General features: G+C 38.4%; 2 protein-coding genes and 1 long non-coding RNA gene across 12 annotated transcripts; 1 reads left to right on the top strand and 2 right to left on the bottom strand.

Moving 5' to 3' along the window:
* The first annotated feature begins 33422 nt into the window (after nucleotides 1–33422).
* adgrb3 (adhesion G protein-coupled receptor B3) lies at nucleotides 33423–149822 on the top strand. 10 transcript variants are annotated; one of them, XM_040001486.1, is made up of 31 exons: nucleotides 33426–34079; nucleotides 35782–36550; nucleotides 85034–85144; nucleotides 87686–87847; nucleotides 92903–93067; nucleotides 93793–93957; nucleotides 95760–95924; nucleotides 96507–96608; nucleotides 102785–102891; nucleotides 103936–104124; nucleotides 105939–106007; nucleotides 108475–108583; nucleotides 112774–112920; nucleotides 113971–114046; nucleotides 116927–117029; nucleotides 117561–117604; nucleotides 128640–128766; nucleotides 129760–129863; nucleotides 130003–130105; nucleotides 138588–138738; nucleotides 140290–140359; nucleotides 140767–140833; nucleotides 142127–142230; nucleotides 142561–142659; nucleotides 142889–143060; nucleotides 143316–143411; nucleotides 144186–144225; nucleotides 145743–146419; nucleotides 146550–146585; nucleotides 147393–147497; nucleotides 148781–149822. In XM_040001486.1, exons 2-31 carry the CDS (start codon nucleotides 35797–35799, stop codon nucleotides 148967–148969), a joined length of 4608 nt encoding a protein of 1535 aa, XP_039857420.1. In that variant the 5' UTR covers nucleotides 33426–34079; nucleotides 35782–35796; the 3' UTR covers nucleotides 148970–149822. The 10 variants fall into 10 exon arrangements, with proteins under 10 accessions (XP_039857425.1, XP_039857423.1, XP_039857424.1 ...); XM_040001488.1 differs by having other exon boundaries at nucleotides 103930–104124; nucleotides 142127–142212; XM_040001485.1 differs by having other exon boundaries at nucleotides 103930–104124.
* On the bottom strand, nucleotides 71759–72464 carry LOC120714900. The gene is made up of 2 exons (XR_005691521.1): nucleotides 72351–72464; nucleotides 71759–71862 (listed from the first exon to the last, which is right to left on the bottom strand). It is a non-coding gene; the product is annotated as an uncharacterized LOC120714900 (long non-coding RNA).
* A 7158-nt stretch (nucleotides 149823–156980) lies between the features above and the next one.
* lmbrd1 (LMBR1 domain containing 1) lies at nucleotides 156981–206865 on the bottom strand. The gene is made up of 16 exons (XM_040001494.1): nucleotides 206738–206865; nucleotides 204937–205113; nucleotides 204030–204093; nucleotides 192918–193015; nucleotides 191143–191210; nucleotides 188549–188637; nucleotides 182012–182085; nucleotides 176275–176400; nucleotides 175450–175602; nucleotides 172733–172797; nucleotides 172451–172553; nucleotides 171401–171505; nucleotides 171143–171292; nucleotides 169605–169680; nucleotides 158995–159086; nucleotides 156981–158854 (listed from the first exon to the last, which is right to left on the bottom strand). Exons 1-16 carry the CDS (start codon nucleotides 206801–206803, stop codon nucleotides 158744–158746), a joined length of 1617 nt encoding a protein of 538 aa, XP_039857428.1. The 5' UTR covers nucleotides 206804–206865; the 3' UTR covers nucleotides 156981–158743.
* Between the last annotated feature and the right edge of the window lie 8185 nt (nucleotides 206866–215050).

The raw sequence follows: 215050 nt of genomic DNA, 5'->3' as shown, positions 1-215050 counted from the left end.
TCTATTACTTGTTGAGCCATTTATCTTACCAGCATTGATGAATTCATTATGGTGACAGTTCTTGTCGGCATAATGAAATGCCACCCAAAAATTGGGTGGTTGAAATGGAGATTACGGATATCTACCCCAATTATTGTAAAGATTCACTTGTTGGGAGATCCATCTTTCTTCTGTAGGCTCATATTACTCAGCAAGCTATTGTGTCTGCCATTGCTGAAGGTCTCTTTGACATCTAAATGAGTTTAGAGCTCTCCCCCCTTCAGCACACATTTTTCTTTAATTGTGCCCTTGTATGCAAATAGGAAACTTCAGCAAAAGCTCGCTATCGATCAGATATGTTTCCTGAGTACCACTTTAGATTTTATCACAGCACATTATCAGGTAAAAATAGCTTTTAGCCCCAAATATCGATTTTTAGACTTTACTAGATGGTAGTTTATTAATACTATTAGCATTATGCTATGACAATTCTTCCTAAGATTGGCAGCTTGAGAAAAACTTGGACTTAATGGGATATAATCATATATAATCATAGAAAATACCGAGTTTCCAATGTGGACAAGGCAAAAAATAAATAAATAAATAATTTAGCAACACAATTCATTGTGCGTCACTTAAAAAGACAAACTGTAGACACCCCAAACACAGTGTTCCTTTACAAGCTCCTTTCACTCCCAATTGCCCAAAGCTGTGAAAGTTTTGATGGGATGTGTGTCGCTGGATTATCGTGCCTACATTCCCCTCCGGGCTTTCATTGTAGGTCTGTGACATGGGCACAGGCATTTAGTGAAACTCCCGAGTGTCACTGGCAGCACAGCAGGACACTGTAAGGCTCCAGAAAACACCATCTATCATTGTCATAAGACCAATCATCCACAACAGCAAGGCCTTTCTTTCAGCAAGAACCATGACACCCATTAAGTGCTCTCACTGACCCCTTTATGCCTCAGATTTTTTTCTTTTATCTTCTTTCTTTTTTTTCCTGTGGTTAACATAATTTAATTCTGTCTAGATGCTATATTTGTCAAAACCAGCTTTTGATGAAAAATGTTTATAATCTCAGGGCAGAGTTTACATTAGGTAGTAATTGCCTGCTAGATATCAAGCTGTACTTGTGCACTTTATGATCCAGATAAAAGTCGGGTCAGTCAAAATCACAGTTGTTTGATCATCCTGCTTTGTTCCCCACCAGATGAGAGATTGTGCCTATGACAAGAGTTATGAGATACTGGATCTTCAACATTTGCTAGCCACTGAAGGCCCTACTGTAATGAACTTCATGTGGTCAGAATCCTAACAGGAAATAGAAACCATATGAAAAAAAGATAATTTCTGTCATAGAGAGGAAGATATTTGCAGATGTGCACTTGTAGAAAGAAATATACACAAGCAGAAACAGGCAAGCTTTTAAAGTTAGTCAATGTGCCAATTTTATATATTATATATGTTATTTTCTTACCACAGCTGTTCATTTTATTTTGTTTCTTAAGTTAATATGCTGAAGCTTACGTTGCCATGTCTGGTTATTTAAAGTGAAAATGTTTGGCAATGAAAAAAACAAAAAACTGAGTCATGTTCAAGTTAAAATCCACTCGTTGAAGTGCCTAGTGAGCCAAGAAGTTAATTTCAAGCCATGCTTGCAGTACACAAATGAACTGGAGTTTATTTTGGTCAGTTTAAAAGTTTTCATGAGCCTATATTCCTTGCACGCTTGTATTTCACTTTACACAGCCTGGAGCCCAACCATAAAATCCACCTACAAAATGTAAAATTACTGGTCAATCAAAACTGCACATCCTCAATCTCAGTGCACTCATGGTTCTTACAAGACATCACAATTCTTATAGTGCATGCATAGCTCTCTGCCCACGCTGCTCCCACGTTCCCGGAGCTTGTTAATGCAGATCCCAACAAGGAGTCATTTTCTCTCTTTCTGAAATAGGATGTAAGCTCATTCGGTTTGATGGAGCTTGCTGCTTTGGCTTATGAAGTGAGATGCTGCCTTGGTCAGCCTCTTTGCAAATATGAACACACATCTGGAATAATCCACCTGAACCTGTGGTTCATTTCAGGGCATGCAGCTGTGTTTCCGATGACCCATGTCAAAACGGCTAACAGGCAACGACATGCACGAGTTTCTTCAGTTGTCCAATCAGAAAACAGTCAGTGCTATGCTTTTTGTTTGCCATTTGACTGATTTACTGACATCAGCTTGATCTTTACTTAAAAAAATAAAGATATTTTATTCATATTTCTACTTCTATTTTCACTTTGTACATTTACATTTTTGAATCAGTTCCCAAGATTTATGATGTTGCTTGAAATTGGAATAAAAGCAACATATGAAATGTTGAAACTGAGAATCTTTTATGGACACAACAGGGCCTTTCTCTCATTCTGCCAAACACCACTAACCTGGCTTTGTGCCAGACTGTTATACCTGCTAATGTGATAGCTGCACACTGGCCCGCTTATCAGAAAGTCATTGAATTACTGGAAACCAAAGTTACTGTTCTGAATTAGATGCCAGCAGTATATTTCATTTTTCCATTGTGTTTTTGCATCACCGCTTTATTTAACAACATACTAAGCATTTGGAAACTAAGTAGGCCAGCTGCTGTAATTTTGAAAGAAAAATTTTCTATCATTCTTGCTAGGACTGTGTCTACCCAGGAATCTTAGGTATATTTTTTGGGAATTTTTGTTTAAAAGAAACAAGAAACAAGCAATTCTATTGCTGCAAAGGAAGAGGTTTAACACTGTCAGCTGCAGGTCTTTTGCTTAAACAGTTAAGTCCTTAAGTATCTGGACGTTGTCACAGTTTCTGTAATTTTGCCAGTCAAGATGTTAGAACTTAACAAGAACTTAACAAAAGTATTTCATTGAACCTTTAGGATTTGTAGACAATTTTGTACATGGTTTTTAAAGGCTCAAAACTTAAATGGTCAATATGAGGTTCAAAGAGATGTCAGTACATATCATTAGACTGGAAACAAACAAACAAACCAAAACAAAACAAAATAAATCTATCAGACAGACAAAAACTTTAGGGAAAGACCAAATCAACAATGTTGCACATTCTTGAAAAGAAGGAATACACTGTCCTGCTCAGCAACAGCAAAGGCTTGAAAGCCTGCAGAAGATGATTGCAGAATGACTTCACGACATCTAACCAAGTCAAAAACACTCCAGATAAAGAAGCTGTGTCACTGCTGAGGTCTACAGTCAAGAGACACCATCAATACATGTAGAAATACGTTGACAGAGACTTTACAACAAAGTACAAATCACTAATTACACCCAAGAATGAGAAGACTAGATTTGACTTAGCTAAAAAAAAAACCCAAAACAGCTGAAAGAGTCTGCTCAGTTCTAGAAATGTTGTTTCAACAGATGGAACCAAGATTAACTTGTATCAGAACGACAGGAAGAAAAAAGCATTGAAAAGGAAAGGGGCTCATGATCTGAAGCACACCAGTGGAACTGGGTCACTAGTGTTTATTGATGATGTGACTGCTGATAGAAGCAGCAGGATAAACTCTGAAGTGTACATGGCTATATTCTACGCTCAGATTCAAGCAAACACCACAAAACTGATGAGACAGAGCTTCCCAGTGCAAATGGATTATTTATTTATTTAACCTTTATTTATAAAGGTAGTTCCATTGAGACTCAATGTCACATTTACAAGAGAGACCTGTTTCAGGTAATTACCCAAAGCATACTGCAAAAGAATTTCTCAAAGCAACGAAATGAGATATTATCATCAAGCCATTAGTGCATGCTGTTCAGTTACTGAAGACAAAACTGGATGCAAAGAAACTCACAAACAAACAGCAACTGAAGGGAGCTACAGTAAAAAAACAAATTTCTGAGTACATGCAGTAACTTCCACCACATAATGTATCTGTTTTTTTTATAGCAAAGATCATAGATTAGTTTCACAACACTGAGAAACATTCTTTAATTGATGAGATATTTGCCCACATAACTTTCATTAGAGATAAGTCCAACAGGTAGCAATAAATTACTGTATTTTACAGTTAATGTTATATGATGAAAGTGCATTACTGAGTCTGTGGGCAGCTGTAGACTCTAAAGAGGTCAAAGCTCCAGGAACACTTGTAGGATGAAGAACAGCTTTATTACTTGACCAACATGTTTTGGTGTCAACTTTATCAGGGTCATCAAGAGCTATATTGCAGACAGTGCTTTGAATACCAAACATGTTTAAGTAAAGAAAAAATTCCAATGAGAAAAATTTGACACAAGCAAAACTATGCGTCTGGTATTCGTATCCACAAAACCAATCAACCGTGTGATTTTACAGAAAATAAGCCAAAACAAAACAAAAAAAGGAAAGAAAAATTTTAAAACTCCCAGTTGTTTGGATCCAGCATATTTTATATTTCACAAACCGACCACCAGCAAGGATGGGTGGTCGTGTGATATAAGGCTGAAAAGGAAGCGACTTATGTCAAACCTAGGTGTGTTTGGTACCTACACTGGAAAAATATCAATTGTTGTAGCAGAAACTTCTGTTCTGGCAGCTGAAGGCTCACCAGGAAGTTAATATTAAAAAATGGTAATGAAATGTTTAAACCTTTGAATCGTTTGATCATGATATAAACTGAACAAAAGCAATATGTTCAATTGATCGCAAACATGCTCCATTACAATGTATGACTGTTTTGTGCAACAGAAAATTCTTTATAACAAAAGTATTAGATAAAAGAGCCTTGCTGAGTTGAGTGAAATGTGTACATCAATCCTAAATGTACGCAAGGCTGGAGAAGGCAGCTGTAACACCCCAAGCCGCAGAAAAACTACTCTTGTGGTGTCCTTTCCACAGATTTTGCTGTAAGGGTCTGTGTTGAACAGCAGAGCTGGAAAACATCCTCCAGCCTAACAGTCATAAACAGGATTGATGTCCACAACCAAGGCGTTTGACTTTATCCAGTCGAGCTTGAGAGAGATCATTCGGCTTCATTGAGCTGTACTGTGGTTTTGATAGAATCTTTTTTCCCTCATAATATTTTCTTTGCCTGTTGCAAGCCATTATTACAGGGTAGCATGCAATGTGAGGATTAAAAGTTCTCTTATATTATTAGTTAAAAACTGAAGTTCCTTTAAGTCCATACATTTTAAATGTCTCATATAGATGAGTCCATTCCCTATCGGTTTGTTTGCAAAAGAAGAAGAAGAAGAAGAAGAAGAAGAAGAGTACTCGCAAGCTGGAATATTAAACAAATTATCAAACTGAAAATATCATTTTATTTTGTTGTTATTTTCCTGCTTGTTTGTTATGTTTTTCAACAACAAAGATAGCATTAATCTGCTTCCCACTAGCATTCACACAAAATTGTAATGATGCTTATATTAATGGGGCTTTAAAAGCGAATTGACTGCATCCCAGTGTTTATTAAACCACTTTAGAATTTGTCTAGCAGTGTGAAGGGACACATTAGCATCAAACAATATTGGGCTATAATGAGGGAATACTGTTTGGACCATAGGATACATCTGGTCCTATAAAATGGTCTCATATTCTTTGGTAGCTACTCATAATGCACTGCAATCATGGGACCTATTGTCTCATGAGCTGGATGTCTATACTATTATAGGACCCCTGCCATCATGTTAAACAGTCTGCAACAGTCATTGCATTTTGAATGCAGTCTTTTATTTTCTCCAGACTGAAGCTCATTTAGACTTAGAGAAATGACCAAAAGAAAATCATTTTACTGTCTTTCAGTTATTCAGAGGTTGTGTGTGTGTGTGTGTGTTTTAGTTCTGCTTTCTTTGTTAAAACATAATTAATATAACAGCATAGTAATTTTCAGTGCAGCACTTATTCTCCAAGCTGTTCTATGTCTATAAATATGTGAAACTGAATTTCAAAACAAATATATATTATTTATATATTTTATTTGCTTTTAATGTGAACAAAGCTTAATGACATGTAAAATGTAACTCAGCTTTAATTTGTTATCGATGTAAGTCATGATTTTATTATCAAGTACAATATTTGTAGGCTTTTAAAATTAAAACCCAAATATTGAGTATTTAAAAAAATAAAAACATTACCTGCCTTTTTTATGGCAAAATGACATCATCCAGTTGTATCATATTTTAATCATGTAGATTAATATCATTTCTTATGGAACTGACAAAGGATGCATATTGAAATATTTTCCAGACCAAAGAAATGCATGTCCATTGATGGACGTTCATTTATCAAATTAAACGATGCATTAAAAGTATTGAAAAATATTAAGAGAGTAATACACTAGTCCACTGAAGGCAGTAAAAAATGAGTCTGTCTAATTTTTTTAATACAAATGTCCTGTTTATTGTATAAGTTTACAGATCTTACACCTGCAGGTGGATAGAAAGAGTCTAAAATGTGTTTGAGCTGAGGCAGAGTTCCAGTTGATTTTCATCTTTATCATCAGCGTTTATGCAGTGCAAGTTATAATGTGCAGCCTGAGTCTGGCTCATTTTCCCCAGTGCAGGCCAAACTGTGCTACTGGGGTATGCAAATCAGCCTGTGGCATAATCTGTGGTAAAATCGACACAAATTCTACACTCAGACTCCTCCTAGCATTCGGTTATCCCAAAAAACTGGTGAAGTGCTACTTGCTGCACATAAGCAAAAATAATAAATAAGAGAGCTAAACCATTTATCCTAAATTTTCCTTTCAAAATAACTGAAAAAAGGATTCTTAAATGTATAATTAAAAATTGTTTTGCATTCCTTCAGTGTACTTGTCATAGAAAAAGGATGTAACTTTTTAAGCAAACTTTTACTGACTCATTAACGTGCAAAACGAGCACTGATTGTTTTCAAATTAGATTCAAGCTTAAGTAGTTCTTGCAGATTTCATACGAGAACGAAGGTGCAAAAATTACAAGACATGAAGACAGTGAAGTAAAATAACAAAGGGATTAAAAGTGACGAACCCTCTATCATACAACTGTCAAGGGGCTATTTTTACAAAAGCGGTTACTTGATAATGGACCTTTAATCTGCAGTGTTTGCCAGAAACCTTGCACTTTACATGTTTAACACAACTTATGAAGTTTTGACTCATAAGGTCTCATCATCTGCCCTTCTACACACTTTTCTCTGTTATTAATTCGTTTTAATCCACCGCAGGACTTGAACAATGAAAACTACGTTTTTTCTGTTCATTTTTTTTCCCATTAGTATCTGGATAAATCGATCCAGCAGGATCCAAGACTGAAAAGCTATCTTGTTCTTCTTCTTCATCTTACTATTATTATATTTAATGTCACATTTAATGAAAAGAAAAGGCAATAAAATAAATAAAAAGACAATTGGACCAGCAAGTCTGAGAAGACTGCCAGTCATTGGAATTCTTTATTACTAATGTGTCGAATAGATAAATGTTGGGTTTTTGGTTATATTTCTAATATTTAATATGTAATGAATTAGGGAACCAAAAAAAATTCCTAAAAGTCTTAATTTGATAGGGACCACATGTACTAATTTTTTCTTAAATGTTTCCTTTGCCTCAGTGCCTTGTTTTTTGCAAGTTTAGTAAATGACACCAGTAAGGAAATTAATTTATCATTCAGTATGTGCAGATTCACACCCAGCAGGATGAAATCATGCAACAAGCTACCATAGTACTAGCACTCAAATTAAGCAATATACTTATTAATTAATAGCTAACGTGACCACGAACCAAAAAGATAAAGATAAACAGAATAATACCGAGTCAGCGTTTTTCTTTGCATTTCACTTGCTAAAAGGATGATGGTGAAATCATTAACAGGAGGTCCATTTAAAGCTAGAGGAATGCTGAAGAATGCAACATCCCAACCCACATACCTAAAGAAATGTATACCCCACATTAATATATATTGGAAACAGCGCAGAGCACATTAATATAAATAGCTATTTTCTATATAGATCAGTTTTACTGGTCAAATGTCATTAGTGTATCACGGGTTTACGAACATCACTGCAGTATTTCAAGCTACATGAAATGAGACTGTTTTGGAAAAGTGATTTGAGTTACTGAAAATAGTGAAAAGTAAGCACTACTGTGCATGCATGACAGCTGCGTGGGTTGCAGTGAGCATTTTAGAAATCCTAAGTTGATGACTCCAGATTCTCACATTAAAACTCAACTGTCTGAAAAATGTACCTTTATATTTAAATGTTATCTTTCTAATTAGGTTCGAAACGTTTTTGTTTTGTTTTGTTTTTTTTTACAAAACTACTCCGCTGGTAGAGAATTCAACTGTTTCAGATGTGAATTATATTTTCCCTTCTTTTTTTTCTTTTTGCACAACTCCTGACATTTTAAAATAGTATGGCTAATTAATATAAGAATCAGCCTTAAAAACAACAACATTTGTTATATGTGGGATGTAACCACCTTTAAATGTCATCCTGGAGCAGAATGGTCTCAAAGCAAAATGTATAACAGCTTTTTACAATAAAGAATATATTTTAATCTCATTACTGAATCTTTCCCGTTGTAGTTCTGCTGCTTTTGTTGGTGTTTTTTCTTTTTAATGACATAAAAACTTGACAGATAAGATGATGATGTGGGCAGAAAAAAAGTACTCCACAAATGTAGAACCTTTATTATTAATTTTTTTTTATTGTAGTCTTTTCTATTGTTGCTTTGAGAAAAGACTCTCCAATTTTTTTTTTATTTAGGACATGATCTCTGTGTCTTATGTGACACTAAAAAGAAGAAATCACATGTTTCTTTTCCTGATGAGACATCTTGATTGTAGACATTAAAAACAAAATTAATACAAAATAAAATGCAATTATTAACCTACAGTTTTTTGCAGTTTTGCTACTACAGACTTTTTAAAAAAAAATTAATTTACCATTGTCAATCTTGGATCAGTTATTATGCCAGAAGCTTATGGAAGAGTATGGAAACATAACACACTCCAACAGTGGACAGGTGGACATGAATCAGTCAAATTTAGCAAAACAAAACTAAACCTGTGACCATAATTTATGGCTAAAATCTTCACTGGGTTTATTCTACATATTGTACAAAATGTTCTTTTTTAATTGTATTTTTGTGTTTGTTTGTCATCAGTTGTTTCATCACACCTCTGCTAATCTTAATTATGAATTTAACAAAAAATGAAACATAAATATGTATTTTTTTTTCTCCTTTTAACTGTATGTTAGCAAATTGATTTTGTAAAAATTCCTATTGTAAATTATTTTACATTATGGCGATTATCACGTGTGACGACAAAGTAAGCAAAGCAAAAACACTGGAACTGGGCCGTGAGCTCTGAGCTATCAACTCAGCAGGAATTCAAAGCATTAATATAATGAGGAGAAAAAGCCACTTAAATGACCGCGTAGTTGTATTGAAGCTTTGAAATAAATTTAATTGTAAACCTAAAACATTACTTTTTATGACACATACCCATGCTTTCTTGAGTGTTTATCTGTTGTAAAATAATACACATATTTGCCATGTATTCAGCTGTATGCCATAGGTGTTTTCTGTATCTGAAGACACCATGCCTTTTTCTTGAATTAAAAAAAAAAAAGCGAACCTATTGTTCCTGTTCTGACTCTGCTTTTTATCCTCCTTCAACAGGTATTATCTGTTTATAGCTCCCACTCTGGGGACCCAGTAAATATTGCTACTTTAACACTCTGCAGCCTCTGAGCTGTTCAACACGCTTCAGTTTTCAATGGATAAAAGCTAAATGTGTTTATCTCCTCTCTGCCACTGGAACTCTAGGAATGAATTTTAAACAAGGAACACAAACCAGCTAGCTACACCACAACATTAACACAACTGCATGTAGAGTCAAGTGGCCAAGTCATTACATTCTGCCCACAACTAGAGATGGGTTAGCTTATATTAAAAATTAATGTCCCAATATGCCTGCAGGGCCATTGTTGCTAACCTTGGTCCAGATACACGATGCACTGTGTCCTCGGGGAAGGACCCGTGCCACCTGGAGTTACTTGGCTGACCTAAATCCTGGGCAACACTGATAGTGCCTGCTGTGACTCACCTTCTGTCTTTGGGTCTAAGGATATAGCAGGCAGTCTACCTGCTCTTTTGTGTGCTCTCAGTCAATTCCTGCTATAATATCAAAAATAATAAGAGAGTGATCTAGAGTCGTCTTTTACTCCCAGAAATTAGTTATCGTACCAGCAAATGTCTTCACAAACAAGCACAACAAACACAAACTTATGATTATTTTTTTGATGATCAACTAAGGCAGAGACTAGTTGTCCATATTTGTATATATATTGAAAAATATAGAAACTTGCATCAAATGAATGCTCACTATTTATAAGTAGCTAAATGGAGGTTGTTTGTGGTTTATTTATTCAGTGTTCTTGCTAGGCTGTTGTCACCTTTGAGCAAAAGCTGAAAAATAAAACCCCCCCTTACATTCATTGAAGAAAAAAAAAATCGATGTTCATATATGTTTCCAGACATATAACATTATATGTGTTTCATGATCAAGCTCCTGTCATAATCCTTTATAACATGAAAACGAACAAAGATGAATGAAAAATGATAGATGTCTCAATGCGGGCAGCTTATTTATCATTGGAACCTAATTTCTTTGATCTCTGACATCGTAGACAACAACTACTGAATGAAAGCGCTTTTCTCTGCAAACAAAGCCAGCTGCGACTCCACGAAATCATACACTATTTGTCCATCTGCTGGCAGACAATGTTCAAGATTTATCACTGTCAAACATTTATTTTTTCCCCCTGCTGCTCACTAAAGTGTGTGTCATATCTAATACGGCTAAAGTGCACACGCTATCCAGACAGTGATTGTGAATAATCATATTCACTCAATTTGAACTTTATAAAGAAAGGTGGAAAGTCTGTTTAAAAGTACTTATGTTGAAGATAATGTAAAAGACTTCCCATTTCCTGTACTTCTTCATTGAGTTGAGAATTGAAGTGGATAATTAAATGTACTGCCCAGTGTAATTTGTCATGTCATGTGAAGGACCCAAGGCATTTTCACAGCGAGCAGATGCTACTCAGCACTTCTGTAGCAAAATCTTTAATATGGGTCACAGTTTCCTTAGCTGTTGTTCATGCCAGATGGCTAAGTTACAGGGTTTTGCCTTTCAAATCCACCTATGCTCACATTTTAATAGGATATAATTGCCTGTATTAATGAGATTCTAGTATATACTTGTCTCTGTGGCTGCGAGAAAAGTAGCTGAATCCCAGTTGCTCATACCGATCAGTAATGCTATATTGGACAGATAGTGTGTGTAGACATACTGGATAAAAAGGAAGAGGGCTGCTGGGTTGTTACATTCCTAATAAAGTCGAAGACATTCAAGAAATAACTATAAAACTAAATTCAACCAAACAGCATAGTTTCACTCAAAAGAAACACATCAGCATGATCGTCATGGCTCTGAACTTTAATATACTGTATGTACAAAGAGCTAAACAAACAATCAAGATTTCAACATTTATTTATGTTTTATCCTAAGAGTAACATTTCTTTTAATAAAGGCTGTCTATATTTACCGCAGATTGTGCGTAACCCTATAAGCACACAATTCCACTTTATAAAAATCTCTATAGTAGTAGATAGATGTGTGCACGACAATAAGGCCAAAACAACAAGTTTTTCTTTATCAACAGCCAAAAAGAAATGTAAAAAATAAAAAGCTACAGCAGAAAATTACCTGTGACTAATCAAAACTGTCAATTAGAAAAATTATACCAGCCAACAACGAGTCGGTAAGATTGAATCCATAGAAATTATTTTAGAACATTTTCATTTTTAGCTTGACTGCAAAACAAAAATAAATGTTTCATTTTCAAGGAATGTACCGTGCTAGTGCCCATTACAAGAAAATGGCCCATTTAGTGTTTTTATATTGGCCTGGCATCTGTACAGAAACCTCCAGGATACGAGGAGTTAAATACTGAAACGGTCTAAGATGTTATTACACAATTGCACTGACATTTACACAAATCACAAAGTTTTTCTCTGTAGGCTTTAAAAGTTTCTGAAAGTGCACTTTAGCTTAAAGTTTTTTAGTCAATTAGAAATGTATTTTAAGCCCCCCACAATACAAAAGAAAATGCAGAAGACCTGCAAACAAACATTTATAGGTGCGGAACATGGTCCATCTTCGGTAGACACAGCATGACAGATAGGTTCTTTTGATTTGGCTCGAATGAGAAGCTGAGAGCAAAAGATGTAGCATGCTGAGAAACAAATGTAACCTCTTTTATCTTTTGCAACAAATACAGCCTGTAATCACATTCTGATCACTTCCACATTTATTGCAAAAACAGCTCTGTAAGAAATGTACAAGCTAAAAAGGGATGCTGTTCAATTGCTTTCCCCAAAATAATACAGTAAAGTATAACTCGTGCTCTACATCACTTAACATTTCAAACGATGCTTAACCACCTGAAAGTGAGTGAGAAAAAATGAATGGCCATGTATCTCATCACATGAATGCCTATGTGAACAGCATAAAGTCTAAATGTATTTATTCAGGCCTAACAAAGCATGCATTTAAATCCAGAAGCTTTTTAGAACCCTACCTTTTACTAAATTTGCATCTTTTTGCATTTAAAGTATTTAATATGTGGATGATATTAGCACTCAGGTGTTATCATTATATACAATTCCATAGCTTAGGAAAGTGCCCTTCTAGGAAGCGTGCTGCTTTCGCTCCACTCTGTGTTGTGATGAAAAAAACCACTGACTTTATTGATTGTAGCAAAATAGTGGCTGTTGATTAAAAGCCAGAACTGTGAGACTTTGACTTTTCAATCAATTTAAGACTTTCTGGATTCCGATTATTTATTTTTATTGAACATGAAAGATTTTAGATTGAATGATAGACTGAATGTCCTAACTCTGCATTATTAAGTCTGTGGTCATCTTTTACCTTGTTATCTTTTAGTCATTAAGCTCTGCAAACCTAATTTACCAGTCATGTCATAGTAAGCCCCTGTCTTAAAGACTGCTGGCTGTGTGCAGGGAGAACATCTGAAGTTATTGATCCACTGGACTCATACGACCTTCTGATCCAAATCACAGTAAGGCCTTATCAGTGACATCCAGGGATTTCTCTAAAGCTCTAATTGTCACTGAAGCTTTAAACATGAATGCTAGACAGAATACCAGAATATGCAACTTCTCTTTAAACGCCTGCTTTTGCCACGTCATAAAGTGAGACACAATGCGGTCCTGTATTAAAAACAATTCACCTACACCTGTCACTTCTAAAACTCAGTGCCAGCTGCCACCCTGGAGGTTGGCCAAAGTGGCAGATTGTTACGTCAGCTTCCCTGAATTCACCCTAAAACCCCCCCAAAAAACTGGCTGGATTTTGCTTATTAAAATACATTAAGTTATGTGTTATTGTGTGACTCATGACACATGCTCATTGGCCAATTTTGTTCTTACACTGACAGTACAGCCAGCTATTTGCAATCAGCACAGTGCCACACCTGCATTTATCTGTCTTATTTTAGTGTATCGAGCAAATATGATTTAATGGGCATTTCTTTTCTTTTGAAACAAATTGGTTAAAATTCTGTGGTTTTGTCTTCACAATGTGTTTTCTATTTCTCAGTGTTTTTCTGAAACTACACACCTTGACAGGCAACAACCAGACAGAGATGTTTGGCTATAATGCACAGCCCGATATTTGGTGAAAACCAAACGCACCATATTAGTGCAAAGACCTCATAATAAAGACCTGGACACCTTGCAGTCAGAGTCGCCCATGAACTCCTCAGTATACCAGAGTCAAATAGTCAGGCCATCGGTCTGACAGCTAATGTTTGGCCAAAGTGGGTCATGCAACAGGACAAATATAGAGAATGAAAGAATAAAAAAGAAAAGAATCAAGGTGTTGCAACTGCCCATTCAAAGGCCACAGCTCAACCTGATAAAACTCTTATATAAACTTTCTTTTCAGCATAGCTCAATATATTGCTAAAAACATTTGTTATGATGCAAAAAACCCAGGAATAATTAAAAATGTGCAGAAATTACCTTCTGGTGCACCTGGGGCTTCATGCTGAGGATCACACACCTCTGTCTTTCCTGTCATTACCCGATTGATGTGCCAGGAATACCCAGTCATAGCAAAATGCCAAACATTACTGTTACAAAATAATTTGTTACCAAAAATAATGAGCCCTCCTATTATTCACTTTTACAAGCCATCCAACCTGCTGCTATTACAGGACACAGTTCTGAACTATTGGAATTTTCAATCCACTACTGTGATCTGTTTAGTCAATAACAGAGTCCCACAGTTAGACTTGAACTGAGGGCACGCTCAGCATTTTAAAACTATTATACCAACAAAACACCCAGAATGTTTTGTTTATTTGTCATGTCGGTTTCTTGCCAAAGGGTTGTTCAGCATAAATGCATGTCAGCAGTACAAAGACAAACAGCACCAGCTAGGAACATCTGGAGCACTCGTTTCCTTAGTTTAAGATTTCAAGATGATTAATAATATCTTAAATAACCAATTATGTGGGCTTTGTCCATTTGCTTAACATTGAAACAACACCAGTGAATGTACACTGCATCTAAAAGTATTGTATTCATGCCTCGTGACTAAAATTAACATATACAGACACATTTTATAGATTGTTTGATCGAAATACATAAGCAGGTAGTGATGCCAACATTTCCCGAGCAGAGAGATCCTACTGTAATCCTTGTTGTTGCGGTTCAGGATCAGGGTCAGCCATGGATTTGAGAAATTGCCATTTTCAATCACGAATGAGAAAGATTTTCTTTTTCCAAGCAGATTTTATAAATTGTTTGTTACAGCGGAAAGCAGAGAAAGCTACAAGCAACTGATTCTGTTTGATGAAGCCAGGTGAGGGGCAGCCAGTCAAAAGAAAGCAGGCTTTCACTCATGGGGTCAGGCGCTATTATGGCTTGTTGGCGGCAGTGGATGATTTTATTTATTTAGTTATTTCTTTTAGTTAGTTATTCTTTTTAAAAAAAAAAAAACTCTGAATGAGGGCTGTTCGATATAACGATATATATCGGATGACGATATAAAAACGTCTATCATTTCATTTTATGCTATCTTTGTTTCATGGTGTTGCAAAATAAACTGTTTACGGCTATATTTTTTCATCGTTTTGATGGTCACTGTAGTGGCTATATTAATTTCTTGAAGTTCTCTCTTTCTCTTATATTTAATATAACCACACTACAGATGGACAAGCGCCTGTTTTTATACATTATCGTTAGCAACAACAACTGTAACACCATTGCGTGTCCGCTTGTTTATGTTCCACATAAACCTTTCACAATAAAGCTCAAGATCCTGTTGAGACTTTTCAAAATAAACTGAATCACGTGAAAGAGCAGATTATTTACGGATGAGAAGTAAAAAAGAGCCGCCAGGTACTTAAAACTAAACCTTAGACTCAAACGTTAGAGCAGGCTTTTCCCCGCAGCACGCTGTGTAATAAATACTCACAACTTATGTCTAAAAATGTATAGTTTCATGCATCTGTTGAAACACTGGACTCCAGCTACATGACGCGCAGCTGGAAACACTTCCCGCAAGTCGAGCTGCACGAGATTCACAGAATTTACAGAAAATGTTACATTTTTGTGATTTATATCGTTATCGGACGATAGAATTCTTATTTCGGGATATGATATTTTGGTCATATCGCACAGCCCTACTCTGAATCAAGCAAAGCTTCTCTAGTACAGTTCAAGAACAAAAATAAGCTTCTACAAATGAGATTCGATCCAGTTTAAGATTTGTGAATGATTATGGTTTGGATTGAATGTGAATAAGAATAGTGTCTCAAGACACTGAATAAACCAATAACCTGATCTTCCCCTGCCAGTGCCAAAGCATAACCATAAAAATATAATATTAAAAAGTGACTATGAGATATATAGTACACCGTTTTTTGGATGGGATATGTAATGTATATGGATACAATGTGAAATATGTGAATGTCTTCCTGGTTTATTATCAGCACATTGAAAATGTAACTTTAGTTTCTGGAGACAGGGTTGTATCAGTAAAAAAAAAAACAGCTAACTAATTTATGACTACTGCTGGCATTATCTTGTGCAACACTGACTGCATAATAGAATATTGCTCTCATTCCCAGTTGGGTCAGGGCTAAAAAGTAATACATGAAGTCTCTGTGGTCAGATGACCTGCTTCTTTTGACAGAAGCTCACTCTTTGGACACACAAGACGCAGCCATTCAACTCACCCTTCTCCTGCTATCTTTGTTCGATTTAAGAACATCATTATGATTTTCTTTAAGTCACCTTGTAATTTGTATTTATGAAAAGAAACCTTCATCTCTCCATCTTAATGAACTATTTAAAATGAAGTTTCTATGTGAAAAGAGGCTTCTGACCCGGCATACATAAAAACTCCAAAGAGTCAGCTGGAAAACCTAATAATGACATTTAATACTATTGATTTATTTAAGTTATTCACTTTCAATATGTACCAAAGTTTGCTTTTGTTCTCAGGAATTCTGAATGCAGCAAGTAGTATAAACTATAATAGTTCTGACTTCTTACCTCTAAAGAGATTAGGATTCATCTCCAGATGCAGAAAACAAACTAAAGTGAAACACAACGACTGTCCTGAGATGACAGATGGATGTTGTAGGCCCACATAATCATCACATATTTAATGTTCCCTTTTTTGTAAGGCCAATGACTCATTGGCATTATAGTCTGCAGTTTCATATAAAATATTAATGTGTCTCTACAAGTCTTTAAAGTCTAGCCAACTTAACACTTGCAGCACACCTAAACCCCATATCAAACAGCAGCAGCTGCAGAGAAGCCCCAAGCCACCTCAGCTTAATCCAATTTGACTGGCCATCACTGTGGGCGATGCTGGATGGAACATTATGTGAGGTGGATAGAGCTTTTTACTCTGCATTAGTGGAAAGGGATTTATCACTCAGCATTTGACTTTGCTGTGAAAAAGTAAATTGGTCAAATCTTAATATTTACACACTTGTGTTCAACGATGGGGCTGTTTGAGTGATAAAATGAGCAATCTACCATTAACAGTAATAGAAACATACAAACAAAATACTGGGTCTTAGTCATTGGAATCTGGTATTTCTTTTATTTTTTCCTTCTACTTTTCATAATTAGAAACATGTAATTTTTTTAAGTAGCTCACAGGATTGTAAGCAATGTTGGCTATCACTCTTTGACCTTGAAATGAAATCGGCTGACTCTTTTTAAGGGTAGATGCACAAGTTGGACAACCTCCATTTCTGCTGCTTGGATGCTTCACAGCCTGCATATAATTTGTAAACTGGTGAATTGTCGGAGGATTCTGAGCAGTGACAGAGAAAGTGCAAAAATAAGCTTTTAGCTAATCCACGCCAAACATATCAGACATCTGTCACTCGCAGTGCCGGCCAGCCTTCTGCTTCGCAAGCTCATTTGGTGCTTGAAACTAAAGATTTCAGGCACCATCTTCAAATTTTGCTGCTATATTGCTCTCTATACCTTTCCAGCTGCATGTACTCTATTTTCACTGCCAACATATCAATGGTTCCCTGTGGTTTAAATGTCAGTAAGATGCTCATTCCAACCGACAGAATTAACTTACAGTCAGCTCAGCAACGGGGGGCCCAAATGATGGGATACACCACATCAGGAGATAATGGCACTCACCTGAGCTGCAGCACAGTGAAAACAACAAAGATGCGAGCAGATGCAGAAGCACGGTGGCACTGTGATGGCCCCAGAAAAAGAAAAGCAAAAAAAAACCATGTGGGATTGTTTTTTTCAGATTTTATTTGAGGGAAAATATGGTAAAATATGTCATGATTCTGCTCTGTCTTTGACAACAAATAAAGCATTAGTGGGTACCGTTCCTTTATATTCACACATTCAAAACATGTACATTCTGTTGCATCTCTATTTTTCCTCCCTCTGTCTGTCTCTCTTAAAACAGATGGTGAGAAGGATTCAATCCTGGATCAGATGCGCACACAGAACAGGTACCATATATAGCAGCAACTCATTTCTCTTCAGCACTGTGTTACAAAGGAGTCTTTTTCAAAAGTGCTCCACTCTAAGGAACAAAACGTTGCTCAATGGGATAGCCCATAAGCCTAACAGTGCTTGACACAGTTGTTTTTTTAGCACAGCAACTGTTTGTGTCCTAAATGAGCTCTAATTATTAGGAATACTTATGTGATCGTGGCTGAAAGAAAGGAAGAAAAACTGTGCCGAGGAATATTGCAATATTGTGTTTTTGTGAGTTTTTTAAGAGTGTAAGGAGACCGGCCTTTAAATTTGACCCATCCCTCTGTTAACTTGGGGCAATTGGTATAACTCAGCATCTGTATTTCCTTAAAATGTGAAACAGAAACATAATCATGTGCTTTAATGGGGATTTTTAAAAAGTGTGCTTCAGTGGACCTGGGAAATGTAAAACTGAAAAGCTTTGGCACCCTCTGCTGTTAAAGTGATTTCTAGATGGCAGACATTTGTGCAGACCTTTGATACGGATATGGCAGAAAGCAGGAAGGCAGTCGTGCAGGCTGATGAAAAGAAAGATGAGAAATTGATTCTTTGTGAGATTTCAGGCCAGTATTTTGCTGTAAATAAACTTCCTATTGAATTTCTCTTTTTTTACAAGAAGATATCTCACTTTGATTCATGTTGGCTTTTTTGACAAAGCTTTTTTTATTCATTATTTATACAAATTGACTACTCTCCATTGAAAACACACATTTTCTTTTCACGTTGTTCAAAGTTCTTCTACCCAGGTGACGATTCCCAAAGGAACACCAGACTAATTGTTGCTGTTGGCTGTTGCATATCCACATAATGCCGTGCATCTTTTCTCATGCTCCCTGGAGTACTGAGCATTTCCTAGACTGTTATTTGTCGGAACAGCGCTTTGCCTGCATGGTGTATGGTGCGCTCTGGTTATCCAGGGTGAAGTAAGACAAACATTAATTGGTGGTACTGGATCCTTTGCTCTGTACCTGCTGTGAGCCCACACCACGCTTCGGTGTGGCAACCCCATCATCCCTCCCATCCGAAATCTCCTCTGACAGGGCCAGTAGCACAGAGCTCCTGGTTATCATTTATCATCCCAGCAGATTGGCTAGTGTAACATGCGGCAGACTGATGGGTCATCCTCATGCTGGGGACCTGGCTGGAGTAAAGCCGTGGCGAGTTGTCTGCATGATTGGAGAGCTGAGAAATGGAGAGGACGGCTTGTCATTAAAGAGAGAGGCTGGACCTCTCTAATTCATCTCACTAGTCACTGCGTTGTGGTGTAAGTTCTTCAGACAGCTCCAATATCATATTAGCACACCTGCAAAGGCCCCAAGAGGGAAGAACAGGCCTTCGTAGTGGTGTTCCTCACATGCTCCCTCAGAGATGTACACCAGAGATTGCCCCATTAATATATCCCACAACTCACTGGGGGGTGGGGTGCGAGAGGTAGCACCGTTCCAATGCACATCTGTAGGATACCACAGGTGGCCTCTTCCCTGCCACCAGGGAGGTAGCTTGATGGTGTTTTTCAGGGCTCATCAGCTCAATTGAGAATTTCTGGTGGGCTCTGTTGGCTGCGGTGTTACATAGTTTACAAGCCATCAAATTACTTTTCCCATTTTGAGTGCAACCCTGTGCAATGTTCAGCCAATTTTATTTTTGACTTAAAACAAGACTTTTCATCTTCACTCCCATTCATTTATTGTGAATGCCTCTGTACGATCAAAGGATGGTAGCTGACAGGTCATCATTTAGTCATAATCTCTCCAAAATGCCTTTGTTCCTCTTAAGAACTTGGGCACGGCAATAAATACACACTCGTACGCATGGACTGTTGTTCTGAAAAGGTCAAAACAAATATACTAATCAAAGATAGTGTGGAGCGATACAAGCTGCTCAATTAACCAGGAGGTGACTTGGTGGACTCCTGGGGATATTTGATGTAGTCTCTACACATTAATGAGTTAATTTCATAGCATTGCTCAGCTAGAGAATCTCTCTCTCTCCCCTGAACGTCACCATGGATACGAACTCTTTTTCAGTGTTAATGGGCCAAACATGGACAGTTTTGCTTTGATGACAAATTGAAGTATTGGCTGGCTTTCATCTGTTTTAGAAGAAATATGGCCTTAGACACGAACTTAGATTTCACCATCCAAGTTTATAGCGGCAATATAAACTGTTTTAAGGTTTTAAAGTGCATTTTTACCTTAATGGAAATCACTTTTATATTTCATCTTTGGCATCCAGTACCTCATCCGTCTTCCTGTTACACATCTCCTGGGATGGACAGCCTCAGACAGGCCCTACTCAATATTGCAGTGTAAACTGTGCCAGATATTTTTAGTGGTTTAATGAACTAAGCTACTGGATAAACAATCATTTGAATAGGCGAAGGGTCTTTAAAACACAACACCGAGTGATCCATTATTTTCATTTCATAGTGGAAGATTTTAACACGTACTATATTAAATTATTTTCTGAGCGCAAAATCTGTCAAAACTCACCCGCTGAGATACAGTATGCAGACATCAACATATTAGCAGCCAAAATGCTAATGGAGGAAATTCTGTGAGGAGTTGGGTGCTGCGATTCAAATGGACTATCTGGTTGTGATGACAGAGGCATAGTTTTACCATGACCATTCATGCTGCTGAAAGCAGCTCTCTGAGCAGATGTGATCAGCAAAGGCAGTACCTCCCTCCAGTCCAGATTGACAAGCCAGACCAGACTCGGGAGATGGATATCACAAGGGACAGCTGAGCTGCAGGAAACCAATGGTGCAGGCAGTTTTCAGCCAGTCTCATTACAGTAGACAGGTTGATCCAGGCAATTGCTCCTCAGACAAGGTTGTCTCCAAAGTACTAATTGTGCAGTGCAGTTTTAGGTGACATTTATGATGCAATTCTTTGGTTTAAAATTGACTGTAAACAACTGGAATGATTGTTTATACCTGAGAAAAACAAATTCATGTCTGAGCTGTAGTCGGCAACACGCTTTGGAAATATTAAACACTAAAGTAAGGTGAGATATACTTTCATTTAGTTCTTTAGACAGGCCACATTATTCAGAATTGAACCAGTGAATGTCCAATAGATTTGAACGATGGAAACATCTGATCTGAAGTTTGCTCATTCACCAAATCTAGCTTTCGTGCATTGTTTACTACTTGTTTACTACTTAGCATAAAATCTGCAGATCACTTATAGCCGCGGTCTGTCTGCATTTCAGCCATGTCTCATGTGCCTCATTCAGCATGGCAAAAACATAATCTCTGAGCATTAATCTTTATTATTCAGCAGAGCCTCTGCAGAATTTAAATCACCAAACATATATTCAAGGTCACGATACACACACAAAAAAAAGAAAAAAAATGTGTGGAGATTATGAAATCATATTGAATGCCTCAATGAAAATGTAAGTAGAATGCCTGCTATTGACTGAGGCACCTTTATTTTGCTCACTAAAACCATATTAAATACATATTTCATAACACATCCAAAGGCACTAAAGGTATTCAGTTGAAAGATGCATTTCACATACTGTTTTTATGAATGGGGTGATTAAGCATTCTGAGACTGTAGTTTTTAGAGACATTACAGGTCAGTACTGACCACATACAGCATACATATTGAATTTATCACAGTCAAATTAGAATTTAAGCTCTTGTTGTCGCTTTAACAGAAGACAATTCTTTTCTTCTTCTTCTTATTTTAGTCATTTTGTATGAAACACTATATGAAACCATACACCCTTTTTAAAATAACTATAGATAACTCATATTTTGTGTCTACCTAGTAAGCCAGCATGAAAAGCAACATGTTTTTGGCATCACTGTAGCAGACAAAGACTCCTTTGCTTTGCTTGGGTTCTCATTCTGGATCCTATGATGAAAGAGCTTATCTAAGCAATAGTTTCAGACTCGATTAACAGTATAGCAATAGTCCATGTAAAACATAATCAGTGTTTGTGTCATTACTGTGAAAGGGAATAATTTATACATTATTTGTTACTTTTTACAAAATTGTAATGGATTATGGTTTCCTCCTGGTAGAAAGTAAATCATTACAATAATCGTTACATGACTTTAGTCCCATTTAACAATATAAATCTAAAAAGTCATTGTTTTAAAAAGGAGGCACAAGATCTTTCATCTAGGGTTTGAGTTTTGACACAAAATCGGGCTCATCAGTGCCTTTGTTATCTGCTGAAAATCAAGAGTTTGGTTTTCTGCTGCTGTTCTTGCAAATGTTTTGCAAAAAGTTGATGTCATGTTAGCAGCAGTGGATTAGTCAAGTCAGCTGATTAGCACAAACACAAGTCCACAGAAAAAAGATTTTTTTTTCTATCAACCCAATGTCCAGAGATGCATGAATAACTTATGTAGTGCAGGGAACAACATATTTATTTGGTTAGTGTTTGTAAAGTGATTATTAAATGTATTATTTAGAGCAATGTGTTATATTGCATTGCTACAGGAAAATATAATGTGATTACAGTACAGTTTTTATACCAAACAGTGAATATATGAAATTATTGGTGCAACTGGATGGACACAGAATATTCACCTAAGAGAGCAGGGTTTGAATCCTACTGTATGTAAAGCGAAAAGCCAGATTCCTGATCCTTAGTGATCATAAAACACATGCTTATACCCATTTAGTTTGAAGGGCTTAGAATGCAGAAGGGAACTTCTCTCTTTTTTCAGATTCTGCCATTTGTTTTCCTAGATTTCTGCCTACAGCAGCTTATATGCTAACTGGCTTGGAATAGCACTTACTGTAATATGGTATATGTGAGTAAGAGTGTAAACAAAACAGAGGGTTTTTATAAACGCAATACACTGGGTTAAGTTATCTTTTGTAAAATGACAGGCTTTTAAAAAAAAAAAAAAAAAAAGCAGATGACTCTGTCACTCACCATTTACTAAGGGCAAACATGAAACCAGTGACTCATAGGAGATAGAGAGTAACAACCAGCCAAACAACCAGCTTAGGTAGCTATCTTTGAAAGACAGATGTTTGCAGAAATGAGATTGGTCGAAGTCCTAATGAACAAAATTCTTTGCAAGTGACTACTTGATTTTTTTTTTTATCATACCTGAATATTTCCTGTAGTTGTGACTTTATTACCCAGTAGTCTCTACAATAAGTTGACTGGACCAAATCAACAAATCTCCTACAAGTGCATAACTTGAAGCGTAGAAAGAATTGTCTCATAAATGGGATCTTGTGGATGTCATGAGAATCCAGCTGCCCTACAAGTGTTTGGAATCAAACTGAGCTGTAGTATGCTCACTTTACCATATACACTATACTGAGATTTTTAATCTAGATGTTGAAATGTTTATAAATACAACTTATTAAACTATCTCCCCCAGTGAAGACAGGGTAGGACAGGATGTCGCTAATCAGGGTTTTTTCAGAGTTTAGTAAGATAATTGTGCACATTTACGTCTGGAGCGCAACAGTGGTAATTTTATCATAATTAATGGACATGATGGTAGGTATTATCAGGATCTAACAGCAAATGAATTGAACCTTTATGCACAGGTGAGCCAACACACAGAGTTACAGTTCATAATTAAATAATTTCTGACAAAATGGCCATCCGCTGCTCTTTTGCTCCATCACAACTGTCAGCACATCTCTTTTTTTAATTGTACGTAAAAATAAGGTCCAGTTACACACATCTACTAAGCTGTATATTGATGCATTCCCATAACAACACATAGACTATAGCCTACCAATAGAGACCATGTAGTAGTGAAAAGACTCTTACCTCAAATATTACGCATCAGTTGATGTAGGTCTGCCGTCTAACCATATCTGTCTCTCTCCATCACCGCCATGGGCATGTCAGAATGAAGTCACGAGGAACATTATTGTAAGAGTGACCTATGCCTCAGTGACTAAATGCCATTACCAACAGAGCAACAACAGCATTGCATAGGCTATGACTGAAATTGTCTTATTTGGCTTACTGCCACAATAACAAAATAGTGGGTCACAGATTTGGCTTGAAGCAGCATTTACAAAGGAAGATGCACCAGTGTCAATATATCTCCAATTACTAGTCCAAATAAAAGTTGTGACCGATGAGGATATGCCCTCAGCTGCCTCAACCCACAAATCATTTTCCAGGCCAAATTTTCAATTTCTGAATCTAGCAGACGTACTGCTGTGGCAATGGCTGGAGAAAAGGAATGAGGTGCCACATCTTCCTGTGATTACAAAGAAATATGATAATCATGTTAATTAAAGGTTTGTAAATAAGAAAATATTAACACAAAAACTGTGTAATCAGTCTGCGCTGAGAAATATTGAGGTAAATGGGAAACCACATTTCTTGAGACTTACGAATTATTGTAAAATATCATACATGACAAAAATGAATTTGCATGCGTACATCATAGATTTCGACACAAATCATGATTAACAGTGCCAGAAAATGTGTTAATTTATGAGGAAAAAAATTATCTGTACTTTTTTTATGCTACTGAAGTTCTGTTGAAGTGTGGGCATGCTCTCAGGTGAGGAAGCTTATACTGTTAATTAAAATATACACACAAGCATTCCAGTCTAACCAAATTGGGGTTGTCCTGTCGGCAGCAAACGTGAAATGCTTGAAAAGTTTCTTATCACTTCACTTGAGCAAAAGAATTTCACTCTCCATTGTCTGCCAGAGAGGCTAATTATTTTATCACCGAAATTTTAATTAGCTGAATCTCAGCGTTGTCCATGGAGCTACAAAGCTTGATAGAGCCAACAGTGTGTGTGTGTGTGTGTGTCTGAGGCTTTTCATATTAAAAAACTATGCTTCTGCTGGAAGAGTAAAGGATGAATAAGAAAATGTTCCTTACGCTGCTTTAAAAAAAATGTCTGAATGACAATCTGAAATGCATTTTGGGAATGCCCATATTAATGTCGAGCCGATATCACAAGGCAGACCTCTCTGATTCTAGTTTCTACAAACAGTAGCATCAGAGAAAGTGATGAAAGGCTTGTGCAAACATACCAGGATTATCAATAAATTAAACTACTCCAGATCTGCTTGCACAATGCCTGAGATCTGAATTTTACAGCCGTAAAGCGGAATTGAGGGGGTTAAACATGACAGAGACTGAATTTAGTTCATGGCTCATGATTAATTACTGCAACTACAGAATAGAGAACTCAGCGGTGTTAACAGTGTATAACACCAAATGCAAAATTATGGGTTTAACTCACATTTTAGTCTGTTATTAATGACTAAGCAGCTCTTTTCCAATGAACTCCAAGACTGTCAGTTATTTCTATCCCACCCCTCTCATTTCCTCGCTGCATTGAGTAAAACAAATTACAGACAGGAAAATTAAAACGTGGCAGGCGATTTGTCGCAAAGATAGTTTGTTATTGCGTCCATTGAGAATTGATAATTGCCAAGGTGACCCGCGATCTCCTTTATTAACAAGGACAAATCTCTCTATGCTGACTGTTCAGGGGATCTTTCAATGAATGACTTGGTTTTTTTGTATGAAATGAGTTAAAGTGATACGCATCAGTCATCTATCTTTTAATTTATATATTTATAGACTAACACATGAAAAAAAAATGGTTAAATTATTATGTGATCATTAGTTTTTTTTCAAAATTCTAATTTTATATTTATACACATACACACAACTGAACATATAACAAGACATTACACTGGCTGTTTTACTTGTAAAACATAATGTGGAACTGCAAGGCAAGAGGAAAGATCTAACAACTGGTAAGATGAAGCACTGGGCCCCAAATCATTAAGTTTGGCTTCCAACCTGCTGTTTAAGATGATGTTTTTAAGTCAGGAGTAGTTGTCAATCCACAGTTTGGGGGTATGGAATATTTACATAGTCAGAGAAGGGGGTTTGTGGGAGTCTAAGGCCTAGTTGGAACCACATTCAAAGAAAATGGATAAAGGCCCTGAGGATTCATGCAGTGCCGCATTGTCTCTGATGGGGAAAAAAAAAAAAAAACAGGAACACTGCTGGGGAAAAATACCTTGATTTAAAATTCAGTTCCAAACCCAGGCATGGAAAAGCAAATAGAGGTGCGAGTGGAATGTAAAGCAGAGCTGTATGCACCAGACTGCCATAGTTTAGGTCACACATGCATGACAGGCTCTACATATATTTTTTTCCTGAATATTAAACTCCAGCAATAAAAATAGTGCCTGTTGATTCTTTTCCAGACAAGACTGCCCTGCAATCATCTACAAAGCTCATATACATTTTTAACACTTTATTTCTAATTATTTAATAATAATTCCAAATTATGCATGGTTTAAATGAGGAACGGTTTTAATATATTATTTAGCTCCTTTTTTTGTTAACAGGTAACTCTGTACCTGTGAGATTTGGACTGGTTTGGTGGAGAGCAGTGTCATTTATCTGAAAAAGAAAATTCCTTTGACTGGAAAGCAGAATAGTATATTCAATATCAAAAAAACCCTAGCAGAGAAAGTAATCAAAGATGCTGGGAAAAAAATAGACTAGTCATCCTGGGAATTATACAATACTCTTGATGTATGATTACCTTTTTTTGTGGTTGATTGAGATAGAAGCTGCTGATGATACAAAAGACTGGCTTTTAAAAGTTCCAATAAAATGGGAAAATTAGAAAAAGTTTTTATACCTAGTTCATAATTATCTAAAATACAGTGTGTGCATTTCAACAATAAATACCATAAATATGATCAAAATGGTCTAAATCCCATTACTCAATAGTCTGGTGTTTATATATCAAAATTACACACAATTAGACCATTACCGGTTCCTGAACCCATCCACTTTTGCTCAGCCCTCCCATCATATTAAACCTGCAATTTTCAGAGTGGAAATGTAGCATGTCTGTGCTGGTGGCTATAGTGGATTTATTTTTAAGAAACAAGCAATATCCATTACAATGTTTTTCTGGGCACACTTTAGGCCCCTTAGTACCATCTGGGGATCGTTTACCATGCCAGTCCTTTAAGGGCCACAGTGTATGGATATTCTGATGCTGATTCCAGCAGGACATTATGTCTTGTCACAAAGCTCAAATGACCTCAAACTGGTTTCTTCAACACTGTAATCAAATTGCTTACAAGGTTACCAGATCTCACATCAATAGAGCACATTTGGGATGTGGGGGAATGATCATCTCATCATAGATATGCAGCAGACAAACCTTCAGCAGCTGTACTACGCTATCAAGTCAATGTGGCCCAAACTCTCTGGGGAATGTTTTCAGCACTGTGTTGAATCTTTGTCAGAAATATGTAATGCAGTTGAGTAAGGAGAGTTCTGTTTGAAGAACTGAACATGATTTATTGAGATAGAGAAATTAATCAGTGTATTTTTCAATAAGACTCCCGTGGCCCATCATGGCAGAACATAATCCCAGTGGTAATGGGATTTAGAACAGGACCCCTTTGGAGTCTAGATACCAGTGGTGAAGATGAAGACTGAGACTTGGATGGAGCTCTTAGTGACTTGAGTGAGGTGGAGATAGGGAGGAGGAGGGTTGCACGAAAGAGTCTGAAAGGGAGAATGATGGAGAGCCCAGATGTAAACCACACAAAGGCACGGCTGATTGGCTCAAAGAAGGCTGGCAAGAAGATGATTGGACTAGAGTAATGATGCCAGTATTAAGACTGACAGCGTGGGAAACTGGTAGCGATGTAAAGAACAGACAAGCAGCTGAACACCCAGGAAAGCAAGTGGATGAGTGATTATAGATCTTCCTTATTGAACTTATGCATAGGCTTCATTTCTGAAGGCAAAAGCAGGCCCAATATGCAGTAGTACCAGTAAGGTGTACCTAATAAAGTGTCCAGTAACTGTATTAAAACACAGTGTTTTTGACCATCAACTAATAATCACACAACACACACTAATCCAATTCTGAAAGTCTAGCATTTCAAATGGATCAGCAACTTTAAAAAACACTTAAAAAAATCCCCAAACGTTACCCATGTAGTACTGTTTACTCCTCACAGCACTCATACAGTAACTTTGTTTCTTTGATTTCCACTACCTACAAAAATAACTGTGTGTTATCAATGGTACATTCAATAATTCTGATCATGTTCAAGGTTCAGTTATGCTTTCAGGGCTTTTAGCTGAAAACAAGCAGCGGTAAGGGTTAAAAGCATGGGAGTCATTCCTGCTAAAGATGAGATCATATCACTCCTAAAAAGCATTTTCACTCTGCTGACTGACTTTTAGATCTCCCGGATTTCTGTGAAGACAGCCTGGAAACACCATAGGAGGCAGACCTTGGCCTAATGTCTCTGAGCAGAGACATTTCAAGACTTTGTTCTTACCCTGGATGGTATCAGAGTGCACTATGTCAGTACACCATAGAGTTCACCTCATTAATCACGCAAGGTTATTCTAAAGTGAGGTTTTAAGTTGAGAGAGCATGTCTCTGCAAATAAGGTAGTAAAGAGTCTGTGAAAAACATCAGAAATACATTTTCCCTTGTAAAAGTAATGAAGAATATTTAAACTTTAATGTTTGAAGCCTGTTAAATGCTTTACACACATTAAAATTTTGATAGAAGTGGACCTCTGATACCTTCCTCTGTTCATTCCGTGTTTAAAAGATAATTTCCTCATGACAAATTTTAGATGATAAAGAATTAATTCTGTCGCTCTTTGTTTCTTTAGGAACTCAACGAGGGAACTTCTCGCTGCATATTGCAATAAATGCAAATATGAGTGGTGTTATTTACACTGTTGCCTGTGTTTGTGAGGAAAACATGGATTAAGGGAGAAAAAAACATAAAACGATATAATGGCATTGTTTTTCACAGCACTGTGTTTGTGAAAACACAACATTTTCTAACGGCATCAAAAATTAAATTAGCACGCTAGCAAACTAAATGTGGTTAATAATGCATTGTTATTGACTAGCAAAGATCATGTGTGCTCAGGAGTCAAAGGGCCTTTTCATGGGGGACTCATTTTAATACACTGATTGCAAGCGACTGTGCGGTCTTAAAAATGCTCTAACTATGCATCTTTTTTGACAGGCATTGATTAGCTCATATGGTTAACATACATTTCCCTTTGCGCCCACTTGAAGTGTTTATCGTTGCCATACAAGAAGTGTAAGAACTGCCCTCAGCACTTAACCCCATCCAGACTCCAGCACTCTGCAATTTCTGCACCAGTTTTTAATTAAACATGAAGAAAAATGGGAAAACAGCCCTTGAAGGGATGCACTCACACTTTAATTTGTTAATAGAGTTGTACATCATTAGGGTAATGATTGCACTGAACCATAAGACACAAGCCTGTATACACTGATAGTGACATCCAGTAGACATGATGCATAAAAAAGCAAAAAAACCTAAACAACCAAAACCATTACCACTAGCATGAATCTGTAATGCAAATACAGCAGTTTATGAATGCATCAGGTGGTCATACATGAAATGTTTGTGGACGCTCACAATCTTACAGTATGTGTAGATATGTTCACAGGAGTCATTGGCATGGCCGTGCCTCTTTGACCACACTCTTTGTGAGGTGAAGTTGCAAGAAAAAGAAAGCTTTTTCAAAGGTTCACAAGAAAAATTCGACAAGATTGTAAGTCAACATGAATGCAGTCTGCTCACTGAGACTCTACAAAGAACAGCAGTGTTGAATGGAAATGTCATTTGCTTAGCAGGTATTTCATAAAAGACGAAAACAAAGCACTAGCAAGGCAGCATTTTGACACAATAATGCACCAAATTTTCTTGTCTTTTTCAACACTTTGGCATGGGATAAATATTTGAGAGAAGTACAAAACCACCAGCAATTCTCCTTGTGGACATTCTGAGCATGTGTGCAAAATTTCATCCAGTAGTTGTTGAGCCATATGACTCAAAACCACAGATGTTAACCTCCCACTGGCATTAGAGGGAAAAGTCACAAGATCAACAACGTTCATTGCTTGGGGAGCTTTTATGCCTGGGTAAATTTAGATGCCAGTCTATTCAGTGGGTTTCAAGTTTTCACTTTGTAAGTGACCTGTGTATAATTCTAGATAGAAACTCACTTAAGCAATTAAAAATTCGCTAGAGGTCCTAAAGGTCAGAGGAACTGGAAAGCCAAAATCATTCTCTGGAGGACAAGTAATGTCAGTACATTTCAATAGTTAAGATATTTCAGCCTGTGTTCAAGTGGTTATCCTCCTACCGCTCTCATTTCCATGCTACTTTTGTGGCATAAAAAAACAAACAAAACAAAAACAGAGTGACATCTTTGGTAACAGCAATCATTAAACCTAACTAGCTGTGTGTAACGGAGGAGATTAGCTGTAGCACTTCTGCATGGCAATTTGTGGAAGAAAATGTAGCAGTGCAGAAAACAGCAGTGGAAATAAAACAAAAGAAAATACTCCAGAATCTGACAGAAATGCACAACTTCTGTAATGACAAATGGTGTAATAGCTTCTTCCACAACAGCACAGGAGGACGCACAAAAGAACTGAGCACTTCAAGAAAAACTTCCCTCAGATACGCTCATTTGGGGTTTACCAATACGTCATCCAGCTGAGATTCCTACAGGGAGGAGCCCATTATCACTGTGCAGACAGAAGTAACATATGGACTCCCTCGTCGTGATTGAGTTCAGCTGAAAGTCTGAATACATTTCACTGGTGTCTAGAGAATTCACCCTATATGCCTGCATATGTTTATGCACCAAACTGTATGAATTGGTAGGTACACTGAAAACTGGAACCAAACATGTTTCTGTCGCTGATTCAATTTATATATATATTTGTATCCACTCACATGCTAATCATAAAGGTTGATTCACATCAATAAACTGATATTATCACATGATCAAAAGGCTAATGTTTATCACACTGCATTTTGCAATGGACGTGAAATGAAATGCAGCCATAATATCAGAGAGATATACTGTTCGGCACACGCGCACGCACACAAGTGTTAGTGTAGATTTCAGTCACACAAACACTCACACAAACAGGAGCAGGTGATAATAGGGCTATTCTATATGCGGGGTCATGAATAATTCAAATTCCATGTGCTCAAACAGACTCGAGTTGACTGAATAATATGACAGATTCCGCAACTGCTATTAGATGAAAAAAAATATCACAAATGTTTTGGAGATTCTAGCAGAGGATAAACTGCCGTGCTGCATGTGCAACTACTACACTTGCTGAATGCAGGTGAATGCCAGGTCTCTCTTGGAAATGAGATTTTTAATCTCAATGAGATTTTTTGCCTGGATAAATAAAGGATTAATAATAAAAAAAATCCAAGACATTCAAAAAGAAAATTCAAGAAAAATTCAAGAAAATTCAAAAGCTTCATTGTTATCACACAGTGCAGCACAACCTTTCACTCTTGGTCTGACTGCTTACTTGGGCCACAATTTCTGGACTCACATTCCCTCATGAATGTAATCTTAAATGTAGTAAATGTAATCTTTTCTTCTTGTTGCAGTGACAACAATGCAACAACACAGCATACCAGCTGGACTCTGGAAATGTCCTTGCAGAGGAGAGTGATGGCTGCATTCCTGGAGCTTGGCAATTGGCCTCCTCGTGAGTCAGTGGAGAGATACTTATTGTGTTTTCATTGTTCAATAAGGCTTTGCATGAATTTCTCCCACCTCTTGGCGTACTGAGCCAAAAGCTCCCTAAACACCCAAGTCTTCATTATGGCCGTGGAAAGTGGGCTGACTCGAGGTCACCCCTGATGTTCCACTGGCTGCCTGGGGAAGACTGGAATTAGAAAGCTTCTAGTCACAGGCCACAGAAACCAACAGGACTCCAAGCTCCTTTATAAGTTTGGCAACCGATTAACAATGTTGTAAACGCTGTGTGGGATAGGATGCTGGAGATACAAACAAGTTCTTTCAGATTCTCACAACGCTGCTGCTCTGTGTGGTTCTGTAGCATTCTTTTGGAAAGGCTGGCTTAGAAACACTTCAGATTGAAACTTCCTGGAAATAAATAAACAAACAGCTTCTTCATGCAGCATCTGCTCAGATGGAACGCATTCAGTCAGGGCCTGAAAGAGACGGCCAGGCTAATGAGAGTTAACTATTCGCAGTAAAATGATTAGAGCAGCTGACCAAACTCTCCAAGAAAAAAGAAATCACAAAATAAAACTACACCAAACAGTTGTTACTGTCTGGACTTACCAATTGAATGTCATCCTTTTTGAATATGCAAATAACCCAAATATGCAAATGAATTGAGCTCCAAGCTATGTGAAAGTCATGCACAATCATTTCTCCATCCATCCAAGCTCTACCCGCTTGTGTCCTGTGGAGAGTGGTGGTTGGCTGGAGCCTATCCCAGCTGGCATTGGGCGAGAGGCGGAGTAGACCCTGGACAACTATCCAGCCCGTGGCATGGCTAAAACAAAGACAGCCATTCCTTTACCATACATTTTCTTTTAAGCACATGATCAGGTCTGTGCTTAGCCTTTGTATGGGATGCTGATAAAGAAAAGGCACATATGAAAACAAAACCCCTCCTCCACCTTCATTTGGAGGGGCGGTGTGATCAGCAGGTGATTTGGATCACCCTGAAGCTCCCTATCCCCATTCCATTACAATTCCATTCTTCCCATGAATTCGGCCAGTGGGAGATGAAGACTATTGCAGAACCATTTGTGCCTCATTGTCAGCGGCCAGCTGATGAAGCTTGGAGCATTTAGTTCACTACTGATGATTGAATGAATGCACATTTAGACTGTAAGAAAAAAAAACGTTTGAAAGAGTTCAGGGAAAGCATTAAGGCGGTCTGTGCAAGCACTCCCCCGAGAAAGCAGAATAAAGTGAAAGAAAAACAGCAGCTTTAAAGTTGCACCTGTAAGGTGAAGACACCCCAGCACAACTTTCCACAGACGGCACAAGTTGCCCCATAAGCATTTGTTCTTCCAGCAGCGCGAATTCGGGCGAGCAGGAGGACGTGCAGGGTGCTGCACATCGACAAACTGTGAAGAAATCAAAACAGCGGCTGTCACCCATCAGGAGAGAAGGGAAAATTACCAAACACACCAGCGAGCTCTCAAGTCCCACTGATAGAGCGCTCAAGTAGCATTTATGATCACGTTATTCTCACACCCTCCTCTTATCCAGAAAAAAAATGTAACAAAAAATAAAAATAAAAAAATCCGTGAAATATTCCTGATTGGAGAAGGGCGCAGCAGCAAAGCGCAGTATTGTCTGAAGCACAACTGAGAGGGTCCAGTTCAGGGGGGGAAACCCTTTTGACTCGAATTAAAGGGAGGCTGTATGAGGGGAAAAAGAGAGAGAAAAAAGAAGGAAAGAAAGAAGGAAAGAAAGAGGGGAGGAGGAGGAGGAGGGCAGGGAAGAAAGTGGTGGCGGTGCCAGACGCAGCGGCAGTAAGAAGCGTACGTACGTGCTTTATCTTAGCGGCTGAGTGTGACGTGATATTGCAGCCTGCTCCTGGAGCTCTGCAAGCACCAAGCAAAGCGCGTCTATTTCTCTCTGTGTTGTAACTCACTGACCCCCCAACATCTCACATCCACCCACTACGGATCTTTTTTTCTTTTTCTTTTCCCTATTCACCCCCTTTTTTGCGGAGAGGGGGGGTCGGTGCGCGACTTGATGGAGAAAACATTTCGGTGGGAAATAGAGACGTGGAGTCTGCCGAATTAATTTATGGTAAATACTGTAAGAATTGCTCTCGTCGTCACTCCAAGAATTTCTTCCCCTCTGTCTCTCCTGGTCTTTCTCCTTTCTTCTTCTTCTTCTTCTTCTCCTCTCTCTCTCTCTTTCTCGGTGGCTGTCGTGTGTTGTTGCGCTCCGTTTTGATGGGAAAAACCCAGAAGAAGGAGACGGGGGGATATGTGCGGGCAGACCGGAGTGTAACGCATTTTATTTTCATCCATTGAACCATCTTGTTGCGCCGGACTTCTATTGTCGGGAATGGGGAATATTGATTCACTGGAGGGCTGCAGAATTTATTTATAAAGGATGTGGTCAAGTATGTGGAAAAAATAGCCATAGCTTCCGCAGTGTAAGGTAAGACATTATTATTATTATTATTATTATTATTATTATTATTATTATTATTATTATGAGATGAAGGTCTTCGAGCAAGTGCAATGGCAATTTTCATATGTCATCTGTCAGTTAAAGTTTAGCCTCCCTCTCTCAAACATTTGCCCCGTATATTCATCACGATGGTTTTGGAGCGTTCATCCGCTCACATTAGTCCAGGGTGCTTAACAGAGGAATTTTAAGAGCTGATCTCTCTCTTAAGAGCCAAAAATCACTTTAAAGTGCCGAGCCTCGAAGTGACACTGCATGAGATGTAGCCCGTGGCCGACGTGTCTCTATATTCAGATTTCCTCTCGAGTCTAAATTGCTCTTAGAAGCCCGGCAATAAAATCAGCGTCTCTTGACTGATTTCTCGTCTCCAGAATACTGATTTTATTTTTCTCGTCTAGCCCTGGTCGTGAATCTTGTGGAAGGACGTGAAATCATGTGAATTTATCGCGGCAGAAAGCTGATCCAACTCAGCACCGCTTCCACAAATCCTTATATAACGCACATATAATTCTGGGGTAATGTGACGGGCGTGATTCACGATTCAAAGAGAAAGAAGTTGAAGACATATGCGCAAATGGATCTATTATGTGAAAACTGGTAGCCCATCTCTAGCCTACTTGCGATTTGAACGCCCACACAGACACACACGCAACACACAGTTCGAGACACACGCGCGCATACACAGACACACAGGCGCACACGTACACACACCCTCGCGCGCATTCTGCTGTGACACTGCTCACAGCTGCATTGCCTGTAGGATTAAAGCAATCAGGACATCGCATTGCATTCTCTCTCTCTCTCTCTCTCCCACACACGCACACACACACACACACACACACACACACACACACACACACATGTAGATCCGCACACGCACACATGCAAGCTCAGACATACAACACACACACACACACACACACACACACACACACACACACACACACACACACACACACACACACACACAGTCTCTTTATCAAATTGCATTGTCAAATATGTCAAGCCCTGAAATTCAGAGACATGCAGGTGGTGTGGAAGAGGCGACAGTTCGCAGTGACCGAGCACACGCCAGGACATAAAAAAAAACCCAAATAAATAATAATAAAAAATATATAACGTCAGTTTGTCTTCCTCATATTATCTAACTGTCCTGTGAGCAAACATTCACAGAGAACATAGCTTCATGTGCAAAGATACTGGTTACTGCGTAAAATGAGCAGTTGCACATTTTCCACAACTCGCGTGGACTGCGCTGACTTACAAAGGCTGCCACTTTTGCCGTTTCTTCCTTTTTGTCGCCAGATTTTCTAAATAGCTACATTTGAATATCTCCGGGGATTGTGTCGTACCGAATACGACCCAATTAATAACGTCTAAATGACTCACATTATTGCACCCACCTCCCTAAATAAAAATAAATAAATAAATAATAGCCGAAGCAACCACAAGGTGGCAATGTTTGCACAAAGTATAGTGATGAAGGCTGGAGATGCAAAACACATGTTGCCGAGGTTTACCTGTGTGTCTTTTTGCCCCCCTTCTTATCATGGCAGGATGTAATAAGAACTATGTAAGCTCGTTAGTCAGACTTGGTAGTGATAATCTATCATGTGTTTATGTGCCCTGCTTTAACATCCCTTTGTGTAATCCTCTTCATCTCTCCCTGCAGGCCAAATGACATAGGATGAAGGCTGTTCGAAACCTGTTGATTTATATATTTTCCACCTATCTTCTGGTTATGTTTGGATTAACTGGTGCCCAAGATTATTGGTGTTCCACTCTGGTCAAGGGGGTCATTTATGGATCATATTCAGTGACTGAAATGTTTCCCAAGAACTATACAAACTGTACATGGACGCTGGAGAACCCTGACCCTACCAAATACAGCATCTACCTGAAGCTATACAAGCGAGACTTGAGCTGCTCTGAATACTCTTTGCTTGCTTATCAGTTTGACCATTACTCACATGAAAAGATCAATGAACTGCTGAGAGTCAACGAGTCTATAGTGTATTTGTGTGATTCAAAGAATATTTACGTATTTTTGCTGTATGACAAGAATTTTGTTCAGCTACGGAGAGTTTTTCCTTATGATTACAATGGATTGACGCCACAGAAGCTGGATGAGGAGGAGAAGTCTATTGTGGAGTTTCTAGTGTTGAACAAGGCCAGCCCTAGCCAATTTGGATGTCAAGTGCTTTGTACATGGCTGGAAAACTGCCTGAAATTAGAAAAAGGGACAGTGGAGACATGTGGGATTGTGTACACGAAATGCACATGTCCTCAGCATTTAGGCGATGGAGAATCAGAGAGCATGCTCATGCTCAACAACGTGGTTTTACCCTTGAATCCACAAACGGAGGGTTGCTTGTCACCCCAACTACAAGCCGGGCAGATCTGCAATCTGACCGCAGAAGTTAAACGGCCTCCTAAAGAAGGTGAGTATCCTGTCATCTTTCTTCTTTATGCTGAAATAGTTGTAGATGGAATTAAGTATGCATAGAGAAGATAGCAATCATGTCAAATAAATGTGCACGTCAGTCACTCCTACCTCTGCCCTAATTGCATGTTTGAAGTGTGATGGCCCATGAAACAAAGAGCACACATAGATATATCTAGTGTAGTTGGCTCAGAAATGAGTCAACTTCAAGATAAAAATAAAAGAAGAAGATGAAGGAATAAAAGGGGAAAAAAGCTGCCGGGGGAGTTGGGTGTAGTAAAGACCACACCAGCACAAACCAAACCATCTAAAAAGGGGGTCTTTCATTTGGTTGGACTGAATTCAAAATGCACTATCATTGCTGTGAATTTTAAAATGGCTGTTTTTGTACACATAAGCAGAGTTAAAATGGCTGCAAATCCAAAGATAATTTTTTTTTGTGTGTATATACATTTATGTCAGTGTCATCCATACAAAGACCAGCAGCGGTCAATACGGACACATCCTTCATTTTTATTGGCATGCAACCTGTATGGCAAATGGAACGATTGGGATCATAGATGCAGCAGTGTCCAATTGGAGCACAATGCTCAAGCAATGCAACACAAAAAGCTTGTGGATGAGATGTAAGAGTTAAGGATTGTTTAGCTTTGCAGAAAATACGGGAATGTATTCAGGTTATTTAATTTTAAAAACAAGCTTTTTCTTCTTTTCTTTCAAAGCTGTTCTAGAGGGATACTACTTTTGCAGTGCTGCCATAGAGCAATGCAACGTGTTTTCACTGTTTGTTGGAAACGAGCAATAACAATATACAGAGGAAAGACGGCATTTTCAGTTGACATGTAATTCACTAATGTGCATACATGCATCAAGCACCCATGCATGCACAAACCACCTATTCATCCACACACATTGAAAAGTAGATAAGCGAATTATTATTTATGATAAGGGCTGTTATTTCTCTGTGTATTCGTGTTATCACTTAGTAGGGGGAGTTTTTTTTTTTTTTAATCTTTTGTTGTTGTGTTTTTTTTCTCACCTACTGCGAAGAAAGCCATTCTCGACACATAACTGCTCGCATTTTAACAGATAGCAGAGAACCGTCCCACCTTGAGGAATACGCTACATACTTCAGGGAAGGGAGGGGTGTTCATCAAGGCACAATGAACCAAAAATAATGAATCAACCTTTTTTGGAGGGGGATGTGGGGAAATAATGATTGCAGGAATGTTATGGAGCTAGTTTCCTGTGGCAAGTACCAAAATAACAATTGCTATAATAACACCCTGGATAACAGGTGGCAGTTATCTTATCACAAAGAAGAGACAAATATTGATTGCAGTAGTTCAGCTGTTCAGTTGACTGGAGATGAGCGCTGCTATGTGCCACGTCACATTTCCAGGCACGTTTTTCAAACGCACATATGTGGAATTTGTTTATCGTAACATGCATCAGCACCACAGCATTCAAGATATTTATATGGCTTTTGTAAGAATTACTCTAGCTCTAGATTTCCACGTGATTTTTAAGGTGGCTAACCTCCATCAAGTTGGATGACAAACCCATTTCGAGAATAGTTTAGCTACTGCTTCTCTAGAGCCCCTAAGCCATAATGCATACACCATCTGAAGAAAATTACCATTAACAATCCAGCCCCCTCACACACACAGTCAAATAGCATGTGGAGTAACAACAGTAAGTATGACTCAGCTGTGTATTTTGTCAGGTAATTTCATCATTTAGTAAATCTTACATTTGTGTCATAAATATTACCGGGAAGCGTTATGCTTCTTTTCACAGAAAATTCCCTGCTCTAAAATAACATTTGACATTTTTCTATCAGCATGTTAATAACAGCTTAAGAGCACAGATTATTTTTTTTCTCTCTCTCTCAGAAGATTTTCCACGAGCTTCTATTTATAGGGTTGGTTGATGGGAGGTTTGAATAAATCCGTTTTCATCTGGATAACGGGGAGATCACCACTGGGTTTTAAAAGAGCACTGTGTCTCCTGTGGCATCGTGGTGACAGAGTGGGTATTCCTGATGAAGAATAAAGCATTACAAACAGTCGACAAGAGCTCTATTTGATAAAATCACGTGTCTTTGATCTTCAGTTCCTGGTAGCGGGTGGCTTCGGAGCACATCAAAGAAAAGCAGGGCCGGAGGTTGTGTACTCCAGCCATGCCACAGAAACACCCCACCGGCGTTTCGCACAGACTGGGGGGTAACAGCAATTTGAAAGTTGATGCTCTTGATTATTTAAAGTGATTATTCAGGGGGGGAAGCAGATCCCATTCGGTGACATTTTGAAAGCCACAGCAATAACAATGAAATCCAGATGTACTACTCTGATGACTCATTTATGCAGTTTTATTTTTATCACATTCTCTCGTTGCATGAATAAAAGTTGTAAAAGGCAGCACAGTGGTGCAGTAGCACTCACAGTATGACAGATTTAATTTTGGGGTCTGGTTTTTTTTTTTTTTTGTGGGATTCCTAACACCTTCCACACAAAATTAAGTCGGCTCAAGGCTCCGAGTTGCTCGTAGGTGAATACTCAACTGACTGTGTTCCCTCTTTGTGATTTCCTGGATGTGGTTTTTTTTCGCTATCAGCCCAATGAATAGTCGAGAGTGACTCCGGCTAATGTGAGTCTGAATTTCAGAGCGCACAAATATAAAACTGCTTTAAGTAAAACCTTGGCAGAAAATGTCTCACACCTTCTATTCTGTCACAATTTTAAAGTATGTGCAAAAAGAGGCTTTCAGCAACCGGACAGCCAGAACAGCGCAACATTTTAAGGCAATTTTCTTACCCAGTTGTCCCCCCACCCCCACCCATACACACACACACACACACACACACACTTTTCAGCCACGTTCTCTGCAAATACTGGTACTTCCATGCAAGCGGCTCTGTTCAAAGAAACCAAGTTTCACTTGGCTTCACAAACGCGGTCACATGGCATTGTCTTGTCTGATCTTTGGCTGAGGATAGATATATTATTCTCTTCCCTCATTTGGTTTAAAGTTGCCAGTTTTCAAGGGTCAGGGTCAAGGGGTGTCACTGTCTGAGAGGGATGTGCTTTGTCATGTTTATGTCAAAATGCCTCACTGTTACATGGAAACAAAACAACTCTACAAAAAACCCCTTTCTTCCTTAAATCACTGTCACTGAAACGCACCGTAGCGTTACACAGTCATCATTTAGAAATGAAAGGGGAAATCTGACTTTTCTCATCCAAACACGGTTTCGATTTGTCAGATAATCTGCCAGGTATGTTAGTTCATCTTACTCCTCTTGCCATGCCTCCTTTTTCTGTGGCGTGATTGAATTTTAGGTAATAGCGAATAAATCTGACAAATGTGACTGTGGCAATAAGAAGCTTTATGCAGATAAGGGTTAATAATTAGTTTCAAACTTGATAATGCAACACAAAAAAATGAATCTCGTGTCGAAGATTTCGATTAATATTTAATGAGTCCACACAAACTAGGTCTTCAGATTCATTGCAATCACAATAAGTAGGTTAGAAATGTCTTGATTCTCTTTTTTTCCGTGCATGAACATTGATTTGATTCTTTCATGCAATATGCAATATGAATAAACTACATAAATTCTTTAGATGCGTTCTCAGGCTGCTCTTTACAAAGGATAATTTAAGTCGAAGGACAGGGGTTTTACATTTCAGAGGGAGAAAAAAACTCTTTAAGACTATGTACAAATGCTTATTTGATGATTACAACTTTTGATGACACAGGCCGCGTGCAATGTGGGAAATGGCAATAGGATTTATTGGCAAATGAAATGTGTGTGAAGCGTTATAACGCACTGTCACCCGCCAAAGTCCTGAGCACTGCAGCAGCTCAGCCTCGCTGGCTCACATAGTGAGGCCTTTTATTCACTTTGGATCTCAGTCAAGTCACTCAGTAGTCACACTGCATTATGCTCACCCCCATTGTTCAGTACACTTGGAGGCCATTTTAGTTCCAATTCAGTGAAGGAGAGAGCTCAGATCAACAGCACAGAATCTGTTTTTATCTGAGACATGCATTATTTGTCTCAAATATTCCATGTGCCAATTCCCCCTGAAATTCTGGGCTCAATTACTGCACCTTTTAGGATTTTTTCGAGTTCCAGCCTGTGCCAGTTGTAATTTTTAGAAACTGTATTGTGTCCTTTTCTCTCTCTCTCTCTCTCTTTCTCTCTTTTTTACATGTGTCTGCTGTTCCAATTCTTCAGCATCCCTCTTACTAATGTAGTTAAGTGGGCATAGGAATACTAAAAGAAAGTTGTCATGGATTGACAAGGTCAACACTGAAGAATTACTATGAAAGAGCCAGCCATCTTCTTTGTCCATTAACTGTCTATTAAATTTTGCCTATTCAAAAAAGAAGAGATAATGCTGGTTGTGGAATGATTACATTTTATGCTCTAATCAGTTACACAGCTTTGGGTCAATTTTAGTCGGTTTTGTGAAACACATGGGAAACTAATAAAATGTGGTCAGACATTATACCCAAATTTACTTCAGGATACACGAGTCTGGGATTCCCAGGCATAGATAATGGAGTTTGGAGGTGACTGAGCAGCTCCCCTCTGTGCGTGGCACTTAAATATACATATATAAACTTTACATTGCTTAAATCGTCCAGGTGGTGGCTACTTCCAGATATAAAAGTTCATGAGGCTCTATGGGGACTGTTAAGTCATTTTACACGATGGCAGAACCACAAAAACTGTTGTTACATTTAAAGGTCTTCTTAAACCACTCACGCCGTCACGCATGGATGCAAATGAGCTCTTTGGAAACACAAAAGTCTCTGTTTTACATGGGATACAATTTGATGATAAAGTATAAGGTCCAACATACGAGGCTGACCCTAATGTCATTGAGTGATAGATAATACCAAATAGCACCGTCATAATAATAATAGGAGATTCAAACATGATCCACATGTTTTCACAGTTAACACACATAATTTAGCTGTAGAAGCTACTTTTGAGTTAATTAGTCTTAAGATTGTGCTTTCAATCAATCATCCTGACAGTTTTCTTTATAACTGGAGCTACTTTATATTAACCGTACGCTGTAGGCCGGGCTGAGATTCTAGATATGATAACCTGGCAGCGAGGTGGATAGAGACCAGCTGTGAATATTGTTGTTCATTTGACATGGATTGGTGATCTCAGTCTTGAGCCTCTTTTTCGGCAGCATGACAATTGGGAGTCAGACTGATAACTCCTCCTCTATATGCCCAGACTGTGCACTGCCAACTGCGGCAGAGTAAATTAAAGCCTTGTGTTGTCAAAACTGCTCTGACGTCAGTAAACAGTATACAGTAAATCCAGGAAAACCTGAAATACAATTTAAAAAGTGAGGATATGATTTATTGCATATTATATAATATCATAATATAATACATTATATTATTAGTTAATTTTGCAGCTGGTTGCACGCTGTTTCATTGTACAACTTGCTTTCTATATATATAGCTTGGTATTTTTAACAAATGGCGTTTTCATCTAAATACATCATATTTATTGGCTACATTTATATTTCTTAAAATACCTAAAAAAAAAAGAAAAGAAAGAAAATTCACAAAAAACTGAAATATAAAACTTGACAATATTTTTCTGTGAACTAAACTACTGAGTAGCAACAATTCAAAGTGCTTCAAAAAAATCACATGTAACATACAGTGTAACACATTACAAAATTACACTTGGAAGCTAAGTTCCTTATATTTGTCCAAACAGGTCCAAATCGTGCATCTACCGAGGGTTAATCTCCAACCTCTTTGCAATGTCATGTAAATGACAGCTTCCCCTTTTCAACTTTACAGCCAGCAATGGACACCACTGCAATTAAATTTGCGAGAAACAGTTGTTGCCTATAATAAAGCCATATTGCAGCAGGAATTGCAATCAGAGTAATGGCTCATGCAGTGTCATAGCCTGTCTAATTCTCTAATGTTTGGCAGCCACACCCCCTCAAATCTGCAGTGTTTCACTAGCAAAATTCTGCATAAGAAATGAAGAAACGTGCATGTCTGATTTATTAGTGTGTGTATCCCACCTGTAAACTCGCTCCTTGCTATGAATTCCAAACGGTGGAACATTTGTGTGCTCGTATATCCACGCTGCACCAGCTCCCACAACTACTCATAAATTCTTCTTGAAATGTCACACATTTGCCTGTTTAGAATTCAAGTTCCCATTCAACTCTTTGAGCTTTCCTATTAAATAAAAATAACGCAAAGTAACAAATATAAACCTCAGCCACGTTGTAGGCTGTGAAAATGCTGAACTGAGGCTGGTTTGGTGCACCATTGACGTCACCAGTTAAGCCAGAAACCAATATTTCAGTTTCATGCTGTTCATGCTTCCATCAATTAACATCATGTCCATCAATTTAAAAGTAAATGTTTTGAGTATTTATGCATAATTTAAGATGTGTGCTCTAAAATTACTGTATTGGAAACACTGAAGCAACAGCAAGCATCAGAGGTTTTCAGCTCTTAGAGTCTGTCACTGCAAAAGCCTGTGAAAAACTGAAATGCATAGGTTTTAGGTAAGGCAAACTTTTTTCAGATCTTTTCAGTGTTCCACTCCAAAGAATTCATTTTAAATCCCATCTTGCAGTACACTGCTGTTGCATGACTTTTGCCACAGTGTGCATGGCTGAAGCTGATACAGCTCTTTGTCAAAGCCTCCAAACAGTAAGCTACTGCAGTTTTTCATCTCCACACAACACATATTTATCACAGAAACATTTCCATTTCCAATCAGGTCTTGCTCGACATCACAGTGTATCAAGTCTCTATTTTGCAATTTATGAGTAGTAATAAGTGGACCAAAATCAAAGGACTACGCACTATTATGATCTTCTTTCCTTTGAAAAGGCTTCTTTATGAATGCAAACATAGCAAGTAATGAATATCTGGAAAAGAGGACGTCTGTCTCGTGTTTCTGTGATATAAATAAGATTTGTTTATTGCCATCTTGTGTTTAATTCAGTACAATGACTGATTTCCTGCTATAGCAAAATAAAATATTCCTGTAGTCACTTTCAGTGGAGCAAAGGTAACGCGCTGTACTTGATTTTATTTTATGTAACTAGAACGCCGTGTGAAATGAAGGTTTGGTATCTTTGTCTCACAGCAAATTGGAGCAATTCAGTACATTGTAAAAACAAATTTGGACAACAGCAATTTGGATTATCATATGACAACTTAATTTAGACTGCTACAGAGCCTCGGCAACTGCCCTATTCATCTTTCTAAGAAAACATGAACAACATTCACATGAGTCTGTTGCGGCTTTGCCCTGCAGTTGTGAGGCTGGGGCATGTCTTTGAAGCTCTTATTGCAAGTAAACATTGTGAAATGTCTTAAACATTTAAAAAAGAACCAAATCATATTCTAACTTTTGTGTGGGCTGGCTTAATATGGTAAATTTTTTATCAAGCCCTTGTTGTATGGTGCCAGAGATTTTAATGGGAATTATGCACTGCTTTCAGCCTCTCAGTTGCATGCTTCTGCATTTCAACCCAGTTAGTTTTGGCCTGTCACTGGATAGCTATTTCAGCCCACAGAGGAGAGGCATTTGCATAAACATCCACCCACAAAACCTGGCAAATGAGTCTGTCACTCAAAAACACTGTCTATGTGGTAAAGTGGAGGCAAAATCCAATTTTTTTTCTCAAGGGGCTTCTTTAGCTGCTCTCACTGGCAGTCCCTCTGCAGGGTATGGCAAGTGTCCTCATGTAGCTGTAATGGATGCTGCTTTTAAACTTACATGGTATACTGTGATCTAGGGCAGCAAACACTGTACACTTAGACGCAGCATCACAACAATACAGTGTGTATTGCCATGTGTGCGATAATGTTGATAAAGCGGAAAATCTAAACTGAATGCAAGGACAAAATTCCTGCGTGCGGTTTGTTCATTTCTTCTATAGAAAGTTATGAACAAGGTTAATAAAATAATCTGCATTACTAATAGTGAAAGTTTTAGACAATGTATTTTTTGTTTGAAGAAAGTGGCATTTTTCTTGCAATATATATTATATATATTTTGTATATTATTTTAGGAAAATTAACAGTTATTGGAGATGTATGTCAATGAGAATGAGAATAAATGAATGAATCCCTTTTAACCATGAACAATTTAGAGTACAGTGCCACAAGAAGTGAAAAAGAACTTCAGGGATATCAAAACCTAAATTTTGATCATGTTCGTTAGGCTATATAAAATATATTTCTTTGGATTTATTTTCAAGTGGCAGCATGAATACTTGGCAGATTCAGGATGTGACATTTCAGTGATGGACATCAAAGTAAGACAGCAGACATTTGCTTTCACTGACTGCATGTTTCCATGGAGCATTGTGGTTATTCAGTGCCACAGTGTAAGGAGCACTGTTATGTAACATACAATGAGATTCAGAAATTATCACTCTCACTTTTGTCCAATTGTCAGCTTGTCCACAGTTCTCTGTCCTTCACAGCATGATAGAAACTGAATTGCAGTGATTCTCTTGATAGTCGATCATAACTTAATAATAGTAGCCGGCCATGCAAGTCGTGTAAGTCAACAAAGTGACACATGTTTTTGACATGATTTTGGCTTATCACACTTACAGCAAGTCATCTTGCTATTGGAATTTACCAGAAAATTATTAAGTGCCAATATTGGGGCAGGGATAGCTCGGTAGGTAGCGTGGTCACCCCCACGATCGGAAGGTCGGGGGTTTGAATCCACTGAACGGCTACACTGAGGTACCCCTGAGCAAGGTACCGTCCCCACACACTGCTCCCTGGGCGGCTGCCCACTGCTTCACTGAGTGAATAGATTAAATGCAGACAGAGTAATTTCCCCACGGGGATCAATAAAGTATACATTATTATTGTTAAAAACAAAGGGATTTCAAATGATAATATGTAAAAAAAAAAAGTCTAAATAACTGATATGTTAGGGAAAAACTGCATGTCTTTATGTAATGTAATGCAATGCATATTCTTATTTTACACATCATGCCCTTATTAATCACATCATCCCAAATCCATTAAATGATTGCATGAAAAGAAAGGGTTTCTATTTTTCCTTGAGTGACACTGGAATCCAGCGTTCCTTCCTTCAGACAATAACAAGCTTAAATAGAAGTAACTCCTAAGTCAGTGCCCATTGCTGTTTGGCTTATCGAATTAGAAATATATGGACTTAATTTACAAGTCAGATTTAAACCACATCCATGGCAAATCTGAGTAGAATTTCTGGACACTGTGCATGTCACAGCCTGCCTTTTTAAATCACATTTCAAACTATCCTTTTCACCACTGGCGACCAACATACAACACTGATGTCACATCCAGAGCAATGTTTTCTACAGTCATTGATCCAGAGCATGGTTAGCCTGCCAGCATTGCTGCACATCCTCAACTCATCTGTCACTGATGCTTTTTGGTGCAGTGGCAGAGTTCTGCATCACAATGGCACCACAGCAAGTGCACAGTAAAAAGGAAAAAAAAAAAAGAAGTTACATGGCAAAATGTCCTGCGGATTTGATCAGATTGTCACCTGTAGGTGATGATGCAATATTGCATCAGATGTTACTCTCAGCTATATATGTACACTCTGCAAGACCGCAATGATATATTGCTTGTGTCAGGATTGTAAATGGTAAACTTGTCAGTCTGTCTTCCATTTAAAATCCTACACTGAGGCAGCTTGTGGGGTTCTTATCACATTTCAGCTGTCACTGTAAAAAGGTTGAGAAAACATTTACATTTGATATTAGTTTAATTAATTACTTTGTTTATAATTTTAATTGTGATGCTAACAATCAATGTTAAATCCTTAGAAATAGGGTCAAAAATATGATATTCCATATGATACACTGTCTTCGAACATTAGTAGAGATCGCTAAAAACATGAAGAGGGAAAATGGGGCTGAAGATCTTACTCTGGTATGCCTGTTAACATACCTGGACACTCCTAAGCTCTCACTATGACAACCAACATAGATGCCATGGAAAAGAAGAATCATTCACTTCTAATAATATAAATAAACAAACAGTAAATAATAGCATGTGATGTGTATATATATGTGTGTGTGTGAAGTATTATATTGAATTATATCTATATATTATATATTTATTTCTTTTTCATACCAAATCTATCACTTCTAATCAGTCACAAATAGCAGGGTGATTAGCGCTGGCTATAGACTGAAGAAGTTACACAAAACATATTTTTAGTTATCTAAAGGTCCGGAGAGAATATCTTTTGATTTTGCAACTGCCATAAATGAATTCTGCTTCATCTGTGGACATCAGTGCCATAGCCTACAATAGCTTTAGGGGTTTTAAGCAATTTTGTTTTCTTTTTAATTAATTTTTTTAGGAAAACAAGTTTTGGATTGCTGCAGTGTCAAAGCTGTGCTAAAGCAGCTGACCTCAAGCCAACAATGGCAGTACTAACATGCTGATGTTTGGCAGATCCCTGCCTTAGGTTAGCATATTCACTAGCACAATGCAATGTGTATAAAAGCTTTATAGGTTAAAAAGACAGCAGAGAGATGGTTCCTTCTTAAAAGAAGAAGAAGAATATACCAGGTTTGCAGGTGGATGGGTGGTTGTGTTAGTATGATACCATGATGTAACTTTTAGGGAAAAAGCTTATGTCATGCTCAGGTAAAGCGAGGTGAGGTAGAGAAAGCACAAAAATGATTCAAGTAATGAGTAATGAGCAGTTTCTTTGGGAGCTCCTTATTTCAATTCCAAGAGATGTATGAATGAATCAGTACCTGCTTATCCATTAATAGAAAATCCGCTCAGTAATTTCCAGTCTGCTGTCCAATAATTACAGTACAAGATTCAGTCACTCCTCACCAACAACAACACTATTTAAACTGTTATTATTGATCGCTCCTTCCTAAGTAACCGCTCACATTTTTATGTACTATTGTTGAGTGTTATCACAGATTTCTGTTGTGGTTGACGAAAATGACTGCCAACTCAAATTTGTGCTCTCTGGTATCCGGGTTATTTGCACTGTTGTGTCATGAAAATATTGCCCATAAGCATAAATGCAGGTTATTTTCACTTGCTTAAATAAATGACCCATGTTGTCAATTTCCCTTAGGAGGCTGCTGCTTTTCTTTCTTTTATGCCTTAATGTAGCAGCACTCTGCAAAGTACTCAAATGACGGACCACTGTTCCTTTACAACAGAATGACCTAATTCACCATAAGCATGCTTTTTAATCTCTAATTGTTAATTCACTCACAGTCTCCCTCCAGTGTCAATAGCAGCATCAGCGTGAGATCTCTTAACAAAATAATATGAGGAAATCGCACCCTACCAAATTAGTGAAAGTCTACTGCAGGGAGTCTTATCCATTGTGCCAATACACACGACACATCAGATGGTTAAATGCTCTCTGCAGTATTGTATTAAAGAGAAAGAGTTTCAGAGCACAGGAGTCATAATGAAATGTGACAGATAAATCAGAAGCACTTGGGAGATGGCTTCGGATTACTGAATCAATACTGTGGCACGACAGCTAGCCCAGACTTCCCAAACCTGCTCTGATTTACTAGCCTCCAGTAAAAGCCTTCAGTTGGGTTTGCGATTATTCATCTTCGGACACTGCTTGTGATTTCAGATTTTGTGCATTTTCCCACCACAACAAAAATCTAAATGCTGATCATTCTTAGAGAAAGCACATCTAGAAATTACAATTAAATTACAAAGTTCTACAACCCCAAATACTGCACGAATAACAACTTCTAAGATGCTACATTTTCATTTTTAAATATTAGTACCAGCTGGGAAGGTATCAGAAATGACGGGGTGCATTAGCACATAGTAACACTACTCAAGAGGGAGGCAGTAAACAGTGACTGTATGAAGCACCTTGCCCATGTGAAGCAGAAGATGGCTAGTGTGTCGCTATTTATTTATTTATTTTGGATGCAAAATCGCTGACAAAGTCAAGGCTGGATTTATATAACTCTATTCCCCTGTATGAACTATGCCAACAAATAAATAGCACAGAAAAGCTGAATAAACTCTGTCTTGCAGTGACGATCCCTCTATGAAATACTCTGAAGTGATGGCTGACACAGTTCATCTGTTATTAGAGTTTCATACAATCTCAACCAGTGCTGGATTATAAGAGAGGCGAACCATGCATACTGAATCAGTATCAGCATTCCTCCCTCTGAGAGTTTTCATTACTAGAAACTGAAGCCATGCTGTGGCCATAGTAACCGTTATTCATCCCATCATTGGGCACTCTGGTTATCTGAGTCACACAGCTGACATAAAGGAGATTCAGAAACTTTATGTTAATTTGTAAAAAGTACTTATATTTTAGAAAAAAATGCAATTAATGTAAAAAAAAAAAAAAACCAAAACAACCCATATAAGTAACGTTAATACTTCATCATCTTTCATAAACTCATGATCGCATCTCTCATGCACATTCATCATCATTATTTTTGTTAACTGGCAGACACGACTAGAAGAAGGTCAAATTATTTAAGACAGTGAGTGATTGCTAAGTGCTTTTTAATGGCTCTAACATTTGTTTTGTTTTTTTGTTGGTGTATTTTTTTTCCACTGGTTTTGCTGTCTACCACTCTGTGATGCAAATCAAATATGGCTGCCATGTAAATTCTGCGTTTTGATTTGATGCATTCAAAGACACCTTTGTTTCCAAAGGAAGCACTAATAGACCATTTCTATGTGTGAAGCAGTTTTACAAGTCTTTGATTTTGTCTCTTTGAAACGCACATCTATAAAAAGAGGTCATGTGATACACAGCTGCTGTGTGTATGCGTGTGTGTGAGAGTGCCTGTGTATATTACATCAAACTAATGAATACAGAGCAAATGGCACTCAAGTGATAATGTAGAAAATAATCGCCCTGTGATACTTCGCCCTCTTCTGAAATGCATTTGGTTTCTGTCACTATTAATAAACATTTTTGTACTTCTGCTTCATGATGAGTCAGTGCAATGCAAAACTGTTTTTTTGTGCCTACTTTGAAAATTAAACCAAAGTGCAGCGTCTATGAAGTACATGTGAAGATGTACATTAAGTGGCATCCGTAATGTGCCTGCATCTCTTTAGATACACATAACTACATTTACATATTTTTAAAAAGCTGTTTTAAAAGAAAAAAAACATCAAAATAATGTGCCCATTATTCTTGTGGTAACAATTAACCACTTCATTTCTTCTTATTATAGCAGCAGTGTGTTTACTTTTCATGCTATTCTGTTATGACAAATGGCATAAATCTTGCTCAGTGTCTTAACTATTACAAATGTTGGGAGTTTAAATGCAAAAGTCTGCAGAGAATCCTGCAAAAACTATGAACCAAACCACTTTCTTCAACTTACTTTGAGCATAGAAGAATATGATGTCAGTAATCCTTGTTGTAAGGCAAGTTCCCTGCATTGATTTAAAACGTATCAGCACTGTAATGATTTTTTCATAAAAAAAAAACAGTAATATCTGAACTCCTATCTGTAATCTAGACAGGGGTCATTCATACACAGAAAAGGAGTCTATGGAAGAAAACAGTAGGGGCATGGGGTGGGAACAAGGCAAGGTCCATAAAAAAGGAAGTGGTAATATGTGTGGAAATGAACTATGAGCCACACACACACACACACACACACACACACACACACACACACACACACACACACACACACACGGTTTTTCTTTATTTTCATGACTATTTACATTGTAGATTCTTACTGAAGACACCAAAACTATGAATGAACACAAATGGAATTATGTAGTAAACAAAAAAGTGTGAAATAACTCCAAAGGTATTTTCATATTTTAGATTCTTCAAAATAGCCACCCTTTGCTTTCATTACTGCTTTGCACTCTCTTGACATTCTCTCATGAGCTTCATAAGGTAATCACCGGAAATGGTTTTCCAACACATTGAAGGAGTTCCCAGAGATGCTGAGCTCTTCCTGGCACCTTTGCCTTCACTCTGCAGTTCATCTCATCCCAAACCATCTCGATTGGGTTTAGGTCAGGTGACTGTGGAGGCCAGGCCGTCTGGTGCAGTTCGGATCATTGTCCTGTTGAAAAATACACGATGGTCCAACTAAAAGCAAACTGGATGGGTGCTGTTAACTGAGGCCGGTGACTCGGGTGAATTTATCCTCAGCAGCAGAGGTGACTCTTGGTCTTTCTTTCCCGGGATGGTCCTCATGTCAGCCAGTTTTGTTAGCGTACCACTGCACTTAAGTACACATTCATAATTTTACCAATTGTGTGGACTGACTGACCTTCAGTTCTTAAAGTGTTGATAAATTGTCATTTCAATTTACTTACCTGATTGGTTCTTGGCATAATATGAATTCTAACAGTTGTCAAATAGGGCTGTCAGCTGTGTACCACACTGACTTCTGCACAACACAACTGATGGTCCCAACCCCATTGAGAAGGCAAGACATTAAACAAATGAACCCTGACAAGGCTCACCTGTGAAGTGAAAACCATTTTAGGTGACAACATCATGAAGCTCATTGAGAGAAGGCCAAAGATTTGTAGCGCTGTCAATAAAACAAAGGGTGGAAACTTTGATTTATTATTTATCTTTTTTTCTTTGCTACATAGTTCCACATATCTTGCTTCATACATTTGATGTTTTCAGTATTTATCAACAATGAAGAAAGTAGTAAAAATAAAGAAAAACCATTGAACAAGAAGGTGTGTCCAAACTTTTGACTGGTAGTGTATATATATGTCTATATAGAGACATTAGGAGTGTAACAATACTTGTATCGATATTGAACCGTTCGATACAGTGCTTTCGGTTCGCATATGTATCAAACAATACAATTTTTTTTTTTTATATCAACTTTTCTTCTGACGATGCTGTCTGTTTTGACTGCTCAGTGGATCTGCGTTCGACTACTCCGCCTAGGCTGCATTGTCGAGTGTAGATCCACTGAGCGCAGCGCAAGCTAGCAAGACAGAAGCTAAGCTCGTTGCAACATGGCAACTGCCTCAACGCTACCTGAAATTGAACCTCCCCCACCCTCATTCAGATCTGGCGTTTGGAACTATCTTGGTTTTCATGTGAAGCATGACCCTGATGGTAAGCGCTAGTGATGTGCGATACCACTGATTTCCTTTCTGATCCGATACCAAGTAAAATTCAGGGTGGTATCGACGATACTGATCCGATACCGATACTTTGTACAAAAACGTATTTCAGTTATTGTATCTCAAATTATAGCGTCATAATGATTACAGGACATCGGATTACTTGTTCTTATTGCTTAATAATGCACAGTTATCATATAGAAATAAGAAAACTGAAGTTGTGCGCTATTTGAGCATGTTGCCTGCCTGCAGCACTAAAGGACTCCGTGAGAGACGTCTGTCTCGCCCTAGCAGCACCTGTCCCTGTCCACTCCTCCTCTTCAGTTCGCCTCAACATAAGCTCGTCATATTATGTGATATGATTTACTCTGAAGTGCTTGATGAGGTTAGTAGTGTTGCCACAACACCTCACTTTCTTGCCACATGTATTGCAAACTACGTCTCAACCGTTTGTGCAAGTAAAATACGTCTGCACATGACTCCATTTACGCTCAGCCATTGTTGTGAGTGTGCACACCAAGGGGCTGCGACACATTTATACAGACGTACTTCGCACATGACTATGGCAGGCGGAAGACTAAGTAGTTCCTTCCAATGTAGACAATCCAAATGATATAGTTTCTTTCCACTCTGTTCCTGTTAATGATAACCTACAAATTTACCCTAAATTACTAAAATATCGATATTTTAATATGAGTATCGATTCTAGAACATAAATGACTGGTATCGGAGGAAGTGATATTCCAGTATCGATCCGCACATCACTAGTAAGCGCGTCATGGAAAAAGTAAAACAGTATGTCGGATGTGCCACGCAATGCTCAATTGGTCAGAACTAGTGCATTAGCGCAGTTAGCTTGTTAACGTGTTGACGCCGTCCAGCCCCACGCACGGGGCGATCCGCAGTAACTCGTTAACGGAGATTTGCCGCGTTATGTCGTTGATGTCATTTTAGCTATGGCTGCACTAGTGGGAACACAACGAATATGACTGCACATTTACACCGACATCATCCTAGTGCAAAGACAAGTGGAAGCAGACAAAAACAACAAGCACACATGCTACAAACTTTACCCGCGTCATTTAGACAGCCGTTAGCACATGATTCTCCTTATGGGGACCTGATATGTTTAATATGCTGCTGAGAATATACCCCAGAAGAAGCGTATAGTATAGCTTTTATTTTGGAAAGAGCCATTTCTCTGTAATAAACTCTCTTTTCCAAAGATGAGTTATTTCTCGATCAGATAGATTTATTTTTTTATCCCTTTGTTGTTTCAGCAACATTAAATTTAAAAACTGTACTTTTGAGTTAAAATATATATTTATAATTTTAATAAATGACAAATTAAAAAGGCATGAACATATTTTGTATCGAAAAAATATCAAACCGTGACACCAAAGTATCGAACCGAACTGAACCGTGAATTTTGTGTATCGTTGCACCCCTAATAGACATATATATACACATAAATATATAAGCAAAAGTGACAAGATTAAAGTGACCAGGGAAGACAAAATAACACAGGAAGTAATTAAACAGAAACAGGGACCATTGTAAATCCAGGAATAATAGCTAGAGGTGATAATCCCTGTGCATGTGCTGCTCGTGTCATCACTCCTGTAAGCAAAAACGTTTTTTCATTCTATAAGACATAAACAAAAACAATAACTTTGATTAAAAAAACTATTGATACAAAGCAGTGTTGCAGGAAATTTAGACAGGGAGGTTTACAAATGCATTTATTCAAACATCTATATTAGACTCAGTAAAGTTTGAGATGCTGGCACAGCACGCAGTTAATGCCACATTAGAGTAGTAGTAAAATCATGAGTACTTGATTCCTTTCTCCAAAAAATTGTTTGATAGATAGATTACTAGATGAAAAGTTTTTTAAAGCGCTCCAATTTTATGTATTTGAAATGACGACTAATGTGTACAGTAATGTGCAAAAGTCTTAAGCCATTCCTCATTTTGTTATACTGTGCTTCCAGGAAGACAGAGTGTCTTGTAACTGTTTAAAGTGTTCTTGAGAGGCATTTTTCCAGACTGAAGGGTTTTCAAAGCTTTTGGCTGCTTTTTTACTTATTTTCAGTCCAGTTCTTGTACGTGACCATTTTCAGAGGAATTGCTTTTTTTGTTTGTTTTTTAAAGCCACTTAACTCAGATCTATTAACTATTATAGCATAAAAAAGATAGCTAACTACAGACAACATAAAAACTAAATCATTTTAAATTGTATGTTCAGACAGCCTGTCGCAAAAACATGTCATTTGTTTCCATTTCTTTGTTTGAATTTACAAAAAAATGAATAAAAATAATAATCTGACAGACATAAAATAGTATTTTTGTACCAATAAAATACTATTTTCAAAACTATTTAGAATAGTATTGATCATATAGAGCTGAAAATCTGACATATCTCAGTATGATGTGTAGTGTATCCCTAAAAGGTTGATGAAAGTGGAGGACAAAACAAGTGGCAGACGCTCCAATCTCCAAGTCATGTCAAGAAAAAAATCCAGCAAAGACCTGAAAGATGCATCTGGCCCTTCAGTTGTTCCAGCTGTTTGTTGACACTCCCTGGATGGCCAGCCATCAAGAAGCCAATCTTAAAGAAGGGAAATGGGGACAAAAGACTGTGTTATGCCAAATTACACAAGAACTAAACTGAAAATTCTTCTCAAATTCAAATTCAAATTTTATTTGTCACACACACACAACCATACACAGTATGACATGGGGGTGAAATGCTTGTAGCTGTGCAATGCCTGACCATTAAATGGCAGTGGTTTTTACAGTATTTACAATTTAAAGGTTACTACAAAAATTTACAAATTAGCTTAGAAATTTACAGTAAAAAATGTGCAAATAGCAGAAAGAGATTATAAAGATTATAAATTATAGGAAGTGTGAAAAACCAGAGTGCGTGTGGTGATGTGATGTGTGTGAGAGTCCAGTCTTATAGTGATGTGTGTGGGAGAGTCCAGTCCTACACCTGGTTCAGGGCCCAAATAGCCTGGGGGAAGAAGCTCCTCCTCATTCTCTCTGTTTTGGCCTTAAGGGAGCGGAAGCACTTCCCAGACCTCAACAGTGAGAAGCAGGTCTTATGGAATCATTAATCCAAATATGACAGTCTTGGTTTAAAATGCTATTAATATGTATGGAGAAGGTCAGGAGAGAGGTACAATAATGAGTGTCTAGTGCCATCTGTAAACTACAGTGGATTTTCTGTCATGTTGGGGGTGCTGCATTTGAGACAGTGGTCTTGGAGATCTTGTCAAAATGGACAGAATTATGAGCCCAAAAAGTACCGTCAGATTTTTATCCACCAACACCATCTGGAATGCATCTGATTGGCAACAGCTTCATTTTTCAGCATGAGAGTGAGACTGACACAAACACACTGCCAATGTAGTAAAAGCATACCCGGATAGAAAAACTCACAATAGAACAGTATCAGTCATGGATTGGCCTCTGCAGAGCCTGGACCGCAAGATTATTATTAACAGTGTGGGATCATCCTCAGAGAACAACAGAACAAAAGGCAGCCAGCATCCAAAGAAGAGCTTTGAATGTCTCCAAGAAGCCTGGAGAGCTATTACTGAAGACTACTTAAAGAAATGGTGAGAAAGCTTGCCTAAGAAAGTTCAGGCAGTGTGGTAGAATTAAGGTGATCACACCAAATATTGACTTTCATGCTAGTTTTACCTTACATACTTTGTTTCCATTTATAGTTGCACATTTCAATAAATCGCTGCACCTATTTCCCATTTTCCTGGTAAAACATAAAGGAATGAGGCATGGCTATAGACTTTTTGCAGAGTATTGTACTGATTTCATTTCAAAACTAGAATTACTGGACTTGAACTGTGATTGACGCATTTCATTTGACATTTAATGTGAAATTTAACTCCTGACTGTCAAACATGTTGCTAATACTTTGAATAGAAATATTAAACAAACCCCAATTTTCATGTGTTCAAATTTCTCAAAGAACACCGGTATCCATGGAAACCACTGAAAATGGATTGCACATTCATCGTCAGTGGTGCCAGGTTTCCCGGTCTCTTTAATCACTGTTCACACTGAAGGAGCCTCAGTTTCTATACATACAACAGCATTTGCTTAATAAATAACAAATTATGCCTCAACAATTACCAGCCATGACAGCGCGGCTGGTATTGTTTTCCCCCTTGTGATTCTGTGTGTGTGTGTGCCATAATGATACCTACTGTAGCGGGGACTACCACAAAGGCAGTTTTAAATATTGTGGCAGGTGCTGCCTGTGGATGCTTGTGTCTGTCAGCACAACAGTGGCGCTGCGATGCAAGATACAATCACAAAACTTAGCAGATTTGTAGCTGAGATAAAAACGAAGGTCAAGTTTGAAGATGGCCATGGTCTCAGACTGAGAAAATTGATCCCCTGACCCATTATTCATTGGAATTATTGTTATCCTGTGTATAAAAACATACTATTTTCCAAGGTGAGGAGGTCTGAGAAGTCATCGTGGCTTGTGCGTCTCCACTAAAAAATGGTCCTTTAGGAAAAACGGACTATACAGAGTTAAAAAGGCAAACATGCTGTGATGAATGCGGTAGTTCCAATTTGTTGCATGAGGTAAGTTTTTGTTTTCTGGGATATTTTACATGATAAAGATGTGACTGAGGTAATGACTGATGGGTTGTTTGTAGTTGCTGATGCAAAATAGTCACACTGTTAATGAGGGTTGGTAGGTTGATTCTTCCTAAAAATCTTCCAGTAGTGGCTAGTTTTTTTATGCATGAGCAACTAAACCGATTAATCCCGTATTTATGTGATGCAGGGTAATTGGGAAACCATTAGCAATACTAATTTATTCAAAAAGGTGACTAATGTATTCTGTATCAATATCTAAAATATGACGAATCTATATATGCAAAATACAAATGATTATTTTTCTTTAATGCTGTACATTCAGTAAGAATTCTAACTGGCCGTATAGTCATATACACATACATACATACTAGGGACAGAAAATGTTAGCCTCTTTACAATCATCCTGAATTGTTTTGCATACCAAAGTGTTTATTTTTCTAAAGAACTGAGCTTTCAATTTGAGTTTTAGTGCATAATGTAATCAAGAAAAAAATCATATCAGTATACTCACGGTTAGAGCTGGGTAACTAAGAACTGAAAAAGGTGATTCATGTCTCTTTAGACACCAACATCTGGAAATGTTTGGGTTTACTGCTCTTTGGGAACATTTATGTGTAAATGTCTAAACAGTACTCTCATGCAGTGATCTAAAGCTATCATTTAGCAGGTGCTTTGGAGCTCTGAGATGCTTTAGTTAAAGAGATCTGCTCCTCAGACCATCTTGCCTAACCGTCAGCTCAGCGGTGTCCAAAGCTCGACTGTTGTGATGTTGTTTCAACAGTTACTGAAGTGCAATAATTGCAGCTTTCTTCTCTGATGTGAGGTGACAATTAGAGGAAGGGGGGGAAAGTAGAGGATTAGCTGTGAGCGTGAGAGAATACTCTGCCATTTGGCAATATGAACACACACATAGTGAATTGTGGGAAAAAGAAAATCAGAGGATTTGTAAACATTGTTCTTTGTGGGTGTCAAGAGTTGCAACGTTGACATTTTTTCCCCCTGAGTGACTCCAGATAAGTGATAAGGCTTGAATGTATTTTCATGCTAACGCGAGGGTTTATTGTGCTGCCTTTTGTTTTCCATTTTTCGCACCGGAAATTATACGGTTCGCCGACTGTAAAGTGCAATCAACATATTTAAGGTCGGTCTTTCCTCATGCCTTTGACCCAAGTGACAAATGAAAAATAGTAGATGAAGATGCTGATTTTGTTTTCGGTGTTCTGGCACGGCAATAAGTCACACAGGTCAGGGTCAGTAGGAGGATGCAGAGATTCTTCATCCTAACGTCGGTGCTTATCACAGCAGTTAGCTCCAAAGTGTCCATGCTTGTGTGACCCCACTATGGTAAGTCTCTGTCCATAGGGCCTTACTGTTTAGTCCATAATGTGAATTTCACCCTTCATTTCCACCCATTATGGTTCCTCCTCTCCAGCCTGCTGTGCAATTTCCACAGCTTACAGATCTTTGACTTGGAACCAGTTCTCACAGAGATTTCATAGTCTGACATATGTTGCTGGTTGAGCAGTGAAGTGGCCAAGCGGTGTTAATTATTGGTGGATATAAGATCACTGCTGATTTAATAGAAAAAGAAACAAACTCACAGGAGAATTGAATGTAACGCTGTGTTTAAAGACCTTGATTCCCCTCTTACCCAAGCCCTAGTTTTGCTTGATTAGCATAAGAAATTTCTTCTCTTTTAGTCTAATCATTACTTATTGGAAATGATTAAACTATAGTAAAATATGGTGACTATATACGTTGTTGGACCAAATGGGCATTTAGCAATATTTAAGTCAAATGAGCTGACAGTTGTCGGGTTGTTTCCTCGTGTTGAAAAGCCACTACTGATGAAATATGATTAAACAACACCCACATGACTGTGATGAAACAATATATTTCAATAAACAAGAAGTCATGCTTTTGTGAGCTCTTATTTGCTACATAAAACCACAAATTAAATTGGACTTTGAACTGGTTGGTTGAGCAACTGAAACAAGCTGATTGCAGATATCTGCCGCTATCTGAAAAAGGGGATTTGCCATTCAAAACTATTTTCTGATATTTTGTGGATTAAACAGCAAATCAAAAATACTAGCACTACGTGATATGATTATTAACTGTAGCTTAACTTTATCAGAGATAGGTGCACAACGTCAGAGGTGCATGCATATACTTGTGACTGAGGCCACAGATGGGTGCATGTATTTGACGAATGATTTGACTGCTGTGTTTAATTTATATGCTAAGAACAGCTTGCGCCATCAAAAGCTTGACTGAATACTACAACAGTACAGCATCTATTATAATATCAGATGATGCCATACACGTATAACTCTTTAGATGGTAAGCTGAAACAAATGCAATAAGCGGACAGCTGGATATAAAGACTACCAGAGCAATGTCGGGCCAGAATTTCCCCACACTTGCTTACACTTGCTACACTTGAGGTAATGCTGTGATTAAATTACATCAGAAAATTTCCTTAGGGTTTCACTGAGCTCGCTGGACCATTCTGAAATGTATTTGACAATTCGTATATTGAGCCAGGAGTTATTTTGACAAAGCAGGCAAGTGGAAGCACGGATGTTACTGGGTGGATCATTATCAAAGCGGTAATACCCTCGAACACACAAAATGATGAACGGCGTATCGAGAGAGGTACAGACGCTGCAGTCAGCTACACGCTATATTAGTGAATCAGAGTTTCAGTTTCAAAATACGCTACAAGATTTTAAACTATATACAAAAACATGCTGTATGACTATTTGGGATGTACTGCGACTGGGAGGCGACCCAGAAATGCGTTAACTGAGGCGACAAATTGTATCCAAATTGTTTAATAAATGCTAAAAGTTCACAGAGAGAAATCTGGGGTTTGTGTAAATCTATATGGTCTAATATACTTTTATTTCATTGTGTTTTCTTGAGATTGCCTTAAAAGTAATATCGGTCAGCTGTGTGATCTGTGCGTTATGATTGCTTTCTGATTTGCTGGAGCCTTAGAAATCTCGGCTTTCTCTGAAGAATGAGTGGCCAATTTTAGTTTTCTGTCTCACCGTTACCTTCGTCTCTTTCACTCAGTGATTCTTTTTTTTTTTAAATATTGTAACCATGTCAAGGAACTGATAAGAGGACTCCTATGTGGGTTACTTCATATGAACACAAAACAGTGTACAAATGTCCATGTATACTTTTTACCCTAAGGCCACACTTGTTCACAGAGAAAATCACGTAACACTATTTTATCTTTTTTTTTTTGTCCTTGAGGGGAGAACATATTTGGATGTTTGGCCACTACTTTATTTGTGCCTGTCCTACAAACGCCCTCCATCAATTTCTTTGCGAGTTAGTTTGAAAAAGCATTGATTTATTGGCCTTGCAGCGTTTTTGGACATTAACAGTGAAAAAACAAATTTGATCTCAGAGGGAGTGTTGCTTCGTGTCCATTCTTGCAGCATGTCAGGTGTGTAACTCCAAGCCTGACTGAATTCCCAGATGGACTGAAGCCATCAGCACTGGCCAGACAGATGAATCTAAAGTAAGCAATGAGATTTCTGCCTTTCAGGACAAAATGGCATTCGTGAACTTAGTGTGAAAGAGGTGTTTGGTCTAGACAATGCCTCCCCTCTTTTTAATGCACAAAATTGAGGCTTTGTTTAGAAGGCCCCTCACGTTCTGTGGTAGGTCAAAGCCTGTCAAACAGGGACTGTCAGAATACCTCCTGTCTTCAACAAAAAGAGGAGCACGCTGATCCCATTTAATTATTCACGACATTGGACTGGCAAGAAAAATAAACGGCACCCATCAGATAATGTCAGTGCTGGCTTCAACCGAGTAAACACCCACGCAAATCTGTCACTACCTTGGTATGTTAGTAGTTTTCACAATATTTAAACATAAGTTGAATATCTGGCCTACTACTCATGTTGCCTTCTCTTTTTTTTTATGAAAACATTTCTTATTTTTGTATTTTCTTTTTGGCAAGAATCACAGGCATGTATACTCACACTGGGACCGTCTAGGGACCACCAGCTTAAAGTATGTCAGTAGTGATAAAAAAAAAGAAAAGAAAAAGAAAACACAGCAATCGATCAGTAAAACAGATTTACTACAAAATGGCTTGAAACTACTTGCCCAACCAAAGACAGAGGTGTCACCACATTACTTTATATTGAGGCTTACAGAATAATTGGTTCTTCTTATTCTTCGAGTTTCCCAAAATCGCTGTTTGAAATAGAAATCTGCTCAGAAACTTAGATTTTGAAGTTGGCAAAGGCATGTGTTGGAGGTCTCCATGAAAGGCTTTAAAAAGGAAGATTAAAGTAGCCTGGCTCGTGGGCATTGGTGCATTACATTATCTTCGCATATGCCCCCTTTGGAGACAGATTTTGTTTTCTGTTATGCGAGTGTTGCATACAGTTCTGATTATCCCTAGGCTTGCTCTGTTAGAAATTGTGAGAATGAGATCTAGACAAGCGGAGAGGAAGGCTTGCCCTTTAAAGTCTTCACAGCAACACCGTGGGAGTGAGAGAGAACGCCAGATCACAATTCAAAATCATAAAGCCACATACTGTAACGCCGGTTCTCGAAAGCAAATCGATGATGAAAAATAAAACAGCGCCAATGCTCTTGCTTAAAATGTACCACCCACAAAGTTGCTGCATTTCTCTTCTTTTGTTTCTAAAATGTCCAGAGCACAACCATTCAGGGATAGTGCAGCTGATTCTTCATCACATGCATCTATTACAGTTTGAGGGTTAAAAATGGCAACGCTGTTTTCTTTGTTGATTAAATGGCCTGTAGCTGGGAGGAAAACACATGTTTTATGTATATTTGTGCCAAATACTGTTACCTTACTACACTATATTACATACTAGGTACAAACTACAATGCAGATATGTGTTATCTTGCTCAGGAATAAATTGTAGATATCACAGAGATAACAGAAAAGAGGGAAGGAGAGGGCTTAAAGATGCAAACAAATAAACAGAAAATCATAGTACACTGCATGTCCCTTGCTTTTTGAGCAACCAGGACGTCCCATGGCATGTTATATTTTGATATTTTCATAAACATGTCCTATTATTAGCTTGTCCTCCAGCACTTGTGACATCAGCCTGACTGGAGCAGTCTCCCTTCATGTCTTGGCTTTGCCTATTGCACTTGGTCTGACTCACCAGTGGACTGTGCCTCCCAGCTGGCCATAGGCTGACACTCTCTTCCACCTCATTACCAGGAAGGCCAGTGAATGAAGTGAATGCACCTCCTAGTCTAGTTAGAGGTTGGCACCTGGAGTTGTACAATACCTTATGTCATTTAATGCAGAAGAAAACAGATGCAATGAGTGAGTTAGGTAAGTATTCAGCAGCAGTTGGGAGACTTCTTCTGAATTTTCATATTTGCTCGCACGAGATGTAAATACAGGCTGCATGCATTTCCATTTTTTAATATGCCTCTTGCAGATTACTGATTTGTCAGTTGCCGTCTAGAGACTCACACAATACTCAAAGAATAGCAGGCCCAAGTCACATTCTCATATCTTTAATATGCCCTCTGAAAACTGCCATGCTGACATTTCCTCTTTTTATTTTAGCTCAAAAGCAAATTAAAAATGTATTTAAAGCAAGCACGACTGTCACAAAATATTCATGCGCCCATTGGATGTAGATCTATATGGAATGCATCATTAAACAAGTAATTTGGTATAATAATTTCTTCCACGATAACACAAGCTTTTTTTTTCTTGTTTTGACTGTGAGCCTTATCTGTGTACGGTAATTGCAGTCATACTTCTTTTCGGAGAGAAACACAATGTATTCACTTTTTAAAAATAAATATTAACTATAGTTTGATGATGATTGTCTTATTCTGTTTAAATGAGCTGAGTTTTAGATTAAAAGTTGAATGTGTTTCACATTAACTGTTCAGTTATCTGCTGCCTTTTATATTTAGCCCATGACGTCTTTTTAAAGGGCAATCTCCATTACTATTAGGTTGTTTGGAGCAAAAGCATAAGGTCACCTTTGTTGCTTTCAGGGACCACACCAGCTTTGCAATTTGAAACTTTGCCATTTCGCCAAAGAGACTTAATTATGGATGGGCTGAAGTGAACATTTATCATATTTTACACCCAATATTATGACATATTTGTCAGGGCATTAATTTAGATTAATGGCATGGGAAGGGTTTTGGGTGATCTGCAAAGCCCTTGACAGCTCATCCCTTCAGAGTCAGATGGTTTTAATGAAGATGGTCTGTACAGTAGCGAAATGTACAATAAAGCTCAAACTATAAAAAATATTTTATGTGCTGTCTGTGCACATTCTGTTCAAAAGGCAGTGCCAGTGTTTAATGTGCAATAATTGTCTCAAAGTCCATTCACCTATTTATGCTTGTGTGCAGAATTAAGAGGAAGCAGGTGCTGAAGCCAAATAAATAAATAAATGACACAGTGTGTGTGTGTGGGGGGGGGACTGTTCTTTTGATAAGAATAGATACAAAGGAAAGAAAAATAGGTTACTTAACAAGGGAGATATCACCTCAGACAGCTTTAGTGACCTTAGTGTTCATTCTAATTTTTGAATACTCTTATGCTTAAAGTCAGCACCTTCTCATTTGTTCCATCGTTAGTACAAAGTCATAAACATAGTGAATGTTAACAGCTTACTTTGCTGAAGGTTAGTCAGGCAGGTGTGTGACCACAAGTAGGAATACTTCAACCATTACCATAGTTCCAGCATTACAGAGCGCTGGGATTTCTGCATTATTCAAATGCATTTTGTGTCACTGTCATCTGTCACGCAGAGGACTGTCAAGTGTCATAAAAAGGTGGGTGGTACTGTCGTGCGCTTCGTGCCCGCTGCTGAACTGAAATGAACTTGACACATAGGAAGAAGCGCATAAACATGGGATGAATATTTGTTGTGAGTGTGGATGGCTGTGCAGGGGTGGATGCATTCTGGTTTACATCCTCTCCTGCCTACTTACATATGCAAAATCGGACTGCTGTGTCTTTTAAAGCACTGGGCTCATAATAGTAAAGGAGTCAGGATTCCTAAGAACTGCAGCTAAGCAATGACATGCTTTGTTGAGCCACAGAAAATGAATTTTAATTAACCCTTGCAAAAAAATATAGATTAAGATAATATGAAGGCTTTGTGCTCCCATTTCTTCTACTTAAATTACTGAAATATTGCATTAATTAGCATCCATTCAAGCCAGTTCATGAGATAGCAGTCAATAGTATTCAACCAAAAACCCGGTCTGTCTTGCCTTATCAATATACTGATCAGGTTTCAGTGATATCGTGGTTTGTGTCCTTATCTGGAAAAAAAGAAATAATTGTTATTGTTTTTTATCAAAACATAGTAATCAAATATCATCTCTCCCCTCCTTTCTCTTTTCGCTTGTTTTAAAACACCGCAGAGAATTTACTGCTCCAACCAGCATCGGTGGCCAACTGCTTTGGATTCGAGTCACATCAGCTTGGGAGTCTCAATAATGCCCCTAAATGAGCCTAGTTCTCATTGAAGGAATTTCAAACACCCTACTTAGGTTTGATCTGCAGTCCACATTCCTATTGCTTTGTCCATTTACAGAATACGACCAAAAAGAAATCTTGGAAAACAACAGGGAGCCCCAATTCCACTCATCCTGCCTTTAATATGGACGGAGTGGCATGCACATTGGTTGACTTTGGTTGCTTAGTAACAAGAAGCTAGGCATGCAAGTGCTTTCGCTGTTTTGGGTTTGTTTTTTTGTTTTTTATAGATTTAATTACGAGGCTGCTTTATAAGTGATAGGTGGGTTAGCTCATTTTGGAAATGTACCCATCTGAGACTATCTGTACTGACCCAGCTCAATATCACACAAACAAACCAGACATCTGCTCCGCTGCACTGAACCGAGGGGCAGTGCTGAAGAGCTGAAAGACTCGCAGAAAATATTACTAGGCAATGCTTTTAATCCTTGATGCGCTTTACTGAGATTTCAGCTGCAAGTGAAAGTAGAAACAATATTGCAGGCTCAGTAGCTAACATTAATAAACATTGTCATTTTCCAGGACAGAAGCTAAATCAAGCAGACATCAGAGCACTGAACCCCACTGAGTTAGCAAACAAAAGTCTTCTTGTTCTAACTCCAGAAGCTGCACTTTGTGCTGCTTGTGGCATTGCTTTCTCCTTTGCCCTCCCCTTGCTCGCTCAGAAAGGCTGCTGAATAGAGAGATGGTGCGACTCTAGTGGGGTTAGATGCAGGAGGAGGTGGATAAAAAAGGGCATCGTGTAAGTGGAGAAAGCCATAATATGATGAGATTAACAGCTCTTTCGTTTTTTGTATTCATCAGCTGATGTCTGGCCTGATTGCATGAATGTCTCGCATTATGAGATCAAATGAGCTATAGAGCTAACAAGACTGAGTCGACAGCAGCGTTGCCAGCTCTCGTGCTTCAGGCATGTGGCACGTGCTTTCACCTTTAGTCTCATGCTCTCATGCTGCCCAAACTACTGTCAAGCCAAATACTGGGAAGCCCAAAGCCCTACTTTTATAGAAATAAAAACACGTAAGTTAAACAGGATGTTTTCTGCACTATGAACTCTGTAGATCAGGCTTTTTTTCTGTGCTTCAGCACCAACACTGATCCATAAATATCGCAGAGCACAAAAGTCACTTCATGTGCTTAAGTTGCCAGAGGCGCACACACAGACCTCTCTTTAAGAGGTTATTAATGAGAGTCACCGGAATGGAATCCTTGTACGTCAAAGTGTTAGCTTTGTGCTTCCGGCTGTTTGTAGGACTCTTTCCTTTTAAATACCTGCAGCTTCACAGGGTTACCTAGAGGATCCATATGCTCTTCTACAAAAACAGCTGAGCACATTAACACACCTGGTACAAGGGTGGTAAATTCATTAATTATTCATAACTATTAATTATTCCAGACACAGAGGCGAGATTGGTCAGGACCTAATGGCAAAACATAATCTGTAGTTTTTCTTTTTACCTGAGAGTTACAGTGTTACAGTGTTAGAGTTTAATCATCTGTTACACAGTGGACCTCCTCAGGTGAAGTCCTGAACTCCATCACAGACAGCAGTGAGTGTGTGTGTGTGTGTGTGTGTGTGTGTGTGTGTGTGTGTGTGTGTGTGTGTGTGTGTGTGTGTGTGTGTGTGTGGCAATCCCGGTCTAGAGGCGTACTGCCAGGCTTTATGTCTGAAATAGCTGCCAAGACATTTTAGTTTGAAACATAATTTCAACCTCATGGCGGCCACAGTGGGAAAGTTATAGATTCTGAGATACTTCACAGCAAAAGTGAAAACTTTAACTTGCTACTAGCTCTAGGGAAAAAGACATAAAAACTAATAAAAAAAAATAAGTCATAAAAAAATCATCACGTTTGGGTACAATGAATTTAATAGTGTAGTGTCTGAAAGTAATCCCTTGAATGACCTAAAGTTCATCTGTGACTGATCGTCTGTATCAAATTTAAAGAAATTCCCTCAAGGCGCACTTTAAATATTGCCTTCAGGAGAACGTGAAACAGGCAACCCAAAAATAAAATGTCTCCGACAACTGCTGTTGCTGCTGCAGAGGCATAATGCTATTTAAAGTACCTGCAGTGCTTCAGTCAGTGATGCTGATGATATGTTTTTATCGATTTTGTCTGTTCTTTTAAACACGCAGGACTATGTAAGGTTTACTTTATAGAAAGTGCAGGCAACAGGAAAAAAATTAGAGATGGCACGATACCACTTTTTTAAGTCCGATATCGATACCGATATCATAAATTTGGATATCTGCCGATACCGATATGAATCCGATATAGTTTGTTTTTTAATCAATAAAACAGGTTTTTTTTATATCTTGCTCCATTTTGTATAAGTTCATACTCAAGTTTAAATAAACAACAACACTAATACTATTCTGTTATACCTGTATGTAAAAAATACACTGCACCCAAAATATTTCATAGTTCAGCAACACTGATCAATCTAATAAACTTAAACCTACTCCATCCTCCCTATTCTGGTATTTTAAAGAGTACTTAGCAGAAATATTAAGCAACCTAACTAATAGGGTTGCAAACTCCCAGCAAAAAAAAAAAAGGAAACCACCCCCCACCCTCCACCTCATGATGCTTAATCGACGTAATCAACTTTAATTTGATGCAGTGTGAAAAAAAAATGCACAGAAATAAATTATTTTTCAAGAATAATTAAATAGATTCGACATCTTTCTTCAACAGAATTGCAGAGATGGTATCTTCCCAAAGGAAAAAGTAGTATAGCTTACTATGGTATATTAGACTTAAAAGTTACTATATACAGTAATGGACTTCTATACATTTTACATCAGATTAAAACTTTGGGTGTAAGATTCAGATAATTAATTATTAAAAGCTAGACATTTTAAATGAGAATAAGAAAGAAAAGTGTGTCTTTGTGCCCCCATTTTTCCTGTTAATGCCTTATTGGCCCCCCTGGCTAAACTTTGCTAGATCTGCCCCTGCAGTAATATTAAATAAATTCTAACAACAGCTTATCAAGCTTAAACGTGCTGCTGTTGTTCAGCCGCTGGTTTCCTCTTTCTGGTGCAAAGTGGGCCAAAAACAAACAAGAGAGACGGACTCGCAACAGAAAAGCCGATCAGCTGATCATTGATCAGTTTCATGATTGAAGTAGCAACAGGAAAGAGAGAGAGGGAGAGAGAAGAGGTTGTTAAGCTTAATGCTGGAATGCTTTACAAACATGCAGAGATGAACTTACACACTTGCTTTACTTCTCTACAAATACACACAGCCGCTCTATCACGTGAGCACACTGCTCCGACGTGCTACGGTTATGAGCCGAGTTACGCCGTGTCGCAAGTTTTGTGATGTGCTTTTTTGATATTTAATGGATCGGATTCCTTTTTTTTATTTCTCTCCGATATCCGATCCAGTAATTTACGTCACTATCGGACCGATACCAATGCGTAATATCGGATCGGTCCATCTAAAAAACAATACATCAAATCAGTAAAAACACCACCTGTTTCCTTTCTCCTAGAAACAGTTATGCACAGCTTTCTTCTTCTCACTGACAATCATTATTTATTATTCTGGCTGCATGTGTGGGGTCACTGTTATGACTGAGAATGAATTTGGCACCAATTAGGTGCCTCCCCAGTGGTATATCATGTCACCCAAAAATGTATGTCATAATTCATATTTGATTACTGTTTATACACATTTTAACCACTGAATGCAGCAGTAAAAACTACCAGCTTTATTTACAAGCTAATTTGTGGGTTAATGAATTCTTCCCCTAAGCAGCCCCTGAAGAAACTTGCTTTGTTTAATAAATGCACTAATAAAATATATTTAATAATAACTTTAATAGGCACTGTAGGCTCCCATTACACTTATTTGTCATCAGGTTTACGACAATAAATTTAATGCCAGAGTTAAAGTTAAACTGTTTATTAAAACCACATTAGGTGGCATTTTTGCAGCTAAAGAAGTCAGCAATATTAGTTTAATAGAAAGCTGTGTGCTGCATCAGCATGAGTGGATATAAGGGTAAGTTGACCCTCAACAGATATACTTTACAGATGCGATGGTGTAACTGCATTATAAAATAATAGCTGCACTGGGTTGAGTTTATGGAGGTCTATGGAGGCAACAGTATTATATTTAAACCTTTACTTGAAAGGGTCGGGCGTTACCCAGATCTCACGCAAGAGGAGAAAAAGAGAAAACGAAAAAGGAGAAGTGAGGGATTGAAGCTGTAGTCATGAAAGACTGTGTATCCTGCTCTTCTGAGATTCCCCTTGGAAGTTACTTTGGCTGTGTGCGTCTCATGGTTAAAACACGAAAAGTTAAAGCGGACATCTCTAACGTGCGGTACAAATCTGGCTTTAACAAAGCAAAAGAGCCCTTTCAGCTAATTGTAAGTTGATCACGGGGGAGGTCACTCGATGCATGCTGCCAAGCCGTGGCTGACCGAGGCATTAAAAGAAGGAGAAACAGGAGCAGCTCATTTGTAATGAATTATTAAGAATGTCATATAATGAATCCTGTCTCCTGTCTCTGTGGGGTGCCTGGAGACACCGGAATTGCTGATTGCTCTAACTTCAAATGAATGTATTGCATTTTGCATTAACTTATAAATATAGTCATGGAGAAAGTGTCTGGGCTCATTAGTTTGAGCTATTTACATGTCACTATGTATTAGATGAAAAGCTACATATATTTTGCAACTTTACAAATAATTATGCTCAACACACAGAATGAAGCAGTATTAGCCGTTCTCCAAATACCAGTATTTGGTTTAAATATTTGTAGTTCTATCAGCAGTATACACAATGCCAAATCTGTAATCACAATAAAAGGTGTTTGCCACTATTTCTATGGACAGAATTAACACACAAAAAAGAAAAGTAGTGTCATTAAAGTGACCTTGATTTATCAATAGTATTGCTGGGTTGCATCCCACTTATAATGCTCTATGCTTGCCTGATGCCCCTGAAGAATAACTGTCTTTATTGTTCTTTGAGTATTAACGATGGACTCATGAGGAAATACATTTACTGTCCCTATTTATGTGCATACCAGCCATTATAGATTACTGGTACTGATGCTTTGGAACAGCTGATCTTGTCATTGAAAAAGAGCTATGCAAATGTGGACAGTGAAACCTGGAAGAAACCTCAACAAGCAATAAAAGTTTGCTTTGAAAGAAGAGAGACAAATCAATAATGTTATGCAAGCAGACCTTTGATTAATTTGAATTGGTCTGCGTTATGTAATTTACACAGTCTGGTATAACAGCATGGTATGGGTGAAGTGTTACCAAATGGTATCAAGTTATGTGTTCTCTTATGAGAGCAGAAATAGAAGCTCAACATATGTAATAGCATTCTGGGTACGTGCTATCAGAAGTAAAGCAAATGACTGTTATAGAACCAGCTATGGATATGTGTGTGAAACTGTCACTGGTGCCCCTCGGCTACAATTCATATCTAAAAGGAGGTACATCTGTCAAAGACCAAATTAGGAAATATCTTGAATGATTATATATGTTGTGGTGGGTAGCTGGTTGGATGTGACTGGGACTCATGAGCTGGTCTTCAAATAAGGACCGGAGAACAGGAGCTGTGTGGGAGCTGTTGGAATAGTTCTACCAAGCACTGGATAGAAAAGCCAATGAGAAAGACTACCAAGGCGTTTTATTTTAGGTTAGGCTAAAGTCCTTACTGTCTTGTTTTTGATTTGCATAAACAAGACACTTTGTGCAAACTACAGAAATACCAAACCGATTCCAAAAAAGTTGGGATACTGTGCAGGGTGAAGCAGAATGCAATGATTTCCAAATCTCATAAACCCATAGTTTAATCACAATAGAGCATAGAATTCAAATCACATGTTTAAACTGAAAAAAAAATGTACCATTTTCAGAAAAATATAAGATCATTTTGAATCTGATGGCAGCAACACATCTTGAAAGGTAAGACATGTTTACAACTGTGCAGCATTTCCTCTTCTTGTATAAACATCTGGGATTTGAAGAGGCCAGTTGTTGGACTGCTGTGGAACGTTGTCCAATTCTTGTCTGATATAGGATTGTAGCTGCTCAGCAGCCCTGGGTCTTGTTGTATATTTTGTTTAATGATGTGTCAAATGTTGTAAAAGGTCGGAACTGCAGGCAAGCCAGTTCAGCACCCTGACTCTTCTACTAAAAGGCCATGCTGTAGTAATAAATTAGATGCATTATGTAGTTTAGCATAATCTTGCTGAAATATGCCAGTTCTTTTTGGATTGAAGAACCTGGTACCTTTCAGCACTGATGGTGCCTTTTCACATGTGCAAGCTGCCAATTCCATAGGCAATAATGCATTCCCATACCATCAGAGATCCAGGCTTTTGAATTGAGTGCTCATAAAAAGCCAGGTGGTTCTTCTCATTTTTGGTCGACAGTGTCCATATTTTTCAAAATGAATTTGAAATTTCAATTTGTCTGGCCACAAAACAATTTCCCACTTTGACACAGTACATTTTAAATTAGGCTAACAGCAGCATCATATGGCTGATGCCTGATTGAGTTTTAACCTGCATCTGAAAATGGAACTGTGAATTGTGTTTATAGACAATCATTTGTCTGAAAGGGTTCCTCAGCCCATTCAATGATTTCAATGACAGACACCATGTCTGTTTTAAATGCAGTGAGCCTCAGCCAGCCTGAGGACCTGGACTCTGGTAACCCTGTGAAGCTGCTAATATCGATTTTCAGCCTTGTGCTTTGCGCACAGAGATTTCTCCAGATTTTCAGAATTTTTTGATGACATTATGTATTGTAGACAATGAGATATTTTGTCTTCATAATATTATGTTTAAGAACATTATTCCGAATCATTCGACGCCATTTGTAGACTTGGTGAATCTCTCTTCCTCTGTATAATGCTCTTTTTTTAATTTCTAATTTTTTATATATACAGTCATGTTACTGATCTATTGCCAACTAATTGCATTAGTTGATAAAAGTCCCTCCAGCTGTTCCTTTGTAGTACCACTTAGTTTCCCAGCCTTTTGTTCCACAATGCGTAAACCTTTGAATGTGTTGCTGCCATCAAATTCAAAATTAGCTCATATTCTATTTAAAATGATCGATTTTCTCATGTCTACTGTGAATAAAAAAACTGGCTTATAAGATTTGTAAATTAAGTTTTTTTTTACATTACTTAATTTTTATGTAGAATTCTCAAGGAGTGTTAAATGTTAACAAAATAATCAGGATGTTTTGGTAAAAATGGTTACTTGAGATTAGTGCCAAATAATACCATCAGCAGATACTGCTTTAGCCATGAATACAAACATGGGCACTAATAATTATAAGCTGTGAAAAGTATGCTAATCTTTGCCTGTTTATCCAACTAACAGAACAAATCCCTAGAATTTTTGACATCTGTGAAGCTGTAACAAATGAATGTGCCAAGATCCCAACTTGATTGATCAGGTAATAAAATAACGTTTAAGAGATAAAGATTTATTTTCTTGATAATGACCCGGTAATGCCATAATTCTAGGCATCCTGCCATTTCATGGTAAATATGCATAAAGTGTTCATAAAAAAGTAATCTAAGAGCTGTTTTATTTCATTCATTATAATTATTTACTCGTATCTTAATCAAATTTTCTGCCCAGTGGTTGGAAACTGGTTCTTGAGAGCCAGGAAAGTGAAAAGACATAAAATGGCCTCAAGCGTGTGTGACTGGATGATAAAAGAAGAAAACTGGAAAAAAAAAGAATAGTAGTTGTAGTTGACGAATGCTTGATGACAAGCTTGCCTAAATCTATAGCATATCCCCACAGAATGATGACAAGCAGAGTGAAACCTATGTAAATTTAAGTCATAAAATAACATTCTTTACATCTACAGATCAGATTCACTCGTTTATATGTTTAGGTACTTTATTAATACACAAACATACTACCGATGAACACGCTACAAGAAATTCTCCATTTTAACATTTCAAGTCATTTTCTTTCTTCTTCTTTTTTAAAAAAAAGTAAAGTAGTAGAATAAGTAATGCCAAATTATTAGTTTTGTATCTAAGCTGCTGTAAAGTTAGAATTCAGAGTTCCTATTTATACACACAGCAAACAGTTAAACTGTATGAAGTTCTATACTAATGCAGTAGGGAAATTTGTTTATTGTGGGGAATATGATGAGAATTATTAAACACAACAGAAAAAAAAATATATATATATATAAAAAAATTATATATAGAAATGCTTGCTTGATTATGGGGAACTGTAGCAATAATGAATATTATAAAGATAATCAGTTAAACCACAATTGAAGAACGTAAAGTTACTTAATAAAAAGTAAATTTAAGTAACTAAAGGCAATATTTAAAAGGGAATTTAATTTAAATGAATATAACTTAGAGAATGAAGCACAGGCACCATCTTTAGATACATAGAACACTCACTGCTAATGCTACAACAAACAAAGACACAACAATAACACAACAACATAGACACTATTGACACATACACAAAATAAACAAAATAGTGGATAAATGAATGACTGTAAAAGCAGAACTTAGAGAGAAAATACGCAACTTTTGAGTAAATGTTGAGAAGCAGTAATTGTTCCCTCGAAACACCTGATAAATTGAGTGGTGTTTAAAATTGTGTCTCCAAAAAGAAATTAGGTAATAGTAAGTTCAGTATTTTACTGAGTACAGATTGTTCATACCATTGGGATTAGTATATCTTTAAGAAATACGAGGAAAATACTACATAAGAAAGATTATTAACCGTTAAATTTTGTCAGACAAGAAAACATATTTCTTACTAGGAATGTTCATGGGGACTAATTTGGTAGTCATTTAAATAACAGAAAATCTAGTTTAGACTAGATTAGACTAGACTAGACTAGGGTTAAACTAGTCTAAAAGACAGAAAAAGATTTAAAACTGATCTCAATTTAAATCAACAAATTTAAAGATTACGCAGACCAGTATTGTGTTGATATATTAGGAGCTATATGGAACTGTATAACATTGCAAACAAAAACAACGTCTGATTAGTTTAGAGAGTCTTGTTAAACTTAACAGTGCTAACAGTAGTAACCTACATACATGCTAACACTTTTTATGTTGCCCCTCTGCTCATTTACAACCTGTATTAACAAAAAGAGCAGGAGAGAATCCTCTGGGTAGTGGCCGGAGGTGCTGTGACATCTTTGAACCAGTAATCACTGTTACATATTAATAAAATAAGAACAATACATTTAACTAACTAGTATTTCTGGTGCTAACTAGCAAGTGCAGTAACTCTTAAATATCTTATTGACTATTTGCACACATACCTATTTCTAACATACTGAAACCTCCAGTTATGGCAAAACAAGCAATTTGAAAAATAAAAAATATCATAACTTCAGAATACATAGGATTTTTTTATCTCCTTTTTTTTAAATGACGGTGATACAGAGACACTTTTAGATACTTTTAAAACACCATATACTTTTTTTTTTTTTTACTGAAGTGAATTTTAATCCACTCTTTATAATTAAATTAAAGTTTATAATTCAAGAAAATCTTATTTTTGTTCTTTGTTGCTCTTTGGTAAAACAATTACTATTCCAGAGAATGGCCTTTTCGTGGCTTTGGAAGATTTAGCTGTTACCTGGAAGGGAGGTCTGTGCTGACAGGTTTAAAATGAGGTGAAAAGGTGCTTTCATGCATTATGATCCATATGCTTATCCATGTGTTGGGAACAGAAAATCTATATGACTCTTGTGAGTCATGTAGAGTGTATTAATACATTTCTGCATCTCTAAAACAAAAATGAACAGAAATGTTATACAGTCTACTTTTATTCCATTCTTTGCATCTTAAATGCATCCTTCTATGTAACCATGTCTTTCTATATATTTAGCATATATTTAAAAAACAGTCTGTGCATATAATTTCATATAATTTACATCTAATACATCTTGGTTTAATCCTGCTGTACTATGCCTGCATAGTTTTCTGCTGTAGTACATGGTACAGTATGCCCTCTGATTACCCTTTTTTTTTATATCATTTTATGTCCAGGGAGATTCAATTACTGGCTGAATATTGTTGATTTATGTGACCATTCAGCACTGCCTGGATTTAAAATCAGGAGGAAATGCAGAAAATATGCATTCATCAGTGACACTAAATACCATAATGAGGTGAAAGGATAGTCAGGAATAAAATGGTTCCCTCAATGTTGCGCACTATCCTTTTCTAACTATCTAACTCTGTGTTTTGGGGGAAAATGTAGTTATTGATGCCCTTGAACTTCTGCTTAGTTTAATAAATTCTAATTAGATTAGAACCAGGGAGTGCATGAAAAGGCAGCGTCTTTTTCTTTGTTGATTAGGGTGGAAAAAAATATATGCATATGGCTACATTTTGTGCACTGAGAAGTTCATTAAAACTGCTTTCACAGAAGAGCAAGAGAAGCGGAAGAAAATGTTTTTGTCATTCAGGCTCACATAGACATCCCATTTTGTTTGTTGTGTGAGAAACACAAAATGAACAAGCGGTTGCCTTCGTTTGAGGGAAGCGGATTTCTTTTTAGTGTGACAGCAGTGAATAAGCATTTTATCGATTATAGGTATTGATTAGCTAATGCATGTACTGCCACATTTATCATGAGAATCTGTCAGAATATGAATCAAATTAAATGTAAACACTTGGAGGTAAAAAAAAAATCCCAACAAACTGGGAGATATTATATGAACACTGACTGGGATGAATTATTTCCTGTAAATTAACTGCTCCTGGTACCATCAGTGAGTTGACAAAGGGATATGCTTTAAATCACCTTCAATTTTTAAGGCTTACTGCACTTTTAACCAGAGGCAGAAGACCTTAGAGCTTTGACTGCATATCAGACAGGTACATCGACAATAATGTGAACTGGCTGACAATAGGTCAGACAGGCTATTCAGCCAAAGCTATTGGGCGGCTTGGGTGTCATGAGCCTTTAAAACTCCACGTTCCTCTGCAGTGAGTGTGTCACCAGCTCCCTATTTCAGTGCTCTGCAGTGCACAGCTGAATGGACAGCAGCCATTGTGTGCCCAGATAATGCACTTCAATCATCCTTAATGTCATCATAGCCAAAAAGGCCCAGAAGCTCAGTTGAAGAGGCTTTATTTTCCTTCATATCCAAGACCAAAAAACAGGGGCTTTAATAACAAGATTAAGGACTGTGATTATTTAGCGCTAATTATGCTGACCAGCTGTAGAAAAACCATGTTGTGTGTATAAAAAGGGAAATGTGCAAAAGTGTGACTGTTGCAGATGCAACGTTGCTTGAAGCCTCCAGGTGAAAGGCAGTTAAGCAGTCACGTTAAGGTAAAAGCTGATGTAACATAATTTGTTGTGTTCAACATTTTTTTTACATAACACTTAATATTCTGGACATGGCAAGCTGCAGGGAAAGCTCGTGGTGTGGTAATCAATTCCATACAATGGCCAACGGTAAGATGTTGAATGGCTAATTGACCACAGTAATGGTGCATGTCTATGTGGTGGTGGACGATGGAGACGTGCACATTAAAAAACAATTAATTTCCAATACTAATGTCACTCTTGGCTGCCTCTGCTGCTGCATATAACAAGAAGCTGTCACTGAGAAGTCATTTCGTACTCCATCTAGGATTTGATCCAAGGAAGACAAAGTTAGAAGGTCTTTTTGGTGGGCCGAGGTACATTTTGTGTTTACTTTTATCGAGGTTATGTGAGAATTTAGGCTTCTCTTTAGGTTAATGAGTTTATTTAGAACTTCTCTTTCTTTCTTTGTAAGAAATTAATGTCATGGTCTGGTCATGGACGGATTACATTTTCTGCTTCTAGCCACTGAACCAAATTTCTTTTACTCGTGTTTACACTAAACTATTTCAAGCTTCAAGCTTCAACTTTGTACTTTGCCAGCTCCACACGGCAACAAGACATCATGTTAAAATTTTGTATAATTTTACCATACATTCATCGAGACATGTCTGTGTTCAGCCATCACTGATGAATACTGCTTTTGGTTGTGAGGTGGGTTTTTTGTTTTTGGAAAATGTTTGCATAGAGTTTTAATTCATGTCGGTTATTAGCACTCACTGCAATTATATTAAACTCCAAAATAATCACAAAAAGACAGTAACCTAATTTCCCCTTCAATCCACATGTAAGAGAAAAGCCTGATAATGCAGATATTGTTCTGAAAGCTGTGGGAGGCTACAGAAACATCTTTGTTGGTGTCATATTTGTTGACAAGGTAAACAAAGCACCTTTTTTTCTACTGACGAAAAAAATGCAGATTTTATCTAGAGTAGTGTGTGTGTGTGTGTGTGTGTGTGTGTGTGTGTGTGTGTGTTATCTCCTATTAGCACTGGCAATACAGCTGTTTGTACATGTGCTGTCTAGTTAAGGAGAAAGTCCAGAGAAGGAGAAATTTGCAAATGAACGGGAATTATCTTTCATTTGTTTACTGCCTGGTCTCTTATCATTTTGTATGAGGTTTATTTCAGAAGCTTCTAGTGGATAATAACCCAGAACCTTCTTCAGGACCCCTCTGAAAACATCAGAAATTAATTATCCTGATTTTTTTTTTCTAATGTACTCTTCCTTTTCCAATTTCCATCAAGTGTTTTGGCCTATTGAAATGACAATTATCTCTTAAAAAAACCCAGTCTAATTTCAGCAGCACTATTCAAAATAATTTAAAATCAAGCTAGCACTTATTTACTCTATTAGTTTAGTATTTAGCTTCTCTTTGATCTTTTCTTTGATATGCAATCACAGGTTTCTGGATGCTGGCATTAAACCTGAAATATTTACCCAGCATCATTTAATCATTGTTGTTAAGACTTTTCATGGTTTTTGTGACAGAAAGTAGCAAATGTTACTTATTTAACTTTGCTTTTCTGTTACAAAAAAACTTACAGAAAAAGGCAAGAAAAGACTTTACAGAAGCTAAAATAGGCCAAATTAAAACGTAGCACACAGTAACTTTGTGTTTGTGAATATTATGGGTTTCCAGAGATCATCAAGTGGTTAAATCCCCTGACTCTTGAACTAAATGCTCCTCTTGTCCTGGGACTGAATCCCTACAGAGCTTCCTCTCCTATGTTTCCAATTCTCTGTCTCCCTAAACACTTTATTACAGCCTAAACAGAGAATACAGAAGCACTGCCACCCTTATTTTAAAAAGAAAACTGTACGGAGATGGTAGGAGTTCACCCTTTTCATTTCTCATAAGAAAGGAGAGATTTGCTTAATTTGTGGTTGTTAGTAATAAAGAATTCTAACAAAGAGTTTGTTTTATGTAGTTTGAGGGGTGTTATTTATCCATCTATTTAGAATAAATTCTTATTAATTGCCCATTTTAGTTTAACAAAAGCACAAACATTGCTGTATTTTGTACTAAAATATAGCAGGAGTGTCATATGAACTATAATAAAGCTGGAGCTGTTGGTTATATGGTCTTATTTGAAGAGCTGAATATGAAGAGCTACATTATAATGTCTCCATGCAACCTGTCGGGACAAACAAAAAGTGAAAAATAAAATTCCTACTAAATGAATGAAGCCTAAATTTTGTATGTGCTTCATAATAAAATATTGCAGTCAGGTACAGGCACGCTTTGTTTCAAATCTTGTAATAACTGAGATTGTCTCATGTTTCCCGACTTGGCATCAGAATCCATTAAATGAAAATCCAACTGCGCTGTTGTTATGCCCTGACTTGTCTGAGGACATTTCCGCATCGCTTCTACATCCCTTGTAATTATTTTGGAGAGCGTATTTGGTTTAACATGAGCTTAGCCAATGAGCCAAGACAGGGCATGTTGCAGGCATCTTCCTCATGACTAACTTGCATATGACACAATGTTCCCTGTGCTGATAGATGCAGGGTGGCAGTCTGAAGCAGTGGGTTTTACCACTGCAAAAGGATCCGACGTGATTGGTGCTGTAGAAAAGCTGACAGCATGAATTATGAAAGTCTCATTAGGGCCTGTTGGAAATGATTTATCTTGCTACGAAATATGGTCATCCGACCACATTTGCTTCCATGGTTACAGAGTTCATATTGTGTTTTGCTCATTTAATTTCTTAGGTGTATCATTTTCTGTTTATTAGTGAGGAATTTCCATGAACGGCGAACCATGACTCTATTAAATCGAAGGTCACTACTTGGTATGCCAAGCAAAATGGCTCAGAAAAGGACAAGGTAGGCTCTTTGAAAATTGGCTGCAGTCACAAAGGTGCTAAAAAATGTGTCGTGTTTCTCACTTGACAGATGCATTGCTTGGCATGGTGGCGTTGAGCTTGGCAGTGTGTGCGACTGCCAGGTCATCTACTGTGGTTGTACGTTTCTAAACCGATGCCAGGAGTTGCTGCCATAGTTTTTCAATGTCCCTTAGGTGGTGAATTGTAGTAAAGCATATCTCGGTGAATAATTTTGTAAAATTTACAGCAGCATATTAAGATCATACCCTGCTGCCAGAATAATTACATAAATACATCTCTTGTTTTGAGGTGACTGGCCAAAGCAAGAGAATATTTCATGAAATGCTTGAGACTGGTGTCCCAGATTTGAAAGCCATCAGTATTTCTATACAATTCATATAACCTGACTTCCCTTTCTGAAATGGTTTCATTAGTAATCAGCTTCCATCCTTGTTTCTGTCAGTGCACAGTAGTCCTTTCAGTTGTGTCCCTGCAGCAGCCCCACTTTTAGTCATGGCTAGTTCAACAGTGTGGCTTTTTGAAAAGGCTGGTGATTTTGCAAGTTATAAGCTGCAATCTTGGCATTGCTTTCACTTTAAAATGCTCCATAGGCGGATCTATTTTCTGATAGCACCATGCAGCTGAACTGAAAGCACGACATATGCAGTTACCCACACTGTCAAGCACTGGTGCATCTTTGCAAAAAAGATAACTTTAAAATGCATGTCTATATTTTATCTTGTTTCATTTCCCCCCTCTTAAGAGAACCAGCGTGCAGTCTACTTGCCAGAGGTTGATTTGCAAGCATTAGTTAACAACCACAATAATGCAGACGGTGCTTTTTGCCTCATTCTTTTAATATAACTCAGCATTTGGACTGTGGAGTCAGCATATAAACTGTGTGGCTTTTGACGGTATACATGTTTGGATCAGTTGAAATAATATAAAAACAGAATGCTGATGCCCGTTCCCTGAAGTGTATGGAAAAAGAGGAGGAATGATCTGCTCACGGCACCCAGCAACAGGGCTTCTTGATGCAGTGCTTTGATAACGTCAGAGCTCCATCTAGGTTGCTTTGTGAGGTACTGCTCAATAACCTTGTGATTTAACATTGTGCTGTAAATTATCAATGCAATTTCCACTCATTTGCCTACACATCAGTGATGCAAAATATATCCTCGCTGCTAAGAACAGCCTGCATTCTGAGTGCTTGTCTCACCACACTTGCTCCATTTTTAGGCGACTTCACATGACTTTTCAATGAGGTGCAGTGGCAGTTGCACAGAATTCTAATTTGGCTTCAATCTAAGTCATTAGGAGAGTCAACAGGAAGCAAACAGATGGCAGAAGGAATATGATGGATAATTGTGTGTCTCAGAGGACAATTCGTAATTTGTATCTGATTCCGTGCAACCCCCTCATTTTCTTAATGAAGGACTAATTGAGTTTTTTTACATTGGCTCAAGCATATGGTCCCACCAATAGTCAAGAGTTTCTATAATGGTGGTAAGGAGATATCTTGAGGACAACGGAATCAATTTTAAAGACTGTTTCCTGATGGCCTAACATGAGTCAGTTTGGACATGGGAGTCTATTCATGAGCTAAAATATGATGCATCTTCATTACATCATAATCATTGTTATGAGTCATCATCAGTTATCATCACATGTGTTTACTTTTGGACCCTGAAAAGTAGTCTTCCACTGATACTCAGAGAACAAAATGTACTGTCCTGTTTGAGTAAAAATAAAACCTGGTAGTCGAATCTGTACTCTGAATAAATGTATATTTGATGTTTTTATATCATGTTTTTCTTATGTGCTCCACTGTTACACATTATGACTGACTTTCTTGGACTTTTTTGTTGTTTTGTTTGTTTATTAGAACGTTTCTTTCTTTCTTTACTGCAGTATACTCATTGTTAATTAAAGTTATGTTCCTTTTTTGTACAGAACAATCCATAATCCATCAGAAAAGCCTGTGATCATTTTTCTGCATTGATGTTTATGTTTGAATAACAAAGCAGCGAACGGGGCCTTTAGCACAAATAAGACTTTGTTCAGCTATTAATTACAACACAGCTATTTTAGCACATTTTCATTCTTACCTTTTTTAAAGACAAACGTCTAGGTTTTTAGGATCTTTAAATATATTTCCATTGTAATTCATGACTTGAACATAAGTCCTAAATATCTAAAAAGGTACCTACTACCTAGAAATATGACTACATTTGACCAAAATTTGTCAGCCTCAGTAGCATAGCTGTTGAGTAATGGATCAAAGTCAAGCCTGAGCTTGAGGGGTATTTCTCTTCCTAGTCTGTGTGGACCGTTGTCTCTATTTTTTGAGAAATTACACTTTTCAAAGTGCAGCTGTAATGAAGTGCTTCTCATTAAAAGCTGCGTTTGTGACAGTCAGTCAGTCAGGCAGGAATGCATGGAGGGCAGTAAGTGAGGTACCCCTGATAGAAGCTACTCATAGCAACTTTGGAGTAAAGGCTCATTTCATGCAAGGTTAGACACATCCGTCATTGGACATGGGTCTGGCTTTTACTACCTTTCAATGAAATTACACATGGAATGTGTCCACATATTGAAGATGGACCTGGAAACAGAATGTCTACCACTGGACTCTGTGGCTGCCGTGATCACTTTCAGTGTTAAAAATCCACCGTAGGCAGCGAATCAAAGCCGAATGTTGACAAAGGTCATGGATCCAGGGAACTCTCTTTGATAGTGTGCAAAGTCTTTGTTTGTAATGTGTTTTTGATGCAGTCAGTAGTCACACATTAATTAAATCAAGCATGAATATCTTTGCAAATATGCCCACTAATTAAGCTTTAAGCCCCAAAAATCAGGCTCACATGAATAGTTTGCTCTGGGTTTAAAATATAAAAACACCAGGCTATTCTTCTGGTGTAAGCATCATATGTAATAATCTGCAGAGGTTACAGTCCTGTGGTGACAAGGTCGGTGCTTCCATGTCCATAATCTGAGCAGACATTTTGTAACATTTTGACCAAATACATATTTCTCATTATTGTTTTGGCTGCTCCACGGTTGTCGTGGCTGGTTCTGCATGCAGCACTGGCTTTTCTAACAGATGTACCTCTGGAAATCTAACTGGAATAAAGGCGCTATTTTTCTTTCCATTCCAGAGTGGCCACACATATCTCGCAGTAAGATCAACTTGAGACTAGCCACTCAATCATTTCAGCTCCTCAAAGTTGAGAGGAAGGTACTTTTGCTCAAAAAAGCCTAATCTGATTCTCAACCTCTTTATTACTCACCTGATTTGTTGATAATCCCAGACGGGCAAGCAAAATGGCTGCCATTACAAAAATGATGGGACAGCATGGTAATAGAATTTGCTTGCACCTTTTTAAAGGATCCATTTTATTTTATTTTTTTTTGCACTTACTGAAAATAATTGCAGTTTTGATGCTGCATTACTGAATGGAATGCTAATTCTGCTTCTTCAGTTAGCAAATTAGGAGCTTTTAAAAATGTAAAACGCAAGAAGAGTGTGTGCATTAATTTGTCTGAGGTTTTGTGTATGGATTCGGTAAGAACTGTTGATAGATAGATAGCATTCCTTCAGTTATCAGTACTTTTATGCATTAACTATAAACCAAACATATTAAAAAAAGTAGTTAAGGTGTACATTTGCCATGGCCCTGGCCCCATGTTAAAATGTTGTAGACAGAATATAGCAAAATGTGGTTATTACTGATTTATTCACCAAGGACTTTGAAGCAAATGGACCTCCTTTTAAGCCAAAGGAATTCCTCCACAAAAAATGTTGCCTATTTCTGGAAAGCAATCCCATTGTTTCTCATTCTGAAATTAGGCTAATAGGCACCAAAGTAGTTGTATTGAGTTTCTTGTCCAAAAATTGCATGCTTTGCCAGTGAAGCATCGAGGTTATGTGCAAGAAAAACTAAGTGAACGAATCAGTCACTGCAGGGTAGCAAAGAAAGGTAACAGTGATGGATTTCTCTAAATGGCATTGTCTTTCCTTTGTTGCGGAAGCATGATGGATATCAACAATAAGTATGCTCTTTAGTCCTGACTGAGAGAGAGACATCTCATAAATCTTAAACTTAATTTTCTTTCAAGCACACATTTTAAAAGTTCTAAATACTGGACCAAACTTCAAAATAATTCTGTCTGAAACGGAAGAAATGTTTTCAAGTAATGACATGCTAAATACATCAACTGCGCTCTCTGCCTTGTAACACAGTGAAGACACATTGTTTTGGGGTGTCTTTGACAAATGACAACAGCCTATCCCTCCAGTTATTAAAAATCTGGTTTCTCTCTCATATTCATCCTTCCATGGCTACAGGCTTGAATACAATCCCAAGTAGTTCAATTATACCTTATTTCCCTGTACTTTTCTGGTGTCGTGTTTTGACATCTTGCTTCTTTTTTTTAATATAAATTCTACCTCAGGCTGTCTAAACACAACATTAGCATTAACATCTTGGCTTTGTGGCATCAAAAGAGGCTCCAATCTCACGGACTTAAAACTGAGATGTCTTCTGCGCTAAATCAGCCAGCGCTAATTTGTGTACCAACAGGTTGAGCTTTTTTAATAGCTGCCTGTCCAGACTGATTTAGAAATAATCACTCAAATATCAGCCACAAAATGATGAATCTGTGACTTCGAAGAAAGACTTGTATTTAAAAATGTGTTAAAAATGTGTGTGTGTGTACTTGCGCTGTAATAATTGCCATCCAAATATCTTACTGACACCACTCTTAATGACATGCTGCAGTGCCTTTGTTGCACTGTTGATCATCAGCTGCTGATTAGGTGTGACTGGCTGCAAGGCTAATATCACCGCTGAGCTGATCAATGTTTCGCAAAGGCACATAATCAACACCATGAAAAAGTATGATAATCATCGATGATTCATGAAGCCAGCGATGTTGATTGGTATCTAAAAATGACAATACAGATTGTCACAGCCCCTGACACCATATGTCCTTTTTGATACCTGAACTGACACCAAGGTCATTATGCTTTGCACCTTTTTGTTTTTTAATCATCGCTTGCACTGAATGCCACTGAAATAGATACTCATTTTTAAAGACGCATCACTTTAAGGGCACCCAGCTAGCCCCACTGAGCCAAGCGGCAAGCGAGTTTTACTGTATGCCGTAGATTTTAGTGTTTTCTTCCATTTGTATGAAATAATTAAAAAGCAGCGCGCGCTGTTATTTTTAAAAAATTTCCCACAAAGAAGCAGGCATTCAGACTGACTAAATCAGACAGGCCTTTTATTCTGCCAAATGAGGAATTAGTTTATGATTCAAGACACCACAGGGTAGAGCATGAAACACTGTAAAGCAATAACATGTCAGAGTATCTGCAGCAGTTAGCCTTACACGGCTGAACGTTAGATGAACTGCCTGCTGTTTGTCCAATCATCAGTGTACCTGCTCATTCTTTGTACGACAAAGAGTTCACACTGTGCTTTCTACCTAATTTCAGCAAAACAGATGTGGACATGATCAAATCAGACTGAAAGACCTTTGAACAAGCTTCTAAAGCGTGTTACTTTGTGCAGTCACGGTCCTGAAGATCCCAATCAGCATCAAAAGGCTGCGATGTTTGTTTCTACCTGGCGGCTTTCCCTCCTTTCATTGTACCCTCTTAATATTCAAATTTTTTATGCGAGCACAAACACAGTTTCCTTGATGCTATACTGGGTAGTGATGTTGTTTGAATCTAGCTGCCCTGATTTCTTTATTTATTTTTCTTAATCCAATCACGGAACATGTTTGTTGATGTGATTTGGTTAATGCCAACAGTCTGATGCGCGGATTAGACAACTGTCTTTTCTGTACTCAAGTGATTTACCGTATAATTAGTCATAACATTTCTAACTTTCTGTGTAACGTGATCAGATCAGATGACAGATTTCTCCCTCTGTGGCTCACTTTGAGGGAGGTCAGTCTTTCGAGGCTTTCGGCTTGGTGCTGGGATTTAGGAAAACGAGGCTACAAACTCTATTAGGAGAGATCATTTAAGCACTCCTATCAATGGCTGATGCATTGTATTGTCTAATGTACTAACATAAGTTATGTGTAAATCTGTTGTTAATGCATCACCTGCATTGCCTATTTGCGAATGATAAAATCACCTCATTAGCCTCACACTGCCATAAGTAATGCTAGATTTTAATTAAAAACAAGAGTTCAAAAACAATTTGCATGAGCTATTTACAGTATGATACATCTGCTTAAAAGAGCTGATGCAAATTCCTTTCTAATTGCAATATTTCTAGCATCACTTTTCTCGGTGTCGCTTGAAAACACTGTACTCATTGTCTCTTTGTTCCTTTATGGGAAGCAAAGAGGGCATGCATTGTAATGAATACAGCTCAGAATACATTTGTCTAAGCCTCTCAGTCTCCTGGACTTGCCCATCCAAAAAGAAATCACACAAAGATGACAAAGTGTTGAGGAAACCGTGGATCAATAGCATGTTATGTCCATGACCCCCCCTCCTCTGTGGCTTTCTGATGGCTTACACATTTTTACTTTCATTTATTTTTCTTTTCTTTTTTGGGTGTGCAGGCGGGTGGGAGGGCGGGCGGGCGGGAGGGAGCTGGTCTAATGAAGTCTTAGTCTTTAAAAACAAACAAACAAACAACAACAAGAAAAAAAACAATGTGAGTTTATCTGCATGTTTGCTATGTGTCTACGCTGTGCTTTCAAGCTCAATTAATACTTCCAACTCACCCGTATAAATTCGTTGCATTGTTCTATGCCATAGAGAAAAGGACAAATTAAATACAACCTTGTGTGGTCTTTGTTTCTAGCCATGTACTGCAGTTGCTTCAAACATCCTGAAAACAGTATGTAATAAGCTTTTTGTTCTCAGAACATCATGTTTAAGCCTAGCTTTCATATGAACCTCTATTCTGTCCCATAGAATATGGAATGATCGGAGAGCATACAGTAAAAAGTCAGCGGCCAAGATCAGTTCATGACACAAAGGCCCTGCAGGAGCAAGCTGAATCTGCTAAATTTATGGCACAAACTGGTAATACAATAGTTATGTTTCTTGACTTTATTTTGTTAACTAAACTTAATTTCATCATGCATGCTCTCTCTTGTACTGCACCTTTTAAGTGGAAATGTTTTGCATTATTATTTTTCCTACTCATTCTCTATTGCTACATATGGACGAGGAAGAAAATTTCCCATTTCTCTAGGAGTATTTACTTTGAATATAGGACATAATTGGGTTTTGTGGGTCTGTTTGTTTTATTGTCACATAGTGAGTTGGCGAGTGGATTACTCATACAGTATATTCGGGGAACATTAATTAAACAGCAGTTTAAAACTACGGCCCAGATGTAGTTAATTATTTCCTCCAAGGCGTGATAAATTAAATGTCATTCGATGAAAAACCCACCCTTTCGGCCAAATATGAAACACATACTTGGCAAAAGTTGAACTGATAGATGTTGCCCTTAGAGATAAAATGAACCTGTGTGGTTTCAGCAAGTGTAGCGAATTCAAAACTTAAATGATCTAAATTCATTATGGCTTTTACGATCCACCAGTTTTGGCATTTTTTTTTTTTAAAATAAAATCAGAAAGTAGTAAAACAAGTTAGGTACAAATCCAAGCAAAATCTTTATTTTGCTTTCATTATTTTTTAAGTATCTTTTGCTTTAATATAGCTAGACAACATTTGTTTTTAGTGGGTGGGTTTAGTTGTAGCTATTATTAAGTTTTTGTTTTTTTTATTTTAAGTTTTGGGAAATGTTTTATTTTTTTCATGTGTTGTTTCGTTTAAATTGCTGTCATTGTTTAAAAACTCCTTTCCTTTCATTGTCATTTTAATTTATGACGCACTGTACATGCATTCGCACCACTACTAACATATACTCATTAACATCTCTTCATTTTCCCCACGCTGTAGGTACGTTGTTTCCCTGTCGAGTTGCATCCGCTGTGCTTTTCTGTTTTCTCATTCTCACACAATTTACTCTCCCTGTACTGCCTCATTTAACAAATTGATCCACCTCTCAGTCTATTTTATGATCTACAAAATTAAGGGCAGGGTTAAGACCCCTATTTGGCTGAATCTATGTGTCCTTGTTACAACATGCTGTGAAACTACTTTAAATTCTGATATGATTTGATGACTTTCAATGACATAAATGTATTCAGAGCTGAAATTGAAAATATTTCGCTTTGTATTGAATTATCCCTCCAATGCATAAAGCCTCAAAGAAAATGAATTCTTCACCTGGATTTTAACATAATCGTAGAGCAATTATTCGGTGACTACACTCATGTGGGAATTTTATTGTCCACTCACTTGTCACCAAATTATTTATTCTTTTTTTCTTTCATTCTGGCTATCGTGGCTTTGGAAATCACCCCACTGCCTCATCATACTATGCAGCTTTATTTAGCATCTCATGGCTTTTTTGGGGTACCTTTTGTACCATTAAAATTGAAAGGCTCAATGCGGTTTCTTCCTTTTTATCCTTTAAGTTAACTCAGACATCTCCAAGTTAATGTAACAGCTATGGTCCTTTACCTCGCTAATCTGCTATACTTTCTGCTACGTATGATGATTTAATGATGATAAGTCTGCACGCAGAGTTAAGCAACTGCAAATTCTCCCTATAGATTTAAAGGCCTAGCCCATAAAGACAGACTCACATTCACATCCTGTGGCTTAAATACCACAGATTACACGTCCTTCTGGGCATCCACAATTTAAATTTAAGTGTACGGAAAACCTTCTGCTTTGAGCCACTCATGAAAATGGCTGTGATCTGCTGAATAAAATCAGCTAACTTTCTCATTTTCCTCCATCCCTGCGAGTTAACAACTTGAGCTAGATTAAAAAAGTTTTTTTTTTTGAAGCCATTGTCTAAAACACAGAATTTGCTCCAATGTTGTCAAGGAAACTAGATAGTTTGCCGCAGTGCAAGGAAATCCACATTTAAGACCCCTTTCTGAACTAACACCCATTAAATTCCATTTTTATTTTCTCAGATGTTGTCTTTTCTTGCATGCCACCATGAAATTTTGTTTTTGCTTATAGCGAATTTACTTTTTTTAAACATAATAATATTGAGTTCCACTGAAATGCATGACCTTTTTTTTTTTCAATGAATTGAAAGCGATAGATGTAACCCTAGTGTCTACTGTTCATTTTTTCCAACCATAGCTGTACCTTTTCTGTGATCTTTGCATGAATTTGGTGTAAAAAGGCAGATTAATATACAAATTACTCCTACACTGGAGAGCCATTTGTTAATGCTACTACTCCCAGTGATTGCAGCCACAAAAACACTTTTATGCTGCCTGCAAATGGAATCACGAGTCAAAGGAATTAAGCTGCCAATTCAGTATTCATCAAAGATCACATAAAGGTAGAATAGACTGTATGTTAAATTTCTTCTTTAGGACCTCACCCCACCCCGACGTTACTCATGTTGGCTCCTCCCTCTTTTACTCAAACCTGCCCACATTGCCCCACCCTGCCCAGTATAAGCGGTATAAGCCCCAGGACCATACTACTGCATTTAACTAGTGTCACCCTTCTCCCACACAGGTGAATCAGGTGCAGAGGAGTGGTCCCAGTGGAGCTCATGCTCTGTAACATGCGGTCAAGGGTCGCAGGTGCGAACAAGAACATGTGTCTCACCATACGGAACACACTGCAGCGGCCCTTTAAGAGAATCAAGGGTTTGCAATAACACTGCCCCTTGTCCAGGTAGTGTTAGCCGCAGATTCTTGAATATTAATGTTTTGCACCTTTGTTGTTGATATGGGAGGAAATGTGTTGTTCTGTTTTAACAAATTTCTGAATGTGTCTATATTTCCAAATGTATGCAGTAATAATATAATGAATCTAATGCTTTGTTTCTTTGATGTTATTTTGTGAATGTTGTTTTTCTTTTTTCATTATCACTTTTGAGTTTTCCATTTCATATAACTGTGAATCAATTCATCAGCATTGAAATGGTTTAATGACATGTGGATCCACATGGAGCCCGGGGAGCTGTAGATACTGATATATCGTCAGCTTCATTTTCTTGAAGGTCAACTGTGCATTTTAAAATAGCTTTCTTCAAACACCCTTTAAGGCATTTCTTCCTCAATCCATGATGGCATGGCAGATGAGTCACTGGCACTCAGGTATCAGCATCAGATTCTTTGCTGGCTGGTGATTGCAGCATGAAAATGTTTGTCAGAATGAATCTGGTAGAACAGCGTGTCACAAGTAACCCCTGTCAATTTTTATTTTTTTCTCCCTCTTTTTTTACTCCCACAAATAAGTTGATTTAGCTTTCGGGTTTAGTCAAAGTATTTGATGGCGATCATAAACACAGTGCATCCGAGACCGCAAACTCCTAAGTAATTATGGCCGATCAAAAACACTGCAAGCTGCATCCTCTGACATTCTGATTAGTGATGTATTATATCCTATTTTAGATAGAGTCTGTCTAAGTGGGAAGTTGGTGGTTTTCAAAAGGGTCATTCCTTTAGTACGCGTCAACACTGAGAGACAGAAAGAGAATGAGTCATCATTATAAAAGAGCATCATTTCAGCCCTGATGTGACTCCTCAATGCCCAGTATTATTCAGTTCAGAAAGCATAAACCCTGCTGAATTATCACTGTGGTTCCAAAACTTCTTTCAAATAACAATGGAGAAAATCACCATAGAACTGTGCCTTGACACTTAGGGGAAAGTAAAGCAATTAGAAATTTACATTTTTAAAAGAGCAACAAGATAGAGATTCTAATTTGCTTTTCTAATTTTCACTTGTTTAATGGGTTTTTAGTTCAGACCGTATCAATGCACTCCTGCTGTGTTGTTAAATTGCTCTGACTATAATACTTGAAAGATGACGGATTTGCTGTTCTCTTACTTATACTTGAAATCTACCACTAGGATCAAAGAAGTTGTTTTACCGGGTCATCCTTAAAATACTTACATAGCACTAACTATACTTAGTTACCGTAGCAAACTGCTACAAAGAACTCCAACCTGGCATGGGGCCACATGAAACACAGAGTATACATCTAATATTCTGTAAGGCAGACATATCGATTAGCTTTCTTTGCTCTCTGTGCTATGCCAAGCTTAGAAGAACACCTCCAAAATACATTATGCCTAAAGACACATCACTTCCAGTCAAAAGAAACCTTACCTTATAGTTGCCATGACTGAAAACAGCAACATCGTCTGTGAACGGCGTCCTGAGCTCTGCATCTTGAGATCAAGCATGCTGTTAGAAATCCTGGGCCTACATAAGTTGTGATGCCATACACAACATGATGGAATATGCCAAAATACAGCAACACATCTGCTGTATGAAATATCCCCTGGGTTGTAAAATGCTAGTCCTTTCACAAGCCAAGCAACAAAAACCCATGGCATTTTTCTGTTGAATCTTATTCGCTTTATTCTTAGTAGCACAGTCTACAGGAATTCTGATATCTGACATTTCTTCAGTTCAGGGTTTTCTACAGCACTAACATTCAGTGCATATTTAAGGTTACTGTTAGATTCTTAAACTGTACCACACAATAAGATATTCATCAGAATAACATTTTTCCTTACATATAAGATAAAACCAGGAGGAAAGTACATATGTCTAAAATCTGATTCCATCCTGAATAAAAGTTGGCATCCTCTGTTTTTGTAAACACTAATATTATTTCACCATCAGACATTTCACAATGTGAGGTTTGGTAAAATCATAAAGAGCTATACCTTTGCCATTAAACCCCTCTGGCTTTCTGTTACTTAAGTTCAGTTAGCCGGCAAGCTTTGCAATGTAAATCCACAGGAAGGCTCTTTGATGCCATCCCTTTGAACACGAGAAGGAAGCATAAACTGTGCTAGCTATCTGCATTGCTATGAAGTGTCACCCAAGGTAACAGGTTTATCTTCTTTTTTTTCTTTTTTTGTGTTGTCAATTTTTTTTTAGGAAGGATTATATTCTAAGTAAAGCTAGCTTCATCATCAGGCCGGGGTTAATAATTTAAAGTTAGGTTGTTTAATGCCGCTCATACACTCCATAGCTGTAGCTAGCTGCTAGGTTTCCTGGTTTGGTTTGCAGGATATATTCACCTATGCTTAGCATGGGCACTGAGGACAATTACAATGGAATAAAAAATGAAGTGTGTAAACATAGAAAAATAAGTGGAGAATAAGTAAAACACAGGTCAAAAACCTACACTTTAGAATCAGTACAAATATGTCAAGATTTTACATGCATGATAATATATAAAATCTTGTTTAGACATTTTGGTTGACAGGTCTTTTTCTATGAAAAAACCCTCTGAATTTAACTGAATTACTGTGTGACAGATGCAAATCTACTCCACTACAGAAGCATTGATTGGGTTATCTGAAGCTACTTCAAACCACTCTGTATCAAAAGAGAAGGCACTCAGAAACAAAATAATAAATACTGTATGGTGACTACAGTTGGGTAAAAGGAGCTAGCTAGCAAGTTAAAAAGGTTAAACTTCACTGGAAAGCAATGAGAAGGCCACCCAAATCCCAGCTTACCTCAAATTAATGAAAACATTCTTGGCAAATGCAGTTGCTTTGTCCATCATCTTGTAGTTGTCCAGGAATTTCACCTCTAGCAGACCAATAGCATTGCTCATGGACATCCCTGTAAATCATGGCTGCAGTTCAGAGAAAAAGCACACAAAGGGACAGAATCCTATTCCATCTTTGCTAGCTGTGGTGACTGCAAGCTTTGAACTCGAATATTTCAAAGTAAAGGCTTCAGTCACCATGGGCCACTTAGCTAAGAGCATCAAAGTAGCGCCTAGAGGCACGGGCCGGGACAGACGGTAGCTTGCCTCATGGCGGACCACAGGCTTGATCCCAAGATCCAACTACTCTACAACTGATCCCGAGATCTAAAAATTTGTACTGCGGGGACTTTAAGCTTCTGCACAAGCTGTGGACAGCGACCCTTCTGAAGAGGATTTATCAAGCCCCAGCGGCCACTGTACAGTAGTCAGACATACATTACTAAGGTCTTAAGTCCTGTTTGTAGATGATAAGACCACCAGATATGCTGTGTTTACAACAAACCTCTATTAATTGTGCGCATGCTAATTTGCAAGTGCAAGACATGAGAAATTCCTCCCACACTTCTGAAAATGTAGAGCCTAATCACGGCCACAGCACCGTCCATCTACTGCAGGTTTCTGTTTAACATTTGCTTATTTAAAACATTGGAAGACACACTGAAGCTGAACGCTCATTTTCAATAGCCATCAGAGCTCACCAGAGCCTATACTGCAATGTCATATAGTATTATTTTTTAATATTATGATTTACTTTTGAAAGTGGCCACCTTTCCACTTCTCTCATGCAGAAAATAATCAAGTTAGGTAAGGGTGATATATTAGAGCATAAGTATAAATTTGAAGATTTATAGATAAAAACAGACATTGACTTTTTGGTAACAAACACAGTTTCAGTATTTTCTGGGTTTTATGCAATGCACTTAAAGTTAATGCTGGGCCTTAACTCTGTCAGTAAATGTACTTCAGTGCTGGCATCAAGCTGCCAACAGTTGCATCAGAAACTAATATCAGGGGTTAAACTTTTACATTTTGAAAGCAGTGTGTTCATCACTCCATATCTCTGTGTACATTTAGGAGTACTGCCAAGACAAGACAGGAGGTGTCTTACTTCTGTCTGCCTCTCAGATTTCCACATTTCCCTCTCCAAAGTAAAACTATGAGCCAATAGCAAATATTCTCCGCAGTTTTATGAAGACTCACCATCTGTCAACTAGAACCCAGTTAAGCTTACACACAAACCAAGATGCCAGAGGAATGCTGCCTTTTGCCAGCTATTGTTTTAAATTAATTGAAAAAAAAGCAATTATAGTTTAAAAGTTGCACTTTTGTCAAGAAACATTGTGTTACATTAGAAATATCTATATTTAGAAGCATGTTTCAGTGGAATAAATTATCTGAATAGATAGATCGGAGGGTATTAGAGCATTCGTTTATGTCAAACTCACGGTTGACGTTGAATGCTAGATAGATAATCTCACTGATGTTGGCTTTAATGAGCAGCGGTGACAAAATGTTGTTCAAAAACAACATGCCACAGATTTATAATTCCAAAGGAAACAACATAACCTCCGCAACATATATCATAATGTTCAATACATTTTCTTTTTTTAATTTATCCGTCTTTCCTGATATGTAGTCTAAATATTGCACACTTACTCTGAGGACTGGAAGCAGGCTATAGATTGTCTGTTTTGTGCATTGCCATGATCAGTATGTTAGTGCAATGACAGCTTTCCAGAACCATTGTCAGCCCACATTATCTTGAAGGTCCCCTGCTATTAGATTCTCAGTCAACCAAGAAGATTCAACAGACTGTGACATTGTTAGACCTGCTGTTCCTGATGGTTACCTTGGTGTAGATAGTCTGGACTCTTATTGTTGGTGTTCTGCACGTTGAAACTCCCTTGTCAGAGATTGACATTTTTATTGTGTTCTACCTGTGCTACTGTATGACGCGTTGTTAGAGGAGCAGCATTTGCTGTTATTGTGATAAATGTTTGGAGGAGACTGCAGCTTATGGCTGAGCTAGAGAATAGCCCCCACAATGTCTGTGTGCTCTGTGTTTTACTTACATTACTCTGTTGCTAATTCTTTTGATTGATTTTGTTTCATTTATGGCTCAGCGCAGTTCGGTGAGGCCTTTGTTTATGCTGTATCAGAGACAGAGACATTGATTAGGCCTGACGCCTTTTCTGTGCCCGCAGTACACGGTGTGTGGGAGGAGTGGTCACCGTGGAGCCTGTGCTCATTCACATGTGGCAGAGGTCACCGCACTAGGACTAGGATGTGCTCTCCTCCCCAGCATGGAGGCAGGGCTTGTGATGGACCTGAGACCCAGACTAAACTTTGCAACATAGCCCTTTGCCCAGGTATCATCTGTCTGCTCTCTTAATCTGTTAGAAATCATTTTATTAACAGTTATGAGTAAAGCATGGATTCGTTTAAAAGATCAGTTCTGTAAAATGCAATACACCTCACATATATTAGTCAGTGCAATATTTTAAAGGTAAGTAAAAAAAGAAAAGGGAATGGATGCAGACTCTGAGCTTACACAATAAAGCGGTTTAGGTAACCCTGTTGAGAAGGAATACTGTAATACTGACGTCAAAATCACTTACTCGCAGTTGCCTGTGAATGGTAAGCAGATTAGTGATGATGAGTTTCTCCACACAGTAAATGTTAGCTTTGCTGTCCTAGCAGACTCAGTGAAAACCACTCAATTTCAGATGCTTTCCCTCTTCCCTGACAAGAAGGTAACGGCACTGTGTGCTTTGAACCTCTTAATAATATGAATCTTAATATGAAGCTACTCTTCCAATATCTGTTTTTTTATGTCTTATTCTCTTTTGTCTCTGACTTTATTGGGAAATTCTAGTTGAAAAAACAAACAAAAAACAAAGCAGACACCCGACTGCAAGTCTGAGTCTCCAAATTTGACAAGTTGCCCTGTAAATTTTTGCATTTCACATAACATCTGTTTTATTGGCTTTCAGTATGAGAGAGAATAGTGATCTGAATATTTCCTCCCATTTCTGTCTGCCCTCCTTTTCCCTTCACTTGGGACATGCTTGTTGGGTTGTGGTTGGTGCCTCAGTGGACGGACAGTGGCAGGAGTGGAGCTCTTGGAGCGATTGCTCGGTGACCTGTGCCAATGGCACACAGCAGAGGACCAGGCAGTGCTCAGCAGCCGCCCATGGGGGATCTGAGTGTCGCGGTCACTGGGCAGAAAGCAGAGAGTGCCATAATCCTGACTGCACAGGTAAAAAATCCTGAGCCTCTTAATTCCATATCCGCTTTGATGTCTAAATTTGAAAACAACGATTCTAAACAGGGAAGAGAGAGAGAGACAAAAAAAAGCCAGCCCGTCCCATATTGTCATCATCATTATTACAGTCATTACCATGTAGCACAATCTATCGCCTTTAACTGAGCTATCTTACTCTCCCTGATGCGTACAGAGAAGCCCTGTAGCAAGAATCAAATCGGCATTGTAAGAATCAAGAGTAATGTTCAAGACCGTGCTCTATCAATTGGATTTGAAAAATCCAGTTAGATATACTGTATGCCTTTCACATAATTCTGGGTTAGCAGCCCGAACTGTCTGTCAACATCATAGATGCATTAGAGGCTCAAAGATGTCTGCTTAGAGGTCTCAATCAGGCTTTGAATTGTCTGATCATGTGAAGGGTCTGAGCACTCTCATAATCTCCTGATGCAAATGCAGCTGCAAAAACAGCTAGGTTTCTAGTCTGTAGCTCGCCGATATGTGTGTGTGGAGCATGGTTTCCTCTCTAGTTTTCAAAGTCATTACAAATGTTGTTTAAATAATCAGCCAGCCCTGTGGTCTGCTGGACCCCTAAAACAGAGGCAAATGCTTGCGAATGCGTATTTTTAATTTGTGTTTATGATAATGAAGAAGGTGATGCTGTTGTTTGCCGTTACAGTGAGAGAATGCATTATACAGTTTATTCATTTAATGAGGCCTATCCATTTAGCAAGTCCTACTTGTTTCCAAGGTGAGAGATCAATCATTAGTGAGAAACACAGCCACTATTTAACAAGTCAGCACAATGTCCATTAGTGCTGGAGGCACTGCTTTGACAAAGAGTTCAAGGCAAAAGCATCATTTTTTCTTTTTAGAACTAGCTAAATGCATGTTTGGCTAGTTCCTAGAAATTCTGGTATTTTTTTTAATGTAACTGAATAGATTAAAGTCTTTAAAAAAAGCCTAATAACTACAATAAATGCCTGTGCAGGTTTTTGAATCAATGCTATGTGTTTTCAAATGAAAACAATTTCTTCAGAACTGCTGGAACAATGAGCTCTTTGAAACACATGCGCATGCATCTGTTTGAAGAATCAGCTGCTTCATGTGCAGGCAAAGAAATCACTATTCACTGGGATTTGATCAATGTCTTGCAGATAGTTTCAGCCAACAGGTCATCGTGGTTTTTCCTGGTTTTTCTTGCTTCCAGTAGCAATCCCGACAGAGGTTAGTTGTAGGACATGATAAATGCCCGTATAAGTGAAGAAGGGGTAAGTGGAGGTTAGAATGAGCGGTGTGTGTTTCCTGCTCACACGGTGTTGTACCTTTCCATTCAGAAGGGCGTGTGATTTACTACATCGCTGAAGGGGAGCATCTGTTTTTTTGTCTAACGCAGAGTTTAACAGTGTTCATTACAAGGGCATAAATTGTACCTCTGGGTTTGGAAACGTCAGCATAAATGTGTGTGTGTGTGTGGTTTTATTTGTTTTTTTAATATCGTCAAAACGATGTGAATAATCGGCGCTCTCATTTTCTTTAGCCATAAAATACACACACCCCTGATTATTACAGGTGATATTGTTCATTTGTGAAATACTGCCAAGAAATTACGTCTTCAAACTAAAAGCATGAGTAGCAAAATATATAAATGTAATCAAAAGCTAAAGATATCACACACTAAATAAAGACATTTTTACAGCTGTTTCTTTTTAGTTGATCTTCTGCTGTTTTTTTTTTTAAGTAGTTGTTGTATTTGTAATAGTGTCGGTTTCTAACTAGAAATGATTCCATTTTAGCTAATGGCCAGTGGAATCCTTGGGGTCCGTGGAGTGGCTGCTCAAAGTCTTGCGACGGTGGATGGCAGAGGCGTGCTCGGGTGTGTCAGGGGGCAGCGGTGACTGGGCAACAGTGTGATGGGAGCGGAGAAGAAGTCAGAAAGTGCAGTGACCAGCGGTGTCCAGGTGAGTCAGAGCATAATAAGACTTAAGTCTGAGTGGCCACAGAGAAGCTGAACGAAAGTGAGGAGATAATTATCTCTGTGCACTGACTGACATGTCTTGTTATAAGAGATCAGTTAAAACTGAGTCTGAAGAGGGGGTGCAGATTAGCAGAGGTGGATGACTGAAATAAATGAAGAAATTGAAATCATGGTGACGGACATACCGAGAAATTGAAGTATCATCAAAGCTTAAAGTACGGTTTTCAAAATAATCTCCTTTGAAGTAGAGTCTTAAACATGAAGTCACGTAATACTTCTATTCTCTGAAGTAAAGGAAGCAGTGTTCCACAAAAACATTAAAAACGTTTTTTCCATTATTATAATTAAGAAGTACCTTCCCTCATAAAGACTGAGGCATGTGAAGAGGGTAAATTTTATTCTAATCCATAAATGCATTCTCAGACTCTCTGAAACTATACAGCTTTGATCTCCTATATTTCCATACCTCTTAATATGCAGCATGAAGAAATTGTTGCATCATATTGGAAAGACTAAAAAGCTTTTAGCATTGATGTAGTAATGTTTGTATCACTTTGCACTCCAGCACCTTATGAAATTTGTCCTGAGGACTATGCAGTGTCAATGGTGTGGAGACGAACCCCTTCAGGAGAACTCGCCTTCAATAGATGTCCCCCTAATGCCACAGGTGAGGACAGAAGCTACATCATATATTTGTGTATTTTCTTTTTTTAAAATATGAGACTTAGTGGTGTTGCTTTATAGCAACAATGTTCCTGGTTTGAACCGCTTGTGGAGTTTGCACGGTCTCCTTTGGCTCTGTGTACCCTGACTTCTACTCACAGTCCAAAGACATGCATGTTAGGTGAGCTGGTGTTTCTAAATTGGCTGTAGGTGTGAATGAGAGAGTGTGTGGTTGTCTGAGTTTGCATTGGCCTGTTCAGGGCATGCTTCTCGCTTAAAGTTAGCCAAGTAAGGCTCCCCTGGATAAGTGGTTAAGAAAATGGATGGATGTAGTAAATGGTGAAAATAAAAGCCGAGTTGCCTCAGGTCTTCTTTCAGTTTGACACTGAACATTTCATTGTTGGCAGCAGTTCCAACACTAGTAAACAAGCTTTAATCTGTGATGTTAGATCTCCTTTTTGATTTCACAGGGAAAATATTGTGGGATTTATAGAATTTAGGTTCATTTTGTGATGATATTGCCACCCACCTCGGCATGGTCAGGAAGTCAAACGCACGGCAAGCTCGGGTTGCCTGGAGCAATGTGCATTGATTTGACTTGCAAACAAGTGGCAATGCAAATTCACGCAAGCGAACTAATGAAAAAATAATTATTAAACTGTAAGCACTACTGGCAAATGAATGGAACTTGTCTGCAGAGACACAACCCTTGATTTATTTATTTTTTGCACTCAAATTTTCTGGAAACTTAAGATAGCAATCCTGCATGACAAAAAGGTGCAAAAAGACAGACTAATTTACAAATTTTATATTGTACAAATAAGCATTTTACTAAAAAAAAAAAAAAGAATACACTGCAATGAAGCTTCTGCTGTAATCACTTTGAATGACATTTTGTAATTAGATTTTCATTTTATTATCACTAGTTTAATTGTCCTTATAGAATGAAGCTTTATTGGTAAGTGTACTCATCTTGTTAAAATCCTATTACTTATCCTCATTCCCCCAAGGGAAAAAAACATATTGGATTCCATCCAATTCAAAATAACAAGACAAGACTTTTCATACATGTATCAGCACAATTTTGCCACTTCATAAGGTGCAATGCTTGCTGGTCCTAAATGTCGAAGTTCGCCTGCACACTCTCCGGATAGTTGATAAAAGCTCTTCATTCCATTTCCACATGCGGTGATGTAATTTATGACTGCAACGTCAATACACTGCCTGTGCACTGGATGGGGGAAAAAACGTGATTCTGAGGGCATTGTTAAAGAAAAGCACACTGATGTCTGTTTTCAGACAATAAGCAGAGGCTTTAATGCGTGCATGGAGAGGAGAGCATTTGAACGGCGAATTGAAGTTCTGTAACAGATTGAGACTAACTCTGAGCTATTGAAAAGAAGAAAAAGGAGGGGGGAAGCTGGGAGAGGATAAAAAAGGGATGCGGCCTCTGATAAATCTGCTGTGATACAGGTTACCTTTGCTCTTGCTGAAGGTCAGTTTGCTAACAGCAGACAGACATTGGCGCAGTGGAGGGCTGTCGTATGTAGAAAGTTGCATGTGGGTTTGACACAGTAAGCTGTTGCAAAATGCAAAACAGTCTGGCGTTCCTAAAATTACATTTCGTCCCCGACCATAAAATGGCTAACTTGCAAACTAGATGTAGTAGCAAACACACTGTCATTCACAGATGGCTCACCTGCGGCAAAGTTACGCAGAGTAAGATTTAGTAGCATGACATTAGCTTTCCGGCTTGACATTAGTTTTATGGCTAATAACTGTTTGGCACCACTAAGCTATTTCCAGCTTGCGGTGAGGGATTGTGTGTATGTGTGTGTGTGTGTTTATTTGTGTGATGTTGGAAATGCGACACCTTTGCTGACCTTTACTAAGAATTTCATTTACACCAAGCGTTGTCTTTATGTGCTAAGTTCGGGTCAGACAAGGCGAGGCTCTTTATTCTGCTTTAATGAGCTTTCTTATATTCACGTGAGCTGCGACACAGAAGATTAATTCAGACCACGTGTTATTTTCTTACATGCAGCTAATTTGGATGCAGTTTCAGATGTGAGCACGCTGTCGCTGCTGCCTGTACTAGGTCAGCACTCTGGGCTGAGTTCTTTGTGACTGCCAGTGTTGGTGGACTTCAAGTTCAAGTCTTCAAGTTCAAGATGTGCTATTGGTACCGTATGTGCAGTACATCTTGAACCCAAAGTGATGTTATCAGGGATGCTATTTCACTTTGCCAAAGAACTGGGTTATATTATAACAGTGTCATAATAAAAAAGTAAAAATCCAGCTAGCAGACATATTTCATGTTTAAGTATAGTGCATCCTCCCTGTCAAAGCTGGCACAGAGGACTGGGAAAAAGATGGTGATAGACAATAGGTCAGGGCAGGTCAAGTTTATCTCTAAAGCCATTAATCACAGTTCTAGAGTCAGCAGGTTTCGGGGAGCATACATTAAGAAACCACAAATGAAAACAACTCTTCAAAACCTTTGCCCTGGAATTAGATCAAGGTCAGACTCAAACCTTTAGTGAATTTCCTCACTGATAGTCTCATCCTTCCCGGACAGCCTGATATGAAATGGCAGAGGTAAACAAAGATGAAATATTGATCAGAGAAGGTAACTGAAATGTCTGAAGTGGGCAACACGAATGCAGTGTGACGGCACGGGTGAAACATCCGAATGTGTTAGGGGGCTTCAGCACCTACTCACCCATAGCGCCTGTCGTCATCAAGGTCATCACAGAAAGAGCGCTGGGTGCAGGGGCGTCCGCACCGACTTGGTCATCGGCGATGACAACTGCCACCGGAGGCAAGAATGGGGGGAAAAGCGAGACACGTATGGCACATGAATTTGTTCGCAGTGTAGCAGCCAAGCAAAAAATGTCCCCAAACTGGTAAACATGCGAGCTACATTTACATCTACTTTTAGATGCAGAGTGTGCTGAAGCAAAATGAAAACTGTAAGATTTTGAGCTTCCATTGCCCATTTATCATAGTCTGGTCCTTCATTAAATAAAGGTGTATGGTTTAATTTGTTTCAGAACAAAAGCAATTTAACAATTAGGCACAACAACAAGGTATTATTAATGACACAAGATCAGCTACAGCATTAAAGCCATCTGCCAAATATTGTATAGGTCCACCTCGTGCTAGAAAAACAGCTCTGACCCAGTGACGTTTGCACACAGAACCCTGGAAGCATCATTTAGTGCACGTGATACCGGCAGTAGATCTTTTGAGTACCATGGGTTACTTATTAGGCTTGTTTAGGCTTGTTCCCAAGCATATTCAGGGCGAGTGGGAGGCCGGGCCAGTGCCTTGGGCTCTTTGTTGTGAGCAGATTTTGCAGTACAGCGTTGAGCATTGTCCTGCCGAGGAAGGCAGCTGATGCCGGGGAGTGCCGTTGCCACGGGGGTGTGTGCTTGGCCTGAAACAACGTTTAGATAGGTTGTAGCGTCAAAGGAACACCCACATGAATGCCAGGACCCTAAGTTTCCAAGCAAAACATTGCATTTGTATGAATGGATCGGCGTTATTTGCTAAACCTGCCAGTGGCTGCTCGGTGCAATAAATCCTTTGAGTTTGATTTATATGCCGTTTCTATTCCCGCTAAGACCTGAAGGTACTAGTTACTTTGGCGGAAGATGTTTTGCATTCAAAAGTTCATGTACTGTTATTTATGTGCCCGTGTAATGAGAGCCCCAAATCTCAATTATCAATTAAAGTTCAAGTCATCCAACTGAAAGTGGGAGCAATTAAAGCAGCAACACCACAGGCTATTAAACAAACTCTTCACAGGTTAATGCAGAGAAAATTATCCAGCCGTCTCCAGCAAATAAATTAGACACCACCCTTCACTGGGGAAGGTATTCATTTTTTTATTTGTTAGTTCTACCTTTTCATAATATTAATGGCAGCCATTTCAATCCAAGGCGTTTTACTTGTCATATATTCCAGAAAGATTTTTTTTAAAGAATGTAAGGGATTTTTTTGTTCTTTTTCACCACCGGATGGTAACCAGAGAAATGTTGTTCAAAGCCTCTTTTTAACATTGTCTCGTTTCCAACTCCTCAGCTGGTAAACACTGTTTTAGTATTCCGTCTCGGTGAGGATCACTTGAATAAAAATTCTCTTTTAATGGCACCCAAGTCGAGAGCGCTGTCAAACCAGACAGCGACAGGTCAGCGCCTCAGTGGAGTGCAGCCTTGGTTTTGATCAAGCACATCTCCACTGACCTATATTTCATACTCAACTTACTCCACGTACATCACTGATGATGCAAGGACAGATGACAGATTGGGGCAGAATTACAGCGAAGGCCTCGAGTTTGTGTCTCTAACCCTATTTGATCCCACTAGCAACCCGTCTCAAAGCCAAGGCAGATTGATATCTAATTATATATCTGTACAATATAAACCTCATTTAAAAATAGATCAGTTTGGGAGAAATTCAGTTCACAAAACTGGCAAAAGAAAGACTTACAAATAAATCAGTGTCTATCTCTCAACACTGACCATTCATTAAGCTTCTTTTACTCTTGTTTTGCTGTTTGCATATGGTGGCTTCAGGAGTGCATCTTTCCTGAGCAAGTAAGGTGTGCTTATGGACATATTTATATAAAGTGCAAGTCTGCTATTAGGTTTTATTTTTGCACACTTATAAACCACAATCGAGAGCTCCCCTTTTTCAAACTTAAAATTAGGTTATTTAAATAAAAGATGAGCTCCAGTGCAGGGATTTTACATTAAAATGATTTTGGCCTTGGGCAATTTGTGTCTTTGAGGACTGCTGAAGTCACATTAAAATTGCAACATCATACAGTATATTAATAATATAAACACAGGCTACCGGTGACCAAAACATTGCCTCTCTTGCTGTTTAACTCCTGCTTCGTGTCTATACGTGGACAAAATTCACATCACTGAGCAACCTTAATGCTTATCAATTTCAAGCAGTTCTTGAATTTGACCTCTTCTTATTGCTCTGTGCCTTTTTGGCAATTCCCACTCAAAGAACCCAACCTTTCTCAGCTTACAGTGACCTTTTGGAATGTCAGAGCCAAAACACTGAAGTGAATGTCTAATTTCTAGGTCTCAAACCATCATAAAACAGACTTTTTGATAAAAATTCAGAGCGAGCATTCTTTTGATTGCTGGCATCCTTAACAGTAGATAGAGTAGTAGAGATTGTGAAGCAAAACTCTAAACCACCCAGGTGAAACCAGCTTTGAGGGACACAGAGGTTCAGCCCAGTGTAAAGCACTGGGCCTCTCCTGCTGCCCCCTGGGTTGTCTCATGGTGATGCATGGTTGCTCCCGGCACACAGCGAGCGTGCACTCTCGGCTTCAGTGGATATCACCAAGTAGTAGCTGTGGAGAAGGTGGGCGTGTGGGGGGGGGGTGTGTTTGTGATTTCTCTTTGTCTGTGTGTGTTAGTGTGCGAAAGTCAGAGAGAGAGCACGGAGGAGAACAAGAGATAGTGAAGGTTTTATGTGAAGCCCGGACGCCAGGGGAAATGTTTTGTGCTGTGGGAGTTTTCCTCAGGATGTCAAGCACCTGTTTTGGAGCGGTGGGGTGATGTGTGAAGTGCACTCCACCAGGTCGACAGCTGGGAAGGTGTGATGTTGGACCCCTATGTAGGATGTGCGTGGCCGTGTGGGTGGATATTGGGTAGTTCTGCTATTTCAGGATTACTGTTTAAATGCCTGACAGCTATCACAGCTGAGTTGCTGCATGTTTGAATAAGCGACTGCAAGTTGTATTAGCCGGGCACACAGAGCATATATTAAAAGGCATGGGACTGTGTCGTTTGGCATAATATTAAACCATTTCTCTTCAAATACTGTAATACTTTCCTTCCATAAACCTTTCTTTATCGCCTTCTCTAACGAGCGGGTTACATCAAATTTTGATGGTGAATGACGGACAAAGAGGAAAAGATAAGACTCTCATTAAAAGTATTAATATTATTCTCTTTCCTTTTTGTCTCTCTCCCCTCCTCTCATATCCAACTAATCCCACTCTACCCCTTCAATCTGCCTTTCTTTGCCCCACCATTGGTCTTAACTCCACCTACCCCCCCCCACCTCTTCTGCGCCTGCTCATCTTCTCATCCCTCCCTCGCCAATCCTCCTCTCCAAATCTGTCGCTGTCTCCTTCCTCCTCTACAGGCACCACTAGTCGACGCTGCTCTTTGGATCACCGCGGTATGGCCTTCTGGGAGCAGCCCAGCTATGCTCGATGCATAACAAATGAATTCAGATACTTGCAGCAATCAGTAGGTGCAAAGTCAGCTCCCTCTCACAGCCTCTGTTTCCAATGCACCATAAATTACCTCCCCAGTGTCCCCCTCCCAATTCTCATCACAATGTAGCCAAAAAGATTAACCACTTCCAATAGAGGAGCAAATTTAAGCACACATTTTTTTCCTTTTTTCCCCTCCCTGATGTCCTTCAGCTGCTGAATTTAGAGTTCCAGGCATGTTCTCGTCTGTGTTTCTAAATAAATTACAATATTGATGATATCGCGGTTACAATATATGTTGCTCCTCGGTTACTCGTCACTTGCGCTTTGCTATGTTTTTGTAAATAGGATCCACCGCAACAACTTGCAATATTTTGTTCATTTAAAATAAGACTTGCAGCATGAAGAAAAAAGCAAATAAGTAAATAAATAAATAACAGTTAGGGAAACTCAGTGAAACGGTATTTTCAGTTTAATAGAATCATATCTTTCCCTCAAGAGAACCTTTTGTGAATTCTCTCTTTTTTTTCTTTTGTCGTCTGATGAGACTTTTTAATCACACAAAAAGCAGTTTTCATTGAAGCCCGAGTGCATTTTATTGCACCATTTTGAGTACTTTTTGCTTTAGTAGGTTTGCCTTCAGCCTGAAAACACAGAAGCGCTTCCACTAGAATAGGTAATTTTGGTAACCCTCCATCACTGTTAAAAATAAAATAATTCAGAAGAGCTGAGATAGCACATATAGCGCTGCACCTGTGAACGTGTATTTATGGACGTAAACCCTGTGCAATGATGTGAGATGTCATTTCACTCTGCAATTTCTGCCTAAATGTGTGTCTTCTGCTCCAGTTAACTCTTTTATTCGTATTGGCTCATTTCAAAACATCCGCGAGGCAGAATACATTTCAGGCCTGGCGTAGATATAAGTGTCACATAAAGGGCCTTAGAGAGTAGAGTCTTTCTTCCTGATTTTTTGCACCCCATTTAATCTAAATGTGTAGCTTAGCGTGTATCTTGCGAACTCAACAGAGGACACCGATGCCCCAAGTTCTGTCCTCTCCTGTTTTTGGAGGTTCAGGGGCACCTTGCCAAGGGCCAGAGAATGCTGGCGGGGGATGGGATGTCCCAGGTCACAAAAAACCTGCTGGATCTCACCCAGAGGAGGAACTTCTACGCTGGTGACCTCCTGTCTTCAGTAGAGATCCTTCGCAATGTGACAGAGACCTTCAAGAGAGCCAGCTATGAGCCGTCATCCGATGACGTGCAAGTAAGTGGACGCTGGCTTCATTTGAACATGTGGACATGAATCTTTGTGAAGTATGCAAGGAAATACCATGCCGTTACCTAGGTAACATAAATGTTTTATCATTTTGGGTACCAGAGCTATAATGTGTAATGTGAGAAAAATGAATTCTATTGTGTGTGAAATAGCACAAACACCCAGGGCTCTATTGTATCAGGAGATCTACTCCACATCCTAAGCTGTTTCATCTCATCATGTTGGGCTTGACTGCAGTCTTGATCCTCTTTATGTCAATAGGATGATGGAGATTATAGCAAAAGCCCCACCTCCATCACCAATAAGACAATTTATGCTCCCAGGGCTGTGCCAATTTCAAAGCCACCCTTCACAGGCCTCTTTATTCTGTCCAGCATGCATACATGTTAGGTTTTTTTTATATATATATGTGGTTGTTTTGCTGCGTGTGCATGTGTGAATGGTTGTGCTATATATGTGTGCTATTTTTTTTTTGCTAATTGAGAATAAAATAATTGTTATTATGTGATGCCAAAAGCATACTGTAACAGCATACTACTGTAGTTTATTTGTGAGGTTTCAGGTTTTGTCTGTGTTTGTTACTTCTGGATAAAGTCATGAGTAACAGCTCCAGGAAATTAGAAAAATGCGAGACTTGTCCATCAGCTCTTTGCTGTATAGAAATAGGAATAATTTCTCCTTTATTAGCAGGAAAATTCAGTTATTTAAATACCAGGCACACAGTTCTCTGCTTACTGATAAGCTCGGTCAGATATTAAATCTGAAATATAGCCGTAACTCAAAGCACATAAAGAAAAGCAAAAACAAACAAGCTGTCCTACTTAGGTGATTACAAAACTCTGATCTAATTCAATTAAAAAAAGAAAACTTCAACTCAATTAATCATGCACCTCCGAAGCATGGTGATATTTGGACTACAAACTGTCACAGATGCTCTTTTCTTTAGTTTTCTGTTGGTTTAGTCCACTTTTATCAACAGTTTCCTCTTGATGTAAGGTGCATGGTCCTTTTAATATTGTGCAAAACCCCAAATGTTTTGTCCATGGATGGGATACCAAGATGCCATTCAGCCGTTTTCCTACCGTAGAAAACCTATGAAATGAGGAAAATGTCCTATCTCTGGTTATTAGGAGCGTGTGTGGGCAGACAGGAGAGCAGTCAGCCAGCCCAACCCCTCCGTGTGTCTCTGCGCTAATGCAGTGTTAAAGTGGGCACATTACCACCAGAGGGAGCATAAGCATTCAAGTAGAAAACAAGATAGCCTGTGTCAAGAGAGAGAGCCACTCCCTCAGGCATATTGTAGACCAAACGAAATAACAAGGCTAAAGATCAGACAGGGGTCCTATTACGACTGCAGGCATGCACCCCAAGCAGTCCCGCTCTCCACTGCTGAAGAAGACAATCCACACAGCTGCTCAAACATTCCCTTTCATCTTTTTTTTTTTCTGATTGCAGCTTGTGCTTTTCTCCTGTAGCATTAAGTGTTTGCTGCAAGCTGCAGGAGGTCCAAGGTGTGTTTCTGTCAGAGCTCAAGCACAAATTCCATCATTTCTCCTATCGTTTACCATCACGGTTTCAGTGGCAGATTTCCTGGTGCTATTGAGCCCTGCGGGAGAAAATCATTATGCCCCTACAGAAATCTCTTATTTTTCGCTATCGTAAATGTTAGTATATTATCCATAACAGTAGGTTTTTGGAGTGCATGGTGTTTATGTCATGATTTGAGAAAAGCGTCTAGCTGCAGTGCCTGTTATGCTGGTGTGTGGGAGTGTTATGCATTTTCCCTTTCATCATCTCCACAGAACTTCTTTCAAATCATCAGCAACCTCCTGGAGGAGGAAAATAAGGAGAAATGGGAAGATGCGCAAAAGGTAAGCATGTGTCAGTACACCTAGTAAATAATTCAGGTTGCTGCATGAACACTGTTTGCCTCAAAATTCGACTCAAAGCTTGTTTGCAGTTACTCCATCTGAATAGCACAGATTAAGGCAAGTCAGGTGGATTTAGGATTATGTTACACTTACACATATGGTAGTGAGGTAATTTAGCAGGTGTGACATCTGGCCTCATTTAGAAAAAAAACTAGTTCCTCCGAGCTCCACTTGGTGGCAGCAGCACCGCCATAGACATTGTCCAACCATCAACACTGCAGGACTCATTCCTTCTGCATTGTTTCACCCAGCTGATGCCGATGAAAGCAACCAGTGTGATTAGGACCTTACTCAGGTCAGTTCTACCATAAAAAAATGAACATTTCAGCAGCTGAGACTCCAATCCTTAGTCTCCCCTCTTGATATTTATCATATAGTAAAGGTGGATGCTGAAAAATTGTTTCAATATCCTTTAGAAATTGAGAAGCAACATACTGCAACACAGCGGCAATGTTGTGTATGTCAAAATTTAAGTGCCGAAAAGTACCCATTCACAAGACTTGTTTATTCACGAAGATTGGATTCTAGCATCGTCCTGGTTTAGACACATCTCTCAGTTTGAGAGGTGGCAGGTCTTGTTTTCAAAACCGCCACTGGTGTCTGAGACAGCCTGAACCCTGAAATCAAACACATCCAGACTCTGACAGAGATGCCATCTGTGATGACTGCGAGTCTGCAAAGGGCATCTGCTCTGTTGTCACCTTCACAGGTAAATTGGGTGTCACCTGCACTGACACATGAGTGAGGTGATGCCTTAAAATTACTTTTTTGTCTTACTTTCTCCACACCTGACTTCAGCTGATGCTATAAGGGGACACAGGCAGTTCAAATATTGCTCAGAGTGCCAGTCCTGGCTGTCTACACAAGGAGTAATTAGGTGTTTACTTACTGGAGCTTTAATTTGGCAGGGCCCCTAAAGGGATGATGTCGGTGAGAGAAGCTCACAAACTAGCAATTTCATCAGCGAGTATGCGTAAGAGATAAGGACAGACAGATCCGAGGAAGTATAGATAAATAAATATAATAAATATATTGTCTCCATGATTTAACACCCAGAAGAAATGTGCGACACTGTTAAATATTCCCGCAGTTATTAATGTGCATGTCTGAGATGTGCTGCTTTAGTTACATCATTATAAAAAGTGAACATGGCCAAGCTGCATCGCCTTACACAGTTTTTCTCACTTGTTGGGTTTCTTGCATTAATGAGTGTTCTCGGCTCAGCTTCCACAGCACCCACACACCAAAAACACGTACATGAAACACCTCACTATTGGGCTTAACTGGCTGTAAAGTTGGCTTTTTGCACTGATCACTATATATTCACCTCCTGCCTCTGTTACCATGGCAAGGAAAGGAACAGCTCTGTCTGCAGAACCTCTGCTGCAGCCATTTCCCTGCGCTGCCTTCACGTCTCGCGGTTGCCATGGAGACCAGCAGAATGAGCATTACTGCACTCTGCGTCAGACATGCCGGAAGGGGCGACATGATGTGCTTTTCTCCCCCACTATGGCTTTCACTCTGCTGTGTCAGAGGCTCTCGACTTCAGCACCGCTGATCCGTTATCCCGGCTTAGCCGCGGCACATGAAGAGGCATGTGCAGACACACACAAGGTGCTACAGAGGAGGGAAATACCTGCCTCAGGTGTTTGTTGAATATCAACTCAGAGTGAGGTGCTAATTGCTAAATGCCACTCAAAGGCCTCTCTAATTGCCTGACATCACCACTGTGCGCTTACACACTTATTTACGCCCCACGATTACATGAGTCTTATGCAGAACTGAAAAATGGTATTGCAGTACAGCACGATATATCCCATTCAAAGACTATGATTAGATGTGAGACATCGCCAGTAGATGGGCAGGCAGGACAGTAATCCAATCTTTTGAAGGTCAATTATTGGATTAACGTGCCTTTGATTTATTTGGGGAAAAGAGCTGAGTGGACCAGCAGTGTTACCGCTTGTGCTACAGAGCTGTCCATGGTTCTGAATTCATGCCCCTTCACTCTTATGTGAGTGCCGATGTCCATGGAGCAACACGTGAACTGAGGCAATCACCCTTGACTTGGCAGTGCTTTTCCAGAAACAGGCCAGCCACCAAATGTGCTGGCACAGCTGGTGGTTACAGCTCTGATGCTGATGTTATTTGAATGGTTCAAATAGGGCTACAACTAATTTATATATATATATATTTTTTATATATATGTATATATATATATATATATATATATATATATATATATATATATATTTATATATATATATATGACTGGTTAATCATTTTCTTTTTTAGCAAGTTTAAAGATTTTATCTTTCATACAAAAATAAGTACAGAGCACCACATTTTAATCACTGGAGAACTATTTAAATTAAAACTGTCCCCTTGTCTTTATTATCTTGTCCAGATCTACCCCGGAGCAGTGGAGCTCATGCAGGTCATAGAAGATTTCATCCACATTGTTGGACTGGGCATGAAGGATTTCCACAATGCCTATTTGATGACTGGAAACTTAGGTAAGAATCGACCCACTTTGCCTTCGGGCCCACAGCCGCTGAGATCGTTTTACCATTTGTTTTGGCTTGATATGGACACATAATCCCTGTGCTCCTCTGACTCCTTGTGTCAATTTCCCCACCATCATTAATTTAGGATAAATGCTGGGCAGTTGGGGTGGGGGAGTAAAATTACTGCAAATCAATAATGTTGATTAAAAGTGATCTTGCGGTCTTAATGTGCTAAATTCCAATGAAAACATTTAACATTCAATCCAATATCAGTAGCTTACAGCACGGGAAAACCTGCAAGAGTAGTGCCTTCACTAGAATAAATACAGACAATACTTCAAAATAACAACCACGGGTACACATTTTATTGATGCTCAAGTACATTTTAAAACACTGGGGATTTTATAACGTAGTTCAGTAAGAGCAGCACTGCTTTCTTGATATTATAAAGCCTCTCACTAATTACAGACTCTATGTATAGGTTCAAAGTTTTTTGGTCAATAATCACATCAAATATTTATGTTATTCTGAAGATGAAATGGTTCTGTTTGACGCTGCACTGAACTGTAGTTCTGTGAGTAAGACTTGATTAGCAGAACATACCCTTTAGCGTGTTTTGCAGTTGTACAGCCGCATGAAAAAAATTAATTAAAAATAAATAAATAAAAGATTGCTTGTCAGTTCCTTGTGAGATTAGCAGTCATGGAAAAAATACAGTAGGAGGGTCTGATAAAAGGCTGTAAAATTGGAAGTGAAATTACAAGTTTTCTTTGCAGCTGTAATGAGCTTTTCTGCAACGCTGATTTTTGTCGAGATTATGACTCGAAAAACAAAACAAAAAAACCAAAGTGCTGCTGTGGGTTCTTTTAGCTTCGGTCGCGCAGCCTCTCGGATGATCTGAGGTCTCTGTGGCATTTCATTTTTTACTCAGCCACAAATGGTGTCTTACTGGAATGGAAGAGTAGACCGGTGGTCTTCATTTATTCATGCAAGTGAATGTGAGTGTGCACAGCTGTGCCGTTAGGCCATTCCTCTTAAGAGGAACAGAGATGTTTCATCCTTGTATTCTTTACAATAGCTAACATTCAGCTCACTTCGAGCACACTTGCTCTCTGTGTTTCTTTATGGTATGTGAGTTCCATAATGATGAATCGGTAGTCTCCAAGAATAGCATACCAAACATGGTTCAATGAATGCACACATCAAAGTACCATTATGAAACACTGTGAGAGTCAAATTAACTAATGGATTTAGACTTGGAAATAAGGTTTGAATGCATTTCACATTGCCAATCATTAATGACTTCTTTCACAGATGTGAGAATATTTCTGTGCTGTTCTCCTACTTTATACTTTATACTTATTTCAATTTGTCTTAATGGCCGTCATCCAAACTCATTGCCAGTGCCTTCTCCTTCTGCTCAAAAAAGCATTAACACATGACCCCTGCTTTACACACAAAATGGAATCTGCTCTGTGAAACTGACTCTAAATTGACGGTTAAGTGTTTTATCCACATTCATACAAGTTCCTTGAGCAGTTTAATGCATTTCATAGCTGGGCTTGAATTTAAACTATTTGACTCTTATTACATTAGTCAGCTGTATCACTGTCCTGGCCTCCACTCAAACCTGCTGGACTGTGGACTAAACCGTGTCCATCTGTCAGATGTGATATGACAGGAAATATTTTTGGTAAGCGTGGAGCAATGATGCAACTCACCGCTGTTTCTCAGTCCAAGAAAGCACTGAGTGGCATAATCAGGGCACCAGATTCAAAACATTCTGAAGTTTTTCTCCCACATGTCCATAGAATGAAGATATATTGATTTCATGCAACAAGAAATGCAAGAAACTGAAATAATGGAATAATTCCAACACGGTCAACAACATCTTCTTGCTTATTATCATCCGAGTTATTATATTTTGTTTGGGTTTTTTTTCTTAATTTATGTATATGCACGCTCATTGTAAAAGATGACCTTTATTTTGAAATAACAACAGCGTTACTCGGTGTGAGATCAAAAGGGAAGTAATTAAAAATAAAACTTCTGTTGAGAGGAACTTGATTGTTTTGACTGAAGGAGGAACAGCTACACTAAAAGTGTGCTCACATAAAGTGCAAAGAACACTTGTCGGTAAAAAGCTCATTTGAATAATCACATCATTTTCTGTTAGAAATCTTAAGGAGCATGAGTGAACCTCTTAATAAGAGTATGTGAATGTTGGAAGCATCATTATTATGTAGAGTGCTAAAGCAGCTTTTCTTTTGGAAAAAGTGAGCACAAAGGCTCGGCAGAGAGGGGGGGCATTTGGCTTTTGAGCAATTATTTGGAGATATAACATTAATGAGTTGCCTCTGGCTAGAATCAACTTGACTGGCTGCTGGTGGTGGTAAAATACAGGGGCCTAGCTGGGAGAAATTATTATGCCAGAATGGACTCTCTGATTTAATTTTTTCTTTTTTTTCTAATGTCAAAATTAATTACCGCTCCTATAAAATGTTTTCGCATTTGCCACTGCAGAGCTGTTTTCAAAAAACAATCAAGATATGATTCGATACCACATGATTAATACATGGGACTTTCTAATTATTCCATCCGTGGCCAGTGCACCGGCACAGCCAGCCAATGGCAGTGATTTCAGCTCACACACACAGTGCCTTAGCGGCCACGTGGCCCTTTTTGATTAAAGGAATGGAAAGTTTTGTGGCTCCATCAGTGAAAGCCAAGTGGAGAGCATCTGGCTGAGTAAGATATTGCGGCATCATTTCGTCACTAATTTATGGCAGCCTCTTGACACCTAGATAAATACTGGCTGTCACCACTGTATCGTCCTGTGTCCTCCTACTTTTAGTCAAATAACCTTGATTGGAAAAGGCTGTCCACTGCAGCAACTTGTTCTCCCTCCTTGCAAGCTAACAGTTGGAGGACAAAGTGAAGCTTGGGACATGCAAAAAAAAAAATTAACACAGTCTTGAAGGTGGACTGCATTACGCCCTATTGTCTTTTTTTTTCTGGTTGTCTACTGTGAGGCTGCGTGTCATGGTCGAGAGAATATTTTGACAGTAATAGTGATTAATTTCCACTGCACACACAATAGCTGGAAATGCTCATTAATTTCTTTGCAGGATGTTTATGTTGTCTGACTTCAATGGTTTACTTAACGCTGAACCTCTCATGAACGCATTCAGACGTAATGAGCGATGCAATAAATCCCTCTTATGAAAATGAACCATACAGAATACTCTTAGTGCAATGAATCGCTGTTCAGAGGCGTCGCTGTCCGTAATTACTGCTTTATTTGTGCTGCGTAGCCCCATCAGGCGGATGCAAAGCCCCATTTACCTGCAGAATTACCCAGAACTCTGAGAGACAGTCTTCCCAGCTCCATGTTGTGTTTCACAGTGTGCCCTGTGACTAAAACCACAAACACGAATAAACATGCACGACGACTGCTGCTCCCGACATCTGGTGCTACGAACGGGCCTCTTTGCAAAAACGGCAGGTCTTGTGGTGCTCTGTGATTTCATGCCCGCTGCAGGATCATCCCAAACACCTAGATGCACCTTCACTGTCACTGATTTCACTCACACATGGAGTCTCGCCAGGATTCAAATTGTATTATTGGCACAGTACAATGAACAATAGAGCTTCTGCATCAATGGTAGGATTAGCCTCAGATTCCCCTTGCTGAAGCACTACCTGACTGGGACTGGATGTGATACCAGGTAGAGAACAGTACAGCTTTATCCTCCTCTTGTAATGCTAAGGCCTTTTCTGTTGATCCTGGGTATTTTCCTTGTCACTGCCTTAGTGCACTGACTGGCCTTTTATGGCACCTCAGCAGGGAGGTGCCATAAAAGGAAAGCGTGATTAAGGTGATTACCTTTCTAGTACTTGTCAGGTGCCAGTTGTAGCTTTGGGTTTGTATTTTGCAGCAAATGAATGCGTCAAAAGCCCAGTTGGCCTGGTATGGCTGACAGATGACCTGCATATTTGCATAATAATTCAGTTTCATGTAAAATCTACCTATTAATTTGTGAGAGAATGCAGACTCTGCATGTTGAACTCGAATCAAAGGACTGCCCTTGTGTTTACTTTTGAATGACAGTGGTGCAGACTGCATTGTTATGTTCATAATTTCTAATCTGCAATGTTCAAGCAATGCTAATAATCTGTATTTCCTCGTTTTTCTGTAGTTGCCAGCATCCAGAGGCTTCCAGCAGTGTCTGTGATGACTGACATTAACTTCCCCATGAAGGGTCGTAAAGGCATGGTTGACTGGGCCAGAAACTCTGAAGATAAAGTGGTCATCCCAAAGGGCCTCTTTGTTTCCCAGTCAGCAGGTATGGGACTATATCACCGAGTCATCTGACTGCTAGTCAAATACGTCTTTCTTCAAGAATCAGAGGCACATAAACAGTCTCCACGTGCAAGCTCCATCTGTCTTAGAATATATATTCAGTATATACATACATATATTCTGTCAAGCTTCAGAATTACAACCTGCAGCAACACATCTTAAATGTGCAGGGAAACTGTAGTAGATTTGCAGGATTAATGCTTCATGAATACACAATGATTGATTCACTGGCCACTGTTGAAAATTGGAAAATATATGTTTTCACATCTCAGCAGAAGTGGAATGATTTTAGCTGAGTTGGAGTGTCTGACAAGTTACTAGACTTTCAAGCAGACACATCTGTCTTCTGAAGAATGTTTTTTTCCCTTTAATGTTTATGCTTCACCACTCCTTGTTTAGAAAAAGTGAAATAATGGTACAAGCCTCTGAACAGAGCCAGTTTGCTTGCCTGTGCTTGTTCAGTTGCAAGAGTTTTCCATCAGCTCAGCATTTGTAGCGTCCTCTCAAACAATGCCAGTTGCCACTCTATACTGCAATCCAGAGCCAGGCAATTTGGTTGATTGGTGTAATCAGTCTTATCCGAAATATATCAATGATAGCAAAACAAGGAATTGATTAGGATGCCACGTGCTTGACCCAAACCAATTCTGCAGTGGACTCTGGCACTTCTCTTGCTGGACAAACAAAATCAGGTGTTAGTTAATGTGATTTGTTTGGAAATAAAAGCACACTTTCAGGTTTCATTGGGCATTTATGTAAATGATTGTATATTTAATGAGCTAACACCTAATTTGCATATATAAAATGAACTTTAGAAAACTTGCATATACATAAATACATTTTTTTTTTTAATTCAGAGGCTAATTTATACATCTGTTTGCCCTGCAAAATATGCTTAAAATGTTTGGGTTTTTTTGTGGCTGATGACAGTATTTCTTTACTTAAAAATTTGCAAAGCATCATCATTTGCAGTAGTAATAAAAAAAAGGGAAATCTATCTGACATGACATCAAAGATTCATTTCCTCCTTCAGATATGGAGGGATCGCCTGTCTTCATTTTGGGAACCGTTCTCTACAAGACTCTTGGACTCATGCTACCTTCACCAAAGTAAGGGCAACATTTCTCATTGTCTGCGTTTTCTGGTCTGCTAGCAGGAGGAAATATGAGACAGATTTAATCCTTTGGAAGCTGCACAGGTGTCCATTTTTATTCACAGTAGCAGATCAAGTCTGAAAAACATGCTGTGCCTTTGTCGCTCTACTGTCCCTGAAAGTTCCACTTAATACATTGAATAGAAATCTTATTTTGTCCTTCTTACAAACAAATACTTGCATTTTGCTGCTGTTCTTTTTTTTTTTTTTAGAGCTCTGTGTCACTGTAGCATGCAATATGTAGTTAATTAAGGATGACATTAGTGTCTGGAAAAGCAGTGGGATGTCCCAAACAAACACCTGGTGTCAGACACCAATCAACAAGTCCCTGGCAGCAACGTCCCAAGGACAAACCGGTCATTCCAGCACCGTTCGGGCCAGCTGTCACAGAGAGAGCAGCAGCCCTGTGGGTAAATGCAGAGAGGAGGTTATAATGGGACACTGAATTGTGTCCTCTGCAGACAAACATGAGGATAAGCTGATCAAATGGCAACTCTGAAAAGAGAAATACCAGGCAATGTGGCTTTTAGTGTACTCGTAATTAGAGAGGCATCTATGTGTCATGTGTTTATTACATTTTAAAATAAGTACGGGAAACAGACATATGCAAAAGTCAGATGACATATTTGAATTATTTGCTGCTCATCATTATGGACCTGCTGCATTTTCAGCTCTTCTTTTCTTCGTGTGGATGACAATTTTTCTCCCTGGGGGAAAGTACATACTGATTTTTATCTTCATTTCAAAATATAATATGTTCTGTCAACTATACCAAAGCTGGATATCCCATTGAAACATGACTATGATGCTAGCCTGTAAAAGCATATAACACAAAGCATCTTCAGGTGAGCTTTGTAGACTGTGTTTTCTAGTTTCTTTTCTTTTCTTTTTTCTTTACATAATTACTGCCAAATCATCCTGTATAGCATATCTGATGTCTAATGGGCAGCTCTTGTAGTCCTCCTTTACTGACTTTAATATTCAGCTTAGTATTCAGTGCAAGCAGCATTAGAGAAAATATGCTGCCTGACACTGAAACTTGAATTTGAAGAACTCGCACTCTGAAATGTAGATCATTAGATTAGCAGGCAGAGAGGAGCTTTAAATTCAAAAATATATGCACAATATCTTCCCTAAAACACCAACTCAGGTTTTAATACCAGCGTGGCCCTTAAGCCTCACTGACTCTAAAGTTATACCTAATCCTTTAGTATTAACAGTAATTTTTCAGACATTATAAAAATGCTAGAATCTAGAGCGTTGGAAATGATGATGCATGATGTTATTCCTAATGAGGGATTCACTGTAACTCGTTTGTGTCTGTTTGCGTAGGTATTTGGCTACGCAGGATGAAGGATTATGGCCATGCCACCTACTCAGACGTGTTTGTGTGCAGTCCTCCAAACAACCAACAGCATGTGGCCCAACAGGGGTTACACTATGCGTAGTTTGAATGTTGATTAGTTGAAAAGCGGGCCTGAACAGGAAACTGAGCTTTAGCGGAGCTCACCACACAGAGGGAGAAGCATGAAAAAAAATAATCAAAGATTAAATAACAGCATGGAAAGAGCAGACGCTGGCAGCAGTGGACACTTTCCATTGTTTTCAGCACTGGGGTTCACTTCAGCTCTTTGTATAACTTTGTCTTCTCCTCCGCTGGCTGAAGGAGCAACAGCAGCACAATTGGGAGTAGCAGAGTAGTTGTTCCACATATTTTTGACCTTTGATGGCTTTAAGCAGCTACAACATGGAGATGATGGTCTGCATAGCTATGCGAGGCCCTTCATAGGACCAATGCACAACCATGCCAAGTTCTTGAGTGCACTCAAAAGCTTAATTCAGCATGCTTGAAGCACAGACAGTATGTCCACATTTTGAAGTTCTAGTATTGGCATTTTGGCTGCTTTTTTGGAGCTAGATGTTTCCTTTCATGGATGAAAGGATGGAGTGCTAATTGTCAGTGGTTAGCTATTAGCTGTTAGCTATATCTGAAAGCAAAACAGAAATCTAATAGCACACTAGAATTTCACTCATCAAAACTGAAGCACAGACTTGTAGGATGGTCTGATTAGTGAGAGAATCTATTAAACCTACACAAACAGCTCACACATTCAGTGCAGGGATCCAGTTTAATTATGTCACCCAGTCAGCCCCAGCTACCTGTGTGGGACAGCTGTCAATCAGTGCAGCTACATCCCAAATTCAACTATGGTGGATGAGTTAGAAAAAGAAAAAGAAGAAAAATCACCCCACCCAGCATTGTTAGGAGAGGAGAAACTGATTTGTTTGTTTGTTTTGTTTTTAATAACAGCTTCTAAATATTATTTTTAGTGCTGTAAAATTAGACAGAGACTCCCTTTTAGATCCATACTCCAGTGGCACTTAGGGGAAATGCAGTTTCTGCACATCAGTGTCTTCATTTTTCTGCTCTGGGGGTTGCCCCTCTGTGTAAATTCATGCACTGTGCTAACACAGCTAAACTTAAAAATAAGCCACACTGATGAACAACACTGAAATGTTAATTGACAAGGACATCTAAGAAGCATTTAGTAAAAAGATCACAACACATATGTGTAAATATGGCTACCTATGCACAAACATAGTTACACATACAGCAATTATTATCATCCATGTTTGTAAAAAGATTTATTATAAATTATTATAATTCTTTTGGTTTTTTGACTTGATCTTCTCCCGGTGAATGCGATATTAAGCTCTTTTTTTCCCCGTTTGTTTCACATGCCATGTTTACTGTGAAATTTTGTCTTGACTAAATGCAGAATGACACATTTGAATAATTAATTTTGTAATTTTCTCACATCTCTGTTTGATTCAGGAACCACACAGTTGTGAACTCCAAGGTCATAGCTGTGACTGTGAGACCCGAGCCCAAGGCCACTGAGTCCCACCTGGAGATTGAACTGGCTCACTTGGCAAATGTAAGCACAGTAACTAAAATGTTCATACACAGATGCACAGTAAATACTATATATAGTTTGGATCTATAGTTTATTGACCTTCATGTTCCTTTGTTAACACTACACAAAGAGTTTTTGTTTGCTGGCTGAATGTTCTACAAAGACCACAGCACGTATCATCTCCCATTAGCTGACACACAATGGCGGTTAATTGGCTCGATAATTAATTTGCAAGCACCCGGTGTCGGGAGAGAGCACTACGTTCAGATAATTACAAGGACAATCCCTTTTTATGATCCAGACTTTTTTATTCATCTTTGAGATAAAGTGCATGTAAGTCTGAACGTGTCAGCAAATTTGTGCATGCGTGTGTGTGTCTGTGGTAGTGGAGTCCAAAGCTTTTTTGTGTGATCTATGAAACACGTTTTCAAAAAAGCTAAATAAAAGGACAAACATGCACGTGATTTATAATAATGATGATGGTGGTGATGAAAATAATGATGAGTTATCATCATAATTTACCAAACATTTTGTCGTTTTCCTGCCTTCCAGGGAACAATGAACCCTTACTGTGCGCTGTGGGACAGCACCATAATGTAAGTGGGCATGCACTTTCACTTCTTTTCACTTTTTTTGTTGTTATAGGTATTCATTGTTTTCTGTGTGTGTTTTTTTGGGATAATTTCCATGTTCAAAATCAGGGTGATACATTTTTCTGGGTAAACCATTACAACATTATTGGAACTACAAAGAAACTGCATTAAACCTCATTCAGAGCGGACAACACGGTAGGCCAGTTGTAAGTCATATGAGTTTAATGCTTGGCTGTAAAACTCACACGTGTTGATTTAAACCTGTGTTCATACTGACTTTGAGTCAATGATGGCGAGGTCCTGAAGTTGCAGAGTTCTTGTTTAGTGAATGTCATCATGACTCCATCAAGTTTTCTATCAGAACCCAACATGAATCAAACAAATATGAGTTACTAATACTAATGAGTTAGAAAATAGCCTGTCTCACAGCAGTTGAGACATTTATATCTATACCAGTCCTTTACAAAATAGTTTGAGTGCATACAAAACTAAAAGGCAATTGGCAGCATATATAGGCTTCAGCAGACTTCTTAAAGATATTCATTTTACAGTAAGTGCTGATAAAAGTCACTGCCTAAGGTGTCGTAGCATCAGTCAAAAATACTGCAGAATTATATAACGTATCAGGAGGGAAACTCCCACAAATTATGAGGACACAAAACACAACCGCTTTACCTAAACGAAACACAGCAGCTCATATAGAATGCTTAATTTTATGGTGTAGAAATGTGACACTCCATAAGAATACAACAGATATTACATTTATGTAAAGCCAATGACTTCAGTAACATTACATTTTGCACTTTTGCTTATCTGAATAAGTTGTTTGCTGCTTGATGCATAGTCCTCCAAACTGTGTCTGTGTTTGAGGTTGTTGTGCCATTTGTGTTGATTTGATGTCACCTTCTCTGCAGCAAACGGAACAGTCCCGTGATTTCCCATGTTGGATCATTTCCACTCAAAAGTGGAATTTTTTTCGTACTTTAAAATAAGACTTGTTCACGGTGTCAGTACGTGTTAATTAGCCTCAAAAAGACATCATGAATGATTGTCCCTGAGGTAGTGTAGAAGGCCAGGTAGACTGCCTCACGGCTGGAAAGAAAAGAAGCATCACATAACAGGTGGGGGGCCAGGGCAAAAGAGGTCAGATGGATGGCCTGAGGGCTGGAAATCTGCTGAGCTAAAGAGTTTAGAGGGTGGCTGCAAGGCTAGGGAGAAAAAAAGATGGTTGGAAGAGTTGCCAGGAAACTGAATCTACAGGTTATTATGAAGCTCACAAACAAAAAGGGCAAGGACAGACAGGACGAGCTGAAAACTGTAGAAACCATGCACAAAGGATTATAGGCACTGGGCAGATATTTATGTCAGCTTAAGAGCTTCTGAGTGCTGCACTGATAGAAGACTTTAAACCAAAGAAGGCACTATCTTGCTGTTAGAGGTAGCACTCACAGATGATGGCTCGAAACAAGAAACATCTTCCGGTAGGGCCAGGCAGGTGAGAACAAGAACTGGTGTGTTGCCATGGAGACAAAAAGACCATGAGGACAGACAGAAAGCTGATGACTGGTTTAAAAGAGCAATGGCTGGAGTGAAGAAGCTTCAGTGGGGTGACCTGGAGATCCACAGTATTGTGATTGGTGGGCAGTAGTTTTGATCCAGGACAGGTAGACAACTGGGATGCAAATACTTCTGAAGTGGCAGCAGATTAAATATCAGTGAGTCTTACAGTGGCAGACACCAGTCTTAAGACCTGGAGCAATTGGGGTAGTGCCCAGTAGTCATGGCGCAGAGAAGACAGGCTATTGAATATTTGAGGGATGGACATTTCACTGGGTGTTGGCAGGGGCGGCTGATGGATGGTTGGGGTGGCCGATTGAACAGCTTAGGCGGCTACACAAGCAATTACCCGATGAAGATTTCCAGTGCTGGACATCAAAAAGAAAGAGAGAGAGAGAGAGAACTCTGGTGGCTGTTGGGGCAAATGGCAAGGCAGGATCCAAAGAAAGATTTGCTCCTGGGTGGTTCAATAAAAGTTGATAAACCTAAAAATGAAACAGGGTTGGATACTGCAAACAGCAGGCAAGTCAACTCAAACTGCATGAGGGATTTACAGGCAACAATGTCTGCAATGGATATCATCGAGTGGGCGCAAGCCAGCATTTCACATAATGAAGAAAGAAAACATTTGGTGTACTACAATAAGGTTGTGGTTTTGTCTGCATTTGTCTGCAAGTGTTATAGGAAAAACAAGACTTTTCCTCCTTCTGTCGCATTTCGGCTGCACAGCCATCGTTTGCATCATCCACTTGGGCGATACGTGTGTCTTTTAAGCTCAACAAAAATACCAGAATTATTATAGAAAACTACTCAAGCTTACCTGAAATCAGTGGAAGAGAAATCGTATTTTTTAGAACTTCAACATGGACAGTGGTATTGTTTTTTCTAAAATAAGAATACTAACACTATGGATGGATCATGTTTTGTAGAACTTTTGTTCAGTTTGTTGTTTATTTTTATTTTTTACCTGTAACTGGATGGAAATGTATTTACTAGAAATATGTTTGATTCCAGTTTCACTTAATTGTGTACAGCCTAACAGCAATAGTGGATGAACAGAGCTCTGGCAAAAGCATATAAAAGCTTGTTACTTTCACTGTGAAATAGCATCTGAATTGTGCGCGGTCTGTCCTCTATCACAGTATTTGAGGGCAGCTGGTCTATTTTTGAACAGCAATGATACAACTGGGACAACTCAGCTACATTCTCTCTGTCTGACTTTCACAAACCTAGTGTTAAATATCTGATTTCCTCCCCCTCCATACTACATTAGGTAATTTTAATCATAGCACCACTGAATGACTCCATGGTATGATAATCATTTTTCAAACATTTGGCTCTTTCTATTATCCAATAGGATCCACTCTTAGGACTCATTGAGGGGATGATGTGCCATCTGTCAGCCATGTTGGTTCAAACCAAATGAGAGTGCTCACTTTGACAATTCGCAGAGAGAAAACATTTGCAAGTGGAGAGCTATGGTCCACATGCAGGTTATGTGAACAATGAGCTGGACTTTAACATAAACTACACGATCAAAGTATTTTTAAACAAATGTGCTCAAATCTTTCAGAATAGGCTTTATTTATATAAGACTTACAAATAATGAAATGTTGAAATTGACTATAACTAACTTCCAATGTAATATTAAAGTAGTGACCAGAATATTAAACTGCTTGAAAACACTGAGGGCTCAATTCACATTATTATTATGGAGGCCTATAGGTGAATCTGCTGCAGTTGGCTAGCTTTGAAAACGACAGAGAAATATAAACAAACACCACACACTGAGTTCTAAAATATCCAATATCTTTTTTAAATTTACTCTTCCGGTCTCCAGGTCCACAGCACTGAGTGTAAACATATCAGATGCATACACTTTTATTACTTTTTCAAATGTCAATATTTTTTTTCTTTTTTTCTTTCAAATAACCTCGAAATTACCAATATCCCACCACTGTGCCAAGGGAACAATAAAAAGTGCAACCCAGTGACTTCAGATCAGTTAACATCCCTGTTGTGGTCAAAAATAAATATTTAGGGAGAATTAATCTGCCTGACAACTCACTTCACCTTATCCCTAGCTTTCATGAACAACATTTTAACTATATATATATTACTCCATCTTAGAATATCTTAGAAGTGATATGTCACTGTGAGGTTATTTTACAGTTCTGACTTGTCTCTTTCTAATGCTACGATATAAAAACAAACTAGTTGTAAAACTAGGCGGTTTTCTTCCTTACTGCCCCCAAACTTGTAGAAAAAATAAAAATGCAGAATGACGTTCCAAGCTAGTTCTGGCCTTTTGACGTTGCCTTGCAATTAACTGCTTTTAAAAATCCTCTGATGCTTGGGAAGCAGTGCATGGAAAGCCATATGAGTGTCTTTTTGACATTTTAATCGCAGATGCTTCAGGACCCTTTCTCGGATTATCAAACAGAGTCTTGTGGAAGCTAAACATCAAACGGCTGAGAACATTTGCAGATCCTTAAATAAGGATTCACAAGTCAGCATCTTGGCCCTTCATTAAGACATCTTTAAAACAGAGAATTTCACTGCCTTTTATTTCACCCTCAATGTTATTTTATTGTTTAATGTGTTTACTCTAAGCAAGACAATGAAGTACGAAATTATTGTTATTTAAATATTAAATAATGACTTTCTAGTCAAATATATTGATGGATAAAGTCTTTTTTCCTAGCATGCAAAGACACGTGTTTGACACAAGTTTCGAATAAAACAAAAATAAAGTATAGCAAGGACTCGAGCAGTAAAACGTGTTTTAAACAATTATGTGTAAAAACAAAACAAAACCGCTGATTACAACGGAAAGCGCTTTCAAGTCTCGTCTTTAGCTTTTACTGAAAATTATGCACCTCGTTAGTTTTATCTGGCATTTCTAAGTGCTGCACAATTCTTAGCAAGAATTTACCGGGAGCACTCCACTTCCTGAGAAATTAAACCGTTTTAATCATTTAGATGTTAACGTGTGAAAGCAGCTGTCACTGCTTCGAGTTCTACAAACATCTGGAGAAGCTGAATTTGAGCCAAAAAGGCTGCACCCTACACTCTCCAACTGCTCCAAATCCTATGAATCAAGAGAAACCTCTGCAACAGCAACATTTGCTTTCCATTTGGACATTAAAAAAAACCCCAGCATCTTCTTGGCGGTGTGTCTAAGTGTTGAATCAAAATGTATCTACTACAGGAACAAAGAAGATGCCGCCATCCACAAGTTTGTCTGTGTGGTTCAGTGGTAGTCGTTTACTCCATGAGCTGGGTGGAAGCTGGGACGGAGTTCATGCAACCACGCCTAACCTAGTTTTTGAATATAACATTAAATCTGTGACAAGTCAAACAGTAACATTACTGCTAAGAGAGAATTTACATTTACTAATAAATTTGATAAGCATTGCTTTCATTTTAGTTATGCCTGGTTTCATGTGAATAATGCTGTATCTGTTCACTTCAGTCATGTCCACGGTCAACTCTACCTGCAGCATAATGCCATGTAAAACTCAAAATCACGTCTCACTTTATCTTTCAGCTAATGCGGTATTTGATTTTAGGTTTTGGGGTTTTTTGGGGGGTATTTTTTCTTTGTTGTTGTTGTTTTGAAGAACTCTCCAATGGTTTCCCCTGTTTGACGTCAATCTTATTTGACATTTTCATATCTGTGATCAGCAGCTGTCAAGCTTTTTCACAGCATAGGACCACAAAGAGACACATTCGCTCCATAGACTCGCACTTCATCAGATTTAGTCTCAGGGACCCATGTGGAAAGATTTATGTCAATTTCCGAGGGCTGCTTTTGAGTGGAAACTGTTGACAGTGCAGATGTAGAGACAATAATGGTGAAAGCGCCTTTATGTCTGGTGGCTGAAATCAAAAGGATGGCACCAGGCGAGAAGTGACAGTGTGAGTGATGTTTAATAATTCTAATTGTAAGCTTTAGTCAAACAAGGGCTCATAGTGGACTGATAACGACTCTTAACTATGAATTAGTTCACAATAAAAGGTATTTTTGCATTTGTGCATGGGCCAGAGGTTGGGGTAATGCACATGTACACACAGTGAAGTATGGCATGCAATACTAATGCACCAGCCCCTTGCAGGCGATAATTCTCTGATACTTTATGCATGCAGGAATTCTATCTGACTCCATTATTATTTAACTTAGATAATAGATGTATTTTTATATTCGTATAGATGACCAAAGAAAACTTGTGTACTTTCAATTATGGCTGTCTGAACTTACAGTTCGCAACACAATTTAAAGTTACCAGTCACATAAAGTTTAAATATTGGTATTTAATACCAAACATTGGACAGTAGATGCAGTGCAGTACAGTGCAGACAGTAGTGGATGCACTAAAGGTCAACTAAACTGAGGATAACAGGCAGGCCATTAAGCCAAGCTCAGCCGGATATGCTGGTAGATCACCTGATAACAGCTCATCTCAGTTCAAATGATACACTTTTAGGCATCCAATTGTCAAATCTCATAGGGAGGTCTCATAGGCTGCATAGAGTTGCTGCATCTTCAAACCACTTTGCACCACCACCCCTCCACCTTCATGCTGTCTCTGACTTAATCAGTTTTCTGTCTGTCACTCATGCATGCTGTTTTGTACTGAGTGCTTTCCATCAATCCATGCACTTTTTTAACCACGTATCCAGTTTAGGACCACAGGGATGTCTGGAGCCTATCCTAGCAGGCAAATGACAAAAGGTGGGGTAGACCCTGGACAGGTTGTGACTCCCAGAAGAACCAGACTGACAAATAAAAATGTTTGCTAATGAAAAAAAAAGTCTCTCTGTTACTACAGTGACCCTAATGAACTGTAGTGATGCTTGTTCCTTGGTGTATTTTATTAAACAGATACACGATACATCTTTCATTTGTATGCACCTGTAGGGCTAGTCACACCCTCACTAATAAATACAGATGTCACGTTATCTTGTTTGTCTGCCTCGTTTTGAAGGGTCTTGTCCCACTCAGGGAATGTTAGGGATTAATCAGATTTCCCTGATACACAAGAATATGCGCTCATTTTTCTTTTCTCTTCACTCAGTTAACACACACAATGTGGCCCACAGGCTGATATAAATTGCCCATCATCAAGAGATCCAAGATGGATGGAATCATTTCCCAGCATTGCCCCCTCCCTCCTCTGCCTGCCATTGTGTGTCAGTCTTTCAAGACTTTATAAAATTGCCTTAAGTGCATAGCCTAAGGCACGCTTTAAGCTCCCATCTCGGTGTCTGCCTAATCTAATGTGGGCATGCAAGGAATTTAAAGGTTTTTGCATCCCTAGAGAAACATACGGTTAGCCCTGCTTATGTGCAGTGTGACAAGTGAGGTTAAACAACTGCAGCTATGGTCATGTAGCGTATACAGCAGCGCCACCATGTTGGCTTAAAAATAATGATACAGATTTACTGTTTGACTTATGCTGTAAGTATAATGTCTAAACATGTGGGTAAGGTGTACATTTAGTGACAGGATGTGCAGAGGGGCTCAGTCTTTCAAAGTTAAGTTGTGGTTTAGCAAGACTCAAAGGTTTAAATACTGAATGTGCTTAAAACTTTGTGAGCTTTCTTTGTAACTCTTGCTGTCACTTATCTTGCGGCTTGACACCGAACTGCGTAAAAACCGGAGCCCCATCAAGTTCTGTCAGAAATTTTAAGTCCTGTAAGTTTTGATGTAAAGTTGTCAATAGATCACTGCGTGGATATAAAGTGGTCAGCAGTTGGTGTGTGATGAATGTCATGTCATCAGTCTTACTGTGGTCAAAAATGTCACTTTCTCTTGGGGTTGTTTTATATTCTTGGGCCACCGAGCCCCAATAAGGTCAGGCAACACATCAAACGTGGCATACATAAATCCCCAGGCAGGGATTGTTCTCCTGTCAGCTTCCCCCCGGCACAGAGGATAAGCAAACATCTAACAAGTCAAAAGTTAGAAACAGATCATGCCAAGGATTGAGTTTTCACCAGGGGAGAGATGGATTCATCCCAAAGTTACAAAGCATCACACATTGTGTCAGTCTGTCACGTCAAAAGAAAGCCTGCATTGGAAAGTAGGTTGTATTGGATCGTGACAATCAGTTTGAGTATGTAATAGCACCCTACTTGTTACCTTATGGTACCTCATCACTCTCCTACAGGAATTACCCAAAGTGCTGAAAAGTGTGCACTATTGTTATAAAATATGTGCACAGCAGTTTTGTCACGTTAAAAGATTCTTTTCTAACCTTTACTCTGCAGCTGTGCAAAGATGTACTGACTCCAGTGTTGTGAAGAAGTGTTTGCCTTTCCTGATTTCTTAGTTTTGCATATTTGTCACACTTACATGTTTATCTTGTAATATTAGATAAAGATAACCTGAGTAAATACAAAGTTTTTAAATCATGATTTCATGTATTAAGGGGAAAAAAGCTATTTGAACCTACCTGGCACTGTTAAAAAAAACAATTGCCACATCTCCCCAACCCCACTCCCTTTGTTAAATCATTAATTTAATGGAATTTACCACAATTTTTGGAAAGCTGAGTTGAATTTAAGCAGCCACACCCAGACCTGCTGAATCAAGAAGTCACTTTAGAACCTCTCTGACAAAGTGAAGTAGGTTAAAAGATCTCAAAAAGCAACACATCATGCCATGAGCTAAAGGAACTTAAGAACAAATAAGAAAAAAAGTCACATCAACCTTGGAAGGGTTCCTAAGGCATTGGGACTTCATCAAACGATGGTGAGAGTCATTTTCCACAAAAAGAGAGAACTAGGAACAGTGTTGAGGCTTCCGAGGAGTGTTCGGACTATCAAAATCACTCCAAGAGTGCATCAATGACTCATACACGAGGTCCAAAACAACGCAGAAAAGCATCTAAAGAACTGCAGGCCTCACTTGCCTCAATTAAGGTCAGCATTTATGATTCAACAATTAAAAAAAGAGACTGGGCAAAGGTGGCATCCACAGGAGAGCTCCAAGGAGAAAACCACTGCTGACGATCCCCAGAACTTCTGGAGAAATAATCTGTGGATTGACAAGACAACAGTCAAGTATGGTGATGGTGGTAATGTGGTATGTGATGGTAATGTGATGGTCTGAGGCTGCTTTGTTGTGTCAGGACATGAATGACTTGTTGTAATTGATGGATCGATGAATTCTGCTCTCTACTAGAAATCCTGAAGGAGAATGCCCAGCCACAAGTTTGTTCCCTGAAACTCAAGTACACTTGGATTATAGAGGATGATAATGATCTGAATACCAAATGCTTGATTGCAGTTGTTGCTGCCAAGGGTGGCACAACTAGATATTAGATTTAGGAGGTAATTATATTTTCGCACAGGGCCAGTTTGGTTTGAATAGCATTTTTTCCCCCTTAATAAATAAAATTATCATTGAAAACTGCATTTTGTTCTTGCTTAAGTTTCCTTTGTCTAATGTTAAAATTTGTTTGATGATCTTAAACATTTAAGTGTGACAAATAAGCAAAAAGAAAGTCGTGGTGATATTGCGTACAGTTTCTCACTGGGTTCATATAGCTGTAAATAGATTTGCACTTGCTTAAACCAACATTAATCTTAATGTTGAAACTGGAACATCTGGAGAGCCACACACCTGTACAGACAAAAAAATGATGGAAAGTCCAACATGCAATTTCAACATTGAACTACTTCTGCAATCATCAGCAGTGCGGTATCATAAAATCCTTCTCAGCTATCATATGACTCCTATTCCGGGGCTAAACTTGCTCCATATTTCACCCACAGGTGCTTCTTTGGTGACTTGTAGACATGTTGTTTATTTGCTTCAAACGTTCATTTTGCACCAGTTTTGAAGAAATTAATGTTTCTGATATGACCAATTCGTAGAGGTTCTGCTGTATGTATAAATACATATAGTTTAATTTATTTATAAACTGTGATTCAAATTTATAACTAAACTTTTTTAAGAACTGCTGATGCTAGCTTAATGAGTGGGTCATTCGCTTTTTTCACTTTTATCCTTTCTTTCTTTTTCTTTTGGTTTTTGTCTTAATTGGTTTATGTTTTTTATTTTAGCATGCTCTGCTGAAAAGCACATATCAGTTGTGTACACAGAATGGTCACAGCCCAGTTAAGAAGAGAAGCAAAAGGGGGAGGATATCCGTTTATCGTTTCATTGCTGTGCACACACAAACAACCCACAGTGTCTGTTGGCCCTGGCTGGAAATTTGCAACTGGCTCCATGGTCTCTTCCAGGAATAATAAATATTTCTGCCACATTGATCAAATGACAAAGCAGGATTAGCTCGCACAGCAGCCACTGCCCGCTTAAACAAATCAAAAGCCAGTACGTCTTATATTGTCTTGAATCACTAGTATGCATCTTTTTCCCTTTTTTTCTTCTTCTTGGCTTTATAAAATTAGTAGTAGGGTGAGCAGAGCGCCTTGCAGGACAACAGGTGTTTGCTAGTGACGGCACGAAGCTAAAAGTCAGGTTGGGTGTTGCGGCAAAGGCTGTGTTCAGAATAAAGCCTCGGTGATATTTAATCAGCAAGGATGGTATTTCTGAAGGCACAAAATGAGTCGGGGGTGAATGACAAATGGAAGAGAGACGCTCCTTTCATTTCACCTACTAGTGGTGTGAAGTGGGGACTGGCTGCAACCATTTGCGCTGCCTCCGCGGGGTGGTATTAGTTCTGCGGTGTTTTTTTAGGGGAGCGCTTCACGCCGGGGAGCGACAACTTTCGTGTAAAATGACTTTCAGGAATGACCCAAAAGCATCCTTTATTCCCGTCATATCACTAGACTCGAAGCCGAATAAGCAAACCTTGCGACGGCGTGCGTTTATTTTTTCACTGCATCTGCCTCCCCCCCTCACACCAGCAGAGAGGAACAGAGTATCAATCTGATGCTGTCCACCGTTTCCAGGGTGAAAATCCCCCTAAGGAAGCATTCAAAAGCTGCTAATTAAAACAGCTGAGGGGGGGAAAAATCAGCCGAAAGTGGGGGGGTAAAAAAGGACAGGATAACCGGGGGGGGGGAAGAGGATTATAGTCGTTTGGAAAAGATCTCTAGAAGAATATAAAGCACGCAGAGAGGCAAACAGGTAAATATAAAGGCTTTTAACTTGTGCGTGAAGAGGAAATAACGCTGTTTTCTGTATCACTCGACTCGTTGGTATTTATCTGCGTATAGCGAATCAATCAGCACCGGTCTGCTTGGACAGCTCCGTGCGTCCTCCCCCTCCTCCGTCTCTGCCTCTCTATCTGCTCCAGCTGAAATGCTGCTCGTAGCCACACCAGAGCCGTGTCGATTAGTCTGTTCGCTTTTTTTCTTCTTCTTTCTCTCTATGAAACAATCTCTCCAGCTCTCGAGTCATATTAGTAATAATTAAATAAAAACGCCGAAGCGATGTCGAGAAGTCCTGTGAAGTCGTGTCACCGCTGGAATTAAACCTCTAATTGCCTCTGCCTCCTCCTTGCAGGAACGATTCTTGGGGAGCCTGGTCCACAAAAGGATGTAAAACGGTGCTTACAGATGCATCCCATACAAAATGCTTATGTGATCGTGTATCTACCTTCGCCATTTTGGCTCAGCAACCAAGAGAAATAGTAAGTAGGCTATTGATTTGCTATTCGATGTGGGTTTCATGAGCTCATGTAAAGGAGAAAGGCTCCCTGTTCGTGTGTGTATGTGTGTGTCTGTGTGTGTGTGTGCTGGTGAGAATGAAAATTGAATCTTCGTGTGTGCTAATCCTGTTAAATAGTAATACAGTGGTAAAGGGGAGATTGTGGGGGGGAGTATTTTCTAGTTTGGGCATAGACTTAGATAGATAGATTGTGTATGGGCATGCAGAGGGGGAGGGTGTGTGCGTGCTGGTGCTTGTCTTTAAGTGTCTCCTCATCAATCATGTTAGGGAAGAGATAAAGATAAAGTTTACCTTTTTTGAGTGCTGTTTTCTTTACTGACCTGTCCACACAAAAAAGCTGACAAATTCTTGCAGGTGAGATCTTTAAACTGTGTTTTGAGCACAATTGTGTGTTGCAATTAGACTGGGGTAAAGGAAGCAGGAGCCTGTAATTTCCTGAAAAGATAAAGTAATTAAATCTGAGAACATGCAGTACTTACACTGTGGCCTTCCTCTCTGTCAGGCCTAAATCCTACAGCATCATTTTTCTTGCAGCAAAGTGCTTATTTTGTCTAGCTTTGATTTACTGAATATGGTTTATAATATGGGAAACTGCATTAGTGTATGTGAAGGAAGCCTCGGCGGCTGGCCCGCGATTGGCCGGCCTCCTTGACTTCCGAGTGTGACTGAGAAAACACAGCGTAAAACAAAAACATTGGTTATAATTACTTCCACTGTTTATTCTCCTGCAACATGATCTCCTGGAAAGTTTTATGCATGTATCTAAACAAGCTTCAAGCCCACACATGCAACTAAAACCTCAAAGTAAATTAAGTCTCACTGTGGACTATTCATATTGGTGGTGGTGGTTGTTTTGATTGCTTCCCTCTCTGGCCAATAATAAAGATTTACTGTCCTGCATGAACCACATCCAGCCTCCCACTGACTGGTTCGTCTTGCTCTGTCATCCCTACAGACCATGGAGTACTCAGGGGTCCCATCTGTGACATTGATAGTTGGCTGTGGCTTGTCTTGCCTCGCCTTGATCACATTGGCAGTGATCTACGCAGTGCTATGGAGGTAACTGCAACACTTTAAGTGCATACATTTCAACCAAACAATAATAATAATTCTCAGTTGTTATGTGATGTTTCATAATCTGGTAAAAGTTCTGGTAAAACTTAAAGTCTGGTTAATTCTCTTCCCTTGTTTTTTTTAGATATATCCGCTCTGAGCGATCCATCATCCTGCTCAACTTCTGCTTATCTATAGTCTGCTCAAACATATTGATCCTTGTTGGGCAAACACAGACCCACAATGTGGTAAGTGCAATTTAATGATTTATTGGGCACAGATTCCAAAGTGTGGAGGTGCATGGGTTAGAAAGATCCAAATGACACCACGCTCACCTACACCAGCTTTAACACAGCCCTGCCTTCTTAATTTTCATTCTGGCATTTCTTTGAGCTCAACAGGTAATAGTTTACCATGCAGAATTATGCAGAGCTGTGCATATTATCATGTAGAATGTAATGAGGTATTGAGGATGAAAAGATATGCTACAAATGCTCCATCATATTCACCTGTTCCCAGTCAGCTGGAGAGGTGTTAGTCAAATTTGCTCATCTTTAAGGCAGAGATTTGAATCAATAATCAGTCCCATTCTTCATCTGCCAACTCTTATCTTCAAAATAGCACCTTTTGAACTCCAGATTTCTTTAAAGAATATCTTTTTTAAAGAATCTAGTAGTTAGCATTTTGCTGTGTTCAAGTAAATTACTCGTTTTCTTTTAGGTCTCACAGAAGCCTTTTATATTCATTCCAAATGGAAAATAATGTGTGTCTAATGCCTCCTTAAGATGCAGACCTACTCTGCCTTGGCTTAGAACCATACATATTACTCTGGTGAAACTTGAGACAACCCCCAATCTGTTGGCACTGAAACTACAGTGATATTCAGACACAGTTAAAAGTGCAAAGCAATAAAAGAATTAACATAAAAGACTGTCGGGACCTTCTATATATTATAGAGTCCCTTAAAAAGTCAAGATAGGTTGTCAGCAAGTAGTGTAAGAGCAGAAAGGCAGACATTTTGCACACCAGCACACATGGTGCATGGGTCAAACGCAGGAAATTAGCATTCTGTCCTGCTAAGACTGAATGTGGATTTGGCATTGCTGCAGTGACTCAAAAGCATCGCGGAGAGATAGCAAATCTTTTTTTTTTTCTTCAGATATCAACAAGAGCTGAATTTCTGATCAAGTCACGGCAGGATTCGAAAACCCAGCTGCTGCTGGAGAAGCGCTTCCAGTAAAATGCGTCGTTTCCTTCCTCCTGCTTTGTCACTGGCCAGCGAACAAGTAGCTAATGTAAAAGATTGTTTGGCAAAAAAGTAGTTAGGATTTACAAGCTGCCCACACAGATGCCCTTCTCGGTCATTTGGCAGCACTACAGTGTGACACATTGTCTGATTACAGGCATTTTATTGTGTAACCACTTTCTCGGTATATCTTTACCTTTTGCGAGACACACACGGCTTTTTGTCCCTCGTCTCATTATTCCTCAGTGTTTCTCGTATTCGCTTCCATTTTGTTTTTGTTTGTTTGTTTGTTTGTTTTGTTTTTTCAGCTCATTAATAAGGCACATCTGGATATTCTCATATTGCAGCAGTCAAAGATTTTAGAATCTAAATCACAGACAAAAATCCTTTTAAAATGCTTGTAAAAACAAAAGAAATGTGTCAAAAGAAAGGAGTTAGGGGGTGTTTTGTCATTAGAAGTATTGCTGGTGCGGTATAACATGAGTACTGACTTGCCACTCTTACCTTCTAGTACTTTAGGACCAGATGGGCCAACTAGTGGTTCTTACTACTCATAAATCAAAATACTCCTTGTTAATTTTCCCGAGTTCATCGAAAATGGAAACATGGACAACAAATGAATAAGGAAACTAATCTAATAAGAATCTACAGGATAAATTATGGACAAAAATGTGCTAGTTGTTAGCATCGTGACGCGAACCCGAGCTGGTTCCTTACAAACAGTCTCGTAAAATAACAAAAACAGCATCCGCACATAACAAGTTCATCTGTTTCCCTGCTGGCCCTCGCATCTCTGGCACACTTTAGTAGCCAAGACGCTGAATCCACAAAGCTTCAGGGCATTTTTTAAAGCTGAGCTGATTTGAAGCCCTGTCAGATTTAATCAGGGCTTCAGCCATCTCCTGTCTTGATTGTAAGGACCACCACTTAACATGGAATACTCACTCGGCTTGCCTCTAATAGGATGTCTGTCTATGAAATCTGTAAAGAGATTAGGTGTTTTTCCCCCCCGAAAATCCACTGACATACTGAAGATGTAATTTCAGCATCTGTTAGACTGACTCAACAAGCTACCTTGTCAGACTCACGGGGATCAAAATAAGCAGTGCTGACAGATTTGTTTGGAACGGACCAACACTACTGTTATTAATACTGAACTTTGAAGCTACACAAATCTGGATCAAGGTTGTTGGTGTACTTGAACCCACAGAATTGTAACCTGGCTTTGAAATTCCTCTTAGTTTCACTGAAATTTTCAGCAGCTTTAAACTTATTGTTTTGTCTGGTTCAGTTTTTATGATCCGTTTTCTCCATTAGTAAACAGGTGTTTTTGTATAAAGCAGAAGCAAGTGGCTGCTGAGCTAAACTATAGATTCTGCTTTCAGTAAGTGACTAGAAAAACCACCCAAAGATTCATTACTTGCAGATTTTGCCTCATTCTTACATTAGCAGATTTAGAATTTTGAGCCAAGCACGCTATTATCAAACTGCTGTTGTGGCTTCTGTGCATAAACAAAAAACTAATTAAGTTATTGCCGTCATTGTTTTTGTCTGGTCTTCATGAGCAAGAGAATCAGGAAAAAAATCCAAGGTTAAATTATCTTTACTTCTAAAGCAAGCACACAAAAAGCACAAATGTGCTTATTTACCATGGCCTCGAGAACCAAAACTAGATTTAATTGGACACCTCAAAACTCAGCTAGCCGAGTACTGTCGTCAAGAGTAGTAAAATGTATTTATTCAAGTGCAGCTGCGCTGTAGATAAAACTTCCCAAACAATGCAATTATTACTAGTGTCCCTTTGCTCTGTATTGAACACTCTGTTGTAACAATATTTGAGAAAATGCTCATCTGTTTGATCAGACATTCTGTAGAAGCCGGTGTTTGAGTGATAGGCCACCAAGAGGAGAAAACAGTCCCTGTGTGGGTTTAATTGCCATGCTGCCTGACACAGCCTCACTTGTTTTTCCTCCATCTCCTGTAAGAAGTGCACATAATTGGCTCCACTGTTTGTGGATTCCGAGTTGCTCATCATCTAATAGAAATCATCTTTTTGCTATGGAGGTGTCCTCTGGGAGCAGGAAGACAGTGAATCACCTTTGCCTGTGTATGCTTTTCCTTTGTCCTCTGTTTCTGTTGATCCTGGTTTATAGAAAGACAAACAAAGACAAGCAGGAGCTGTTGGCTTTGCCTGGGAAGATGCAATTAGAGAGTCTTGGAGCTAGAGAGGCCGTTCCACTAAAATGCTCTTACTATGAAATACATAAGGCAGATGGGGTCAAGGTGTCATAAGTCTGCTGAAATGAGAACCAGTTTATAGCTTTATCTTCATTTTAAATCTCCTGATGTTACAAGTTATCACAAGTGAATTGCTGGCAGTCACTCCCTTTGTGACATTACAGTGTTTATACACTTTGATCTGCGACAGCATTGCAGATGCTTGCCTGGCTTATTTGATGTTTGCTTTGAGAGGGGATTTTTTTCTAAACTCCTACTGCCTGTTCCCACTGTCACAGGCAAGTCAGAGGCATTTCAGCAGAGTTAGGGAGGTTTTCCTTACATATAGATATTGGATAGGTGACAGATTTTGATATGAAATGGCCATTGCATGTCCTCTGAAAGTTTCAGGTGGATTGTAACGATGGTTGTCATGATGAAGAGCCAGACAGAGATTTTTTGTTTTTTTAATGGTGGTTATAGTCCTTTATTGATGCTGCTTAGCAACAGCAGCAACTTAATTGGGCTCCACACTGAATTAGTGCTCTGTGATTTAGGGTTAAAGTCAACCCTCCATGAAGTGATTCACTCATCACCCACTGGTCATTAGTAGCCATTTGAGGCTCACTGTCCTTATGTCACCCTGCTTTTGTATATTGCTCACCTTGCAGTGTGCCAGTCAACTTATTCTTTGCACCCATTGATTGTTACTTACCTCAGAGTTGAAGTTACTGTAACTTGGTTCATGGTCACTTTGCATCAATAGCAATTATTTCCTTTCATGTCTTCAATTTGCTGAGTTTTATTGCAATCCACATTTGCTTTTTGCCATATTATCGCTTGTCTCTTAATGCGTGTACAGCCCTTTGAGAAATGTTTACACCACTTAAAAGGAATACAGTTAAAGATGGTCATCTACCTCGATGCTTCCTTTAAAGTGTTTATCAAGCATTAGTTAATGTTACCAATGCACTTATGTGAGTCTGCATGCATGAAAGCATTGAATGTTGATGATTCATCTTCAGCATTTGATGATGAAGGCCTCACAAGGCCTCACAAGCCACAATCTCTGATTTGTGGCCCGTCACGCAGCGACAAGTGTCAGGTGTCAGTCTGTAGCTTCATGTGACCGGATTCCTGTGAAAATCACTTGTAGGCTTGTGCTCCTTCACCTGAGATGGAAACATATGTTTAGGGTTCAGGACGGGAAATTGCCACAATGACTGTCCCCTGTTAATACAAAGCCTAAGTCGCCGCTGTTACCAGGCAACATTACATGATCCTGAATACAGATCATAAAAGTCAGTGTGACATCATCAGTGCTGCATAGCAACAGTAACCAGGAGATTCAAAGCCGATGACAGTCGGTAGTCTTTGCCGCTGATCTAAAGGCACTCTGAGGATACTGTTGTGGCTTCTCGGGGGCTGATTTCATGTTGTCAGCACCTCATCATAAACAGCATCGCTGAGAAAGCAGCACTTTGTTTAGAATCTTTCTTTGTGTTGCGTGAACTGACGCCAACACTGACGCTAACAGGAGCGTGACAGTGAGGTCAAGAATGGTGACAGGCACACATTATCACTGTACTTTTACTCTTTCTGTGCAGCAACATGAAGGAAACCATGAAATGAGACCACCCCTCATCCATCCATTCTCTTCCATTTATCCTTATCAGGGTCACAGGGGGGCAGAAGCCTAACTCAGCCATCATAGGGCGAGAGGCAGAGTACATTTCAGATAAGTCACCATCACAGGACCAACTCATAGAGGCAGACAACCATTCAAACTCACATTATTCCTCATCCAAATGACCTTAAATTCAACACTGCACTTACTCGGATCCTCAGCAGTGCACGTCAAGTTTGAAGTAGACAGGATAAACAGATAGATCCCTGAGATGTGCAGCATTATTTTGACAGAGTAGTTAAAAATAATGGGCTTTAGGAATTGGAAGAATTAAGCTTTTTTGCCATTTACTACCATTAAAACATGCATAATATATGCACTTAGTCATCGTTTATTAAACATAATCAAGGGTCCATGCACCAAATATTCGACATACAATAACTGCAACACACAATAGCACATAGTTTCAGCACACTACAGGCTTCATCTCCTTAGGATGAGGTGCACGGAAGTGGGATTTGGTTCATCCTCTTCAATCCAGTTCAAGGTTTCACTTTAACTAAATTGATGTCACACAGAGTAGAAAGTGACTAAATCAACATGCTGCTCATTCCTACATACTTGGCAGGAATCCTCTGATTATGTTGGAGAGAATAACTGGATGTACTGTTTAGAGCCTTGGGAGTGTTATATATTGAGATAAAGTAGGCAGAAGTAGAATTGTTATCGGGATGAGCTCACTTCAGGTTCATGTGAGGCACATCCACAGACCAGGAAGTAGAAGTAGCCATTTTCTGGCTGTAGTGGCAAAGTCAATACATTTTTTTCGGCGTTCCTCTGCGGTTCAACAACTCTTTGCCACTACCACTTTTGTTGTTTGGAGTTTTTTAACGTCCTCCACCCAAGCACCCACTGTGTAACGCACTGGGGCGCTTGCTGCTTGATTCAGAAGGAGGGTGCTTCAGTCAAAATAACCACCAGCCTCCTCCTCCTACAGTGATTCAGCACAGTTGGGAAGATAAAAGCAATGTTATATAGTCCAGTTCAGATTGTTCTACAGCATTTTAAATAATGTTGTAGGTCTCTGCTGCGAAAACACAGTGAGTAATCTATTTCTTCAGGTTTCATTAAAATTTAGAGTTTTAACCTGACAGTGTATGACTTTGAGTATTCTCATAAAACCAGTTAATGAACCTATAAATAATGGAAATAACCAAATATTGAATATTAATTGGACCCTGAAAACAATTTCATCAGCAACAGTAGTGTGAACAAGTAATAACATAATAGAAAGTTATGTATGAATAATATGTCACTGCTCTTTTTTACTTTGTGGCTTTGAAGGTAGAAGTGTCAGAGGCCTTTTAGTCAGAGTTTAGGCAGGACACATTAATGCTTCAAATGTCCTGTCCTCATCTTAAACTGTCACTGCTGAACAGGCTTGAAGCATACCCCATCACCACCTACCCTTACCTCAGCGTCTATTAGCTCTGCGATGTTTTAATGTTGGTCCCTTCCTCGGTTCCTCTGTTTCCATGGATACCGACACAGTGTACTCAGCATCTCAGAGCATTTGCCTTTTTAAAGGGCAACGTGAACTCTGGGTTTCAGCCTCGTTTCTGTATGGCTGCCTTCCTTCAACTGATGCCATCGTAATATCCTCATAGTGTGGCTTCCTCTCTCTTCAAATGCACAGCTTTCATTTTGGAGGACTAATGAGGCTGGACGGCACAGGCATCCAAGTGAACCATGAAGCATAGTGGTTGCATATGACCCGTTTCCAGGAAACAAGGCAGGCTCTATTTTCAGCACCTTGGACAGCACATGAGCAACAGCAACGCTAGAATTAGCTTTGGGTGCAAGTCTACAAGCTGTCTAGCTACTGTATGGTTTCCCATTTCCCTTTTGTCTCCTTCACAAAATCAGCATGTGAAATTGCTGGAGGTTTTTTTTGGTCACGTACTCCATCCAGTAATGATCACTGCCAGTAACAATCATAGTGCATGCTAACATGTGGATATAGGTTACTAAATTTAAAAAATCCATATTGAAAGGTCAGAATTTGTCAAAAGTGGGCAGTTTATCAAAGATTTATAGCGCAGCATGTTTGTGATTTCTAAAACGGCACCTGTAATTACCACACGAGCAGGTGGCAATGCGTCATGGGAGTGTCATGTGTTTTGATTGTTGTGGGTTTCTTTCTTCTTTCTTTTTTTTCCCCTGTTGCTTCGATACTACCGTCTGCAGCATTAGCCACAAGTGTATTGAATCCACCTAAACCTCACAAAAACAAAATAGTTTTCCTTCACCATTTATAGTAACATAAATACTATACGTGTTTACGGATTTTAAAGCTTTTAAAGTTGCGGTTGGGTTGCTTTGTTTCCAGTTAGACTCTGTGGAAAAAGCAAAAGTTTCCAGAAATGATTGTCACACTTGCAGGTACATTTAGGCTGACATTTTAGCACTTAATGAAATGTGTAAATGAACACACTGCTGATTATTTAACAGTTGGAACCTGCCAAAACTGACTAATATTCTACTTCGGTGCTTTGGTTTATTTTGCTACATTAGCAGAGCATTATTTTACCAGCAGCTCTTTTTTGCAACCAGTAATGAAATTCCTTTAACTTCCTTAATCCACAGTGACTGGTGAATTAAAAAAATATCCAAAAGCATTTAAGTATCTAAGAAAATGACAAATACATACTGCACCTGAATGCATCCTACATGAATTTTCCGCTTGAATGCACATTTATGTAATTAATATCCCTCGTGGGTGTAGTTTAACAGAATTTCCCACTTCCCGGGAATAAGGTAATGCAGGATTATTGTCTCGCATAAACCCCGTGAGCACTACAGGGGATAGATGGATTTAGTGCGCCTTTCACAGTGGGGATGAAAAAGTGTATGGGAGATCTCACAGCATGGTGTACACTCCCCCGGACGAGATGATGCACTTCAATCTTTTGCGTCTTTGTACAGTATTACTCAGTTTACCAAATCTTCACAGTGCAAACAATCTGAACAAAAAGAAAAAAAAAGCTTAATCTCTTCTCGCTCACAAATGTCAGCATGTAATGACAAGATTCTCAAGGATACTTCTTCATTTCTAATCCTCTTCTAAACGATCCCATTTGGACCGTGGGACAAAGATGGACAAACTAATGAAGCTGAAAAGTGGCATCAATCCAATGTGCTGCCTCCGACACATGCGTTCTCTAACGTTTAAGCAGTGTTGTGGTTTTTGTTGCCCCTGCTGTCTGTGTAAAACAGTTGACCTTGGTTCACATGGCTCCAGGTTGGATCGTCTGCATACTAATGAGGTTTAGTGTGGAGGAATGCTACGCTGTGTTTTTTTTGTGTTGGCTAGACTGGCTTTGATCTAAACTACTATCGCTGACTCTGTTGGTGCAAGGCAGACTTTCCCTGAGCTGCACAGGATACTAATGGATGGTCTGTGTTGTTCGTATGGCCGGAATGATTCAAGGAAATGAGGGATTATCAATAGAATTGATGCATCTCCGTAGGAAGCCTGTTGCTTCAAAGGAATCTATATTTATTAGCTGTTAGTAAACTGCATTTCTTTTAAATATGAAGCTCTGCCTCTGTCTGACACGTTTTGTTCTCCATCCAATAGAGCGTCTGCATCATGACAACAGCCTTCCTGCACTTCTTCTTCCTGGCGTCGTTCTGCTGGGTCCTAACAGAGGCCTGGCAGTCCTACATGGCAGTGACAGGAAAGGTTCGGACCAGGCTCATCCGTAAGCGCTTTCTGTGTCTGGGTTGGGGTAAGTAAAGCAGCATGTTTCTCTAAACCTCTCCATTATCTCCCATCATCCCAGCAGCTGCCATTTTCTCACAATATCTCTGGCCGCGGTGTCTTTCCAAGTAACTGCACCGTCTTTTTCTATTCATCCTCTCCGTGGGACAGCTAGATCCTCATCCTGTCAGGCGCTTTTGTTGTGATGCTTTTTCCAGTCAAGCTCTCTAAGGGCTGGGTAAATGGACCAGTCATGAGCAGTGTGTGGGGGAAGGACAGACTGGTGCGGCTCTTCAATTGCAGGTTACAATGACCTTATGTCTGATAAAGAGGGTCTGAGCCAGGCATTCACACTGCAGCAGAATACATTTCATCTGAAACCCTCTGATGTACAGTTTAGAAGAAGGAAATGTTTGCAGAGGCAAAATGCACTGAATGCAACTAGTACAGCATATGTATCATCTTTCTTTACAGATTTTAATCATAAGCACCATACAAATATCAATAAATACACGCGGGCGATAGATCTGCATCAAAACCTACAAGATTTCCCTTCATTTGATAACTGCCAGTATCAATCCCTGTCCAAACAGCCTTTTCTTACAAAAATCTCTCCTAAAAAAAAAAAAAATCAATTTGATTATGAAAGAGCCCACACTCATTCTTCTTGTTACCTAGCAACAAACAAGGCTCTCTTAGTCATTGCAGTGCCATGGCTTGCAAAAAAAATGGACAAAGCCTGTTCTGCAATCACACAGATTTCTAAAAAAGTACTAATATACATTTTGACAAATAAATGAGATTGTGTCGTCCCACAGTGATGTTGCATTGCAGTACAGATTACTCTATTCGTTTACTCATGCCACAACAAGAACATAATTCTTTAATCCTCTACAGATTACGACCTTATTCAAACAAAACACTGATCTAAAAGAGACAAGCAGCACAGAGTGCCTGTGGTCTCTTAATTCACCTGTTTGAAGCGCAGTGTCTCCACCAGATTGTTGCCTGCACTGTGATTTACGACATGCTTGCGAACACCCAGCACTCTATGCCTCTCCGGCACTGCAGAGAAGCACTGGATGGCAACTGGGTCTTCGGCTCGTGCCTCCAGGAAACTGATTACATCAATAGCACCTGCTTGCGCTGCTTGGAGAGGGATAGTGTTAATATTCCAAGTACATAGTAGCAAGAACCGAATCAATTACACCAATCTATAATGAGGAGACGTACAGCCAAATCCCTTCTTGTAAAAGGTGTGGAAGGTGGAGACGTGTTGTACAGTACAGTGATGAAATTTCTGGACATGATGCACTGCTGCCCTTTTGTCGAAGCCGCGTACAGTCTGTTCTTTTCTGCCACTTAAAGAAATAAATTGAATTGCCCATACTTGATCATATACTCTCAGATGTCTGTATAGTCTCATACTGTGGCTTCTAATGAAATCAATCGGGTTGCACTTTCCTTAATGACTGGAAGGCACAGTTGACTTCTTCTCCCTTGAAGTGGGTTTATGCTCTCAGCTCTAACAAGCTACTAGAACTGCTCAAATAACTATTGATTGTTTTCTCCTTTGAAGGATTACCAGCTTTAGTTGTTGCGGTTTCGATGGGATTTACCAAAACAAAGGGCTATGGGACACCCTTATAGTAAGTTTTTTTTCCTCTCTTTCTAACTGTGTTTAGTATTCAGTGGGCACATCATAGGTTCGTCTGTAAAATCTAAGGGTAATGATTGCACACGTCTGCAGTGGCTTAGTTATCCTAAATAGTATCATAAACAAAGTCCCAAGAAGCCAATCAAATTTCAAAATAGCACAGCAAGACCCCAATTCTATGTGAGCTGTATCCCTGCTGGATACCAAATGCATAAACACTGCTTAAAATCTCTTTAGAATCTTATTACCCTGTGAAACTTTGGATATGGAGTTACAACATATGGCACTTCTCCCCTGACAATTGTGGAAAACACAACTGTATGCTGGTGTGCACCATTAACTTGGATGTTAATGCCTTAGTGGGAGTTAACTGTGTTTTTTCCTCTGCTTTTCCTGCAGCTGTTGGCTGTCTTTGGAGGGCGGGCTCCTGTACGCCTTTGTTGGACCTGCAGCTGCTGTTGTTCTGGTATGTCTCAGCCACCACTCTCTGTTTTTTGTTTTGTTGGGGTTGGGTTTTTTTGCTTTTCTGTATAATGTAATGTAAAGGAAATGTACATTAAAGGAAAAACAGCCAGCACTAGCAGCAACAAATTCTTCAATAAACATGACTTTGCAGTGCTTGTGAATTGTTCTGGTTGCACTCAAAGACCAGCACTCACACGAGCCACGCGATTCTAGCGGTGGTATGGTGTGAATATGGTACAACTGTGCTGCGCTGAAACCCGACACAAAAAATGATGCTTTGAAAATGTTTGACTTGAGGAACCAACTGTGGTTTCAAAGTCAAAGTAATGAGCGTCCCATCAGGCAATGTGCTCGAGTAACCCCCTTTCATTTACCATAATGGCCCTCCATGAAGCTGTGAGGTTATTAAGTATTTATGCATTAGATTTGTCCAAAATCTAATATACTGGGGTATTTTAATCATTTTGTATTTACATAGCTGTACAGAGAAAATTACACAAAGAATGTGATTATGCAAATCACTAAGTCTGTGTCAGAGGGACGGACGACTCGGAATGTGTAATAATATTGTTCACTGTCAAATTCCTGTTCTCTGCTGGGATTTGAAATGAAGCAATTTCAGATATATGTGTTTTTTAAGTGACTAAACCTCTTGTTTGAGCACAAATACTCGGAAGTCTCGCCGCTCCGTGGTTATTATTTGCAGCGAATCTCAGAGGAACACAAGCTAATCTCTGCAAAAAAACAAACAAAAAAAAAGCAGAAACAACCATCTGCAGTGAGAATGCACGCTACACCGTGCTGCTGTTATCACTATATCAATAGTCAGATGTCTCACAGTAACAGAGCTTGTTGGATAAAAACTTCCCCGAATGTATTTGCATAAATACTTAATGAGTTCTTCTCACAATTATGGGGGATTTTAAATAGACTACAGTGCACTGTTTTAAACAATGGTCCAGCCAGCTAGTGTAAAGCTCCCTCACTTCTCTGCTAATAATAGGAGAAGGTGCCTTTGAGGAGACGAGTGCTTCTTGTCAGGCAGATCCTTTCTTAAGGCTGTTGTGCCGGGGCTGAGTGTGCGGGGCATGTCTCTTCCATTGGCTGAAATGTCACAGAGAAGAGCAAATAATAGAAGCTACAGGTCAAAGTTAATGCAGATGGAAAATGACACTAACCATTGGCTACTTAAGGAGAATGTCATGCTGGGAAATTAAAAACATTGCTCTTAAAATCCTCTCGTTGTGGATGATTTATTGAAAACAAATATTCCTGTTCTTCTTTCTCGTGACAGGTCAACATGGTGATTGGCATTTTGGTGTTTAACAAACTAGTGTCCAGAGATGGTATACTGGACAAGAAGCTGAAGCACCGAGCAGGGTATGACAGCACATCCTTGTTAGTACCTGCTTTTTCTTTTCTTCTCTTAAAATCATGCAAAAATATACATACAGTGTGCTTTGAGTTGTTGTACATATGGAGATTTAGACCTCCTTTTTTCTGCCATTGAAAGGAAATTACAGGCATAAACATAAAGAGGTCAGGTCTCTCTCGGGAGCGACATGGTTTCGTATTTCTTTGGCAGAATCAGTCCAAGATGAAAAAACCACACACACACGCCCACACATTGGTTGCTTCTGCTGTAGATAATATGACGGTGGGAGATTTTAAAGTGGAGTTAGTGGCTCTCAGCGTTGTTTGTCATGATGTTGTCTCTATGTCCCACAGACAGATGAGTGAGCCGCATACAGGATTAACTCTCAAGTGTGCCAAATGTGGCGTTGTATCAACAACTGCTTTATCAGCAACTACAGCTAGCAATGCAATGTAAGTGCCTGTCAGTGTCTGTGAATCAATAAGGCGGTGCTGCGGGGAGTCTCTGTATGTACAGCATGTCCACCTCTGCAGTTCTGATCATCTCGCTGCCCACTGCAATGCAAATTTACGTTTCAGTGTTGAAACCGTTGAGATTTGAGATTTTAGTCAGCACTGTATATATCACCACCAGTTTGCCTGCCTTTATTTCTTCTACACGGCGCTCCTTCTTTTCTCTCAGGGCGTCCTTGTGGAGTTCCTGTGTCGTGCTGCCTCTGCTGGCTTTGACCTGGATGTCTGCGGTACTTGCCATAACGGACAAGCGCTCCATCCTCTTTCAGATCCTCTTCGCTGTCTTTGACTCGCTGCAGGGTTTTGTCATTGTGATGGTGCACTGTATCCTACGGAGAGAGGTAGAGGATGATTTCATTTCCTCCCCCTCTTCACCTGTGATCTCTTTTAACTGCCTGTATGTCAGCAGATTATGCTCCTGCAAATGCTATTAACTATTAATTGCTTTCGAATCCTAAACTCACTAACAGCCTAAAGCAACAGTTCTTTCCCTGTAGGGTTTTGCATATTTAAAAAGAAATGTTTAAAGGATACCACAGACATAATAAGCTGTATTGTTAACATATTCCCTAACACTTATTCCCTCTTGTGCATAGGTCCAGGATGCTTTTAGATGTCGGCTCAGAAACTGCCAAGATCCAATCAGCGGTGATGCAACAGGAACTTTCCCTAATGGGCATGCTCAGATAATGGTAGGCACAGTTACCCCGCTGTTATCTGCAGCCGTTAGATCCTCTGTAATTTGAGCAATGTTCCCTGGTTATTTATAATACATGGGCACACCCCTTTGTTCTCTACTAACCTTAATTTGTCTGCCTCTTGTGTTACTTTTATTACTATCCTATTTTTTTTTTAGGTTTCTATGACCTCTACACCGTGAGGCATTGTTTTCTATAGGTTAATAATTTTGCATGGTGTGCTTTTATAAAGCTCAGATTATACGAGGTGAAGACACTTGGCCCCTTGATAAATGGTATTAGTTTCCTTTGGTCTTCTTAGCCCCTGAGCTCAGTCTTTTATTTCTATTTGATTGAACTTACTGGCCATATTTGCCGTCCATCCCTCTCATTTCCTCTCACTGGGTAATAGAGGACTGTTCCCTCTATGACCTTTGACTGGGACGCCAGTCTCTTCATCTAGCATGACGACGCCACCGGCACATTGAAGCAATGATCTGCCATTAGTATTGTAATACCATCCAGAGTGAAACAGTTTTCACAATAGCAGAATGGTGTCAGGCCCTCTCGTTCAATGCGATCATTAGCAGCAAGCACAAAATGCTCCCCAGCTGCTGCAGCCAATTTTTTTTTTTCAGCCACACACGTTTTGCTGAAATATTATTGGGATTCTTTTCATGTATCACAACAATAGAATAGCATTGATCTCACTTTTGTAGCTGGTTTCTTTTTTAAAATATGCTTTTTATTTTTAGAAATATTGAGCATTTCACTGTCCTTCACTTACAGACGGACTTTGAGAAGGATGTGGACATCGCCTGCCGATCAGGTAAAGAACACACACTCTCTGATTAACTAGATTCCTCTTGGTTTGCATGTTAAAAAAAAAAACCCCAAAGAGGTTAGACAGTAAAAAATAGCTCAGGTTATATAACAACCAACAATCCCCACAGGAGTTTTTTCACAGTTACAAAAACACTGACTTTAATCTGAGAACAAAACAGCATAAAGAGAGCTGTTGGAGTTTTCACTGTAATTTCCAGCGTCACTGTAATAGATAACTGCAGTAAATTGAAATAGCGGCAGCTTTCCTCATCTTTCGGCAGTTCCATTTGCAATTATGTCTTTTCATTAACGTCGTGATACCATCTAAGGATAGGTACGTAGGTCCTTCGTGTCTAATTTTGGGAGGATTTTCTTTCTAAGTTATCTCACTGGGGAGATACAATGCTTTCTGATTCCTCTGTCGAGCTCTTTTGTATTTTTGGGCCACAGTAGTTTTGTGATTTAATAAAACTGAGGCGAATAAAAGAGACCGTGCAAGTTATCTCGCGTTAGAAACCTGCACAGGCTTGAAACCTCTCCTTTCTCCACTCCCTTCCACATCCTAAATGTGGAGGGAGCAACCAAGCTGGCCATTATTCAGAGCTCTCTGAAACGGCACTTGTTAAGTAACAAAAAGGGGCTCCCTGGCTCTTCTGGCCTGCCCTACTTCATTCTGTGCTCGTCTAAAGCTAAAGTGGGCATACCTGATACAAAAAGGAAGAAAAGACAGGTGTCATTTATAAATTATGACCTGATATGGACCGAAGTGGAGCTGCAGTCTGAGAGAAATGCACTTTACAGACCACTCTGCGGGCTCACGGCGTTAAAGCTGGTTGTTTACAAGCTTGGGTTATTGTCAGCAGCAGAAGTAATATTCTGCAGCGTCACACTACAGAACACAGGGTAAACTTAGATCAAAGGACTTCTTCAGAGCGAATACCACACTGTTTTCCCCATGTCCACACTGAGCATTAAATTAGCCTCGAACAGAGAGGGGAGTATTGCGCTTGTTTGCTATTCTTGTAATGTCCTTGCAGGCCTTTTGTGAGCAGATAATATAATTCCTAGGCAAAGATTAAAATACACACAGGGGAGGATTCAGTGTTTCCTATAACCAGAAGGTATTTTGGAATAGATATCTGCTCCTTGGTAGAATATTTTGCACAGGACAAGTTCACCAGCAATTACTAAGTTTGGATTAGGATGTGAAATGCTGTACTCTGAATGGCGGAGGGAATTTCAGGGATGGATGAAACTATATGAGCCCATTTACAGTAATATCCTCCAGAGACAGCAGTGTCTGCTGTTGTGTCCCTTTGTATTTGTGCGTGATGTCACACTCGGTGCATATTCACAGTTATTTATCCCGTACTTTATTCCCTCTGTACTGCATATTCCGCCGAGAGTTCTTTCGCACTGATTTGAATCCCCTTGTTCTTTCAGTCACATGCTGAAAAATATAAAGTCTGACATCCATTACTGAGAAATTCCAACTAATCCTTGTATCACCCTGCCCCGCAGCACTCCACAAAGACATGGGCTCTTGTCGCGCCGCCACCATAACAGGCACCCTCTCCCGCATTTCCCTCAATGATGAGGAGGACGAGAAGGTCCCCGAGGGCCTCAACTACTCCACACTGCCTGGCAACATCATCTCCAAAGTGATTATCCAGCAGCCTTCCGCTCTGCACATGCCGATGGGAATGGGCGAGCTGAAAGAGCAGTGCATGGCGGACGCCACCGCCGACATTCGCCGCACCGTTTACCTTTGCACCGACGACGCCCTGCGCCAGAGCGACCAAGACATGGGCGTCCACGACAAGGAGGGCCATCCCATGCAGAGTCAGATGATGGAGACAGACTACATAGTCATGCCCCGTGCCTCCGCAGCCGTGTCGGGGTCGGGTAACGTGCCCACCCTCCTGAAAGACGACACCAAGATGAACATCACTATGGATACGCTGCCACACGAGAGGCTAATGCATTACAAGATGAGCCCTGACTTCAATATCAACCCGTCAGGCATGGACCACATGAATGTGAACCTGGAGCAGCAGTATCCGAGCGCTCCAGAGCAGATGCAAAACCTGCCCTTTGAACCTCGCACGGCTGTTAAGAACTTCCTCGCTGAAATGGAGGAATCCACGGGGCTTTCTAGGAGTGAGACAGGGTCAACAATATCTATGAGCTCTCTGGAGGTACATATGCTCATGTGGATGAAGCACAGAGGATTCAGTTGCACTTTAACACTTTTATGTTAAAATACTCCAAACATCTGTATTGGGGCCCATGGCTGCTTCATAATACTTTCCGATTTTCTGTTTACAGAGAAGAAAGTCACGTTACTCCGATCTGGACTTTGAGGTATGTAAAACCATAATGTTTCCTTCCTTGGTACATGCATCTAGCTTTTTATGCAGAGAAAGGCCATTTTTGCAGTTGTGTTTGTCATTTGATTTACTAGTTCTTGTTGTGCCTCTTAAGCTTATTGGAGTCACACAGCCTTGACTCAGTGAGATTTATTGGCACGCTGTGTAGTTAAGGTAAAAGCAAGGCTGTCAACTGACAAACAGGGCAACAGTTCTCATCTACATTTTGTCCTCCTCCATCTCCTACATCCATTAGCTATATGTTGATTTCCAAAATGTATGCTTTTAAAGTCATTTGCACATTTCACATCTGATTTTTACCACTGGTTTCAGCAGTGATTTTATTGGCTTGCAAACACATAGTCAAACCCCCTTTGGCAGGTTATAGCATTTCCTTTGCAATGTTAAATCAGGCTTTGCTGCATATATATTGTAAACTCTGTCAAAATCAAGGAAACATGGCATCTAGTTTGGCTTGGGGTGTGTTTTCTTTTAGCTTGGGCTAAAATGGAAAATTAGTGCCAAGGTTTGATTACGAGGGTTTCCCTTACACCAACAAAACTAAGAGTGAAGGTTATTCAGCGTTTCAGTGTCCTCTAACCCTAACTTTAATTACAGTGCTGTTTCCTTTATTTTGGCAGTCACTTGTGTATATGCAGTGACAGGTAGATTTGTTTCAAACCTGGCCTATAAGTAAACTACCATGACACTAACAAATTGAGCAGAGTTGGAGGGGGTGGGGAGGAAGATGCATTTCCATTATTGGCTGTCAATACCAAAAGAAAAACCCTTGCTATTGCAGAAAGTCATGCACACCAGGAAAAGACACATGGAGCTGTTCCAGGAACTGAATCAGAAATTTCAAACCCTGGACCGATTTCGAGACATACCAAATATGGGCAGCATGGTGAGTAACAGGAAACCAGGGGGGTGGCGGTCAGCCAGTGAAACAGAGCAACATCCAAATACTCTATTTAGATACCCGATGCAGGACACATAGTGTGTGATTGTGCAAATGAGTGGTTATGTAGCTAAAGTACATGCAGAAGTGAACCGTCCAGTAAAGCAGCGGGCCTGCCAGCAGCTGGCGAAGGCCGAGTGACGGGGGCCGACCCTTAAAAGCATTGAAGCATTTTTTCCACGAGGCCAGGGGAAAAAGGACCTTTGGTTTTCTTGTCGCAGTAGAGTGCATCCATTCCAATGCAAGGCCATGAATGCACTTTTATTTACATGCACATTTATCTACTTAGCAACACCATCATTTTTTCCATAAATGCATGGCAGATTATTTAATCTATCAGCATCGTATACAACTTTGACCTTAATGTCGTTGCACTCCTCTGGCGGCTGTGTGTGTGTGGGGGGGGGAAACGTTCCTTTATCACGCTCGGTCCAGAAGTCAGGCTGCTTCTATGAATTAGTCCTGACCTCGCTGCAAATCAAAAGTCTTACCATCTGTCTTCGCACCTGACTACAGCTGCAGACTGTGAGGATATAAGGCTTCACGCGTCTGCCTCACGCAAGCAGCATTTAATGTTTATACTGTTTATAGCACAAATTGGGTTGGTGACCAAACACATCTGATAAAAGGATATGTCAGTACCTTTGGTTGCATATAATCCCTTTTCAATCAGCCCTACAGTACAATGTAATTCAAGGCCTGTTGCTTAGTTACCAGTACAGGATCTTTTGTATAGAAAACTACAGTACATTCTCACTCCCCCATTTTTTCTTTTTCTCTCTCTTTTTCTTTCTTTTTTTTTTTTTTACCTAAATGAATCTACTGCAGAGCTGGCTGCAGACATTAGTATCCATTTTATATTCCCTGACTGGGAGCAGCTTCTCTCCTTTATTTGCAATAGCATCTTTGGGACTCTCAGTGAGAGCACATTCAGATGAATGGCTCACATATAATAAAGCAGTTTTGGAACTTTGGGAAAACACAGTTCTGCTATGACTCCATGATAATAGCGTAAGCATGTTCACCTTTAATACACTACCATTATCTTTTGTTATTTGATGCTTTCCACAGCATTAATCCATTATTTTCAATTAGAAGTGGGTTCATATATGAGTTCAGATAATGCCCTTTTGAGTGAACTGACTTTCAATTATGTAAAAGACAGAAAATGGTTTAGCTGCAGAGGATATCATGCCACTAACATCACACCCCACCGGCCATGTTCACAGGACAAGGCAATGCCAAACAAGAACCCATGGGAGAGCTACAATCCAGCCTGTGAGTACCAGAACTACGCCACTATGAATGTACTAGAATCTGACACCAAGGACTCACTGGAGATGACGCCTGCAGAGTGGGAAAAGTGTGTCAACTTACCCTTAGATGTCCAGGAGGGAGACTTCCAAACAGAGGTCTAGAGGGCGGAGAAGGAGAAATGCAAACTAGGAAATGAGGAGAAAAGGGGGATGTAATTTGCACTGAACAAAGCAACAGACTTTTCTAACAGCCTTGGCATACATATCTGGATAATACGAGTGTGGCAGGGACATTATGTGCCAATACAATATAAGGACTGGTGAGAGAGAAAAAAAGAAGAAAAAAAAAGGGATAAAAACATCAGTGTTACTTTTTGTATTCTCACTAGTGTACTTAGTGTGGGGCAGCCTGGTGTACAATATTTACCATCATGTGTTTCGAATTATCTTTTGAGGAATTGGCGAAAAGAAAGCGGATTAAAAAAAAAGGTAAACCTCACAAAGCAAAAGACATGCCATGTGGTCCCAGCTTCATCGGGTCTAGTTTTGATTTCCTAAAACTAGACCCGGGAGCACAATGTATATATTTATGCAGGTTTTTAAAAAGTTTATAACAGTCTGTTTGGCCATTACTACACTTTTTACTTTATAATATAAAACATGGGAGGCAAAGAGGATTTTTTCTGTCATATTAAAATGAATGTTTGTCAAGCTACATTCTTCATTGCTTTAAATGCAATAAAGATAATACTCACTTTTATATAAATAATATATTTCACAACTTTATTACTGCAGAATCTGCTTGAAGGATCCCAGCAAGCTCTCTCATCTGCAGCTCTGTATAAAATATTTAAAAACAAAATGTTGTATGGTGTAAATAAACTTTTGTCTACATATGTTTTACTTGTGCCAATTTATTTTAATGAGAAAAAAAATGCCAACCTGATCAAAAAGTTATAGCGAAAAATGTTAACATTTGAAAAGGAATGTAAATAAAAGAGGAAATATGTTCGTACTGCTTCAGAGGTTGTGTCAAGTTTATGGCGTTGGGTGGCTGTGACATGCTTGGTTAAGAGATTAAGATTCGTGCTATAAATTGCTTTTGTTCAATATCCAATTTACTCCCGGCTTGATGTGAACTGTCAAAAAAAGTGCCTCGTGTAACACTGCTGTGGAAGGTTTGACATGGAAAGTTTCCTGCCTCGGCTCATAAACTCATATGAAATTTCTGCATTTGGATAAGAAACATTTAAAGCCTTAATATGGCTCTGTGCCTCCAGAAAGTTCGGCTAATAATGTCTGTTTTCTCAGACAGACAGGCCCAGACAGAGCACTAATGGGGAGAGGCTGTGAGGGCTCAGGGAAAATCTTGTTTGCTCTGTCTGGTGGTGAGTGCCGTACAGCTGAATGAATGGTGTGAGAGCTCCAGTATGTGCCCACCCCCGAACCCAGTCGCCACCTCATCCCCTCCCGGGAAACAGGAGTCCAGCAAAGAGGAGGACGAGGAGGAGGAAGTGTCAGTGAAGAGCAAGGACCGGAGGCGAAAAAGGGGGGGTCCGTCCATTAAACATGAAGACTCGTCTGCGGTTTGATGTCGTCCCAACATAAATTAAGATGATTAAGAGCAGAGCTTGGTCTAGACGTTAATATCTAAATTTACTGTGCATTTCAATTTAGACTACCAGACATAATTAGGTTAATTATATACAGTACTCCAGCCTGTTGCCGGTGCTGTAAGAGTTTTTTTATTCCCTATTAATGAAGCAGCATCCATTACAGTGCTTTTAAACATATTGCCATCTCCCCCCTGCCTGTGCAGGAGGCCCTATTTTTCACACAACGCCCTAAATGCATATACAATAAGTGCGTAGCTTGTGGGTTCAAGTATTGAGAGTTCATCACAAAACAGTTTTACAGCCAGAGTGCATTTATAACCAATATAAAAAGGCACACTAGATTGTACCATGTTGTTTTATTTAAAGGCCATTTCTGGACTGAATACAGTACTGTACAAAAGTTTTAAACTGCCCCTTATTTCTTTAGCTCCAAGGAGCCGGGCTTTCTTGTCATTTTTTTAAAGTGGTTTTGAGTGATAGTTCTCCAGGCTTTCTGAAGGTCTTTTTTTCCTTCTTTTGTTTTTTTGTGAAGCCACTTAACACTGACCTATGAATCATTCAAGCATATAAAAGCATATTCAAGGGGTGAACCAGTGTTGTGTCTACATAACAGACAATTTAGCAAATCTTCAGACACTTTGTTACTAACTGTCACAAAAAGACATCAATTCTTCCAGTTTTTAGCTGACTATGAAACATGGCAACAAAGTGAAAGCAAAACCTGGTAAATCTCGGCATGGTGTGTAGTGTGTCCTTAACAAAATTTGAGGAAACTGTATAGAACAAAAGTAGCAGGCCTAAAATCTACAGCAGATGAACAATATCTCAAAGTCAGCCAAAAAGAAAAAAACCAAAATAAAAACCAGAAAAGACCTGACACTGGACCTGAGAGATGCTTCTGGCCCGTTAGTTGATTCAGCTAGTCTTCACTGAAGCCTCATAAGAAATGCTTTTACTGGAATGGTGCATAATCCTTAAGTAATTCTTATCACTCCATGATACTGATGATGGATGATGGAGTGATGAATCCAAATTTGAAATTTTTGGTTCAAATCATCATCAGCATGTACAGGCGAGGTCAGGCAAGAGGTACAACCATATCTACAGCCATCTGTAAAACATGGAGGCTAATGGATGAAATTATAAACACAGAAAAGTACAGTCAGATTTTGATCCACCATGCAAAAACATCTGGAAACACCTTTGTTTGTCAGCATATCAATGATCACAAACACAATGCTGGATAGAAAACACACACAATGGAAAACTATCAGTCATGGATTGGCCTCCCCAGAACTTGGACCTCAAAATTACTGAAGCAGAGTGGGATCATTTTCACAGAAAATGCAAACTTCTAAAGAAGAGAGCACATTTGAATGTCTTTTAAGAAGCCTGGAGAACTATTCTTGAAGACTACTTAAAGAAATGACAAGAATGCTTGCTTTAGAGAGTTCAGGCTGTCATGCAAATATTGAATTGTACTGACTCTGTTATTGCTTTATATACTGTATTTCCATGTATGTTTTAACTTCCAGAGTTAACTTGTGAGCTTAAGGCCTAATGATGTTTGAGTGAGGTGTTCTAAAGATGGCAAGTTTGTGTTTGTGTTGGTCCTCTTTTTATTTATTTTTAATAGTACTACTGGGTGAATAATCTCAGTGTCAAGAATCGTCAAAGAGGAGTTTTAAAATAACAAAAATACAGCAGCTTTAATGCAAATCACTTTCCCCGATTAACAATATTACCATCTGTATTGAGAAATCAAATTTTCAAAAACAAACCCCTCTATTTGTATATGCAGTCCCCAATTTTAACAAGAGGACCATCACATGCTGCCTGTGCCCCACACAAAGCATTTTGTGTTTAAACACTAACACAAGAACAGCTTCTGATGTGATTTAATGAGAAATTACTTCATTCTCTGTGAAGCGTTGCTTTGGCAGAGATTCTCTTTGGCTCAGTTAATGAAAGTAATATGGGTAAGAACGTGATGATGACTTCTAATATTTCACACTTGGACAATCATTTTGTGAGAATCCTGCAGGGTATTTTGATTTTTTTTTATACACGAGCTTCACATTGATTCCTGCTCACACTCCGTGTCTCTGGAAGTGGAAAGTGATGTTATTTAGTTGTTTTTAAATCAAGCTGATATATGTTGACCTGCTGGACGAGCCTTCATTCGATAGTGAGTGGCAGGTCCCACAGGCCCGTGAGAGCACTGAGGTTAACCTGCTTTGGGGCTACAAACACTGAATCAACATAATTACATTGATCCTGTGTCACTTTGCTCTCTGGAGGCATCGCTGAGGGGTAAGGCAAACTGCTCGTCTATCAAGGGCCTGTCAGAGGAGTTAGAGCCCAGAGGAAAGACTTGGGGCCACACAAAAAAAAGGGAAAAAATTGAAAAATACATCCAGGCAAAAGTTATGAAGGACAAAATCAAAATGAAAAATGGTGCAATGTTTGGACAGTTGTGATTTTTAAACATACAGGTCTGTGTGTTGTTTACTTTTCAATGAGCCAATACAGTGATTTGAAAAAAAGGAACTCTACACCCATGGAAATCATTGGTTATTCTTGAAATATATAAATATTGCATGTTAAAAAAAATATCTGAACAGAAACACTAACATTTTGCCAACCACACTTTACAGAGGATTTCAGGTTATTCTTCTAAAATGTTAAATGATACTGTGGCCACACTGATTTGTCAATCCACAATCCATATTCCAAAAGTTCTGCTCTTTGCCTGTTTGTGTCAAACTCTTGTTTTAAGTTTCTTTCAGATGGCAAAGTGTTTCTTCCTGGTCTCTTATGCAGGGGAAATTTGTGAAGTGTCCTCCTGCTTGGAGACGCATGCCCTTTGAAACCTACATTTTCAGAAGATGTCTGAAAATTCTGTGATGATTTCTCTCTTTTTTGGTTTCTTGGTAGCCGAGAGTCTTTTCTGAAGACTTCTTAAAGGAAGTGAGCTTCAGGAATAGTTCTGAAGACTGCTGTGAAAACAGCAGATGGTTTGCTCTTGGGTTGAATTTGCTGGTGCAGTCAGTCCTGGACGAATTTGAAATCCACACACTTTGTAGATTATCTTCATAATAGAGAAATGAGTGGTTTGAAATGATTTGAGGGTATTTTTTAAAAGCCAAGCAAAGGTTTTTCCAACATCTTGGGTTGCAAAAAGGGCACCAGGACCCAGAGCAGACCTGTTAGTCTATAAGGAGATTATGATCATAATCTGGAATACCTGGCTGTAATTTTACAGATTTGAAGGTATTTTAATTTTTAGAAAACATTTCTGTGTTATCATGTCGTTATTTAGAAACTTGGCGTTGTTACTTTAGCTCGGGCACCACATATACAGTGCTGTCTTGAGTCATCTCTCATTTCTTTATATTTTGCTAGGAAGTAGAGGTGCAGCAGTTATGGAAACAATTGCAAATATAACTGGAAATATAGTATATAAGGCAAAAACAGAGTACAATTCTAACAGGTTTGAAATGCAATATTTGTATGACCAACTTTATTCTTCTGCCCAGTGTGAACTCTCTTAGGCAATGACAGTGTTCAGGAATAGTTCTGTGGCTCCGAGTTCCAGGCTCTAGGGAGGCCAGTCTATGACTTATATATGACTTATTTTTTTCTATCAAGGAATGCATTTACTGCAAACTACTGTGTGTTTGGGATCACCATCATGCTGAAAAATGAAGCTGTTGCCAATCAGGTGCTTTCATAATAGAATTTCATGATGGATCAAAATGTGATGGTACATTTTCCAGAGTTTATTATTCCATCAAATGCAGCTCTGAGCCACATCAATCTCTCCAGCATGTTTTTACAGATGGCTGTACACGCTCATTGTTGTACCTCTCTCATGACTGCCTCTGTACATATTGATGCCTGAAAGTGGTCAGTATCAAGGACTGCATCAATGAAAAAGCAGCCAATGTCCACAGAAACTTTGAAAGACTTTGAACAACTCAGAAACCCTGGAGAACTACAGCTCGAGATCACTTTAAAAAAAAAAAGAAGAAGTCTGGGTCCTTGGAAGCAAAATATGAAGACTTTTGTGCTGAAAACTTTAAACAACAGTTGCACTGGAAGTAAAGAAAAAAGTTTTGAAAGCTTGTAAAAAAAGAAAGCTCTGGAACATTCTTGGGCAGGTACTTGCCATGCACTGTGTAATGCTCTAAGGTCTGTTGTTGTGTGGAGCAGTAAGAGCGATGATGGGTACAGAGGCCCATGACAATAGCTGCAGTGTTTTCTAATTCCTCCTGGTACCTGCAGTTCTCCACAAAATCATATTTGCCTTTTGTGAAAAAAGACCCAAACAGTGGCCAGCTTGTTTGGGTTACCTTTGTGTTTTTTGTTTGAATATTCCAGGTTATATAAGCAAATATAATAATTTATGCAAGCAAGGATGTAATGAATCGAAAAATTAAGATTTTGTATCTGTCCGACTCTAAAATAAGATTTGATTGCTTCTTTTTGCCATTTTTCTGACAAGTTTAAATATTGGTTTAAATTACAGAATGAGCCCACAAATTTAACACATGCAAATTATTAAGACAGGGAAATCAAATGGAGATTATAGCAATATATGAACACATACACATATTGTAGACAAAACCAAACATGATCAAATGCATTTGACATGTATGACCTTCAGGTATATTTAATACTGTAGCTCCATGCCAAGATAGTTTTATTTTCCTGCATGAATTCCTTCATTTTTTCATTAAAGTGTTTTCCCAAAGAAAGTTGTGAGTAGAGCTTTGGAAGATGTGCAGCATAGAAAGAAAAGAAGATGAGACAAAACTGGCTTTTGAATACGAGGGATAACAAGAAAAGTTGCGCTCTAAACAGCGACAGATCCTCTGATCTGACATGTTGATCACACGATCCTTTCTGCTAGGGTCCTCGGGCTCGTGTTTTTGGCTCAAGGCTTAGTTAGTCTATTAGTGAAATGTGGGGGTGGCATATCGTATAATGGCTTAACTCAAAGCAGGCTTGCACAATAGTTATGACAAGGTATGCATACCTCAAACTCTAATTGGATATGCACACAAAATTCCATGCAAATCCATCTGACGCAGTTTTATCCTAATCCAGTGGCGAATGTATTTAAGTGCCACTCTAATTTGATACACGTCTTTATTATGCTAAAACGTTTAATATTGCTGTGGTGGCAATGCAGAATGCACTTTCATGTTTACAGAATTCCTGATTGTTATAAACTTCAGAGTTCCTGCTTGTGTCGGACCACACTCTGATAATTGTCCCAGCATTAGTCAGCAAATACAATAATGTGCTGCACAGTTTTTAATGCTTCAATCCTTTTATATTAAAGACGGACTTTACACTATGAAAGACGTCATAAAATCCACATTGCATATTTTTTGTAGACATAACATGAGGTATACGGTGATGCAAAGAACTACACTGCATACATATAGTCAGAGTCGAGTACTGGGCTGTGGAAAGGAGTTGGAAAGAATTGGATCAGACTTATCCTGAAGCTTTGAGTGAGTGCTATATGTACTGAGATGTATTTTTTTGTTGTTCATCACCCTATTTGGTTGGTTGTTTCTATTTTGGGAGACCTGAAAGGGCAGGCCAGCAGAGCTTTTTCGGCACACAATGACCTGAGCATCTTGTTTGGTGTCTTCTGACAGCCCGGCTGCTTGTTGCCTCTGATTCGTGTCGACATGTTGCAGAAAATACATTTTTGGTAGATGAGGTTTTCAGGTTTATCAAACTCCATTATTCACACACTAACCTAGAATTACCAGTGGTGACATTTTGTCTCTCTGGCAAGGAAATTATATCCCCAAATGTCCTGGCACTGTCAAGATGACAGTACAATCACATACAAAATCAGGACATGCTACATACTGTAATTAAACATATGAGTAAATATAGTCAAGATAAAAAGAACGTACAACCTATTTCAAATCTAAGGTTTTACGCCTTATCTGGGCCCTAGAAGGTCTTACAATGAGGTAAATACAACTCAGATGAACTCCAAAACATGACATTTAACACCCTGTCATTATTTATTTAACAAAAACTAACAACATCCGCAAATCAAATATACATGATTAATTGATTGAGTTTGAGACCTTCTATAAAAGCAGTTTTGGCAGTTTGCTGGAGTGTTGCAATGGTCCAGTTAAAGTCCATCACAGGGCTAGAGCTATCAGTTATTTTAGTAATCAAGTATTCTATGAATTCTTCCATCAATCAAGTAAGCGGAGAAGAAAATTGATGAGGAACAGTCGATATTTGAAAGAAATACGGGTTAAAAAAAATGAAATGAACTAATTACAGTGTACAGAGGGAAACAAGGAGAAAGTAGATATGACAAATTACACAAGAACTGAACTGCATCAGGTCTTATGGGGAGATGAATCCAGATTTGAAGTGTATGAAATGAGGGCAGGACAGAGGTACAACACTGTCTACATTTGTACAGCACGGTAGAAGTTCTGTCATTGTTTTGTGTTGCATTTCATCCCGTGAGATTTTGTCAGAATGGATGGACTTACGAATGCAGATTTTGATCCACCATGTAATACCATCTGGAAAGTGTGTGATTGGGATCACTGCCAAACACACAGTCAATGCAGCAAAAGCATGCCTTGATACAGAAACACACAATGGAACATTATCAGGCCTCTCCAGAGCCCAAACCTCAACATTAATGAAACAGTGTGTGCTCATCTTGACAGAGAAAATATACATCCCACATTTCTCACATATTTAATATCTAGTAATTTATATTTTATACTTTACATACATGTCATCTGAAATTATTACTGCATGAGGGGAAAAAATGTAACAAGTATTACAAAAAAAACCTATATATTGAAATTTGCACATGCATTATTATTTGCAGATTGGTGATTCTTGTTTTAAAGTGGCGTACATAGTTTCAATGAGAACAAAAACTGTATGTAAAAAGGCATTAAAGCCATGATGGGGTTTAAAACGGCTTTATTTCTTTAAACACAGGCATCGTTATATATTCAAACAACTTCCACAACCGATAAAGAGCAAGTATACAAATGATGCAGCTTCTGTCATCATCATCACCATCACATCACTGCATCCCCTCTATTGATTCTCACAAAAGGACAACAAACCTAACACGAATATCAAACCAAAAACAACCCAAAACAAAACAAAAACATTTCAAACTCATTCTGGCTGATTTCTGAGCGATTAATTTAGGTTAGCATATCCAGTTGTTGTGTGCCCATCATGGTCACACACATTCATGAGGCACAAGCACTTGGCTTCCAGAGTAAATTTACAGTTTTTCATCCTCCTCCTCAAACAGATAAGTACCTTGCAAAGATTTTAATATGCATGTCTAAAAGAAGCCCATTAATAGATCTGCCACTTTTGCTGTTAATAAATTCTCAGGTGCAGGCAAAAATGAGAAGTAGTAGTTTAATTAAAAAGAAAGTCACATCCATATTTTTTATTTCTATCTTTTCTAGTAATTTTACTATTTTCCTACCAATAAAGAGAAGAAAGCTGCTGAACCCATATAATTAAAACCACAATTAACTAAATCCTTGAAAATACAGCAGATACAATTGGTCCTTTACATTACACACACACACACACACACAGAGTGCAGGTATGCAAGTAGAGTAACATTTCACTGTGCATAACGGTCTCAGACTGCCAATAACTAATGCAGCGCATCCATTCGCACTATTTTCAACCTCAGATAAAAATCAGCAAAATAAACTGACAAAAAGTGCTACTGCTGTCAACACTTGGGATTTATTAGTCTTTCTTATACCAATTAGCTTTTCAGAAACAGCTTGTGTAGGTTCGACTGGAATTTTAATTTAATATGTAGATAACCAAACCATGTAAAAGGTCTAGAAAGCATACAGAAAGATTATAAAGCACATTTAGACCTGAGCTCTACACAAATAAAGCTTAGATTAACAAAAAAAAAAAAAGCATCTATGCTGCTACTCACAAATGTGTGTGCTGAAAAACAACCAATTTATTTCAGTTAACAGTTAACTTTAACTTTAAGGTAGGACTGACTTGGAGAACACTTCCAGTATCCTGTCATTGGTAACACTGACGGAGAAATACAGTTGAGAGGTCTAATTAAGGGGAGGCATGCGTCAACTTCAACCAAAGATGAAATAGCTGTACAATAAAATAAACAAAATATATTTAAGAAAAAAAATCTGTATTCATTACTTAATGAAATTGTGCTTTCTAGTCCCTTTTCAGTGTTGGTTATGATATCTATAAACCTACACAAGTGAACAGTGATTCTGCTTTTTCAGTGCACGTATTCATCATCACTGAAGTCTGAGTCATCGGCCTCCACTTCTCCTTCAATCACAGACTTCTTCCCTCTGCAGCAGGACACCACCAGACCAATGAGGAAAGCCTAAAAACAACGATGAAAGCACACATGACAAAATATATCAAGGCTCATTTCATTGCTAATGTGGAAAATATTTAGCTGAGGACTTGAGCGATAAATTCAAAATGCAGACAGTGACATCTCATTCATATCTTTGGACTTACTCCAATAAAAGCCCAGTTCCCAAAGTAGTAGATGGTGCTGAAGAACCAGAACTTGTGAAGGAAAAGATAAGACCTTGTCACAGTGCACTGATCTGAAAAGAAGAAAAGCATAACATTACTGACAGAGGCTATATGCAATGTCTTCTCTCTGTGGCAAGTTTTAAATCAAGAAGTCACTTTGAAGTATTTGTCTCACAGTATTGTTTGGACACCTGTCGTGATTTCAAATGACAGGCTTGAAAATCAATACTTGACTAATGTGGGCCCAAACGGTTTAGTAGTTTCACTCTAGTGGTTCATTGTTTTTAGGTGAGAGGTGTCTGCATGACACAGATAGGTTCTCTGTGGTCTGGAGCACAATTAAATGTGACACATCTACTGCTGCTTTCTGTTTATAATTGCACAAGTGTATCACTTGTTATACACCTGTGTTATAAAGTAGTCTATATTAACTTAAGAGCTCAACACAGGCTGCTGTTACTACATGGAGCAGGGCCTCGGGCAATTTTGTTATTGTAACTAAAAAAGACAACCAGTCGTCGGAAAAGAGGAAAGCTGTGTCACTGTCAGTGTGAATATGGTTCAGCCAATGAATAAAACTGGAATGAAATGTAACATTTAATGGAGTATATCCACTATAACACACTGAAACCCCAAAAGGCAAAAGCATGGGCCCACAGAGGACACCAGCAAATGTGAAGACAGTGAACCATAGGTTATGGGTTATGCATGTAACCCCAATTCTCTGATGACGCAAATTCAGGCTCATGACTGTGTTATAAGTAGACATTTCAGGCACTTCAGATCTTTAGATATGAATCCATCACAAGTCTGGTCACCAAATATGCAGTGATTCCTAAAGAACCATTTGCAGCTATAAGAAGAACAAACCAAAGAATACAAACTGGACTATTCTTTGTATTTTGCACCAGGAACCATGAAGTGTCAAGTTGACGAGTTTGAATCCAATATCTTAAATTGTGCTCTGAAATGTTTCATACAATTCAGAGATCTAAGTGATCATCATTTCTACATCCACTGACAAAGACACGGCCTATGTCCATATAGAGGTAAGGTAAGGTTAGGTAAGGTAAGCCATAGAGCAAAGCTTCTTTGAGTTAAAAGATGACAGGATGATTTCTTTGAAATGACAGCAGAATGACTAAGTGCAGGGGGAAGAGAGGCATATTGTTCAAATGACGTTTCTTAAGACAGCTCAGGCTGTGCAGCATCTGATATTAAATGGATGTATTTACATAGATGTATGGAAATATGTAAATTTCTTTATGTATAAGTAATTGTGTAATGACTTTACCTGTCTCGCCCACTTGACATTAAATCAGACTGTGTGGCCAATGAATGACATCCCCTAATTAAAGCCACAGAAAACCTGCCAAACACCTTGCAACATTGTTTGCAAGTGTACCTTTTATCCCCTTAACATCCGCCCACTTTTATACTGAACAAAACTAAAAAGCTTGAAAGCACTTTGTTTGTTATTCTCTTATGATGAAAACACAGTCCAACACATAGTGATTCAACAAGTATGTGGCCTCGGAGATGACAGAAAACATAAGAAACAACCATTTTGTTGTATACCTACTGTTATTACAAAGTAAAAAGTGCTACGGCTGCTTCGTCTCTGGTATTTGTATCTTAAAATGGTTTATAGCCTTCATATCTTTGCTTTGAATCGATGACTCAATGAACGGGCCTGTGCCATTTCAAATACACTGGCAGAATTTTCTTTGAGTGCCGTAAAGTGTTAAGAATGAAAAGGCAGAAAGTGCTCACACAGATATCGATTTGATTTCAGTTTTTGTGTGCACTGCACTTTTGCCAACTACTGTGTGAAAACTGATAAAGATGCATTTAAGAGGATCATCTATTTACTTGTAGTGCATTAAAGCACCCATTCATTATGTGTATGTGTTACTGTAGCTAGCCTATGTGACTTAAAAGCAACACAAGTTAATTTGTGTAGTGCATTTCTTGCACAAGGGCAACTCAAGCTCTCACTTAAAAATTAAATTAAAAAAAAGAATTACAACATTAAAATGCAAATAAAAAGAATAGAGAAGAAATTAGAAGAAAAAACATTAGACACGAGGATTGAAAACAAAGGAGTGCCAGATGGTTGATGTTGAGCACTGAAGGGTGAGTCAAAGGAAGTGCAGAACATAAATGTTTTAGTGTTGATTTCAAACAAGGCTGAGTTTCGAAAGTGGAAAAGACTAAAGAGGTTAAATGCTGCACAATAGTAATCCACTAAATGAACCAATTTAAAGCTGCCACTTCAAATGTATCAGTTTTCTGGGAGAACCTTTTTGTCCTAGCCTCGACAGAAGTAAGCAAACCTCAACTCTGCAATGTTCCTCAAATGACATTTTATTGCGGTGACCAAAAGCAGCTCAATCATTATTGACTCAGCACTGTGATCATGAATATAAAGCACATCAAAATCAAAAGCCCCAGGAAAGAAACTCGCTTATTGCTTACATAATCCAATTGCCTTCTCTTTTCTGTCGAGCTGCTCTTTTCCTTATGCTGGTGACATCACCTTTGAGCTTCAGCTCCCCACTTTTTGAGTGAACTGATACTGTTATTGATCCGACTGCCGCAGACAGCAGAAATATTATAAAAGTCTTAAGCTGAGTCATTTAGCCTTTATGTGTATGAATGGGTATTGGCAGGCGTGGTAAAATGCTGGTGACGTCAAAAGTAGAAAGTGCCAATGATATGCATGCCATGTCTGGGTCTCTTCTCAGCTCCACAATTGTTTTGTGTGAAAACACAGTAAGAACAGATCACATTTATTAATTAGCTTAGCCATGCACACTTAAGCAATAAAAACAACAAAGTATATATGGAAATACACTCCTTTATAGGACTTGCATCATTTCTACAGAACAAGGCAAGAGAGAAAGTCCCAAAAGCTGAAGTCTGGCTATGTTAGAGAGCCATCTGGAGCATTAACGCTAACCCTGCTGTGCTGCTCCTATCACACTGTTTCTTACACAGCTCTTCACACTGACTTGAAACGTATGAACAGTGCAATCAGACCTACACAAAGCTACATGACATCAAGGTCCACAGCAATAACACAGTCTTTTTGATTTTTTCCATTAAAGTCAATACTTTTAAAAGCTTTCCCTACCAGAGTTCGGTGGAAAAATTCAGCTCAGTGCTGTTTCATCTATAATACAAATGAGAAGACACAATCCCACAGGAGTTGTGATGTGCAACAAGAATCAGCTTTCACTTCACCAGGACCAGGAGATAATAGAAGAAGCAAGTCTTTCTTCATCACTGTGACCCCACTCTTTTGCTCCACTACCTCAGCCATCTGTAGCTCTCCAGCTGCTTACCAGAATTGCAGGGCACTGAGTGGGATCTACAGATGGTTCACAACAGTGGTCTGCCTAAATATATTATCACGTACACCACTGACCAGCTTCACCTTGAAATCATTACCGTTCTCTGATAAGAGTATGGGGCAGCCAGGGAGTGCAGGTAATTTCACCCTGACTCATGATACCCGGGTGAGTGCTGCCCGGTGTAGGATGATGCATTATGCATAACTTTCGTCTGTGCATCTGTGCAAATACATGCATAGTACTCTGCACACACAATGTGCTCTTCCAAAAGGTTCTTGATCAGCAAGCTCTTGTGCCAAAACTGTATGCTTTTACTTTCCATCTAAAAAAGCAGAGAACTTTTATTCTAAAGTCCTTTGAGAATACTGCCGTTCCTTCAGCAGAACTATTTTCACATTTCTGGCTTCACTTATTAGTGTTGTGCACAAGAAAAAAAAAAATCACCAGAAACATCTTTTGGCAGTAGACAAAAAAAAAAAAAAAAAAAAAAAAAATCAATTTGAGCAGTGATCAAGTTCCACAAAAAGATAACACACATAACCTAACTTGATCTCACCAAAACTACTGATCATACGAACTAAAGCCAAAGTGAGAAACAAACGGTTTTCTAAAGCAAAGGACATTAAATTAAGTTTTAAAATCAAGGGCGATCGTGCTAAGAGTGGAGTTCGCCTTGTAATCGGAAGGTTGCCGGTTCGAGCCCCGGCTTGGACAGTCTCGGTCGTTGTGTCCTTGGGCAAGACACTTCACCCGTTGCCTACTGGTGGTGGTCAGAGGGCCCGGTGGCGCCAGTGTCCGGCAGCCTCGCCTCTGTCAGTGCGCCCCAGGGTGGCTGTGGCTACAATGTAGCTTGCCATCACCAGTGTGTGAATGTGTGTGTGAATGGGTGTGTGACTGGATATGTAAAGCGCTTTGGGGTCCTTAGGGACTAGTAAAAGCGCTATATAAATACAGGCCATTTACCATTTACCAAGACGAATGCTAGAAACTATTACTTTTTAAGAAAAAACTGTAATTATTTTTACACATTTAGCTGAGATAAAGGGGTATTGGGAGCATCAGGTACAGTCAGGTATTAGATGTAGAAAGCTCAATCTTCTTTTAGCTCTTTTTTGTGTCTCTTCCAGCCCTGAAGGAAACAGCTGGCTGCTAAATGCCCCACTACAATCAACAGGTCTATAAAAACTGGGTTTATTTAAAATTTTCAATTAGGATCACTTTTAAGCAAGAAGTAGCATTTTAATTAAGCGTTTTTAAAGCTCAACCTCTATCAAAAAGTAATTTCTATCAGTTAATAGTGGAGGTCTTTCTGAGCAATACCAAGCAAATATACCCTTTGAAAAGTGATTTTCTTTCCTCCTATAAAAGGTAAGGGGTGTCTGTGGATTACAAAATGGGCATTTTTCTTTCAGGAGAATTACTTTTGATTGACATATTCCATTGTAATGCAAATTGATGATGATCCCATTGATGGAAAGAAAATTACTATTAATTTGTGTTGGGGTTGAGGGAGTCCTGTTGAAAATTGCTATGGTACCTGACATCTCAGAGCTAACACGACGCGACCATCAGCCCCCTCCCCAACTCTTTAAAACAATGCTGTGGAAACAGGGAAGTTGCTAGGAAACAGACAGGAGTCTATAAGTGTACAGTTTGATCTCTAAGATTCAATATAGGAATAATATGATACGTCTTTCAAGGTGAAAACCCAGCTTTATGTTGCTATTAAATTAATTAAGCTCACGCTGCTAGAATTTTACCCGTAATCACTCAGAGAAGCTCACTGATAAATTGAGCCACTGGGTCAAAAGCAAACCTTCGACTGGATGTATTGATATTAAATGTGAAATATACTTTCCTTGCTGCATAAACATGTTTTTAACGTTTTGATCTGTTCTTCTCCACAAGTGTGTTGTTTTGGTAAGAAATTCAGTGAGCTGCATTGGGTTCAAAGTTATTAAAATCACTGGTCAAAGTGTCCAGGGAATGAGTGTAACCACAAGCTGAGTTTCCTGAATTAATGACGTAGGTGTTAACATGACTGCAAAAAACAACAGTTAAGGACATTTAATCCCTTAAGTGAGGCAGTCATTATTATAAATGGACAAGAAAGAGAAATATGTGATGGGTTTGGCCACAATAAAAATCACTGCATCAATAAGTGACATTGAAGGTTATTTAAATAGCCCAACCAATCACATAAATGTCAGTCACACAAATTAAAAAAAAGAATAAATAATGAAATTCTGATTAGCCAAAAAAGGCTTGTGTGCGCACATAGACTCACAGAAAATACAACAAAACCACCAAAAATAACAACAAACAAAACTAACTGGGAGTAGTATTTGTTGATGGTTTTAGATGCATATCAGAATTTATGATCAAAGCAAAGCCCCCTGCAGAAGTAGCAGCATGAGCAACATGGAGGTAAGACTAATTTGACAGAGCAGCTGAAAGTTCTCTGTGTTTCAGCCAGGCTTCATAAAACCTATAATTAAAACTGAACAGGGAATGTTGCAAAAGTTCAAGTTTGTGCCAGGGCTTGTGAAATGTTACAAATATAAGATATAACACATACCCATTTTTTTAAAACCCTAAAATGCCTTTACTCCCTGTGTCAAATTGGATAATCAAGAGAACTTCAAGTTTCAGATTGTCTGGCGCCATGGCAGCTAAATCCTGAAGAATCATTTCCATTACGCTGAGTAAATGAGTAATGGCATGGTAATGACCTTAGAGTACATAATGGAGAGCCTGGCACTGAGCACCTGCTCGCCAAGATGTTAGTGTCATTACCCCACTGTGACCAATCGCCCAATCAGTCACTAGTTTGACTTCTACCCTCTTTTGTCTTAGCTGTCTTGATGTAATGTCATACTATGGGTTATTACAAAGTGATGCAGTTCCCGTGCCTTGTGATGCAAATTTCTACCAAAGGGTATTGCCATAATTTTTTCTCTTATCATTATTTTTACATCAACCAAAAGGGCTTTTAAATCTCAAGAAAAGATACATGTCTCCATATCTGTGCTTGAGTTCATACTAGATTAAAATTTCAAGAATAAGGAATTTGGACACAACTGGCAAATTCTAGGGAAATTTCTCACGATGGCACCATAAATTAAAGAACAACTTTAATGCCTTTACTATTTACTAATTATTACTATACCTGTTACTACTGTTTTGTCAACAACAGCATTTCTCAATTCTCAGATAAAAGTATTAACATGGTATGAAAAACAATGAAGAACCAACAGTTTACAAGGTGAGCACATTTTTTAGATAATGAATCAAAACGGGGTAAGTTTTAACAGAACTCATTTTTTCAAACTATGAAGTCTGCTGGAAACTTGCTTTTGTCAGCTTTATAGGCAAGGCACAGTTCCTCTCCAACAAGTCTATATCAATTACGGAAAGAGCACCGATCTCCTGAGTCTTCTCTCTGACACAAGACTCTACCTTCCTGCACCTAACTCAAGCGTCAGATTCTTCTGGTGGCTGTCCTCTGTTTTGTGCATACTCAAAGTTTTTCAGACTTTCCCAACTTTTGCAATGATTACTATTTGAAATGTAGTTTGCTTCATTTTTTTTGCTTCAACTTCATCATTATGTAGCAAATGTTAGAATAATGCAGCGGGTACAGAATAAAGACCATCAGCGTTGGTCATGTCTGTGTCACCCCAAAAATATTTTACCATACATTATGTGGAGCACATTTTTGCTCAGTGTGACACCCTGGAAAAACATAAATTGTGCAAATCAGATAAATGGAGGCTCTCGACTGTTTGCGCTGCATGTAGTCACCTTTCCACAACTACGCACTGTCTAGGGGCAAATCAAATACTATCTTCTTATAAACAAAAGGGATATTATCTAAATGGCAACAGAATTATTTTATTTTATCATACAGTCACTTTTTTTTTTTTTAACTGTTTTAGCTATTAAGTGTCTGATTGCAGTCCCTCTCAGTCACATGTGTTATCTCTGCTTGACACTTCCTTCGCCTCATGGTAGGTGGTACAACGGCTGTTGTGAAAGCAGGAGCCATTTACAAGAGGGCAAAAAAAGAACTCATTTTACTAAGCTGGTCAAAAGACAAATTAGAAATCTTGCCAGACTACTAACTCCAGCAATAACGACACCTTTAGTATAAGAGTGCTGAAGAGCTCCAAAAAAATTATGAGATAATTCTCACAACTAATCAGGAGCTCTATGGGTCATTTATAACGACCGCACGTCACACTGGAGCACCTCATATGTAAGAAACCAATTGATGTTTAGGCCACTCTTGTAAGAACTACCTGAACTGCTGCTTTACAAAAAGTGTAAAAGCCGCACATTTGGACCATTTTTTGTGAAAAGCAACAACTCAGGAACACCGACAACAACATGCTTGAATATATTAATAATACTGGCTTCTCTACCAAAATACTTATGATGTATTAAAAGAAACAGTGATATGTTGACATAATAATGCTAAAGATGAATTATAAAATTCTGCATCTGATTTTTCTGACATTCTGTCAATAAGTGTCATTTTATTTTTGGGTTTACTGAACATCACAAATGTCGGCAAAATGTAATAAAAAAACGAAATTATATGACATATTGCTTGTATTTATTTAAAAGCCAGCTATAAGGATAACTCGACGGCTTTACTGTTCTACATGATAATGCATGAACTGATATAAATCTATATTATCCTATATGACAAATCAAATGCAATATGTCTGTATTTGATATTTTCATAAGAGCAGGTTTTCTAAAAAAATATTTTATTAAATTTTCTGTTGTACACTTTGGGCATGGATGTAATAGTCATTTTATTCTGGCACCTACATGAATTTCAGTATCTCAGACACTTAAATGCTACATGTAGGTGTATATAAACATTAAATAAAATGAACAGATGAATGTGTTCTTAGGGAAAAGCCCTCAGATGCAGCAATATGACTTTATGCTTGTTTGTTAGTATATTAATATTGGCTCTAATAAAAAAAACAAAATAGGTTTTAGCAAGAGCCAAAGGAAATCAGCAGCTAAATTAATATGTGCAGTTTCCCAGCATAATAGAATTTTGTTGAACAAATGGTCACAATAGTCCACAAATTGAGTGTCTTGTGGTACCATCTGATTTGCAGCTATAAAGATATACATAACTTATCTTTTAGTAATGAAGTAAACAACAGGAGAAAATGCTGCAGAATCATGATCATAATTAGAATCATAACTGTTAGAGGTGGGGAAGAAGAACAAACATTATTATCTGAAATACATACAACAAAAAAGCTATCGCCACTTATTTTGAACAATATTCTTTGATAAGCATAAGTATTACTGGGAGATTTACAGATACCTAATTACTGTATGTCAGCAGGTGTAAACAAATGGTTTCAATGGATTTATTGGATATAACCTGTTTAAACATTAAATATAAGCAATCAATATAAGCATTGTTTGTTATATGTAATTATATATATATATTTATATTTCAAACTATGGTAATTAAATAGGTGTTTGAATGTTTACCTTTGATACGAAGGAAAAAATTGTAACATAACTTAATTTCAAATATGAAATCATCTGTCTTTATATTCCACATAAAAGTATTGTGTGTGATCCTATTAGTTATTTCTCTACAAGGCTTTCCATTTTTATAAGCAATGATCTTAACATGGCAATGATCTGCCTAATGAGGTTAGAATAATAAATATTTTGTAATTGAGAGATAACTTCTCACACAATGACAATTGTGAAACCACAGCCTTTAACAAATGCCATTTCCTCTAGTTCAGTGCATTTTAGCCACACACATGCTCTAAATATCATTTATATAGCTCCATAAATAATTACTCCCAAAAATAACTCCAAACACATCAAGTACCATTTAATAAATTATATAAAAGCTCATGATAATAATATCACTAATTTGCTGTTAGATTAATGATACTTGATTGTTAAAAGAATTTCCCTCACTTTGGAAAAGATCTTGCTACTGTTTGGTGCTGCATGCATCTGAAAAATTCAGAGAACAGCCTTCTAGAAACAGCCGGATAAGTGATAAGCTGACTTTAGCTCATATCTACATTTTATTAAAATCTAAAAATTATAGTAACAAGTAGTGAGTATGTTGAATCGGAGCGATTACAGACACGGTTTTACATTTACTTAAGACTACTATAAAATTGTATTGTAGATAGATTGTAGAACATTATAGAAAAAAAAATGTATATGAGCGAAAACTCATATTTAGAAAGGGTTTAGAAAGGTCTGTGTCCTCCTGTGTGAGGTTTCAGGTACTGGCACAGACTTTGTTGTGTGTGCAGAGAAAAGCAGGTTTAACTGTAACAATTTACTTTTCCCCCAGAAAAAATGGACTTTGAGGATTTAGCTACACAATTCTGGGGTAGGGTCTAAAAGACCATAACAGTGAGTCTGAAAGCCATTTTTCCTGTCATGTTACTACAGTTTAGGGCATACTGTAAAACAACACTATTTTTGTTTTGGAGAACAAAAATAGTATTAAGACTATTAAGGTTAGAGTAGTTGAGGAATAATAAAAGGCACATGTGTCAGGTATGTTGAAGAATGAAGTAAATTTATGATCTTGTTTGTTTTTCTTTAAACCTGCGTAGAAATGAAAATAATTCCTTTTCTGTCTTTTTACTTGAAGCCTTCAATGCTATGTTACCCCATTCAAGACAGATGTTACTGTGGATCTGCATATATGTGGAATAGCCAACTAGCTAGATAGATTGTCATATGTATCATAAACAAACTTATTACACAACGTTCACACATTTCTACAGATGTATCTTTGGCTTTACACATCATACAAAGTATCCCCTTCACCACCAACAACAGCCTGACATGAGCATTTATCACATGAATAAATAAACATAGTAGAGCTTATACTTATGTGCATGCACACGTTGGTGTATTCATGCCTCCTTTAGTGAATTAAACATTTGCATGTTGACAGTAAGACACTACCTACTGCATTAGTAAACATTTGTTCTTGGTATTATTAATTCTAATACATAATGAATAGTGATAAAGATTACTGAACAGTGTTCTACATTATATAACTTGGTCACACACACCGTCCTTCTGTTCCTCTAGCATGAATTCCACGTTATGAGCAATAAATGTTTCATGTTGTCTTGTAGGTTCTTTAAACATCTCACGATTGGAGCCAGCGCTACTATAGTGTGGTAGAAATGACGAACTTACCCTCAGGTGCATCTGCATCACATATCCTGGAGGTGTTAATAGTTGTATTCCCAGATGTAGGACCTGGTGATGGCATCTGAAACCAAAAAACAAAACAAGAGTAATGTACGTGTTTACTACAGAAACATTAAACACTGCAGTACACAAATATTTTGGCATTTTATGAACATGGAACTGTTTGAACTATCGTCTCTAAGAATTTATAACACTGAATTAGTACAGATCATCAACATACTTTATTCATATATTATCGGCTGATTTACATTATGCAAAGTAAAAACAAGATGATTTGGGTCCAAAGGACTGTAAAAGTTGTAATAATATTAATCTAATTTTCCTGCAGGTATACACAATATATAGCTATATCAGACATATGAGCCTCTGTTAACAATGACAGTACGGTGACAATGCATTTAATAACCAACACAGCTCTGTAATTAATTGAAGAAATCGAATAAATATCTAACTAATAATGAATAAAAGAATTCCTACCCTTAATTCTCAAAACAAAAATTAAATTTGTTTATTCTATGTTTAATTTATGTCAATTTTAGACACAAAAATAAAATATTTTTTGGTCCCTAATCCTGCACTTGGGGACATTTGCAAAAATCCATCCAATCAAATGCGATTTGGGGTGATTATCTAACTCCACCCATTATATAAAACTGCACGTGACCATGTGGTGCGCAAGGAAGGTAATATTAGAAATGTAGTGTTTTGATTTAAAAACCAAAAGGGAAAAAAAAAAGAAAGCAGCAAGTGTTAATTAATTTTGCTCCAGTTCCTCCTCCTGGTCTAACAGCCCAGATGAGGAAAAGTCTAGAGGCAACTAACCCTTTACTGCTTCTTAACTTGATTCTTCTCAGCCTCAGCGCATTCATTTGCTAAGCTCTGTCCACTTTTTAAGCAATTTAATCATATCTAAACGAGGAACCTAACAGAAACAAATGTGGGAGCTCATCATGATATTGATCACAGAAGAATTCAACCAGTCCTATTCAATATTTACTCTAAACTGTATGCATCTTTGATATAATGTGATATCAAAATTTAAAAGAAAAGAAACCACTTGATATGTGTAAACCATGTTTATGCTGTGAGTCAAATGGACTTGAATTTAAAGAGGCTCTTCTGTTTGATTTAACAAGAGGATGTTTCAGTAAAACAACACACCGGTTCATTTAAATTATGTTGTTTAAAAGATTTTTTTTCTGATAAAGTGTAGACGCAAGGGTGCATCTAAACCACCTGCGTACACCCACACAGCGAGAAAGAGCAGAGCTACATTAGATCACATGGAGGGTAGACTGTCAAACAGCAAAGCCACATAGTCTAATATAGAAAGACGGAACTGAAAACGAACAAGAGTCTAAAAGCCCCGCTGCCAGCCTGTAGAGACCATGCTGCTGCCTACACCAAACTGAACCAAAGAGGTTTGAACACACTGACTAACTGACACTGCCATCGTTAGAAGCTCTCATCAGGGAGAGTGAAAACAAAGAAACACACAGGAATGGACATGAATTTTTCCTTACCTGTACAAGGTATTTCTGGCTGCCATACATGACATATTGTGGGGCTAGACTATAGATCATGTAGCTGGTGTGCAGAACGATCAAAAGAAGAATCATACAGAGGAAGAGGAGAGCCTGGGGGCGAGTTTTCTTAGGTCTTATTTTGTACAGCTGTAAAAAAAAAAAGGAAAAAAAAAGAAAAGAAAAAAAGAACACATTATCATGTAGTTAACTGGGCATTTGCAAAAATTTAAATACATAAATAAGGCATTTTCTTACCCTTATCCAGAAGAACCAAATGCCCATGTTACGAATGCCGGCCATGGATGTGAGTACGAAGTACACTGTGATGACTGTGATCAGGATATAATCCAGTGGAAAAACCTGTGACATCAAAAACAAGTCAGCTACCATATAAATCTTAAATGCACAACAATAATTATTGCATCCAGAGCCAAACACTTAGGATGGTAATCTTTCAAGGAGCAACCAGTAAAAATGGGTAATACCACAATATCTGGTCAGCTCCAATAAATGCTAACCATATCTATCCTGGTTAGTCTGCAGCACATTCACACACCAGGGAAAAATCTGAACATCAACAACTGTTATGCTTTGCAACATGAAGTGTTCAGACTGGCAAGTTTAGGTATTTAAACCAATTTAGCAGTCATGTTTTGCCAAGCTTTTGTGTGTGGTCCTGTCATTAGCCTCGTCAAAGCAGCTGCTTCTTTTACAGCTAAACTTTAATGAAGAGGCAAATAAGCGTAAATGGTCCAAGTACCAGGAACTGGTAGATCAGTGCAGGAGGAGAGGCTGTATGGTGCGGTGTGAGCTGATTAAGGTGCAGCTTTTTCAATCACCGGTGCTGCAAAAAAGAAAGCCATCATGTCCACTCTGGAAGCTGCAGAGAGGGCCTCCAGATGGCTTTCAATGAGGAGGAGTGATCCTTTCGCCAATGCTGCTGGGAAACAAGCCAGGGTCTGAACAACCCTTGCTGGGTTTCCTGAGTGAAGGTGTATGATGCTGAAAAACCTGGAAACTCAATGACCTATCACTGACGATGTGTATTGTGTATCCTAATTTATTTCATTACAAATTAGCACTGACCCAAAAATCTGTTTAATGTGTTTAAAGTTCAGCACACTGAAGCACATACTCCCCAAGTTTTAAACAACATTTCAAGTTCATTTAGGAGAGACCAGTGATAAAGCTTTTAAATGATGCTTCATTGAGGTTAATGATGACAGAAACAAAAAAATATGGATTTAAGCATATCTTAATTGAGTATAATCACTATTCCAACGTGAGAGATGAGAGGATACTCACAGGTTGCAAGGCTAAAAGAAGTTCATTCAGAGGATTGGTTAGGTTGGTGCCAAAGATTATGAACCCAGAGCTGATGCCAGCCGAGTGGAGAGCTTTATCCAGACTGAGGAGGAAAAAAAACAGAGAGAAAGAAAAAGAAGAAATAAGGGTATCAATCTCCAGTATTAAACTTTAATATATAAGGTTAAATGAAGCAATTGCACTGTTTATTTTGGTACATTCCCTGTCTTACAAGACACACACTGCAAACTATTTTGTGTTACAGGACAAATCACAACTTACTTTGAAATGAAGAGGGCAATGGTGAACAGCAACGCAACCAGGATAAAGAATATGCCTAGTAATATCTGCAAATCAATCAATCAAAACAGAGAAACAAAAATAAATAACTACAACAAAATACCAGGATACATTTTTATAAATGACTGCTATAGGAGGGACGTGTAATCACAGTGTGCCCTCGTTTGTGAACTGCATTAAAAGCCGCATTTAAATAAAATGTGTATTTTTAAAGACAGCTACTTAGTCAGCAAATATAACCTTTCTACCATGTCTTTTGTCAAACAGAGACCATATGGCATAGCCAGCCACAGTTTGGCACTGTCGCTCAGGGTGACAGGGGGAAGCAATGGCACAGCTGAAGCAGAGTTAGGAGGCTGCAATCAGGGAGGAAAAAGCTGGCTGATCAGATGAACGTAGTGGGAGGGGAAAAAAAAGTGAATCTAATGTTGATCTTCCTATCAATAGTTAGACCAAATTATACCAAATTATCTGAGATAAACCCCTTGCAGCAAAATATTAATTAAGATACTGATGACAGACTTAGGAGAGAAGCAGGCAAGACGGAGAAGAAAAACATAATAATTTAGTTTAATTTAAAAATAAGTAATCTTTTTATGAAACTGCTACTCTAACCAAAGAAATATCTAAAAAAAATGAGTTTACATGTATTAAATGATAGTAAAGTTATTAAAACATTAAATAAGGCACCTGCCATATATATACACTTTTTTAATAAAAGCTCTATAAATAGGTGGCACAATTTTTCACCCTATTATGGTGCAAGTTTCTTACCTAAAAAAAAAATAAAATTGCTTGTTACATTTCTTGTGCAATCAAAAGAGAGTAACTATTGTGATCTCCACGTCCTCACGCACTGATTTTAACTGTCAGTGTTTAACATGCTTAGTGAGTCATTTTCGCTCACTGTCGGTGTTGGTATTAAAAGGACAGCATGTGTCTGAGGAACAGTGAGGCTGAAATCGCAATCATTTGGCTTATCACTCTACACCAGTCTCTCAGTATACAGTAAATAAATCTCCCAACTCATTACTGTTTAAATTTGAGTCTGGGGACTATCATTAGCAGCAACCCCCCTGGTTAAAGACAAACTGTTACAGACACTGGTTTAAAATATTTGTTTGAGCCTGCAGTGCAGTTAAGTACTGAAAAATGAACAGCAGTAGGAAAAGTAAAATGTGAAAGAAGAGAATGATGCTTGAATTTATTTTATCCTTAACACATGGAAAAGGCATTAAAAGTGAGGGGTCTGCAGGACTGTAACTGGGCATTACCACTGATAAGTCATGTGGTAATGCCGAGTAATAAGAGCACATTAAGCATGTAAGCCATTCATACAGGCACAAAGTACATTTGTGTGCACGTGCTGGCTGCATAGGTTGAAATATGAACAGAAGTAAGTGGATATTCTTTCAGTGAGTTATTACAATAGCACTGCAGCCAGCCACATAAGTCTTTTATATCAGTTAAAAGAAGAAAAAATGTTTTCTATAACGTGGGAATAATCGAGAAGGAAATATACGACAACGGAAATCTGTTATCAAAGTCTTTTGATCTTTTTCAGTAATGTTATAAATATTCTTGTTACTGTATTTCAGCTGCAGTTCAATAAAACTATTAGGAGTAAATACTTCTGCTGCTTGAGGATTTGCAGTATTGTAACTTTATATTATACCTTTTATTCAGACCCTCCACCATTATGTTTAACAAGAATAATAACAGTCATAAGTCTGTTATGCAAAGCCATTTTCATTGTGAGAGCCACTGCGTTGCCTCAAAGTCCAGTGAAGTGTATTTATGTCATTTTCAATAGCTGTTTCTGCCAATTGTTGATTTAAAAAAAAGCACACACAATAAATGAGTGGTTTGGAACAAGGATATATTATTAAGGATTGGTAAGAAAACCCAGCCACGCGGGATTCTGGCTGAATTTGTGATTTATTTATTTTTGCCCCCAAGTGACTGCATGAAAAGCCAATGTGCTTTTTATTTAACTTCAAAAAATTATTATAAAGCACTTCTATTCAATACCATGAAAAACTGCTCAAATGAAATGTATGTAATTGATCAGAACTTTGATGCACTTTGAGTCTCTACATTATGCTCATCAGTACATTGTGTCTGGATGTTTTGTACTGGGCCAGTAATGTTGGGACCAACATGTCCACTGGTAGCCAAAAAAAGAAGAAAAAAAATATGAAAAACAATAAAAAGACAAGTTTCTTGGTTGCTTTGGTCTATCCCTTGGGTACCATGAGATCCTGCCTGAGAAATATGAGACTCCCTGAGAGACTTCAGAGTAAATTAGGTGAATAGATTTCCTGTGGGAATCATGTAACTATGCGGTTGTGTAAAGTAGAACTCAAAGTAAATCTAGAGCAGTTCAGATTGGAAATTGAGCACAAAGAAATTGTTTAGGAAGAAGTAGTTGAAGGTGGCTATAAAAATACAAACACAAAAATGATGTTTTAAATGTATTACACAAGCTAGAGCGGGTTTTTGCAGCTTCACCTATTCTTAATCTCAAATATCAATTAAAAGAAGCACTGAATAAATACAGCACTATCTATGTTAAATAACCCTGTCTGTATGCTTGCATTCAATACACACTCATCAGCATAATTTCCCTTTGTACAGAATACTTTGGAGAACATAATTTACTTTTGTGAATGAGAGCCAATTCCATAATGGACACTCACCTTGAAAGGTCTGAGAGCACTGCCCACTTTAGTGCAGCAGTTCCTCTCTGCAATTTCCAGGTGTCTCCCCCTGCGCCGGAGGACCTGTAGTTTGCCCTCCAGCTCCTGCAGGTTGTTTCTATCCCTCGAGGACAGAGGACGTCCATCTTGGCACTGACAAGACGACCAAAAGATATCCCAAATGCATCAATGGTCGATATTATGCGGACTTTTGAAACTACACTACACTGCTGGAAGTTTTAATGAGAACATTGAAAAATGTAGATATCATTTTATCTGCAAAAATATGATTTTAATAAATATTTACAGTCAAGTGAATGAGTATGTAGTATGTATAAATGCTGTTTTCTAAACATTCTCAAAGCATATACATACTTGTAAATGTATATCACTGTATCATATTTAAACTACTGCTCTCACAATATTAAAGCAAACTGTGCGTGTTTTGCATTAACCTTCTTGCTACTGTGAAAATAACCTTTAATGCTGCCCATACCTGGTTTTTAACAAGTGCATTTATGCAAGGGACAAATAAGGAATGATCTGGACTATTGTTTATACTTCATGTTGCCATGAGCAACTAATAGATGTCTACACTTTCAGTATATGTGGCCTCCAGCTGGGAAGGTGGTTGACTAAAGCAATGTTACCCACACATAACAGAATTCAAAGACAAAGGGGCACATATGAGATAGAAAAATCCAGAATGATATTAAAGAAAAAACAAATAAAAACAGCATTTGATTTCATATGTTTACTAAAGTAAATCTTTTAAGCTTAAATAACTCTTTTTCTATGTGCTTTGTGTCTTCTGATGGGACTCACCTTGGATTTTAGCTTTTCAATCTGATGCTCAACATCATCAATGTCCTCAGTGTTCTCCAGGCGTTCATACTTAACACTGCGGGTGCCTTTTATCAGATTCAAAGGCATAACAGACATACCATATGCCTGGAAGACAGTGCAAAACTACCATTATAATCAGACATCATTGTCAGAGTGAGCACATATGGCACGTGCATCCACCCACACAGGCTCCTGCCTGACGGCAAACCCATCACAATGTGGGACATGACAACAGTCAAATGAGGGTAAGCAAACACACACAGAGCAAATCATATAGTTCCTGGCCTCCCAGGCCATGTCATTTTTGGTTCAGGAAAAAAGATTAAAATGGTGGAACCTATAATTGTGCTGAGGTTTATTGGAGAATTTGCTGCAACCATTTTGTGAGGATATCACTGCCTTATATCACTCTGATGCATTTACAGCTTAACAGTGCCCCCATGTGACAGCACTACCCTCTCTCTAGGATATGAAGAACTTGTTCTAATTATAATTTTCAATAGACGCATTTAGATCTGAGGCAGGAAAATCAAGATGCAATCAATTTTCACCTGAATTTAAATCAACTAATGTCATTTAATTCTATTTCTTTGTAAAAGTTAGATACAATATATAAACACTGCACAGTTTCCCACAAAGATAGACAATAAGAGAAAATCTGTGGGGTGCTTTCATCTTTCAGGGGTCTTAAATCACCTGAAGGGACATCTGGACTTTAATCAAAAACGAGGGACATCTTTAATACCAGGAAACAGACCAATCAATACAAAGAAAAGTAAAAGCAACAGGCCAATGCTTTCACAATGCTGTCTCACTTTTATCAACTTGGAAGTGTGCCATTTTACAGGTTCATAGTAAAACAAAGGGCCATTCTGTGCAAAAGATGCTGCCCTCCTTCCATTTTTCATGTGGGGAAATGTCACAGTCTATATTTTTCTAAAACAACTTTTACTAGTTTTTGAGTGTTAGGTAGCATTAAGAGAGCCGCATGGGATACTAAGTCAGGCTACACTATTATTAGTCTCTGCTGAGGATCTCTGCTACGGGCGAATGTCGCCTCTTGCAATGAATCATGGAGCTCTTAAGGCCAGAGCATGTCCCGAATATCAAACACACTCATAAAAGGAAAACCTGTCCCAGACCCCAAGAGAAATATTTCCCGCCCCTGAAATGTGCAACTATATGAGAGAAATAGAAAAGAAACTAAAAGAAAGACAAAACAGGTTTCCCTCTGCTGGAGTGTACATTTTTAGCTCACTCATCGTAATGCATGCTCATTAAAGTTATTTTAAAACCCACCGTGGTCAATAATAACCAGAAATAGCTCAGCAGGGGAGCTGGGAATGTGTATGCAACTGTGTATAAGTGTGTGTTGGCTGAGGGTGAAGTCACTAGCTGAAATCATTCAGTCACATGACTGCTGAGTGGGAAGAGGGAGAAGTAGTTGGGCACAGGTCTCCTACACAAGCCTCTTTGTTTGTGTTTCCACTGGATGGATCTGAGGTCCCCCACAAGTTCTCAATGCTATCAGTTAAGAAATAACAAAGCATAAAATTCTCTGGATAGAAGTGGGTGAAAAGACATTTCCACTCATTTAAACTAACATATTCAGGGTTCTCTGTCATTTGATTCAATTAGCAAAGGGTGTTAGAACAAAATAATCTTCACAAACATGACAGAACATTATGGTTACCATGTCTTTGTAGACTACAAATTGTTCTGCACTGAGAACTAATACAGGATTAAAAACAGACTTGAACCCTAAAGTGAACAGGGAAGAGAGCAACTAGATTATTGTTGTGTGGTTTTTTCCCATATTATTAACATGCCAATTTGTTTGTTGTGATTTATTATCAGCCAGGCTCATATTTGCTTTAAATGACAAATTTATTTAAGACTGAGTGATTTATCTAAGTCTGGGATGGTACGTGTTAACGGCCGCTCATAGATCCTACCTGCCGGATCTTCTTTTCATTGATATTGCTGTTATGACTGATGAAGCCGAGCTGGTGAGTTTCTGTGTTAACTAAGTAACATGTTAAAGCTATAAATATGACTATTACTAAACTGTACTGTCATTAATAGTGTTGCTTTGTTAATGTTGTATGGTTGTTTTATTTTGTGTCTTTCAGTTGATTACCTGGCTTCTGTAAAGGCACGGTTACTGTACTGGTGTTAGTTTATGCTTGTGCAATAAAACTTATAAAAAGGCAGCAATCAGATGTCCGAGCCTGAGTACGACACAGTTTCATCAGTTAAAACACACCCTTACGGTGGGAGTTTACTAAATTAAAGGTAGTTAGCTTAGTAAAAACCGTACAATTGTAATGTTAGGCAGTGGTTCACTACACTGTCTCATCCTCAGCCCTAAACTGCTTCTGCAAGAGGTCTTTTCCTGTTAAAAGGGAGTTCTTCCTTCCTACAGTTGCCAAGTGCTCACTCTTAAGGCCTTTTCAAACCAGACACGTAAAACCCATGTGAATATTTCATTTGTTTACATTTTTTTTTTCAGACTAAATTAGTGTTCATGGAGCCATTCATGCCAACTGTGTAATTTTACTGGACAAATTTGCAGCGTTTATTAATTTATTAATTTTTATAAAAGCACTTTGTGACTTTTTTTGAACTTGCACTATTTTAAAAAAGATTATATTGAACCTAACCTTTCTTTTGCCAAAAAATAAATAAATTCAGATTCAGATTATGAAGAAGAGCCTGGCAGAACCACTGAGCTAATTTGTAATTAACTACAATCCTTTAAATATTTGGAAATGTTGGAGGTTGTGTCTCTTCACTGATTTTTAACCAGATTGGATCTGGGGTTGGGCAATGCAAGTAGGAGTATACAGTTTTTTATTATCATAATCTGAACTAATAAACAGAATATATTTATTCTTTTAACTTGACAGTGAAAAAAAGCTTAAAATGGAACTATTTTTGCCTACTAGTACCATATAAAAACTATACCATTTTTCACTTAGAAAATAATGTACCAGTGCACTGTTGGCTTCCAAGACAAATGAGGAATAACTTGTGGTTAAAGTGAAGAAAAGAGTTAGTGCTCGCTACTAACTGGTTAAATAATAATTAAAAATGTAAGAAATTATGCAGACCTGATATTTTGTACTGAGAGCTGATAATTCAGCATCTGACCTTCTCATGTCATGGAAACCTGCAGTTTATTAACACTAATATGCAATCAGTGATGTTTTAAACTGAGGAATCCAAAACCTCTGTAACTACATGTGTGCATTATATACAGTCTGCTGGTAATACCGTCTGTGTGATTTCATCCTATTAAATAGATATACTTATTGCATGAAGTTTATAAAATAGTAATTTCATTCAGGGACATACTGTCCTTCTGTTCATGTCATGTACTCTTCCTTGTTTAGAATTTCAGTTTGTAAGTGCTTATCACACTAAAACACGTCTTGTTTTATTCAAAATCCAATGTCACAAACTTTGAACTTCAAAATGAAATACAAAATATAAAAATGTAATTCAAATTTTAAAAAGCCTCGAGGTGTTACAGAATTCTAGAAAAACAGATATCACTCCAATTCTCTGGAAGAACCTTATGCCCAGGTCAATTTCAGGGTCTGGGATTACACTACCAGACATTAACCAAATTTAATTCAGTATCAGCATTTTTATGGCTTTCACTTTAAGAGCAAGAGAATGGCATCTCAACAGCAGACAGAGCCATGACAGTCATAAGTCAATATGCTAGCTAAGCTTTTAAAGGAAGCAAACGATGCCAAAGGATCTCACATGATGCATGAGCTTTGAGATTTTGCTGATCCCTTGTAATATCATTGGGTTGAGTGAAGCAGAGTGGGAGATTACAGAGTAATTAGGGATAAGAAAAAGTTCTTTTTTGTGTACTTAAATTCTTTTCATTAAATGTTTTCTTATTTATTGCCCTCTAAAACAGATTAAAATAGTTAAAGTTGCTATCAAGTGCAAAACACTATGTTTGCAAAATATATTAGAAAAATAAATAAATTTACTGAATTTAAACTCAGTGTATAATCTCTCTAAAGCTGAGCTCTATTTGATTTACAGTACTCACAGGACCATACATTATCAGAACACCCCAACAATAAAATAGTCATTAGCAGCCATTAACTGTTTCTGTCTATAGAAAGGTAAATAACATTGCTTGAGTTTTGTTTAAGTTACTTCTAATAAGTGAACTATGCACACAGAAAGAAAGCCGTGCAGCCTTACGTCAATGTGAACGAAATTTAAGTGCACCAGGTTGCAGAGCTGTATAGTGTTTACATCACAGAGCTGTGTGCATTAAGAGTACATGGCGAGTTCTGCACAAAGGGTAGTGATAAATTAGCAAAAGGAGTCATGGACAACATTTCCACTGCTTATGGAACCTGTCACTTGGCTTCCATTAAGTTAATCGGGCTTAGTAGCATAAGATGATAAATTAGACAGTTCTTTGCAAATACCGGTAGGTTGCCACCTACAACAGTTTTCACACTTGTAGTGAGAGAAGAGAGGAGATACAGCAGATAAAAGGACATTATTCAAAGTCAGACACACACAAAAAGAGTTTCTGCTTTGAGGCTGTGACAATAAAAGAGGTACAGACTGCTGTTGCTGTCGCCTAAAAGCCTGAGTTCTTTGATTGACTTTATCAAAACAAGGAACATCAAAAACAAAGACACGCCGGGTGTTTTGATTTCCTCGGGGCATTTGGTCCATAGCAGCATGGGCCAGAACATAACTGAGCACAGTTCCATCCTCAAAATGTACTCGGTAATTATCCACCCTTTGGAGAACGGTTACACAAAGGTGAGAGAACAGTGGATAAATTCCCAGATGAGACAGATTTTTTTTGTGTTAAAGGGCAACTGCCTCGACAACTTATTTGACTTGGTTGTGTATTATTCATTAAGAGTTCCACATTCAATTGTTGTTCATCTGTCAGATAGGATTCTTTGAGCTCAACAGAAACTCGATAGATTGAAGTTGGTTGTCAGTGCTATTCTCAATGTCTGGGCTGATCCTAATAGCGCTCTTGTATTTTTTCCCCAACAGACACTAACTCATGTCAACCACAACCTCCAGGTATTATTCACAGATTAGTTAAACAATGAAAGCTATGAAAAATAGACAACGTTTCATAAGTTCTTTTTTTTCTGACCCAGCAAAAAACACAATCAATATATAACCAAATATACAGAGAGCGAGAGAGAGAGAGAGAGAGAGAGAGATAAGTGGCTGATAAGGCTGGGAGGAGGATCCATACATCAAAAGTCTCGGGTTATTAGATAAAAGACAGCAGCCTAAACAATTTCAGCAACTAAATGCTTTATCTTTAAGATCACAAGACATTACTATAGTAAAAGGCAACTCCATCACCAAGTCAACCAATACTATGAGAAACCATTTGTACACAAAACCTGCAGTGCACTTGAAAGACTTTAAAAGCTAAAAAGAAAAATAAATTATAACCACTGCATAAATCAAACTTGGTATGTTTGACAAAACAAAGATAACAATTTAGTCCCATTTCCTACGTCAAATCATTTTATAAGTCAGTCTGTTGTGTCTTAAAAACCACAAACTCTATTAAGCTGCAGAGCTGGTAAGTTTTGGAAGTCATCCCATTGTATAACTGCTTAATTACCAAGCAGATGAACTGAATGTTGCTCCAATGAACACATGAAATAACACTGACCACTTGTCAACTCACCGTGTAAGTGATCACTGCCAACATGCCAATCAAGGTCAAGGAGCTGATGGAGAAAGACAGGGCAGGAAGACCATCTGTAGAAGGAAAATCCGGTAAGGAATTAGAGATGTGCCATTGACCTCTGAAGGACACATCGATGGACTCACAACATGTACAAACTCAAGATCACAATTTCTGCTCTTTTTATTTTTTTAGTAATGTTTTTCAGGCAGCTGTTCGTTGAGTCCTGCTATTAGTTGAAATGTTAAAATTGTTCAAATTCTATTGCATTGAATGTATTAAACACCACAAACTGTTATCATTTGCTCCAGTTATCTACAGGGAGGTCTTTAAAGTATCCACAGTGATTGGAAGACAGTGAAAACTAATATTGGGACTAGATTCGAGGCTCTCCACTGTGAAAATAAAGTTCATTTACCTTTCATAGAAAGTGCAACTCTAAATAGATTTTTCTAGGTAATGTATGGTTTTACTTAAAAGTATACATTACAAACAGTGGAAACATAGTAGTAAGTACAGCAAATTAATGACAAACAAATACAGTACTGTGAAGAAGTATTTTTCCCCCTTACTTATTTCTTGTTTTTTTGTTTGAATGATGATTTTATTAAAGGAAAAAAAGCTATGCAAAGTAATCGCCCCTGTTTTTAACTAAATTTGTGGAAAGCTGAGCTCACTTTCACTAGCAACACACAGGACTGTTTACTGCTAGACCTGAAACAGAACCTGTCTGATTAAGTGAAGTGGGCTAAAAGAACTATAAAAGAAAGTTAAAGAAAAGCAACACATCTTGCAATGATGTAAAGAAACTCAGTAACACATGAAAAACAAAGTCAGTGATATATAGCAGTCTGGGAACCTTCTTGAAGGCTTTGGGACACCAGTGAATCACAGAAAGAGCTATTATTCACAAATGGAGAAAACTCAGTGAATTTTCCCAGGAATGGTCGGCCTAACAAAATTACTTCAAGAACGCATCAATGGCTCATCCAGGAGGTCACAAAAGAAACCAGAACAACACCTTAGGAGCTAAAGGTTTAACTTACTTCAGTTAAGGTCAGAGTTTGTGATTCAAAGATAAGAAAGAGACTAAGACAAAAAAGACATCCATGGAAGAGTTCCCAAGCGAAAACGTCATCTCACACATGTTAAAAATATCTCCCAAGACTTTCGGGAGAATATTCTGCGCACTGATGAGACGAAAGCTAAACCTTTAGAAAGGTTTGCATCCCGTTACATCGAGCGTAACCATGAATTGGGCTCTCTACAAGAGAATCCCGAAAGAGAATGTCAGGCCATCAGTTTGTGCCAAAAGCACTTGGATTATGCATCAACACAATGATTCAAAACACACCTGCAAATCCACCTCTGAATACAACAACAAAAAAAAAAAAAAGGTTTTTGAGTGGCCTAGTCAAAGACTGAAGTGAAATCAGATTGCTACACACTGGCATGACCTTAAACAGGCCGTCATGGTTGAAAACACTCTTGAATTAACATAATTCTGTAAAGAAATGTGGGCCAAAATTCCTCCACAGTGATGTGAAAAACTAATTGGTACTTATTGCAAATGCTTGATTGCAGTTATTGCTGGGTGACAAAACCAGTTCCTAGTTTATGAAAAGAAAATATTTGTTAGAAAGGGGCAGGCAGGTTTGGACAGCTTTTTTTCCCCCCTTAATAAATAAAATCACTTTTTTTTTTACATTTATTTTAGTTATCTTGGTCAAACATTAAAATCTGTTTGATAATAAAAAAATAATACAAGTGGGACAAATATGCAAAAAAAAAAGGAGAAAAAAAAGAGAATAACTTTTCACAGAACTGCAAGATTTGGTGGTTTTGGTGCGAGCCTGAAAGGCTAAAGCTTAAAAATCATATTAGTATCTGCTGCTTGTACTACTCATTCTTTTTTTGTAAGCACCCCATGCCCACAGATCAACAATAAATGTTATATCATTGAATGGGGATAATGCTTGTTAGTATTCAGGTAATCTTGGGATTTAGTATGTTATTTTAATGAACAGAATTTCTTTTTCCAGAGATACACCTATTCAACATTTTTGTCATCACTGCCATTTAATACATTGATCATAGCCAATGTTTTAACAGCTGCGTCTCTCAATTCTGATGTGTGGTTGAGCTGATGTGTGTCACCTTTGATTGAGCCAGAAAGAGGACCACCCATAAGGCAAGGGCAACAGTAGGTATCACACCAGCTGTCAGAGTTAGAGTTAGAAGACAGGGATTGATGAAGAGACTGATTGCCACACTCCCCTGTCAGGATCCCACCTGTCATAGTGCTCCAAGTAAAAAGCTACACATTTGTCCCTCTGTAGATATCCCGCATTTTCTCAGCAGCAGCCTCATAATGCCCAGCCCACCTGTCAACACGGGCATAGGTGGCTCTGCTTGCCTTTCTCCTTGACAGTGGAATTTGAATGGGAATTTTAAGTCCGTATTCAGGGCATGTATGTTGTGCTGTTTATATCATTTATCACTTTCCTTTATAGGCATCTAACAAGCAGCAGGACAAAGAAGTGGAAAATAGAGATAAATTATATACCTGCTCCCTATTGTATTGTATGCAAAAGGAAAACTTTGAAGTCTGACAGCTGGGCTTAACATTAACATGTGAATACGTGTTTTCTACTCCCGAGTGTTTCATCCCGAATTTGCTGCCTTTGTTTAGTGGTGAGCTTGGTAAAATAGACAATAGCATCATGTTCTGCATAGAGAACATCCTGTTCATGAACTCCACACAAAGCAAAGGATACATGTTTGCTGCCAGTATTCTTGGTTTCTTGAGCAGATTTTCTGGGGCTTAAACATAGGGAATGTTGTCTTTTATCATTGGTGCTTCCACGTCTGGACAGCTTCGACTCCAAGAGAAACGGAATGAGGCAGCTCTTATCTCAACCCCACATATATATAGCCCTACAGGCCTGTGTTCATGCATAAGACTTATAAAGAAAGGTGTTTATTAAGGAACTCCTTTAGCCCTAGCACCCTACTTCTGTCGAGCGACTGAGTAGTTAACTCATTCACTGCCAGCCATTTTCAAATCAGGTAACTCCCCACTGCCATTGACGTCTATAGACGTCAATGGCAGTGAATGAGTTAAAAGCAACTAGCAACTAGTCATCTATTCAAAGGAAAAAAAAAAAAAATCAGCATCAGTACACCTTTAAAGAGTTTTTAAAAGAGTTAACCACAAGTGCATCACATTTTTGTCATGGATGAACAAATGCTTAACCCAAAAGATTTGAGTGAAATTAAGGATCTTCAAGTGATGCTTTACAGCATCTACTTCCAGGGGCAGCACTTAAGTTTATAATTTCTTTTCTTAATGCTGAAGAAAGGAAAAAGTCAAGATAAGTTAAGTGTTAGGAATATTGTTCAAGTACTCATAGTAGTTAAAACTGGACTACTGCCCACTGCACTCTCCCTCTTGAGACATGGCCAAAAATACACAACGGTACTGTATGGTCTTGAATACCAACACGAGAGCTAGTAATCTGGAGAACATTAAGGCATCACTTGAGCACTGTAACAAAGGTAATGCTGGAACTATTGAAGAGGTAGTGACTTTAATGCACAGTTGTTGCAAAGCAGTCAGGAGGGTTATGTGGTAAAAGTGCCTTTTCTTTACACAATTAACCTCCCATCTGGAAAGAGAAGAGATGGGGAATTACAAAAGGGATCATCCTCACATTTCCTCAGCAGCAGAGCAATTTCCCCCTGTGCCAAAGGAGGAAGGTTATAGAGAGCATGTAGGGGTCCACTATTATGCAGAGAGGCAGATGGTTCAACTTCCTCCTTGATCCCCAGATGGAAAGAGGCCAAAAGAACTATTAGGAGTCCACATTTGCCAGTGTTTAGCATGAGCATATTCTCAGCCTTTGTTCCATTCAACAAGTGAAAATGCCCAAATAGGGAGTTTTTACAGTGTTGTTAGGCATCAACACAAGCTATTTTCTTTATAAAATCATTTATCATCACATTTTATATGACTGTTCAGGTAGAGAGTGACTAGAAAAGCTTGCTACATAACGTTATTGAGTATTTAGGGCAGTATTGCAATCTGTTTTCAAAGCTTGACTTCTGCTGTCGATCTTGGCACTTTCTATGACAAATACAAAGACGGATTTAAAAGTGATTACTAGACAGCCTGTCTGTAAATCACAAATGAAAGCTAAAATATATATTTACACTAGGAGAGCTAAGGGGGTCGTTTTGTAACTTAACTCATATTTCTTGACTTTTTCCTAAAATGGGTTTATTCATCTTATGGTGAATTTTCAGTTGTGTGGAATAAAAAGAAAAATGACAACCATTTATAGCTATAGCCACTGAGGACATCATTTTTACCTAAAAGACATTAACGCAAATGCTGTACACTCAACCAGTCTGGCTGCCAAGCAACACATTTATTAACCAATAACTATATAGGTCACTATAGTTAGATAAAAGAAGAATAATCATTGTAGTGCTAAATAAGTTGCAGATGGGATATTGAGCCAGGGTGGAGCAGAACAGAGTCCCGGATGGTTTGCTGACTGTGCAGAGCAGCAGGGATGTGATGTTAATGAGATGATAAACAGTCACTGTTCTACTTTTACAACAATTCATTTATTAAAATGTGCTTCTTATCTTTTGTGGGCAACTGTGAATTAACTTTTAAAATGTAGGCAATGGTCGGTTCAACCGGCTCCACAACTTTTCCATAATTTTGTTCTCCTACAATAAATAAAAATTCCATATTCAGTTTGTTCCATAGTTTCACTCCATGAACAGAAACACAAAAGCCTTTTCTTGTAGTACGTACCTTCATTGTTTGAAGTTACAAAAACCCCTTAAATTATAACTTCCTTCTTTCAAAAAAACATACTCTGAATATTACCTGGCAGTTCTTTATTTTTTGCTTTGAATAGAATTTGTGCTGTTTGGAATTTCACTATATCGTCAATTTTCAATATTTCAGACTGCAAAAATAGTGAGTTTGTATGTTCCCTATAACCTGCATTGTGGATGATTCGAATTGCTTTTTTTTGAAGAGTAAAAAGTGAATGTAATGTGGTTTATAGTTATTGCCCCAGACCTCTGCACAATAGCTTAAGTATGGTGAAACCAGTGAACAGTAGAGAATATGAAGTGATGTTCTGTCGAATACCTGTTTTGCCTTGTTTAGTACTGCAATGCTTCGTGATACTTTGGAATGAATATATCTTACGTGAGCTCTCCAGTTAAGTTTTTCATCTATTATTACCCCCAGAAATTTATTTTCACTGACTCTTTCAATATCAACACCATTTATTTGAATCTTTGCATTTGTATTTAAACTACTATTTCCAAATAACATCAGTTTAGATTTATTCAAATTTAATGATAATTTGTTTTTATCAAGCCAGAACTTCACTTTACTTATTTCATTAGTCATATCCTCCAATAAATTCTGCAGATCATCACCAGAGCAAAAAATGTTTGTATCGTCAGCAAAGAGAACCATTTTAATACTTTGGACACTTTACAGATGTCGTTAATGTACAAGTTGAAGAATTTTGGACCCAAAACTGACCCTTGGGGTACACCACAAGCAATGTCCATACATAAGGAGCAACCACCATTTATTTTCACAAACTGCTTTCTGTCACTTAAATAACTCCGGACCCAATCTAAAACTACCCCTCTGACACCATAACGTTCCAGTTTTCTTATTAATATATCATGATCTATAGTGTCAAATGCCTTTGTCAAGTCTATGACTACCCCAGACATATGTTTTTGTTCTATGGAATTTGTGATGTATTCTATTGAATCTAATAGTGACGATGATGTATTTAGATATCGTTGTGTTTGTTCTTGTTCATTAGTGGATTCTGTACCACTATTGCTGTTGTTGCTTGACAGAGCCTGGCAGTTCTAGAGGGGTTGTGGTACAAGTTGTTACAATTTTACATTACATGGGTGAGGGTTTTTTTTTCTGATGGTTCCAGTGAGCTAAATGTGGAGAGTGCATATTAACAATTTCAGTCAGTTTTTGACATCTCATATTTGACATGTTCTAGTTCCACTTAACTTTCAATGGTGCACTTTAAATTAACCACATTTCTAGTCTGTTAGTTTAAAAACTAATTTGAGACTTTCAAAACCACCACATAATTTTCTAGCCATCCAAGACATGACTACCTGCTCATATCCTCCCTCTCCAAAGTGGAGAGGGTTATGCATTGTATTGAAGTGTTTAGTCATGGTTATAATGGTAGTCCAAAACCCTGTGTTACATAGACAGAAAAGCTGTACTGGACAGTACTGTGATCAGTGATCAGGCTATATGTAAAACTGACATTATAATAACTTGATAATAGGATGACAGTAGAAATAAGGAAATCCTACAGGATGAGGTGGATTGAATGAAGTAGTTTCACTTTCAAGTGATAAAGAGAAAAAATACGATAAGTCATGGGAACAACTGCTATAAAACAAGACATAAATTGGACATAAGTGTAGGCGTTTTTCTAAAGAATGGGTACTTACGACTACTCCCAAGTTCCTCAAAAAGGTATTGTACTTTCTCCCACTGAGTAGAATTCTGACCGGGTGGGGCGGCGAGTGGAACAAACGCTCTGTAAGAATAAAAAATAATAACTTTTAAGACAGATAAAATTAATGTGGTTCTTTCTAGGCTATCTTTGTCCTCATCACAGAGACAAAGATTCACAGAGATTCATATTAACAACACATTAAACTGCTCTTTTCAATGAAGGAAAGTACATGAATAATAATAAGGTTTCCAAAAAATGAAGTTTCCAAAAAGTTGAGATATTAATCAAATCATTTAAAAATAAAGTAAACCTTGTATTTAATTAAAAACAGTACAAAAACAACAAGTAAAAATGATTAAATTTACGCATTAATAGCTTCTGGAAAAACATCTATTTGCTTACCTCGGCATAAACCACAACTGTTAAACTGTATGCGACTGGCCCACTGTATTCTCCTTACTTTCACAGTAAACTGCTGAGATACAGGTTCAGTCAGGTCAGCAGTTTCTAAGTGTCCTTAAATTATGACCCATGCAGCTACTCAGCCAGATACAGACATACATTGGCGCGAGCCAGTAATTATGTTTACACATGTGACTATGAAACTGACTTGGATAACATAGCTGAGAAGGAATTTATTATGGCAATGGATAATAATCACTGAAACTACTGTTACTACAAAAGAATTCTTACAAGTCAGCATATAGCTCAAATGATTAACACCTGATTATTCAAAATGAAGCTATTTAAAATTTTTCATAAAACCTTCTCAGTTTTGTCGTTTTGAGAAAAACAGCTGCCACACAGAGATTACCAGGCGCCACTCTGCTCTCTCTGATAGTCTTTTTTTAATGTACATTTTGAGTAATAAAGAGACCTACGTTTCCCAACCGGGTGATTGGCAGAGATCACTTGTATTTTTTTTAGGTAAAGAGACAACACAGCAAATAAAAACCTGAAATAGAACAGAAACTACTCAATTCAGAAAAAAGAAACAATGGTTACCCCCCGCAGGCAACCAAGGCAGAAAGAGTTTAAGCAAATGTCACCAATTGTTACCACAGTAACATCCACCTTAGGCTTGAGTTGGACTATTGTTTCCACTTTAAAATTATTTTAGCAAAATCAAGACCAATCTAAACAAAAAATCCCAAACTAAGTCTAAAGTATCCAGACCCAAAGATATTTTCTGATGTTATATGTATTTCCTCTAGGATTCATACTTGCACTTTATCTTTTTAATGTGAATTCCTTTGGCCATCATATGTCTCACTTTTGTTTTTTGAAAAAGAAAATAAAAAGCTCCCGTTAGCTTACTCAACTCTTCATAACTGTGTCTACATAAAGGTTTTTAAAACTTCATTCTTATATCCATCAGATGAGAAATGTTTGGCAGAGTTGGTCTTGCTTTATTTATCGACATTAATTTCCAAACTTTTGTGTGTTGTGGTTCACTCTTTTTGGAGAAGTAACCTTGCTTTACTTGTTGCAGAATTCAGAAGCCATCATCTTTGATCACCACTGTAACAGTCTCTCGTTGCCACTTAAAACGTGTTTTGAAAGTTTTAGTGCACATCTTCTGTGTAGTTCCAAAAATAAGTTTGACATAGTGTCTTAGTTATAAAAATCTAGCTTCTCTATAACTCTGACAAAGCTTGACTTCAGTTCCTCTGATTTCAAATTTTATAAAAAAAGAGAGAGAAAAAAAACTGTTAATATTATTTACATTACTACAAAAATAAGTTTAAAAAAACTGAAAGTATTACATCATTGGCAGTCAGATTTTAAGAAACATAGATAAATAAGTAGAAATCCTGCAGCGAACAATCAGAGGCTATTTAAGGAGTCAGTCACCTTGCCAGGTTTAAAGACAACAAAAGCCTGTAACATGAAGCAAAGACCTACTGAGTGAACACTGCCCAAACAGGGCCATTATGTCTGTTGGTATCAGAAAAGCAGTCTGAGATTAAAGCTATCATGTTGCTGAAAATCAAAGCACCTAAGCAACAATTGCTAGAACAAAGCACCAATAGTTCCAGTTTATTGGGCAAAGGAGAGGGAAATTGCTTCTGTCTATGAAAACATCCTGACATCCAAACTTTCAGCTGTAACAAAGTATAGTCATGTGTCCTTTTTTTCTCCCAGCCAGGTAAGCCTTCTCTCAGTGCACCATTTAATGGTTGAGAGAGCGCATTTAATTGTGTAGGTTGAACTTCAGGTGTGTTGCTGTCACGGTTGCAAAGGAAATCTATTATGTTGTGTTGGTGTTCCTAAACACAACCAGTTTTAAATCTGCACATAAACAGAGCATGGCTGAAAATGTCTAAATGCTGAATTTCTAACAAAGATCTATTTAAATGCACTCTGCATTCAAAGAATCTAGTTAGCACTCATACACAAAAACAAAACACTTATTTAGAGAAAGGTACATAGCTTTGTCTCCTGAAAGGCTTATCATGGCCAGACAAATGGCCCTGTAGCTGTTTGAAGGGATCGTCTTCTCATTAACTCAACACAATGATGTATCCACACCCGAGTACCTGCCGTGTACTAAAGCAGAAGAAGCCAACCATGTCTCCAACTCACCCAATTAAAAGAAGCGCCACGCAGACAATGACGAATCCAATTGTGTACTTCAGAGCATTTTTCACTTGCTGTAATGAAAAAAAGAAATTTAACTGGTCAATCATAGCCATGAAGTGAACTATTATTATTCACTGTGAGTGAGGGAAGGGGTCATATTCCATTCAGTTAAGGACTATAGAGAGTGAGAACTATACAGAGCCAGTGTAGATCCTGTTTGACCTGGCAGAGATAAACTGTCACTCCTGGTGCTATTCAAGGCTTTTAAAGTAACAATACAAAGGACCTTCCAATCTGTGAGAGAAAGTGCCTCTGTCAGCTCAAAATTGACACATGCATGGGAGAAACAGCACTATGAGATAGCTGCTGTTTGGTGCTCGTGAAATTACTAAATGGTAAAATCCCTCACTAAAGCATCTTCTAAAGTCTCACTGAATTAATGCAGTGGTTCAGTAAATTGGGGTGACTATTTTCATTACCACAATGAAACACGTGTTGGATAAAATCCGTGAAACATCTGTTGGGTAACTTTTCTTCATGTGTTATGACTTTTTAAGTGGCAATGCCTTGCAGACTGAAATGTTACCTAAAACTGAGAGCAGGTGAGCTAATGGTAGCAAACATTAAGCAGAACAAAGCCTGTTTTATCTCAAAAAAAAAAAAAAATCCTGACCGGTCCTTTCTTTCAGAGGAAAACTACAGTTAACACCAGTCAGATATTTGGAGTAACTATCATGGAGTAATTGATTTTTTTGATCAAATCTAACCTGTCTTTTTTCTGGCTAGTGTTAGTTATTGCCTGTTAACAAAAACGAAGTGAAAAACTCTGAGTTTGAAGTTGGTAACTCAAATTAGCTACAATTACCACCTAACTAGTGTCTGTAACTTATGGATACATTTGGAAATGCGAGTTGGCTAGCCTCCTAAATTACTTGACCAGCCAATGTTGATTTTAGCCATCAGTAAATTACATAAATGGCACAAAGCAAAACGTAATAAATAACACTTGTTTTCTGTGGCATACAGTACATAAAGTAGTACAATATTTTACTGTTGTAGTCCATGCAAGTTTGCACACAGTGTGTTAAGCTTAAGTTGCATATAAACTTGAGTTCAATAAAAAAGCAAGCGATGGTGCTTGATTGGACATGGATGGTTTAAAACCAGGTTACAGAGAGCTCACTTAAGTTTGCGCCTGCATTGCCAGTGCCTTAAAAGCATGTTGATTGTATTTGCTACCTAACAGAACATTTGATGTCTTTATTTTTTAAGTCTTTTTAATGTACAAAGTACATAGTCTAACTCTCAACAACCATTACGACCTTTTACATTCAGCAAATATGTTCACCTTGTTCCTTCTGTGATCATGCTGTGTGAGTCTTGTGACAGATTAGAAAACATTGCTCTACAGCACCACAAGTAGTCAAACAATCAACACTGTATCTGCAATTACTTGCAAATGATTTTAAAGCTTGTAAATTTTAGTCACAAGCAGCATAGCAATGTAAAAGTTATTAGCAGAGAATCATAAATGATCCAATTATTAGAAATAATATTAAAGGAAAAACTACTTATGAAACAACCTATTTTGTTGATAAAATCCACTTTAACATGGGTGCTTTGGGAAGGTTTGTGTGATTTTCAATGAAATAAAAATAAAAGATGAAGTGGTGCAAGTCGCCTTGAACTGGCTACAATATTCAAATGAAATCATTTTAGGATATGCACCACATCTCAGCAGTTTACGGAGATGTGTGTAGCAAAAGAAAGTCACTTACTGAGCATTTGTTCACATTGTTGTCATCCCTTTCTTCATAGTAGAAGTAAACAAAGGGGATCCAGAGGAAGACACAGATTAGTATGATGGAGTAAAGAGCTGTTTGGAAAAAGGAGAAATGAATTCAAGAATTAAAAATCACAAATTTTGAGATTTACACTGACAAAAGTGAACATCACAGACTGTCAAACCTGCTCTATCATGACACAGCAGTACAGTGCATTAAAAAGAAAAAGTATTGTGCTGACCTTCCATTAACATGTTAAAGGTCATGTGAAGTACACATATGAAAATATATTTTGACCCTAAGGACATGTGCATTACTTTTTTTAACCCTATTAAGGATATTAAGGTACCACAATATAACAAATTATATAGAAACCCCAAAAGTTTTATTTCTAATACTCCCAAAAATACAGCAACTTTTCTTTCTATTAAACTGGTATGGACATAATGTACTAGGTGCACATTATAATCTGGTGCCACCAGCAGTTAAGTCTCTACTGCTACAACAGGGGGCTGAGAAAGGTGGAACCTGCAAGTCATTGCTAATGAAAAATTAACATGTATATCACAACTGCTATGAAGAAATAACCAAAACAAATAAACAAAGAAATAAGCCTCATTCAGAAAAGTGGAAAGACAGAAAGAGGGAGTGAAAGAGATCACATAAGCAAATGTGGTGATGGACAAACTCCAGAAATAACCTTTGATGTTCAAACTGGCTTAAAGAGAAATGAAATTTATGTTCAGGTATATAAAGACTAGGTCAAGCAAAATAAATGCATAAATAATAACAACAATATTTCATATAAAAATAATGAGGCCACATCACAATGAAAATAAATTAGCATACTGAAAAAAAATATGGCTTTCATTTGTTAGGTCTCGTTAAAGTAGTGCTTTTAATGCTCAAGGTATTTGTAACTGCTTATCTTTATAAAATATTTGGCCACAGGGTCAAAATTTAACAAACAATGTTTCTAGTTTCTTTTTCCTTTTCTTTCCAGTAACTTGTAGTGTGGAACAGGCTCACACCTCTTAAGCTGTGTTAACCAGCGAGCAATATTTAAACACTGTCTTAACTATGGTTGTTAAAAACAAACTACTGCACACATGTGCGATCTGTATGCAGACAGTTCATCTGCAAGAAAAACAAACGGTTATGCAAGATAAAAAGCAGATCATAGTGTGAGGGGACAAACATCAGATCTCAGCATCTCATCTGCAATGGAAGAAAAATTTGCTAGTATGCACCATGTTTGTTGACAAGTCAGTCATCCACATTTTATTGATTTGCATATGGAGACTGGATTCGATGCAAGCACAATCAAGATAATGAGAACTGATTTTAATACAAGATGTAAATTGAAAAAAGAAATAGAACTGATATCACTAATCAGTATCCATATAATGTTTTCTCATACAAATCATATGTTTATGTGTAAATGGGGTCATTAACAACTGTCAGCTAGTAAACCTGTATCATTAGTATTCTTTAAACAGCCTGAACATGTAAGGAACTGTTGTTTACACACTTTGAGCGTGTTAAACTCAGTAATCTATGAATGGTGCTCTTTCTGCTCAGAATATGATCCAGAACACTAAACAATTGATTCAATTAAAGGAGGAATATGTTCTCCCTTGGTTGTTGCTGTGACTATTAGACTGAGTACCTTTTACAAAGCAGATAATAACAATTTCCTCTTGAATGTTGACAACACTAATATAAGAAAAACCTATCAGCTTGAGAAAAATTGCTTTATTCACTAGAGCTCGTGACCTTCTACATGAGGCGTCCTGTCCTTAGAGAAAGGGCCTTGATATTCTCTGATCCAAGCCTTTTTGTTTGTTTCTTCCTATATAACTTTTCTGAGAGAAAAGACCAACACTCAAATGCATTAGGAATTCATAAAGGGGAGGGTGCGGCAAAAAACACTTAAACAGAGAGATGCTATTCCAAGCTGGCAGCTTTTTTTTCCTGCAGCAAATGGATGTCGATGCAGACAGACCAGATAACCTCAAAATAACTCATAGAAAAGCATGTCGCAACAGTGTGCTCAGCAGCATGGTTACCGTTTCCCAGAAACACCTTGAGGTGATAATGTGAATCATTAGCACAAGGTGCAACAAAAAAGAAATGTGCTAGAATAAACAGCTTACCAAGACCGTATCCACTGTACTTTCCCGTGAAAACAGCCCCTTTAATACTGCGCGTGATTTTTATGAGTTAAACTTGAATTTAAAGTTCTCAAAATAAAACAAAAATAATAACAAAAGGTAACATTTGAAACCTTTAATGGATTTGAGGTTCAGGTATATGAAAGACTAAATGAATGCCCTAAGCAATACCCCGGACCTCAGAATGAGAAACTACACAACTGTAAATGTGACTGTTGGATGTAAACTAATAGAATCTGAGTAAAACTAAAATTGAAAACTCCTAACAAGCACTTAATCCATAAAATCAGCAGTACACTTCAACTCCAATGGGCATGTGGAAAACTACTGTTCCATATCAGTCAAGAAGGTATGACCCTAAGCGAGTGCAAACATGTCCCTTTGTGAAATGAACAATATTCCACAAAAGGCTCTCTCTGTGCTGCAGACAAATGAATGCCATTGTTACAGAGGTTTGGTTTTTCCCAGCTGTGATTCTGACAGGGCATTACTTTCAATAAACACATGCTCATTGCTCCACTAAGGTATCCATTTACACTCATTTACAGCTAAACAAACGGAGTTCAGAATGATGCCAGGAGCCCATAAATGCAAGCCATGCACAGTATGCAGCCACTGGCATATGCTTGCAGGTTAAAGCAGTGAGCAAAATTAATCATAAAACCATGAATATTAACACAATGAAGGAATAGGTCATACTGCATTGCAATGAATCATCCATTACTCTTCATGCAGATCTTGGGAAGAAGACCTGACCAGGGAAAGTTTTGCATATTTATCCCTGTGAAAGGGAGCATGTATAAATGTCCTTAAACCTTTACACAATTCTTGTGTTGGCAGTGGATCCGTCATGTTCTGTGGGTAGCAGGGCTGCGCTTTCCCTGGATCAGCTTTTCTGAGGCATCCCACAGATATCCACCAGAATGAGGTACGGGGAGTCAGCACCAAGAGACCTTTGTCACATTCCTTGAGTTGTTTTTGAGCAGTTTTTGAGGAGCAGTGGAGTTCACTGCCTTGCTAAGAGATGACTATCATCGGGTATGGCCCAAAACAATGTTTTGGTGGGTGGTACATGTCAAAGTAAGAACTACAGGAGTGCCAACACGCAAGGTTTTGAGGCAGAGCATTTCAGTGTAACAAGATGATTATCGTTATTCACTTCACCAGTCAGTGGTTCCAGTATACACTCCCGTTTACTCAGTGATCAAAAACAACAGTACTTATAAATTTGCTCTGTGAGGCTTAATGATAACCACGTCCTCACATGACAGTGGCTATCCACTGAGCATTAGCACCTCTTGTTCCTTGATGTAATACAGTAATACATGTTGTAAAAATACAACATGTATTACTGATCATGTGAAAATTAAATACCATGGGTGATATCTCATAGAAAACCTTCCTTACTTGCATGTCAACACTGAAACTATCAACACTGAAGACACAGAGGATTTCAGATATTTATTTAAAACAAAACAGAATTTGCACATGAGCTACATGAATATCAGGAGAATTGCGCTGACTCATATTTCTTAAAGGTATATCAGTGACAAGTTTTCTGTGACTGGCATGTGTCTGGGACTTTCACATGCAGCAGTCTACTGCTGTTGTACATGCGGACTTAGCCTCTGGCAACCAAATTTCAATATTTGGTGACTGGCTCAAGAGATACAGACGGTTGTTGGAGAGTCACAGGTACCACCCATGGCTCCTCTAGTCTGCCTGTCGAAGTGTCCTTGGGCAAGATACTGAACCCTAAAGTTTAACAACTGATCATTTCAAGTGCTATATAAGTACCATTTAGCAATATTTAAAGTCCACTAAAGCAACAAGCAGCAACTTAAGACAGACACTCTGGAAACCTCCAAGTTATTCTACAGGTTTCAGTTCTTTATGTTGAATATGTAGGATTTGCATAGGCTTCTCATATTTTCACAGAAACCCCAGCTTTTTCCAGCTGGCAGCAGACCTCATTACACACACACACTTTGAGGAAAGAGGGTAATGTGAAACTGAATGCATACGGAAAAAGGGACTGGCTGCATTCACACTAAATTTTCATCAGCTCTGTCCTCAAGGTACTTCAGATCAGCACCATCAGTACCTTGCGTAAGGACACTTTGGCGTGTGGATTGAAGAAGCCGGGGGTTCATACCACTAGCGCTCGAATTAGCTGATGTCCCTTTTACCTCTTCTATTGTATATGATACAAGGTGAGGCTAAGTGTTCACTTAAAATCTGTGTCAGTATTTTGAGCTGGGAAAAAGGGAGCAGAAAAGCTGCTACATGGGTTGTTTCTTGTCCTTGTGTGACTATGTTTCAATTGTCAAAGGCCCCTCTGTGTCACATAAAACTGCCAAAATAAAACTACAATTTGTCAGTGTTTTCAGAAATGCTCTTAAAAAAAGCATTAGGCTACCACTTTACAATAAAATTCACTCTGCACATATGGATGGACCAAAAAAAAAAAAAATCACAGAGAAAAAAAAAAAGAAACTTATTGTTAGTGTATTTGCAAGAGGACTCCTTCCTCGCTAGTTTCTCTTCCACAAATGGCATTAAAAAAAAAAGGCAGGGAGAAAGCCAATGATTTATTTAAAGGGCCCAGGGGTATTTTGCCCTGTTGCTTAAGGGTCTTATGCACCACTGCTTTGAAGTACTGAGCAGTCCAAGGAAATGTATAAATGGACAGAGGAAGGAGATTGAAAGGCTAAGCTTTCAAACTTAGGGTTCATCAAAGATCACAAAAAGGTATTTGGGCTCTAAAAGGAAGTGGTTGTTTCCGTTGCAGACGTTCTTCCCCTTTGTCGACTTAAAAGGTACACTGAATGTAATAGTACACCGTGTAGACTTAGTGAGCAACTGCAGAGTTTAATAAGTAATGGTTCAATCTTGATTCTGGCATTACAGATGTATTCTGATATAGCTGTTACCTTTTCATCACTGCTGTTCAGGTTTTTGCTCAAAGTGCCCCCTGTGCAATACTCTATACTCGCGCATTTACTCTGAGATCGAATATAAAATGAAACATTTGCTTGAGCAAAAGCTTAACATGAACACACAGATAAATTTTAAAAATGGTTTGAAGTAACCTGTAAATGCCACAATGGCAAATGCTCCCAGTGATTCTGTACAATTATGTTGATTCTTAAAAAAAAAAAAAAAAAAGAGAAAACATTCATGTGAAAAGGTTTATCAAAAAGAAAGAAAGAAAAGGCTACAACAGAATTTTCCAACCCTATAATTGCAATTCTATGACTACCCTATGTTTGTAAAACTCTTAAGGCTGATTATAAAGTAAAATGTGGCTGCAGAGAAGCATGTCCATAGAAAATGCACTTTAAAAATAATAATAATAAAACAGCAGAAATGAACCAAATGACAGCTATGTAAAGCCATCAAATTATTTTAAAGATCAAATAAATAACACGGGGAGTTCTTCAAATCACTGGACATGCACATGCTTATTAACTGTGACCACCAATGAATATAAAACAGTCTACTTCAGAGAAAAACATGCATCACCAATACAAATAGAAATCTCTGTCAACCCTGTAATTATACTATTTGTGAAGAGACAAATGGACAGTGCTATCAAATGTTGCCTTAAGGAAAATTCATCTTTAAAGGTTACACTTGAAAGGAAGCTGTCCACACAATAAACATGGAGCTAGGTCTCCACCTACTGGCAAATAATAAAGTGATGGCCGTTATAAATAAATAAATAAAAACCAAATCTGTCTAGTTCTACATAAACACCGATAACAAAATGCACTAAAATTAGATTCAGCGTATTTTCACTTTCAGTCTCATGCTGCAGCCTTCAGCAAAGTATGACTTTGCTAAGACGCAGCACAGTCCTCTCATGCCGTCATCTTCACAAGCACCTAGTCACAGTAGACATTTTATCACATAATGATGCATCATGAATCCCTTCTGAGTTAAAACAAACAAAAAAAAGGAGGTAGAAAGGTAGAGCTGACTGGAGAGCTAATCTGTAAAAATCTCACATCATATGACCAACAGTCATCTTATGTTTGGTACAGCAGAAAGCAGCAGAACAACAAGTACAATCAACTGAGGAACATGTCAGTGTGACAGGTTAATATTCTGCACCGCTGAGCTCATAATTCAATTCCAATATTCAAAATGTGCTACGATTGAACAAAACGTTGCTCCAAACGAACAGAACCCATTATCAATCTAAACTCCAAAGCTGGGACTTTTGTATTCCAGGCAGTTTTACAAGTATACATCCTTCCATATCAGCAGCCAAAGGTTACAAGCACAGCATATACTTACACAGCTCTGACCACATGTGCACATGCTTGAAGCAAACAGCAAATTCCTTCAAGCTTCTTCCCTACCCCTCTTCTGACTTTAACGTCTATGGCTTTTCAGCTGAATAACATTATGCACATAAAAAAGCCTCTCTTTTGCTCTTTGAATGACATAAAAGCATATAATGCCTACTTAACACACAATATAAAACATGTAGTAACCTATAAAACTGTGTGGAATGAGCATCACAATATGAAGTGCTACATAAAACCCAGCAATTTTAGCTGCCACTCAAAGCAATTACAGAAAATGTGACTTAAGATTTCCTCTCAAAGGCTCCAACCAGATGTACTAAACCAATTATTAAGCCAACTATATGTGCTTTTGCTTTAATTTGGGAAACACATCTTGAGTGTAACTACTGTACCATGAACATGGTTTCCAGGCAGTTTGGCCATTAAATGAATTAAATTACTGACAAGACACAGCCCTGCATTGAAGACTAAGCCTAATGAATTATTCATATTTCTAAATCTCTATAAAGCAAGGTTTCATTTAGGGGGATGTCTAATCCAAACTATAGATAGCAAAAGAAAAAATCATCCTTATGTATGAAATCATAAGTTTATGTTTAGAGCACAATATACTATGGCCTGAATGCTGAGGGGCAGTGCTGTGGTCTGTGCCTTTTTTGGATTTTGGAGGGAGGGTGTCATTATGCCAGAGGAAGTGGTTTCTTTGATGGGACTGTCTGGGCATGGAGACAGCTTGTCGTCCTTGCATTTGGCATTTTTTAACAGACGGTATACAACAGTGTTGCTGACAGCCACTTTAAGCTAGCATCTGTTAGAAAACACACGATCTAGAGACTTTGGCATGACTGAATTTGCTATCAACAAGGACAACTTGTGTTATCCTTTAATATAACGACCATGAAGACATTTCTGAGGCACCAACAGTTTTAAGCTTGTAATTTATCAGTCAAAAAGTCTGGATGTTGTCCATGATTTACAACCACATACAAATACTGTGTTACGAACTTGCATTTCATGTGTTTGTTTTGTGCAGTTAATGTATCTGTTTATGTTAATTCAGCTGTGCCAGGGCCCTGCTCCGATTAGTGCGTGGATATACAGCCCGACGTGACTGGTTCCAGCTGGAGGACCCACCCATTAAAAGGAGGCCGGAGTGCCGCGGCGGGAGAGGTTCTCGCATCTCTCCTCATGACCCAGCAGTATACCTGTGGCAGCCGCTGGCTGCAGTGCTGTTTTGGAAGTTGTGGAAGTGGAGTGGGTAGGGGTGAGCTACTGTTGATCACCAGTTTTCTCCTGTTTTGAATTAGTTAAGTCAAAAATAAAGACAGTGCCCTGCTCCAATTAGGAGGCCGGAGTGCCGCGGCGGCAAAACAAAGTCTTTATTTTTGACTTTGTTTTGGTAAGGTCAGGAGTGCGAGATTTGTGTAGATTTGTTTTTGTTATTTTGGCCTTGGCTCACCCTAAAGCGTTGATGCTCCCGCTTTCGTCTTGTAATCGGAAGGTTGCCGGTTCGAGCCCCGGCTTGGACAGTCTCGGTCGCTGTGTCCTTGGGCAAGACACTTCACCCGTTGCCTACTGGTAGTGGTCAGAGGGCCCAGTGGCGCCAGTGTCCGGCAGCCTCACCTCTGTCAGTGCGCCCCAGGGTGGCTGTGGCCACACCTGGTGCTTGACTGCCATCACCAGTGTGTGAATGTGTGTGTGAATGGGTGAATGACTGAATGTGTAAAGCGCTTTGGGGTCCATAGGGACTAGTAAAGCACTATACAAATACAGGCCATTTACCATTTACCATTTGTTGTCCTTCTTTACCACTTGGTAAATAAATCACATTATAAAGAACGTATTTGTTTCCTGTCGCTGCTTGGGTCCGGTGGGGGGGGGGGGGGGGGTGCGCCTCACTCATGTTATTGCCTCGCCCTAGACAGGTCGTAGCAACTGGAATTGCAGAGTCATCCTTGGAGACTAGACCTGCCCTTTCTCATAGCAAAGGAATCAAACAGGATTAGTCCAAGATGCTCAAAAAACTTCCTAATGATGCAACCCAGTGTCAAACAAAGCCAAAAACAAAGTGTCAATAAATACAAGCTAAGTGTGACAACTACAACAAGCAAATCAAATAAATCTTGGTGAACAACAACCATCCTGGAAAGAAGTACTGTTGAATAATCAGCCATCTAGCTATCTGCAGATTTTGTAGGTTTTGGATTAATATACACAGAATGCAAGAAAAAATCCCCCAAAATATAATAATTATTATTATAATATTTTATTTTTTAAAAAACAAACAGGCTCTCATTTGTGCCATCCTTAATGTCAATTCCACTATGAATATAGTAACCCCAAACTCTAAAATGTATTGGTACATAATATTGAAAAGATTTAGAGTATCCAGAGAAGTGTCTGCAAAGACTTATCTTCAAAAGTAATATTAAATATCTGTGAGGCCCTCAGGTGGAACTGCATTAAAAATCCACTTTTGAAATTAATACCAGAAAGTAGAGTTTCGCTGCATTCATAACTGCAATTTAAATCTCTGCCATGAAAAAAGCCATATCTAAGAAATCAAAAAAATTTACATCTCCGCTCATAAAAAGCAATAAACTAAAAATAATTTAAATCCGGTTGCTATCCCCTTCAAAGCTTTTTCAGTGTGCACCACTTACAGCACTCCTGCCACGTTTGAGTCAATTCCTGGAGGTTCTCATCACTTTCATGTACCTCAAACTTAAAATCAGACATCAACTTCTGTATCAAACTTAGTCAGCCTTCATTCTAAGAATTATCAGTGTAGATTAGATTTGGTCTCTTCCATCTCTTCCAGTACTCTTCCATGGACAAGTGTCCAGTGACCAAGCCATCAAGTGAGAAGGATGCTTGGCTACATTCACACAGATGTGCACTGTGACTTTATCCCCCACTGTCACACTACAAATGTGGAGTACTACTGTAAAGTCATTATGCATCTAAGAGAGAGCTTCTGACCCTCTGAACTTTATCTCATTTAAGATGAACTGCAGCAAAGTAGAACACAGTCCAACTGTTGGATGACTAAAGCTTTAAGCTTTTCTTTTTTTTTTTTTTAAATCATGGACACTTAGTCTTCTCTGCCAGAGATGAGAGACACTAATCCAGCTAGTTATTCAGGCACATTTCAAAAGACAGCAAAGGACACATGGAATGGGTCACTTGCAGAACTGTGAAGGCATCATTAATGCTAAATGATCAAGTTTTGGAGGAACATATATCACCATCCAGATAATGTCTTTATCAAGGAAGGCCTTCTAGCTAGAAGGCTTCCAGCTAGCTAGAAACCTAAAACTACATCCTGCTGCTATTAAAACATCAAGTCCTGGTGCCTCTGAAAATATACAACACATTATGCAACAACAAAAAAATATCACACATCAGGTGTTGTTTAGCTGAAATACTGTCAAGCAGCAATTGGAAAAATCAATTGCTTTTGAAGACTGTAGTTAAAGTATATGTATGCATCACATCCTTATCATTGAAATGGTCCATACGGTCATGTGACTTCATCACAGACTGACCGGTTTTGTAAACCTGTTTAACAACTTGTCAATTCCTGCCATTTTACATGAAGAGTTGGTAACCAAAAGGCAGAGACATGTATGACCAACTCAGCAAGCAGCATATTTGATACATTATGAACTTGGTCCCAGTGAAACAAAAAAACACATTCTCTACAACACACAAAATAAGGCACATTAAAGTATTACAAACATATGCTATTAAAGTAAATACTATGACATTACACAAGTATGTAAATTTACGAAATAAATTACCTAATTTTAAACTCTTATGTTATTAAAAATCCCAGGGTTGTGGAACCAAATGATTGGAAAGGCACTTAATTTGTAACAGTAAATTCAATTTGTTTATTGCTACAAAGGACAAACCTAAGTGGAGTGCTATTTAACAGATACGACTTTCTTTAATGACCAAAGCTGGCATATTGCCCAGAAACACAATAAATGTTTGATAGATCTGATTTACAGAATAATCATGTAAAACTGTTTTCGTTCTTCAACATAACCCTGTGACAAAAACTCAAATTTGAATTCAACTGAATTTGTGATGAAAAGCTGGTCTTTAAAAAGGCCAGATGATGCTTTAGAAACAGTTAGCTATTGTTTGGGCTTTAAATATATCCTCAAGTCACAGCCTGACTAAAGCAGCTTCAGAGCAGGTAAGCTCTGCAATCGAAGTTACTACAGAGAGATGCCCTGTGTGAAAATGAGTCACCAGTGTGGGAAACAAAGAGCCTATGTGATTTCCAGAGTTAGACTGCTAACCCTCTAGGACTGCTGCATAGATGAGACAGGCCCCAGGTGTTATCAAAATTGAACTGGCACCTCATTCAAATCAAAGCAGAGATAAGATCAAAATAATGACGTAACACACTTATAATCATGTAAGAAAAGTAAATAACTCAAAAGCAAACATTGAAACCAACGCAAACTTAACCGGTGCAGTTAATAATCCTTTTATAATTTAAGTGTTTATTATATTTTATTTTCACATAATGACATAAATGTCAACAATTTTCATTGTCTGAGTTTATTACCCACATAAACTATGAAAAAAAATATACTTACTGTAATATCCATGCAACACAGTATCTTCAATTTGCCCTCTTGTCTCATTGTTTGCTGCCCATTCCTGCCATGAGAAAGCCAATTATGAATATTAATTTTAACATTTGTAACAAGGCTGATTCATGACTCATGTATAACAATAAATGAAAACAGTTTGCAATAATAGTTCTCAAAAAATGTATTTAGAATGACAGCATAAATAAATACCATAAAACTTAAGCCTGAGACAAAAGAAAAAATATTGCACTGATGAATGATTTAGCAGCTTACAATCACACAAAGCAACAAATTACCTAATGTTCAAACAAAAATATTATTAAACACACTGAACATATTACACATCTTGATGTAGATGTACACCTACTGACCACTTTATTCAACTGCTAATCAACTGTTCATTAACAAAAATACCCCATTAGCCAATTGCATGGAAGCCACTTTAGCCATGCAGTCATGGGGAAGACAAACGGCTAAAGTTTAAACTGAGCATCAGAATGGGCAAGAAAGGGGATTTAAGTGATTTTGAACTGGTGCTGATCTACAACAATCTCACACAGTTTATACAGAATGACGAGAAAAAGAGCAAATATCCAGTGAGCAGAAGGGAAAATGTTGCCTGGCCTGAGTCTCGATTTCCCAACTCACTGATGTGCAGACAACAAACCCGCAACTGTGCGATGCTATCATGTTAATATGAAACTAAAATCTTTGAGGAATGTTTCTAACAACTTTGTGAATCTGTGCCCAAAGGACTCATGGTAGCTCTGAAGGCAAAAGAAGTTCCAATCCTGCACTAGCAACATATACCTAATAAATTGTCTGGCGACTTTATTCAAATGCAACAATAAGACAAAAAATACAACTGAGAAATGCATTTAGATTTTAAGTTGGAGAACAAAATACTAACCTTATAAGTACCATTGGGATACTTCATGAAAGAAACAAGGAATATGTCCACTGGTAGAAGTGCAGACGTGATCAAAGCAATAGCCAGAGCACATATTGCAGTGATAGTTGAAATAACTTCACTCTCCCGCCGACTTTGAAATTTCCGAATGTAGATCCAACAGAACACGAGAATTACCTTAAAAACAAAACAAAAAAACCCAGTAATTAAAATAAATCAAAGGTTTAATAATGTCATCACGAGGAACACTTAAAATAAATAATAGGGCAGCAAAAATACTTTTGGCTTACAGAGCTCTATTACATGTAAAGGCAAAAGAAAACAGAAGTAAATTCAATCAACTAAATGCAGTACAAGGTGGCATGTGCATTTAATTTGCAAAATGTCAACAGGGTTTATAAAAATCAAACTGAAGCAAACAAGCAACACACTAGAGGTTGGAAATCAGTAAAATTATGTACATAATACAATACCCTTGAAACAAAGTCTACCTTTGTAGTGTTATATATCCTTGAAATTTAAAACACACCACTTATAACACAAAAACAAAACAACTGAAATCTAAGTATTAAAACAACAAGTAGGGCATTATGTAACTTTAAAAGCCTGACTGCAGGTGCTCTGGAGGAGCTGATCCGATTATATCATACTCCCTTGTCAGAGTGACAGGCAATAACACAAAGTCTTCATTTCGTAAGAAGCAAAATAAACAGACTTACTAGAAAGGTGATACGAGTGGTACACTTTTTAAAATATTGTTTAAATTAAGTAATAACATACACATGTATTATCATGCTGTTCAACATTTAAAGGGGAAAAAACGAACAGGAGAGAAATTGACATTGTAATGGGAGAGAAGCTCATTAGACAAAAAAGCAATAAATGGGCTCCAAAATGACAAGGTCATATTCCAGGCACATGTGCTTTAAGAGGTGAGGACACTGCAAACACTTGCCCCTTCAGCTTAAGGGCTGCCATTCGCAGACAGGATCAATTAAAGGCCCACAGCTTTACGCCTCCGGCTGCTTGCTCTGCCAGGTAATGGCGAAAGGCTCTGCATCCAAATAAGACCCATTGAGAGGTCTGAAATAAAAGGGTTGCTTAGTACTGGGCAGAAAAACAGAGCAATTTATTGGCATCCAGCCATTCTTCTGGAGGACTTGTAATTTAGCCATGTGATGTGGATATGAATGACATTTGGGATAATGAGGGCTAAAATGGGCTGCAGATTATCAAGCTGAACAATTTTAAGACATTCATTTAAGTAGCCCACTACAGAAGTCTCAATTTATGTCTTGCTAGGGGGGGAAAAAAGAAAACTACATAGTTGTCTTTGGTTAAGGTTGGTTAATGTAGTTTTTCCACTTTCAGCACTTATTTATTTGTAATAAAAACAGTGCGTTTAAAAACAAGGAGACACTTTACAGTACAGCTGGGTGGTTTTATACAGGAAAGATCTAACCGTGGATGTTACATTTTTATGAAATTAAGTAACAATACCAGATTCCTATTCTCCACAAAGTGGTGTTTAACAATTCCAATGTTACTAACAGTACGCAACACCAAAATATTCTAAACAGTTCACTGAAAGCCTCTTATAGGGCGACAGCCTGTAAGTGTGTCACGGCTAATGTTAGCTAAAACCAATCCAAAGACAGTGCTGGCGTTAATGCGCTGTAGCCATGTTGCGCCGATTAACGCCGATGTTAAAGCAACGAATTTGCCTACTAGCACAACTCGGGCTAACCGTTTACCGCTCCACTACTTTATAAAGCGACTACGTAATGTCGTGCTTCCTTACCAACAGTATAACGGTGAAAATAGACCACCCGAGCACAGACTCTGTTAGCAACGACTGAGCCGCCATCTTCACTTCCTGCAATAACAAACCCACGTGCTCCTGTTAACGTCACCACGGTGGAGAGACGGGCAGCTGACCGTGACGTCTCCGCAGGAAGCGCGTTCAAGCGTCAATGCTGAACTGATAATCGTCGATTTTTATCGTGATGTGCAGAATTTAAGTATGTGTGATAAAATACAACACGTCTAGTCTAGTCTGCTTCTTGACTAGAAGCAACACAAAACACTCAGTGAGTGAATGAATATTTAAGCTCCAGGTATAATCTGTATAGTTTTGTAAAACTCCCATCAGCAGGGGAAAAAGTATTCAACAAGAAAAATATTGCCTTTAACTTTAAAAAGACTGAATGTTCAACTAAATGTTCTTTTAACTGAATTTCTGGCGTTTTGTTATTGCTGCTATTTATGGCTTACATCACCAATAAAGGGGTTAGCATTGATCATCTTGCTACAGTACATTGCGATGTTCCGCAAGACTTGGATTCTGACATTAATGTGCAGTACTTTGGAAAAGTATTGAGCTAACTAATTTTTGTATATTTTGGTAGTAAAATGGGAAATACTGGCTGCAATTTTTGTTATTGCTGCTCTTATAAATAGGAATACAGCATGTAAGGCAGCAGTTTATACTATTCTAGTGAACTTGAAAATCAAACATGATCACATTTAATCTTCCGCACAGCCTGAACCTTCTTTGACAGGCTTTCTTGTCATTGCTTTAAGTAGTCTTGAGGAATAGTTCTCCAGGCTTCTTGGGGGACATTCAAAGCTCTTCTTTGGATGTTGCCTTTTGTTCTGTTCTCCGTCAAGATGATCCCACACTGCTTAAGAATTGTTGAGGTCCAGACTCTGGGGAGGCCAATCCACGATATTGTTCTATTGTGTGTTTTTCTTTCCAGGTATACTTTTACTGCATTGGCAGTGTGTTTGGGGGTCATTGTCGTTTACCTGACTGTATTTTTCTGCATTCATCAGTCCATCAATTTTGACAAGATCCTGAACACCACTGGCTGATAGAGCCATGATAGAGCCTCCACAGTATTTTACAGAAGGCTGTCAACACTTACCAGAGTCCCTCTTGAGTTCTTGTATAGTTTGGGATGCCTGTTTCCCAGTCTTAAGAATGGCATCTCAACAGCCAACTTTCCTTGGATACCATTTCTGATGAGACTTCAGCAAACAGTAGATGGATTAACTCAAGAGCTAGATGCATCTCTCAGGTCCTGTGTCGGAGTTTAATTTCCTGTTTCTTAAGAGCATGATTTTCACTTTTTATCTAGTGAAGATATTTTTTTAGACCTGCCACTTCTGTTTTTGTCCTTCATTTACCATATTTTTAAGGACACACTGCATACTGCATTAATACTGCATAAATATGAATGAAAAAACAGCTGGTGTCCAATGAAAATTTTCGAAAAACCTTCAAATGTCCTGGAGAACTACTGCTCAAGATCACTTTAAAAAATTTAGAAGAAAGTCTGGTTCCTTGGAGGCAAAATAGAAAGAAATGAGGAGTAGCTTGAGACTTTTAAGCAGTACTGTATGTCACTTTGACAGGCAGCATACACCCAAACATTGCTTCAGAAACAACCACACCCCGATGGCAACAACACTCTCTGACAGCAACATACTCCTGCAGCAAACTACAGAACCCAAATGATCTGGTGCCAAAATCAGGCGGCAGACACCACAGAACACAGCCAGAGGGCCAAAGTCTGTGGGCTGACATAACAGAGCTGTTCTGGCGGCAAAAGGGAAACTAAGTAATGTCAGGCATTTGATAGATTGTATATTATTAGATCGATATTGCCTGAAAGCAGAATTGCTAATGCTGCTGAAGTCGAGGTCAGGCTATTCTAACTATAATAGCTTATGCACTCATTGTCCATAATGCAAAAGTTCACAGCCTTCAGTATTTTATAAGCCGATCAATTGCTTAAAACAAAACAAAGTAACTTCCTGTGATATAGTGGAGTATTTTTTACACTTTTAAATGCAGCACATGAAGTAAAACAGAAATGCACAAGAACCTTCTTACCAGAGATTATTCATTACAACACAATACCTGTCTCATTAGCAGAAGGTCAGTCAGTCAACAACTACTTTCCACCATTATATACAATTAAATCTTCTTAAAGACACTCTCAAGGGAAAATCTCAAGTTGGCCTGTGATGTCCTGAAAGGAAAACAACCACCAAACACTCAGTAAGAGGATGCATTATGCTGAAGAATCTCAATATGAATGGCTGAAATGAATCTGTGCTGTTATATAACTCCAGCGCAGTGTGTTTCATCACTGATACAAACACAGGCAGTCTGCAATAGTTAGAGTAATTTAAATGCCCATGAAGCGTTGCTAGTTATTTGTTCTTTTTGTCAGAAATATTTTCATTCTAACCTCTCATATTCATATTCCTTTGCCTATTTCATGTGATACAGTATCCTGCTCTAGCAGGAAGATTTAAAAAAAAAGAAGAAGTAACACCTCTATTCTTATTATGTTGTGGTTATGTTAACAATCTGAATGTATTTCGTTAAGACCCACCAATGTAACACCTTTGTTAGCTTATGGGGCAACCGGCACTTTGGCTTACTTGAGGAGCAAATAGGCTATCCAGTTGTCTCAACCTTGAGTTATGGCACGTAAGCTGAACTGGGAGACTGCCATTTAAATATTCTTGTGAAATTATATAATTTCTTTGTATCCCATTATTTTTATTTTTCTCTGCTTTCTTTCTTTTTTTCCTGCAAATGCTCTTCTGGTACAAAGAATTGTCTGTAAAGTGTCAAATAGCATGTATGAGCTGGTGCATTTTCAGACTGATATGCAGCATAATTTACATTCAGGACTGGTCCAGTGTATTTGGAAAACTTATCTGGTTCATTAAGCATTAAATTAGCTGAACGGGAGGAAGTGTGGCTTTAGAAATCAGGGTGCAGTGCACCTGAAGCTGCATTCTCTTGTAGAGCCTATCTTTGGAGTATACCTGTTAATTGTACACTGCAGTTCTCCACACCACCATAGTCACTGTGCTGAAAGTATTCCCTAAGCTAAGTGTATTTTCAGTAAAGATCCATATAGCTAATTAGCCTCCATCAAAGTAATTTAATTAGTACTTTTAGTATAGAGTATATGTCTGATCAGTGGCTCACTGGATGAGTACCTTTTATGACCGTATTCTTTTTATTTCTTGGCTTTTGGTAACTTGAATGTGTACATAACCGTCACATAGGCGCTTACATTGGTCTGTTTTATGTGTCTGACGCGTTTGTTGAATTTTTCACCTAAGCTTCAGAAATACATACAGCAAATAGCTACTTTTCTACCTGTAATATCTGTGTAATAACAGGAAGACAATGTTTTTCATTTTATTTTCATTTTAGTGACTAGAGGAGCTGTAGCCTCCTCAAAGCTATGTCACTGACATTTTCAAAACAGCTGACTGTGGGCTCCAAACCTGTGCAGTGTTGGGACTATATAAACTTTTCCAGACTCTAGACTCTGTGTGAGTTGTGACAATGTGCTCGGGATTTTTTTTTTTCTTTTTTCTGCCAGGCTATTCACCATTTCTTTCAGTTCCTATCAAATTTATCTTGCATGCAAAAACCCATGCTATCTCACTATAAAGAATTTTCATCTTTTCTTTCTGGCTCCCTTTTCACAGTTTTAAGTGCAATAGGTAAAATAAATCTACTCCATTTATGAGCTATATTGTTTCTTAAATTACAATAGGCAAGGAATGTGCAGCCATGCTTCACCGTGTATGGAATTACTGTAGCAAAATTAAATTATTACTTGAGTAATTACTTTTGCAAGGGGAACACTGGAGCAGCCAATGGTGACATTGAGACTCTAACGTTTCAGAGAGTGAAAATAATACATCTCTATGAGCACCAGCTATCTATTGTATTGAGGAAATTAGCCTGCAACTAATTGTAATGAAGAACATTCTTACCAGTTAATTAGTTGGTCACTACTGGTTTGGACACTTATAAATTCAACTCTCTAAAATCAATAGGCCTATATCTAAGCTTCATTTATTCCCCTGAATTTTAATTAAACTAATGAAAGATATACCCATTATTCACTTGCACAGGGAAGGTATATAGGTCTGCTTAATTCATGCAACCTTTCAAAACTGCAAATGCCTTTATTTAGTGCTGTTTGGCAATGTGCCCCAATGGAGACCATCTACCAAATTCTATTAAAAGTGGGCTTGCTGTTTTAAAAAAAAAAGAAAATAAAAAAGGAAAGCCATTGTTCATACTTCTGTCAGTTAAGTAGACTTTTCTTTTTAATATGTATTTTGATTTTATAACAGTAGCTGTTTCCTTTCCCCTTTTTTCTTCAGCTTCAGTTAAATTATAGCATCACATTCACCCATCATCCACTTTCTTCTGATTCTGACATTTATTATTCATCTGAAGAACACAAGGCGTACTGCCAAAATAGTCTTTGTTTCCCTGTAAACTTTGAAGTCTCCTCCTTATTGTGTCAGAAAACAGGTGGAGCTCATGGTCTTATAGCTTTGTTGGTTATTTTGCTAAATTGTTATCAGTGTCGCTTCATCACTCTCATCGCTATAGACCAGCCATGCCGTTGTGAGGTCATAGGTTTACAGCTTGAGGGAAACGTTTGGAGAATAACTAAAGGCAGCTGTTCTGAAATCTTCTGGCAAAGTTAAAACACATTATTTCCTGACCTCTTAACCTGACCACATATAGGTTTGTTGCCTAAATCTTATTAAACACTGAAAAAAAACCACACATTACATCTACTCTCCCGGATCAAAGTACTGCATTTGTCCCATTCATCAAGCACCGCCTTCTTCTTTGCAGGTGTAGGTGCAGGTGTTCTGGCTCTTTGTATTCCTTCACCTAACTTCCTAAAGTCATTCTGGTAGTCAGTGCTGTATTTTCTTGTCTTTTTGCAAGAAAATTGCAAAGCTGTGCTAAAAAATATCTTCTCAAACTTGTATATATGTATATATACATGTATACAAATATATGTATTCATTTGACTAATCACATTGTTATTATCGTTGTTATCGACCAGTCTCTTACTATGACGCACTTGCATTAGGTACACAGTGTGTCACTAGCACACAGGATATTGGCCATTGTATGCCAATATAGATATTCCATTAAAAATCTTAAATTATTTATAATGAAAGAGTCAATTTAAAATGGGAAATCTCTTCAAGTTTATGTAATAATAGATGAACAAGGTCTTTTTCTTCTCTTTATTCTCAAAGGTGCTCTGTTGGATTGAGACCTGCTGACTGTGAAATCCATTTGAGTACAGTGAACTCAATGTCAGGTTCAAAAAAACAGTTTGAGATGTTTTGAGTTTTGTGACATGGTTCATTTATCCTTCTGGAAGCAGACAACAGAAGATAGGTACTGTGGTCATAAAGGGATGGACATAGTCAGCAGCTCTGGTAGCATTTAAATGATCCTCAGCTGGTACTAAGGGGTCCCAGAATGCACGTGCGTGTATAGTTTTATAATGCTGAGTGTTTCTTGTCTTTACCTTACCTAGCCTAGACAGAAGGTGTGTATCATTTGCATATTATAAAGTTGGCCATCACAAGCAAATTTATGTAAAGTGACTCAGTGGCTGTAGAAAATTCCCAATACAGACATATTTTAAAAAAGTGCACAATTGCAAAGCAGAATGTTGCATATACAAACAAAGTAGGTGCAACACACTGTAATATTTTCCAGTGTTTAATGTTTTTTTGTCAAATGCAATGCCATTGGTGTAATAATAACATAGGAGTAGTTAATTTAAAATTCTGATGCCTACTGGTTGTATGCACCACATTAAAGCCCAACTTCAGACAGCAGACAGTCAGTTGGCAACCAACTGATTTTCTTTCACTGCTTTCAATACGCAAGCCAATTATATGATCATATTACAAAAGTACCCCACAGATCTATAGCTCTAGGCAAAACTGACACGTTATTGTATCTTTTTATTCATTTTCTTTTTTGTCTGCATACTGGAAGCTTTCATGCCCAGGTGAGCTCTCAGAAATGATAAACACACTCCTTAATAGCTTCTGTGATTTTTATGTGCACGTGAAAGGTACACATCAGTGGTTATGTCTGCATACAGATTAGTGACACACAATATGATGTTTTTGTCTGGTGCTTTGCCATATGTCAATTTAGTTAATCATCTTGTAAAACAGGCAGGTGTTTTGCGCCTAAACCACTTTAACAAGAGTGAAATGAATGAAGGTTCAGAGCAGCGATTAGTATTATATTCAAAGCAAACAGGTGCTTGACAAAACAGTAGTATTTGCCGAGGTTATGCATGTGCATATCTATGAAAAACAGACACAGGCAGAAACACGTACGCACAAAGAGGAGAGTACTGTAAGATTATTTTGAAATTCAGTGCATTTATATTGTATTAGGGCAAATCAGAAAAAGATTACAAGAAGTAAATTATTGTGTTGTTTTATTTACAAACTGCATTTACACGTAAATATGTGTGTAAAGGAGGAATTGGTAAGATTATTGCTCTGTCATTAATAACCCCCCATTTTTTTCACCATCAAATGAGTAATGAAACACTACCTAAATTAAGAAAAAAATAATGTCCTTAACCATACTAATATTAAGCTTACCACAAGATAGATGTATTCCTTAATTTAATTAGCACATATAGACGTTATGGTGACCGGATTTGTTAAAAGTATTGAAGCATGTTTTAGTAGTAAAAGCACCTTGAAACCTGATCATTTACCTGCACTTTGTCTAGTGTATAGTCTGTACAATTAAATGAATTTGAGAAAAATATAATTCCTATTCTTAAGAAAAATTTCTTTGCCTCACCAGCAATCTTTTGAAATAATTTAACAAGTAATAAGCTAACTACTTAACAAAAAATAAAGGAAAGAAATGCTAATGATCTAAGTTCTATAGCTAACTGTAAGCTAGCCCAGTGTAAGTCTTGCTAACAATTTGAGTGCATGTTTTTCAGTTTAGATAATATTAAAAGGTAAAATTATGCCAGCTCAGTCCTTATTCTTGGAACATAAGAGGATATATTCAAGCAGCATGTTTGACCGCTGGGCATGGGCGCACTGTTTACACAGCTTGTCATTGTTAGCAACCAACGGTAGCTCGCTAATTCTCAAAGTTAAAACTTGGAGGGATTTGACAAAAGAAGCTTTTTCAAAGCTAAAAAGAGGATGAAAGGGTGAAGGTTAAGCTAGAGACTCGAGAGTTTTCACCTGTTACTTTAGTTAGCTAGTCTATCTTAGTACAAGGTACATCATGTATAATTGCCCAATTTTATGATGCTTAAAGCTGTGTAGATTAGTATATGTAGGCAATATACAGTTGTGCAAATTTTAGTAGTTTCTATTTTCTGTTAATTTTAACTGAAGTTCTGTGAAAGTTTTTACAATCATTAGGTGAAAATTTAAGAATTTGTGAGTTGTGGGGCTAGGCTGCAATTGATAACATTATTTCTCATCTGATGTGAAAAATCACTGAAACTGAAACAAAAGACAATTTTAGTTTATCATTTTGTTGTTGTTGCATTTTTATGATAACACATTAATCATTTTTATGAGGCAGAAATGGCTTTCAGCTGTCATCTTCCTAAACCACCCACACCATCTCTTGCAAGTAAAACAGTAGATTAGGTCATGTACTGTGATTGAGCACACGGTCTCTGGAAATCACAGGGGTTAAAAATCTCTAAAAGGGCGCTTTCTCTCAAATGTCTTTGAATCTTTTTTATTATTATTATTTTTAAGGGCACTGAACATGTAAACCTAATATCTTGGGGTCAGAATCAGCATGAGCATCTGTCGCTTGCCACCCCGATTTTCCTTTGTTATCTGACTCTCCTGACTGTCTATTAAAGCTGAAATGCCAGGAAAAAATATTTCAAAGGGCAAGTCCCCATAACTATAAAAAGGTCTAGAGGGATATTCTCTTGTGATTTAAAAAAAAAAAAAACCCAATGCTTTTGTATTCCAAGTTTTAAATGACAGTGACTTCTGCTTAAGAACTGATAACTTATTTTCATGTATCTCAGTTCATGTTGCATGCATTTTATTCTTTAAAAATTATACAGAAGATATATTAAATGGGAATAAATGTCAACGTGATGACCAAAGTGATGACCAGGTGTCCGTTTACAGCAAAACCTCAGGTTTTCAATTTTTAATGGAGAAAAAAAATATATATATATCCGGGAACCTGTTGAGAATTCTGTGTTTGCCTCAG

This window comes from Simochromis diagramma, unplaced genomic scaffold, assembly GCF_900408965.1.
Source record: "Simochromis diagramma unplaced genomic scaffold, fSimDia1.1 OVJJ01000421.1, whole genome shotgun sequence".
Taxonomy (NCBI): domain Eukaryota; kingdom Metazoa; phylum Chordata; class Actinopteri; order Cichliformes; family Cichlidae; genus Simochromis; species Simochromis diagramma.
The sequence above is the reverse complement of the archived record's forward strand: the minus strand, read 5'-3'. Positions and strand labels throughout refer to the sequence as shown.

Bases quoted from the DNA above. Each gene is read 5' to 3' on its own strand.
- adgrb3 (XM_040001484.1), top strand. From the start codon at position 35,797: ATGAAGGCTGTTCGAAACCTGTTGATTTATATATTTTCCACCTATCTT. The intron at 36,551-85,033 runs GTGAGTATCCTG...TCTGTCCCATAG, and splicing joins TAAACGGCCTCCTAAAGAAG to AATATGGAATGATCGGAGAG. The intron at 147,498-148,780 runs GTGAGTAACAGG...CCATGTTCACAG, and splicing joins TACCAAATATGGGCAGCATG to GACAAGGCAATGCCAAACAA.
- lmbrd1 (XM_040001494.1), bottom strand. From the start codon at position 206,803: ATGGCGGCTCAGTCGTTGCTAACAGAGTCTGTGCTCGGGTGGTCTATT. The intron at 171,506-172,450 runs GTGAGTATCCTC...TTGATGTCACAG, and splicing joins TTCTTTTAGCCTTGCAACCT to GTTTTTCCACTGGATTATAT. The intron at 171,293-171,400 runs GTAAGAAAATGC...TTTTTTTTACAG, and splicing joins TTTGGTTCTTCTGGATAAGG to CTGTACAAAATAAGACCTAA.